This window comes from Microcebus murinus, chromosome 3, assembly GCF_040939455.1.
Source record: "Microcebus murinus isolate Inina chromosome 3, M.murinus_Inina_mat1.0, whole genome shotgun sequence".
NCBI lineage: Eukaryota > Metazoa > Chordata > Mammalia > Primates > Cheirogaleidae > Microcebus > Microcebus murinus.
Window position 1 is genome coordinate 40,151,807 of NC_134106.1, and position 288,358 is coordinate 40,440,164.

The 288,358-nt window shown below is 39.0% G+C and overlaps 1 protein-coding gene, 1 non-coding gene and 1 pseudogene across 2 annotated transcripts; 2 read left to right on the forward strand and 1 right to left on the reverse strand.

The window, feature by feature from the left end:
* The first annotated feature begins 4,149 nt into the window (after nt 1-4,149).
* On the forward strand, nt 4,150-4,290 carry LOC142870247 (U4 spliceosomal RNA). The gene has a single exon (XR_012918684.1). It is a non-coding gene; the product is annotated as a U4 spliceosomal RNA (small nuclear RNA).
* A 10,630-nt stretch (nt 4,291-14,920) lies between these two features.
* Nucleotides 14,921-224,534, reverse strand: FSHR (follicle stimulating hormone receptor). Its single transcript, XM_012755341.3, has 10 exons — nt 224,387-224,534; nt 120,365-120,436; nt 68,821-68,895; nt 65,959-66,033; nt 42,107-42,178; nt 40,889-40,966; nt 32,619-32,687; nt 32,433-32,507; nt 21,147-21,332; nt 14,921-16,708 (listed from the first exon to the last, which is right to left on the reverse strand). The coding sequence occupies exons 1-10, from the start codon at nt 224,401-224,403 to the stop codon at nt 15,475-15,477; spliced, it is 1,953 nt and encodes a 650-aa protein (XP_012610795.2). The 5' UTR covers nt 224,404-224,534; the 3' UTR covers nt 14,921-15,474.
* LOC105866160 (protein FAM32A-like) lies at nt 109,142-109,729 on the forward strand (annotated as a pseudogene).
* Nucleotides 224,535-288,358: the final 63,824 nt, after the last annotated feature.

Consider the following 288,358-nt stretch of genomic DNA (forward strand, 5'->3'; position numbering starts at 1 on the left):
TTAGATAAAGGAGAATATTGAAACAAAGCAGGGAGAAGCTAACATGAACCGATTGGATGTTGGGTGTCTAGATATAATTGCTGAAATAACTCAATGGACGGGGCCACATATCATAATGAAAACAGCCAAAGAGTATATTATTAGACTGAAATATTAGAATGGGGAACTTTCTCAGAAGGCATTAGAAAAGGATAAAGAGATACAAAGAATGCAAATTAGCAGATATGGAGGATTGAAGATGAAGTGTAAATATCCCTTTAAGAGGATCATGAAAGAAGAACAAAGACTTCAAACTGAAAGGATACAGTGCTGAATAAAGGAGGTGACTCCACGCAGGAGACATTCCATAGTAACATTAAAGGATATCAAAGAAAAATAGAAAATTCTAAAAGCCTTCAAAGATAAAAAGCATATTAACCCAAAGGAACAAGAAAATTAGATTATAGTCATACTTTTCAACAGCCACACTAGATGTGGGAAGGCAATGAATTAATATCCTCCAAGTGCTGAAGAAGAAAAGACAGTACTATTAGAATTTTATAATGGGCAAAATTATTACATAGATTTGAGGTTGACATACAGATAATTTTGAGCATACTGTGTCTCAGAATAATCACTATCATGCATTCATTTTGAAAGAACTCCTGAAGGATGTATTCCAGCTTGAAAGTAAAATGAATTTGGGAGAAAGGAATCCAAGAGGATGCGATGACTCCAAGAGGAAAGGTGGGTAAATAACAAATATAGAATGCATATCATTTTGAGTACACAAAAATACTTTTTAAAATTGACAGTGAAATTAGCCCCCCCCAAAGTATTTATAATTAAATTCTAAATAACCCTATGTTGACCAGTTCTCCAACTACAAAGAAATAATAATTAAAAGCACCATATATATTTATTGGTGTTTCTTAAAGAATAGGTGCAATGGTCATGATTGTACATGTCTTGTGCATAAGAGTAAGACTTTTCCTGAGGGCACATTCCTAGAAGTGAAAATTCTAAGCCTTATGTTATATGCATCTTTACTGAGATAGCCAAATTGATCTTTTAAGTTCCATGAATCTCTACCCATGCACTAAAGTCAGGAATTTCATTGGTATTGCATAGAAATTATACATTGATTTAGGGAGTGAATTGATATCTTTATAATACCGAAATTTCCCATTGATGAACATAATCTCGTTTCATTTACTTAGATCTTCTCTTAATAAGTTTTGTATTTTTTTTTTTGGTGAAAGTCTTACACTTCTCCTGTGTACTATATGGTTTTCATTGCTGTGAAGGTTTTTTCACCCTCCTCTACTATATTTTATAATTGCTACTAAAGGAACACAATTAGACTTCTTTTGTGGATTTAAAAAAATTGAAGTGTAATTTGCATACAATAAAATGCATAGATTTTCAATGTTTGATAGGTTTGGTAGTTTATATAAATGCTTCACAAAACGTAGACTATTTCTATTACTGTAGACAGTTCCCCTTCTCAGTCAATGCTCTATCCATGAGACAGCCACTTTTGGACTTACTGCACATTAGTTTTTTTCAGTTCTTGAATTTTATATAGATGGAATCATACAGTATTTACTCTTTGTGTCTGGCTTCATTTGCTTAATGTATTGTTTTTGAGATTCATTCATCGTTATGGTGTACAAGGTATATCTGTGGTTTATTCATTTTTATGGCTGAGTATTATCCATGTTATAAATACACTATAGTTTATTTACTTATTCAACTTTTTAAAAAATGTATAGTATTATGGGGATATAATTATTTTGGGTTACATGAATTGCTTTTGTAATGCTCGAGTCAGGGTTAAAAGTGTGCCCATTGACTGTTCAGCTTTTGATGGACATTTAGGTGATTTCTAGTTTTGGGGTCTTTCTTATGAATAAGGGTGCTACGTAAATATCTTTTTGTGATATATTTTAAAAATTTCTCTTATGTAAATAACTAGAAGAAGAGTTGCTGAGTCAAATGGTAGATGTGTTTACCCTCCCCCTTTTTATTTGTTGGATTATTTATTTTTTTATTGTTCATTTACAGGAGTTCTTTATGTATCCTGGAGATGAGTCCTTTTTTATATTTATGTCTTGAGAATATTTTTTTTCAGGCTTTATCTTGCCTTTTGATTTTCTAAATGTGTCTTTTGACTAGAAATGTTTAATTTTGATCAAGTCCAATTTATTAATTCTTTTATGATTAGTATTTTTTGGGGTCCTGACTGGGAAATCTTGGTCTATGATAAAATCATGAAGATAATTTTCTATTAGTTTTTACCTAAAAGTTAATAGTTTTAGCTTTTAGAAACTAAAAGTTGTATTTCTATCTTTATTTTGTTGTTTCCATTCAGTGATTGCTCTTTAATTTTTAGCATATAATCCTAACTAAACATTTTTTTATATATGTAAAGTGATTTTATTTTCTATCCAAAACACTACAAGGACTTTTAATACTGTATACAGTTTTACCATTTTGGTATTGTTCTTTAAGCAATGAAAAGTAGTTATTTCTAAAAGAGTTCATCGTTGATTACATTTGCTCATCCATGCCATTGCTCCTGTGTTTACCATTGTCTCTTACTTGCCCCATTTCCCTGTGGATTTACTTCAGCTGAATAGCTTTCATGTCCCTGTATTCTGGAAGGTCCATTCTGTCCTCACACTTGCACAGCGTTGCCAGAAAGGGTCCATAGTTGTGCATTCTGGGGTTACAGCTGAGTCTTGCTCAGTGGATTTCTGCTGATAATCGTGCCTGGCTGCTGGGTCCCCTGCGACTGACTGTTGGTCAGGGGCCCACACTGAGCTCTGGCTTTCTTCTGGGCTGTGCTTTGGCCCTGGAGGAAGAATCTGAGTCCTGTGACATGGCTGGGCTGCTCTTCAGTGTTCCTTCATTTCCTTTCGGCTGTTTCTTCTCAAGTCCCCAGGTCCCCAGAGCTCTAGCGCTGCCCATCTGGCTGCCCAGGAAGCTCTGATGCCACATGGTCCACCCTGGCTGCCCAGCACCCTGTCTCTCCTTCCTCCATCACACAAGCCCTGTGCGCACCACGCATGCCTAAAGGTAAAGCGATAGGAGCAGGAGGAGGAGCTCAGCTGATTAAATAACGTTGGTTGGGTACATTTCTCAAGCAGCCTTTGTATTTAAGGACCACTATTCATGATGGTGGACTCATATTCAGAATGTTTGGTCAGTTTTGACATTCTTTCATATATTTTAACTCACATATGCTTTCTAAAACAGGGTATTCCCCTCAATTTACAGTCACAGAAATTGAGAATCCTAGATAATTGTGATTTCTTCAAGGTCTCAAGGCCAGTGAAGGATGAAGTTCAAACTTTCACATTAGGTCTTTGAATATGTTGTTTCATGTTCTTTTCACCATGATACAGTTGATTGATAGGATGAGGATTTCCGGTGTTGTAGGACACTGATAAGGAAGATATTCTGAATTTGGTGTGAGAAAGGGGTGAGGGAAAGAGGAGGTGGGCGGTGGTGGTTGGGAAGGTAATGAGCTTCAACCCCCTTCAAATCACATCAGGTGGGAGATGCTCATGAACAGACATGCAGCCTGCAGATCATAATGACCTAATTAATTCACCCACAGTCAGCAAAGTGTACATTGTGAATTTCCTTATGATCCTTGCTCATGGGTCATGCGTTAATAGATCTCCCTTTTATTCTGTTGAGGGAGAGAAGCATTATATGAATTCTGCAGCATCTTAGGGAAAGAAATCTGAGAGTAGTGGACAATGGCAAGCTTTGTAAATGTTTGCTAGAATTTGGAATAAGTGGTAGAATACCTGGAACCAGAATTGATTGCCATGTATGCCTCAGAGAGGTGCATGGGAAGGACAAAAGGGATTGTGAAAAGAACTGTGCTTTGCAACTAGACAGATCCTTGACCATCCTGTCACAGAAAGCATCCGCCCTTTCCCAAATCCTCCTCATTACATCCCTCCATTTATTTATAGCATTGTCCCAATCTGTTATATTGCTTGTTTCTTGACTTAGTTATTTATTATCTGTCTTCCCTACCAGAATGCATGCTCCATCTGGTTAGTGACCACCTTGTCTGCTGTGCACATGTCTGTATCCACAGTGAGGCATAAATACTTAGCATATAATATGAACTAAATAACCACTGAATGTAGCTTTGAGCAGTAGCAGTATCATAGCCAATGAAGTTTATCCAAGGTGCGATTATTGCTAATTGAAATCTTTTCCCAATACCCTGGCATGACGACTTGAAATACAGTTAGCGTTGGCAATTTTTGACAGTCTCTATGGAGATTGAACAACAACAAAATGACGACAACAAAAAAACAGCACTGAATGAATGGATGAGAGCATCCTGTTTGGCCACTTATGGCCATGTAATGCTGAATAATTTAACTTTAGTGTTTGTTTGTAAAATTGCATAACACACAAATACCTTGCAGCATTGTTGGAATAAGTACTTGGAATCATGGTGTAAAGTCATAGCATGGCATTGGGCATGTCGGGACTCAGAACATGATACCTCACAGTATGGTGCCTTGAAATGCTGTGTACTTTGAACTGAAGGAGACCAAAGGGGCCTCAGAAGCAAGGTCTTTCTCTGACCTTTTCCCATCCTCCTTTCTCCTCTCCTTCCTCCTCCAAGGCAGGCTAAAAAACTAGGATGCCTCTTCCCTGAAGTGACTCATAGAAACTAGAACTTCTCTTTAGGAAGCAAGCCATAAAACCTAGAAATATTACTCTATCCTTCCCACTCCTTTCTGTGTAGGAGCTGGCCATAAAGAAATCCTCTGATCTATTAATACCATGTCTGATAGTAGGTCATCAGACCCTCATTCCAGAAAGAGTCCTGCCCTATACACCTGGGAAGAAGAAATGCCACATAGAAGGGTCAAGAAGAATCTGAACAGACAGGTCTTGCTGGTTTCCTCCCAAAGCCTGTTACCATTAGACCTTTCTCTGCACAGCTGCCCATTCTTCATTAAATCTAAGCGCACAAATGAACAGCTTTTCCTGGGTCTTTGGGTCTTCATTTCTGAAGGCTCCTGTGTCATGTAAAACTTTAATTAAATACATTTGTATGTTTTCTGTTAATCTGTCTTTGTCAGTTTTGTTTCAGACCTAGCCAAGAACCCTAGGAGGGTTGAGGAAACTTTTTCTTCTCTATAGGTATATAGTAAGATCTGAACTAATATTAGCTCTTTTATTTCCTAAGATGAACCTTTGTTCAAGTGGATAACAATAGAAGATATCAGATAGGATGTTTCCATTTTGCCTACAATGTGTGTGTATATATATATATATATATATATATATATATATATATATATATATATATATATATATTTTCCCAAGAAGGTACTGAATATGTAAAACTCCAGGCAGGACATCCTTCTTTGTCTCTGGACACAGTGCCCTGCCTGGTAAATTGAATCTGGTAAAAATCCTCTGTGTTCTCACTGGAACTTCTTTAAATGACCGCACAGGTGGAATTATGTTTGTCTATTTTTTGAACTAGCCTCTGTGGGGGAAGGAAGACATTCTACTAATTTTTATAATCCTGTTCTCTAGCACAAAGCCTGCTTCCTAGTAGTAGGTGCATAATCAATGTACATGGAGTGCAAAGTGGTGTTGAGCTGAGTTTTTGTAGACGAGGATGCATATCCGGCACACAGGTGCAGGGAGGGCCTTCTAGGCAGGGGCATGGCGTGTGCAAAGGCGTGGCAGCCTGCAAGACGAGGCATGCTCCAGGAGGAAAGGCTTGAGAAAGTTGGTAGAATAGTGAGGGAATCAGGGAGCAGGTTTCATTGGGGAAGGGAGGTTATTTCTGGAAATTTCAGGATAAGGATTGTGGCTACAAGTTGCCAAACTCCATGAAAGTGTAAGGCACTGGGATTGGGTAAGTCAAAGCATTGTGAGGCATAGATCCAGGCCTATGAGGATGCTGAAGTCTCCAGGAAGGTGCATGAGTGAGAAAGGAGATGGAGATTGAGTTAGGGGCCAAGCGTTCTGATAAATATGATGGAATGATCTGAAAGGCAAAGCAGGGGCAACATGCATTCATCCCAAGTGAAGGTGACAACACTGGTCTGCCAGCTGTGCCTTGCATGGTTTTCTCAGCAATGAGGATGAGAGTGCATTGATTCTTCTCTACTTGTTTGTGAAGACCTAACTAGCATCCATGGGACTGGGATAAGCATGCAAATGGAAGTCCTGGTCTATAGAGCCCCCCTTTCTCTCTCTACCCCAATTCCATCCGGCATGCATTGGGCCACCATAGCCTGCACCTGTGAGCTCCATCATTGCTCTGTAACAGCCATCTTCAGGCCTGTGTGTGTATACTGGAGGTTTAATCCATCCTGAGGAAGACAAGACAGGCCCCGAGTGTTTAGGGTGGGAGATTTTGGAGTCCCAATGAGAGTATGTTTAGTGCAGACTTGGGTGTTCATGTCATTTTGGACTTGTGAGCACCAGACTCATTTCCTGTGGGTGGTGCATGGCCACAGGAGGGCCAGAGTGGGGTCCTCTGAAGCATGGTGTCCAGGGCAGGGGCTGTACTTCTGCCCTTATTTTGCTTCATTATCAACTAGCACCCAATTGTGAAATGGCTGATGGTAGCAGAGAAAATAGCGAAGGCCATGCAATGGTCTTATTTTCTTCCAGCGATGGGATCTTTTGGGGATGAACAAAGATACACTTAAAGGTTATTCTCCTCTTGAGGAAATACCTTAGAGTTTTCAAACTCCTTATTAACCACATCAGTCCACAGCCAAGTTTGGCCCATGAGTTAGGGCTCTCCTGGGCCAGAGTACATTTCATGGACTCTGTTTTTGTCTCTGCCTGGCTTTTGCTGAGCTCGGCTGCATGCCATGGTGGGGAGGGGGAGCCTGTGCTTAGGTTCAGGAGGAAAAATGATGTTACAGGGAATTAGGAAAAATTCTGCTCACTGGAGTGCTAGACTTTGCTTTGTTACTCCATTTTCCTTGTTCACCTAATTAAATTGGTACCACCAAGGTTTCAGGGTGGCCAGTGGCCATGAGCTGTGTGAGAATGCAGTACCTGGTCAGCTGCTGGCCCAGTCTTGCTACCAGAGGTATCTGATCTAGGTCATTGCCCTTTATTCATGCCAAGACCAGTGTTTCCAATAGATCCTCTTTTATGTAACTCTAGAAAGTGGATGCATTTAGTTGTGACAGTTATTAAAGGGGCTAGAACCAAGGGACTTTTGAATTTTTATCCTGCCATTAGTTAGCTGCATGGCCTAGATAGATCACTTAACCTTTGAGTGGAGATTTCTTCTTTTATAATGAGAGAACCCTGTCTTCCTTCCTAACTTACAGGAATGTTTTGAGGGTCTAATGAGCCAGTGCAAGCCAAAGTCTTCTGGAATGTGTAAAGCTCATTGAAATGTAAGAGATTATTATCACTGTAGTATGAACCATTTATCATATCCTTTCCAAAGTGACAGCCCCACAGGAGCGCGGCTTTGCTGTGGGGAGGGTGCAGAGATGACAGTGGGAGAGGATTAGTGTAGGGGCTGGGAAACTGGGAGGATGGAGCAGGGGAGGATGAGGTAGAGCAAGCTGTTAAAGGAAATGAAAAGTGACTGGAATTCAGGACCTCCTAGTGCTAAATACTAGGCTAGGCAATCTACACACACAAGCTCAATTAATATTTACTATAATCTTTGAGGCATTTCTTTTATACTACTCTGCTTCTATCTTTTTAGAAATTGAAATGAGCTGGCTTCCTGTACTTTTCTGTCTTCATCTCTTACTCTCCCTCACCTCCTTTTCTCTGCTCCAGCCACACTAATCTTGCTTTTCTGGAACATACATACCAGGCTCACTCCACCCTGAGGGCTTTTGCACTTGCTGTTCCCTTTGCCTGGAACACTCTTCCCTCAAATATCATGTCTCACTTTCCACTTCCTTCCAGTGTATTCAAAAGTCACCTTCTCAGGGAGGCATTTAATGACCACCCCCTCCAATGTTTCATATTCTATCCCTCTTCCCTAATCTATTTTTTGTCATCAGCGCTTGCCACTGTCTAGCATCAATCCATTTTCCTTATTTAACTAGTGTGTCGTTGAAATATGTTTATTGCTGTATTCCCTATGACTGGAAGAGTGGTTGGTTTAAAGTAGGCACTCAATATGTATTTGTTGAATGAATGAATGAATGGAAAAAAGAACTGTGTGGGCTTGTTCAGAGTCAGTTTTTGATTTCTCTAGGGAGCCACCAGTGGATATAATGCATCCCAACAGCAAATATTTGCACAATTCCAAATGCTAACTCTTATGTCTTTTATTTAGACTTCCTCTCATAAATAAGTTTCTTGAATTTTGCTGAAGCACATAGAAAACCAAGCTGCCTTAAGCATTCCAGACTTCCTAGGAAGGAGGCTTGGCACACCAGCCTGATTGATCCTCAGCCAAGGCTCCAACAGCTTAATGTGGATGGAGATCTTCCTGGGCCATTTCCTGAAGAGGCGTTGCCTGGGCTCGTGGCATTGGGGGAGCCTGGACTGGAAGCAGCTCCTACTGCGTAGGGAACAGATGCGGAGGAGAGTTTTTCAGGGTGTCTGTGGGGATGGGGTCTATGAAGGGTTCCCACCACTTCATAGGCAGAGGCAATCTATTCTTTGTGGTATTTTTCATGTTTTCTGCCCCCCCCCTCCCTCCCTCCCTTCTTTCTGTCATCCCTTCCCTTTTCTTTCTGTGCAGAGGGGTTGGCCTAAATCTATTTCGGAGGTAGAGCATTTGCAATTATGTCAAGGAGACTTGGAGAAGCAGCAAAGGGTGGCGATAAAGGCCAGGAGCTCTGCGCCTCCTATGGTGGTCACCAGGAATTGGTGCACCCAACTTTTTCTCTCCCAATGGAACATTTTGAGAGAACAGAGATTGGAAATTAATATAAACTGAAGGGCAAGAATGTGAATTCTCACAGCTCTTTTAAAGTCTTAAAAAGCAAACCACCCCTGGTATTTAATTACCCAGAATAGGTGATTCTTTTTTGTCTGAGTCTTCAATTCAGGGAGGCTGGCTCTATTTAAGTGTAGGGTATATGCGTGTCTGTCCATGCACATGTCTGTGCACGCACACATGTGTGCTGTTAAGTCCCTTAAGGAGGGAATTATAAGTAAGAGCTCTGGCTGCAAGTCATAACTGAATTCCAGTCCTTGCTTGATCACTATTTAATTGTATAACCTTGGACAAATCATTTCTTTTCTTCTCTCATTTACTCATCTTTGAATGAGGGTCTTGGATAAATAAGACCCTGGTTTCCTTCAGTCTTAACATTCCTTGACTCTGTGCAACGGAAGAGTTAAGCCAGACTTTCCCGGGCTGTGGCTGGTGCTGGGCACAGTTCTCCTACTTCCTAGGCTCATCCTCCAACTTGACTTGCAAGGGCAGATGGGAATAACTCTTTCAACTCCTGGGCCACAGAGCCTTTTACTTGGTCAATTGCAGGAAGCAGGAAGTTATTTGGGTGGCCAAGTCTCACCAGGCGGCCTGGGTATCCTTCACCTTTACCCTCTACTGGCTGCCTGATTTTCTTTCTTTTTTTTATTTTAGCGTATTATGGGGGTACAAGTCTTAAGGTTACATATATTGCCCTTGCCCCCCTCCCCACTTGAGTAAGAGCTCCAAGTGTGTCCATCCCCCAAACGTTGCACATCTTACTTGTTGTGGATTTTCATAATATAATAGGAACAAAAAGCTGTTAGACAGATTCATACTTTAGAGGCAGGAACCCTATGGTACAGCCTTTTCTGTTTATGAAACAACAACTTAAAACCTTCCCTGGCCCAACTATATCTTTATGCAACTCGCTAATACCTGGCAGTGTAAGTGACCCTAGCTAATGATACGTGGGGGGAAAATTGCCTGAAAGTTCTCTAAATGCAGAGCCAAAATATTCTTTGCATTTTATCATGTGGAGAATATCATTAAAAATAAGGTGACTTTTTTTATATTCTCCTTGTGTATGTGTTTATAAGGAGTGTCTCTGGATTCAAGAAATCCTATTATAAGTAGAAGAAAAGGGAGCAAGAGCATAAGGAACAGATTGCTCTTACAAACTTTGGGATTTAGAGCATTTTTGAAGCTCATCTATCCCAGATCAGAATGTTTAGGGGCTGTGGACGACACTGTTGGAGAAATAGGATGAAGACCTTGGGTCATGAAATGGATCCAGATGTCTTTACGTTGTCTGTTGTCTGAGCTGAGGAAGCTTTGAGATCTTCAGAAATATTTTTCCATTACTCATCCTTTGAACTAGATCTGGGGAGCCCTGGGAAACCTAGAACATGATATGACTATTGGGCCTTCCTACTAGGACCTAAGACTGAGCTCATTAAGTGTTTTGAGTTGAAATCTTTGTAACAAATTTTAAAAAGTTAAGATAAAGATGAGCAGGTACCAGCCCAAAGAGACACAGCAATGGGCTGGCTTTCTTCCCCATTGCCTCTTTTGTAGTTTGTCTTGACCTTCTCTCTTTTCTCCTCATATCTCCTCCTTCCTATCCTAGTCCATTTTTTGTTACTATTTCTTTTGTCTTTTCTTTCTCCTTCTCTTTTTCACACTTTGCCTTGAGCAGGGGATTTCTTGGCCGATGTCTGACTCTAGATCTGAGTAACCTCTGGGATTTGTCTCAAGGAGGGATAGGATAGACCAACATGGGGAGGAGGAGCTGCACTGCAGGTTACAAGGTGGAGGGAGTGACGACAGGAATGTGAGGTGTGAAGGTGCCACATGTACCTTGAACCCCATTAGCTTCATCCCAGGGGAGAGGAAATTGGGTTGACTCAGGTTGGAGGACAAAGTTGCCTACCCAATCATTGCTTCTATTCTAGCGCCTTCTTCCACTTCCTGACTGGCAGAGCCTGTTTTCCACTGTAGAGGCTGATTATAGTGGAGGCTCATTTTGCTACCTCTGTTGCAGCCAGGACAGCAATCTTGGATAATGAGTAGGAAGGAATGCTTTCTTTTAGGGTCTTTGGGGAGAAATTTTCTTCCTTTTGAAATGAGAGATGCATGGAAGGAGAAACCTCTCTTCTTTGTTTCTGGATTTGGTCATGTCTGTATGTGGCATCTGGAACTGTGATAGCAACCTAGCTACGATGAAGGAAGATATGGCTGAATACTCCAAGGATGGCAGAGCAAAAAGATGGAAAGGTCCTGGGTTCTTGAAATCATCAAGCTGCCAATCAAAGCCTGGAGTGTCTAGTGTAACTGGCCTTATTGTTTGTTCCATTTTTAGAGTTTCTGCTGCTTGCAGATGAAAGCATTTTGATGAGAACCAGCAAGCAAAACCTTATGGTTGAGCTTTATTTTGTGCTGACTTTTATTTATTTCCCATAATGGAATCAATTTTATTTTAAACAAACAAAACATCCTATATATATGTCTTCTTTCTCTAATGTCCCTTACTATGCAGTAGCTGAAAGTTTGTTTCTTCCTTGCTTGTGCCTTTCCTAATAAAACACGTATGAACCCAGAAGTTGTGGCCATCAATTTCAGTGATCTTTTTCTGATTTCTTAATAAAAGTCATGTGATGCTGGTCTAAATAAGGCATAGTGCCACTTATAGTGAGAGTTGTAGCATCCAGATATGAGTGAAGAGGAGCCTTTCCCTCTTACTCTCTCCCTCCCTCCAATTATCTCTCCCAGAAATAAGGTCTGAAGGGTTCCCATGTTTAGTACATGGAGTCCTGCAGTGAAATGATACTTTCCAGTGTGCTCCACTCAATCCCATTCACCAAAATTACTGCTTCTCTATATGGCAAGACAAAAATTGTTTCAGTGTTTACTCAGTTCATTTCTTCATTCTACCTCTTAAAAGCTTCTAGATTGACCCATTCAGTCTCTTTTCTCTGACCCCTTCAAGGAAGATCCCACCTGGTCAGACTGTTTCTTTGGAGGAAAGGGGCGAGGGAAGAAGGCAATATGAGAGAAGCTAGCTAGGGTGGAGCTGAAGGAGTTTGTGATGGGTGAATGCTTGAGGAAAGAGACACGGGAGCAGCTCTCGGGTGAGGTGAGGGTTAGGAGGGAACTATGCAGGGCTGGAATTCACCCAGTTTATACCAGGATAGCCAAATGAAATGTTCACAGCCAGCATCCATTCTTGAAGATCAATACCTGGGCTGTGCCAGTTAATATTTTGAATAGCACCCCTGGAGATGTGAGCACTTTAAGAAATCTCTGGGAGGTATTAGTCCTCTTCGTGGTTTTTGAGATTTGAAATAAAAGCTTTAAAATCCAGGGGGGAAAAACAAACTTGTATTGTTTTAAAACTTCTATTGAGTATATGTATATGTGTGTTCCATTTGGGTCACCACTCGCACTGAACCTTCACTGTAGGAGACACAACTTTAGATGTGTTACCTGTAAAATCACTATTTAGGGAGAAGAGTGATTGATACACTAGATTTCAATTGCTTTTATTCCGATACAGGAAGTGTAGGAAATGTTTCCTTCTCTTGTCTAGAGGGTTTAGAAGTACTGAATTTGGCTGCCCATAAATATGCTTGCTTATTTGAGAAAAGTCTCATCTCTTCCCAGGATGTAATGAGTGATGGGCGGAATACCTTCTGAGCATCTCTTGGTGTGTGTTTGTCTCTGAACATATTCTTGCCTGGCAGAGCCATGATTTCTTAAAGCAATGTGTCATCAGAAGCCATGTTGTGAGATAATTAATACTCTATCATATTTTTAATTTAGCTGCTACTTGCTTTTGAATCCAAATTCAGAGACACATTGCCTCTGGCCACAAATAAGAAAGATAAATGACTACAGATGGAGCTGGGACAGCCCAGTAGTGCAGCAAACAGGTGCATGGGGGCTGGTAAGGAAAATGCCATAAGAGAAACCTTTTATTTTTGCATAGCTATAGATCAGTGCTCTCCAATAGAAATATAATGTAAGCCACAAATAGAAGCCACATAGGTAATTTTAAATTTTCTAACAGTAACATTAAAAAATGTAGAGGAATAGGTGAAACTAATTTTTAAATGTATTATATTTGTCCTATATGTTCAAAATACTGTTGTTCTGAATATGTAATAAAAGAATTGAGCTATTTTACATTGTTTTCCTTGTACTAAGTATTTGAAATCCAGCATGTATTTTATGTATACCACATCTCAATTCAGGCTAGCCACATTGAGTGCTCAATAGCCACATGTGGCTAGTGGATACTATACTAAACAGTGGAGATCTAGACCAGGGGTCCTCAAACTTTTAAAACAGGGGGCCAGTTCACTGTCCCTCAGACAGTTGGAGGGTCTGACTATAGCTTAAGAAAAACTATGAACAAATTCCTATGCATACTGCACATATCTTATTTTGAAGTAAAAAAACAAATGGGCAAAAACACCCACATGTGGCCTATGGGCTGTAGTTTGATGATGCCTGCTCTAGACTATAGGGCTAATTATTTTTCACTGGATGCTCACAATATATTGAGATGGTGCCAGGTCATGGGCAGGAATGATTGCTTTTTCTTCTGGTTCTATAAAGACTTCTTTGTTAATGCATTTTGGAATCAACTTTTGAAATGTTTGCCAAAGTGCAAGAGAAGGAAGGACTAGCTTCAACACTGAGACTCTGAGAGGAGAGTTTGGTCAAGGCACAGAGCTGGGTGGAATTTATGGTTGATACTTATGACCCAGATTATCCACAAGGGTTCATTTATGAAAATAGATGTGGGTAGTATGATTATTTATCAAGAGCAATATGCTGTAATGGAATGGATTCTAGACTGAGACTCAGGGGAGGGCACTAGTCCAAGCACTGGCCTGGGAGGAGAGACATAAACTAACATTTACCCAGCTAGTTACAACACCAGGCACTTTACAACCACTTTATCTATTCCTTGTAAGTTCAAAAGTAGATATGTATATAACCAACTCTAGTTTACAGAAGAAGTTGAGCCTAGAGACATTGAGTCCTGATTTATTATGGAGTCCAAATAAAATCTCAATATTAGATGGGCTTGGTGGCTAATGCCTGTAATCCCAGCACTTTGGGAGGCTGAGGTGGGAAGATGGCTTGAGGCCAGGAGTTCAAGACCAGTGTGGGCAACATAGTGAGATTCTGCCTCTACAAAAAACATTTTTAAAAAATCAGCTGGGCATGATGGCATGCACCTATAGTCCTAGCTACTCGGGTCAGGAGGCTAAGGCAGGAGTATCACTGGAACCCAGGGGTTCAAAGCTACAGTGAGCTATGATTGTGCCACTGCACTTCAGCCTGGGTGACAGAGCAAGACCTTGTCTCTCTTCTTCTTTTTTTTTTTTTTTATAAAAAGAACTCAGTGCTGTTTGACAGCAAAGCTGCTGTGTTCTTAACATTATAATCTATACACGTATATAATAAGTATATCTTCTATTAGGGTTCAACCAGAGAAGCAGAACCAGTCACGTATATGTATGTATGTAAATATTTGTTGCATGGAATTGGCTTACACAATTGAGGGGCGGGTTAAAGTCTCTGTAAGGATGTCTTCCTATCTGATGCTGGAGCAAGTCCTCAGGGTAGGTGTTCATAATGGAAAGATCAAGATCATGCTGGAAGCAATCGCACGAGATGGAACTCCACAAGCACAAGCTGACCTCCATTTACATTCTTGTTCTTGTTGCCTCTGACCTTGGTGTTGAAAGGTATCCTGTCCAAGTTGGGCCCTTCATCATGGAGCTAAACACATACACCTGGCTCAGGAGTCAGAGACCCTGGAGGGAGGATCCAGGGGAAAGTGGAGCAATTGTAGACCCAGCTGCTGCTGCACAGCAATGGAATGAATTATCATCAGCAACAAATTGTGTTGGGCTACAAAATGGGTGTTGTTTCCCTCTGCCCACCCTAACTATTTTTGGAGAATCTTCTCTGTGGCCAACCCTAACTTGAAACAGAAAAGGAATTCTGGGAAATGTACTTCAACCTATCCAAGTTGACACATTACAAAGCTGTCACATGGGTGCTTAAAAAATATTTGAATGAATGAATGAATGCTGTGGTGCTTCTCTTGGAAATTTTCCGGAAGCCGGAATACCTAATCCTGGCTCTGCCTCTTACAAAGAAAGCATTTTTGGACAAGTCACTTAACTCTTTGCGTCTTGGTTTCCTCATATGTAAAACTCCAAGAATAATCCCTGTCCTATCAATTATATTTAATGGACTTTTATTGGGATCAGTTTAGATTATCTGAATAAAAGCACTGTAAATATGAGTTCAAAATCAACATACAAAAGCATAAAATATAACACTATTGTATTATTTTAATTGTTATTAATAATTCAGCTTCCTAATGTATCACATGGAATTAATAGTTCCTGACCAATGTACCTTATAGGTATGCCAGGAAGATTAAACTAGATAAAATATGTAGAAGCACTCTGTCAGCTCTCCAGTGGCATACTCCTTAAAGGCAAGACTTAATTGTCATTCAACACTCAGATACATTTTCACATTATGTTTTAGTTCTGGGCTAAATGGCTTAGAGGAACAAGTATGTAACTGGAGCCATTGGTGATTCTGGGAGCTGAAGAGCAGTGGCCATTCCTTGGATGGGAGTTGTGGGCAGTGGATGAGGTTTCTGCCCTATAAATTTGGGCTTGCATTTCATAGCAGCCAAACTTGCTCAGCAGAATGAAGAAATCCCTGCGGAAGTTTTTGGTGAAGATGGCGTAGAGGAAGGGGTTGGCACAGGAGTTGATGGGGTAGAACAGGACCAGAAGGATCTTTGCCTTGGACACAGTGATGAGGGGCACCTTGAGGGAGGCAGAAATGGCAAAGAAAGAAATGGGTGCCATGCAGAGGAAGTCAGTGAAGATAAGCATGGCCATGCGCTTGGCAATCTTGGTGTCGCTAGAGGAGGACACGATGTTGGGGTTCCTCACTGTGAGGTAGATGTGGGTGTAGCAGCCACAGATGACCACGAAGGCCAGGACATTGAGCACAAGGAGGGACATGACATACATCTGTGACAAAGGGCTGTCAATATCCATGGGCAGGCAGATGCTCACCTTCATGTAGCTGCTGATGCCAAAGATGGGGAAGAGGGCAGCCACAAAAGCAAAGATCCAGCCCATCACCATGACGCTGGAAGCATGGCGGAGCTGTACTTTGCAGTCCAGCTGCATGGCATGGGTGATGGTGTGCCATCTTTCCAGGGTGATGGCTGTCAGAGTGTAGACTGAAAGCTCACTGGCAAAGACGGTGAAAAAGCCAGCAGCAGCACAGCCAGCTCCAGTTTGCCAGTCAATGGCATAGTTGTGGTATTGGCTCTTGGTGCGTATGTCAACTGATGCTATGAGCAGCAGGTAGATTCCAATGCAGAGGTCAGCAAAGGCCAGGTTGCACATGAGGAACCGGGGAACCGTGAGTTTGTATTGGCTGGTAATGAGGATCACCAGCACTATGATGTTCCCAGTGATGGCCAGGATGCTGATAAACCATATCAAGGCTCTGAGGATGGTGTACCCCATGATATCTTCACATGGGTTGAATGCATCTGGCTTAGGGGAGCAGGTCACATCAACCACTTCATTGCATAAGTCATAGTCAAAGTCACTGTACATCATGTCAAATCCTCTCCCATAACTGGATTCATCGTCTTCTGCCAGAGAGACTCTCTGACCCCTAGCCTGAGTCATGTCATCAAATTCTTGCCTTAAGCTAGATTTGTTGCAAACTGGATGAAACTCAGAGCTAGAAGAATAAAAAGAAAAGAATCAACATCCTGGATCCAAAATGGCAAATATATCACTTTGTGCATGGTAGAAATGAAGAGGTTTCTTCCTGAGATTATTATTATTTTTTTTAACATCCTGTCTGCCCTTGTGGCTAAGCTCAAGGGTTAATGCTGCTTACTGTAAATGAGCATAGCAACTTGTGTATATATTCCTAGAGTTGGATGGCCCACTGGGGAAACCATCTGGCCACAACCTGAATGTGGGGAGGAAGGCGCCTGGGACTAGCTAAGCCTTTCTGTTAAGTGCAAATAATTTACAGACCTGGTATCAGCTTTACCCTTTTCCTTCCCCCATCCCCAGTCATCTATCTCTGAGTATGCCCGAGTAGGACATGCGCTATTCCCCTCTAATCTATACACCAGTCACTGGAAGATTTGGACTGTTCTGATTCAAATGAGAAGTTATTTGCTGCTGCTTGCTACATAAACTAGATGATCAGATCTGTAGTTAGTTCCCAGGCAGCCCCAATTCACTGGCTCTTTGGTATTTGGGCTAGCAGAAAGCCAGCTAATTTGCCTGAAATGTTACCAGGGTCCTGTTCTTTATTATCTCACTTCCCAGGGGCCACAGTAGTCCTTGGGCATGTGTTTGTCTGCAAGGCAAGCCTGGCTCTCTCATGTTACATAGTTTCCTAGTGGGTGCCCAAAGGAGCAAATGCAGGTTGCAGAAGGGCCTAATTTATTCCAAGATTGCAACTTATCCCCTGGGAAGCCTGGTTCTTCTTGGGCTCACTTTCCTGTCTTGCTTTTCCCTTTAAACCAAAATGCACAAGAGGCCTTGTTGACAGGATAGAGGCACTTACAGAGGGATTTGAATGAAATCCAGATGATAAACATTCAATCCATGAGTATTCTTATAAATATTCTACCTCAGTATTCTACTAATACACTGCGTATAGAGATACAGAAGGTAGCACTTCTGTTTTGAAGGAAAGGGTTACTGAATGGGAACACTTTACATTGGGACTCAATTTGGATGGAAAAAAAATTATTACACATACACACCTCTACTTCTCCCTCCCTCACCATGGGGCAAATTCACAGCAATGTTAAGTGCCTATCTTTCTCAAACCTTAACATTATCTTAGATATGAGTGGGGAGGTGAGTATCAAACCTTCTAAAAGCCCTCAGAAGAAGAGAAGTGGCTGGGGAAGTGGAGAGGTAAAGACTCTGTTTGATGTTAAAGGATGAGTCTTGCCAAATGTTCCAACATGCACAGACCGAATGTTTCCCATCAACCTCAGTGAGAAGCGGCTGTTGGGGAGAGCCCTCTCCTCCCTTCTCTCACCTCGGTGAAGTAAATGGAGTTGCCAGGAAGTCATTTTCCCTTGGCCCACGGGATTCTTTTGCTGTTGTTGGAGAATGTGTCATCTTTTTTTTTTTTTTTTTTTTTTTTTTTTAGAGAACATTAGAACTTTTCAAATCAGTCACAGGTTGCACGAAGGGGGCTAAATGATTAACGCGTGTAATCGAAAGGGAATGGAACCAGAGCTTAGAAAGTCTCTTGGTTGAGTCAGCAATATTTCAAGAATGTGAGGCAACCTCTCTAATGGGCATAGAGGGGACAGAAGGTCATACTGTGGTCTTTAGTCTAACTCCCGACTTCTATTAATAAATCCCATCATTGAATTAGCTGCAGCCCAATTCTAGGAACAGAAAGTAACATGGTACTTGCTGACTGCACTTTGGTCCATCAGACTGAGATCTGACTTAACCATCTAGAGAGTTTTCACTTCCTGGGGCTTAGGGTTGTCTTCTGTGAAGATTCTTATTGTTGTGATAATATTTCAAATATCGTGCTTCCCTTTTCTGAAACAGAAGTCACCCATTGACATGAGGTGGCAAGAAAGGTAAATAGTATGCTTCTGAGATAAGAACAGACACAAAAGTGGAAACTGAGGGAAATACAGCCTTGTCTCTGCAGTACCTTGGCAAATCCCAAGTATCATAAGGAGCTGGAAATTCAGTTTAGGGTCAGTTTGAAAAGTGACATTCTTGGACTCTGATCAATCAGTGAATGACCAGATGCTTAGGAGGTGACATAGCAGAGTATCCCAGAGCCTGAGCTTTGGAGACAGGCAGGCCAGAGGGGTTGGATTTGACTTTGGTCAGTGTTGGTCAGTTTGTTTAGCATCTGAGTCTCAGCATCTGCCTATGTGAGAAGGGAATAATAAGTTACCTTTGTGGGAATTAGATAAAGGTGCACATTTTTACAGTGTTTAGCAGTAAGTACTCAGCAAATGTCAGCAATATGAAGACAAAGGATAGTGACTACTTATTGAGCTCTTGTTGGGACCCAGGCCCTGTGTGGGTATTTAGAAGTATCTGCCACAGTGCATCAGTTCAAAATCTAGTTGTGAAGAAATGGCCAAAATGCAAGAAACATAAAAGAATAAAATGAGAGCAGATAACATAAGCTGATTACAGAACTATGACAAGGAACTATCTGGTTCAATGACAAATGAGTGTGATCGACACAACCTTTGGCAAAAGTCCAGGAGGACCATTGGCCAAAACCTCAGTCACAAGGGGCTCACATTTAAACTTTGGGCATTATTTCCCAATGAAGACCAGAAGAACAATTTCATCATACAACTATTGTCAAACTACACCTACTATGGTATACGATGAATGATACTATTTGAGGAATAAATTCTGAGTATCTTCTGAATAGCATAATTATTTTGTATTGTTTGCAAAGAATACAATTGAATTTGTTACATGTAGAAATCAGGCACTCATTTCAAAAGAAAACACAACACCCATTGCAATTTTTGTCACTCCATTGTGGTATATCATGGAAGAAGTGTGTGCCTTTCCCAGCATGTGCCCTGAAAGGCCCAGATGGTAAGTTACTACACAACAGGGACATAGAGAGCAGATGAGAGCTGGGTGGTCTGCAGGGATCAGGGAAGGCCTCATGTCATGGTACAACGTAAGGCAGACCTGGAGATTTCTGGTTGGGAGAACCCTGAGACGATGTCTGTACTACCAGGAGGTGATAAAACCAGAGGAGTCTGAGTAACACAGTAAGATAAATTCCTGTGGTGCATTGGCATTGGGCCAAACAGTACATGCGAGCCACTTTTACAGTGATCTTAACACCCTTTGAGATTTCTCCTTAGGGGTATTCAGTTCCAGGGACTTGGCAGTGAACTGGTATCTTTTTCACTCTAGAATAATTCTTGTCGGGAATACAAAAGAGGCAAACCTTTGTTTCAGCCTAAGACCTTAAGAAATTTTGGTTGCTAGGAAGAAATTGCCTGGCTTTCAAGCTAATCTGTGAGGAGTGCCCAATTTTGGACAGTTTCCCAATGATGTGTGCTAATTCTGAAAAGCAGTCTTTTTTTCCCACAAATCCTTCAAATGGGTCTTAGTATAGATTCTGAATTACTTTGAAAACATTTTAGGATGTGTACTGTTTTGTTGCTTTTCTTATTTTGCTTTTGAGCAAGAGATATGTATGGGCAGGTCAATGTATGCTAAAGGCAGAATAATAGAGGAGACTGTTAAATGGTGAAATAGTACCACAGGGAAGCGATATTAGTTCTAGGCTACCACACAAGAGGAGTGAAAAGGCATCATTTGGTTGAGTGCAACTACATGGTATGGATTGTATAGGTGAGCGCTCAAGGGAGAGTTACAGCTTTGAGAACTCCTGATGTTTAAGTTCTTACCTGCAGTGGATCCTTTCAATGTCTGCAACATGTGCAGTCTCCACAGCCATTCCCTCTTCATTCTCTCCAGATCCTGTCTGATTACCTCAGATTGTTAACCAGTTACCTACTGGGACTTAGGTCTGTTTAGATTGTCCTCTTTAAGTCAGGGCCTCCTTGAACCTGGCCTTCCTTGAAAGCCAAAGTAAAGCATTGCCTCGATCTTTGTCCTCCCTGAGAAAGTGGTAAGATCTGAAGGTGGATTAGAGAGGCCTAGAGTGGTTGGGACATGCTGCAGATGTGCACGTCAATCTCTTGCATGGCATTTGTGCTTCTCCTCTCCAAAGTTAGCATGGGTGGTGGTAGGCTAGGGCAGAGTTTGGAACTTGAAGGATAAACCCATATTGTTGTGAAGGAGTGAGGGAACAGGCATTATGCACCAACTATGAGTCAAACACTACGCTTGGTGTTTTTCATGTTTTCTCATTTAATATTTGGTAGATGTTTCACCATGTGGGTAGCTCTCCCCTGTGAGCCCATTTTCAAAGAAATTAAAGGGTCTAACCATCCCTCAACCTCCACAAAACTGAATTTTGACTCAGAATGTGCCTAAGGACTTCAGTCAGGGAGCTCCATCTACAAGTAGCTTCTCTTCATGTCACAGATAGGTAGAAGTTGTGGACTCAGTTCTACATTGGGGAATTGCCCGAGCAGGGCTCAAGACATAGGAAGACTCACATTTGCCGTCTCCAGTTTGCAAAGGCACAGCAGTGGCTGGGGTAGGTGAGGCTGGCCTCCACGAGGGCAACAAGCTTTTCCAGACTAGGAAGCTTTTTTAAGTTGTAAGTTGACCTGGCCCTCAGCTTCTTAAGATTTTCTAAGCCATAGGTAGGCAGGGAATGGATTCTTGTTCTTGAAATGTCTCTATAAACAGAAAAGGTAAATATAACATGATTATTACGGGCCTAAAATTTTCTGCTCTGTTAACAGCCAAAATAGCAGACATTCTGGTGATATTCTTACATGGATGAGGAGGGAACCTACAGTTCATCCAACACACCTTGGTTAGATGAGTATTCGGCTAACAGAACATTTGGTTTGATAGGAATCCTGGCCCTTGTGTTCCTGGTAGGAGAAGTTGGGTAACAGGTCATCCTGATTCCTAGATATACTGACATTCTGGCTGATTTGGGGCTTAACTGTTGCTGGTGAGTAGAATTAGCCATCTGTCCCATTTACAGCCCATCTATTTGTACTCATTTATTTGCATAGGACTTAACGGATTGAGACCATTTGCCCTTACCATAAAACTGGCTACAAAAATATTTCTAATGAGCTGAGGTGGAATCTGTGGCCAAATTTCAGAAAAGGGTGAGAAGAAAACACACCATAAGGGGAAGAAGTCTCTGGCAGGCAGTAGAGGCGGCACAAAGTCCAAGCGGTGGCAATATACAGTGGTGGTCATGAACTTGGCATCCACAGCAGACTTGTCTGCCTATGTGCCCTGGCCCTATGATCAGAATTATGACTTTGGTCAAGTATGTCTGTTTCAGTTTCTTTAGCTATAAAATAGGAAGATAAAAATCACATCTACTGCAAGCAGTGGCTGTGAAAATTAAGTGAATTAAAGTACATAAAGACCTTCATGGCCAACAGACAGCATGTGATGGTTGGCAACTATTATTGGTAAACATTACACACATAGAGGCAGTTGTTCTTGCTTTGTAGGAAAGTTTCAGCCCAGGTGAACCAGCAGAGGTCTAACGGGAACCAGCACAAAGGCCAGTTTAATCAAGCACTGTCCCTGGAGGCTCCAAGTCCCATCCTTTCTGGCAGCAACACTGGAGATGTGGGTGCTTTTCTGGCAGCACCACTGGCAGCTGAAACCCTCAAAACCAAGACCAGCTGGTGAGAATGAGGAGATTTAAATGGCACCAGCTTGGACCTGTTGGGGCCAGCAGCGTGGTCATGAGTGGGTGCTTCCGATGGGGTTGGTAGCAAGTGATGATCAGGATGAGCTCATTTTAGCACCCTTGGGGACCCTTGGATATACTTGAGGAAGAAGGATCTTTTAGTGCTGGCATTCCCTGTAAGTCAGAGCAGTAATCACTCACAGCAATGAAACTTGGGGGTGTGAATATATATTTGCTACCCCATATGTTCTCACAATCTGGTGAAAACTACATCCTCAAATTCTTGTTTTCATTGTGTCATTCTCTTACTTAAAGATTTATAATGGCTTCCTATTGTCCAGTGAAACCTACCCCGACTGCTGCCCTGCTTGTCACTTCCCTTTCCCACCCAAACTGACACTAGTGGTTCATACTTGATGTCACCATTTCCTCATTTCATGATCCAGAGCTTCTCCCCAACCTCTAGAGAAATAATACTAAGGTCAGGTCTTGGTTCTAATCTTCTTGATCTCTGTTATGTTGCATAGGGAAAACGCTCTTGCTTTCTGAGATGCTTTTTCTCAGCATCATATTCTCTTTGATTTCTTCTGACATCTTGTTTGACTTCTGATTTTTTTTTTGTTTTACTTCTCTTCTTATCTGTTATTTAAATATTGTCATTTCTCCAAAATTAGATCCCTTCTGCCTATACACAATCTTTTGTTGAGCTTACCTACTTCCCTTAGTTTTGGATACTAGGCATATGTTGGGCTTCCAAATATGTGTCCCCATTCAGATCCTATTCCTGAACCTCAGGCCCAGATAATCACTTGTCCACTGGACCCCACCATTTTGATGACTTGTGGGCATCAAAACTGAACTTACCATCTTTCTTATATCCCTCCTTATTTTCCCATCTCCATTCCCTCTGTCATCCAAAACAGAAACCGGGGTACCATCCTTGACTCTTTTTATCACTCAGACATCAGTCTCTTGTCCTCTCAAGTCTACCTTTTAAATCTAATTCAAACAGTCTACTTCCTTCTTCTCCTGTACTTTTGTGTTGGTCACCATAATCTCTGTCTAGTCAAATGCAATAGTCTCAAACTGTTCTTCATATGACCATCTATTTCTTTCTTCAATGCAATCTCTACACTGCAGATTTTAAAAATGCCAATCAGATCATGATTTCCCACTTAACTCTTCAGTGATTCCCCATTGCTCTTAGATGAAGGACAAATCACTGGATACAGTGTTCTGGTGATTTGCTTAGTGTTGCATCCATTTTGTTCCCTTCTCTGTACTCAGCTCTGCATTGCAGGACACATGATCCCTGTGGGTTCCATTTACCAGGTACTGCCTTGTCAATCAGCTTCCAGTTGAGTTTAGCAAATAACACTGCCGGGAGATTTGAGGGTAGGTAAAAATTAAGGCATTTCTCATGTCTCCTCTGTCTCGGACTGCAGCTGAATCTGCAGCTGTCATTGGATAGATCTTCTGAGGATCCAGCTTCTACCAGTTGGCCCAGTTCCTGGGCATCAGTAGACCCACTTTCTCACTTGCTCAAGTTTTGGGGTGAGTGGTTACCTGTCATTGCTAATCTCTGGATTATTGATCCCCTGTTTGATATTTAGGAATATTTATATTTTCAGAACTAATGATCACCTTTATATAGTATATATATGTCTATTACATTTACTCTCTTCTTTGTTAGATGCCAATTTGATCAATTTTAATACTATTCAAATTTTTTGTATACTTATCAATGTTTTGCTTGTTCTATCACTGAGAAGTACATTAAAATCACTATGATTTTGGATTTGTACACTTCTAGTTTTGTCAATTTTTATCTTACATATTTTTTGTGACTTTCTTTGGGCCCATACAAATTTAGAATGTTTGAACTTTCTGGTTACTTTTTTTAATATTTAGTAGTACTTGTCTCCTAACTCTTCAGAAGTTTCTTCCTATTTGCTGGTTCCTCCTTGACCTCTAACTGTTAAGAAGTCTAGGCACTGAGTTCATGGGTACTCTTTTTTTTTTTTTTTTTTTTTTTACCTTACTGTGTAGGTGAGCTCATTCAGCCTTATGATTTAAATACCAGTTTATATACTGATGGATCTAAAATTTTTATTTTTAGGTAGGTTCTTTCTCTTGAACTCCAGACTCATATTCAACTATTTCCTAGTAATTTCCACTTAGATGTCTAATAGACAGGTCAAGCTCTAGATATTAAAAATTGAGTTCCTGATCTTTTCTGAAAACCTGCAGTCTTTCCAGTTGTTTGTGCAAAGATTTTGAAGTCATCCTTGATTCCTCTCTTTTTCTCACACCCCATATCCAAACTCTCAGAAAAACCTTTTGGCTTTATATACCACTTTATCTGGAATCTAACTACTTCTTACAATATCCATTGCTACCACCGCGGGGTAAAAGTTCTAGGGCTCCAAGGTATCTTTTAGTTCCCTCCCTTGTATTATAATTCTTCAGATTTGGGGTCTCTGGAGGATAAGGGTCTGGTTCACGAACCCTTGTCTTTGTCACTTTGTAATGACACTTCGCTCTCTGTTGCCAAATGACCCAGCTGTCCCAGCCTGCTCTCCATTTATACTTGCCATTGTTCCAGAGCTTCCCAACTTTCTTTTCTTTTTTTTCTGGTTTCTCTCTTTAGGCAATCCCTCTTATGACCAGTTCTCCTAGCAACACTTGCTCTGTTCTCTGTGATCAAAGTTCTGGTTTCATCTGGCATTTGGGCTCTTCTTTTTTTTCTCAGATATAGAAGAAAGCAAAAATTGAGACCCAATTTCCAGTTTTTTTTTTTTTTCCCTAAACAGTTCAAGGCTCCCTCCAAGGACTGAGATAAAAGAATTTAAAAAGTCCTTCAGGAACAATTTAAACAGTTAAACTGTTACCTATTATGAACATTTTCCATGTTTTTCAAAGCAAGCAATACAAAACAGAAGACTATTTTTTTCTTCTGCCTCCTTGAGTTTAGAATATTTTAAAATATCACATAATTGAAAATTTCCAAAGAAACGAATTTTTATGTTACATGGAATACCCATCTTATTATCTCATATATTCTGTGGTAGATTAAAGGTGACTGAAATTGCTTCAACACTCTACTCATCAACAGTCTATTTGTTCTACCCTTGAATCTGGCCACAGATGTAGCAGGCATGTGAGTGAAAGGAACAGCTTGGAAGTGGATCTCTCACACCCAGCCACCTGAGCTGATACAGCAGGGATTCGAGACGAGCCATCCAAATTTCTGTCATACAAAACTGTGAGCAAATGGCATGGTCGTTTTAAGCCAATAAGTTTTAATGCAGTAATAGAGAACCAACACAGACTCCACTGAGGTCTCTATGACTTCATTACCTCCATAATTTTTAATGGTTATAGAGGTAATTTTTCCTTGAAAGCCTCTAAGAATGCAATAGCATTATAGTCTGCATACTTTCTGCCTCTTACCACTTATTATGTTTTGCTTTATGTACTAGCTATTTGTATTATCTTTCCTTAAAGGTAGCACTGACTTTATTGTTGTAAGGACCCAGAAAATTATTGCTTTGTTTGAAGATACACTGGTGATTGACATTGGAGAAGGACTGGGAAAGGGAATAGGTAGATTTACCCCAGCCAACTGTGCTATCCTCTGACCTCCTGAGTCTTGTACCTTGTGTTGGCTCTTCTATTGTTTCATATTGTTTTTTTTTTTTCCATGTATGTGTGTTTGTCTTCTCAGCCAGATTTCAGATGCACTGAAATCAGGGATTATTAAGATACTTTTATGTTCTGTATCATATTTGGCACAGGGCTGGGCTCAAATCTATTCAATTAGTAGTTGTCTGATTAGCAGAGATGCCTTAGTATTGTCAAAAAATGAGAAGCTCGAGAAATATTACAGGATTGCTGATTCTAACAGGAGAGGGATGAAAGGCAGACTGGGAAATCCAGAAATCTGGTTTAAGGTGGGCTCAGCAAAAAGGTGCTTGTGCAGCAGGAAATGATGGGACTGAGAGTATCAGAGTTACCAAGGAAGGGAACAACCTTTGCGAAGTTTACAAGGAGATAGAGGTGTGTTAGGGAATAAGCAGAATATGTTGTGTGGATTGGCCTGAATGCAATTCAGTGTTTAGATGTTAGATTGGGAAGCCCCCTTGGGAAACTTCAGTGCCTTCCTGTGTGCCCAGTGTTCTGGAGGAGGCTTATCTTGGATTCCTTCTTATCACAGCTACAAAATATTTGTGCTGCTGTGAGACTAGAGCATCTTGACATCTTGACTAAAGCATCTTGTCCTGGGGTCCAGATCTCCTGTTAGTGAATGTTGAATGAGGAAGTGGTTAGTAGGAGAAAGAGGAAAAGTCACTTGAATTTCAGTAAAGCAAATTCTTTAGCAAAAGTGGTTCCTGGATAATAGGGAAATAAAAATCTTTGTAAATGTGTTTACTTAAAGCTTACTGGCTAGAGCGACCAAATATAGAACCTGTCAAGGCTTCCAAATTTGGGACTGAGAGAAAAATGTTTGGTATCTCCATGGATTAAGAAAAATCCACAGAAATTTATATAAGCAGGGACAAAGATAAGTAGATCTTATTCAGTGTGGTTTGAGATTTAACTACATTAGTATTTTGATTTTTGCTTTGTTCCCCTAAAACATGTACACACACACACACACAGAGTCTATTTCCTGGCTGTTATCTTTCCACATGGCTTGAAAATCTGATGTTTGACTTTAATCCCTTTATTAAAACACTCTCCACTTTTAGGTTGTAAATATCCATAGGGGACGAATAACAGAAAAAGACATAATCAGTTATTCACATCTTCATGGAAGTAGGTTACTGTGACTATGATGGTTAACTTTGGGTGTCAATTTGACTGGATTAAGGGATACCCAGATGTCTGGTTAAGCATTATTTTGGGATATCTAAGAGTGTTTCCAGAAGAGACTGGCATCCGAGTCAGTGGACTGAGTAGGGAAGATCCGCCTTCACCCTATGTGTACCATCCAATTGGCTGGGGCGTGGACAGAACAAAAAGGAGACTTTTCTAAGGCTAGGACACCTTTTTTCTCCTGCCTTTAGACATCACAACTATATCTTCTGGCCTTGGGCTTAGGGACTTGCAGTGGCCCCCAGACGCTCAGGCCTTCAACCTCAGACTGAGAGTTACACCATTGGCTCCCCTGGTTCTCAGGCTTTCAGCTTATGGACTGAGAGTTATATCAGTAGTTTCCAGGCTCTGAGGCCTTTGCACTTGGACTGAGCCATGCTATGGCTCCCCTGGTTTTCCAGCTTGCAGATAACTTGTTGTGGGCCTTCTAAATCTCCCTAGCTGTAAGAGCCAATTTCCCTAATAAATCCCCTTTCATCTCTCTCTCTCTCTGTCTCTCTGTCTACTAAATGTGTGTCACCTAAGACTTGATACTCTCCATGAGTAGTTGAGAATGTTTTCTTTTATTCTTGCCCTTGTTACTGGAGCTGGTGGGCTGGATAAGGGGGAAGGGGCAGTATCTTCAATCCTTGTCTTTCTGGGTTGTCTGGTCTGATGACTGTGGTCTTTCTTTTTAAAATATCACTGTGGTTAACATTTCAACATGTGTTATATTCTGGCAGTCAGTGGTTTTGAGCATTTAAATCCTCAAAAGTATCAACAGAGACACCATGGGATGATGGCTAGCACTGAAGAGATTTAGTAATCTTCAATTGTTTCAAAATTGCTAGGGCTCTTGGATTTGAGAGACAGAGTGGCAAGAGAGACAGCAGTTGGTAATATCATGCTGAGTCAGGAGAGGCAGGAGTTAAATAGTGCTCTGTGCCCCATTTAATAAAGTGTGTTATAGCCGGTGCCACAAATTTGATTTGAACAATTTCTATTTTTCCCAGCAAAGATGTTATTACAGGTCAATCATTTCCATAAGTGAGAGCACATTTCTGGTGTATACTACACTGACAGATGGCTAGAAGACCTCTCTTTCATGATCCCAGGCGGGATAAAAAGGCAATTTACTATCTATAGGACTGTGGGTACACTGGTAATGGAAAAGAATCATTCTTATACAAATAACTCAGTGTTTGAATCTGAACTATCAAATGAATCTGAGCTATAGCCAAATCAATTTGATAAACCATCAGAATATGATTGTACTGGCTCCAGCCTGCAAAGGCAATGCATTAAATTTTCCCCACAGGAAACTGTTGCCCAAGAAGACAGCAATTGCTCGATTGCTTAAAAACAACATCAACAACAACAAAAAAACTTGAGTGAGTTCAGAATTTCAGGTGAAAACTCTGGTGACTGCTGATGTTCAAGGTCAAGACTCATGAAGGGAAATGAGGATTCTGGGCTGCTACTCTGTAGCCTGATGAAGCTTGTCTCTGTGTCCCTGGCTTTCTCTGCATCTGTTTCTCTTTGCAGTGGAGCAGCTTGCCCTTGCACTGTCGGGTGATCAGAGGCTCCTTGTTCTTCACTCAACTAGAAAAGAGCTTGGGTGCATTCCCTTAGAATCCTTTTCACATATCTACTTGGGACGAAGGACTAAGCCTGTGGGGGAAGATGATCCACCACAGTTGGAAGAAATATTTTGGAGTCTGGGAAGTGATTCTCAGAATGCTCTCTGGACCAGCAGCAGCAGCTTTATTGGGAAAGTTATTAGGGATGCAAGTTCTCAGGTCCCAGCCCTGGCCTGATGAACCAACTCTGAAGGTATGGAGATCAGCATTCTAAGGTTTTGTGATCCCTCCAGGTGATTTTGATGCACAATTTTAAAACCACTTCTCGAGGGCAGTTGAGAACCACTTAGAGTGGGGGTAGTTCATAGCCAGGTTCTACTCCAGGAATTGCCTTTGGCTGACTTAACAAAGATTTGGCTTCTCCCCAGAGACAGCCTGCACCCAATGACTATTGATGCAGAGGACTAACCCCTTGCCTTAATTGTACTTAACCTCAGTACAACATTAAAGGACCATCCTCCCTCCAGAGCTCCCTGTGGGATCCTCTGAGCCTTCTGTTGAAAGTGCATTGCAGTTCAATTTCCCTCTAAGCCTGATTCTGCTTCCATCAAGCATTCTCGATGTACTTTGAGAGCACTCTCTAGTAAGCCTCCGGCATGTAAATATATCACAGTCTTATTTTTTTGGTGTGGAGGGATAGGCAATCTGACCCAAGACAGAGTCATATCCATGGCATGAACAGCACATGCTGTAGGGTGAGCAGTCTGCATATATTCTCACTCCTAACTCATAGCCTCTCAGGCCAGGGCTTAGCACCAACCTGCTTGGTGCTTCAGGTTGCAGAAGTGTGAAACAAGATAGGGCATTCATCTTCTTGCACCTGAAGTTAGCAGGTGGAGAGGCTTGAAGGACATCTATGGATCAACCTGAAAGCCCCAGAAAGGGAGGCTTGATGTTAAGGTGATCAATTCTTATGCCGCTAATGGGAGAAGAAGGAAACTAGTAATTATAGGCTGGGCTTTCAGCCAGTGTCTTGCATTGAGATGAAAAGATGTGGGGCCATATTATTGCTCTGTTCTCTTTTAAGTCATGGGAAGTGCTTCATAATTCCATTGGATTTTCTGTAAATTTTATTCACTTAATTCTGGCCAGAGATACACTTGTGGTAAAAGGGATAAAACAACAGGCCTGTAACTTGAGGGCCCTGCAGAACTGCATCTGATGTGCTCACAGCAGCGCTGGCTGAGGGATTTGAGTTCTGTGTTCCCTGGTAAACATTCTTATGCGACACGTTGTGCAGTGCCTTGGCCTGGAACCTGCTTATGCAACCTCAGGAGATGTTCTTCTGTGCCATGTTTATATATCATTGACTTGTGTTCTTAGGCTGAGAGGCTGCTGTTAATAATTAATTTCCCCTCTATTTCAGTTCATAGCCCATTGCAGGGGCCTTACTGAATAACTTTTAGATGTTTGATTAAACTTACTTATGGCAACATGGTATGGTGAGAACATGTGGAATGTGAGGCAGAAGACCTAGTTTCTGGCCCCAGCTCTGCCGCCTTGGCTGCAGTGTGATCTTTAACAGGTCACTTTCCTGCTCAGGCCCTGGTTCCTCAGCTGGATAATGAATGACTTGGGGATCTTGTCCGTCTTAAACATTCTCAGGAGCAGCCAGTGGGTTAATGTGCTATGGATTCAATACTGTACCTGTTACAGGTCATACATGGAAACAAACCCTTTCACTGGTACATTCTGCCATGAGCAGATAGAGGTGCCTATTTAAGAACATTCAAAACTCTTAGGCCATTTAGCTAAGTGAAATTGACAAACTGCTATTGTGGGGGTCAAAGGTGTCAAAGGTACTTTGTAAAGGTCATTTGTCTTCCCCATAGTCAAAGAATGGGGACCATTAACTAAGCATCAGAAGTTCTAGGTACTTTGCATACTACTCGCATGTAGACTATATGCCCAGCCCCCTTCATCTGTTAGGCCTGTGTCCTGCTTTGTACTTTGTAGCACCTACATGACCTCATATATTAAGTTGTGGATTACTGTCTGACTCCCCTCTGCCCTCCCCCCATACAGGAATATAAGCTTTCTGTGCAGAAGAACTTTCTTTTGTTCCCTGTACTATATATAGGGCATGACATAGAGCTGGTGCTTAAAATCTGTTCACTGACTGAAAAAAAACAACTATATTTACATACATATTTTTTAAACAATATTAGGAAAGAGGCATTACTGTTTTTGCCATTTCTTAGGCAAGGAAACAGAGGTCTTAGGCAAAGGAGCTAGTTTTAAACCAGGGCAATCTGGCTCTGGTACTTGTGCTTTAATTGTGCTAATACGACCTCCTTTTGCAGAGATTGCCTATGTCAAGCCAGGCATTCTGGAATAATCTTTAAATTTGGTCAGGATGATAAATCCGTCTTAAAGCATGTATTTCTTTCTTTAAAGGGGCAGAGCCCCATCTCTGGGTCACAATATACCCTTTATCATCAATAATAAACATTTTTGGAGTTCTCATTCTACCACGCAGGGTCTAATTCTAGAGGAACATAGGTTCCAGCCTGAAGGAGAATATAAGCTATTTGGTGAAAAGAAAAGTGATATTGACCGATGTTTAGTGGGTAGGTAGGTAGATAACCACATATGCCTATGCTGATTGCCAAGTAAGAGGTTCAGGTGAGTGGCTCCAAATGCCTGAACTGACTTTAGGCAGGCTTCTTCTAGTAAAGGTAGATTTATTCACAAGTTTATCCAGTTCTTTGCTCACCATTACTTCTTGCATCTCATATCTGCCTTCTGGGTTCTTTTCTTCTTCCTGAAATACATTCTCTAGCAAACTTAGTAGGTCTTGCTAAGAACCCAGAAGAACACATTTTTTTAAAAAGTGTTTTGGCAACTGTGATGCAGATTATTTTCTCCCTCCAAGATGCCACAAAGGCTACGGGAGCCACAGGAAGAAGTCACTGGTGGCTGAGGTTGTCAGAGAGAGGCCTGAGGAGGTGGGACTTAGAATGATCCTTGATGGGAGGGGGAAGAGTAGATAAGGAGAGAAGAGGGGCAAAGTCACTTGTCCAGGGAAAGATGGGGGTGAAGGAGTGACAGTAGGAGAGGTGTGGATGCAGGGCTATGAGCCACTGGATACAACCCAAGGTAGCTGGAAAGAGGATCCCAAAATAATGTGCCTGTGGGTTGAAGGAAATTCCTGGATGTTGAGGGTGACGAAGGAGAACTACATTTTCATTTCCAGGAAAGAGACATATTGCAGAGTGGTTATGACTGTGTACATAGGTCAAACCAGTTCAGCTTTGAATCTCTGCCATAACACTTGCATGACCTTGAGTGAGTTAATTAACCCTTCCTGAGAAAGTAGTTTTCTCTAAAATGGGAATAATAGCTCCTACCACAGAAAAGGATTAAATGAGAAAAATGCATCTTCTTAAAACACTGACCACTTGTTAAGGGCTCATTGCATGTTGTTATTACTGTTGCTATTTTATTGAAAGACTGTGGATTGGCCTTAAATTATCCCTATAAATCTTTATAGATGATATGAATAAAAATATACCTTGACTGCCAGCCCTATCTTGGAAGCTGCTTTGAGTGGAGAGAGTTGACTTCTAACTTAGACAAACTGAGCTCTTACAGAAACGGGGGATGCTACTCACAGAATGACTGGTCCAGAGGCTCCCTGGAAAATATCATTAGGCAGTTCTTCCAAATTATTGTTATCACTTAGATTCCTGGGGATGGAGATGAGGAAAGAAGGAGGAAAATGCAAAGCCATATAAATATTGCTGTTGTAAGAGCCATTTCCTTCTAAATGGCCTGGAAGAATAGTCAAGGCTACTTACAGCTCATCTAGTTGGGTTCCATTGAATGCACAGTTGTGTATTTCTTGAATCCCATTCTTATTCAGCCATCTGAAATAAAAGGCCCATTAAAAAAAACAAGAATGTCAGATGCAAACAATACAGGGATTTCATAATTGGAAGCACGGGGCAAGGTCAGGCAGTGCAAGTTAGTGGCATAAAGAAAGTGCCACCCTTGAAGCTCATGGACAGGGTTGTGAGGAAGACTGATTTATCACTGTACAACCTTTTGTAACTTTTAAAGTTTGTATTATGTGCATGTATTACCTATTCAAAGGAGTAGATGAGATTTAATTTTAAAAAGGCACACTGGCAGAGTAGCCTGAATCCTGTAAGGTTTTTGCACACATGAGTAGATGTCATGGAGGGAGGAGACAGATATTAGCCATCCTGAAGGAACAGAAATCATACAATTATTGAACAAGTGTTTATAAGACAGAGAAAGAACGTTTTGTGTCACTTTTCTCTAAGGCTTTAAGCCTTTCACCCATGCTCACCCACAGCAGCAGGCCTGGCTGTCATCAAAAAGTGATCTAATTAAGTTGTCAGACAACCTGAACATCTGCTGTGACCCGTGGGGACCTGGTTATTGGAGGTTTGTGGAGGTGGCTCTGGGTTAAGCCAGAAAGGAAGAGAAATCAATTACAGAGACTGTGGGCTGTGGCAGGGCGAGGTGGTGTGAATGGGCGAGGGAGGAAGCTCCGAGGGAGGTGGTGGGTGGGAGTAGAACAGTCACCCTGATTGTGCTAAGTAGGTCAGTGAGCAGGGTTGCCTGGACAGGTGACCCCAAGGACACCTTGGGCCCACAGCTCTGCGTTGCTCTGCTTCTGAGTGGGTCTGAAAACAAAAACAGATATCCAAGGTCAGGAGTGCTTAGCCCGAAGAGCCTCTGACCACCTGGCTCTTGTTTTGCTGTCAGGTTCTTTTCCCTGTCAGGGTTGGTGGGTTTATAAACAACACTGTTCAAAAAGTGGACCCAGAGAAGCTCCTATGTGTTCAGGACTCTCTTTCCCGGACTGCAGTGGGTAGCTAGAAAACACTTAAAATCACAGGAGAAAAACTATGCGTCTTTTCCCTCCTCTTGAAAACTAGTTAGCTGAAAAATTCAGAAAGGAACAAGCTAAATCTTTCAAAACATTTGCAACCAATTGGTGGTTTGTGATGGGAAGGAAGTAGCTATGTATCCCCATCATGCCCACTTCCTCCTACCCATCAGACCATCAGAGACCCTTTCTCAGGGACCCCCCCTCCCAGAGTCCTGACTTATTTGTCAGCCTGTTCCAGGTTAGTGACAGTTATTGGCGCAGATGCCTTTAACCTGTGGGATGAGGATCCCTGAGAGCTTTGGGTCAAACATAGGGTTCAGCAGACTTTTTCCGTAAAAAGCCAGATAGTAAAGTTAGGGTTTATGGGCTAAGAGTCAAATTCAAGGATATTATGTAGGTACTTAGGAAATAATTTCCACAAATTTTTTATTGACCAAATTTAAAACATAATAGTAATTGAGTATAACTTTTTGGTAACACAGGTCAAATATTAAAAATTATGAAATTATAAATTTTAGGGGAGGTAAAATTTCATTTAATTTAGTTTGAGAGTTGTTACTTCCTATTTTAGCTCATGGAACTGGATTTGGCCTGTGGGTTGTGTATAGCTGGCTGACCCTTAATTTGACAGAAAGGGTGTGCAAATCTAGATGTGTTCTACCTATTTTTCTATAGACTAGATAATTGATATTTCCTGCACATGTATGTCCTGCAAATAGATGTTGCTATGAGTAAATAAAATATAGACTATTTATTGTGTTCAAAGTAGCCCTTTCTCTTCATAGATTTTCTCAACACATACTGTCAAATGGGGAGGGGATGGTTTTTTTATATATCAAAAATAGATCAGCAGATAAAAAACAATGTCCAGAATCAATTCAACAAGAATACATAACAATCCTAAATATTTATATACCTAACACAGGAGTACCAAGATTCATAAAGCAAAATTCTACTAGATCTAAGCAAAGAGATAAATAGCAGCATCATAATTGCCAGGGATTTCAACATGCCACTGACGGAATTAGATCATCCAAGCAGAAAATGAATAAAGAAACACTGGACTTCAACAGGACACTAGAAAAAATGTACCTAACAGATATTTACAGAAGATTTTACCCAAAAACCAATGAATATACATTCTTCTCTTCTGTACATGAAACATTCTCCAAGACTGATCACATCTTAGATCACAAAACATACCTCAACAAATTCAAAAAAATAGAAATCATACTATGTATCTTCTCAAACCACAGTGGGATAATACTAGAAATCAACTCTAAGAGAAACACTCAATTCTACACAAAGTCATGGAAATTAAATAACCTGCTGCTGAATAATTATTGGGTCAATAATGAAAGATGGAAAGCAAAAGATTCTCCAAATTGAATGACAAAGGGGACAAAAGCTACCAAAATCTATGGGATTCAGTAGAAGTTCTAAGGGGAAAATTCATAGCCTTAATTCATAGCAGAGGAAAAGAAATAACTAAGATCAGAGCAGAACAAAATGAAATGGAAAGCAATAACAAAAAATACATAGAATCAATGAAACAAAAAGTTGGTTCTTTGAGAAGATAAAATTGATAGACTTCTTGCTCGATTAACCAAAAATAGAAGAGAAAGGATGCAAATAAGCTCAATCAGAAATTGAAAAGGAGATACCACAACTGATACCCTAGAAATACAAAATTTCATCTCTCAATACTATGAAAATCACTATGCACATAAACTCAAAAATGTTCAGGAAATGAACAAATTCCTGAAAACACACAATGTCCCAAGGCTCAGACAGGAAGAAATAGAACTCTTGAAGAGGTCAATAATGAGCAGTGAGATTAATGCATTAATAAAAAATCTTCCAACCAATAAAAGCCCCTGACCAGACATATTCACAGCTGAATTTTACCAGACCTACAAAGAATTGCTGGTACCAGTACTGAATATGAAATTATTCCATAACATTGAGAAGGAGGGGAATCCTCCCGAACTCATTCTACAAAGCCAGTATCACCTTGATATCAAAGCCAGAAAAGCACACAACAAATAAAAGAAAACTATAGATCAATATCCCTTATGACTACACATGCAAAAATCCTCAATAAAATTCTTGCAAATCAAATTGAACAGCACATCAAAAAAAAAAAAAAAATCTACCATGACCAACTTGGCTTCATCCCAGGGACATAAATCAAAAAATGAGATCAACTACATAAACAGAAGCAAAAACAAAGACAATATGATCATTTTAATAGATGCAGAAAAAGCATTCAATAAACTCCAGCATGCTTTCATGATAAAAACCTTCAACAAATGAGGAAGGAACACATCTAAAAATTGTAAAAGCCATATATGACAAACCCATAGCTAACATTATACTAAATGGGGAAAAGCTGAAATTATTGCCACTCAGAACTGAAACAAGACAAGGAAGGATGTCCACTGTCACCACATCTATCCAACATAATACTAGAAGTCCTAGCCATAGCAATCAGGCAAGAGAAGGAAATCAAGGGTATCCAAATGGGTAAAAAGGAGGTCAAACTATCACTCTTTGCTCTTGATATGATTTTATATCATATCAGAAAACACCAAAGATTCTGCCAAGAGACTCCTGGAATTGATAAATAAATTCAGCAAAGTCATGGGTTACAAAATCAGTGTACGCAAATCAACAGTATTCCTATATACCAACAACAGTGAAGCTAAGAATCAAATCAAAGACCTAATACTTTTCACAATAGCAACAAAGAAAATAGAATGCCTAGGAATATATTTAAACAAGGAAGTGAAACATTTCTACAAGGAGAATTACTAAACACTAAGGGAAGAAATCACAGATGAAACAAACAAGTGGAAAAATATTTCATGCTTATGGATCAGTAGAATCAACATTGTTAAAATGTCCACACTGCCCAAAGTAATTTATAGATTCAATGAAATCCCCATCAAAATGCCAATTTAATATTTCATATATCTATAAAAAATGATTTTATACTTCATTTGGAATTAGAAAAGAGCCCATATAGCTAAAACAATCTTAAGCAAAAAGAACAAATCTGGAAATATCACATGACCAGACTTTGAACTATGCTATAAGGCTATAATAACCCAAACAGCATGGTATTAGCACAAAAATAGAGCCATAGAGCCATGGAACAGAAAAGACAACCCAGATATAAAGCATCCAAATACAGCTAACCGATCTTTGACAAAGCAGACAACAATATACACTGAGGAAAAGCCCTATTCAACATATGGTTCTGGGAAAATTTGATAGGCACATGCAGAAGAATGAAACAGGATCTGTATTTCTCACCACTCACAAAAATTATTTCAAGATGAATTAAAAGACTTAAATGTAAGGCATGAAACTGTAAGAATTGTAGAAGAAAATGTAGGTAAAGCTCTGCTAGATATCAGCCTATGCAAAGAATTTATGAAGAAGAACCCAATGACAATCACAGCAACAACCAAAATAAATGTGACTTGATTAAATTAAAAATTTCTGACCAGGTAATGTAATCAACAGAGCAAATATAGACAACCTACAGAATGGGAGAAAATTTTCACAAGCTATACATCTGATAGAGGGCTAATAACCAGAATCCACAAAGAACTCAAGCAAAGAAAATATCAGCAAGAAAATATCAAACAATCACATTAAAAAGTGGCAAAAAACATGAATAGAAGCTTTTAAAAAGAAGATAGACAAATGGCCAACAAATGTATGAAGAAATGCTCAATGTCACTAATTGTCAGGGATATGAAAGAAATTAAAACCACAATGAAATATCACCTTCCCCTAGTTAGAATGGCTTTTATTAAAAAGTCCCATGACAATAGACACTGGTGTGGATGCAGAGAGAAAGGAACACTTTTACACCGTTGGTGGGACTGCAAACTAGTATAACCTTTACGGAAAACAGTATGGAGATTCATCAAAGAACTGAAAGTAGAACTTCCATTTGATCTAGCAATCCTGCTACTGGGTATTATACCAAAAGAAAAGAATTCATTTTATCCAAAAGACACCTACACTAGAATGTTTATGGCAGCACAATTCACAATTGCAAAGATGTGTAATCAACTCAAGTGTCTATCATTTCATGAGTGAATTAACAATATGTGGAATATGTATACTATGAATACTACTCAGACATAAAAAGGACAAATCAATGCCTTTTGCAACAATCTAGATGGAACTGGAGGTCATTATCCTAGGTGAAGTATCTAAAGAATGGAAAAATAACCACCATATGTCCTCACTATTAAATTAGAACTATGTGATGAGTACACATGTACACAGATGGAAGTAAAACTCACTGGAAATCAAGTAGAGGAGAGGTGAGGGATAGGCAAAAACCTACCTAACGGGTACAGTAAATAGTGAATGGTGATTTATAGCCCTGACTCAGGCATCAGAAAAGTGATCCATGTAACCAAAAACATTTGTACCCTGTTAATATTTTGAAATAATAAAAGAGAAACAATTCATGTCCAGAACTGATGGCCTTGGGTTTATGTTAGGCTTTATAGGAGTCTCAAACTACTGACAAAGGGAAGCTAACATTTAGTAAGTGCACTTCTGGTCTCTTAAGAGACGTAGAACCTATTTTAAAACCAGATGATGATGTCTCCTTAGCTGGGCAAAGCATCAGCTAAGAAGTAAGTACAGCAGGAGCATACCTTAATCTTTCTGTTTCCTGACCAGTGTGCTTACTCAGCAGAGGCTCAGGAGGCTACAGAAGCACTCTGCCCTATCCTAAAGAGTGAAGGTGCTGGGGGACCTGGCCAATTAAAACTCACTGAGGGGCAGGCAAGGGAGGTGGAAGCCGACATGTGAAACAAGACTCAAGAGTGTGCTGGGATCTCTCTTCATTTTATTTCTTCTGAATTAGGCCATTCTCCTGGTTGGCCATAGCTAGGTGCTTCCCCTATTCAGGCAATCTGCTTGCCAGGGCAGAGTGGGAGTGGGGAAGGTCTCTGAGGCCTCAGAATTTTGGAAAATGCTATTGATAGAAAGCTTTGTTAATCATCAGTGCCATTTTAGCCATGCTTTTTTCCTTGAGTGCACTTGGATGTCCCTGCTGGATTAAAGTACCCCTGCATCAGATAAAGCACCCAAACTAAGACCAACTGGAGACTTAAGCTATGTTGAGTAGGAATCTTCTGATTTTATTGTCTATGGATTAAGGGACAGCCAAAGTAGGAAAAATAGATGTTGTTCTCACAAATAGGAATTTATCCTTTAGGGACATGTGTGAGAAGCATTGACTGTTAAAAGAAAATTATCCTCTCTTGAAAAGTGTATTCCTAAATTGTGGGGAATCACATTATCCATGAATAGGGGTTAGTGAAGAGTGGACAGGATCTACATGTTTCTTTTATAGCACTTGGTTTGCAAGGCTACATCAGAAGTTATCTCATCAGGTTCTTTGCCCCCAGTTGGGGAGAGTTGAGACTAGGTAGCTTAAAAAGTCTTATGGTTTGGGGGAAAAATGCATGTCAATGTACAAAACTGTGAGACTCCTACTAATTATATATTTTATATGAAAATATTTATTTATTTGCCACATTATAACATTAATTTTAAGTCACTATATTTAAAAATGACAGGTTTTGAGTAAGATTCAAAGAAAGATAAACACCCAGGTACAACTGATGCCATTTATCACTAATCTCCATCCATGCTGTAGCTCAGGAATCCTTTCACTGTTTTGTTTTACAATCCAGCAAGCCAGCATTCCTCACTCATGTACTCACCATTTTCTAAAAGCTCTTTGTATTATTATTTTTGTTTTTAACCTTCATGTCCTTGATTATTCTGTTTCCTTTGTTTGCCCTTTGCCAACTCACAAGCTAACTACCCCTCGTCTTTTAAAGCCCATTTCAAACACAACCTCTTTTCCTCAGCTTTCTTTCCCTTATTTAACTTTTTTAACCCTCATATTACAGGCTAGTCAGAATAAATTGTTCCTTCTTTACTCTTAGGACAATTGCTTATTTTTATATTGCACACCATTCATTCTGCTTGTATTTCAATTAGTTTCTTTTTCTTTCTCTTTCTCACGTTTCCAGGCCCCCATCACCTCATCTCAACACACATACCCACCCCACCATTTACCACAAATACCATGAGCTTAAGTGAAAGGATTTCATATTATTCACCTATTTTTTTGGTTCTAATACTAGGTACTCTGAATACATGCTTTTGATTTAATTTTATTTTTTGCTTCGCACATTCCATTTCTATGCTAATCTGTTTTCAAACCTTTTCCTTTGTTCTCTGTAAGTAATTAACGTCAAATATTGTGCTTAGCTTTACTCATCAATGTATCATCTCTGTCTACTATTTCCCTCTCTCTCTCTTAACAGCTGAGTCTCTGAATTAAATACTTGCTTTGAAAAGGACTACAATTCTTTTTGAACTGGAACTTACCTTTTGTACATATTTTAAAAACTGATATTGGTATATATATTTTTAAAATGCAATAGTTTGTAAAATAGAAAGATAAAATACTTTTCTTATCTTACAGATGTAATTTGCAATTACTGGTTGCCAAAATGTCATTCTGTGCATCTCACTTGCATGGATCCCATGAATACATGGTAGCCCACAGGGCCACATGTCTTTGTCATCCAGGAGTCAGTAAACTGCCACACTGGCCACCAGCACACAAGATTAGAAGGTGGTTCATTAACGACACAGAGTGTATTTAAAAACTTTCCCAAAAGTCAGAGAGAATAACTCAAGCTCATTAAAAACTGTGATTATTCCAAGAAAATGAGAAGTCATCTTATGCTCAGCGTGGGCCTGAACAGGAGCTGTTTAACATGGTTATGAGGAAATAGCCATATCTTCCCTATTCTGCCTCCTTCCTGATCTTTTTTTTAGGCAACAAAAGACTTGCCAGGCAATAACTAGCTTCATTGATGCATGCGTTATTCTGTCCTTTGGAACAGATGTTGCATCACAGGAGACCATCATTCAAAGAGCAATTTTAAATACTTGAATTGCACCACAGAATCATAAATTATTAACATGACTTCATGTTGTGATTCTGAAATGTAAAGATGAAAGAAAAACACAGATTTAAATGGTGAAATGCCAAAGTTACCCAAACAAAAAAGGAGCATCCCATTATAAAAGATCATTAAGTGAAAAATCAAAATGTTATTCTGTCGGATTTTTTTCCTTACTTACAGAATCACACTTTCAAAACTCAGCCCCATGAAAGAATTTCTTTCAACTGTGTGGATGTTTATGTTATCTTGAATGTCTCTAGAAGAAAGAACAAATATTCATATTAATTCCACTCATGTAACCTTCCCACATCTAGTTTACTTGGCATGATGTGATCTTTAGCTGAGGTCATGATTTAATACAATTAGTTACTGTTCAGAGTATAATAATCTCAAAGTTTGGGAAATAGATGGCCTCTAACTTAACTCTGGAATGTCCATTCTTCTTCAAAATGGATTTGTAGACATACGATATCTTTTCTCTTTGAAGATTTTCTTAGCTAATTTCACTGTGTTAAAGTTCTTTCTAACATACTCATTTATTAGTTTTGTCTCCATCATTGGTCTTGGCTCAGTGTAGAACACCTAAGCTGACCTTTCACATCCATACCAAATTTCTCTATTCACCTTAGTTGAGCAGCCTTCTTCCTTCCATCTCAATCCCCCTTCTTACAGCTAGTTTCTTTCCTTCTGTTCTCCTTGGGTCATGGAAAAATTTTATCATTGATTTTTCTTTCTCTGAATGAAAGGATGGGGAAATTGTCATTTTTCTATTTGTATTCCTCAAGTTCCTATCAAACTTCCCTGTTAGGTCTGATCTAATATATAAATGTAAAAGGAACTGTAGAAGTAATGTAGTAAAAGCTCGGAACAATTTGAGAAATTCTGAAAGATTCTCTCTTTCTCTTTCTCCCCCCCCCCACCTCCCTCCCTAGCTCCTTATACCCCTTCCCTGCCGCTTCTTTTTGGATCTGTCCATATTCTTGTAATTTCACTATTGGAAATAGTCACCATTCTACATTGCCTTTTCTCCTCATCTTTCAACATAACCAAGATGCTTCAGGAAAAGGCAAACATATCCTGTAACTAATATGTTGGTATGGACTTGTTTGTCAGATAGTTTCTTTCTAAAGTGAAAAAAGGTTTGACTTGAAGATTTTACTATAACCTGGCTCTGTGGACAACACTCTTACTGAGGAGTCTGTGACTTCCTCCAAACTGGGACTCACTGGCCTGCAAGTAAAACCCAGAACCTTACTGCTTGCCTTCCTATCTCTGCCTAACCAGAGTAACGCTTTTGGAGGATGCAGACTACACAATGCATATTAGAGCCCCAGGACACTGCTGGGCAGGACAGCTACTGAGTAAAGTGTTGCTAAGTGCTCAAGGAAAAACTTACAGTAAAACCTTTTGGAGGGATTGAATCTTGTGAACAGCTGGCAAATGCTTAATACCTGTGTTGGATATTAACCTAGAGAGAGACAAGATGAGAGTAAGTAAAAAGGAAGCTGGCTATTTAAACAATTTTTAGAGTATGAACTTCACAAAATCAACATATCAATTTTGAACCATCAGAAAAATCTATAAAAACCCATAATGTACCTGAATTATGCTTATGTTTTCTGTTTTAAGATTCTCTGCAGGGTCTAGTAAGTCACGGATTCCTTAGAGAAAAGAAACTTACGCTTCAGGCACAAGGGGACTAGGATGCCACATTGTATAATACATTATTTAAAAAAATTGATAAATTAATATGATCCCAAAAGGAACTTCTAACTAGAGAACAAAATTTTCCTAATTTGTTCCTTACATCCAACCTTTTCATACTCTTTGAAGAACTGCCCCTTCCCCATGCCAAGTGATTCTCTTGGGATTAGAGCATGAGAGTCCATGTGTGTGCAAGTGACCTGAGCAAGGCCAATCAGACTCTCTCCTGGAAAGTGGTTAGAGGCAAGTTAGAGGTGAGTTTTCTGCTGCTACCACCCTTAAGGGATTGTCATAAATTCCTGTTGCTGAAATTCCAGACCTACCCTGGATCCTTCCCTGGTTGTCTTAGTCTGCCTTTCCCAGGAAGCAGGACCTATGATGAAATCTGGCTGCGGGTAATATATTTGATAACATGAGTTCAGAGCATTCAGGGCAGGGGAGTAAAACAGGGAAGGAAGAAAGCTAATCAATAGAAGGATGAGTTATTGAGTTGGCTATCACTCACTACTGGTGATTGGTCCTAAATCCCAAGGACTTGACTTAAGAGATTTTCAAAATGGATCTTGGAACTATTGATCCAAGTAGGGGAGAGTAGTGAGGGGAAGTATTTACCCAGAGACTTTTATTTTTGATCAAAGGTGACCCCATGGTGTTAACTCCCCACTTCTGGCTTGCACCTTTGTGAGTAGCCAGCGAGTTCCTGATGAGCATCTCTTACAATGGTGCACAAGAAGCCCCTGGGCCAGAAAAGGGAGGTGTCCAAGGCAGGGCTGAGTGATGTACAGTTATACCTTCATTAAGCTGGATAAAATTTGGGTGGAACTGGCTGCCTCAGCAGTGGTGAAGGTTTTTAAGTGACACATGAGAATCATCTGACACATTGTTCTTCAGCACTTCCCTCAGTTCTGTGAGTTATTTGAAATCCTTCTAATACCTCTCCACTCCCATTTCCCTTTTTCTGTGTGTGGTTTACCTAAGCTGGAGTTGGTCTTGCTTTTGCTTGCAACATAAAGAACCTTCACTAACATACTTATCATTGTGAAGGACCAAAAGTCTTTGAGTTTATCACTTTAAAGTAGATTTGGTATCTTATTCTCTGCCTCTATATTGAGAAAGTTGGTGGATGTCTATGGGTTCTCTGTAATGGTTCTCAGATGTTTCATTCCCTCTTGGTTCCCAATGATCCACAGAGAACCCATCTCGGTCCACTCTTCTTTTGATCATTTTAATAGTCCTTTGGGTGGATCTCCCTTTCCTTTTTATTTGGGGAAAGAGGTTATTAATATACTTTTTGGAGAATTTTTTTATGTTGCTAATTCACTTTAAAAACTTTAGATACAGAAAAATGAACTCTTTGGTGTAGAGGTCTCTGAGTTAAGACAAATACATATAGCTGTGTAACCACTAGCACAATCCAGATATAGAACAGTGCCATTGCTCTCAAAATTCCCTTGTGTTTACCTTTGTAATTAACCTCTCCATGTACTTCCTATCCCTAGTAACCACTGATCAGTTTTCTGTTCCTGTAATTTTGCCTTTTCTAAAATGTCTTATCAGGGGAATTTTCTAGAATGTAACCTTTGAGTCTGGTGGCTTTCACTTAGTTCAATGCCCTATTTCTCTTCCTTCTTTCATAGCAAACTTTCTAGAAGAGCTGTCTTATAAACTCTGTCTTCATTTTCTCATATCCCATTCATTTTCCACCTGCTCCCACTTCACTGAAACTATAATTGTCATGCCAAAAACCCATCAACCCACAAAGAATTTAAAGTGTTCAATAGATTTGGTAATTTATTAGACCTTCTGGATCCTTCAGTACTCTTTGCCAGTCTCTCTTTTCTATTGGTTTCTGTCATTTTGCACTCTTCCCTTATTCCTCCTTTTCCTCTGTTACTCCTTTTTAGCATTCTTTATTCCTCTTCCTTTATTTGTACTCTGGGCCTTTTGCTTTTTCTTCTCTATAGTCTCACTAGGTAAATCTCATTTCCCAAGGTTTTAAGTAGTGTCAATATTGGGGCTCCTAGATTCAAACGTGCCATCTGATCTCTGTAGTATATCGCTAATTAAAGCTACTTCACATATCCCCCTGAATGTCTCATTGATGTAGCCAACTAGACTTCTTTCCCCCTACTGTTACCTCCACCAAACTGCTCCTCTTCAGTTCTTCTCTATAGATAGTATTGGCATCCTTCAATTATTTGTTAGAAGAATGACGGTTAAAGTCAGCTTCTTCCTCCTCACTCTCTAATATCTAGTCCATCTCAAAGTCCTCTTAATTCCAAAATATATCTTAATTCCATTTCCACTGACAACACTCAAAAATAAGCTACCCTCCTCCTGCCTCTGGATTTTTGCAATAGTCTCGTGCTTTGCACATATTTAATCTTGTCCTTTCCAACCTATTCTCCATTCAGCACACAGAACATGCTTTTAAAAAATGTAAATCAGATTGCTATAGTTTTTTGCTGCTAAGGCTTTCATTCTTTTCCATAACACTTAGCATACAATTTATATTCCTTACTGCCTACTCTTGCACCTTTATCTCATGCTATTTCCCCAATGCACTTAGGCCCCAGTGCCTGTCTCTCAGACACATTAAGTTCTTCCCTGTCTCTAGGTAAGTGCATGTGATTATCTGGAAGGCTCCCACCTGGCCAAATGTAACTCATTTTTCAGAGTTCACTTACAAATGCCACTTCTTCAGAGAGGAACTCCCTGTCTGCCGATCGAAATTAGGCCCCCTGATTTATTTCTGGTATAACTATATCCTTTTTAGAGCTTTTTAGCATTTATCAAAATTCTGAGATATATATTATTTTGTGTTTATTTTTCCAATATCTGTCCCCTCAACCAGATTGTGAATCATATGAGGGTAGGATTCATGTTTTCCCTGAAAATCCACTGTTGGCATAGTGGTTGGCACATATAATGTACTTGATGTTTACCAAGCTCTTTATGCCAGGTAATGTGCTATGTGCTGTGAAGAGATGAGCTCACAAGGAATTATTCATTACCTATGTTCATTACACCTAACTGATTTGACATTATATGGGTAACAACTTGCTCATCTTTCTTAGTGAATAAGAGTTTTATATAATTGAAGAAATGAAAAATTCACGATTGCTCAGTAAGAATGGAACAGATATATCATTTAACATCAATAGCATGAGCTTCCATAGCCACTATACTTATGGAATATATATATCTGTAGATGCACATTGAAATTGTTGGTCTTTATAGGAAAGAAAACACATTGCAAAAATGGCTAAAATTATTCTAGTAGTGCTGAGTTTAAGACACTTAAAAAGATCTAGTGACCATCTAGTGAGATGGATTATTGGTGATAACTCTGTAGCGGAGACTCTCTATAACCCCAAGATAACACAGGAAATAGAGTTGGGATGAACACTTAGTTTTCAATTCATTTTTCCCCTGTGATCAATAAATTCATGTCTGATGGAGACTGGAAGTGAGTAATCAGCTATGAACTCTATGTCTCAATGGGTTTGCTTTGGTCAAATGACTGTTTGCTGCAAAATTATTTTGATTCACTCAACCATGGTTTGTCTTCAAAAAACAGTTTAAAGCCTGAGGGTAAAATGTCAGCAAATTTAAGATCTGAAAATGGGTCTTTTAAGGAAAGGTAACTGGCTCAGAATTTTCCCTCTCAACGGCCAGTTTCACATTCTAAGCTGGTGTTAGCACTTTTTCATGCCTGCCTCATTGTCCCTAATGTTTAGGTTGCAATGATGAAAATGAGCACCTCTCCTGTCAGGATGAACTTCTTTGGGGTCCCCGTGATTGCTGGGAACCCAATTCTCACCTATCCTGCCACAGGATAATATACTTGCCTTTCATGAATAGGTGGCCCTGTGGCTCTGATGCTCATTACCCTAAAACGTATTAATACTTTCATTTATCATCAGTGATGTTGGTGGGTTCTTGTTTTTTTTTTCTTAAATTAACAGGGTCTGTGTTTGCTTGTGTTGCTGGTTTTAGGGAGCTTGCAAATGAATTGAGAAGCCTGGCACAGAAGAGACACTCTGAATGGTCTAGTGCTAAACTGTGTGCTACTGATTGTGAGTGCCTTAAGAATTCAGAGAAGGGGAGAGCAATGTGGGCTGGAGTAGCTGAGAAGGACTGCTTACAGGAGGAACAAAAAACCATATATATTAGAGAATACAGAGTCTTCTGGCCTAAACTGAGTAGTAAATGTGCATAGCTAGACCACAGGAGGTGGGTGGGAGGATAGGGAAACAGAGGAAAATGGAGGGGAGGAGGCATGATCTCAAGAAACTTTAAAGCTAGGTAGAAAAGTGTGGGCTTGATGGACCAGCATTGGAAGGTGCTTTAGGGTGCTGAAAGGGGAAGCAAGAAGACTCTGAGGTTCCCTGAGCAGAGGTGGCCCATGTTCTCACCAGCCTATTACCACCTCCGAACTTCACAGTAACAAGAAGCCAAACCACTCTGTGGTTATCAAGAACCTCCTGCAGAGGTAAATATTAAACCCACTGGACTGAGAAAAGTAAGTCAGGAAAAAAGACAAGATATCCCTTATCCCTTATCATACATGCCAACCAAAAATACAATTCTTTATTCCACCCAAACTCCACCAGGGGGCACGGAATGATCAATCTAAACCAGCTCTCTCTTAATCCAGGACCTGAGGCAGCCGCATTTCCTGCTGTGGCTTGAACAGACCATTGATGCTGTAGGCAAATTCGATTTAGGGAGTGGATGCTGCCAGCAGGGTACGTGTGCTCAGCTTATCGTTTTTTTGCCAAAGAACGTTTCCCAGTAGCCAAGGCTGAGGGTTTGAAGCTGAACTCCTTTCTCTACCTTCTAATTGGTTTCCTATAATAGAATTTGTTTGCTTTTAAGCTGTTTGAATCTTTTATTTTTTAATTTTTTTTATAATTTTAAAGTTCCTACATAAAATTGAAGTTGACTGCTTCCTCCTGACCATTCTGGAAGAAGTTAGGCCAGTGATGGGTAAGAATAGTTGGTTCCTGTTACAGCAGTTACGTTCTATGCAGTCACCTCAAACACTGCATTGATGAATCGTTGACCCTAGGGAAGTGCAAGTTTAGATTCCTATGAGCCTTTGGTCACAACATTCTTGTCATGGTTTGCTCAATATGTTACCCTTTTTTCATGGTGTTTCTGTTTAAAGACACCTTATTTAATATATATTGATTTATTAACATGGGATGCATGGCCTGCAGCACTATAACTCATGTCTGAAGGAAGTTAATCTAACACACATATTTTCTCCAGAAGGCACATCAGTCCTTCTTTAGGCTAAGACTACTAGACAGCACTTCAGCCCTACTCTTGGGGGCCACTTTAAATAGTGAAATCACCAACAAAAAGCACAAACATGAAAAAATCCATTACTAAGTAGACTATGCAAAGGACACTTGTTTATAGTATGAGAGCTGAATCAAGAAGGCAGACTATTGACTTATTCAACCTCAGTTGGGAATGTGTGTCAGATACATTTTTTTGCCTCTCTGCACATGTGCATGTCCAAGAATAATGCAAAAGTGCTTGGGGTATAAATTTAGCAAATAGGTGAATTAACAAATATGGAATATTGAGGATCAAATGTATGTGAAAAGACTCCTTAATGAGGCTTAATGTTGAGATTTCTATTTTAAATGGGAATTTGCATATCTGTATACAACATGATAAGATACTAGCATATGCTTTCTGAATCATTAAATAAAAATATGGCTAAGGACAGTATCACAGAATCTTGGGGTGAGACTGCAGAGTGTGTTAGAAGCTGTGGTACAATGAGAAGGGCCTTAGACTTAAGGTTGGAGAATGGATTTGAGGGCTGCCCCCCTAGCTAGCTGGATGACACTGAGCAGTTCACTTTCCTTTTCAGAGTCTCAGTTTTTCTCCCTGTAAAATGACTTTGTGTAAGGAATTATGTATGATGATAGGAGATGCTGGTTTCCTGTCTTCCCAATCTCATGTCTTTAAAACTGGATCTAACTCTCATTTAACTGGGACTGGTTGTTCCAGTCTCCTTGGAAACTAGACTCCTTAGTAATGAGGGGAAATTTAAGGAGCACAAGAGCAGTATTTCCAAGAGGTCAGTCATATAGGCTTGGCTGCTGATTCTATTTCGACCTAGTGTCTCATTTCAGCAATCAGCCTTTGTTTTTGAGCAGGGCATGTAGCATAGCTTCAAAGGCAGTGACTCTGGTGCCAGATGATCGGGGTTCAAACTCTGTCTTTAACCCTTTTTTAAGATGTGTGGCCTTAGGGGTTAGTTGAAGTCTCTAGGACTCAGATCCTTCATCTTTTATGCAGGAAAATGAAAAGATTTACTTTCTGGGAAAACTTAGCACCATGTCCAGGCACTGCTATTGCTGTGGCCATGCTCCAGCCTGTATTCAAGTTGCCATGTCTGAGATCCTGTCTGATTGCTTGGTTCTACTAGGACCTGGGTCATGTCTGGCATTTCCCCAGTTCTCTTGGGTACCGAAATGCTGTTTCCATGTCTGAGGACTTCCATGACACCTGAGTGAACTGGTCTGTTACCTGCTGCCCGAGGCTCCTAGAGCTCTGCTACAAACACTGGAAGCCACAGTGGAGCTCCCAGATTCCTCCTGCCCCTGTTCGCCAATTGTCCCCTGCTTCCTTCTGATAAACTTGCCTGGATTAACCTTCTCACCTGTCTGATTCTTATTCTCTGGGGTAGGCCCTGGCTTTTTCTGGTCAGGATCATACTATCACTTAGAGATTTGCCGAAGTCAGGGAAAATTACTATAGAGTTGACAAAGATGACTTGCACATTTATTTTTACAAAAAGACAAGACAATTTGTTGACTTTTCCTATGATGACAAATGGCTGTCAGAAATAATGCTACAAAGCAGATATTTTCAAATTAGACACATTTGATATGTTCTTTAAAGGAAAAGGTGATATATTAACAATGAGGAATAAGGCAACAGCATTTGAAAGAAATCTATGCAATGGAGAGAGCATTTGGGAAAAATGTGTGTAAATGGTTAATTTATTGCTAAAAATGATGTATGTCATCATGTATGAAAACTTATTCACGTATTTAAAAAATAAGAAAATATAATTTTCTAACCAGTTTTTCATGGGGTTTTGAATGCTTTCATTAAAAATATAAAAATTCAGTATCTTCCAGATAGTTTGGAAGAACATCTGACTGACATTAGGGGAGGAAATTTACTGACTGAATATCATACAAATATTTGCATAAAAAGAGTATAGAATTGAACACTAAGAATGATGATCCAGGGAATGTATTTATGAAGCTTTTCTTCCATTGGATCTGCCTAGTTTAGTGAAGTTTTGACAGCTTTGACAACCATTAACATCTAATAGGGTTAGGGTTAGGGTTAGGGTTATAGAGAAGATGAAAATATAGGAAGCATATTATTTATCTTTATTTCATGTTTTAAAATATTTTTGTGTATGTTTGGAAGTACACAAAATGCTATAGTCATATATGTATCTACTTTATAATTTAACTTGAGATATATGCTCAAATATTTTTTTTGGTTCATGGGGTGAGGAATTAAGACCATACTATTTAATGTGTAAGATATTTGGCTTGGAAGACAAGCTTGTGATGTTGAAATGCTGCCAGGTGGAAATGGTAATAGATTTGTGCTGTTCTGTTCTGGAAAGTAGATATAGGATTCATAATAATAATGGCCAACATTTATTGAACACTTCCTATGTACCAGGTACCACACCAAGCACTTATCATCGATTATTTTATTTATTCCTCTCCACTACCTTAGGAGAAAGGTATCATTACCATACTCATATCAGAGTTGAGGATGCTCAGTGGAGAGAGGTCCAGTAACCTTGTCAAAGCCACATTAAGAGAGGCAGAGCTAGAGGTTGAATCCAGATCTTTCTGAATCTAAAGCTTATGCTCGTACCATTATCTGGCTTACCTTAGTGACAGAGTCTAAGTTTCCCAATAGAAGAGTGCATCGTACTGCTAAACACTTGGTTCCCTACCTCTTGAAATGTATCCCAGAAACTGTATGGAAGAGTTAATTGCTGAGGAGGGACTTGGGCTCTGTGACCTCTAAGATACCTTCCAATTTAGAAACTGTTTCTCTAGAAATTGTGTTTCCAGAGGGTATAAATGCTTTGTTTACAAATTAAAGCTAGAATAGTCTAATAATTTTGAGTGGTTCTGGGTTAATAAGGTTAAACAGTTTCTTTCCTGCAGGGTTTTCAGAGCCTTTATGATGATGATATTTATTATAAATGTCCAAGAGAACGAAATAAGCTTTTCCCAAACATAATGACGTAGGACTCCCTCTTTACTAGACTTATCTCCTGAGTTTGGCGTTTCTCAGTTCAACCTTGGAAGCCATAGTAGAAGCTAAAGCATTTATGTCAAGTATTTTTTCTTTACTATAGACGAATTCTCTACAAATGTTATTATTATACTGTTAGGACATGGTTGGCAAACTCTCTCTTAAGCAGGGGATTCTATTAGTCCACATTCTCTGTTCCTCTACCTTTATGCACATCAGGAAGTTTACAATACAGAAAATAAGAACTATATTGGTGAATGGGCAGACTGTGTCAAGTGAAGTTTGGTTTACATTCTACTAGTACTTTGGACATTTTAGGATGGACTTCCCTAGATTTCAACCAGGAGAGATAAAGCAAGAGACTGCATAATTCACCTAGAGTTGTATAGGATATCAGTCACAAGATCAGATTCCTACTTAGTCCAACAATTAGAGTTGCTATAACTGACCTGAATATAAAAAAGTAGGCCTGACCCGAATATAAAAAAATAGAGCTATTTGTCCTTTATGTTAAAGCATGCTATAGGATACTTTTGTGGGTAGGGCAGAGCTGGGTATAGCAGGATGTCACGTTCAGTTTTCCCTATGATGCTAAGCTACCTGAGATGCTACGTTCCAGGTTTCTGGAAACTGGTTCCACAATTCTTACCCTCTCATATACACTGGGCATGAAAATGATATGGAGAGTTAAATTTGGGGAGAGACATTGCAAGAAGGGTTTCTGGAGACAGCTACGACTTTTCCCTTCCTATTCCCCGACCATGGAGAGGATGGGGATTTCTTGCTGCTTCATTTAGGTTGAAAGAGGGATTTTGAAAACACCATGTAGCAAGTTTCATAGCTGCCCCCTATAGTTTGGGGACACAGTAACCAGTGTCTGACTTAGGCTGGCTAAAGTGACAATAGACCGGAAGACTGCTAATTGGGAAGTTAACTAGGAACTGGTTATGCACATCACAGTTCTGACCCGGATTTTTCTCCTAAGAAAAAAAGACTTGGAAATAACCTTGCCTTATTATTTGGGTAACACATACGACTGACAAAGTTATTTTGTATTATCTCATCTGACTTTACAGTGAGCTTCTAAGGTGAGCATAATTAGGACTACCATTTTACTGATAAGAGAGGCAAGGCTCATGGGGGTAAATGACTTGCCCAAATCTCTAGACTTGAACCAGAAAGGATAACAGTTACTACTTGTCTGTTACATTACCACAAGGTAGGTACCATTGTAAATGCCTTACCTCTATTAAAGTCACTTAATCCTGCCTACAACCCCATGAGGAATGTATATTATTTATTAGCTCCATTTTATAGATAAGGAAATGGAGGCTCAGAGATTTTAAGTTAATGTGTCTGATAAAAAGTGAAAGAAATGGAATCTGAACCCGGGTATTCTAATTCCCATGCCTCTTGGTTCTATTATACTACATTGGCTATATAAGAACTTTAAAAACCTAAAGATCTCTCCAGGTTAGATTTAGAGCTAACAGTGTTGCCAAGTGGCAACCTTTTGGGACCTTCCTGGATACCGATGTAAGAATAACTTTAATCAAGCTACCAATTTGCAAGCACATACTTTACAATTACATATGGGAGTCACAAAAGAGTTGATATTTTAAACAGTTTGCACACCCTTCTCCACAACTCATTTCTAATATTAATTATTTAGAAAGCTATTTCTTAGGTACACTTCCACTTAGCCCAAGTAGATAACAAATCCCAACTGGCAAACATGTTCATGAGGTGTCAATGTTGTGCTCAGAACACTGGGCACATTCATGTTGGCTTGTCCACATCCTATACCTGTCTAGCTATAGTGTGTTGGAAAATGGTGAAGTGGGTTGGAGTCAGCATTGAGAACTGAAGCCAGAAATTTCTGTCAACTGTATAACCTCTCTGAGATTTAAAATCCTTATCTGTAGATTGGGGGAAATGCCTACTTCACTGTTTTGGAATATTGGAAGGTAAATTATGTGAACAAAATGCTTAGTGCAGAGTCTACCACGTAGTAGATACTCAGTAAGTATCAGTTTCCCTGAGCTTTCTGCCCCAAGATAATTTCTTAATCCCATTTCGTGAGCTCGGGCAATTTAGTCAGCATCTCTGAAACTCAAGCTTCTCATCTGTAAAATGGAACCACTAGTAAATATTTTGCAGGGTTTTTGTGAAGTTAAGTGAATTACAAGGTGAAAGTGCTTTCTGAATTATGACTCCTGTTACCCACCCTCATACCATCCAGCAATGCCTTATACAACTAGCAGCGTTTGCACTTGTTTGTTGCTTTAACTTTCAAAGCGCTCTCCTATACCTAGTTTCATCTTGCTCCTTCCCTTATTTACAACAACCTTTTATAAGAGATGGGCAAGTTATTTTTCTTGAGGCCTAAGGAGGTCTTCTTACTTGCTTACAAGTTCTCACAAGCAGGGTTAGGGCTGGAACCTAGGTCTTTGGCTCTCCTGTAAGGAAAACAGTTTTTCCTTGGTGTCTTGCTGAGTAAGTCTGTGTCCACGTGGCCCCCAAAGTTTGGTCCTTGTCTAGAGAGACTGTGCTGGATGAACACTGGGAGGGAGGTTGCCTATTTGCTTCCCTCACAAGTCCCCCAAACCTGCACTCTCTCTCTTCCTAGCACTGCTATCTTCACATTCCAAATGGAGGAGGGAAAAGCCTCTTGAACTAGACGTTATTTGTGGGTTGTTTGCTGTGGGTGAGCTCATGATTAAACTGCGGCAGAACATTTTTGTGATATCTGCTGAAGATGAAAATATTCTTTAGAGCATTTGTCACTTCAGTGTTCACACTCTGTGACACCCCAAGATATTTCTCTAAAAACAGCAGCTGTGCTCCCCTCTCACTACCTAAACAGAAAGGCTCCAACTCAGGCCCATGTTCTCATTAAGGGCCTACTGTGTACAGACCCTGTGCTCTGTGGAGACCTAGAGATAAACTGAAGACAGCCCTTGCTCTGGATTGGAGGGGAGTAGAATCTGCTGGGGACATCTCCCACTGCTTCATTGTGTCCCGGTCCTGATCTGGCTGACTGAGTTCACTGGATGCACTCCTCTTGCAGCCATGGCCTTGGGGAAGACACCATCCTTCCTACAAGGGCAAGTCAAGAGTCTGGGAGAAGCTGGGACATTCTGCTAGAACAAAGCTGCACCAGGAGCTTAAAGCCCAAGAACACATGCTATGAAAGATAAAATACGTGAAATGCACGAACGTAAGGAAAAACATGAGTTTCCCTCAGCAAGTATTACAGAGTGAAGTGAGAACCAGGTGCAAGAGGTCTGGGTTCCTCTAAAAAAGAAAAATACCTAGCCAGGTTCCTCTAAAAAAGAAAAAAAAAAACCAAAAAAACTAATTTACCTTCCTTCCTCCCTTCTTGGGCCATGTGCTATGAATGAAAAAACTTGGTCCTCACCCCAGAGTGTAGTATAAAATCCGTCTGGGCTTAGTTGGGGGGCAGTCTCCCTCTGCTCCATGTCCTGCCTACTCTCACAGCCTACTGCCTTGCCTCCTCCTTGCCTTATCCTCATGGAGATGGTAGCTCTTAATGTGTGGCCTTTCCCAGGTTTCATTGCAAATATAAAGGTGTCTGTGAGAATAAAAATGCCCTTGAAACCTCCCACCACGAGAATGCAGTGGTGGGATAAGAGGCAGCAGTTTATTGTCCATGGGCTTTGCCTGCTGCCCTTTCCAATGCTACTGTCCAAGCTGGCTGTCATCCTTTGTGGCCCCAGGCAGGCCCTGCCAAGGGTCTTTCCTCACCCACAGGTGAGCTGCAATGGCTGCTAGGTACTGTTTGCCTCTTAAACCTTATCTTCACATCCAGTGCGCCTCAGGCTCTGCTGAGGTGGTCGTGCTCATTTGTGCAGGACTGAAGTGCCAGGGACACAGCCTATGACTGTCCTTTAGTGCTAGGAGTTGAGTTTGTACTTAATTTATGAGTAATTTACAGCTGGTTTAAGTTTCTAACTGAACCTACAGGATCTCAGCATTTAAAGAGTCTGCTTGAATCTTGGGGAAGGATGCTGGATTTTCTAATCTTGGAGAACAACTTCCTCCTTTTGCATAAGGCCTTTCATGCAGGGCCTGAATATGCTGAACTCAGGGCAGCCAGGACACTGGGAGCCCCAGATTCATGAAGGTCACTGTTCAGAAATCAAGCATTTGAGGTCCAGAAGAGATCTTAGAGGACATAGAGTCCATTTTCCTCATTTGACAAGCCTGTTGAAGCATTATTTTGTTACTTCAATTTTTCAGATAAAGAAATTGAAACCTGAAGGGACTAGTACATCACTGTCTGATGGGATGGGGCAGGTGATATTAGTGATGAGGAAGAAACAGGCGCTGAGCTTTACTCAGCTAATCTGTTTCACATTGAACCCCCTCTAGACTTGTCTTTACATCTGATTTCTGGTGATGAGAAACAGATCTTATTTCAAAGTTAATGAGGTGAGGATACACCTACCCATAAAAAGGTGTATCCTGTGAAAATAAAACTGCACAGAATCTGCAGGTGGATAGAGTAGATAGTTACCCATGTGCTATTTGAGTGGGGCTTGTAGAACTTACATTTCCCTCTTGGAAGTTCCCATGTCTGAGAGTCCATCATTATCAGCTCTTGGGTTTAGCATTACCTTTTCCAAGTTCCTTATTTATTTATTTATTTATTTATTTATTTATTTATTTATTTATTTATTTATTTATTTATTTATGAGACAGAGTCTAGCTTTGTTGCCCAGGCTAGAGTGAGTGCCGTGGCATCAGCCCAGCTCACAGCAACCTCAAACTCCTGGGCTCAATTGATCCTCCTGCCTCAGCCTCCCGAGTAGCTGGGACTACAAGCACGCGCCACCATGCCTGGCTAATTTTTTCTATATATATTAGTTGGCCAATTAATGTCTTTCTCTTTATAGTAGAGACGGGGTCTCGCTCTTGCTCAGGCTGGTTTCGAACTGCTGACCTTGAGCAATCTGCCCGCTTTGGCCTCCCAGAGTGCTAGGATTACAGGTGTGAGCCACCGCGCACGGTCCCTCTTTTTAAAAACACAAACTCCCCTGGAAAGAGGACTATCAGGACCCAGAAATATTGACATAAATTGGATCAAGTGATTTCCTTGCTGATGGAACTGACGTGGGCTTTTGGCAGGGAAAAGCAGATTGAACAGGTTAAAGGAAGAATACAGGGAGGAAAGGTTAGCAGCATGAAAAAGTCACTCTCTTTATGATAAAGAGGTCTTCACCCTCCTGGAGTTGACATGCTTAGGCTGAACTCCCACCTTAAACAACAGTGTTCCAGAAAGAAAATCTGGCCCCATTTTCCTGAGAGTGGACCACAGTAGCAAAGTTGAGTTGGCTCTACTAGACAGCTTACGGATAAAAGCAGCAATTGTGAATCTTATGTTGTGCCCAAATACCTCGTAGTCATGTAGTCATGACAACATCCTAAGATACATACAACACTGACATCCAGGGAGATGGCTAATAATTTCTTCGCAGTAATCACAGCCCCTGTGTCAGATGACTGGATTCTTGATGAGTGCTGCCTGCAGGGTGACTGTGTGTGGGAGGTGCTTAGGGGAGCCATCAGGGCAAGGGAGCCCTTGGAGGTGACCAGAGGTGAGTCGGCAAAAATCCATTGCAGTCACTTGGCTCCATATTGGACCCAGAGGTAAATCATGAGATTCTGTTTTGGAAATGTGTCTCCCATTGAGCCATGCCTTTCCATTCTTCCAGGTGTCATCATTATTGTGTCCCTGATCATTCTCATCATGTCACTCTGCTACTCAAGAACCTCTTACGGCTTATTCGTTCCTACTATGTTAGGCCTTAAATCTCCTGCCTTAATTTTTATCCCAATCTTACCCCACCCCATCCACCCAAATCTAGTCATACTTCTTCCTAGTGTGCACCCTCTTTTTAGTTGGGACTCAGTCTCTCCCCGTCCTCTGCCTACTCCATGGTCCTTTCATGTTCTGTGCATTTACACTGCACACCTCTTTCACAGGAGCTTTTTCTTTTTGGTCTCTCCAAATCACATTTATCCCTCACATTCCAGCTATGTTGCCCCAAAGAAGCTTTCCCCGACTAGTGTGGCCCAGGGTGAAGGGTCAGTCCTCTTATTCAAGACCAATGTCACACAACTCTAAAGATACGTTGTTATTTTCAGGGGTTAGTGGATGATACTCTTTTCTCCCAAAGAACTGAGCTCCTTGAGGTTAGAACTGTCCATTGATGTCTGTGTGTGATAACACACTAATGTCATACACAGGTGTTCCCCTCCCCACCCTTTCTAAAATATGGCCCCTACTTTGGCTATAGCAGTTACATAGTTTACATCTACTTCCATGTAGATTCTTCCATTAGGAATTAAGACTAAGAGTTGTCTACCTCAAGCCTTTTGACTTCTTGGGCAGAGTGTACCTTTCCCAGCTGTATACACCTCTTCAGCATGTGGCAGAAGAGGCGCCCTACCTTGGCTGCTTTATTTTTCTTCCTAGCACTGTTACCACCTGACATTATCCAACCTAGTTTCATTGTTTATATTCCCAACTAGAATGTAAGCTCTATGAAGACAGAAGCTTTGCCTGTTCTGCTCTATTTTGTGCACTCAACGGCCCAACAAAGCCTGGGATGTAGTATGTCCTCAATAATTATTGTCGATTGATTGACTACTGAGTTCTTACTAATTAGCCAATTCACTTCCAAAATAATGGAGAAATGGGGAGGCACCAGTCCTTACCACAACTTCTAAAAATGAACCCTACTATGGCTCTTTTCCTAGTCATCATAGAAAGGTGAACACAGATGAGAACCAAAAGCATCAGAGTGGTCTGTTCTGCAGGGACATTGTATGTTCCTTTCAGAAGAGCCCTGCAACCAAGGAATGCAGGCAAATGAGCATACTTCTCCTAAAAAATGGGTGTACTTTTAGTGCCCTGCCTGCTCTATGGATTGCTGCAACGTTCAAATACAATAAAGTGTGATAAAAAGTATGACATTATAAATCAATATAAGAATGAGAAGCATTATCCAACCAGCTGTCTCTGTGAAGAACTGTTATTAATTCGAACGGAGATGGCAGGGAGCTTGTGGACCACTAGTGTTGAAAATAAACATTAAAAATGTAGGATTAAGAATTCACTATTAGAACTCTGCAGGATAATGTAGCTTTGCTTGTGTAAAGACCTTTCTGGATATGTCAGGGGTTCTGTAAGATTCTTTTGTCATCTGAGAAACACAAATGATGCATTTCCATGTTTGAATACGTTCAGTGGATTCTGTCCAAAAGAAGCAGTTAACCACGTCGGTACGAGCGTCAACTTTAGTCGACAGCCATGACATGAAGGCGCACAGCTGAGCATTGACTTTAGCGTTAATAACAAAACTTCTACAACAGTACTCCAAATTGAGGCAATACAACCCTTGTACTGCATCAGAAAAATCTCATGCGTTTTAGAGAAAGACATTTTCCAGCACCTTACAATAGAGATAAAAAGGAAAAATCCATTAAGAAGATGTATTGTATGCTCAAAAAATAATAAAAGGCATAGTACTAGATACTATTGTAAACAATGTATTGTTGGCCTATGTGTAGACCCATGCTTTGAAATTTATACCAAAGAATACAATTTACCATAATATTCAAAAACTTGCCTTATTTCTTTATGATATGAATGAAATAAAACTATAATTTTGAATTGACTTTTCTAATTTTTCATTTATCAAATAAAATTGTGAACATTTAAAAAAAATAAAAACATATGTATATGTTACCTATTCTGATTCACATTACAAGTAAAGCTGCCTGTAAAGTAAAACAAGCTTTCAGTGCTTTCAAGCTTTCCTCATCACACAAGAGCAAAATGGATTCGCAGTCAATGCACAGCACAGACTATCGTTTGGACTATGAGTGCCGGCTGTGGATAAGGTTTCGAGGCCGGTGAACACCGTACCGAAGTGGTTAAAGATGCCTCCTTAGAAATATTGGAAGAGGAAAGAGGCCACTACTATGCCATTACCATCACCACAGTTGTCATTACCAAATCAGAAACATTTATGGTGCCTGAGTGATATACCAGAGACTTTACAATCAGTATCTCATTTAATCCTTACACCAGTCTAAAAAGGTAGGTATTATAATTTTTCTTTTTTTAAGCAGAGGTGTTAACTGAGGTACAAAAAGACGAAATCCTCTGCATGAGCACCTTTAATTAGTAAATGACAGGGTCAGGAATTTAATAAGAATTGCTTACACTTATTGAGAATTTTCTATATGCCAGTCATTGTTCAAAAGCACTTCGTTTTAGTTAATTTAGTAAAATTCAACAATGCAGGCAACGTTAACATTCCTATTTTATAAGAAGGAAAATTGAGAGTTGGAGAGGCTAAGTCAGTTACGCAAGGTCACACAGCTAATGGGGGAAGGAGCCAAGACCTGAGCCCACGCAAGCAGCAGTGGAGTCTGTGGGCTTTCTTGCAACCCTGGCTGCCTCTTGACTCCCTGCTCTCTGTCCCAAAGGGTTCGGCTTTTATAATCAGAAAAGCTGCTTTTATAACTCCCATCAAACTAAATGGAGGAGAGGAGACTTAGCCAAGGGCTGGGGAAAAACAAAAAAAACAAAAAAACAGCGTGGATTGCTGAGGGGGATCCCAGTGAATGAATCTCCTGGAATTGTTCACAACTGGAGAAGGCAGATGGCGTGACAGCCACTAACAGGCATAGTAAGGAGGTCTAACAGACCCACATCTGCGTGGAAGATGGGTGTCAGTGGGGGGTTGGGGAGGCCCCACACAACTGTGGGAAAGCTTTGCTAAAATGGAATTATGGTTTATTGAGTAGTAAAGAGCAACATGCAGCTGCCTGAGAATTACATTGACAGGATGCAAAAGCAAGAGAATATTGTGTAAACCTTATTTACAGATCAGTAGATAATCTTTCATACACAAAAGGTCAGCTCCAGGAAGGCAGAGCAGTAAAGAAAGAAATACTGCCTGTAAATACAATATTGACTTAAAAAAATCCACCCAGATGAATCTTTTGATGCATATTCTTCTAGTTAAAGAACATTTCTTTATTCATGAATTTTTTTCCTAACCACTTGAGGTTCCTCAGTGAGGCATGAAAGCATTGATGAAGAGTACTGATTTCTAGTTGTCTTGAATTCTGTGCCATCAAATGAGCAGCACGAAATGACATCAACAGGGAGAATTTCAGAACAACATTTATAAGTATGTGTGTGTAGCAATTAGTATGCTCAAATCAAACCGCAGCTCATTCCCGCTTTAATGGCTGTGATGATAAACATTTATCCAGGCTTAAGAAAAAAAACTCCAACAACTCAATCCTACTGGTCCCCACTGGATTCCTTCATCCATTTAGGTTTTTTTTTCTTTGCCTTGAAGCAAGTAGTTCATCATCCCCAAGAATATCTGAAATCATTGCTGTCTACCTCTACCTGGTTGCTAGATCATAAAGCTGTTATGACTGCTGCTCAGACACAAATAAGCATGGAAGGAGATATGCTATGGACTGAACTGGGGGAACACTAAATTCATATGTTGAAGACCTAATAATCCCCACTGTAACTGTATTTGGAGATAGGACATTTAGGAGGTAATTTTTAATGAGGTCATAGTATGGGCCCCCAATCAAATAAGATTAGTGTCCTTAAAAGACACCAGAGATGTGCTCTTGCTCACTCAAGTACACTCTTTGGCTCTCTATCTCCCCCCTTCTCTCTCTGTGCCAGTTGATGACACAGGGAGAAGATGGCTGTCTGAAAACAGGGAGAGGGCCCTCACTAGGAACCAGATCAGCCAGGACTTTGATCTTGGACTTTCCTGCTTTCAGAATGTTCAGAAAGAAATTTATGTTGTTTAAGCCATTTAGTCTATGGTTTTTTGTTTTTTTTTTTTAATGACAGCCCAAGCTAACTAATATAAGATGGAAGCTTAACTGGGCATTGTTTCCCTGAGAAAAATCTGTCAGATTCAAGGACCAGCTGTGCATTTAGGTGATCCGTCTTAGCAGTTTGGAAAATATTTCAAAGGGCTACAGTCTTAGCCCTGAATAGATGGATGTATTGCTGGCAGAAGTGCCTTTGGAGGGGGATCACCATGTGCCACATGCTGAAGAGGTGTACACAGCTGGGAAAGGTACACAACTCTTAGTCTTAATTCCTAATGGGAGAATCTACATGGAAGTAGATGTAAACTATATAACTGCTATAGACTATATGATTTTGTGCCTCCTGAATTTATATGTCCTAACTCCCAATATGATGGTATTTACCTCCCCAAGGCTCCACTTCTAGAGTTAGATGAAGTCACGAGGGCAGGACCTTCATGTTAGGATGAATGCCCTTATAAAAAGAGGAGGAGACTCAGGATCTTTCTCTCTATGTATGTGCACCAGTGTGGGGCCATGTGAGGATACAGAGGGAAGACCGTTGTCTGCAAGAGGGCACATGGCAAGAACTGAGCACACTGGCACCGTGATCTGAGATTTCAGCCTCCAGAACTGTGAAAAATAAATGTTTATTGTTTTGAGTTACTCAAGCTGTGGTATTCTGTTAGAGCAAACTAAGGCAATAATGTATTACTTTTCAGAGCAATCAAGGAGAATCTCTTGACAATGACAATCCCTCCCAACTCCTTACTTGTTCATTTCTTTCCCCAGTTGGAGAGCCAGTTTAAAATGCTCTGAGAACAATAACTGTCTCTCAGAAAAGGATATGGCTGCAATCTGTCACTTCCGGCATTGTGTGAACTCGATACAGGAGCCAGGTGGGACTGAGGACTACCCAACACCTAGATGGGAGAAGGACACAAAGGAGAGGCTGGACTAGATGACAGATAACAGGTTTCAGCCTCTTCCAGGGTCAAAGGCACAGCTCTTTTTCCCCTGTTCTGCCAAAGATCTCCCACTTTCCTTTTCAATTTCTGTGACTGTGCTTCTACATTTTTACTGTTTTTTCCCTTGCTCTCATCCCTGAATGGTAGGGCCAAGGGTCCTTATTAATAAGAACGAATGGAGGGGAAGAGGGCAGAGTAGAAGCAGCACATGCATGTGTCACTCTCAAGGAGAGGATCAAAGGCAAATGCCTACATACAGATGGTTATTCCTGGAAAAAACATCGAAGCAACAATGTGTGGGACATTCAGAATGAAAGAGAAAAGTTGATTGATCTGATCATGCCAAATGAATTACCCAAAGGGATCTGTGGGGGGCATCCACCCATGGGGAAGGTCGGGAGGATAGAGCCCAGGGGTACCATGCTCACCCTGCAGACACGATGGCCCAAGTTGGGAGGGGCTCCCTCTACAGACCTCTGGAATGATCTGGGAGCTGTTTAAGTCTGTGCAGAGACATTGCACTGAGAGCAGACACAGCAGGGATCTAATGACTGGGTTTTGCAGCTGCTGCTATCCTGAGCTCTCAAATGCACACAGTGCCAGGTCTGCTCTGGACTTGGCTTTGCAGCAGTAGCCTTTGCATTATAGATACTCCCCTATGCTGTGTCCTGTGACTGGTTGCTGAGCAGCAGAGGTGCCTCAGGCACCATAATCACCACATAGGAAGCCTTGAGGGCCCACCTCCATAGTCCCTGGGCCACTGGAACTGATCTCTGCCCACACAACTTGGCATCCACAGTCTGTACTGGCAAAACAGCCCTCTGTCATGGAGTACTATTCAGCCATCAAAAAGGAATGAATTCATGTCTTTTGCAGGAATTTGGATGGAACTAGAGACCACCATCATCCTAAGTATCTCAGGAATGGAAAAACAAACATCACATATACTCTGTAGTATTAGCAACTAATCAATGGGCAGAGAGAGTTTTAAAATCCATTGGAGGCCGGGCGCTGTGGCTCACGCCTGTAATCCTAGCTCTTGGGAGGCCGAGGCGGGCGGATTGCTCAAGGTCAGGAGTTCAAAACCAGCCTGAGCAAGAGCAAGACCCCCGTCTCTACTATAAATAGAAAGAAATTAATTGGCCAACTGATATATATATATGTAAAAAATTAGCCGGGCATGGTGGCGCATGCCTGTAGTCCCAGCTACTCGGGAGGCTGAGGCAGAAGGATCACTCAAGCCCAGGAGTTTGAGGTTGCTGTGAGCTAGGCTGACGCCACGGCACTCACTCTAGCCTGGGCAACAAAGTGAGACTCTGTCTCAAAAAAAAAAAAAAAAAAAAAAAAAAAATCCATTGGAAGTCAAGAAGGGAGGGGGTGGTAAAAATCTACCTAACAGGTACAGTCAACACTATTTGGGTGATGGTCATACTAATAGCCCTGACTTAAGCCTTATAAAAGCTATCCATGTAAGAAAAACATTTGTACTCCCTTAATATCTTGAAGCTTTTTTTAAATAAAGAAGAATGACTGGCAGTAGACAAGTTGTGGGCCTGTAATCAGGTAAAGTTTTGGATTCTATGGTTTTAAACTTTGGAATGATTCCTCATTTACCTGCTCCCAGTCCACCATTCTCAAACATACTGTTATCATTGCTGTGGAGTATCTGTGCGAAGGGCTAGTTTTCCTTCTTGGGCCTGTCCCTGGCATGGGTGGGTTGCATAAGCCATATGCGACAGTTTGTGAATGGGAGTGCCCCTGGGGATTCTTTTCCAAGTTCTTCTAGAGCACTGGTCCCCAACCTTTCTGGGACCAGTTTCATAGAAGACATTTTTCCTACGTACTAGGGGTTGGAGTGTAGGGATGTGGAGCTCAGGCGGTGATGTGTGGCCCATTTCCTAACAGGCCATAAACTGGAACTGGGCCTTGGCCCAGGGGTTGGGGATTGTAGCCCTAGGGAGCTTTTGTTCTGTTCCTGAAGGCATTTTCTAAGATACAGAGGAGAGAAGGATCCGGAAGGGAGGGATGGCAGTTGGGAGAGGAAGAGAAGGAGGAAGGAAGAAAGTCAAGTTGTTTTTTAGTATAAAAACTATAAAAAAATTTTTTTTAGTAGGCATAATCTTATTTGGTTTTTATAATCACCTATTTACAGATAAGGAAACTGAAGATTAAGGAAGTAATTAGCTATCTAGTTAATAAATGTCATGTTCTATCTGGATTCCAGTTCTTCTAACTTGTTAAAAGTTTTTCTTTTTTTTTCTGTACTGCTCCGTTACATACAAAGTCATGTTCCATCCTCTTCTTTTTAAACCCATGCCAAATACTCTGAAGGTCTTAGTGGTCACCATAACTATCCATTTAACACTTGTTTAGAATTTTTCTGATGGACTGGTAGATTTTGATTAGTCGACCAGAAATAAGTATTCTTCAAATACATTTATTAATGTTTTTGAGCACTTTGTAGTTCATAAAATATTTTCATATATTATATAAATCTCACTTAAGGCTCCTATAAGCCACATATACCTCAGAAATCCAGTAACTGGCCCAAGATTTCTCAGCTAGTGAATGGTGGAGTCAGGAGGAAGCCCTAGGTTTTCTGATTCTGAAGTTCATGCTTTTTCTGTTACCACATATTTCCTCTGGTGTTATGTGCCTAAAGAACGAAGTAGACTTAGGGAGTCAAGACTCTCACGCCTGAAACTAGAGGATATCATCACCCCAACCTCTGAGCAGGACTGGCTGTGTAATTTGTGGGGTGCAATATAAAATGTAGGGCCTCCTGTTAATTTAAGTATTTCAAGGTGGTGACAGCAGAGAATTAAACATAGTGTGTGAGGTCATCTGATTGTGGGGCTCTTCTTAGCACAGGGCCCTGTGTGACTACACAGGTTCCATGCCCATGAAGCTAGCCTAACTCTGACAACCCAGGAACAGATGGCCTTTCTGGGGCACCTATCAGCAAAAGTTCCAGGTCACATGGACTCCCTTCCCTTAAGTCTTTCATTCCTTCAGAGAGCTAAGACACACAATGGCCAAACATTTCTTATTATACCTGCTAACTGTAGTTCTAGGGACCAAAATTTTGGGACAGAATCATAATATCATTAATAGCTAATGTTTATGGAGCATCTATGGCAGGCACTGTGCAAAATTTTTTACATACTTTAAACTGATTGCAAAAAGGGCTTTAATTCTATGTCCTTCCCTCTCTCCACACCCCTTTGCAGGTTTTCCCATCAAAAAATACCTCTTGAATCTGGGCAGTTCTGTGAACTGCTTTGGCTAATAGAATACATCAGGAGATATAGTGTGCTAGTTCAGGATCTCAGCCTTAAGAGGCTCGCAATCTTCAGTTGTCCTTTCTGGAATTAAAGGACTGACATGAAAACTAGCCTGCTAGAAATGAGCACCACTTGGAGGAGAGCTGAGTCATTCCAATTGAGACCACCCAGAGCAGCCAACCCTCAGCTGACCTGCCAACTAACTATAGATGCAGGAGTGAGCTTAGCTGAGGTCAGGCAAACATAGTCCAAATCAGGTGAAACATAACAGGTATAAAATAACAAATGGTTATTGCTTTAAGCCTCTATCTTTGGGTGGTGGTTGGTTATGTGGCATTATGATGTTAATTATAATGCATGTGTAGCTGTTATCTATTATTTCCATTCTCTTGACAAGGAAGCAAACAATGAAAGGTTAAGGCCTTGCCCTGGGATCAGTAACTAAAAAGTGGACCCAGAAAGTTTATCTTCAGGGTCCAAATTCTTATGTTATTTTGTTGGGGCCCCATCAGAACACTCAGGGCTCTGTCAAGCCCTCAGCAAAGTGGAAAGCCACTTATTTGATGCAGTGTTTCTGCTGATAGGAGCAGGCCCAAAGGATAGAGCTCATACAGCAGGAATCTCACTACTGATAAAATGATGTCTATTATTAACCAAAACTTACAAAATAAAGTGTTGTAATCTATCAAAAGAAAAATGCATACATGCAGAAAAAGAGACAATGCCTTCGAGGTCAAGGTCACAAGATAAATGCTAGCAAAATTTTGGGTGCATCTTATACACTAAATTATGACTGAGTTCTATAAGAGGTCTGTGTGATAGTCCCATTAATGCAAATGCCTTTCCTTATATCTGTTTTTGGCAAATGGCAACAAAATGCAATTATATTAGTAGAATTTGCTCATTAAACTAATTCCTACCACCACATGTCTCCTACTTCTACTTCTGCCTCCCTCCCTCACATCATCCTTGATAAAAAGCAATTGCTCCTCAAAGTAACAAGTAGGCATTTTACTAAAATAAGCATGCACAAATTGATTATAGAAAGGGTTCCAGAATACATGAGTTCTTACAGATATCGGAGGTTGGGAAGGTTCTGGAAGGCCTCAGGGTTGATGTAGAGCAGGTTGTTGGCCTTTTCAATTCTACTGTAAAAGAAGAAAAAACATGCAAGTGATCGCAATAGTAAGAAATGTTGTATTACCTTTCACGTACACAAGATACATTAATAAATCATTCATACCCATTTTCCCACCATTCATTCACAATTTCAACAAATATTGAGGATGCATGCAGTGTGCAAACTAAATTAACTGTGCAAACTAAATATTAACCCTGCCCCATTTATCCCTCATCACCTGGGGCCTGTCCATCAGAGGCAAACAGAGCATTGGCTAGGTGAGTCGTTTTCACCCTGAACAGAGCTGGGTCTTTACCAGTAAGGATCTGCCAGGGTTTGAGGAGACTAAGGGGGCAGGGGAGAGACTAATCTGGGGAAATGAGCTCTTGTCTCGTCTGGAGATGAGAGAGGAACAGATGAAAAACACCAAAAAGTGAAAAGAAGATGACAAGAAAGGAAAAAGGGCGAGGGGGCAAAAGGATATTGGAGACAAAGAGTGAAATAACAAAGAAAAATGAATATCAGGAGAAACCCAGTCAACATGTTTGTTTTAGCTGTGAAATCCCAGCAAACAGTAGCTGGGAATGGCCAGTGCTTCCCTTCGTGCTGTGGACTGAGGCTGCTCCCTCACAGTTCATGGGAAGGGGTGACTTCTGCCCCTTGTTGGCCTGTGCTGTGTCCTGATCAATAGTCTGGAGGTGAGCATGTTCACATTTGGATTCCCACAGACAGCCTGCCCTTTCCTTGTCTTGCTGGATCAATGTATATTTGCAGAGATGCTCTCTGTTAATTACTTCCTCCCTGTTTCATTAGTTTTTATGTTGCAGTAACCTGTAGCTACCCAGATCCAAGCACCAGGCAATTAATCATTTTAAGTACAGTTAATGCTGCATGGGGGCTGAGCACCTCTTCATGCAAGGAGGAGATGAAAGACCCATTCCATTAGCTCCACTGTCCATTGAACTGCATCGAGGGATGCCTGCTTGACCCTGTCCAGAGGGCTGGCTCCCCTTTGGTTCATTTCTCTGGTATTCCCTGTGGGTTCTGAGACCCTGGTCAGATGTCTTTTCCCAACTTGGGTTTGATGAGACCAGCAAGAAAGAGAAGGAAGGGAAGGATCATGAAGGTAATGGGTAGGGGCAGAGAAAGCATCTGGGAAGCAGAGAAAATGAAGAATGAGGGTGGGAGGCAGAGTTGGTGGGAGGAAGGAAAAAGGGGAGGGTGTTTGCTAATATGGACAGACTGAATGCCATTCCTAAACACATTCCCTAATATTAATATATATTCCCTATTGATATTTGGCAAATGCTAAAAGCAAAATTCTTTGTCTCTAAATAAATAAATAAATAAATAAATAAAATAAAGAGCCTCGCTTTGTTGCCCAGGCTAGAGTGAGTGCCGTGGCGTCAGCCTAGCTCACAGCAACCTCAAACTCCTGGGCTCAAGCAACCCTGCTGCCTCAGCTTCCCTAGTAGCTGGGACTACAGGCATGTGCCACCATGCTCGGCTAATTTTTTCTATATATAGAAGTTGGCCAATTAACTTCTTTCTATTTATATAATAGAGACAGGGTTTTGCTCAGGCTGGTTTCGAACTCCTGACCTCCAGCATTCTGCCCGCTTTGGCCTCCCAGAGTGCTAGGATTACAGGCGTGAGCCACCTCACCAAAATTCTTACTTTTTAAAAAGATACATAAGAGTCCAGAGATTTATGTTCAAGTTCTTAGCCTGTTGTGGATTAGGCTGAGTGACTTTAGAAAAGCCTCACAACTCCGTATCTTTCATTCCTTATCTGTAAAATTAGGAGGTGGTTAGCTTTCCAAATGTGCTCCATGGGAATTTTATAGATGTTAATAAATGATCCATGAAAGAAACTTTTCCAGTAGCAGTAGTTGAGAAACATTTCTTATATTAGCATACTATAGGTGCTAAGAAGTTTTCCAATGGCAAGCAAACCTAACTATATTTGCCCAATGTTTCCTAATCTTATTTGACCTTAGAATGTTTCCTTTTTTGTTTTTCTTCAAACATCTAATAATTTCCTGTGTTCTTAGTGATACACAGAATATATTTTGGAAAATTTTCAACCAGTCTCTAAAATCTCTCTTGGCTTTGACATTCTATGATTCTCTGAATTTATTTATGGTAATTATAGACTTGTACGAAACAGATGTAGATCTGTGTGAGTACTGACAAATGTAATACTGGAACATCAAGAGAAAGTAAATTTAGTTGAAGTAGTAGAGGAACCAGAGATTGTTATGACATACTTACTCTAGGTCAGCTGATATACTAGATCTAATTTATATTTATCTCCTTTATCACTGTAATCCTATGACAGATATAATTTTATTATTCCAGTCAGATGAGAAAACTAAGTCTCAGATGGTTCTGTATCTTGGCCAAGGTTTCATGGGAGTATATGGTATAGGCTAGAGTTCAGACTAGCACTATCCAAACTTCAGCTACATGTGAGACTTATTTGGGCCTTTGACTGTGGAATAACTTTGAATGGGAGGATGGCATAGAGGTGCTTGCTCACAGTCACTGGACAAAGTTCTTGGGTCTATGATGCAAAAAACTCTGGGAGGCAGGGAATAGGATGAGACTAGACTCTGGGACGGTGCCTGGATCACCAGTCAGAAACACATAACGGTGCTTTTGAGGCTGACTTTGCCATCTTATAATGACCGTCTAGGGATCTTGAGGACAGAGCAGAGCCAGGGCCTCTCAGGAATATAAGAGAACTTTAATGCTTCTGCCAAGAACAGCCATGAACCACCATCCACCCCTCCCACCCCAGGTCTCTTGCTTACATTTCATGTAGCTTGGGAAGGTTGGAGAACACGTCTGCCTCTATCACTTCCAAGACGTCATTCTGAGAGATCTCTCTGCAGAGAAAGAAATATCTTTGAAGCCAGTTCAGTTACACTCCATAAATATATTTAGCGCTCAACATAGAGCCTTGTGCTTACGAGGATTCGTGAGACACAAAACTCCATTCCTTCCCTCAAAGAAGTCAGCTGTAGTAATGAGACAAAACTAACATATCAGATGCTAATATTTACAGAATGTGGGAAAATAAGCCCAAGGCAATGGTTCAATTTTAGAGATTATCCAGCCCATAGAAAGAGGCTTGCTTTGAAGATATTTGGGGAATATAAAGGGTGAGAAAAAAAGAAAACTTTGAGTTCCTCAGAGCAGGGGGTCAGCACACTTTTTCTATAGATCCAGACAGTAAATAGATTTTGGCTTTGCTGGCAATTTGGTCTCTGTCACAACTACTCGACTGAGGTGGTTGTGCCAACGTAGCCATAGATGACACATAAATGAATGACCCTGACTTGTTCCAATAAAACTTTATAACAACAGATGGCAGGCTGCATTTGGCCCGGGTGCTTTAGTTCCATGACAGTGCTCTTGACTGTGGGGTGAAGCTCTTCTTTCTGCTAACCTGGCTTTGGGAGATGAGAACCTCAATCCAGTCTCCTTTATAATAAACATGGATTTAAATCCCTCCCCTCCATGCCATTACCCAAGTGGAGGTTGCTATTGCAAGGCCCTTGGCATTAATGATGTCTTGACCTAAAATACCCAGAAAAAGATCCTTTGGGTCTCAGGCTATTTTTCTCTAGGAGTAATTTGAGGGCAGTTGAGAATGAAGCCCATTATGCAAAACCCAGAGCTTGTGAGGAAAGAGGGTGGCTTAATCGGTTAATATTTATAAAGTGGCTCACAGATGAAACGTGCTATTACTGGGCCTCCTGAGGAAGGCTCTTATGCAGTTTTAATGCGGCAGCTGGGAGTGTCTTAGGGAATCTCACAGGCAGCATGCATGCAAATTGGCTGAGGCAGAAGCATTGTCTGCTGGCCTGGGATTTAGAGAAGAGTTCCAGAAAGGCTCTTGATCAAGGGAAAGGCCTGGGTAGGGGAGGAGATGCGGGGATTGTGAGCAGTGGTTGTTTCAGTGAGGGGGTGCTGGGGACGTCTGGAGCTTATCAACCCCGTGGTGGCAGGGCCATTTCTCACAAGCCCCCACGAATGAGGAGACATTTTGTGAGAGAACTGCTCCTCTTATTCCATAACATCTTTCATCATTAATTTAGTAAATTCAGCTCTCCATGGTTTTTGCAGTGGAATATGGATAAGGGTGGTGTGTGTTTTGTGTTTTAATAGAACACGCTGGCTACTGGCCATTTATTTTGCCCTCCTGCAAGTGAAGGGAATTCTAGAAAGTACAGGAATAAGGAAGGAGGGGGAAAGGGATGGAAGAATAAGGCATTTATTTGAACACTTAAAAGAGTTGAATGGGTGGAGACATTGATGAAAAGGGCGGAAAACAGGGAGGGCTTAACTGCAAACGAGGCCAGATCCTCCAAATGCTATTTCTAGGTTCACTACTAGTTAGCTGTAGATTTGGTCACCACTCAAAGTAATATCTCAACCTAATGATGGAGACACAGCTCTTTACCTGAATTTACATTTGAGAGTTCCCTTATCTGGATTTTTTCAAGAAATTATTAGAACAAACAAGCCAAGAAATACTTCTAAATTATTTCAGAAGGTAGCTCATATTTTATGGTCTCAACTTCAAAGACAGGAGGTATTGGGGTTGGGGGTGGGTGCCTTTGGCCAGGTGAGGGTTGGGGGGAGTTGAATAGGGTACAGCAGTGGAAAAGTACTTCACTGAGAAATTCAGACACCCTGTTCCAGACGAACCAAGTTCTGCCTCTAGAACTTATTTCTATTGTCGTTTGTTGGGTGTTTACTATTTACCTATTTACTGTTTGCCAGCCACTTTACCTATGTTCTAATCCTGGTCTCCACTTTAATAAGTGGCCCTGCCCGTGTGCACAACCAACTCTGGCTGATGGCAGGGCTCATGTGCTTCCTTCAACACTTCCTGTCTCCCAGGCCATGTGGAGCCCCTCTCTGGACCTTGGATTCTTCATTGTAAAATGAGGGGGTAGATCAGATAATTTGTCAAGTCCTTTCCAGAACAGTGCAACAGGCCTCCATCCTCAAGCACAGCAGCTCGGTATAGGCTTCTATCCAGAGATAAGGCTCTCATCTTGTAGGATAGCACTTCTCAAAGGCCAACACACATACAAATCACTGGGGATGTGTTAAAATGCAGATTCTCACTGGGAGGGTCTTGCGTGGGACTGAGGTTCTGCATTTCTAATAGCTCAGGTGCTGGTGCTGGTCACAAGGCCATACTTTGGATGGCAAGGTTCTCCAGGGAAATAGTAATAATTGATACTGTACCAGACTTTTCCCTCCAATGCACATACAAATAGGTGGTATGAAAAGTGTGACAGAGGAGTTCAACTACATCAGTTCAAGGGGAGTGGAGTACCTGATTTTAAAAAATGTACATCTCCTCTGAAAAGCCGCCCTTTATCATTGCTGAAATTTTCATTGACGTTATTCTATTCTCTAGGTTCTCACAAGACTTTTTAGATTTCTCAGTTAAAGCAATCACTACCATGTTTTATCTTTTTTTTTTGGTCATGGTCTAATTTCCAGGCCTGACTTTGGGTTCCATCTATGGTATTTTTTTCATCTGTTTTTGTATGCCCAGCATCTAATGATGAGTTGGTATGTAGTTAGTGCTCAGTAAATAATTAAGTAGGTAGATGAATGAAGGAAAAAAGTCTTCAGGCCTAGGAATGGTATCTGCCAGACTGCAAAAGAGATGAAGTGTGTCTGTGGTATTCTCTCACCTCCTTTTCTGTAGCCAACATGCCCAAGTCCAGCAAATGACATGGAAGCCTAGCTTGTCCATGACTTAGGTTTCTGTCTCAGGGATTTTCACTAATGCAGTATACTACATGCAAGGAGCACACACATGTATTTGGTATGCAATACAAATAGCATCTGGATGCCTTTTTCCTTTCCTCTGTGGGTCACAGCTCTCCCCAGCCCTTCTCTGGCTACCAGATGAAGTCCCTGAATGGACAAAACACCCATGGGAGAGGACTGGTAGCTATAGGAGTTCATAAGGTGTCTGATTGGGGATTAGAGAAGACTTGTAAGGCCCCTTCTGTGCATGAGAACCCATGTTTGTATGAGGGAAGGGGAATGTGCTTGCATGAGGTGCTGGGGGTTATCAGTGCATTCCCTCTGGAGTGGGCTTCAGAACTATTATAAAATTTTCCTCCAGATTTGCATTCTTCTGGTCAATGGAGTGATATTCACATGGAAGTACATTTGATGGAGGAGTGGGGTGGGACTTTATGGTGGACCTCACTGAATTCTAAACACTCATTCATCCCCTAAAGTTTGAACCTATTATAGAGTAACATGACTGTGTTCACCATTACAGCTGACACTCATTTGCCAGATGCTTGAATTGTTTTATTCCGAACAGAGTTGCTAATGGTTTGTAGGATGAAGAAGAGCTGTGACTAGTGATTAATGACCTCACTAGCATTTCAGTGACATGAATTGGAGACTAGGATATAATAAGAAATCTAATGCAGAAATCTCTGCTTTGCTTTTTTTCTGATAGAGGAGATTTTCTCCAACTGGGTCTTCCCCATCTTCTCCCTCCTCCCTTGTGTCTTTTGTCACAGAGCATTTTCCTTCAATATATCCAATATAAATTTCTCCCTAACTGGGTAAATTAGAGGATTCAATTGCATGAAGATATTTGTAATACTCACTGAATCAAATTCCTCCCTTTTGTTTTTAGTAACCTCAAATTAAATTGAGTTGGCTATTTTTCTTCCCTGAGTCTCCTGTAGTCTCAGATTCCCACAGACCCTCTGTTATTACCCCTCACACACTTCATTGGCTTTGCATTCTGGTTTGTCTTCCTTCGTAGGCAAAGAACTCCTGGAGGACAGTGACATTGCCTTTTATCTTAGTACACTTGCTCCCAGTGAAGTGTTTGCGAAATGAATGAATTATCTTTGAACGATTATAAAAGATTTTCCACGTTTGCTTTTGCACAATAAAGCTGTGTTCCTGAAAACTTGCAGTAAACAGAGTATTTGCAAATCAAATCGTGTATTCGCACAGGAGGGAGCTTCTTGTTTAGCAGAACCTGGGAGTGAATCTTTAAACGAGTGGAGAACTAATTCAACAAATGTTCAACAAATTTTGATTAAGCAGCTGCTATGTTTGAGGGTCCTGGGATCATTGCTGGGAACCTAGAGGTGAAAAAACTCGGTACTGAGTTTTATCAATCATCTCTGAGTCACCGAGTCTAGTGTTCTAGGCTTTCCTTACCTGGGTGCTATCTTTATTTAATGGGCTATACTGAGTTACCAGAAATAATAAAACAAATTTTGGCATATTGCTTTTCAATATAATAAGATATGTGTGTGTATGAATTACATATAATTAGATATGTAACACATGTATATCTTATTATATTGAAATGCAATATACATTGCATTATAATTTATATTATAAAAGAAGGCAGGTGAAAATTCCCATGAAGAAAATGATTTCCAGAAAAGTTCATAGAGCTCTCCAAATACACACTCTTACCCTCACTTAGAATTTCCTTAAGGTTAGATCCAGAGACACTACAAAAAGGTAGAGAGCTGAGTTTGAATCCTGCCTTCATTTCTTACTAGCTCTATTAATTGTGGGCAACTTAGAGTCTCTCTGAGCATCAGTTCCTTGTCCATAAGGTGGGAATAATAGCTATCCTGTAGGGTTGTCAAAGAGATTACACAAGATGGCCAGTGTGAAAGCACAGTGCCGTCACATGCTCACCTCCAGCATCACCGTGCCTGCCTGACAGTCTCCCTTCCTCTCTCTGTCAAGTGTGGGACTGAGTTCACCTGCAGCTGGAGATCCGGGGCTAGTCAAGCGCCATGGTGAGGGAAAACTCTGCAAAGCATAGGCACTAGGAATGCTTCTTTAAGCTTTAAATAGAGAAATCCAGGTTATCCTGTTAACCTCATCTATAAAATCATTTCAATTCCTTAAACTAGGAGATGGCACTGTCCCAAACTCTAGCCCCATTCTGAGTCTTACATTGAGACCACCACCTGATCCATTGGCCACACAAAGGAAGTCAGGCAGAGCATGTAGTACCCCCAACACAAATTGTCTCCGCCACTGAAATCATAACCTAGAAAGTAAGATGCTCCCTTGGGGAAAGGGTCAAGTCAGGGCAGGACATGTTGTCAGGGTGTGGTAAGGACATTGCCTAAGGGCTCCTTTCGCCTCCTCACATGGCAGCAGTAGGTGGATGCCTTTCCTTCCTGACAGCTCTGAGATGGTCCTACCTTCCCAGATCTCTTTCCTTTTATCACGGGCAAGGACGGTCTTTGCACCAGATGTCCTGAAGATCTCCCCCAAATGATAGAGATAAAAGTACTTTCAATGGCTTGGCCTAATTCAGATATTTGAAGTCAACTCTCTCACTTTCAAATAAAGTAACAAACTATTGTGTTCCTTTTCAGTTTTATCTTAATATTTAAATATTAATATTAAGTAATCTACATTTTGGTATATTATGTTTCTTTTGCTTCCCTTAGCAGTTGAGGAAAAGGACTAAAAATCAGTCACAAGAGCTGAGATTTATTAAGCACCCAGGTGTCAGGCAAGTTTTTTGTGCTTCTCATTAATTACGTTGCTTAATCCTCACAGCAATCCTGTGAGTTAAATACCATCCTTAGCCCCTTATACAGAAGAGGAAAAAGAGTCACAAAGAAATCAAAGTTCTAAGCAGCAACTCATATAATAAGTACCTTTTTAGTACAATTTCTATGCAAGTATAAAGCATGCACAACAATAAAAAAATACTGCCCTTGTCTTACAAAAATCTGCAATGTGATTGGATAAAAGTCACATACATGTCAAATTGAGAATGCTAAGTCAACTGAACAGAAGTGGAAGGCAGTGTGGAGGATGCCAAGTGCCCAACATGGAGCTGGGTAAACAGTGGGGCTTCAATATGTTTTTAAATTTTTCCTTATATACCATATTTCCCTCCATACACCCTCTCTAGATGTCAGCATTTCTAAAGCCTGTCTGGGCATTCCTCAAACTTTCCCTGCTGAAGCCCCCTTGGACCACCTCAACCCCACTCCCCCTCAGTTAGGACCTCTCTGCTGATCATCACAAGTTATCAATGTAAGCTTCTTTCTTGGACCAGTGTCCCATGTCTGCAGTGAGGCACATTCCACTACATATTCTGCGAACCCATCACAGACTAGAGCAGGCCAGTTATTTTCCTCTCCCAACTCTCTTCCTCTCCCTAATCCCAACCCAGGCCAACAGCTCTGTCTGACATCCCCCACTGGCCCACTGGAACCCCGGGGGGAGGTGGTAATCTCTGACTCCTCATCATTTAATGTCCAAACAGATCCTAAATTCTCTCAATTACTTTTTTCAGTATTTCTTGCAAACTTCCTTTCATTTCTTACAATTATTGTCATAATAATGGAGCTTTGCACTTTCTACCAAACCAGCAGTTTTTCTTTTTTTCCAGAGACAGGGTCTCACTCTGTTGCCGAAGCTGACGTGTAGTGGCATGATCATAGCTCACGGCAGCCTTGGGCTCCTGGGCTCAAGTGATCCCCCTGGCTCAATCTCCTGAATATCTTGCACTATAGGCCTGGTGTGTGCCACCATGCCTGGCTACTTTTGCAGAAATGAGGCCTCACTATGTTGCTCAGGCAAGTTTCAAACTCCTGACCTCAAGTGATCTTCCCAACTTGGTCTCCCAATATGCTGGGTTTACAGGCATGAGCCACCATACCTGGGCCTGACAGTTAATACTCAGAAGCGGTTTGATGTTGGTCATGGGTCATCTGTTTTCAAACAAATTATGTGTCCCAACGAGTCACTTAAAATTTTGGAGTAGATTCAAGGTTATGTGTACAACATGCAAGACAGTAAGAATGCAGCAGCAACTGAAAAAAAGAGGGAACAGAAGCTGATGGGCTATGAGTTATCCATCTCTGCCTGGACACAGGAGTGCAGCTGGTACTTGTGTTTGGGAGCCATGCATGGGGTAGTTGTTTGGGAAAGCAAATGGAATTAAAATAGAATGATAAAAAGTGAAGGAGAGAAAAAGAGATTTTCTGGAGGTAGAACCAGATTAGAGTTGGGAGCTAGAAAAGGTAGTCAATTCGTTTCCTACTCTGTGTATGCTTGTCACAAATTGCTCAAACAGGATTTCACTGAGTTCTTAGTGATGAAAGACAACTGTTTTGGAAGATAGTGAGCAGACATTGTGTATGGAGCAGAAAGAAAACACATGTAGATTGGGTCATTTGGTTTTGGTGTGACCTGCCATCTTTGGCAGAGACCAAAGAAAGGGAGTTGGGAAGTTTGAGCAGCATCTGACACACAAGGGACAGGAACGGTAAACTGTTGTTAGGTTCAGGACACTTGTAAGTTTGAGCTTATAGCTCACAGCTGCAAGAATAATGATGTTAATAATAATTAACCTTTATTAGACATTTGCTGTGTGGCAGGCATGACACTAAATGCTCTACATGGGTAATCTCACTAATGGCCTTGTCAGGGCCTTGCTGCCTTGTATTTCTTAGTTCACGTACATATGTGAGTGGCAGCATGAACCTGGAAGCCAGATAGCAACGCAATGATAAAGCCAGAATTTGAATTGAAGCCTGTGTGACCTTGGGCAAGGCAATTAACATCTGTGACATTGGCTTATTTCAATAGGGATAGTTGAAACTACCTTTTAGAGGTTTTGTGAGAATTGAGGAGGTAATATGTGGCATGGAATAGATTTCTAGCTGTCCTCCAAAATCTATTTTCCCCCTCTTATTCCTGTGTGCATAGCTAGACTATATTTCCCAGCTAATCTTGCTGTTAGTTGCAACATTGTGAGAAGAAAGCTCTTCCTGTGGAATGTGAACAGAAATGATGGGTGTTGCTCCAGGCCTGGCCTATAAACCTCCATGTGTGAGAGCACCACCCGGACTACTAGATAAGAAAGAAAGAAAAACTTGTTCCAAAAGTCCCTGAGATTTGGGAGTTTGTTGTTGTCATCTATCCTACTGTAATACCTAAAGTGAGAGTCTAGCACCCTGCATGGTACCTAGTACTTGCTCAATGAATGTTCCTTCCATCGGAGCAGGGTAACAGTTTGGCATCTACCATCTGGTGAGAAGTGATACATATAGATGTTCAGTAAATTCTTACTGGCTGATTAATTACTAGTCATGCAGGAGTATTGCTTGGCTAATACGAAGAAAACAAATAACCAAAAATATCCTTCTGAAAACTAAATCTATACTTGACGTGTTTTATCAGCGATTACTCTCCATTGGTGACACAGTATTTACTACCTGGGATTGAATTGCCTGGGCTCTTGTGGTGAGCACACAGCTGTCTGCTGCTTACTGTATTATGAGCCCTTGGCTTCTTTTTTCTCCCTTTTCCAATTATTTTGTGAAAAAAAAAATCTCAGTATGCCAGAAAGAACAATTTTTTAACCACGGGGACTACTTAAATTCATTAGCACACATAACCTGGGAGGGTATTAAGGTTAAGAAATTTGAATCCCCAGCTTTCTAAACTCTGGAAATGCAGAGCTGCACGAGGCAAGGTCTCTTGAATGGGCAAGAGGAAGCCCTTCGCCACTTTGGCAAATCACCGGAGCTCTCTGAGGTCCATTTTCCTCTCTAAGATGTTGCTAAGGTCCTCTCTCCCCTCAGTATATTTTACACTCAATCCTTTGAAGTTGGCTGGGCTGTTGAAGATCATATGAATAATGCATGCCATGCACTAGGAAACAGGCACGTCGTGTTATGCAAAGGTCATGCTGCTTACTATTATTTTTATTATTTCAATGGAGTCAGGAGACCTAGGTTCTAGTCCCGACTCTGCCACTAATTAACCATTCTCCTTGAGTCAAATCAATTATCTTCTTTGGGCCTTTGTTCCTCATCTATAAAACAACACTCTTGATCCAAATTATCTCCAGGGTCCCTTCTAGCCCTAGAATTCTGTGTTTTTAATTTTTTCTGTGATTCCTGTATTAAAAGGCAGTCAGCCACATCATTGGCAGTCCTCCACGTCAGCGGCTTTCATTTCCAACAAGCTAGGGCAAGGTGGGGCTCTGTGAAGCAGCCTCCTCAGGCGCTGCCTGTGCTCCCCTGGAGCAGCTCCGGGGGAGCCCCGTGAGGGAGCAGCAGCAGGGGAGCCAGCAAGAGCCATACTTTGTAAGTCCTGGACCAGGTGAGAAAGAACCCCTAGCCTGAGCCATTCTTCTCTTGAAGACAGTATATGTTTTATCGTCAGCTGAAAGAGGGCTCCATTGATACTCCCTGTAAGCCAGTATTGATTTCCTCTCAAGCCTCTTTACTGAAGAAATAGCAAGTATGTGTGTGTGTGTGAGAGAGAGAGGGAGTTATTGCAGGCTGTCCTGTCCACTGCTCTCATCCCAAGTTACCCCAAAAGCTTCCTCAATAATTCTCTCTGGGTTCTACTGTGCCCTTTTGCTACCCTTGCCACACCTGTAACATAATCCCTCCTTCCCCACTGGCTTTCCTCCTCCTTCCAGCCTCTGTTTTCACTCTGTAATTCATAATTACTCTATTTTTTATGCCTTTCCATTTTCTACCTCATTAACTCTTATTCTTGGCACGAAAGAGCTTCCTTTATGAGCCACAGTGAAGGAACAACAAGGACCTCACATTTGGCCGCTTCTGAATTTGAGTCACACTGATGGTCTTATTTTCTTTTTTGGAAAGCTCGAGTGTAGTAGCCTTATAAGCGCCTGGCCTGCAGGGCTATTATCCATCTTGCCCTTTGCGGCCATTCAGAGATTCAGGGTACTATATTCTCTAACTTCATATTTAATTGATTTTTGAATCCACTTCTGAGCAGTTTTTCCCTATGCCACCCCCAAATGGTGGTCAGAAGTACTACTCTTGCATCTCCTTTGCCTTGTGAAGGTCCCGAGAGTGCCCACAGTTTTACAATAAAGGACCCACATGGTCAGGAGGAAAGAATGAAGGTTTTTACAAGCTCGTATTTTATGAGACTTTGTCACTGCCTGGAGAAAAATGCCATCATGCCAGGGAGGAATGAGGAGAGCAGATTCTCTTTAAATGCCAGTCTTTAGATTCAGCTGGTTAAGGCCACCCAAGATGTTGGGAATCCCCAACCTAGTTCAGTAGATGTTCAGGCCTTGTTTGTGCCTTGGAGTCCTGTGTTTAAATGAAAGCTTAGAGAAGAGCAACACAAATAATGGAATCATTCCTGTTGAGCACAGAGGGTGCTGGCTGTGTAGGGTGGGAGAAGAAAACCCAGACCCCTTCCTCTGTTAGCAGCTTCCTGGGGCTCTTTCCTACTCCCATGGATTTGTGTAACTTAACTGTGAAATACACATTTGTCCTTTACTAAAATAATTTCAGGTCATGGGAATCTGTTAGAAAGATACCTTTTAGGACACTTTTCTGTTGTTGTTTTTCAATGCCTCTGAAATTAGAATTTCAGATTGATCAGCGAAGGAGGGAAGGGAGTTTATCAATTATCTTCTAGATTTGTTCTTACAGTTTCCTGCTCCCTTTTTTTCAAACAGATAAAGTAACAAAGGTACAAGGAAGCAATAGGTATGTGGCTAGTTAATAACTGAGCTGGTCTAGGTTAAGATGGTCTTTACCTATGATGATGGGAGTCCATTTTTGTTAATCTACCCAAGTTCTATTACATGGGTCTCCTTGCTGGGGCTGTAGAACCAATGGGTCAAGGCTATTACTTCCTGGGAAAGGGGGTACTTAGGTTGTGAGCCAGGTGGCATTGTGGACCCATAGAAGTACTTACTAGCTGTGTGAAGCTGACAAAGTTACTTAGCCTCTCCAACTCTCAGTTTCTCATCTTTGAAATGGGTATAGTGGCATCTGCCTTTGTGAGGACTATGAAATAGTTACAGGTTACATATCTGAAGTTAGTAAGTGCTAAAGAAATGGTATTTATTATTCTGTTATATTCATAGCTTGTACCTGTGTGCCCAGCAGGCACTTCATAAATGCGTGTTGAATGGACAGATGGCATCTGCAGGGCTTACTGTCTTTTGCCTTATGCTCAGTAAACATCTACTGTGCCCTCACAGCTGAGCACTGGAGCAGGAAGGAAAACCCATTCACATTTCAAGGCCCAACCTTTAAAATTCTCTCCAAGGAAGCCCTCTCTAACCCTCTAGAATTAAGACGCTTTTCTTCCTCTGAGCTTGCCTAGCATGTTGCTGGTGCCTTTACCAGAGTATTCTATCACAGTCAGACTAACAGTTCCACCAGCTGTCTGTACGTCTGCTTGTAGGCCTCTGGGTGCTGGAGCTGCAGCAGCTGTCAGATTCTCCATACTCCCAGGCCCCTCGAATCACCCTGGGCAGGCTCTCAATTTTTATGGAGTTGGAGGGAGCAGGTATTAACAATACTTTAGTATTTTTGGCACCAAATCTCAAATTCCTTTGTAGTCCGTTTGCCCTCAAGGAGCTTCTGATCTAGTATTAATAGAAAACTGCACTGTTGTCTTCTGCAATACATAGAGAAGAATATAGACCGATTTTCAAGGCTTCCTACTATTGGCCCGGAACATAGTAGGTGCTTAATAAGTGATATGGATAGACTAAGTGAATGAAAAAGCCAAAGCTGTCATCTCATTTACTCGTGAAGAATGGTAAAGCACAGAAAGGTTAGGGGATTCACCTAAGGCTACACAGCAAGTTAAAGAGAGGAGGAGCAGCAGCATCTGGCTCCGTCACCCCTACCGCTGGTGTTCTTTCAAGCACACAATGCAGCATCCCTGTGTCATCGATCCCGTACCTAATTTTGAGTTATAAATACCACCTACTTCTTGCTTGTCCATGATACATTTTCTTTCTTTTCCTTTTGTTTTCCTAAAAATATAAGTATTGGGAGTGGGGGAAATGCATTCTGACCAAATGTGCCTTTGGTAGAAATTCTAGGACCGACTTATTACATCAAATCCTGATTTAGATTTCAGAATTCGTTTGAATACATTAGTTTTACAATTTGCATATCTAATTGTGTTTTCCTCTGTCACCAACCACAAGCAATTTTTCCCCTTTGAGGATCATTGTGTCTTTAAATGTGTTACATAAGACACAGGAATTACCATAGCAACTTGCTCTCCAATTAGACTGCAATTGCTGACAATCAATATGATTAGACAAGGTCAGTGACTGAGGAAGCCCCATGGTATTTAGAGAGAGCTAGGGATGTGCAGGGACAAGGAGGAAAGAGAAAACCATTGGCAAGCTCTCCCCAGAATTGAGTGTGACTCCTTCATTGCTTGCTGCTTATGTAACCCAAAGATATTTCTTATAGTAGCAACTGTTTATAACCTGCCAACAAAAACCTGGGAATGGGGCTAAAAGATGTTTGGTTGTGGTTGTTTTTTCTTTCTTCTAGTCACCAAACACTTTGCAAAACTAAAGATGAAAAATCAGCAATTTGAAAGTGAGAATAAATAATAGCTGGAGGTGGAGTGATGGAGAGGCAACTGCAGGAGAGCTGTTTTCAGCTCAGACAGGGGATGAGGGTATTGGAGAGGAAAAGGTTGGATTATAACCAGGCTCGCCTGCCCTGGGGGCCATGTGCAAGCCGGAGCCTGGCTCAGGTGATGCTGGCCTCACACCCCGCATCACCTGGGACCCTTTCAGAGTCCTCCTCTCCCTACTTTCCATCTACTAGTCTACACTTTAAATAATAAAAACTCATTCACCCTAAAGCGTCAGTGTCCCATGACTGATTAAAGTCTGATTGGAGGGGAGGGAGATTACATTAATAAGGAGCAAAGCTTTAATAAAATAATCATCATGACTTGGGCACAAGGACCAGGTTGTGGAGGTATTTTGGGTGCTATTGGGCCTTTCTGGAGCCCCTTATATCACATCTGTGACCAACTGTGACTTCATAGCAGGCTGGATATCAATGAGATTCAGGTCCTCACCCATTGCAGGCACAAATGAAGCGAGGTTAATTGTTCTAATGCCCGATTTGTAGACACCTCTTGGGCACAATGCAACACCGTGGAAAGCAAACACAAAGCTACACTGTCTGGGAACGTTTGTAATGAGCAGATAAGCCCCAGAGTCTGGAGGGCTCAGGTGGTTACTATGCAGTAGAAGAACTTACAGTGACTGACATTCTGCCTGGCACTCCCTCCCCTCCCCCAGTTATTCTCCACCTGAGGACTGAGTGGGAAGAAGCGGTTCTAACATGGGAGAGGATGAGAGCTGGAGCTCATGAAGCTGGTGAGATGAGGCCTTGGGTTATAAGACTATCAGCTGACCCACTGAGTAGTTCAGAAAAGTCTGACCTGCTAAGCTTGTGGTTAACTTCCCCAGATCTCTCTCTCCTCTGTCAGAGATTCTCTGCAGCCCTTCAGACACCTTTAGAACAAAGCAGTATGTGCAGGAGTCAACGGCTGGCGTCTGGTTTTAGTTTTCCACTTGACTGTTAGTGGTGGCCTAGAACAAGACCCTTTCGTCCTCCAAATCTCATGTGTAAAGTGAATGTGTACTTTATATGATCAACATAAAAATTGCACGATGCCTGTGAAAGTATTTGGTTAACTAACATTAAACACATAAACACCTTTTTGGAATGATTGGAATGCTTATTATCACTGCTGTTAGTTTTCTTTGGTGACACCTCCCACTACCTTTCCTCTTTCCATTGTGCTTTTCCTCCAGACACCCATTTTTGAGATGAAACCCATAACCAACTTGATCAAGTCACCTCCAGAACTATTACTGTAGACCCAGCATTTCTCAGCCTTGAAGAAAGAGATGGAAGGGTTAGTTAGAGGGTGACAGTTACCACAGAAGACGGTGTTGGCTGGTGGAGACGAGGTGGGACGGATAAGACAGGAAAGGCATTTTTTAAAAAAATTCTGCTTTGTGTCAATGAGCCTCTCCGGTGCCCGTCACGCAGCGCTGGGGCTGCCTCCTCTGCTCACACAGGTGGCTTCCCACTGCCACATCTGACGTGTTTCGATGTCTTTAAGCATCAAGGCCGGTCTTTACAGGCTTTATACTTTACACAAAGCATTGCTCTCTTAGAACTTGGGATGACTGTGTTAAAGATAAACTGTATTCTTTAAAGCTGCCGAAAAGACAAATCACTGGGAATTATAGGAGAGGGAGGGGAACAGAAATGCTAACAATGTCCTAAGGAGATCCTTTTATGCAACTTGCTCCCCATGGGCATGGTTTTCTCAAGTGTTTTATTTGATTTCACACTGCCTTTTATTTTCAAAGGGTCTTTGCCAGTGACAGAAGGGACCAAGGACAATGAGCATTTTATATACATTAACATGATGCCCATCCAAGGAGCAAATGTGTGGAGTACAGCTTCTTGGGGGCATCCTCTTCTCTGCCTCCCACCAGGGAAGTGTTTGGGATCCAGAGGCCTTTGTGGCTGTGCCTATTTTGGCTCTAACCACCCCTCCACCCCAACTACCCCAAGTAGCATTTAAAGCTCTGGATCCACCCTGATTCCTAATGCTCTATCAAAACTTATCTGCCTGTGAGATCATCATGATACAGACTTACAGACCTACAGAATAATACCTAAGGAGAGGAGAGACCAAGAGATCATTTATTTCAACTCTCTCAGGAATCTAAGGCCCTAAGGGGTGACTGGTCTCTAGCTGCTCAAGACATTCACAGGTGCAGGTGGTTTCTACATAACTATTTCCAGACAGCAGCTTTACAGTTTAATAAGCGGCTGCAATGCTTAAACTATGTGTAAGATGAGAATTTCAAGCACTCTGGCAGGCCAGTAGGAAGAAAAATCTTTGAGCAAAGAGGGCCATAGGTATGTATTTCTTAGATCACAAAATGTAGAACTTGATATTTTTTACTTAAGATGAACGTCACTAGAAAGTTCAACCATATAGATTTCATTTGAAAAGTTGAGCAACACTTTTTTCCCCTCCATCTCTCCCCATCCCATGATCAATATGGGGATAAGTAGATATAGATACTATATGTGCTAGATCTAACAAAAAGAAAGGTAAATATATGTACCATATATTTTAGATTCTTTGCTATGGACATTAATCAACATCTTTAGCCAAGATTATTTATAATGTGTGGACACCTCCACCATTTCTGAACTATGTTTAGAAATTGTGATGAGAAGAACAGTGGCTGATATTTTGCTGCTCAAGGAAATTATTTTGTCTCTCTTTGGGGGTCTGAAATTTATTAATTTATTACCATCAAAGAAGGGTTAAGACTTGCTGTCTTTGATCTCTGTTTCATCATCTCTAATCATCCTTGTTTATGTTTATTTTGTTTATTTACTCTCCACTCTTCACTTAAATTTGTGCTATTTTGAAGCTTTCAATGTCCCTCAAAGCTTTACTCAAAAAAGCTTGGCATGCAATGGAAAAGCTTCACTCTGGGAAAACCATCTTCATGATCATGGTATCTTCCCTGCCCATACCTACTGAAGAGGTAATATTTTTCTACAACTATATAACTTTTTTACATATGCTTTTGAATTCTTTTAATTATCACTCTTGTTAAATGAATGACTGTTACTTAACAGTGACCTGTGATTTTATTTTAATCAAGTATTTTAAATTTTTGATATTTTTGACAAACTTCCCAAAATATAATTTTAAATTAATAATAATAAAGCCTGAATAAACTCTCGTCCTAAGGATTCTTGCTGCTGGCTATCATTTCAACATTAGTTTACTTTGAAACCTCAGTTTCTCAAAGCTTATTGAACACTGGAATTTCAAATTCTATCATGGTTCTTGGAGTACAAAATATGATTCTTGCTGCTTTGTCTTCTCCAAACACAAAAGCCTCATACATGTGACACACTTGGAGCGAGTGGGAGGGGAAATCTGGAACAGGATTGACGTAGAGGAAGGATGGCACCAGCCTGCAGGTCAAGCTTAGAAAGGGAGTAACCATATGCCAGGCACAAAGGCACAACTCTGTCTAGTCTTTGAATCAACTTTCTTAAATGGTGCCTACTGCACACTGGTAAAGACAGTTTAACACAGCATTCTAGAAGGAGAAAGGGGTCAGGTGTTAGGAGAAGCATATTCTAGTCCTACCTTTTCTACATTCCGGCTGTTGGCCCATTGGACACTACATTAAATGGAATCCAAGTAGTCTTATGAATTACATAGAGATAATAATACTTACCTATATCATCACCCTTCTAGGATGATGCAAGGATCAACTTAGCAACATGTGTTGAATAGATAAATGAACAGTAGTAGGAAAGTGCTGTGAAAAGTTAACTGTGCAACTAATGCAGGCATAATGCTATTACCTGGCTGTGGAGCTGGTGTGCTGGGGTGAACTGTTCCATGTGTGATCAGACTTACTCAGTTTTCATTTGCAGGTGTGTCCACTTTCTCATCCTATAGCTTGAAGATATTGTTCTGTCCTGTAGTTTAGATCCTCAGCTATTCTCACATATGAATGACAGGATTTAGCTTGTTCAGTTTCTGTTACTGGGTACATCCTTTGATGTTTAGATGTTTATATTGGAGCTCTCTCTTCATGAATATATAGATATATATTTTTGTATATGGATATATTTTATTGTATATAATATATGTAATATATTAGTATATAGAGATAATATATGTAATATATTACATAATATATGTAATATATTACATATATTACATAATATATGTAATATTACATATATGTAATATATTAGTATATAGAGATATATGTAGATATCTATACATTTATATATTTCAATATAAGTGTATTTATATTCATATATAAATGGCATATAAATATATTTATATAAATTATATACCTCATATCTATCTCAATACACATGACACAGTCATGACTAGAACTTTGGAAAATTGGGCATTTGGTGTCCTCAGCATCCAATTTCTATAACTTCCTTCCTTTTTCTATCATTCCTTCTATGTCTAAATGGTCAATACTATCAGGCAGCCCCAGTTTGTCAAGGTAGAAAGTAATCTAAACTATCTCTTCTAGTAAGGCATTAGCTACCTCTCTCTAACATCTTCCTATCTGCAAAGGAGAGAGAGGAGAAGGTGATACACTATTGCGAAGAATCAAACAGTGCTGTTGGGAGTCTGAGATGAAGGCTTCTCTGCCTCCAGACACATAGAAATGCTGAATAAAATATGTCAAACATTTAAAAACCATGCAGCCAATTTAGAAACCATAAAAGCTGCTCCATCCCCAATATGGTCAGACTAGTGAGTGTACACTGAAGTCACAGGACCAAGGAAAAATGTAAAGTAGCATAATTTGGATCTTGGAGATCCAAAACCTATGAGAAGAATAGGCCCAAGTTGCAGATGCCTTTGCCTGAGGGGAGCTAGAACTTAACTTCCTGTGTAAGTCAGGAAAGGCTTCCCATTATGAAATCAGGGGACTCTACACCAGGGAAAACCTCAAAGGAGTAGTCACCTTGCTGGAAATAGTCACTTGCAAGTATTTATAACATCAGACCAGGGATGTGTGATTATGTTGGGTGAGGATTCACAGCATCCACTGGGTACAGTAACCTCAAGCCAAGAAATTAATAAATAGATCACCACTGAACTGTGGAAAATGAAAATGCTTGATAACAAATGAGAAACTGTTAGAATATATATATATATTAGAATATATATATATTGGGGGGGGGTTGGGGACAGTGTCTCACTGTGTTGCCTGGGGTAGATTATTGTAGTATCAGCCTAGCTCACAGCAACCTCAAACTCCTGGACTCAAGACATTTTCCTGCCTCAGCCTCCTGAGTAGCTGGGACTACAGGTGTGTGCCACCACGCCTGGCTAATTTTTCCTGTTTTTAGTAGAGATAGGGTCTCACACTTGCTCAGGCTAGTCTTGAACTCCTGAGCTCAAGCAACCTTCCCGCCTCAGCCTCCCACAGTGCTAGGATTATAGGAATGAGCCACTGTACCCAGCCATGGATATTTCTATACTTAGAACATGGAACTCCTAACTGAACACACTTCATCTTTCCTGAGATAGAATGAGAGTAAATGGTACAGACCGTACAAGGAAATACCATACTACAGAGAGTATTTATACTCTCAATAACTGAGGATTAAAATAGGACTGTGGGTGATTTTAAAAATTATTTTCAAGTGCCCAAAGATATATAAAATATTAGAAAAACAAAGTGTAAAAATGGACAGATTTGATAAAAGAATAGGCAATAATGATACAAGAATATGAAGTGAAGGTAATTAAAAACCCAATAAATAGATTGAATAATAGAATAGATATAATAAAAAATGAAATGAATGAATTGGAAAATAAATGTGGCACTCATAATACAACTCACAGACAAAAAGATGGAAAATAGAAAAGACAAGTGAAGAGACATAGAAGATAGCATATGAAATTCCAACATATGTATAAGAGATATATACTATATACATAGGTATAATCCAGAGGACAAGAAGAAAGAATGAAGAGGGTAGAGATCATAATAAAAGCTTTTACAGAATTGAGGAAAGATTGCCTTTAAGGCGGCCATAAGCACTAAAAACAAAACAACAAACTAACAAAAAAACTCAATTGTGAAACTATAGATGAAGAAAAAATCTGAAAACCTATTAGAGAGGAAAGATGGATTACTGAAAATTAGATGGACAGCCAATTTTACATAAGCAACAATAGTTACCAGAAGATAATAGAGTTATCTGCTAAATAGAAATTAAGGTCAACTCAGGTTTATAAAGTCACCTAGTCTATTAATAGGTCAGAAGAGACAAAGATGACATTTCAGACAAAGCCAGCTTATCATTCATAAATCTTAATTAAAAGGACAATTAAATAATTCTTCAATAAGAAAAGTAGACTGGGAGGAAACAAGTTTAAGAGCAGAATCTCTGGGCAAATGACAATAATAATAATTATTCAATTAAAAATACTAATTTGCAGGAATTTAAAAACAATACAGAGCTAAAGTACTGGACAAAAACAACATGGACAATTACAAGGGGAAGAATGGGTTAAAGTATTCTAAGATTCTAACATTCAGATAGAGCAAAGTGATGATTAATTTTGGGGTTTGGTTAATATATATTTTTTTTTTTTGAGACAGAGTCTCGCTTGTTGCCCAGGCTAGAGTGAGTGCCGTGGTGTCAGCCTAGCTCACAGCAACCTCAAACTCCTGGGCTCAAGCAATCCTGCTGCCTCAGCCTCCCAAGTAGCTGGGACTACAGGCATGCTCCACCATGCCTGGCTAATTTTATATATATATTAGTTGGCCAATTAATTTCTTTCTATTTATAGTAGAGACGGGGTCTCGCTCTTGCTCAGGCTGGTTTCGAACTCCTGACCTCGAGCAATCCGCCCGCCTTAGCCTCCCAGAGTGCTAGGATGGTTAATATATTTTTAACAATTATAAAGTAACTATAAAATAATATGACTAGAACATATAATTTCTAGAACAGTAGAGAGGGAAAAAAGGGAACTAAAGAAATTGTAATGATAATATTTCAAGCACTAACAGGAAAAGCTGTATTATCATATGTGTGCATGTTTGTGGGTGTGTGCTGGATGCCAGAGGTCTTCTGAGAGCACACAAATCCACTCTATTTCCATGATGTCCTGGACACATGTCCTAACTATAAATCTAAAGTGAAGTTTTTAATACAGCCATAGGCCCAGAATGACATTTTTTTCAGGGTTTTCTGTTGCAGCAAGTACAATTGTACATGTTGCTGCAGTCAACAGATTCTTTATCTCTGGGAAACCAGGCTGCAGGTGCCTCCAGGGGACGTTTTACATCTTTGCTTTCTGGTCAGTTTTTGAAGGAACCCAAGGTCTTTTTTCTTGTGTTGCCAGCCTTGTATTCTGGAGATCTGATGTCTTTTATATTGATCCCCCTCCCTCTAGTGATATTGAACAAACAGAAAAACAATACTCTAGTTTTTCATTGTCTTTCCAAAACAATTAACCAAAATTTACTTTCCTCATAAAAGTGTCTCCTTGTTGGTTTTTTTGTCTTGTTTGCATTATTCTGCAAGGCTTTTGGTTCAGAGTAGAGATGATATATTCTTTGCAGGATCCTAGTTTTTCCCCAACTGGTTTCTGATCCCTTCTACTTATCACAGTCATGGATGAGTTCTGGTTTTCTGGAGCTATAGATTCTTGTCTGTTTCTTTTAATATTGTCATGGTCATCACTTTTCTCTAAAATATTTTGTCAGCATACAGTTAGGTGAAAAAAAGTAGATTACCAAAGGGCATGCATAATATAATCTCATTTTTATGTTTTTGAGAAAAATGTGAATTGTGGAAGGTTGTTCATCAAACTGTTAACCATGGATATCTTACCATGGAATTATATAAAATTGTTGGTTTTTAAAATAACTTTCTACACTGTTTTTTTCTATAGCAAGCATGTATCACTTTCATAATCATAAAAATGTCCTATCTTTTTTCGTGACAAACCAAACCTAAAGCATTTCTATCAGGTACAGCATTTCTGATCCCACATCCTGGAGAGTCTATAGATTGTCAAAGGCGAGCATACAGTACGTATGTAGACTGCTTTGTGAAGAATATATACGCTGCAGTTTGGTGAAATACTTGAAAAACAAAGCTCCTGCCTACTATTCAATTGCAGTTAGGTTTGTTTTAGAAAAAGGCCCAGTGAACTGCTGTAGAGGTGGCCATGGAGATATTATGACATGGTAAGACCAGCATGGAATTTGAGTATATTATGGACTGTGTACCTCAGACCAGGGGAGTAAGCCTTCTTAGAAGATACACTCTCTATCCTTCTTACCCTGCTGTAATTTTTCTCCCCCACCAACCCCAAAAGTTATCATCTTACTCTCTAAATAAATTACTTGATCTTTAACAAACTTTATTATTCACTTTCTGCCTTCTGCTCCCAGAATCTAAAGCCCGTGAGGGCAAGCATCTCTGTCTGTTTTAGTCCATGTTGTCTCTGCCTATTCCAGCACACAGTAAGTGCTCGGTAAATACTGAGCTGAAGGAAGGAATAAGTGTGCAGTGGCTATGTCTGTATGGAGAGAGGTGTGGTGCACTGCAGACAGGGGAATGGGATGAGTAGAGATGAAAAGGTAAGAAAGGCAATAGCATGGGTATGGGGCCATGAGGAGTCTGACCTGGTGGCAGGGAGGATGCTTGAAGATGAGTAATAACAAACGAAGTTGGATGATTAGACGGGGAAAACATGATAAAAAGGACTGGAAAATAAAGCAGAGAAGAATCAAAATAAAATGTGAGCACACTCAGAAGATGTGCTGACAGCAATGCATGATTTCCTGACATGGCCTTAGGTCAGGGCTCAAGCATTGAAACAGAGGGGGAGAATCTCTCACCCAATTTACTTCAAAGGAAAAGTGATCACTGGTATAGATTTGAAATAGGAATGGGTTGGCTGGTTACTTTCATTGTCCGTCTGTGATAATATTACCTGATTCAAATATTCAGAGCTTAAAGACTTTGCATTTGGAATTATTTTCAATTCAAACCACCTGACAATGCAAGACAGCTATACTCATGCAGAAACAGAACACTTAAGGAGACACAGACCTTTTCTCCTTAGGCTTCTTTGAAACTCTAATTAAATGAAATGGATCTGTGCTTCGTACGTAGCTCTGATTTTTTTCCATACAGTGCAGTGCATTTGGGAGGCAAACCGTGAATATGTATTTGAGTATTTTGGTAGTGCTCATTTGTGATGAGTATGGATAGAAATGGAACTCACACAGTATAAAATGTTTACATGCTACAATGAGCACGCTTGTGCTGTTTCTGAAAAGAGACAGCACGCCTTTTTGCTTAGCCCAGCTTCTGAGGGTGACATGTCAGGGAGCTCCTCCTGCCATGCAGGAATCATGAATTACACTAGAAAATGGAAATCGTAATTAGGATGGGCAGAACTGAGACCTTGTCTTCTTTCCAGATATGTGCGTATCTGCTATGTGATTTCCAAGCTGCATGAAGAATTATTTCAGTCTTCATGTTTGATTGATGGCCCCGGAGAATTTTAAGATTATTCTAAGGAAGAACTAAAATGGGTGTCACTGGGAAACATTGGAATGGAATATTCTAGAACCAAAAGGGAGTTTGAGGAAGTCTAGACAAGGAATGCATTATTTCCTTGAGATTATCCCCTTGAAGGGAAAAGGATAGACTCAGAATCAGAGGGAGCTTCCTTCCTGTCTCAGCCTGGGACATTTACTTTTAGAAATTGAAGAGGAACAAAACACACTGGAGAAATGGTACAGTGATAGTAGCTTAAAGTATCTTAACCACTATGTATGTAGCCATTCATTTTGGAAATATTTTTAAGGGCATAGGCAAAGCAAATCTTCCATGCCATATTTTATACTACAGAGTCCAGAACTGGTGCTTTTGAAACTTTATCTTGCCAACTTTTGCCCAGTGGCCTAGTTCTGAGGTATTGAACCTGTGGCTCAAAGCTGGTCAGTCATCTTTGTCTTTAAGATTTATTTGGAATGAGAACCAAACCAGAGTTAGATGTCCATGGGGGAATGAGGAGATTTTTGGATGCTGAAGAAGGAATGATAGAACAAGAGCAGAGAAACACAACGGCCTGAAAATGGGATCATCAAAGCAATGGCATAAATGTCAAAAGGGGCAGGGAAAATCTGGCAAAGGTGGGAACCAAAGTTCTTCAATAAAAAGCTAAAAAATTCATAGCCAGTAAAATTTCCTCCTGTATATTTAAAGACTGCAGAACTGCCACATGTGTTCATATTATCGTATCTTTTGAATTCTTTCACAGGGCATAGTTTTGCTTTTAATCAATCATTAGTGAGCTTTGGAGCAGCACTTTACTTTTTTCATGGCTTCAAATGAGGTGTAATATGCTCTAAAGAGCCAAATGTATCTGTGAGATTGGTCATTCCTCGACTCCAGGGACAGGAGCAGGTTAGTGCCAAAGAGACACAGTTAATGAGGCAAACCTGAGGATGTGGCATGTTTAGTCAAATCTTGCCATTTCCATTGTTTCAAAGATTACTAAGAGGCAGACACCAGCTATAGTGTTATGTCACCCATAAAATTACTGATCAGACAGCCTGCTTTTTATGCCTGACATTGACAACAGTTTATGAAAAAAGAATATAGCACAACCTAGAGCATTTGAAGAACATGCCAAGACCTTCTGAGATTTCTACAACTGAGAAAACTAGGCTTGAGAATACACATTTTGTTTAGAGCTATTTTGCTCGAAGACTCTTAAGCCCACACAAAGTAACTGGTATGTCACTGAGTAATTTGACTCTTGAGTCGGAGCATTTTAACTAGCCAATCAGATGATAATTTATGTTTATTCTTTTTGCTCATCAGCTGCAAACAAAATCTTGTTTTTAATCTTAAACACTGACTAAAAAATCTTTTTCAAAAAAAAAACAAAAAAAACTTTCTCCAGAGGAGATCAGGAAACCACTATTGCTCTTTCAATTAGAAGCAGAATATTTCCCTTTCTGGCTTCATTCCTGCCCAAGTTTAGGAGAACATTGAGGAATTTTACTCTATCCCCAGTAAGGAGCAGTACTTCTTAGAGCCAAGAGCTCTGGTTGCCAGCTCTCCTATGTGTGCTTCTGACTTGGCCGGGCAGGGTTGGGGGGTGGGGTAGTGGTGTTCGTGTTTATTATTCACTCAATGACTGCAATCCACAAAAACAGATACTGGACAGTTAAGGCCCTGAAGTGACTTTTACGTATGCCCTGATTTGACTATGTAATTAGGCTGAGATAACTGGGCACGTATAGATCTCGTATTTCCCTTGTATGAGGGCAGCCTTAGGGACATCTATGCTATACAAAAAGCCAACTTCCTTAACACCGGCTCCCCTAAGTCAATGACAGCAAGCAGTCTTAGATGTAATTTGAGTCTGTCTAGTCTACATAGACCACCACACTATCAGGACGTTCATGGACATAATCCTAGCATCTGAGAATCACTGGGGGGTGGGGCGCATAAAGAAGACAATATTCTGATAAATTCAGATACAGCTATCCCAGTGCATGGAGCTGCTTTTCTTCTATTTCTGTTTGAACTTTCAGAGCTCAGTGGGAGCCCATTGTGCATAAGGTGATCAAATGACAAGGATCCTGGGAGCCTGCTACCTCTTTAGGAAGACCTCAGATCCCCATGACGACTTTGAATCTCTTTCATTAATATCTGCCACTCAGAACACTTTCCCCTTTCTCCTTTGATAGTGGAAATCCTATGGTCTCCGCAAAACCTCTTGCTTCTCTGCCTCACACTGATCTCTCACCTCTTCAAACTGTTTTAGCACCCAAGGTCTCGACAGCAACACTTAGATGTCGCTTATATTCTGGTTTGTACCCAGTTTCACATGAATCCCTTTTTCTGTAACCACATTATAAAGTTAGAACCAAATCCTATCTTTTCTTTTAGCTCCTAATATGGAAGACTGGGAGGGACGCGAATGGATGGACTGATAAAAACAGCTTAGGAGCTACTAATAAGAATGAATATAAGAATGTAAGCGATGTGCTGTTTTTTTCTGATTATACAAAGTCATTAACAGCTAGGGGAGACTCACATTTTCAGTTGGTGAGGAGCACCTACTCTGTTTATTACTGTCCCTTCCAGGAACACTTTCTCCCTCCCTCATTTCTTTTATACACCACACTTAAAATTGGAGGCATAACCTTGTTCGAGAATGTGCAAAACAGGAACATGGTAATGAACCCTTGTTGCTGCTATAAACTTGATGAATGACTTGTGGAGGAAGGGCATTAAATGGCAATCTCAGTCCAGTGATTAGCTCTGTGGCATTCCTCCCTTGGAACTCATGCAGACCAGCATAGATTTCGTTTTGCTCTAGGTTTCCTGGGGGCGCCAGCAGGTGTGCAGGAATGTTACTGGGGTTTGGCTGGACGGGAAGGAGCAAAGAAGGTCTTTCCATTTCTTTTTCTAGCAGTCCTACTGCCTGCCTCCATCTCGCCTCCCCCAACCCACCTCACTCACAATTCTAGATGTGTTTGGTCTGGAAGGAACTTTAGGTGTTACATTGACCTGCACTTGCCCTCTGATCTTTGCCCACCTCAGATTGCCAGGACATAAATGCCCATATTTAGTCTCCTGCTTTTTTCTTTTCTCCATTTTTTAAAATTACTACGTGGGCCTCTTTGGTAATGCTTGAGTCTTGGCTAGAGGTGTGCCCATCATCCAAATAGTGTTCAGTATACTCATTAGTTAGGTTTTTGCCCCTCCCTTCACCTCTCCATTAGTTGATTTCCACTGAGTTTTCCTTCCCTCTGTGCACCTCAGTCTCCTGCTTCTTACCTAAGATTCGGATTTCCTGCCACAAGAGGGCGTGCTCTGGCCAATTTGCCCAGATGAACCCTCCAATGGGTATGCTCCTAAAACAGTTTTCTGTGGATTGCCTGTTTTAGTGGCTAGCTGTGTTTCCAGAGCACTAACAGACGGGCTTTCTGAAACTGCAACAGTACTTTTATAAGTGACTGGTTATACTAAAAACTGAGGACCATTTTAACTATTATATGTGATCTGACAATGACAAAGAGAATAAGAAAACTTTTTCCCATGACTTATCATTTGGCTAATAGCAATGAAGCATGTGTTTGTTCTTCCCTTTTCTGATTGTTTCATGTGTATTTTATCAACAACTACACTGGAGCAGAGGTTGTGTGCCACCTGTTTTACATCATTATTCAGTATGGACCATGCAGCAGCAGTGTTGGCTTCACCTGGGGGCAGGTTAGTGGTCCCATCCAGACTCTTAATGGTAGTGAGGTCCCCAGGTGATTTGTATGCACATTAAAATTTGAGATGTCTTGATGTAGGAGACACTAAGCAGGAACTCATGAAATGCTGAGTTTAACTAAAAGAAAAATCCTCCCCTTTTGCAGAGATGAAATCCTGTATCTTGGCTAAGAGATTCTGGTTGAATCTACATGTCTCTAGAATGTTAATACCAAGGGAAGGCAGAGAAAAGTAGACAAAAACAAGAACAAAGAAAGCCAATAAATCTAGTTGACTTAGAAAATTTCCTTTAAAATTGTTTTGCTGAGACAGCTTGGGCCAATTTTTATTAATGGATACACCCTATTGGAGCATGTCCCCTTTGGCATAGAAAAGGCTAGCTTTGCACTCGGATTTTTACTGCTTGGATCAGATGCCCATCCACTTCTAAGGAATCCTTTTTTCCCCACTGCCAAGTGCTTAAGGCTGAGTGGGAAGTATGAGAAATGCTGAGCAAAAAGACCTGCATGTGAAGGTTACGTGCTTGGCAGAAATAGAAGGGTTCCTTTTTTCTTCTGACTTGGACATGCTCTTACTATCCTGCACTAACATGACTGTAAGACTCTGAAGATCTAATTTCTCCTTAATAGATGAGAGGCAACATGGGTAAAAGCAAAGCATTATATGGAAAAAGGTTCAGAGGATGTGGTATCTGAGGAAACTCACTTCCATCACTTCTTAACTGTTGATCTCAGGCCAGTTAATCAAACTTCTCTGAGCTTCATTTTCTCACCTGTGAAATGGGCACAAATACCCCAGCAGCCACTCAAAGCTTGCTGTGGGAGATTAATAAGCTAATAGGTATATGAGGCACTTTAAAATCATAAAATAGAATAGCAATACAAAGATATTCAAGCTACTACTACAAAATAAAATGGATGAGAACTTTGTGTGTATGTATGTCCTACCTCTCTCCTTTAGAGAGCAAGGTTATCATCCTCCTCTATATTATCTGGGCTACACTTGTTGCATTCATAGATATCACAGAATAGATCACTGCATGAGCTTTGGAGTAAAAATGTCTGGTTCAAATGCTGGCTCCACCACTTAACAACTGTGTAATGTTGGGCAAGTTACATAACCACTTTGGCTTCAAATTCCTCACTGCAAAATTGGGATGATAATATGATTGTTATGAGACCCTTATATAATACATGTAAAATGGCATAACTCAGTTTCTGGCAAAATAACCCCTCAACAAATGGCAGCTGTGATTGGCTTGTTGTTTAGCAATATGGGGACTCCTTGAGAGCAGGGACTGTGTATCTTTACTGCCCAGAAGATCTAGCAGTGAGTGAAACATAAGCTTCATCAAATAATTCCTTCATCTAATTAACACATTTTGTGGCTCAAGAAGAATCTGTTGAATTACTGATTGATGGATGGATTATGCTTCTCTGAGTTTGCGTGGTTTCCCTCACAGTTGCTCACAGTAGAATGGAATGAACACGATGGCGTAGATGCTTGTCAGGAGGAGGTGGACCAGCTTGAGGAAGCTCATTAGTTCTAAGCCTCATCCTCCCAGATGTACACGGAGTGATGGCAGTTGCAATCATTTACTCTGTGAACCTTGATAAATCACTTGATGGATTAGCAGGTGTCATTCATCAGCCTGCACTTGTCTTGCACATTTGACTGAAGTCTATAAATCTCCTTTTAAAAATCGTTAGTGATCTCAGACTTGGCCTCACTCAAAGTTAGTGTGAAACCTACCCTCTATTCAGGAATTTTTTTGTTTTGTTTTTATGGGATTTGATGCTTCAGTAAACCACCATTCTCCCCGTCCCCCCCAAAGCAAACGTGTGCTTTACTAAATGAAAAGTTGCCTCTTAACTATCTTAACTTGATTGAACTGAGTGAGAATTTACATGTACATGTGAAGAGAAGCAGAAATATAAGGGGGCTACATTTTAAACAAATATGTGAAGGCTGGCATCTCAATTTTTAACATTTAGTAAAGAAAACCAGCTTGAGTTCTTCACCTGGTCTGTCAGGCAGCGAGGAGCCCAACCTCAGTAGATGGGATCTCGGAAGCACAAATGTCAGTGTGATTACAGGAAGATCATCCTCCTCTCAAATTTAAGTTCATGTTCACATAGACTTTGCAGTCCAAACAAATAAGTTATTCAAGATATGGTTTTTCATCTCTTAAAGCAAGTCTCTTTAAGCACCTGTTCCACACTGACTGAAATCCCACCATTAATAATTCAATCCTTTAGGCCGGGCGCGGTGCCTCACACCTGTAATCCTAGCACTCTGGGAGGCCGAGGCGGGCAGGTAGCTCAAGATCAGGAGTTTGAAATCAGCAAAAGCGAGACCCTGTCTCTACTATAAATAGAAAGAAATTAATTGGCCAACTTATATATATAGAAAAAATTAGCCAGGCATGGTGGCACATGCCTGTAGTCCCAGCTACTCGGGAGGCTGAGGCAGCAGGATCGCTTGAGCCCAGGAGTTTGAAGTTGCTGTGAGCTAGGCTGATGCCACGGCATTCACTCTAGCCTGGGCAATAAAGCGAGACTCTGTCTCAAAAAAATAAATAAATAATAATTCAATCCTTTAAACTGGGCATTACCCATTTCATCTTTTTTTCAAAGGGCAAATTGTCTTGGAGGAGCCAGTTTAAGAACTCCTTAGACTTAGCAGCATCTAGAGAACTTATTGACACTATCTTGACTGGGAAAGAATGAAGAGTAAGATTTTAAAAGATTGAGAGCCTGATTTAAGAAAGGTGAGGTAAGGGATATTTTAATTAGCTCAATTTTGGTAATCATTTAACAAATGTGCACATATCAAATCATGTTATATATCATAAATATATAAGATTTTTATATGTCAATCACACTTCAGTAAGATTGGAAAGAAAAAGTTTGGGATTATAATAGGAAAAAAAAGTGATTTTCTTATAGTAAAAAGGGGAGGGGGTTCTAAAAGGTTGGGAAAGAAACCAAGAAGTAGAGATGACAAATTCACAAACTTTTCCTGCCATGATTGTTTCGTGTGCCCAGCCCTGTGCTAGGTCCTTTGGAGGCATGTGAGAAAAGGGAGAGGCAAGATCAGTGGCCAGTGTGTGGTTAAGCTGAGACACCAAGAATGGGAAACAGCAAACATGCTTTCCCTTATTATTCATACCTTACATTTCTATGCACTTTTAACTTTTCTAAGCACGCTCACATCCAAGTACAAATTACATGTTTATAAAACATTTGGCATCAACAATTGCTATCTCTATGCCCAGACTCTATCAGAATCTCAGACCCACCGTAATGGTTAACTTCCTCTTGGTTCATTTAGGCTTCTCTGGCTTTTATCCCTCACTTTTATACTTTTCCTCTCTGTCTGTTTAACTTCTGGAATGGTCTGAATCATAAAAATGCATCTCTGGTCATTTGATTTCTATATGGGCGTGCTAGGGTGGATCTCAACACTGCAGGGGAGATTTATGAAGTGTAAGATTCAGGTAATTTATTTGTTAGGGGATGGGCAGGCGAACGGGTCCCCATTCTATTTGAGTCTTTTACTGTTTTAAAACATCTTATTAAGTCATAAACAGTCCAGATGGATGTGGTTGTGATGGGCATGGGCTAAATGAGGAAATAAAAATAAATAGTTTGTGCATCGATTGGAGCTTGCCTTTAGACTGCATCTTTTCATTTCAATACCATTCTATTAAAAAAAAAAAAAGCCTAGCAAGATTCCCTAGAGCAGAGCCATGAGGATATTTTTAACTTGAGTATTATTCTTTCTTAATTGTATCTTCTCTGGGCAGACACAAACACTGGGTTACCAGCAAGAAAGGAAAAAAGCCAGTTCATTTCTGGTGTATCTGTGAGCGCTGACAAACATAACACATTGGAAGGTCTTGCTCACAGCTTGCCTTGTCAAGAAAGGCCAGCAGGGCAAGCATGGCTGAAGCAGAAGTCTTAAAATATAGAGATGGTGACCTCCCTTGGCTGTTGATTAGAAAATGAAGGAGACTGTGTTTGATGTCAAGCCAGAAAGGCCTTGAGTAACCTCTGTCAAGTCTTGCCACCTGGAAGTATTAGCTGCTGAATAAAAGGCACCAAGCAGGTCACCAGGGTCATGAAGCCTTGGAGCATCAAATAGCCAAGAGGCTGAAGGATCCTAGAGAGGGAAGATGTAAATGTGCTTTCCCAAGCAAGGAAGCATCTTTGTTACTATAAGCTTGCTAGTTCACAGTGGGGCTCTCACCTGTCTTCCTATATTCTCTTCCTGTAATCCCTTCCAGCCAAGGAGATGGCCCTTTACCCTCATGGATGAAGCATAAAGGAGTTAAGAGTGGAGGGTTATAATGATACAGGGTCAGGAGCATCTATAAAATTACAGATTTCAGGAACTCTGCTTCCTCTGTCAGACTTATGCACATCCTACTCCAAAATATATAAAAAAATAAAAGCAAAACCCAAACAAACAAGCAAAAAACACAAAGCTAATCAATTATTCTCTTTCTGAGCTGGGCAGCTCTTAAATATTGTAGAGTTTACTTTAAGGATCCACCTACAAACAGATGAAAATAAGGAGACTTAATGAGAACACTAAAACCACATCACCCCCCAAAGTGACAAGAGCTTCTGTGTTCTTAGTTGAAGCAATAAATACAACAAAGATACTTATTTGCAGAATATTTATGGAGAACAGGAAATTAGATAAGGACTTTCACCTTCTAGACACTAACTCATGTTTGACCTTGGTCAATAATGACAACTTAATTGGCCCAACTCTTCCACTTCCCAACTGCTGACTAAGTTACTTTGCAATTTAACAGCCAGCTAGCTGTTTGCAAACCCTTGGGCTGAAGTTACTCTCAGTTGGAGCTTTACCCAGGAATGAGTTGGCACACTGGAATTTGAAGACAAAACAGCTCCAAGAAGAGGTTTCCTTTCCTCTATGACTGTCTCAGTAGAGAAACTGTAGGTTCTGGTTTATGACAGTTCCAAGTGCTTAGGCTCAGTGGTCCTTTCCTCTAATTATAGATGACACCAAAGGTAATTTTAACAGCATTAATTTTCCTGTTAGTCTCTCTTTTACTCTAGTAGGATAATTCTGGAAAATGGTCGATGCTAACCAAAGGGAGGCGTTATGTAGCAGAAAGGACCAGACTTGGGTTCAAATCCTCGCTTCACCACATAAAGACCTTCTGATGTTGGTTGTTTACCCTTTCTGAATATCAGTATCTCTGTCTGAGAAGTGTAGATTCACTGAGATGTAGTATTTAGAACACCTGGCCCTTTATAAGTGTGAAATAATTATTGGTTTTCAAAAAATCAACTTTGTTGAAGTGTACTTTGTCAACTAATAAAATGGTTTCCTTTTAACTGTTCCACAAGTTTTTACGAATTGATACATTCTGTAACTACCACCACAATCAAGATAGAAATGTCTCCACCACCCTGAAAAGTTTCCTTTTCCCCCTTCCCAGACAATCCCCATCACCACCCTGGGGCCCAGGCCACTACCAATCTTTCTTTCATCACAGATTAGGTTTTCTTTCTTTGGGTTTCATATAAATAGAATCATATGGTATATTTTTTTTGGTGTTTGGCTTCTTTGCTTAGTATAATTTTTTGAGAAATGTTGCCATGCTATTGTATTAGCAGTTTATTCTTTTCAAATTACTATTTGGTATTGTATTATATGGATATAACACAATTGACTCGCTGATGGCTATTTGAGTAATTTTCAGCTTGGGGGTATTATAAATAAAATGAGTGAACATTCTTAAAGTCTTTATGTAAACATATGTTTTTATTTTTCTTGGGTAAATAGTAATACTTTATAAAAACTGACAGTTTTCCAAAGGGATTACACCATTTTACATTCTCACCAGAAATGTAAGAGAGTTCCAGTGGCTCCATAGCCTCATGTCCTTATGTCTTACTAACTTCCTCTTTGTTTATTGTGTTCTAGCCACACCATGTAGACACACTGCACAGATTCATGTATATTCTTTTTACAAATTGGATTTAAACTTACCTGTCATCTACCTCAGTGGCTTTCAAATCTAGATGTATTAATACATTAGAATCATCAGGGAGTTTTAAAAAATAATTAATGCTTAGACCCTCCCCTAGACAAATGAAATAAAAATCTCTGGAAATGGTATTCAGGCATGTAGATTATTTTAAAAGCTCTCTAGGGGATTCTACAGTGCAACCTGAGATGAGAACCATTCAACCTGATTCCCTCATTATTCCTAGGGACTCAAATCCCCTTGCCCCATTCAGAGATGTAACCAGTCTAGCATTGGCCTCCCATTTTTTACAGGAGCCAGTGGAATCATCATCCTCTCCTTTCTTGCTTTGAGTAAGTAGGATTCAAGGACTCATTAACTCTCAAAATCACAGAAGGATGGGATAGAAAGGGACCTAAGTCATCTAACAAGAAGTGCTCAGAGAGGCAAAGCTAAGTGGAACCTAAACTTTCTAGTACCATTGCAGCTACATTCTTAGTTACCCAACTTACTTCCTTTCCTTTTATCTGTGCTGAGTGTGCGTAAAGAACTGAGAATTGTCGGGGATGGGGGGAACAAGATGGCAGAAGAGAAACCTCCAGTGATCCTCCTTCCACAAGAACACGTAATTCAGCAGCTATCCATGCAAACAAACACCTTCAGAAGAACCAAAAATCAGGTGAGTGATTCTATTACCTGTTTTAAAAGAGGCACTGAAGAGCACAAAAAGGACAGTTTTACATTGCCTACAACACCCTCCCGCATCCCCCGGCAGTGCCACACCAGCATGCCAAGTGGAGAAAGAATCTGTGTGCCTAGGGGAGGGAGAGTGAAGTGATTTTGGGGCTTTGGGTTGAAACTCAGGGCCACCCTGGCAAAGGAGAACATAGCACAGGGAAGAATTCTACTGCTGCCCGTGAAGGGAGCATTTCGACCAGCCTGGCCAGAGGGAAATACTCTTCCCAGAAGTCCGAGTTTCCACTAGCCCCACCATTGGCAAAAGAGGAGCAGCTTAGAGCCTGGAATAAATTTGTGAGACAGTTGGGCCACAAGGGCTGCAGTCTTTGAGCAATTCCTGCTACTGTGCTGGCTCAGCGCCAGTGGACTTGAGATACTCATGACTCAGTAAGATACCAGCAGCTATGGCCAAGACAGTGATCGGGTCGCCCCTCCCCAACTATAGGCACCACAGCTCAGAGACAGTCTTCTTCCTCCTGAGGCAAGGAAGGGGACGAGTTCAGAGGATTTTGTTTTGCCACTTGGGTACCAGCTCAGCCACAGTAAAATAAAGTACCCAGAAGACTCCTGAGGCCCATGATTCTAGGCCTTAGTTTCTGGACAGCATTTCTGGACCCATTGTGGGTCAGAAAGAAACATGCCACCTTGAAGGAAAAGACCATTCTTGGCAAGATTCACTACATGCTGACTAAAGAGCCCTTGAGCTTTGAATAAATATCAGAGGCAGCCAGGCAACAGTCACCACTGGCATTGGGTGAGACCTAGGCTGGCTTCAGGTATGACATAGTGCTGGTGGTGAGGGAGTACCCACTCCTCCCCAAACTTCAGCAGCCTAGCAGAGAGAGTGAGGAAAGAGAGTGAAAGACTTTGCCTGGTAATCCAGGAAATTCTCTTGTATCTTATTCAAGCTTATCAAGGTGGGTACCCATCAGGAGTCTGCATTCCTGGGCTTTGGGCACCAACAGTACTGATATGCCTGCAGCAACCAAACAATTAGGTCAGAGCACTCAATTCCCTTTGAGTATCTGGAAGTCTTCTCAAGAAGGACAGGTACAAACAAGCCCAGACTGTGAAGTCTAAAATAATACCTAACTCTTGAATGCCCAGACATCAATGAACATCCATAAGTATCAAGAACATCCAGGAAGACATGACCAAATAAGGAACCAAATAAGGTATCAGTGACCAATCCCGGAATGATGGAGATAGGTGATCTTTTAGACAAAGAATTCAAAATAACTGCCCTGAAGAGGCTCAATGAACTTCAAGACAACACAGAAAAGGAATTCAGAAGCCTATCAGAGAAATTTAACAAAGAGATTGAAACAATAAAATGTGGTATATGTATACCATGGAGTACTATTCAGCTCTAAGAAACAATGGTGATATAGCACATCTTATATTTTCCTGGTTAGAGCTGGAACCCATACTACTAAGTGAAGTATCCCAAGAATGGAAAAACAAGCACCAGATATATTCTCCAGCAAACTGGTATTAACTGAGTAGCACCTAAGTGGACACATAGGTACTACAGTAATAGGGTATTGGGCAGGTGGGAGGGGGGAGGGGGCGGGTATATACATACATAATGAGTGAGATGTGCACCATCTAGGGGATGGTCATGATGGAGACTCAGACTTGTGGGGGGAGGGGGGGAAATGGGCATTTATTGAAACCTTAAAATCTGTACCCCCATAATATGCCGAAATAAAAAAAAAATTCAAGCAGAAATTCTACAGCTTAAGAATTCAATTGACAAACAGAAATGAATCCGAGTCTCTCAATGGTGGAATTGATCAAGCAGAAGAAAGAGTTAGTGCACTTAAAGACAGGCTATTTTAAAGGTACAGTCAGAAGAGAAAAAAGGAAAAAGAAAAAATAAGAATCAAGCATGTCTACAAGATCTAGAAAATAGCCCCCAAAGAGCAAATCTAACAGTTATTGGACTTAATGTGGAGGTAGAGAGAGAAATTGGGATGGAAAGTTTATTCAAAGAAATAATGACAGAAACTCTCCAAACTTTCCAGAAAGATATCAACATTCAGGTATGAGAAGGTCATAGAACATGAAACAGATTTAACCCAAAAGGGCTACATCAAGGCATTTAATAATCTCCTACAGATCATGGATAAAGAGAATGTCCTAAGGGAAGCAAATAAAAAAAATATATAAAGGAGCTCCAATAAGTCTGGCAGCAGACTTCTTAGTGGAAACCGTATAAGCCAATAGAGAGTGGCATGACATATTCAAAGTGCTGAAGGACAAGAACCTTAATCCTAGAATATTGTGTCTTACAAAAATATCCATCAAACATGAAGGAGAAATAAAGAATTTCCCAGATAAACAAACACTGAGGGATTTCATCAACACCAGACCTGCCCTATAAGAAATGCTAAAAGGTTCTTTAATCTGAAAGAAAAGGACATTAATCATTAAGAAGAAATCTTATAAAACTCACTGGTAATGGTAAGGACACAAATACTCTATTGCTGTAATTGTGATGTATAAATCACTTATATGTTGAGTAGGAAGACAAAGACTAACCTATCAAAAATAACGTTTTGAGAGACATAAAAAGATATGGATAGAAGCAACAAAAAATTAACAAGTGGTAGGGGATGGAGTTAAAGGGTAGAATTTCTGTTAGAACTGTTATATTTCATAGTTGTTTGCAAACAGAGTTGTCATATGTTTAAATAATTGGTTATAAAATGTTTTTTGCAAGCCTCATGGTAAACTCAAATCGAAAAACCTACAACAGATACATAAAAAATAAGAAGTGAGAAATTAAAACACACTGCCAGAGAAAATCACTTTTAACAAAAGAAGAAAGGAAGGAAGAAAGAAAGAAAAAAAAGAGAGGACCACAAAACAATAAAATATCAAATAACACCACAGCAGTAAGTCTTTACCTATAAATAACATTGAATATGAATGGATTAAACTCTTCAATCAAAAGACACAGAATGGGAGAAAGATGGCAGACCAGAGACACCAGCTGCCAGTGTATCTCAGTAAAAAGGACAAGTTTTAGATGAAAGAGGAAAAAATGAACGAAGATACAAACAGATATTGAGTGTGAATTTGAGGGAAGGTTGCCAGAATTTTCAGGATACTCCATGGGAAGAAGTGGAGTAGAACAGGAAGGAATAAGGTATTGGCAGAGATCAACCCCTGAGAGGATTTGAGTCCAGTGAGAAGGGTAGGTGGATGAGTTTCTTTCTCCCATCCTCACATCTCTCATAGTGGCAGGTTCCTGAGCTGCTGGACAGATCCTCCAAAAAGAAAATAAACAAACACTGGATTTAAACAGGACTCTAGAGCAAATGGGCCTAACAGACATTTACAGAACATTCTATCCAAAAACAACTGAATATAAATTTTTCTTATCAGCACATGGAACATTCTCTAAGATTGATCACATCTTAGGCCATAAAACATGTGTCATGAAATTCAAAAAGTAGAAATTATAACATGTGTCTTCTCATATCATAGTGGAATAAAATTAGAAATCAACTCCAACAGAAATACTACACAGTCATGGAAATTAAACAACCTACTGCTGAATGATTATTGAGTCAAGGAGGAAATTAAAGTGGAAATCAAAAGATTCCTCAACTTAATGACAAAGGGGACACAAGTTATTAAAATCTGTGGGATTAAGAAAAGCAGTTCTGAGGGGGAAGTTCATAGCCTTAAATGCCTACATCAGAAAGATCACAAATCAGCAATCTAATGAATTATCTCAAGGAAACAGAATAGGAAGTGCAAAACAATTCTAAACCCAGCAGAAGAAAATAAGTAATCAGGTCAGAGCAGAACTAAATAAAATCAAAAATTACAGAAGATTAATGGAACAAAAAGTTGGTTCATTGAAAAGATAAACAAAATTGACAGACCTCTCACTAGTATTAACCAGAAGTAGAAAAGGTCCCAAATAAGATCAATCAGAAATAGAAAAGGAGGTATTACAACTGATACCACAGAAATTTGAAGTATCATCTGTGAATACTATAAAAATCTCTAGGCACATAGACTTGAAAAGATTGAAAGGACAATGTCTTGCAAACACGCAAACACACAAACTCCCAAGGCTCAATCAGAAAAAAAAAAACAAAAAAACAAAAAAAAAAACAAACCCTGAACAAACCATTTGCGAGCAATGAAATTAAAGCAGCAGTAAAAAATCTTCCAACAAAAAATAGTCCCAGGCCAGATGGTTTCACAGCCAAATTTTATCAAACTTACAAAAAGAATTGGTACCCATACTGCAAAAATTATTTCATAACATAGAGAAGGAAGAAATCCTCCCCAACTCATTCTGTAAAGCCAGTATCATCTTGATACCAAAGACAGGAGAAGGACCCAACATAAAAAAGAAAACTATAGGCCAATATCCCTTGGGAATATACATACAAACATCCTCAATAAAATTCTAGGCTGGGCACGGTGCCTCACGCCTGTAATCCTAGCACTCTGGGAAGCTGAGGCGGGCGGATTGCTCAAGGTCAGGAGTTCAAAACCAGCCTGAGCAAGAGCAAGACCTCGTCTCTAATATATGTTGAAAAAATTATCCAGGCATGGTGGCGCATGCCTATAGTCCCAGCTACTTGGGAGGCTAAGGCCTCCCAAGTAGGATCGCTTGAGCCCAGGAGTTTGAGGTTGCTGTGAGCTAGGCTGACGCCATAGCATTCACTCTAGCCTGGGCAACAAAGGGAGACTCTCTCTCTCAAAAAAAAAAAAAAAAAAAAAAATTCTAGCAAACTGAATTTAACAGCATAGCAAAAAATAATCCACCATGACTAAGTGGGCTTCAATCCAAGGATGTAAGAATGGTTCAACATATGTAAATGCATAACTGTGATTCACTATAGAAATAAAAGCAAAAACAAAGATCATATAAATCATCTCAAAAGATGCAGAAAAAGCATTTGACAAACTTTAGCACCTTTTATGATAAAACTTCTTAACAAAATAGGCATAGATAGAACATATCTCAAAATTATAAAAGCCATATACTACAAACTCACAGACAACATCATACTGAATGGGGAAAAGTTGAAAGCATTCCAGCTGTGAACTGGAACAAGGATGACCATGGTCAGCACTGCTGTTAAGCATAGTGCTGGAAGTCCTAGCCAGAACAATTAGGCAAGAGAAGGAAATTATGTGTATCCACCTGGGGAAAGACGATGTCAACATATTGCTCTTTGTTGATGATATGATCTCATATCTAGAAAACCCCAAAGACTCACCAAGAGACTCCTGGAATTGATAAATAAATTCAGCAAAGTCTCAGGTTACAAACTCAATATACACAAATCAGTAGCATTCCTACACATCAATAAGAGTCAAGCTGAGAATCAAACCAAAGACTCAATACCCTTCACAATAGCTATAAAGAAAATAAAATTCCTAGGCATATATTTAACCAAGGAGGTGAAAGATGTCTATAAATAGAACCATGAATCACTGAGGAAGGAAATTGCAGATGATATAAAGAAATGGAAAAACATATCATGCTCATGGATCAGCAGAATCAACATTGTTAAAATATCCATGCTACCCAAAGTGATTTACAGATTCAATGCAATCCCCATAAAAAAACCAATGTCATTTTTCACAAGCACAGAAAAAAAATTATATGCTTTGTTTGGAACCAGAAAATGGCCTGAATAGCCACAGCAATCTTACATCAAAGGAACAATTCTGGAGGCCTTACTTTACCAGACTTTAAGCATTACTACAAGGCTATAGTAACCAAAACAACATGGTATTGGTACAAAAATAGAGACATAGACCAATGGAACAGGACTGCAAACCCAGATATAAAACCATGCACATATTGCCATCTGATCTTTGAAAAAGTATGCAGCAATGTACACTGGGGAAAAGAATCCCTATTCAATAAATGATGCTGGCAGAATTGGATAGTAGTAGAAGTAGTAGCAGAAGACGGAAACAGGATCCATCTCTCTCACCACTCACAAAAATTAATATAAGATGGATAACAGACTTAAATCTAAGACATGAAACTATAAGAATTCTAGAACAAAGTATTGAAAAAACTCTTCTAGATATCAGCCTTGGCAAAGAATTTATGAAGACCTCAACAGCAATCACAGCAACAAAAATAAATAAATGGGACTTGATTAAATTAAAAAGTTTCTTCACAGCCAGGAAACAACAGAGCAAATAACCTACAGAACGGGAGAAAATATTCCCATGTTATACATCTGATAAAGAAAGGGCTAATAACCAGAATCTACAAGGAACTCAAGCAAATCAGCAAGAAATAATAAAACAACCCCATTAAAGTGTGGGTAAAAGACATAAACAGAAGCTTTCTAAAGAAGAACAAATGGCCAATAAACCTATGAAATAATGCTCCATGTCACTAATTATCAGAGAAATACAAATCAAAAGCACAATAAAATATCATGTAACACCAGTGAGGATGGCTTTTATCCAAAAGCCCCAAGACAATAGATGCTGGTGCAGATGGGGAGAAAAGGGGAACACTTATTCACTGTTGGAAGGACTGCAAACTAGTGCAACCTCTATGGAAAATGGTATAGAGATTCCTCAAAGAACTAAAAGACCTACCATTTGATATAGCAATCCCATTACTGGGTATTTACCCAAAGGAAAAAAAAGTCATTTTATCAAAAAGGACTTGTACTTGGATGTTAGCAGCATAATTCACAATCACAGAGATGTGGAATAAACCACATCTCAGAAGTGCCCAACAATTCTGAGTGGATTAATTAAAAAATGTGGTATATGTATACCATAGAGTACTACTCAGCCATCAACAAAATGAACTAATATCTTTTGCAACAATCTGGAATGAACTGGAGACCATCCTCTTGAGTATTGAAAGAATGGAAAAATAAACACCACATGTACTCACTATTAAATTGGAACTAACCAATCAGCACTCATGTGCACAGGTGGATAAATAAATTCAGCAAAAAAAATTAATTCAGTTAAAATCATGCAGGTCGGCCGGGCGCTGTGGCTCACGCCTGTAATCCTAGCTCTTGGGAGGCCGAGGCGGGCGGATTGCTCAAGGTCAGGAGTTCAAAACCAGCCTGAGCAAGAGCGAGACCCCGTCTCTACTATAAATAGAAAGAAATTAATTGGCCAACTGATATATATACAAAAAATTAGCCGGGCATGGTGGCGCATGCCTGTAGTCCCAGCTACCCGGGAGGCTGAGGCAGAAGGATCACTCGAGCCCAGGAGTTTGAAGTTGCTGTGAGCTAGGACGCCACGGCACTCACTCTAGCCTGGGCAACAAAGCGAGACTCTGTCTCAAAAAAAAAAAAAAAAAAAAAAATCATGCAGGTCGGAGTGGGGAAGAGGGGATGGGTGAAATCATACCTAACAGGTACAATGTACTATGACTGGGTGATAGATACGTACTTTTGTACTTGATTCAAGCAGTAAAAAGCAATCCATACACCAAAACATTTATATCCCCATAATATTTTGAGATTAAAAAACCCAATAAGTTAGGGTATACTTTAATAAAGAATGGAACTGAAATGTTCCTAACATAGAGAAATGATAAATGATTGAAGTAATAGATATCTCAATTACCCTGATTTGATTCACATTGCATGTCTGTATCAAAACATCACATGTACATTTATAGAGATATCTCTTTATAGAGTCATATAACTATTATGTATATGTAAATTATACATATACAACTATTATGTGCCCATTAAATTAAAAATTAAAGAAAAAAAAGACCATATAATCATTTAAAAAAAGAACATACAATGACTGAATGGATAAAAACCCTAGAGCTGACTGTATGTTATCTGCAAGAAACACTTCACCTAAAAAGACACACACAGAAATAGTCTTCACAAACAGGAAGTGTGGTGGTCTAATACTTAACTTTGTGCGAGTACCATGGTGGCCTATGAGCAGGGCCAAGGGGGACCCCTGAAGCTGAAATGCATTGCAGGGCTTGGTGTGACCAAATGAAAGAAGAAAAAGAAGGACAAAGACAAGCCAAAACTCCTGGAAGTGAGCAAAAAGAATGAAAAGAAGAGGCATAGCCTGGACAAGTGGACCCTGGCCCAGGTGGCCTTTGAGAAGATGCAGGAGAAATGGCAAATGGAAAGGATCTTGAAGAAAGTATCCAAAACCTACAAGCAGAGAATGCAGAACTTCAACAGGCACCTGGATACACTCACAGAGCATTATGGCATTCCAAAAGTCAGCTGGACAAAGTAGCCTCCTGGCCCTGGGTACAGAGAAGATCAAGAGAGAGCAGAAGGCCAAGTCAGTGTTATGTTAGGTAATACTGTTAGGTACTACTAAGTCTCCCTGGTATTTTCTAGAGACATTACTTTACACACATCCTTGCATCTTCTGCTGTGACAGTGCTTTTTGAAGCTGTATAACCTCATTCTGTAACTTGATTCAAATAAGACTGTCCTTTCATTCAATTTAGGTTTCTTGGTAGCACATAGAAGACACACCTTTTTGGTTTGAATGGAAAGATGTGAAGATTCATCCAGAGGTAAAGGCCATTTCTTTGTGCCCTGTAAATAATGATTTTACTCCCAAGTCACAGCTAATTCTCTAAGGTCAGTCATCTGTGTTCACCTGGATGAGATGGACTATAGGGGATAAAGAGCTAATGCTAGCATGGTCTGTAGTGTGCAGACTCCTTTGGGACCCTGTGTGGGCTGCCCTTCCAAGCTTCCTCTAACTTAGGGATTGTGCTGTTCCCTCCAGGCTTTGGGAAGCCACTTGCAGCTTCAAGGCCTTTACACTGCCTCCTCAGCTACCTGGCCGGTGAGACAACACAGCTTGAGCAGCAGAGCCACCACCTAAGGCAAGGATGGGGTATTGCCATGGCAGGCATTGCTAATTGATCACAGCATTCTTTGTAATGGAACCCGGACATGGCCTGCCTCGCAAACCTCAACCCAGGCTCCAGGCAGCCTCTCGGGTTTCCTCAGAATTGGCATATCACATGGAGCCAAGTGTTAAGCTTGGGGCTATCCTGTGTAAACTGGAATAAAGCAAAAACCAGTTTTTTTTATATATATATATATACACACACACACATACACACACAGACTGAAAATAAGGGGGTGGAAAAAGATATACTATGCAAATGGAAACCAAACAAGAGAAATAGTAGCTATACTTCTAACAGATAAAATAGATTTCAGGGGGAAAAGCTGTAAAAAAAAGAGATGAAAAAGGTCATTATATAATGAAAAAAGGTCAATTCACGAAGATGATATAACAATTCTAAATATGTATGCTCCCCAAACTGGAACATCCAGATATGTAAAACAAATATTATCAGAGATGTGAGAGAGCGAGCACGCACAAGTGCTCAACATGATAATCATTGGAAACCTCAACACTGCACTTTCAGCATAGGACAGATCATCCAGACATAAATAAACAAGGAAACATTGGACTTAATCTGCACTATGGAACAAATGGACCTAATAGATATTTATAGAGTGTTTCATCCAATAGCTGAAGAGTTCATGTTCTTCTCTCAGCTTGTGGATCATTCTCAAGGATAGATCATATATGAGATCACAAAGTAGTCTCAAAAAATTAAAAAAAAAATGAAATTATATCAAATATTTTCTATGACCACAATAGAATAAAACTAGAAATCAATAACAAGGGGAACATTGGACAACATACAAACACATGGAAATTAAACAATATGCTCCTGAATGACCAGGTGGTTCAATGAAGAGATTAAGAAGGAAATTAAAAAATTTCTCAAAACAAATGAAAATGAAAGCACAACATTTAGAAACCTATGGAAAATAGTACTATTCCATAGTAATATGTAAAGCAAAAATTAGAGGAATGTTTATAGCAATGAGTGTCTACATCAAAAAAGAAGAGCTTCAAATAAACAACCCAATGATGCATCTCAAAGAACAAGAAAAACAAGAGCAAACCAAACTTAAAGAAATAATAAAGGTCATATCAGAAATAAATAAGATTGAAAGAAAAAACAATATAAAAGATCAATTAAACCAAAAGGTGGTTTTTCAAAAAGATAAAATTGACATACCTTTAGACAGACTGAGACAAAACAGAGAGGAGACCAATATAAATAAAATCAAAGATGAAAAAAGAGAGATTACAACTGATACTTCAGAAATCCAAAGGATCATTATAAACTACTATGAGCAACTGTATGCCAATGAATTGGAAAACCAGGAAGAAATTCCTAGGGAAATACAAGCTACCAAGATTGACCAGTCTTGGTAGAAGCAATTTTGGAAGAAATCCAAAACCTGAGTAAACCAATAATAAGTAATGAGATAGAGGCAGTAATAAAAAGTCTACCATCAAACAGCCCAAGTGCCCATCAATCCAAGAATGGATTAATAAAATGTGGTATATGTATACCATGGAGTACTATGCAGCTCTAAGAAACAACGGTGATATAGCACATCTTATATTTTCCTGGTAAGAGCTGGAACCCATACTACTAAGTGAAGTATCCCAAGAATGGAAAAACAAGCACCACATATACTCACCAGCCAACTGGTATTAACTGAGCAGCACCTAAGTAGACACATAGGTACTATAGTAATAGGGTATTGGGCAGGGGTAGGGGGGCGGGTATATACATACATAATGAGTGAGATGTGCACCATCTGGGGAATGGTCATGCTGGAAACTCAGACTTGTGTGTGTGGGGGGAAGGGCATTTATTGAAACCTTAAAATCTGTTCCCCCATAATATGCCGGGAAAAAAAAAAGTCTACCATCAAAGGAAATCCCAGGACCTGATGGCTTCTATCAAGCATTCAAAGAAGAATACCAATCCTACTTAAACTATTCCCAAGAACTGAGGAGGAGGGGCTACTCCCAAACTCATTCTACGAGGCCTGTATCACCCTGATAACTTAGCCAAATAACGACACAACAAAAATAGAAAACTATAGGCCAATATCTCTGACGTACATATATGCAAAAATCCTCAACAAAATACTAGCAAACTGAATTTAACAACACATTAAAAAGATCATTTAACATGTATGAAGTTTCCTCAAAAGACTACAAATTGAACGACCATATGATCCATTCATCCTACTGCAGGGTATATGTCCAAAGGTTGGAAATTCAGTATATTGAAAAGACAAATGCACTCCTATATTTATTGTAGCCCTATTCACAATAGCCAAGATATGGAATCAACCTAAGCATTTATCAATGGATAAAGAAATTGCGGTACATATACACAATGGAATATTATATGGTCAAAAAAAGAATGAAATTCTGCCATTTGCAACAACATGCATAGAACTAGAAAACATTATGTTAAGTGAAATAAGCCAAGCATAGAACGAAAAACTGTACATGTTCTCACTCATATGTTGGAGCTAAATTTTAAAACAATTGATCTCATGAAGACAGAGAGTAGAATGATCGTTATCATAGGCTGGGAAATGTAGTGGGGAGTGGGAGAGAAAGTAGGAATGGTTAATGGGTGCAAAACCACAGTGAGATAGATAGAATGAATAATATTTGATAACACAACAAAGTAACTATAATCGGCAATAAGCTACGGTACACTTAAAATAATTAAAATAGTGGAACTGGAATGTTCCTAACTCAAAGAAATGTTAAATGCCTGAGATGATGGATAACTCAATTACCCTGATTTGATTAATTCACATTGTATGCCTGTATCAAAACTTCACAGGTACCATCTACAACAGATATACAACTGTTATGTATTCATAATAATTAAAATATTTTAAAAAAAGAACGGAGAATTGGGAGGATCCTCAAATTTTTTAATGTGCTTGCAATTGTTCTCATTCAATAAATTTCTTCCTCGAAAAGTGCCTGTATTAACTTTTCTTTCCCTAGTGATCTGGGAGTGGAGGCTTTAGTGTCAGACCAGTGTTCTTTTTATGTGCAAGTAAATCACTTGACTATATTTTTTGTCCTTATGTTATCATGAATATTTCAAATGAATTTTATATGGTTCATATTTATGGTTTGGGAGCTATTTCACATTTTGGCTCATTGCCGCCTCATCTGCATATACCATATCTCAGCTGATGTTGATTGGTCTCATTTACATATTCATCATGTTCCTATTTTCAAAGATATTTTGTTATAAACTGGCTTTTTCCCCCTCCAGTGTTATAATAACACATAGATGTGTTTTTAAATTGCACTCATTTTCATACGTAATTTTTCTGGTTGCCATAAATCACCACATTGTCACTTACTTCCCCCACCCTATTCAGAGTAATCTTCACACTTTATACCAACCTGACATATGGCTTCAAAGTAATTAAAGACAATGTAAACAGTTTACAGTGCACTTTGCAAAGCCACTTCACATTGCAGAGAGTTTAATGATTTCCTTTCCCCCTAGCAAGTCCCAAAGCAAGGAAGAATAGGGAGGTTTGAGGCAGTGATGCTGAAAAAAACTAAGGTGGGAATAGCGGCTATTTCATTTCTCATGGAGAAGCTCCTGCTCCTTGGAAGCAGAGGCAGCTGGGTTAATCTGAGTTAATGAATGAGGAAGAATCAAGCAAGGATTGTGATGTGTACTTTCAGTCATTCTAATGGAAGGGAGAAGAACTAAACTCATCAAATGCCCATGTTGTGCCAGACACTGAGATTGGGTATTAAGGGGCCTTAACAATAGTATTAAATATGCCTTATTATTGACATTTTACGGCAGAGGAGATGACAATCAAAGAGGTTAAAACACTTGTACTATATGGGGGCAGATCTGAAGGGAGAAGGAAATAAAGATGTGTGAACTCAGAATCTCTACCAGCTAGTCTAGTTCCACATAGATGAAGTACATACCATTCTGGAATATCCTTTTTTATTGTTTGCCCACTGTGTTACCTTGGACACAGAATTCAATTTCTTTAAAACTGTTTCCCCATCTGTAAAATGGCACTAATGATGGTACCTATCTCTTGTGTGACTGTGAGGTTGAAAAACTGAGTAGGGAAAACTGCAAAACACTGGTAAAAAAAAAAATTGAAAGGGACACAGAGAATGGAAATATATCCTATGTTTATGGATTGAAAGAATATTGTGAAAATGATCATCCTACTAAAAGTGACCGATAGATTCAATGCAATCCCTAATCAAAATACCAATGACTTTCTTCACAGAAATAGAAAAAGGTAATCCTAAAGTTCAAATGAAATCACAAAAGACCCCAATTAGCCAAAGCAGTACTGTTAAAAAAGAATAAAGCTGGAGGCATCACACTACCTTCATAATGTACTACAAAGATACGTTAATCAAAACATCATGCTACTGGCATGAAAATCAACCCATAGATCAATGGGATAGAATAGAGAATCCAGAAATAATTCCATGTATTATTTATAGCCAACTGATTTTTGACAAAGGTGCCAAGGACTTTCACTGGGGAAAGGATAGTCTCTTTAATAAATGGTGCTGAGAAAACTAAATATCCATATACAGAAAAATGAAACTAGACCCCATCTCTCACCATATACAAAAATCAACTCAAAATAGATTAAAGACTAAAATTTGTAACATCTGAAACCATGAAACTACTAGAAGAAAACATAGGGAAAATGCTTAAGGAAATTGTTCTGGTCAAAGATCTTATGGAGAAGACCTCAAAAGTATAGACAACTAAACCAATAATAGAAAAATGGAATTATATTAAACTAAAAATCTTTTGTACAATAGAAACAATCAGCAGAGAGAGAGCCCACAGAATGGAAGAAAACATTTGCAAACTATTCATTTGACAAAGGATTAACATCCAGAATATAAAAGAAAATCAATTCAATAGGAAAAAATAATCAGATTTAAAAATGGGCAAAAAGTCTCAATAGACATCTCTCAAAAGATATACAAATGGCCAACAGGCATATGAAAAAATGCTCAACATCAATAATAAGCAGAGAAATATAAATCAAAACCACAATGAGATATCATCTCACCCCATTTAGAATGGCCATTATCAAAGACAAAATAAATAATTAAATGCCAGGGGAGGTGTGGAGAAAGGAGGATACTCTTACACTATTGGTAGGAATTTAAATTAGTACAGCCATTAGGAAAAACAGTATGGAATTTCCTCAAAAAACTAAAAATAGAACTACCATATGATCCAGCAGTCCCACTAAGTAGATATATATCCAAAGGAAAAGAAATCAGCATGTCACAGAGATATCTGTACTCCCTTGTTTATTGTAATGCTATTCACAACAGCCATATATAAAATCAACCTAAGTGTTCATCAACAGAGAAAATGTGGCTCATATATAATATATATATTTATATACACACATACAATGGAATACTATTTAGCTATAAAAATAAACAAAATCCTATCATTCATGGCAACATGGATGAGCTTGGAGGATATTATGTTAAGTGAAATAAGGTGGGCTCAGAAAGGTTCATAATGCATATTCTCATTCATATGTAGAAGCTAAACCAGTTGATCTCAAAGGAAGAGAGAATATAATAGTAGTTATTGGAGGCAGGGAAGTGTGTGAGGGAGGGGGTCAGCCAAAGGTTGGTTAACAGATACAAAAGTACAGCTAGATAGGAGGAATCAGTTCTGCTGTTCTATAGCACTATAGGGTAACTAGAATTAACAACTATATTATATATTTTCAAATAACTAAAAGAGGAAATGCTTAATGTTTCCAAGACAAATAAATTATAAATGTTTGAGATAATGGGCATGTTAATTACCCTGATTTGACCATTACACAATGTATATATGTATTGAAATATCACACTGTACTCCATAAATATGTACAATTATGTGTCAAAAATAACAAAAGCAAAAAATAAAGAAAAATCTATTTAACACACAGAACAAGAAAAAAATAAAAGAAAAAAGCAGTGTTAACCTATGGAGTGTGTGTGTGTTTCTATAGTGGGGCAGATGTGGAAGGTGACAAAATTCGATATGAATTTGAAAATATCACTCTGGTTTCTATGTTGAAAATGGATAGAAATGAATAGGGGTAGGGAGAGCACGCTGGTGGATGGGGACAGCACTAGTATAAGGCTGCTACCATTATCCAAGCGCTGTGGTTTGAGCATTTTTGTCTCCTCCAAATTTCATGTTGAAACTCAATTCACAATGCAACCCTATTGGGAAGTGTGGCCTTTGGGAGGTGTTTAGGTCATGAAGGCTCTGCTCTCATGAATGGATTATTGTCTTTCCAAGAAGGGCATTTGGGGGTGGGCTCATGCTCTTCTGCTTTTGTGTCATCGAGGACACAACATTTGTCCCCTTTTGCCCTTCTGCCTCTGTAATGTGAGGACTCAATATCAAGGCACTCACCAGATGCCAGTGCCTTGATCTTGGACTTCCCAGCCTCCAGAGCTGTGAGAAAATTAATTTCTGTTCTTTATAGATTACTCAGTCTGTGGTATTCTGTTATAGCAGCACAGACAGACTAAGATATCACAGAAAGATTATGGTAGCTGGAGGAGATAAGTGGACAGGTTGGAGGTGTAACAAGGAGGTACAAACAACAGGACTTTTTGGTGTACTGTAATACAAAATTACATTACATTCTGACCTTGACCTTAAAGAATGATCAAGGAATCTGAGAAAACTCATAAATTCTGAATACAATCTGAGAAACATGCTTGAAGTTCTATGAACACAGGATTATAGTCTGGAAGCACTGGGAAAGTTCTGAAAAAGGCTCTATAGAGGAATCAACATTTCATCTGGCCCCTGAATGAAAAGCAGGACTTTATCAAGTAGAATTTTAGGCAGAGGGACAGCATCTATATAAGAACAGTGTGAAAGTATATTTTGTTTATCTGTTTACTCTTTCATTCATTCCCCTGCAACTGTTAATATTTTTTGATCCCTCTATGCACTAAGCATTGTCCCAAGAACCATCTGTCACATTCTAAATAAGCAACATGATGCTTGTTAATGCTAGTGCTTGGGGAATGGAAAATTGTCCCACTTGGTGAAATCATGGGAGACAAAGGGTTTGATTTCTGTGCCAGGGACTTAAGTATTTAGTAATGAGGGTCCCCAGAAGTTCTTCTGCAAGGGAATTGTTCTGGTAGCAGAGTGACAGGAAGATTGGAGCTGGGATAGGCAGGGCAGTAGGCTATGTAAATGCTGATGAAACTTTGGACCTTACAGCAGCAGGAGTGAGTAGGGGCCTGCATTCCAGAGTACAGTTGAGGGGCGGGCAATAGGACTAGAGGAATGCCTGGGTATAAGGGATAGAGACGTCATGTGAGTCCAGGGAGGCTTATGATTTTCTTGCTTGGGAATCTGGGAAGATGAGGATGCTATTTATTGGGCAATATGAAAAGATGGGAAATACAAGGATAAGGATGATGAGCTAGTTCTATATATGTTAAATTTCAGGTATTTTCAGTTCAGTCAGGTGTAGATGTTTAGGCATCTCATCATTTCAAAACAACAATTATGGACTCAGAAGAGAGGTTGCAGGTGAATGTTTAGGAACCCTTGTAGTAAAACATTCTTCAATGAATAATGGTTTTGGAAGGGGTAGGCCTATTTAAAAAAATGCCCCAAAGTGGAGCCCTGGAATATCTAAACTTTTGAGGGATAGTTGGGGACATGAAAGATGATGAGAACTGCATATGGGATAGTCTTGGAGATTAACAGAGAGGCAGGAGAGTGTGTTGTCTCAAAAGTTAAAAGGGGAAAGGATGAAGGATGTTGGGAAGAATGACATTAATGGTCAACGAAATCAAAAGCTACATATAAAGGCAGTACTAAGAGGACAGAGTAGATATCATTTGATCTGGCAGATATGGTATTGTTGGGACCTTGGATAGAATAACTTGATAATGTTGAAGAATTTGTGGCTACATAGCAAGTGGGCAGGCTGGGGAGTGATTGAAAAGAAGACAGAAAGGCAGTAAATGCAGGCTCCTCTTTCAAAAGAGTGGTCGTGATGGGAAAGAGAAAAAGGCAGCATGGTAGGAAGGTGGAAATTATACAGGAAGCTTTTCTTTCTCTTTTTAAAATGAATGGGTGAAACTTGGTCATGTGTGCAGAACGAAGAAAGGAGGTCTGCGATTTGTGGAGAGGGAGAGACTGAAGAAAAAGCCTGTATTAAGTTCAGGAAACTGGTTAACAACTAGAGGAAGACAAGTGAAGGGGAATGGCGATGAGAACTTGTCAGTGACCAAGAATAGAAGGTGAGGCAATGGATGGAGTTAAGCATATAGACTGCAGAGTACAAAAGTGTCCCCAGAGTTCAATTTAGTGTCAGGCCCTCTGCTTTTGAAGCCTTACGGTACAAAAAGTCTTAAAAAATAAGATCAATTTAATATTATGTTTGGCATCTCACTGTGTCAGTATAGGCTGATTAATGAAGACATGAGGTGGAAATGGACAAGCTGTGTCTGAGCAAGCTGAGCTCCTGAGCCAGCTGCTCTGTCTCTTGGATTATTGCTGTCAGCTCAGCTCAACCATCGTACCACCTCATGCCACCGCGGGAGGGCCGCGTCTGACGCTGTGCCCCCAGTGAGGGGTCAGTCACACTTGCTGGATTAAATTTGATTAAAGTGGATATTTGTGAAATCTGATATTCCTGTCTTTAGGATATATTTCTATGCAATTGTAAGGATGTTTGGGAGGCACAGTTATAGCCAATAGTCAGCTGGTCTATGTTAGCTCCAGGCAGGGCAATGGCAACATTCTCCAACTCTATTCCTGGAAGACTGCAGGTCTTCAACTGAGCTCTCATCCAACATAGGGATGGAAATTAGAGATCACTTAAGTCCCCTTTTAAAGCCCCTGCTAACACAGATGAGGAAACGAAGCCCTTGGAAGATACATTGTTTTAGTTAAGGTTGCACAGTAAGTTTATATTAAAACTAACACCTAAAGCCAGCATTCTGACCACCCTGCTTTAAGCAAGTGGCTTAATTGCTGAAAAACATTGCTACTCTATTTGTATTCCTTTTATTAATGGATACCTTTTTCTCATTTCCTCAGACCTCAGCAAGTAATATTTTTAAAGTGGGGTAAAAGAACCAAGAGGCAAAACTGAATGACTCCAAGAAGGAGAAACATGTGAACTCGAGAGTTGCTTTCTTCTTATAGCAAAAAAAAGATTATTCCCTTTTGTATACTTCATCTACCCATTGCTTCACTTACTGGCATTTAAGTCCTAACTCCCAGCTGTGTCACTGTAGGAAACACATCTCCTTGGCACTAGGGATCAAGAACCTTCAAAGGAGTGCAGGTTACTTTAAGTGTGGCAGGAATTGTTCTGTTTTTCACTACCATATCCCACTTTGAGAAAACTGTATTTGGAGAAAACCCTAAATTAAACCAGCCCATTAAGAAGTCAATGTTGCAATAACAAAGGAGTCTTCTCTGTCAGTATTGTAAAATTTCCTAATACTTTTAAACATTTATATATCAATTACCACTTGTCTGCATACATGGCTTGGGAACAAAAAAGTCTAGAGAATCTCTAAAGCACAAACGTTAGACTCTGCTGTCAATTTAAAAAAAATAATCAGAAATAGTAGAAAGTATCTCTGAAAGAGAATGAATGTTAGCAGGAAAAAACAGGCTTTGGTTTATGAAAATTCACACACAGGTACTTTGGGAGAAATGCTTTATACCAAAAAAAAAAAAGAGCGGATTGCTTGAATTTGCTTTTGCTCATTTCAATGGCCACAATAAAGGATTCCACACTGTCACTTAGGAACCATGGTTAAGAAAATAAAATGGGAGGAGACGCAAAAAGTTGGCTTGGCCCTGTCAGTCTGGCTTCTAAGTACAGAGCACATGCTAGATATGATCTGAGGTTGCCGCCTATAGCCCACTTAAAGCATTTACTCACAGCTGTGTTGGGTACATACATTTTCTCCAGGTCCCCAAATCCTGAAAATGCGCCTTTTGGGATGACTCGAAGTTTGGTGAGGACAAATCTCCTGAAAAGAGAGTAGACATGAAATATCACATTAAATAAGTAAGTGAGTACCTAATGTATAATATCACCTAACAGCTAACATATACTAAGTGCTTACTACAAGAATAATGGTGGTTGAAATTGCTTTTGCATTCTCTTTCTTCATCCTCTCCAAGAAGCAGTGATATTGGCACTATTATTCTCTGCATTTTGCAGAAGAAAACTGGAGTTTAGAGAGAATAAAAAACTTACACAGGGTCACATGGCTGATACATGGCAGAGATGGGATATGTACCTTGCTTGCCCCCACCACTCTTTTGTCTTCTGTAGCCCTGTGTGAGGCCCCTTTTCTTTCTCTACTCCAATCCCAAACACCTCTTCCTTTATTATCATTCTCAGCTGACCTTGCTTCCTATTCCAAGGGAAAATAAAACCAACAGAAGAAAACTTCCTCCTGCTCTCAGATGGCTCACTGCCTGATCAACCCACTCGTACCTGTGGTCTATACTTGCCGCCTTCCCTTCTGTTACCATGGTGACCTGTCCAGGGTCCTGCCTAAGAACAGCCCCTCTGATGTGCACTGGGTCTCTTCCTCTTCTCTTCTAATCCCAGTAACCCCTGCAGTAATTTCCCCTTTCTTTCATAGATTTCACTCACCTATTTTCCCTTCTCTACTATGTAATGCCCATTAATATAAAAATGTGCCATGATTTCTCCCATTTATAAAAGGTCATCTCTTAACCTCAGCTGCCTCCAGCTTTGCCATTTTCTTCTGCTTGAAATACTGTCTTACACTTGCCTTGAAATTCCTTTCAATGGCTCCTCATCTCAATCAGGAAAGCTCCAAATTGTTTACAATGGCCTTCAGTACCCGAGAGGAGCTATCTGTTCTCTATTCCCATAGTTCCTCTCTCCTCACTTTTGATAATTCTGCTTTGCTATTTCTGATCTTGTCACAACACCCTCTTGCTATTCCTTGGGCATGTCAGGTTCCTTCTTGCCTAATGTTTCTGCATTTGCAGTTCTGTCTGGAATACTCCTCTTTCTCTTTTCCTCTGGCTTTTCTCCCTCTGGCTTTTTCTTGCTTTGTAACTCATTAATAGGGATTTGCTTTTCTTTCCACTTCAACCCCTTCCTTCCATAAGGCCATCTGTGAGTAGAAATTATAATGAAACACTGTGGACTCGGATTATTTCATAAACATTTTATTGCTTTAGCATCTTTTCATGAATTCATGTTAGTGAAATTCCTGTTTCAGATAGAATTGTTACTTAGACAATCGGGTCTTTTGTTCACCTTGTTTGTGTTTGGCTACCAGATGCAACAACTCCATGATGAAGAATCATAAGAGAGAATCCTGTGTGCTGTTCTTGCTTTGGAGGGATTTCTACACTTGTAATGCAAAACCAGAAACCTTGGAACTGTCAGAAAACAACTGTGGGCTATAGTTGATGTAATAACTATAAATCTTTTACAAGGATTAAAATGAGAAAGATCCCAAAGTACATAAATATATAACAGAAAAATTGGTAGGAACAGTTGAATTTTGAGTCTGGGCCTCAAAACTATTAGGTCATACTAAAAGCATATTCTATAAAACATGCATTTAAATAAAAGATGATATAATTTAGGATCAAAGAAGAATATCTACTTCTAAATGTTCCATTTGAAAAGAATCAAGGTTAGTTTACACTATCCTTACCCATTTAACCTTAGTTAACATATTAAGAATTCTTTTGTTCCTATTATAAGACAGAAGAATGACAAAAAACTGAAAAAAGCAGATAATAAAATTGAATTAAAATAGTCTACAAGTTTCAAGGAAATTGAAAATTTAAAGATGTTAATGATGTATACAGAGAGTAGAGTCTTGAATAGTTGACTTCTATTTAATAACAAGTCAGCTAGATAATATTTTTTGATTCAGCCCTAAACATGTACATTTTCTAAAATTTTCAAGGACCTTGCCTGTATTAAGCAGTTCAAACTTATTAACATAATTAAATCTCTTTTGAAGATCAAAATAATTCACTTATTTCAATTTCCTGGGATATTATAAACTAGATAGTTTGAAGATATTTTCGCTAAAAAGCACATGGAAGTCTTCTATAAAACATAACAAATATTATTTTAAATGCATAGCTGAACTTGCAAGGAAATATGATAAATCTTCAGGGGCCCAGAGTAAAGCAACTACGTACCAATTGGAACCTGAGTGGTAGATGCAAACCAGAATTCTAAGAGAGTCAACTGAAGCTAAGGTAACCTGGTGGAGTTTCTGAACATGGTAACCAAGGGATTTGTGTTTTGATACCAAACTGGTATGTAAGATGAGACACGGAGGAGGGAATGCAAAGATTCTTTCTTTCTCTCTTTCTTTCCTTCTTTATTTTCCTTCTTTTCTTTCTCTTTTTCCCTTTCTTTCTATAAATCACATGCATTCTAGAAAGAAAGGTACAGAAAACAGGACAGGCAATTTTCAATAAAATAAAATCAAGACATTTTCCTAACTTATGAAAGATATGAATCCTCAGATTCAGAAATCTCAACAAATTCTAGGGAGGGAAACAAAAAATAATTCCACTTCCAGATACCTGTGAATTAGAACTGTAGAGCCATAAGAGAAAATATTTTAAATGTAAGCAGAGAGAAAAAGGTAGATTATCTTTAAAGAAAAAATAATTACAAACCATTGTAAAAAATCTTCAAAATTATTAAAGAAAACTGACAATCTAAAATGCTATAACTTAGAAAATTATCATTCAAATGTGAGGGTAAAATAAAGATACTTCTGGACAAATTTAATTAGCCCCTAGTAAACTTTTAGCAAAAGAATTCCTTTAGAGAATAAGAAAATTTAATTCAGTAGGAAGGCACACATACACAAAAGGAATAGTGAATGAAGAAGTTAGTGTTTATTATTGAAGAGGCGGGTTTTCATAATACCTGGAAAACCCACCAAGTCAATAAGGAATACAAAAAAAAGAAGAAAAAAAAATTGACCAAGAACGAAGTAACAAGGCACATAGTATATACATAAAAAAATCAGTTCTTTGACAATGACTCAAATTATCTAGAAATCCATAATAAAGATAATTAACTTCCCATCCCTACCACACATATACCCATCTGGAAACCCAAAAGCTAATCAAACAAAGCAAATCAACCAAACAGCCTTTTATGTCCTACATGGGTCACAGAAGAAATCACAATAATTAGGATTTATTTGGATTGAACTATAATGAAAATACAACATATCAAACTTATAGGATATAGCTACTCTGTTAATTATTGCACAAATGTATATCTTTAAATTATTATACCAGTTGGAAAAAAGATATAATATTAATGAGCTAAGCTTCAAATACAAGAAACCAGTAAAAGAACAATGGAATTGTGGAAGCAGGAAATTGTAATGCCAATATTTAATTTTTTCTGGCTAGAACTTAAAACTCAAAAGCAGGCCGGGCGCTGTGGCTCACGCCTGTAATCCTAGCTCTTGGGAGGCCGAGGCGGGCGGATTGCTCAAGGTCAGGAGTTCGAAACCAGCCTGAGCAAGAGCGAGACCCCGTCTCTACTATAAATAGAAAGAAATTAATTGGCCAACTGATATATATATAAAAAATTAGCCGGGCATGGTGGTGCATGCCTGTAGTCCCAGCTACCCGGGAGGCTGAGGCAGGAGGATCACTCGAGCCCAGGAGTTTGAGGTTGCTGTGAGCTAGGCTGACGCCATGGCACTCACTCTAGCCTGGGCAACAAAGTGAGACTCTGTCTCAAAAACAAACAAACAAACAAAACTCAAAAGCAGTTTAATAAGAAGCATTGGTAAAATGAGAGACTATTGATAGAGCTGTTTTGAGAAGATAAACACTCAGGTAGACATTACAATTTTGTATTTAAAGTTTAAGTTTAATATACACTAACTTGCTATTTTGCAATTAAAAGGTTAAGTTTTGATATAGCACCTCTTGTATATTCCTGGATAGAGCTGGAACCCATTCTACTAAGTGAAGTATCTCAAGAATGGAAAAACCATCACCACATGTACTCACCAGCAAATTGGTATTAACGGATCAACACCTAAGTGGACATATAGGAGTAACATTTATCGGGTGTCGGGAGGGTGGGAGGGGGGAAGAGGGGATGGGTATATACGACCAAACAAGTAAGATGTGCAACGTTTGGGGGATGGACACCCTTGAAGCTCTTACTTGAGGGGAGAGGGGGGCATGGGCAATATATGTAACCTTAACACTTGTACCCCCATAATACGCTAAAATAAAAAAATAAATACATAAACAAATTAAAATAAAAAAGGTTAAGTTTCTTCATAAGTTTATTACTAAGATCAGTAAGGACTTTCTTATAATAGTGAAAGGTTTAGTATAATGATTTCAAGGGCTCTTGACTTACAACTTTAACATTTTTAAATGATTATTACAGAAATCTATGCTTATTTAAATGTTTAATGCAGAAAACTGAATTTGCTGTTTAAAGTTGTAAATTCTACTTATAGAAGTTTTATTTTAACCAGCAACCTTCAGATAATTATGACCTTGCTAATCTAGTTCTAATTAATTAATTCAAAGGTATGTGCAGATTTCCTTTATATCAGGAACATAGGTAAAGGCATTATTCTTGATCAATTTTCATTTCAGAACTAAAGTAAACGAGAGTCTAACAGATGACCTTTAAAACGCATTGCAAAATTTAAATTTGCCTTGAGAGAGTAAACCTAAAGAAAGTACAGAGAAAGAAAGAAAGGTAAGAGAAGAGTAGAAATGAATTAAAAATGGCAAGAGGAGTGACAAGACCAAAAGCTAATTCTTTGGAAACATTAATGGAATAGAAAGAAAATGTGTCTATACTGACTGAGCAAGAGGAAAAAAAAGTGAGAGAGGAAAAAGTCCTGAAGCAAGAAGAGGCATGAAAAATGGCACCTACCTACAGATATAACAAGTGTTAAATTAGAGAACTCTAAGAATAGTTTTATAACATTAGATTTGAAAAATCAGATAATATGAATAATTTTCATAGAAATGTATAATTACAAAAAACTGACTCATGAAGATACAGAAAACTGAATACATCTATAGCTATAAACAAATGGGTAATTTAAAAGCTGTGCAACAAAAAACAAGGTCAGCCTCAATTGATTTTAGAAGTAAAGTCTATCTCTTTAAAGGAATAAAAAAAAAATACCTCAGTCTTGTACAAACTATTCCAGAGACTAGTAAAAGAGGGAATGCTCTCCAGTGGATTTTATGTGGCCAGTGTAACAAAAGCCAGACAGGGACAAGAAAAGAATTGAAACATTTAGACAATAAAATAATGAAAATAATATAGTGATAATGTATATCCAGTAGAGCCTAAACAAATAATACATAATTATTATTTGGGTTTGTCCTAGAATTCAAGGTTTGCTAAATATTAGAACACTCTATCAAAGAAAATTTCCATATCGAGAAATTAAAAGAGAAAAGCCACATGATTTTCTTAGACATAGAAAATATGTATGGTCACAACTGAAACCCATTCATGATAAAACCTTTTGACAAATAAGAAAAAGGAGAAATATTCTTAGTCTGATAAGGAGTAAAATCATCAAACACTAAAATAAATATAGTCAATGGTGAAATGTTAGACACATTCCATTTAAAACTGAAATGAAGCAAGAAGGCCTACCATTACCTCTTCCGTTTGATACTGTGCTGGATGCCCTAGCCTGCACAGTAAGAGAAGAAATAGAAAAACATATATCTGGATTACTAATAAAAATTGTCATTATCTACAGAAAATCTGGCAGGGGTGAGGAACCTGCAAACATAAGGCCGTGTGTCCCTCCAGATCCCTAAGTGCAGCCCCTCAACTGAATCCAAACTTCACAGAACAGTTCTGTAAACTTTGGATTCAGTCAAAGTCTGCACTCAAGGATCCAGAAGGCCACAAGTTCCCCACCTCTACGAGTCTGTAACCAATTTAAGAGATCACTATTACAACTAATAAGAGAATCCAGTCAGGTAGTTGCTATATGATTAGCAAACAAAAATAATACCCCTCATATTAAAGTATATCAATTATCATAGCCACAGAACTTTTATAATATCAAGAAATTAATCTAAGACTAAAAAGACTCAAGGATTTAGGGGTAATAATCAAATACTTAATTGAAAAAATTAAAACAACCCTGAACAAACAGAAATAGCACATTTATAAATGGGAAGTTTCAATATTGTGAGGATATTAGTTTTAATCCACATTAATATATAAATTCAGCATAAGACCCATCTAAGGCACAATAATTTGTTTTGGTATGGGTGTGTGGAAACTGACAAGGTGATTGATATTCATATGAAAGAGCAACTTTCAAAGAACAGCCCAAGTAATTGTAAAGAAGTAGAACAAGACTGGGGGAGGTGGTATATCAGGGAATATGACTTTTATAAAGTTACAGTGATTAAAATTCTGTGATACTGATAGGGATTAAAAAAATAGACTAGTGGAAGAGAATAAAGAGCACAGAAATAGACAACAAACAAAAGAAAATGACAGGGTACCATTAAAAATCAATGGAGGGAGATATAGACTAATCAATAAGGGATGCAGAAACTATTGATTATCTTAGTGGGAAAAGTAACATAAGACTTTTCCTTGTAACTATATTAAAATCTCAATTCTGAGTTTACTAAAGATCTAAATGGGAAAAGTCAAGACTTTAAAGCTTTTAAATAAAATATAACATGCTGTTCAGAAGACACACAACTTAAAATTTATGTAAAGCAGAGATACATAAGCTCAGAAGACAAACTATAGACTGGACTGGGGAAAGATATTTGCAACACATACAAATGAAATGTATAAAGAACTTTATAAGATAATAAGAAAATACGAACTCAGCAGAAAAATTGGCCAAAGATATAAATAGGCAATTTATAGAAGACAGTGGAAATGGCCAATAAACATACAAAAAGATTTTCTACTTTACTAGTAATCAAGAAAGTGCAAATTTAAAACATAAGAAGATACCATTATACACTGGCATATTGGCAAATGTTAAAAGAAAACTCTCATATCGGTGCTGGTGAGGCAGTGTAACATTTTCTACACTCTTGATGGAAGGGTGATTTGCTATAGATGCTTTCAAGAGTCACTTGACAATATGTACTGAAGTAAAAGATACAAATGCCCTTAGGCCCAGTTATTCCAAGTCTTTCTCTCTGACACATGTGAACTTGGAGACAGGTAAAAAATTAATCACTGCAGCATCATTACTAGTAGCAAAAACCTGGAAACACCTTAAATGCTCCTAAACAAGAACACAAATAAATATTAATACACTATAGCACATTGACACAATGCAAAATTATAAAAAAGTGAAAAGGAGTGAACTGAGTACAGCTGCATGCAGCCATCTGGAAAAATCTCCAAAGCATAATGTTTGAGAGGAAAAAAATAGTTGGTGATATATATGTGTAACATGAACAGTATGATATGATTTTTATAAAGGTTAACAACATGCAAAATAATACAGTATATTGTTTTGTATTAATCACGTCTTTTTATTCTGTATTTTTGATGTTATGACATCTTGGGGCTTTGCTAATCCTACAGGGACTGCCCCTTCCAGGGCTGACTAATTCCTAGAGACAGCAAACACTTGGCCTGTGAGTGAGGTTTTCAATGCAAACCAACCAATCCAGAGTCCATACCCAGAGCCACCTCCTTATGTAGCTCTTATACTCGGGGCCAATATTCCCCTGCCCTAATCACCCCAGGGCCAGGTATCAGACAACTGGAAACAGCCCCTATACCCTGGAAGTTATTCAAACTAGCCAATCTTAACCTATTTACCTTGTCTCTTGCCTGTTCCTATGGAAACCACAATCAAGTTTCTTGCCCACATTTTCCCCTTGCTTCCCCTGCCTTCTAATTGTCTTTGGTGCTCCCCTGTGTCCGCCCTTCCCCACCTCCAACCCATGGTGTGAACCCCTTCTTTTGGGATCTGTGAATATGACAAACTATCTTTTCAAAGGCAGTTGTCTCCTAATCTATTGGCTTCAACATACCTGAATAATTATAAAGTCCATAATTTAAAACATGTTTAGAGACATTTTTATTTAAAGGAAAATAAATTTTTGGAATGACCAACACCAAAATCAGCATAGTCACTGCTGTAATAACAGGAAAAGGAATGGTAGACATTTATCTAAAATATCCTATATTTTAAAAGCTGAATAATTGTGACCAAATGTTAAGATTTGGCAAAGCAGAGTGGTGTCTTATGGGTGTTTATTATATTATTCTCTATACTTCATGCTTGAAATACTTCATAATTAATTCTTAAAGACTGAAATTCTCACCAGGCCATATCTCAAGCATCACTTATTATTTATTTTAAACAGAGCTGTTGAAAAGTGTCATCACACCATTCTTGTCAGATGGCACCTTTACCCTGCTCTGTAAGGGGCATGAAGTGCCTCACTGATTTCTGTAAAGACACAATTCACTGAGGTGGGTCTAAAAAGAAATTTTTCATCACTATATGGCAAGTTACTTAAAGTCTCCTCCATGATAAATTGGGTGGGTGGGATTTACTTTTTTCTTCCCTGCAATTGGGAAGCTTTAGGATTCCCTTGAACTCTGTCTCTGTTAGAAGCAATTCATATCTTGGGTAGTCTGTTCACCCACCGTTTTAATTTAATAAAGGAGAACGGTACAGGGGTCCCCAAACTGTGGCCTGTGGGCCACATGCTGCCCACCGAGGACATTTATCCGACCTGCTGGGTGTTTTTGCCGCCGCTGCCTGTCCTGCTTAGCAGCCAACTCATCCTGGGCCCACAGTGCGCATGTGTGGAATGTGCACCACACTCTCCAACGGCCCTCCAATGGTCTGAGGGACAGTGAACTGGCCCTCCCTGTTTAAAAAGTTTGAGGACCCCTGGAAAAGATTCCATAAAAAGCTTTCTGGCAGCCTGGAAAACAGCCAATATTCTTTTTGAGAAAGCTGCCTTTTCATGATGGCCCAAGTGTAAATGACACTGGGTTCTGTGTTCTTTGAATTTTACAGGAAGTTTAAAAATTAAAGTGAGAACAGCTTGGCAAAGGATATACAGAAGGAAATTGATCATCTTCCTGACCTCAAAATGCCAAGAGTTTTTGTGCTTCACACTCTTTAGGTCAAACTCTTACCCTGATTAACTTTCTGAGAATATGTTTAGGGGAACTATCCAAAGAGGTGGATTGAACTGAATATGTGAATTATCCAGAAAAAAAATGTCTACATAACTCTGAAGATGACTACTTCACTCTCAAAACCATTTGGGTATCTAGTTGGTTGCATTTCTCATGTTGTTACACATGGGTCTTGAAGCCAGCTGGGGTAAGGAAGAGCAGTTTTTAGGTAGGAAAAGGTAGCTTCCACATATAATTTGACTTTAAACATTAAAAAACCCACTTTCCCCCCACATTTTGGCATGAGTCCTAACTGCCTAAAACAATGAAATAGATACAAGTGTCCCATACCTTAATGTAAGGTGTTGGGTCACTGTAAAAGAAGGAAAAGTTGGTTCAGATAGCATTAGCCCATCACCCACTTTCTGGCTGTGTAAATAAATGGAAAGTCTCCCCAGGAGGATTTTGTAAGAGAACCGTCAGTGTTCTCTGCATCACTCTTTCATGGCGTGGAAGGGGAGCATGCCCTTCACCTTAAGAAAATATGAGTGGTATTGAGAGCACTAATTAAAAGGGTTGACATGCATTTCCAGCAATTTGGGAGAGGCAGTACTGGAACATGACTCAAGGCTGATCTCTAAAGGTAAGAAGTAGCTAGCTGTTTCGGGATTTCCTCATTTCCCCATCAGCCAGACCTGGAGCCAGCAAAAGGGAGCTGTACTGTTGATCCTGAGAAAAATTAGACTTGTCTAGTAAACTGACCCCCAAAAAGAGGCTGTGTGGAGTGGGCCACTGGAAGCCAGTGTGAGGAGGTATTGCTCTTACCAGTAATTACAGATGGACGGAGGTCTCCAGTGTGTGCACCCCCATGAGAATAAGAACGAGCTTTTGGATACCTGCCACTTCCCAAGGGTCTCAAAGCCCAATGGCCACTGTGCCATATTGTTAAATATAGCTTTCACTCTAATCTTTGTCCCTCCTGGGCTCAACACAGCTGGGCCCAGAAACAACAGCAACCGGAGAGGGGGTGAAATAGGGAAGGGAGAAGAAACTCCTCCTCCTTCACTAGTTGTAGGTTTCCAAGCCTGAAGCAAGCCATGCAGTGGAATAGAGAAGTTTGAAATAGGATGAAACAGTTGGGCTTTAATATTAGAGAGTACTGGACTTTTATTACATTTGTAATACTGGAACACCTATGGTGCCTATCCACAGTTTCATCTGGGGTCTTAAAAACAAAGTCAACAGAGTGGGTTAGCCTTTATATTTGGCAATATGTTAAGATTTCTGAGTTGGTGAAAACTTTTCCCAAATCATTTTTTGTAATCCTTTATCTGTGGGAGAAGGAATGGAGAGACATAGAAAGCATTCTTATTTCCATTCCTCTTATTTAGCTCATATTCCATGGGCTGTTGATGAGCAATTTAGGACAGAGAAGGCAATTTGGCTTTGCTACCAGGCATGGCAAACAAGTAACATTTGCAGGTCAGGGTTCCAGCTATAGAGATTGTCTATAAATTCGGCTGAAGGAGAGATATGCAAGTGTGGAGATGTTCAGCCTCCATCAGACCATTTATTTAGCCAAACTTCTAGATAATCTGTCTTAAGTAAATGCTGCCATAGTCCTTCGTGTACTCAACTCTCAGTGCAGGATGTTTTGTTCAGGAGAGAAAGTTTATGGGTACAAGACAGAAACTCACAAGGCAGGCACTGCCCCAAACCCAGCTCCAATCACACTCATTGTCCCCCAAGTTTCCGTGACTTCCCCTGAACAACCTTTCCAGAGCAGCGATTCTTCACTTTTATCGTCTCCTGGTGAACAAGTGCTTTCTAATGGCTGTTTTGAATCTGCTTACCTTTTATTTCCATTTATGTCCCCTTATCTCAACATCTGTGCTAGGCTGATGAAAGGGATGTAGGCACGACTGCCTGCTGTATATCACTCCTGACTTTATCTTCTCCTTTGCGCAACCTTTACATCAAGGTTGCGGGGACTTTTCTTCCCTACTCCCCCCTCCCTTCTCTGCACTGACTGGTTATGGAATTGCTCTCTTCACCACGTTTTATCACCTGTTCACTTTTGTCTTCTTCCCTGAATCTGATACCTGATTTATAACCTATTTACATATGAACGCTCTGGAGGAGGAAGCCACATGGTGAAGAGAGAAGATCCCTAGGGTCAAATATTAGAAAACTGAGCTCTTTTCTGGCTCTGCTACAACGTACGTAAGTAACTGGGTAAAGCCAAGTCCCATCTCTAAACTATGGAGGTTGGACCAGATGTGTAAGGCCCTAAAAGATAAATATTACAATGAGATTATATAGTGAAATCCTCAAGTGCTCTCCCATTTCAGCATTATTCTGTTTAAAGAGATAATTTTATATTAAGCACTCGACACAGAATGAAGCCCACCCTCGGGGATTACTGAATAATAGCCAGCCCTTCTTTTTCTTCAGTCAAGGTCAATATTTCTTGAGCTTGTTCCTTCCTTCCCATCCATCTGCCACCACCCAGGACAGACCTTCGCCCCTCACGTCTGTAGCCTTGGCTGTGACTTGCTTATGGTCCTCCTCTGTTTACCAGTGTCCGGTCTGTCTCATCTACCATGGTGAGAGTGCTCCTCCTAGATGCTATTTGCTGTCATGCCTTCCCATTCAAAAGCAAGAAAAAACAAAAGCCAACGAAAATTAAAAGCATACAAAGCCCCTTCAATTGCTCACCCCTGTCTCAAGAAATCTCAACTCATTTGTACTTTACTGGAGATACTCTACAGTCTGCTTCTACTATTTTTTTTTTTTTTTAGCTAAAAATTCTACTACTTTCTGAACATAAACTCAACTCTAGCCAGGCTCCTACTATTTGGCGACTGGTGTTATATTTGTCCTAAAATCCAATGGGTCTAGATCCTATCTCTCTAAGTATATGGGATGGTTCCTTAGAGTAGGAACTTGTCTGGACCCCAAAGGGCCTAGTTAGTGCTTTGCATATTTCAGGTATTAATAAACATTAGTAGAAGGGGGATGGTGTTTATATTGGCAATTGCTCTAAGCTTAAAGCACCTGAGCATCTTATACTCTAAACCACAGAAATCTTTAGGCCCTTTAAAATTATTTCAACCATACTAATCAGTTTTGTTAAAAATAACACCTAACCTAGAGCATATATGAATTATGAAAAAGGAATCTAGCTAAGAATTTAATACAGACTTGGTTGAAAAAAAAAAAAAAGAAAGGATTTCTTAGGATATGGGAGAGCAGTTGGTATAAGGTAAAAATTTCAAAATATTGGCCCATGAATGTAATACAGGCCAAGACATATTTTTTCCCAAGCTCATACAGTTTTTTTTTTTTAAAGAAATCTGAATTGGTTTCCAGCATTTCAAATTGTGACAGTTCATCTAAAATCACAGACGTATGGTTTCTCTTGAAGATATGGAAGACCTACCAACTGGGCTGCATTCTCACATAGTCACAATTGGCTGCAGTTGAGTGACGGGTGGCACCTTAGACTGGCTAAGCTGCCAATTGGCAGAGTCCTTGCTGGTCTGTTTTTCTGTCTTGTGCCTTCAGATCTTAAGTTTGGGATTTCTGGTACTGAAAAGCTATGGTCTGAATTGGGTTGAATCCTTTAAACCCAGTGATTCTCAATTCTGGCTGCATTTTATAATCATCTGGAGGAGTTTTATATACCATAAATGCCTGAGCCTCTCCCCTGGAAGTGGGTATATCATGAGACAGCTTTATTTTTAAAGCTTCCCAGGTGATTTTCATGTATAGTCAAGGTTGAGAACACCTGCTTCAGAGGGATGGAAAAAAGAACTAGCAGCAAGCTGCTCTGATAAGTAGTTAGGGACTTGGCGGCCACCTGTGGGCATGATGGAAAAGGTTTTTACAAAACTGCTCCTATCCTAGATCTCTCTCCTTTCTGTACTTGGTTAAGAACAATCTAAGCAGTTCTTTATATCCTGGGGGTATGGGGAACATTAGATAAACACGTTGCCGTGATTCATTGCAATAACAACCCAGATAAATAGGATATGTACACATTCTCTTGGAGACCCCCTTCTTTGATCAGTGGAGCTGAGGTTTTAGGGTAACTGGGGCTGGATCAGGGTGGAAAGGACTCTTCTACCTCAGGTGTGTAATGCAGTAAGAGTAGTGTATATAGTAGTAAAGGAGGAGAACTTTGGATGGAATGAGACAAGTAAGCCAGAGAAGGGTGTCCAAGATAAAGAACTGAATCAGATATAAAGTCAGTCAGGGAGCATTTTTTTTTTTTTTTTGGAGACAGAGTCTCACTTTGTTGCTCAGGGTAGAGTGAGGAGTGCCGTGGCATCAGCCTAGCTCACAGCAACCTCAATCTCCTGGGCTCAAGTGATCCTACTGCCTCAGCCTCTGGAGTAGCTGGGACTACAGCCATGTGCCACCATGCCCGCCTAATTTTTTGTAGATATATTTTTAGTTGGTCAAGTAGTTTCTCTTTTTAGTAGAGGCGGGGTCTCACTCAGGCTGGTTTCAAACTCCTGACCTTGAGGGATCCACCCGCCTCGGCCTCCCAGAGTGCACTTGTTTTTTTTGACAAATATTTACTGTGTTCCTACTCATAAGTCTGACACTATTGTAGGCCCTGAAGACACAATGGCACAAAAGACAAAGCATGTTCCCTAATGAGTTTATGTTCTAGCCAGGGAAATAAACAGTAAGAAATAGTTTGGGGAAAAAAGCATGTACAGTCATGGGGCAATTACTTGGAATGAAAAGAGGATAAATCATGCACAAAGTAACAGAGATAAAGAAGAAACAGCCCTTTAAATATTACATATGTACATGTGCATAGATAAATGGATGGATGGAGAGAAGGGGAGAAAGGAGGGGACTGAAAGTGGGGGAACTAACATGTAGTTACTCACTGACAAATTATTCATTGAACAGAAACTGCGCAACACACATTATATCTAAGGTTCTAGGAAAGACAGTGGTGTGCAAGACACATTTCCTTCCCTATCAATTTTAATTCTGTTGTGAGAGAGATGTATGTAATCTAATAATTGTAGTGTGGTGGTGATGACAATGGTGGTATTTAGTGCTTGCTGTGTCGGGCACTGTGCAAAATATTTCACTTGCATCATCTAATACAATCCTTGAAATCACCTTATGAAGTAGGTAACTAAACTTGTGTCCACTTACAGATGAGGGCATTGAGTTAAGAATGGTTTAGTAACTTGATCAAGGACACAGCTAGAAAGTGGCAGGTCTCATTCTCAAACTCAGGTCTGGTCTGAAAGCCCATGCTCCTGACACACACACACCCACCCACCCACCCACCCACACACACACACCCAGCCACCCACCCACCCACCCACCCACCCACACACACACACCCCTGTACAGAGGGAGAGAACAATGGAACCCAAGGCTAGTTAAGTTTTAATGAGGGCAAGTGGGATGGATGGTAACAAAATAGGTCTGGAGATTAGATGTTTCTTTAAAAAGCAGGACCAGGTAAGCTTGTTTAAAAGGTAGACAGCAGTCATCTGAGGTTGTGCTTGGAATTTGAGAAACACAAAAATGTCTCAAGAAGGTGAAAGGAGAACTAGAAATTCCTCTGAGCAACAGTCTGTTATCAAATTAATTCAGAATTGCATTTTATTACTCTAGATTCTGTGCCTTGGTCTGGATGGAATTCGGGGCTGTCCTTCCTTTCACTCTGTCAGAGTGAATCAACAGAATTCCACTTTAATGACTCTCCATAGTCTCAGACAGCACATGATAAAATGGCAAATATATTATGCCACTAAAGCAGTTGTTTGGTTCCCTCAGTTAATGTCAACCTGATTTAATTGTGATTTTTATTGACAATATTTAGCTCAAGATATAATAATGAAAGGCGACTGTCACATAAAGGTTAGTTGGGGGCTCCTTCTGCTCAGATATAGGAGGATTAACCTAGGATAAACTCCCTTCTGGAATCTATGAACCCTGGCTGACTGACAATCACTGAAAGTGAAACCACAAGGAAAGCTGCTCACTGCTCCATGAACCAAAGATAAATTTAGGTCTTTCATAATGCACTTAAAACTAATTTCCGTTTTCTATTTAAAAGTTTCACACATTTAATCAGAAAGCATATGCATTGAATAATTATCTTTTACTGACTGTGTAAAATGCAAATGTTGAACGTTCAAATGAACTCTGTTAGAGATGAGAACAAATGCATAAAACTATTTAAAATAGATTCAGAGAAAAGTGAACAAGTGCTCAGAATGCAACCCTGTATCCAAATTCACTTCTAAGATAATAAATATGCTATTTATTATAGGATTGTGAAGAATAACTTATTTAATCTTTGTGATGATAACCTGATGCTATCTACATCTAATCCTCAAGAGCAACATGTATTTTGACAGAGGAAAAGATTCTCTGAAAATTTTAATTTCCTCTGTGGGGATGGAAAGAAAGCATTCTTTCTTTTTAGTGTTGTTTCTAATATGGACCAGAGATTTTAGCAGAAATCATGATAAATAACTTCTTTGCATCAGAGCAACATAAAACAATATCAAACACACATTCTGCTTCTCTAGATACTACTAGAACAGAATAGGTCCTGCATAAATAGCACATATATTAAAGTAGAGGAAAAGCAATGCTTGTCTTTTATAACACCTAATTGGTAAAAAAATAAATAGCAACAGTCAACAGAAACATGGGGATTCTTCATTTTAAAGTACTGAAATCTATACATGGTCATCTCTACAGTAACTGTGTGACAAAGCAACAGCCCATCCAGGGTGCAGTGAAACGATGATATAATCGTATCCATACTTTGCATTTAACAAAGAGAGCATGTCTCCAATTCCCAGAAAACAGGGATATATTTCACGTTAATCTAAAAATAATGTCTGTATCTTGATTTTTGACATTTCCTAATTTGAGATCAGCCCTTGATCTAAGAAATAAACATTCTTATTAAAAGAGATCTTTGCACTAACGTAAATCTGAAACGTGGGGGTGAAGAGCTGAGTCACCTCTAGTGGGGATGCAGACCTGTGTAGTCTCCACCAGACTTTTCTAATTCTGAACTGTGCAAAGCACATGGATTCTAGCTAGTGGGGACAGCAAACTGACTGCCTGAAAGGGGATTAGCCTTGGCTAAGAGGCAGAAAAGAGCAGGAGACATGAACTAACATTTATTGAGGACCTACTGGGGACAGTCATTGTTCAGGCTGTTAACCACATAATCTTGCTTTTGGTTCTCACTGCAGTGCAACAATATATTTTTTTTAATGACATGGAGTATTATGTGTACAGTCCTATGAATTTGAACACATGCATAGATTCATGTAAACACCATAATCAGAATACAGAACAGCTTCCATCAGCACAGACTCCCCTGTGCTGCTTTTTTGAAGAAACACTGTCCCCTCTCACACACGCCCCCACTTAACCACTGGCAACCACTGATCTACTGTCACTATACTTTTGCCTTTTCTAAAATGTTATATAAATAGTATTATGCAGTATATAACATTTGAGACAGGCTTCTTTCAGCCAGTACAGTTCATTTGAGATACATCTATTTTGTTGTTTAGGTCAATAGTTAGTTTGTTCCTTTTTGTTGCTGAGCAGTATTCCATTGTATGGGTACACCACAGTTTCTTCACTGATTCGCCTGCTGAAGGACATTTGGGTTGTCCCTTTTTTTGGAGTGATTATAAATAGATATGCTATAAATACCCACATGCAGGTTTTTGTGAGAATATACTTTTCATTTTTCAAGATAAATACCCAGGGATGAAATTACTGGGTCATATAGTAAATGTAAGTTTAAGTGTATAAGCTGCTGCTAAATTGTTTTCTGGAGCAGCTATACCATATTAAGTTCTCACTAGGTGTTTATGAGAGTTCCAGGTGCTCTACATCCTTGTCAGTGTGTGGTAGTGTCAGTCTTGTTCTGGTTTCATTTGGGTGTCCTAATACCTATGTGCTTTTGTCACATTGTGGTTTTAATTAGTTCCTTAATAGCTACTAAAGTTGAGCATCTTTTTATGTACTTGTCATTATTCTATCCTTTATGGTGGAGTGTCTGTTCAAGTGTTTTCCCTGATTTTTAAAAAAAATTTCCTTGTTTTAAGTTTTGAGAGTTTTTTATGTATTCTGGATACAAGTTCTTTCTTAGATATGGAGTTTACAAATATTTTCTCTCAATTTGTAGTTTGTCTTTCATTCTATTAGCTTATATAGAAAAAATTTAATTTTGATGAAGTCCCATTTATCAGTCTTTTATTTTATACATTGTGCTTTCAATGTCATGTCTAAAAACAATTTGCCTAACTCCAGGTCATGGAAAATTTCTCTAATGTTTTCTTCTAAAAGTTTTACAGTTTTATGTTTTACATTTAGATTTATGATTTTGGGTTAATTTTTATATAAGGTATGAGGTTTAGGTTAAGGTTTTTTTTTTTTTTTTAACATATGCTCCAATACCATTTATTTAAAAAGACTATCCTTTTTTCATTGAATTATATTGCACTTTTGTCAAAAATCAATTAGCTATAATTGTATGGGTGTATTTCTGACCCCCTTATCTAATTACATTGATCTATGAGTCTATCCCTTTGCCAATACCACATTTTGATTATTTTAGTTTGATAGTCTTATAACTGGCTAATGTGAGTTCTCTGACTTTGTTCTTCTTTGTCAAAATTGTTTTGACTATTTTAATCTCTTTGCCTTCCCATGTAACTTTTAGAATCAGCTGATCTGTATCTACAAAAAAATCCTGCTGGGATTTTGATTGGAATTGTGTTAACCTACATATAAATTTCGGGAGAATTAACATTTTAACTATAGTGAATTTTTAAACTATAGACACAATACAATGTGTCTCTACATTTATTAGTCAAATTTCTTTCACCACCATTTTGTGGCTTTTAGGATACAGATGCAGTATCTATTTTATTAAGTTTATACCTAATTTAATTTTTTGAGTAACTATAAATGGCATTGAATTTTATTTTGGGTTTCTAATTATTCATTGCTAATTTAGAAATAAAAATAATTTTTATGTATTGACTTTGCATCATGCAACTTTGTAGTTCTAGGAGCATTTTTTGGTGACTGAATTCATTTTCTATGTAGACAGTCATCTTATTTGTGAACAGAGAAAATTTTATTTCTTCTTTTCCAATCTGAATGCCATTTTTCTTTCTTGCCTTGTTTTGCTAGCTAGGACTTCCAGTACTATGCTGAATAGAAGTGGACATTCTTTTGCATTAATTTTTTTCTTTAGTCTTTTAATTATATGCTGTGGATTGTAATGCTTGATATTTTTAAATTTCAAAATATTAAGGGAGTACAAGTGTTTTTGTTTAACATGGGTGAATTGTATAATGCTGAAGTCAGGGCTTTCAGTGTTCCTGTCACCAGAATAGTGTTCATTGTACCTCATAGGTAAGTTGTGATCTTCTTCCCCCTTCTCCCCATCCCTTCTTGGTTTTCAATGTCCTTTACACTTCTTTTTGCCCATGTGTACCCATCATTTGGCTACCACTAATTAGTGAGAATATGTGATGTTTATTTTTCCATTTCTGAGATATTTCACTTAGGATAATGGTTTCCAGCTTCATCCAAGTTGCTGCAGATGCCATTATTTCATTCCTTTTTATGGCTGAATGGTATTCCATGATCTCCTCTCTCTCTCTCTCTCTCTCTCTCTCTCACTCACACACACACACACACACACATTTTCTTCATCCACTCAAGAATTGATGGGCACTTAGGTTGATTCCATATCTTTGCAATTGTGAATTGTGCTACAATAAACATTTGAATGTAGGTACTTTTTTTTTTTTTAAATGAAATGACTTTATGTCCCTCGGGTAAGTATCCAGTAGTAAGATTGCTGGATCATATGGTACGTCTACTTTTAATTCTTTGAGGAATCACCATACTCTTTTCTATAGAGGTTGTATTGATTTTCAATCCCAACAAAAGTCTATAAATGTTCCTTTTTCACTGCATCTACACTAGTAACTACTGCTTTGTGAATTTTTAATAATGGCCATTCTGACAGGTGTACAGTAGTATATCATTGTGGTTTTAATTCGCATTTCTCTGATTAGTGATAGTGAGCATTTTTTCATGTTTCTTTGGGCATCAAAAAACTATGTTAATGTCTTTGACCTACTTTTTGATTTTTTTTTTTTCTTGCTGGTTTGAGTTCTTTATATATTCTGGGTATTAGTTCAATTTTGGATATATAGTTGTGACTATATTCTCCCATTCTGTAGGTTGTCCGTTTCATCTGTTATTTCCTCTGCTGTACAGAAGCTTTTTAATTTAATCAAGTCTTATTTATTTTTGTGGTTGCTGTATTTGCCTTGGTGTCTTAGTCATAAAGTCTTTGCCTACACTGATGTCCAGAAGAGTTATTACATTTTATTCTAGAATTTGTATGGCTTCATGTTTTACATTTAAGTATTTAAATCATCTTGAATTAATTTTTGTATATGGCAAGAGATTGGTTCCTGTTTCATTCTTCTGCATGTGGCTATCCAATTTTCCCAGCATCATTTATTTAATAGGACATCATTTCCCCAGTGTATGTTTTTGTCTGCTTTGTCAAAAATCAGTTGGTTATAGCTATATAGTTTTATTTCTGGATTCTCTATTCTGTTGCATTGGTCTATCTCTCTACTTTTATGCCAGTAGCATCCTGTTTTGTTTACTGTATCCTTATAGTATAATTTGATGTCATGTGGTTATTTGTGCTCTTTTTTGAATTCACTGGTGACATGGGGTGGGGGGTGCATGGCTCTCACTCATGGGCATACAAAAGCATCTGCCCTCTTTGCTTCCTCCCCAGAGCAGCAGGTGTGATGTGGAGGCGACTGCAGTAAAGCTAATTCCTGTGATCAGGCACTCTGAGAAGTCAGAGTGGTGTCAGTTGCAGTGACCCAGGATCAGAATGCAGTGGGTCCCTGCTGTGCCTGTTCTCCAGTGCAATGTTACTGCACAGTCTCCAAGCAACTCCCTGATCAGTTTGGAGGCCTGCCATGGTGGGGGGTGCTGCCTTGCAGCTCAGGTTGCATGGGCAGAATGGGGAGTCCTAGGATTCTCTCCTCTGACCCTTCCCCACATGCAGACGCTTCCCCCAGGTACCTTCCGACTCCCTCTCTTTCATTTTGAGTGTCTCTGGTTGCTTCTCTGATGATTGACAATGCTCTCTCCAAGACCGTTCATCTCTAGGCAAACAACTTGGCACTTTTTTTTTTTTTTTTTTTTTGAGACAGAGTCTCGCTTGTTGCCCAGGCTAGAGTGAGTGCCGTGGCGTCAGCCTAGCTCACAGCAACCTCAAACTCCTGGGCTCAAGCAATCCTTCTGCCTCAGTCTCCCGAGTAGCTGGCACTTTTGATTCTCACCTTGAGGGCAGCATGTGTGGGCTGCTTCTAGTCCACCATCTTCAATCCGATGTTTGAATATTAAAGCAGTCACACATTCTTGCAATCAACCCCACTTGACCGTTGTGTATGATTCTTATTTTATATTGCTGGATTCAATTTACTATTATATCAATGATTTTTTATCTGGGTTCATCAGTGTTATTTCTCCTTATTTTTCTTCTATTATCCCTGCCTGGTTTTGATATCAGAATAATATGCTGGTCTTAAATAATCAATTAGGAAATGTCTATCAGATTTACTTGGCTGATAATATTGTTCATTCTTCTTTATCCTTACTGATTTTCTGTCTACTTATTCTTTTGATTGCTGAGGAATGTTAAAACCTCCAAATATAAATGTAGATTTATCCAGTCCTCATTGCAATTTTATCAGTTTTTGCTTTATGCATATTGAAACAATGTTGTTAGGTGCATACATATTTAAAATTGTTAGGTATTTTTGACCCTCTTGTCATTATGCAGCGTCTCTCTTTATTCATGGCAATTTTCCTTGCTCTCAAGTCTATTTTATCTGATGTTAATGAAGGCACTCCAGCTTTCTTTTGAGTAGTGTTTGCATGATCCTTTTTCATCCTTTTATTTTCAACCTTTATATTTAAAGTGGATTTATTTCAGTAGCGCAGTTACGTATTGTTGTTTTAGTTGGTATGTTTAGATCATTCGTATAATAATTCATATAATTCATATTCAATAATTCATATAATTAATAATATGTTTAGATTTAGGTCTACCACTTTCTAATTTGTGTTCCATTTGTTTCCTCTATTTTTCATTGCTGTATTCTCTCTTTTCTTCCTTCTTTTAGATTACATAACTTTTATTTTCCAGTTGTATTTAATACATATCTTTGTATAAATTTTTAAGTGGTTGCTCTAGGGATTAAAATATGTACACTTGAAATTTCAGAATTCACTTAGAGTTAATATTACTATTTTATGATTTCAATAGTAATGCAAAGGATTTGAAAATATATTTCTCCAGTGAAGGTATACAAATGGCCAATAGGCATATGAAAAGATGCTTAACATCACTTTTATTAGGGAAATGCAAATCAAAACCACAATGAGATGCCACTTTACATTCACAGGGATGGCTATAATAAAAAACACAATAACAAGTGTTGATGAGCATAAGAGGAAATGTTCTTACATTGCTAGTGGAAATGTAAAATGATGTAGCTGCTTTGGAAAAGTTTTACAGTTCCTCAAAAAGCTAAATACTGAGTTCCCATGTAACTCGGCAATTCCACCCGTGTATTTACCCAAAATAAATAAAATGAAATACGTCCACAGAAAAATGTGTATCTGGATATTAATAGCAGCATTATTCATTCAAAAGTCAAAAAAACTCAAATGTTCATTGATGAATGAATTTATAAGCAAATGAGATGTATTCGTACAATGGACTATTATTTGGCCATAGAAAGAAATGAAGTATCAATACATGATACAACATAGACAAACCTTGAAAACGTTATGCTAAGTGAAATAAACCAGACGTAACAGACTACATATTAATATTATATGACTATATTTACATGAAATGCCCCAAATGAGCAAATATATAGAGACAAAAAGTAGATTAGTGGTTGCCAGGTGCTGGGGATGGAGAAGGAAATGGGGATTGGCTGCTAATGGGTATGGAGTTTCTTTTAGGGGGTGATGAATATATTCTGAAGTTAGACAGCAGGGATGGTTGTAAAATCTAGTCAATGGTTGTAAAATTTAGTCAATGTACTAAAATCACTAAATTATTTACCTAAAAAGAGTGAATTTCATGGCATGTGAGTATCTCACTCCAACGAAATATTACTATTATAACAACAACAACAACTACTACTACTACTGCAATGTTTTATTTCTTTCTTATGCTCATGGCTTCTGATGAGAAATCTATAGTCACTTGCAGTAATGTTCTCTTATTTGAAATGTGTTGTTTTTCTGCTTTTAGTGTATTTTCTTTGTCTTTAGTTTTCATCAGTTTGATTATATTATTCTGGGTATGGATTTCTTTGAATTTTTTCATTTGAGATTTTCTAAATTTCTTTAATTTTCAGGTTTATATCTTTAATCAAAATTGAGAACTGGAGAATTCCTATTAATCTATCTTCAAACTCACTGAAAAGATTTCTCTGTCATCTTTATTCTTCCATTAACCACTTCAGTACGAGCTGAGTCAACTATAGTTGATAGCTACATATGAACGTGCACAGCCGAGTATTGACTTTAGCCAACAGCCGTGATTTGAAGGTGCATAGCCTAGTGTTGACTTTAGCATTAATAACAAAACTTCTACAACAGTACTCTGAATCGAGGCAATACAACCCTTGTACTGCATCAGAAAATCTCATACATTTTAGAGAAAGACATTTTCCAGCACCTTACAATAGAGATAAAACAAAAAGGAAAATCCATTAAGAAGATGTATTGTATGCTCAAAATATAATAAAAGGCATAGTACTAGATACTATTGTAAACAATGTAATGTTGGCCTATGTGTAGCCCCATGCTTTGAAATTTATCATACCAAGAATAAAATTTATCGTAATATTCAAAAACTTGCCTTATTTCTTTATGATATGAATGAAATAAAACTATAATTTTGAATTTTTTCTGATTTTTCATTTGTCAAAATAAAATTGTGAACATTTAAAAATAATGTAATAAAAACATATATGTATATGTTACCTATTCTGATTTACATTACAAGTAAAGCTGCCTGTAAAGTAAAACAAGCTTTCAGTGCTTTCAAGCTTTCCTCATCACACAAGAGCAAAACGGATCCATCGTCAATGCACAGCGCAAACTTGTGCGAACTATGAGTGCTAGATGTGGGCAAGGTTTCGCAGCCAGTGAGTGTGGTCCTGAAGTGGTTAACTACACCAAGGAATTTAAAAATTTTGGTTATTGTATTTTTATTACAAGGCCAATATGAAAGTTTCCAACAGCAGAGACCAAGAAATGAACTATCCCATCTAAGGATAAAAGAAAGACATAGTTTACCTTGGATAAACTACTATGTTGGAGAGCTAAGAAGGAACTAAGTAAAGGTTTTTAAAACTTCTGTCCCTCGGAGGCAAGACTGTGTACTGCATGAGTCAAGAATCAACTTGGAAAATGTATCTCTGAACAAGGGTTGAATAGAATGAAGGTAGGACAGAAAAAATCCAGAAGCGTATGATCATTTATCACTTCCCCGTGAGAGGCGCTGATTTCTGAAGCTTAAAATAGATCCTAGGGGGGAGAGGAAAAAGAAGAAACTAGAAAAAGAACTAAGTTTTGAACTGAGTTTTAAATATTAGTTGATAAATTACTAGATTGGTCTAAATTTTTGCTATTAGATAGAAGTAGAAATTCATAATAGAGAATAAATTTAGTCTTAATATTATGAAGTCTTTATTTGCACCCATGAATTTTTATAAGTGCTTATAAATGTGAATTTATTCCCTCTGCCTAAATTTTTTTCCTTAAGTTTTCTTAGTGTTTGGTATCTATTACATATCTGTATTATATCATTCATTTATCAAATAAACATTTATAGAAGTGCAAATTTTGACAAATACATGGCTAATAGGGTTACTAGGTTATAGATCATCCAAATAACTTTAGCATAAGTATACCCAAATATATCATGAGTATACTTAAATATTTCATGGAACATACATTAAAATTATTTATTTGTCTGAAATTCAAATTTTAACTGAGTGCACTATATTTTTATTTGCTAAAACTGGCAAGTACTAAAATACAAAGAAGGACATGCTATATTTCCTGTCCTTAAGGAAATCACAGGTCAGTGGAGTAATCATGTATAAAATTATAAAGGAATGTGATAAGTACAGTGATAGAGGTAAGTACAGATATTACAGAAACACTGAAGGTTGGGTACTTCATTCAATCTTTGAGGATAGGGTGGGCAGAGAGCGAGATGGTTTTCTAGAGGAAGTGATGCTTGAATTGGGTTATAAAGGGTGAATAGAATTTGATCAAGCAAAAGGGAGGAATGGTGAAAGACATTTCAGGCTAAAGGAACCATTTTTGGGAAGGTGGGAGCCAGTATACTGTCTTCAGTGAAAAACAGGTGCCAGATATTAGAGAATATATATGCTTTTCTGTTTTTAATATATTTTAGGTTACTGAGATTTGATCTTACCATTTGAATGGAGAGGAGAGCCTGAGATAGAATAGAGCAGGAGTAGAAGGAATTAAGAGAATAATGTGTAAGTATACATATTTCCATATGTATTGTGCATACATATGTGTATACACACACACACACACAAGAACCAGTAGGACTTGGTGATTCATTTGAATATGGAGAGTGTGGAAAAGGAGAAGAATCATGTATATTCAGCATTACATGTAAAGTACCTCTGAGATATGTGGTGGGTATCTGTTGGGGATTGAATTGTGTCTTATCAAAAAGATATGTTGAAGTCCTACATCATAGCTGTGAATGTGATCTTATTTGAAAACAGGGTTTTTTCAGATGTAATAAAATTAAGATTAAGTCATAATTAGGTCACTGATTAGGGTGGGCCCTAGTCCATTATGACTGACACTATCATAAGAAGAGAAACTAGAGACATTGGAGAGGAGAACATCATGTGAAGACACAAACATAAAAGATGGCTATATAAAGATGGAGGTAGAGATTACAGTGATTTGTCTATAAACCAAGGAATGTCAAAGACTGATGGCCATTAAGAAAAGCTAGGGAAGGGGCACGGAACTGAAGGAAAGGCTTCAGGAGGAATCTATACTACTGACAGCCTAATTGTCGAGTTCTAACCTCCAAGAACTATGAAGAACAAACTGGTTGGTTTAATCTACCCAGTTCTAGGTACTTCATTATAGAAGTTCTAGACAACTAATACAATGTCTAATGAAACACTCTAAAGTGAGGGGAAAGTAATGTCTTAAAAATGTATTTTTGTAAGCACTAATAATAATAAAGGTTATAGCTAACTTTCATAGAGCGTACTCTGTGGCAAGCACTGTCACTTGCACCAGAATGCAATTCCAATCGATAAATTGGCAGAGCATTTATAGAGAAGCACTGAGGAGAACCAATTCTGAAGGAGGGGACCAGGGAAAGAAATCTGGGAAGGAGATTGAGAAAGAATGATCAGGGAGTTTTAGAGAGAACTGAAAGTTAAAGTGGTTAGAAGGAAAAGGGAATAGACAGTTTTTAGAAGAGTAAAAAAAATGGCAAGTACATCAAAGAGATATGGTAAGAATTGAAAAGTATACATTGGATGTGATCATTGGGAGATTATTAAGAACAATTTCTGTGAGCTGTTAGGGAAAACAGATTGCACTGAATTGAGGCAAGATGTAGAAAAGTTAAGGGAGCAAATACAGCAAGTGTAAAATAATCTCCCAAAATTTTCAGATGAATCAAGGGGAAGAGATGTTGGAGGGTAGCTAGAGGGAAAGTCAAAGAAGGGCTTTTTTCCATTCTCAGTGTGAGCGACTCACACATGTTTGTAGGCTACAGGAGAAAGAGCAAGTTAGGATAGCAGGAAGTATAATGGAGTGGGTTCCTCCAGGACTGGGAGTAGACAGGGTGAAGGACATTAGAAGAGATGCTGATCATCAACAAGACTGAAGGACTCTTGTCTACTGAGAATAGAGAATATTAAATGGAGAAGGGTGCGATTGTAGTTAATTCTACTAAGAAGGAAATTGAGAAAGCTTTCAGATGTACTAAATTGTCTGAATTATACAGTAGGCAAGGCCATTTACTTCAAGTGTGGAGGTGGAGTTAAGAAGAGCATATGAAGGGAGTAGTAGGGATTTGCTCTCGCAAAGGGTGTATTAGTCCATTTTCTGTTGCTTATAATATACACCTGAAACTGGGTAATTTATTTTCAAAAAAATTTCTTACACTCATGGAGACTGAGAAGTCTAAGGTCAAGGTACCATATCTAGTGGGGCCTTCTTACTTGTGGGGACTTTCTGTAGAATCTCAAGGTGACCCAGGGCATTATATAGTGAGGTGGCTAAGCATTCCTCTTCTTGTAAAGGCAAAAAGAAAGGAGTAATAAGCCCCAAGCAATTCTGAAACCCAGCAAGACAGACATTAAAGCTTTTGGAGAATAATCTCTTTTGACTCTATAATGCAAACTCCTGCACACACTGGGGGTGGGGCGATTGGGCCCTCAAGGCCTCTGGCAGCCCTGCCCCAATAGATTTGCTGGGTGAAGACCACATGGCTCCTTCTATGAGTTAGATTCTGGCATCTGAAGCTTTCCCAGGCCAGCACTGTATGCTGCTGTGACTCTACACTTCTGGGGTCTCAGTGACAGTCCCATTCCCATGGCTCCACTAGGCATTGCCCTGATGGGAATTCTTCAGCAGCTCTGACTCTAGATTTCCACTTGGCATTGCTCTAGTGGGCACTGCCTGCTGTAGTTCCTGGCCTACAACTTCTCAAGTCTCTGACTGGGTCCCCAGGCTTTTGCCAACATCCTTTGAAATCTGAGTGGAGACGGCTAAGCCTCCACAGCTCTGGCTTTCTGTAAGCCTGCAAAATTAGCACCACACGGATGCTGCCAAAGTTTATGACTTATACCCAGCATCCTCAAAGTAGGCCCGCAGGCCACATGTCACCCGCTGAGTACATTTATCAGGCCCTCTGGGTGCTTTTGCCACTGCTGCCTGTCCTGCTTAGTAGCCGACTCGTCCTAGGACCACAGTGCACACTCTCCAACAGTCTGAGGGACAGTGAACTGGCTCCCTGTTTAAAAAGTTTGAGGACCCCTGACTTATACCTTCTGAAGCTGCAACACAAGTCACACTTGGGGACAGTTGACCCACAGCTGGGGTAGCTATGGATCACTGTGCCAGGGTACAGGGAACAGAGTTCCAAGGCAGTCCTGGGCAGCAAGCCTGTGGAGACGACCCAGGTCTGTCCTCTGAAACCATTCTGCCCCCCTAGCAGGCCCCCCTCTGGACCTGTTAGGGGTAAATGTTCCAAAGTAACCAAGCCATTCCTTCTGTTTTATTTAGAAATTTGTCCTGCCAGATACCTTAGTTCATAACGCTCAAGTTCAGCCTTACACAAGCGCTCAGGGATAGGCATAGTTAAGCCAAATTCTTTGCCAATTTATAACAAGGATGGGCTTGATTACAGTTTCCAATACCTTGTTCCTCAGTTTCATCTGAAACTTCTTCAAAATGGACTTTACAGTTCATATTTTTATCAGCATTCTGGGTATAACTACTTAAACAATCTCTAAGAAGTTCCAAACTTTCCATAGCCTTCTTGAGTTTTAAGCTCTCAACAGAATCTAGGCTTTTTCTAGCCTGCTTCCCCAAATTCTTCCACCCTCTGCCTACTACCCATTTCTAAAGCTGTTTCCACATTTTTAGGTATTCATCATCAGTAACACCCCTGGTACCAATTTTCTGTCTTAGTCTGTTTTCTGTTGCTTATAACAATATCTGAAGTGAGGTAATTTAAAAGAAAGGGAATTTTTTTTTACAGTTATAGAGGTTTAAGGTCACGAGGCTGCATCTTGTCAGGGCCTTCTTGCTATTGAGGATTCTGCAGAATCTTAAGGTAGCATAGGACATTACATGGTGAGGGGGCTGAGCATTCTAGTTCACGTCTCTTCCTCTTTGTCTTAAGCCACCTGTCCCACTCCTATGATAACTCATTAATCTATTAACCCATTAATCCATTAAGAGTGGATTAATTCATTCATGAGGGCAGACCTCTTATGACTCAATCATCTCTTAAAGGCACTACCTCTCAGTACTGCCATGTTTGGGATTTAATTTTAATATGAGTTTAAAGTGGGACAAAGATTCAAACCATAGCAAAGGAAATGGACAAAGAAGCTAATCAAGAATGACTGAGCATGATAGGTAGTGCAGAGGGGCTCTTATAGTCTAGGAGTATATTTTTTTGTATTACTGGCTATTTTCCCAGGTGTGTGCATTTCTACCAGTAGTGCGTAGTCACTTGGGCACAGGGGAAAAGAAGTTGAGTTGTGGCAATGATTTATAGTCATCTTTCTTCATGGTATTTTCTCCCTTTTGTCCTTTGCTGGGAAGTTGTTGGGGCAGCATATGGGTGCAAAGAATCAAGAATGCTGGTGAGTTCAACAAGAGAATCTAACTCTGTGAAAGGAAGGGAGGCCAAGAGGCATGTGATAGCCTGGAAGAAAATTAAGGGACTATGGGGTGGGAGTTTGGCCAGGTGGTCAAAAATCAAGAAGTGTGGTGGTAACAAAGATGTGGGCACTGATAGGATAGGAGGTGTGGGTCACAGAATAGACAAGTGGGGTTAAATGCTCACTATGGTAGACTAGTACTTGCCAATAAATAGAATGAAGATGTTCCCTGAAAGTGGGTGCTAAAGTTCAGTAAATTGAAAATCTTTAATATAATTATCATACCCCAGTAAATAGGAAGTCAGTTTTTGAATGGATTAGCTATGTGGACATTGTAACCAAGGATGATGTATAATCTAGTATAATCTATACTGAGTTGTATGTGAATAGAATATTATAGATTAATTACAACATGTAAATATTTCTACAAAAATCCTTATGATTATCAGAATCTCTGCCACCTAAAGAGTCTCTGACACAAAGGTTAGTGAGAGAGAGGATGATGAAAAGGCACACTGAAATCAGATTGTAAAAGCTTTTGTTCTATGTCAGTGTTTGACTTTTTTTCCCCATTATTGCTTCCCTAAGGAGCCTTTTTAAATAGACATTTTTCCTCTAATCTTCCCCACTCCCTACCCTCATGAAATTTTAATACCACAGATATACCATGTATCTGTTTATATACTGTAAATCTGTTCTTTATACAAGAAAGGAGAACTCTCTCATCTCTCCTTCCCTCCCCAAAACAATTTTTGCCTCCTTAGGGTTACTACTGCTACGTTGAGAAGAAATACGCTAAGTAAATAAGTTTGGACTTTACTTGGAAGGAAATAGGAGCCCCTGAAGATATTTAGGAAAGGAGAAATGTTGGTGTGGCTCCTTTAAAATTTGATGGATCCTCTCTTCTGCTGAAATTAAAGGATCATAAAGAAACTCAGGCTCAAATCAAGAAAAAGCATTAGAAAATCTCTCGCAACAGAATTACAAGACAAGATTCAGAAACAAAGGTAAAGCCTGCTGCAGGTAGAACCACACTGGCTCCCCTCTGCTAGTCTGTCTTCAAAGCCAAAGACTCAATTTGCTTTGTGAACAGAAGTGAGCCTCAGCACAGACCTGGAGGCAGAGGCCAGCCAGTACCTGACATTTCAGAATAAAGGGCACATCCTGAGATGGCGTCCCCAGAGGACCGATGGCCTGCCTCTAATCACTGGCTCCTCAGTAGAATGAGGCTCTGCCCTCTATCTTTTTAAATGAGTGTGAAAGTGGTGAGGGAGGGGGACAAAGTCTCTAAGGAGTGTATCTGACTCTCCTATACTTACTGATTTAATAACCCACATAAGGGTCAGGGTTTTCATTTCATGATGTTACAAGACCAGACATAAGAAAGCCCACACTCATGACTCTATGCCTTGGATGAAATTTGGAACAAAGATGGGTCAGTTTATTGCACAGTGAGTAGGGCACAGGAGATGCCTTGCTTTCTTTTAGTGTGACTTAGTGACCATTGGTTTCCTCCAAAACCCAAACGCCATAGATTATTGTGACTGGGTGGACTACGGTTTTCTTTTTTTAATCCTCTAAAAAGACATTGAAAGAACTCACCATTATCATTGCAATTTCAGTTTGTAAAAGCTTGGAGAGATGATAGTATCAGTAATCATGCCAGAGAAGAGAAAAGGTTATTATCTAACAAGCTTTTACCTGGAAGAAGACTAGAGTAGATTTAATCTTTGCAAAATGCTGACCCTGGGCCCAACAACCCCTCGGAAGAATGGGGAGGTCCTTAAAGTTGGAGAGTTGCTTTTTCTCCAGTGTCTCAGCAGGCTGAGCAGATTAACAGACACACCTGGACTTTCTGGTCAGCCATTGCCATTTCCTTACCGCACAGAGAATTGCCATGTGCTAGGCAGAAACAGGTGGTGCTACAGAGACGCCACCTGAGCCAGAACTCTTTGCAAAGCAGGGAAAGTGTCCTTTGTTTGGTCAGAGTTTAGAACAACCATGGAAAGTTGTTCTGAGAACCATTCTGCTTCCTTTCTCTTTCACATCCATCAAGGCTCTTCTTTTAAATAGAAGAAAGGAAAAATTTAAAAAACAGAACATGTTTCTATTCAGTCTTTTCTTTGCATTCTAGTCAAGCCGTAATCTTAACAGAAGCAGGTTGATTTGTGAAGTTAATAAGGAAAAATGGTTTGTAGAAAGATATTGTGCTGCAAAGGGCATGCAGTATGGCACGAGAAGTATTGGAAGATGCCAGGAGTGTAAGGAGGACCAAAGTGGCTTCATTTAAGTCTTTTGTTGTTGTTTTTACTGTCTACCTCTGACTGATGTCCTCAGTGGAGTGTCGTATAAATAGAAGAGATCAGTCAACTCCATGCCAGTTGGGTAGTTCTGCTTAGCTCTGCTGAGCCCAGAAGTGCCCTCTCTGGATGTGGGGTGGTGGGTGAACAGAACATACCTGCGACAGAGAGGAGACCAACTTTCTCAAAACTATATAGTTTTAGCATAGAAAGAGTGAGAAGGGCTTGGCTGCAGAGATTCAAGAATGTAAGAAAATCCAGAAAACAGATATACCTGTTTTGAGTTGAGAAATCCATAGGTTCAAAAACTTTGGGGAAAGGGGCTGAAGCTACCAATCCCGGACAGGGTGAAGGCAGCGGGTGAGTATTGGGAGCAATCACACTTTGTACTTTTCAAAGAAACATAACAAAAGCACAGAGATTGAGTGTGTTTTCATCATTGTAATCTAGTTTATCTGAATATCAGGAACAGCCTTGAAAAGCAAAAAAGGCAGGCTGTATTGAAAGCAAGGGCAGTTTCCTCCTGTTTGCCTTGGTGTTCAGGGGAGTGCTGCTTGTATTGATTGTATGTCTCAATTATGTCGTTTTGGCAAATTCCCCTCCTTAGCTTTCTCCACCACCTGCTGCCTCCCCAGTTATTCTTGGGACTAGAAGCCCAGTTTCTTAAGTTCAAGGAAAAGGTGAAGGTTCCAAGAAAGCTCACTTTAAGTCACTTCGTACAGCAGAAAGCCAAGCACCTCCTCTGTTGTGCTCAACAAACAGCAGTTGGTCATTAAACTTCAAGAACCAGGAGGCAGAGAAAAAAAAAATAAATGGGAAAGATTTAAATGAGAAAAACAGCTGAAGTTTCTGCTTTCATAGAAAGGCCAGGCTCTGCGCACTGACTCTCATTAATGTGCCCTTTGGTTCCCATTTCCCAAACAGCACATCCCAGTCTCAACACTGATACATTCAGTCTTTCAGGACAAAGCACTGCTGTCCTGTGAGCTGCTCCCTGCCAGCCAGCTGGGAGCTGCCCAACTCAAGGCCACCAGTCAGACAAACAAAGCACTGGGCAGCGGTACTGGATGTGTTGATCTTTCTTCACCACGTGGGGCTGGCTGTATCTTCCAAGGGAGATGGAAGTTGAGGAACACCAACTCAGAAGAGTTTCGTGGCAAGCTGAGGGTTCTCCCACTTCCTCCCAATCAGCAAGCTAGACCTTACTCCAAAAGCAAACTGTGTGGCCTTAATCAAGTCACTTAATCCCTCTGGATCTGTTTTCTCCTCTGCAAAATGGTTGTGTGATTGTCTGCTCTCCCTTCTGACCAAGTCAGTAGGACGTCCAAGGGAGGCAGTATTTGGTAGCTATTGGAGACATCTTCCTTGTGTGAAGCCAGGAGTACAAAGATAATGCCCTCTACCTGCCCACCTCCTATTCCTGAGCCCTCAGGCCTGAAGTACCTTTTAAAGGAGGCAGGTCTCAATATTGAACAATGAGGTGCCATCTGAAGTGCACTCCAGGGAGAAGACGTGCACGGACAGGTTTACAGGAGTGACTGTGTCAAAGATGCCTCCCAGAGCCAGGTTTGATAGAGAGATGGAGAGGGAAAGACAGAGCGCATGAAGTTGGCCCACAGATCGGGTTTGTGGGTGCATAGCGGAGAGTGACAATGGGGAAAGACAGGATTCCCAGGATAACCTTCACTAACTTTAGAGTTTGGGGACTGATCCTATATCATTCAGAACTTTTCTTCAGAGGGACACATCGAAATCATTTAAAGAAAAATACACATTTTTTACCCTATCCTCCTCTTTAGGTGGTTTTATGCCATGTAAAGAGATATCTTATTAAATTCTGATAAACTCAGGCCCATGAGCATGGAGGAACATTCTAGACACGAAATCTATGTCACTGACATTTTTCTCATTAGAACTCACCCAAATAGCCTCAGTATAGTTATTTCTCAAAGACATTTCTTGCCTGATGACCTTGGCTCCTTCTAGTCCATAGCTTCCTAACCCAAGTGCCCCCTCACCCCGGTGGGCTACGCAGAGGGTACATGTGTACAAAATGGTGACACCCTCAGCTCTGGCAAATCTGTGGGGCCTGGAGCAGCCTCTCATTTTATGGAGTCCTAGCAATGACCACAATGAACCATACTTTTATTATACTACTCTGCATATGCCATAGTGTGAAAAAATTTGGAAAGCATCATTCTAATCCATTTTTTTAATGAGACAAAGTCTCGCTCTATAGCTCAAGCTGGAGTGCAGTGGCTTTATCATAGCTTGCTGCAGCCTCAAACTCCTGAGCTCAAGGGATCCTTCTACTTCAGCCTCCTGAGTAGCAAGGACTACAGGTGTATACCACCATCCCAGGCCAATTTTTCGAACTTTCTGTAGAGATGGGATCTTGCTATCTTGCCCATCCTAGTCTCAAATTCCTGGCCTCAATTCTCCCACTTTGGCCTCCCAAAGTGCTGGGATAACAGGTGTGAGCCATCATGCCTGGTCTCCAATCCATTTTCTACAATAACTATCTAAAGAAAATTCTCTAAATGCAAATCCTATCTCATCATTGCCATCATTGCCTTTCAATAACACCTTATTACCCATAAAAGAAAGTTCAGACTTTTCAGGAACAATTCCTGTATGATTTGGCTCCTGCTTTGTTATACTCCTTGATCCTGTCTTCTGGTCACCTCAAGTGGTTTGTTGTTTCTTGAATGTGCTATGTTATTCTTATCTCTACTTTTTGCACATGCTGTTCCCCCTACTTGAAATGGCCTTCCATCCTCATTATAATATCATAGGGATTTCCTCCCTTCCTTTAAAATTCACCTCCAGTATCATTTTCTCTGGGCAAATGCCTGTGGCCTTCTTTGGCTCTGCTAAAATCTTTTGTCTCCTGGAGCACCATGCTGGCTTGCACAAATCCGTCTTACACGCCTTATCTTACCGCTGTGAATATTTGCTGACCTGGCTGTTTTAGTCTATTATAATTAGGGAAGCAGGCTCTGTATTTCATTCATATTGTGTCTTGAATATTATAGGTGTTTAATAAGTACTTACTGGAGAATAATTGATCCATCTAGATGGTAAAGAGAAACTATTTGGTAATAAAGTGAAAACTGATTGGCAATTGTTAATCACATTGTTAATAATCACTACCTTTTATTGGGAATTACTGTGTGGCAAGAGCTATAGGGATGCTCTATGTACATACTTTTTGTTCTTTTGATAACCCTATACAAAGTAAGGGCCACTCTCCTCAATTATACACGTGAGGAAAATGAGATTGGGAGAGCCCAATGGCTTTCCCAAGTTCACACAATTTCTGAACAGCAGACTCAAGTTTCAGCCAAAGTATTTCTGACTCTAGTGTGGACCTCTTTATTCTCCCCCACCATGGCTTTCAAATGCACATTGGGGTATATTTTGAGTACACATTTCTTACCTGAACATGTCAATACTGTGATGGAGAATTTTATATATCAACGTGACTGTACCAGGAGGTGCCCACCTTAAACATTATTTCCAGGTATGTCTGTAGGGTGATTCTGGATAGGGTTAACATTTGAAACAGTAGGCTCAGTAAAGTAGATCACCCTTCCTAATGTGAATGGGCATCATCCAATCCATTGAGGGCCTGAACAGAACAAAAATATAGAGGAATTAAAAATTCACCACTTTTGCTTCCTGCCTGCTTACTTACGCTGGACACTGGTCTTCTCTTAATCTTTGACAGGGATTTACATTGTCGGGTCTCCTAGTTCTTTAGGTCTTTGGATTCAGACCAAAATTACACCACTGGCTTTCTTGGGTCTCCAACTTGCAAGACAGCAAACTGTGGGACTTCTCAGCCTCACATGGGATCATGTGAGCCAATTCCTCATACTAGACCTCCTCCTATATATATATTCTACTGGTTCTGTTCCTCTGGAGAACTCTAATACAAATGCATATTCATACCTGGGTATATTTTCCCTCTGAGTCTTACGTGTCTTTGCCTCCCTTGCTCCTTGCTCTAGCCTTATTCTGGCCAATCAAGCCTAGCTTAAAGCTGCAATACCTTTAGCAGGCAGAGGGCTGGGGGACTCACTGAGTATCGACTATGTCCCATCTATAATTCTCCTGCCCAGAACCTCTCATGGAAAAGCTGAGCACGGGGGTTCTCATAAATGGAAGTAAAACAGCAAGGCATTCTGTGAAGGGAGAGTGAACTGACCTGTGCCAGTACTTTTGAAAACACTAACACTGAGCAGAAACAGAGGGGTGAACTGTGATGGGAACTGCAATGTAAGAATGGGCGTGAGAAGATATACTTCAGGGATAGTTGAAAGAGTCAGAAGCTTTAGATACCTAATTAGATTTGGGGCATTGGAAAGTCCTTCATTTATTTATTCTGTAAATGTACATAATGTAGTAAATGTTAGGAGGGGAACAAAGGGACAGTTAGGACCAAATTCCTGCCTTTGTGATGCTCACGGACCAGCAGAGCAGGACCAGCAGAGCAGATGGCATTAAACACACCCACTGGGTTTAAAATGTCAGAGGCGATGTCTTTACCAATGGAGGGGAAGCCAGAGGAAGCAAATCTGCCTGAGATTCTGGGGGGAAGCTAGGAGAAGGTGTGCAGGGAATATCCTGGAAAACTCCACAGACAAAGGTGAATATATTTGGTTGTGCATCAAAGTATGAGTAGAGATTCCCTATCCAAAGGGCAGAGTTGAGAGTTTTCATGAGGCCAGGGAGAGTAAGCTGCTTGGTGCTTCAGGAACAGAGTGGGTGGAAGACAGAGTTGGAGAGAGGCCAGATAGGAGACATGGTATGAAGGGACCTTTGTGCCCATCTGAAAATGTGAACATTATCCTGTGCGAGATGAGGTCTCATTTAAGGGTTTTATGCAGAGGGCATGGGAGATGCCATGGCCAGATTTATGCTTGTTTAGAGAGATAACACTGATCATAGTGTAGGAACAGACTGGAGTAGGCAGAAGCTGGATGGTAAGAGAGCATTTCCTGAGGGCAAGCACATGGAGGACCTGGGAATTGTTCTCTTCATAGGAAAGGGAAACTGGGGTGACAGTTGTGTAAAACAGGGCAAATTCCCATTTTAGCTATGTGGACCAGACATACTGAGAGCTGGTCAAATAAAGAGACAGCCATCTGCCATGAAAAACTTCCTGCACCTGTCACAATCCTGCACAGGTCAGTATCACTTCTTCTAAGAATCCTCTTCGATCTCTCAGAAATTGCTTTCTCCTTCGTACCACCATGTTGGGAAGATGGGAAGCAACTTGGTCACATTAGGAAAAGAAAACAAAATTTCAAATCTGGAAAAGGATAAGACATCCTTCAGTAAAATTTTCCACTTATTCTAGGAAATCAAGGCAAATCTATTTAGGTGTGACCAGAGATAAAGAGTTAAAAAAAAAAAAAAAAGAAGCCATCAAGTATGAGGGCATGGGCCATGCAGGTGGCAGATCACGTGAGAGCACCTGAGAGGCAGTCGGAACAGTTGCTAGACAGGGCAGGGAGAGTGCACTGAAGGGGGCGAGGTTTGCGTGCTGATATTTTGCAAACTGGGTCATGCAAGGATTCTCACATTTACATGTCGTTTATGCCCTTTACATTCAACATGTTATTACTCAGTAACAAGAGCCAACATTAACACAGTGCTTTATGCCAAGCAGGGTTCTCAGTGCTTTACCTTTATTAGCTTATTTAGTCCTGTCAATAACCCATGAGATAGGAACAACCTCCATCCTCTCACCATAGCATAGGTGAGAGAACTGAGGCCCAAAGCAAATCTATCCTGGGAACTGGCAGTCTCACGATTTGAACACAGGCAGTCTGGCCCTAATGCTGACTCTGTTAATCATTCAATATACTGCCTCTGCACACTCAATTCCTCAAACTTTCTGTGAAGAATATTTGTATTGTAAATCACTTATTTCTAGGTAGGGATATGACATTCATTGATATTCCATAAAAGTGAATTAGCTGGCACAATTCAGGGAAAATGGGATGGAGGGTCAACATCTAGTTAGTTGTTAGTCGATTGCATATTTGTCATCCTCACTAGGTTTCCATCCTCCTAAAGATCAAGCCTCCTATTTCCTCTGTCTCCCTTATAACAGTTGGTATAGACTTTTGCATAAAGCAGGTGCTCATAAATACCTATCAGTCAATTCCACACAGTATCTGTCCCCCCGCCCCCCAATTTAACAACCCTATACACAGTTTCTAAACACACCCAGGCTTTGTCAGAGTCAGCAAGCTGCTCCTTCTGTGACTCCTCCCATGACATGGAGGTGTTGCTGGGAAGTGGCTGTCTGGTCAAGAACGACATTTCTGGCCCCCTCGCATCCTGGGGGTGCTGTTTGGAATTCTGGCAATGGAATTGAGTGGAAAGCCACCCAGACAAACAGAGACTTGGCTAGAAAGAAAATAAACTTTTGTTGTATGAACACACTGTGATCTGGGGAGGTTTCTTGTTACAGCAGTGAGCCTACCCTTATAAATACATAGTGACTTCTTTAAGTAAAAAAGTGGAGTCTTGCTTTCCATATGGCCTGTGGCCATGTAGCTTGACTGGAGGCAGAGACTCGCAGGAGACTTGTCTTTGTCCTGATTAGTTCAGTTGTCACCATCTCAATCTCATCAAGCCATTAGGACACGTGAGAGCCCATGTTCTAAACGCTGGAGAGAATGGCAGCCCCAGAACTCTTCTCTGACAAAGGGCCATTGTATAACCAGCCATCATTCTATTGCTTCCCGGTGCCCATTCTGCCTCCTGTTCTTTTTCGGCTACTCCTGTGAGGGAAACAGGGGAGAGAAATTTTTGTTTTAATCCACTGCCCATTCTTCTCCCCAGGTGTTTTTGCCTTGAAAATGCTTTTGGTCTTTGAATTCAGACCGATCATAGTTTTTGCTGAAAGAATAATCACCTCCTTGCAGCTCAGCTGGTCACTTCGTTTCTCCGGCTGGCTGAGGAAAGTATTATTATTAGACAATTTTTCTTATCTCTAAGGGGAAAGAGCGGTGATTTGTTCCTCTGTTCAGGTCTCAAAAGAAGGTGAAAAATATACTTTTTCTGGTAGCTTTTGTGTCTGAACACCCTGCACAGTGGAGGAAGAAGCGGTCGTTGCTCGGGATGGGGGGTTTACTGACGGAGATCATAGATGGGGAGGCCTTTCCTGACACAGCCCTGCAGCTGGGGCTCTCTGCAGCTCCTCAGCTAGCGTCCATTGTGAGCTTCCGCAGAAGGTTCCAGAAACCATGACCACATAGTTGGCAGGGAAAATCTCCATATTTTCTATACACTCCTGCTGAGCTCTGCTTCTGTTATGTGTCTTTTTTTTTTTTTCCTTCAGTACTTATTTCTTACATTCAAACAGTACATTATCTTTGTAAAGTTATTGCACATGGATTGTCCCGTGGGTTCTTCGCAAGATCTTGGTGAAACAAGTAGGGTAGACAGCATTACCCCTAATTTGTAAGGAGGAAACTGAGAGAAGATAAAGTCATTTCCTCAAGGTAACACAGTTTCCAAGTGACAGGGTGGCAACTAAAATCTCTTATAGATTCTTTTCACTCCATGGTGTCACTTATAATAGAAAATGAGATAAATGCTTTGGTTTGGTTATGAGTGTGAGCTTCCTTTAATTGGAGTCCTCAAGTTCAGCAAAGATAAAAATACCATTCTAATCATTCAGTTTCCATTCACAAAACTGCAACTAGGTAGGCTCAAAGTGCTTTGGAATACATATATATATATATATATATATATATATATATATATATATATATAATGATGAGAAGGTAAACGTGGGTAAGGGAAATGTCATTTTTTTCCCCAATAGAATACATACACAAATATTTATGGATGAAATGATGTCTGGGACTTGCTCTAAAATAATACAGTAGATAAGGATTCATGGGAAGGTGGTAAACCAAGATGAAACAATATTGGCCATTTATTGATAATTGTTGAAGTCTTACATTGGGATTATTATGTTACTTTCTGCATGGTTTTGAATATTCTAAAATTTTCAAAACAAAAGGCTAAACATGTAGAGATGCACTGATAGGTGGAGAAGCCCCTGTCTTTGATCTTCAAGCAGAAATATCAGACCACTTTGTCTGCTATTATAAAAGCAGTGGTCCCCAACATTTTTGGCACCAGGGTCTGGTTTCATGGAAGGCAATTTTTCCAGGGCAGGGAGGGGAGAGAGTTTTGGTATGATTCAAGTGCATTACATTTATTGTGTATTTTATTTCTCTTATTAACATTACATTGTAATATATAATAAAATATTTATATAACTAACCATAATACAGAATCAGTGAGAGCCTTGAGCTTGTTTTCCTGTAATTAGACAGTTCTATCTGGGGTTGATGTGTTGTTTATGTCCAGTCTACTCTGTAATCTCGTTTTGGTTGCTGTCCCTGCAGAAAATTCTGCTTCACAAAGATAGGATGTTGGTTATGGAAGCAGGCTTTTCAGTGCTTTTATGGCAATCTTGGGATATCCTACCTTGACTTTAATCCAGAACGTATGGAGATTTGAAGTTATCTCAAACATACTTTTAAGGCCACTGTCATTTGTGATCTCAAACAGTTGATCTTCTATAATAGGATGGACAAAGTTGATTCACCTGGCTTACTCACAAATGGGTCACAGATCCATTCTATCCCAGGTCACGGGTCTTTTGTGGTTGGAAAGTAATGCTCATACTCTTAAAAGCTGAGATAGGTGATCATGCACCAATTGGGAGAAAGAAGGCCCTGGGGCTCAATCTCTTTCAAAATCTTTGCTAATATTTAAAACATGTCACTCATGGCCCCTATAATTCCAGTTTGGCTTTTAATGCAGCCATTTTATCTGCCAACTTGAACATAGTTGTCATTCACCCCTAAAGTGGCAGATTGAGTTTGTTCAGCAGGTTGAATATGTCACACAAAGTAAGCAATTTTTTTGACCCACTCTGTGACTGAAATGTGCTGCCAATGGTGGCTGTTTTTCCAGAAGAAATCTCTGGAGTGGCTCCCATAACTCAAAACCTCTGGCCAGTAGTCTACCTTTAGAAACCCATCTCACTTCTGTGCATAAGAGAAGACATGTGTGTGCTGCACCCATCTCCTCACCGAGCTGTGCAAAAAGATGTGAGTTAAGGGAATATACATTAATGTGGTTGATAATTTTAATCACATCCTATAAAATGTTGTTTGGCTCAGTTGACATTTTTCTTCTAGCCAGCATTTTTCTATGGATGACACAGCTTGTGGACTCACATTCAGAAGCGACTTCCTTGACCCGAGTAGTGAAACCAGAAAGCCCTCCAGTCATGACAGGAGCTCTGTCCGTGCATATACCAATACAAATGACCAATTCAGTTTTCCTGATCTGTAATCAAAGGCTTGAATAGTCTGTATCTTTGGTGTTGGTTAGCTACAAAAAGGCACATAATATATCCTCATGCACATCCTTGTGAAAAATATATTGCACAAAAACAAGCATTGTTGCCTTGTCAACATTGTGTACCACGGTGACTCATTAATCCTCTCCAACAATTGTGCCTTAGTATCCACTGATATTTCATCAATTCATCTAGCTATGGTGCTAGCTGAAAGAGGAACACATGCCAACTGCTGAACTGCAGGCTCTCCTAAAAGATCACGGAAAATGTTAGCAGGATCAACTCTTCACCAATAGTAAAGGGTCCCTTAGCTTTACCAATGCAGTTAGCCACTAAGAATGATGCTGTCAGTGCAGGCACATTTGATGAAGTGGTGGCCTTTAATGATTGCTTCTGGTCTTTGTGTTTGTTTTTTTCTTCTGAAAAACTCCAAAGGCTTGTCTTTCAATGCTTGGTGTCCATGTAGCAAAGCAGTTTTGAAGGTTTCATGGCTTTGTTGGATAGCTGGTCACCACATATGATACAAAATGGGCTAGGAGAATGTGAATCATGTTGAAATGAACCCATAATTTAAGTAGGACTCTTGGTATTTTCTTTTAAATGCAACTTTCATTTTGTTGCAGTCTTAGAGTCTTCTGGTTTCTCATGATTAGGTCTTTCTCTCTTTTCAAAGACATTCTCCAGAAATGTTTGTTTTTTACTCATTTTTTGCTAGGATTAGCTTGCGGGCTTACCAAAACTGTGACTGAGACAAGTGCGCAGTGTGGGAAAGACAAGCAGAGGGAAATGGTAAATAAAATAATGGGCGGGCAATGCACATACTAAAATAAGTATTGGATTCTGACTTAAAGCCTGCCACCAGATGCAGCTTTGCAATTGAAGATGCTCACTTGCCACTATAACACCTGCCACCAAATGCAGCTTAATTATCACTTGCCACTCACTGATAGTGTTTTGCTATGAGTCTGCAAGCAACTGATGTATTATGGTCTCTGTGCAGTCAGACCTCTCTGCTAATGATAATCGGTATTTGCAGCCACTCCCCAGTGGCTGCCTCACTGCCATCACTGCCTCAGCTCCACCTCAGATCATCAGGCATCAGATTCTCATAAGGAGCTTGAAACCTAGCTCTCTCACATGGACAGTTTACAGTAGGGTTTGTGCTTCTATGAGAATCTAATGCCACTGCTGATCTGGCAGGAGGTGAAGCTCAGGCTTCAAGTGATGGGGAATGGCTGTAAGTGCAATTGAAGCTTCACTCGCTCACTCCTGCTCACCTCCTACTGTGTGGCCTAGTTCCTAACAGGAACAGGAGAGCACCCAATGAGAGGATCCCTGCAACTACTAGAACCAAATACTGACTGCCATTTTATTTTTATTTTGGGGAGAGAAATTTCCCAATACCTAAGTAAAGGGGATGATAAGACCTTCTTGTGCCTGTAAGTTTTCTTGTTGTGAACAATGCTTATTTAAATTTGTAAGTTGCACCAAGATATTTTGATGCACTGGTCATGCCACATATTTGAAAAGTGCATTAGTGCAAAATGGGCCACTTTTATTCTCAAATGACAATTCTCAAAGTTTGGAGAATGCAATTGGAGGGAAAAGAATAGCCTCTGGGAACGTAAAAGCAAAAGAAAAGGGGCCAGTTAATGGACTGTGTTTGAGCATCAGGCTGGATGGAATCCAGGGCAGGGCTGTGGGGGGTTATGATCAAAGAGGTGAGGATGGGGACACTGTGGGAAGGGTGCCCTTCATCATCATCCTTGACTACCAGTGACCTCAAGCAGATGCCAATGCCTCCAGACATGTGAGGCTCCAAGTTCCCCAAGCCAGTTCTGCCAGACAGGGCTAAGCCATTTTAACACCTTGCTTACCCTGCTGGCAAGACACAGGTTGGAAACCTCTGGGCAGATGGCCACATGTGGCTCCGTGCAAGTCTGGCAGGCACCAGGAGTGAGATACTGAGCCCAGAAAAAATTAAAGTCTAAGCTCCTATGAGTTCTTGTCTCTTTGGTGCTGGAATTTAAAAGGATGATTATTTATGAAAACAGTTCATCCAGCCCAGCAACTTCTCCACCTTATGTTCTAGGCAGCTGTGGATTTACACAGATAAGGAGAGAGCTGATGTTAGCTCAGCAGGTGAGGAGCTGAGATTTAAGTCAAAAACCATCCAAGCCTTCTGGGAGTTTGTTTTCCTTTTGTCCAAATGCATTTATTCCCTTTAACTTGTGAGAACATAATTTTATTCATTTTTTGTCCCCTTCCCCCAAATAACTACTTTTAATTGAATTGAATAGTCCCATTCAAGACATAGCTTCTTGTTTCCTGTTTTGACAGTTGCATTTTGTAGGAGGTGGTTTCTGAACTAAAATTGGTCAGGTAAAGGCCTCAGGGAATTCTGAAGGAGGCCTTGGCACCCAGGTTCATAGGCACCAACAGATAGCAGACATGTTGGCAGTAAACTCTGCTTCTCTGTTGATCACAAGGACAGTGCCTTAAATGCTTTCATGTCCATTATCTCCTATCACCCTAAAGTGACTTCAGGGTGATCCTTATTACCCCCATTATGAAGATGGAATAATTAAGGCTTAGAGAGATGGCAGTCTGTCAAGAGCTCACTTTTCCAGCCCAGGTCACACCAGCAGAGCATGCTGCTATTCCCCTTGGCAGGATGGTTATGCCCTCGTGCCTCTCTCACAGCAGACTTGCTCCCCAACAAATCCATCTTTTTACTCCCCCTTCTTGGTTACAGAGAATAACATGGAGACCACTGTGCAAATGCACAACTTTGGAACCCCAGCATCACCACAGCTCCAGCACAGCCACTTGCACTTATGGGAGCTTTGCTGGTTTTCACATTACAGGGCTGGGTATTATCTAAATGCTAACCATGCTAATTGGGGAACAATCAACTGTGCATCTTGGGGAACCTCTGTGGACTCACACATTCATTGTAGGCTGAGACAATATTCTCCTAAGGTGCCACTTTAACATAATGTGTCAGTACCAGCCTGCCATGTTTTCCTTTCTTCATAAACCACAGTCATGCCTTTGAGGAGGTGCTTCAGAGAAAAAAAAGAATGAATGAGAAACTTTGCACATTAATTAGAGTCCCATATTCAGACTTTGGCTCTAATACTTAACAGCTGCATGACCTTGGATAAGTGAGTTACTCTTTTTGAGTCTCAGTTGCCACAACTGTAACAAATAAAAAGAATAAGAACCCTCAGAGAGTTACTTGGCACTCAAAAGGGACAACACATATGAAAATAGACTTGTAAAGTGTCGTAAAGACAATAGCAACAATCATAATAGTTGTATACTATGGAAGAAGTCAGAAATTGGGATGGTTTCTTTCTCACTCTGTCCTGGGGAAACTGAGACACCCAGAATGCAAATAAAAGCCAAAATTGCTGGGGGGCTGGAGTGTTTAAAACAGACTCAGAGATGGACATCATTACAATGATCATACAAGTCTTTGTGGTAGAATCAAGGTGACATGAGGGAATGAGGATTCTTTGAAAAAGGATCCTTGTCTAATGCTAAAAAACAGAGGATTAGAATTTGGTTGAAGACATTTGGTTGAAAAGTTTTCTCTTGTACCATTCCTGCCCTTAGAGGATGATCTAATGAAAGCCCAGTTCTGAGGGACAAGCTATACATAGAAAGCACCCGTTTCCCTCAAACCCTAGAGTGCTATGTGGGGAAAACCAGGCTCGTAGGAAGAAGGGTAGATGGAAAGACTTCGCCACTGCATGACTCTTCACAGGGTCTAACCATCCCACCCGGAGGGAGGAGAGCGGAAAGAGATCATTGCAACTGGATACACTTCCTTAATCCCTCCAGAAATGAACATCACCTCTGAACCTAGCATCTTATACATGTGAAATATGACAATTCCATGTGATACTTATTATCTGACACCAAGGTGAAGGTCTCTCAATACATATTGAGCACCTTCTATGTACCAGACACTATTATAGCTTTGTCAAAAGAGGGAAGAACAGGGCAAGTATAGGGACTGGGCAATCTGGTAGAGCCATAGTTGTAGTTTGGATTAAGCACTAGGGTGAAAGCAAATATGGGGCTGTTGATGAGAAGATGAGAGAATGGCAAGGAAAAGATCCTGGAGGTGGCTTATTTTAGACAATTTTTAGTGATAGAGCTGGGATTTGAACCTAGGGGCTACATGCTGCTAGAGACACATTCCCCTTAAATCATGCTGTGCTATATCATGAAAAGGGTAAAAAAAATCATGCTCTCATGATCTACTGGCCTTGCTGCATCATTAGTAAGAATCAGCTGTAGTGCCAAGTTGTCTTCATTCACTTTACTAATTTGTGGAGAGCCATTCAGGGCTGAAACCATGGTTATGGTACAATCACTGCTCTCAAGGACCTCAGTCTAGGGGCAAGTGAGGAAACTTCAATGTGGTGGGACATATGCAATGACACAGTGAAGATGCAGCTATAGGAGCCCAGAGAAAAGGGCAGCTAGCTCAGTCTAGTGGGGCTTTGAAGACTTATGGGGGGAGGTGAGTTTGTATTAGAAGAAAACAGGCCATGAGGGCTGGGAAGGGACGAAAGAGACTTTTTGATAAGAGGGGGCATCTCATGCCAAAAGCTGTAAGTAAGAGGAATCTTGGCAATTCTTTTTTAAATTGAAAAAAAAGTTTATTTTATTTTTTACTGACAATAATTGTATATATTTATGGGTTACAATGTGATATTTTGATAATGCATACATTTTGGAATGATCAAATTAGAGTTCTTAGCAGAACTCACTTATTTCAAGTTTCTGGCCTCTTTTCTCAATATCTACTCTGTTGGCTCAAATAGAAGGCAAAAAGAAAACAATGGAACAGTCACCCCCCACACTATTCTATTTCTGTCTGAGACTTTGATAAGAGTGGAAACATTTTCAATGCAGCAAGCTCTAAAAGGAAGAATAATATGAGAAAGGAGAGCATGGGAGGGGCAAGGGTTGTGTAAAACATGGCCCTGGCACTTTGAGAGCACCAATCAATGTTAGCTGGAATGTGATTGGCGTGGTTAGGGTTTGTGGGCTGCCAGCCCCAAAGCAGGCCAACAAAAATAGTTCATAGGAGAAATCTACTTCTGTTTTAGATTTGAAAAAAAAAATCACCAAGGGCAACTATGGAATATCCATATTCACCCTCTTAGGCTTCCAGGATGCTCTTTCCAGATCAAAGCAATCCCTTCACCACCCAGCACACACACCTTTGCATCTCTGGTGTGTCATTAGTGACATTAGGAGAAACCTCTCTTGTGAATGGGACACACCATACATATTTAATCTGACACAGCTAGCTCTGGCTCTACATTCTGCATAATAATAGTTTATTGATGACAAGGTGAGAGCAAAGAAAAGTTAGCTTAAAGTGGATAGTCATTTTGCCCTTGCCTTTTCTGGAATTCAGTTTGACTCATAAAAACTATCAGCTGCTCCTTTTTTGTCTGGAGGAGGGCAAATGGGTGTGGCAAGGCAGGCAAGGAAGTGGCTAAGGGTGAAGAGCAGGAACTGAATTATAGCTAGGAACCAAATTGTGGCTAGGAACTGTTCCCTGTGGGAACATACACAGTAAGGAGCTCCTAGTGACCTTTAACTGACCTGGGGCTCATTACCATGTAATTAGCATAACATGGGTGGAGTTTTCATGGAGGATTCTGGGGAAGATGCCTGTGCAGAAAGGGAAACAGTTATATCACCAACCTGTTATATAACACCAACCTGTCGATCACCCCAAAAGGCAGAAAACAACAATCAATCTCACCAGGAGAAATGCTGGACAAACTAGTGAGCTTATAACAGACAGCATGTACTCAGACTTCGGAGTCCTTTTCACTTGTGGATACTGACCTATTCTCTCTCTCTGGAAAGTATTTTAACTTTGTGTAGCTTCCTTCCTTCCATTCATTCTTTCTTTTATGTGATAAACTGTTTGTATAAACTTGCTCTGTGTCTGTGATCACTGTCATTGGCTCAACTTGACTCGGTGCCAGTACTCATTCTTGACACTGGGAACCGGGGGACCAGGGAAAATGCAGACGGACTTAACACTCCTGTTTATCTATGCTGAGGACATGTAAGGGTTCCAAAGAGTGGGGTTTTATTCCAGATAAATGGAATGTCCTTACTGGAAATGCTGAGCAACAAAGCTAAAGGGGAAGAAAAAAGATTCAATGATAAAAGGCCAAGAATTGCGGGCTAATTAGATTGAGTATAAGCACCAAAGAGAAGTATTATAACCTTCTCACTTTGGACTCTTTTTGTTTCTCAAATTTCCTTCCACAGGCGCCCTATCTCTACATTTGCTATTTCTTTTGCTTGATTGTTCTTGAAAGTAAATTATTTTATCTCAAGTTTTTCATCTGATGTCATCATTTTCATGTACCTCCATTTGCATCATAGTTGTGCTCACCCATTGTAGCAAACAGGTATAAAATGCAATGCACAGAAGAGTTTTGTAATTATTTTAGGGAACTATGGAGTGACACCACAACTTCACTTAATATTGCTGAGCACTGGACTAGGAGCTCGAGTGATGAACAAAACATATGAGATTCAGATGACTTTAACATTTAGAGATTTAGAAGTGTCTGGGAACAGCTGATGCGTAGGTGTGGCCAGTAGCCCCCGGGGTTTCTCTTTGAAATTTGATGGATGGCTGGGTGGAGAGAGAATGCCTTTAAGGAACAAAATTTGCATGAGTGTGTGTGTGTGGGGGGGGTGGTGGTGGCTGGGGGTGGTGCCTGGAGGCACTATTGGCAAAGGGGAAAGTTAGGACCATGTCTATCCATTCCCAGGCTGTGGGCTTGTGTCTGAGTACCCTGCTGAGAGGGACCTCAAAAAGAAGTTGAGGAAGCTATTTCCATAGAGACAGAGGGTTAGGGAAAGGGGGAGGGGGTAAGGGGGAGGAGGGAGGGGAGGGCAGAGAGGAGGTTTCTGTGACATAGTCAAGACAGGAGGCTTCCAGAGTGGCTGGCTGAATGGGGCCAAGTGGGGGAAAAGGTGCTTTCTCTCCCACTCCTCAGCCCAATAGTGAGCTCACTCACCAAGGGGACGCAGCACTAGTTGTACCTTGACAGACAGTGGCTCCTCCACCCTCATGCCTCTCATGTGGCAGCAGCGGGGCTGGAGAGGTGTCACATGAAATGGCTTCATGGGCAGTGGACATCAGTGAGTAGAATAGGATTGCTTGTAAACAGAGGGTAAACACCCCCAGGAATTTCCAGTGCAACTCAGGGACCCTTTAAGGGGAAGTGAAGGCTGGCATTACTGGGGAAGGAGAAGGTGGGGCAAGAAGCCAGAGACTTAATAATTTACTGTTACTTCAAGTGATTTCTGACTGCAGTGCTTGTGGAGTGTGAGGAAATTTGGGTTACATGTATTAGTAAGTGATGTTCCATAAGCAAACAACACAGAGTGTGGCCAAACATGGAGACAAGCAGCATTTTTCTTTTGTCATCCCAATTATCATCTCTTTTCTAGAAACTTACATGCTGAAAACCTAAAATATTAAATATTCCCTTAAGTTCCCTTTCAAACCCATCAATTCAATTTTCCCTACACCTGCACAATTTCATTCTTTTTTTAATGGCACATTTTAAATCACTGTTTTTGTTTTGCTCTGACAAAATATGTTAGCACTGAATTATCTTACAGGAGTCTTGTGCAAATATTATATAAACATTCATAATAGATTGCCAATGACATGCCAGGTAACATATATCGCCCTTGGACACTCTCCCTTTGAAATGACTGCAATTTTCAACATAAAACAAGTGGACAGAAGTACAAAAACAAAGGAACCTGGACTCAGGGTGTGTATCCCATTTCACACTTAGATTTGTGTGAGCCAGCATGTTGCACAACTTCTCTGAGTCTCAGTTTGACCATTTACAAATTGGGGCTAATAATAGTCTCTACATCGTAGGGTCTCTGTGAGGATTAAATGAGATAATGCAATTATAGCAAGACACAGTAGCAAGCACATAGTGAGGCTCTATGATGGCTTTTTAATGGGGAAAGAAACAGTTTCAACCCTGAGCTTTAGGCACAGAATTTTATCACCTAAGTCAGGATGATAGTGACATTCATATTGAATCAAAATTTGGATATAAATGCATTATGTTCTCCTTTAGATGATACTGATGAGTTCTGGTTTCTGTTGTTGGACAGGATGGCTTTTTGTAGTTAGCTGATGCTTTAAAATAAGTCAGAGGAAGATCTAGCACTTTGAATTGTATCAATGTAGTGATGTAATAGTGTGTCCTTGAACAAGCTAGAATTTGTTGGCATAAATTTCACTCCATAGCATTCTAGCAATCTCTATAATCAAGAGATATTGTGCTATAGATGAAATAGGATGGACCTGAAACCAGACACGATTTCTGGGGTCAAATCCTGACTTAATGACATACCAGTTATACCTTAGATATATTATACAACCTCTCTGAGCCTTACTCTCTTCCATGCAAAGAGGCTACATTGCCAGGTGCTTTGCAAAGTTGTTCAAAAAAGGCTTATCACAGTTGCTGACTATAGTAGGTGCTGCGTATGTCTTGGTTTCCTTTCCATATTGCTTCCATATTTTAAATTCTCAACCAACATATTACCAGTGTAAGTCAATCAAGTATTCGAATATAAGAATCAGACACACTGTAATGTACTAAAAGGACATTGGTGAATTTGAATTTTTCTTCATAGTCTAATAAATTGTCAGGAATTAGAAGTCCTTTGGAGACATCCAAACAGAAAGTGATAATGAACCAAATTATCTACTTAACATGGTCATCCTCTAAAGGAAGAATTGCTAAAGTATTTGACAAGTTGTTTTGGATAATATGTGGTCAGTGGAGTTCTTGTATGTTGGGGAATAAGGTGCTATACTATTTATTGACAAGCTCCTATGTGCCAGACACCACTGAGTGATCTCCATAGTCATACTTTTGGTCTTCACAACAACCTTGATTCCCAAGTCTGTTTCATCAGTTATAAAGTGTAAACCTTTGGGCGAATCATGTAACCTCTCTGACCTTCAGTGTTCTCATTAGTGAAATAATAACATCCATATTCCTGGTGTGAAAACCAAATAAGATGACACCAAAGTGCTTTGTAAACTGTAAAGTGCTCTATAAATGTTCACTATTGTTGTGAATTAAAAGAATTCTCAGGAACAGAAATCTAGCTTGTATTGATGTCTCTATAAGCCTCCAGTCTGGTGCATCTCTACAGGTGAAAGCAGCACAGGAAGGGGCTAGTAATTTATTAGGTATCTACTATAATATGTTCCAAATTTCCTGCGGGGTCTTTCCCATGCTGGATGAGGTCCTGGGTTTCCATGGCAGACTTCTGTATAACTTCGTAAATTCCTTTGCCTGCAAGTAGTTGTTGTAGATGTCTTAGTGCACATGAAAACAGCAACTCAGGGAAGAGCTAGCTACACACATAGCAGCCTTAACTCCAACCTTGGAGCCTATCATAGAAAGACTAGTGACCATCACATCAAAGTCCCCAAGTCTTTCATTTTTAATAAAGATTTTTTTTTAAGAAAAAAGTCCTTAAATGTAGCATCTCTTCTCTACCATGTCCTTTTGTGATCTGTGTCTTCAGGACAAAAATAAACACCCTTTCTCTTGAACATGATGTTTTCCTACTTATTTGTTTGAGAAAATTGTCATCCAAAGCACTTCAATCAAATCTCCTTTGTATTTACCCTCCCTGATGCCTGCTCAGTCAGGTGACATGCATGGCACTGTAAATTGCTCGTAACTAAAGAATCAGAGCCCTTGCTGTAGCTTATTTTCTTTTATCCACTTTTTAGGGCTTTCAAAATCCTAGCATTTATGGCAAGAGAGGTGAACTTTTTCTTTATCAGCTTTGGGATAAAATACGCTTTGCCTAAAGCTCGCTCTGAGCGTTTTCCTTTGTACCTTCAAAATGGAAAGAGTGAGCTGAAAACAGACTGAGAGACCCACATGGGCTTACATGGAAGTGAGCTGGGCCTTACTGATATTGCTGACAGAACTGTCATCCTACTCATGCATGGCTTGGGGAAGGCTCTAGCTTTCTCTAGGAGTGGAGCTCCAAGGTTAGAACGAGCTTGTGAAACAGTCAATTTCCATGGTCACAATGGACAAGGTCTTCTTTGACTCGTCTCTTGCTCTCAATCCTCATTATCCCAATTTCTAATCACTTCTTCCTTGGAAATATGTCTTAGATCCAGTCTTTTTTCTGCACTTCTAAGTTTTTTTCTGGCTGAGAGTCTTGGTCACATCATGACTGAATAGCTAGAAAGTCTTCCCTCTGTCTCCATTTTACCAAATCAGAAAAGTGTGTGTGCCTTCCTTTTATAATTTGTCTTGGACACCTCATTTCAAGAGAATACTCCAAAAACATGACTTCCCACTCCTGCTCTAAGGTATGCAATGGCTTTCCACTGTCTCTCATATTGAATCTGTAATCCTCTGTTTTGCTTTTAAAGTTTCTCCTAGTAAAAAGGGCTCACTTCTGCTAAAGATTAAGGTCCAAAATCTTAGGCTCCATTCTTAGACTTGCCAAATCCTATCTCTGTGTCTTTGAGAATTTCACTTTACCTCTTTGAAACACAACTTCTATGATACATTTTCAAAATTAACCACTTCCCTATGGCGCTAACTGGCTATGAAACCTTGCCCACAGCCGGCACTAATAGTCCGCCCGATAGTTTGTGCTGTGCATTGACGACGACTCCGTTTTGCTCTTGTGTGATGAGGAAAGCTTTAAAGCACTGAAAGCTTGTTTTACTTTATAGGCAGCTTTACTTGTAATGTGAATCAGAACAGGTAACATATACATATATGTTTTCATTATGTTATTTTTAAATGTTCACAATTTTATTTTGATAAATGAAATATTAGAAAAGTCATATCACGGCTATCGGCCAAAGTCGCTGTGCTTGTTCATCTGTGGCTATCAACTATAGTGGATGCTAGTATCAAAGTGGTTTTAAGGGTGTAGTAGATATATATTGGGGCCTATCTACTGAGTCCATGATTTCATCATTCCACAATGTACATACGTATGGAAACATCACATTATTCCCCATAAATATACACAATTATTGTTTGTTAATTAAAAAGAAATTAAAACTTAGAAATAAAAAGGAATCATGCCCTCCAAGCAAGGTTTAGAGATCAAACACTTCCAATTCAGAGTTGCTCCCCAGCAGAGGAAGAGAGAGGACTCAGTAGAAGCACTGGGACTGTGCTAAAGGCTGGCACAAAGCAAGGCAGAAGGGTGCAGAATGTTGAAGATAAAACGTGCCATTTTCATCAGGGAAGGGGGCAGTCCTCCCTGCATCATCACTACACAAGCTAGGGTACGTGGCTTAAGTCTGTAGCTGTAGGAATCTTGTTTAGTTATTTGGAGGTAATTTTTAAAGCTATTACTGAGGTATGACATAATTATTCAGGAGCTCTTGAAGTTTTCTTTAAGTTTTTAATGGAACGTTCTAAGGGAAAGGGATGGGCAAAAGTTTAGCCTGGGTGGAATCAGAGAACAGAAATGTAATTAAATATCCAAATCATAATCTTTAGACTATGGAATTATTTTTTAAAGTATAAAGATATGTTTTCCCTAGGACTAATAAGTCTACCTCATGACCTTTATCCTTCCTGCTTTATTTCTCTTGCATTCTTCCTCATCCTGGGAAATGGCAGCTCCATCTTTCTAGTTGTTTGGGTTGATAATGCTATAGCCATCTTTGGCACTATTTTCCCTCACACCGTATGTTCAGTTTGTCAGCAATATTGTTGCCTGTACCTCCAAAATATGCCCAGAATCTGACCCCTTTTCTCATCACCTTCACTCTTATTACCTACATGTACTATGTCATCTCCTCTCCAATGCATTATTTTGATAGCCTCCTAAATGATCTTCCTGCTTGTGTTTTGACCTCCTTTAGTGCACAGTAATTTTGTTAAAGCTTAAATCACTTCCCTCCAATGGTGTCACATCTCACCCTGAAGAAAAGCTGTTATCCTTATGTAAGAAGGGTCTACTGGCCCTTCATTACATGCAACCTTCTCTATTACTCTCTGATCTTATGTTACACCCATTCATTACAGTCTTTAAGTTCTTTGCAACTCCTCATACCTGCAGATGTGTTCTTGCCTCTGAATCATTCCCTGTGCTCTTCCATCTCCTGGGACACTCTTCCCTTAGAAGTGCCCATGGTTCAGTACTTCTTTGGGACTTCACTCAATTGGTTCCTTCTTGGATGGGCTTCCTGGCCAGTGTATTTACCATGTCTGACTCTCCCTATTCCCTTTCACTGTTGTATTATTTTTTAGTAGAATACGTTAACGTCTAGCATATCATATGTCTTACCTACTTTCATGTTCATTTTAAGTCATCTGCTATAGAATATAAATTTTGTAAGAGCTTATCATCTCTTCCTGTAGTCTTTTTTGTTCTCTGATGTATTTCCAGCATAGAGAGCAGTATCTGGCACATGGTAGGCAATGTCTTTGTTGAACAAATGAATGAATGGATTGCTGAAAACCAATCTTTGCTGTCTTCTTTCCTCAGGAAATGACATTCAATAACCTGAGGAATTTTAAGTCCATTGCTGCCTCAAATTTTCAGGATCCAAATTTGGACTTAGATAAGGAAAGCTAGGACTGATCATACACTTACATTTGAAGTGACCTTAACTCCACAGTCTTGCCACTTGCTGTAGTAGTGCCGATGAAATGTCAGTTGCTAACAGACCTAAAGACTAGGAAACTGTGGATGACTAATGAGCTCAGTTAACCTCTGCTCTTTCTCCTTCTGGGGCAGGGTCTAGAGGGCAAACTGTCAATAAATAGATACTGGGTCCTCTAACTTATTCCTGCTGCCACTTAATTATAATGAGCCAGAAGACAGAGGCTGGCAAGAGAAGCAGGATTTTAACCACTAACATGGGATTTCTAGAATCACAAATGACAAAGCTGTAAAGGGTCTCTGGAAGTAGTGAGTTTGGAGAGGTCTGTTTTATGCTGCTATAACAGAATACCTGGAATTGAGTAATTTGTAAAAAACATAAATTTATTTCTTACAGTCTTGGAGACTAGAAAGTCCAAAATTAAGTGGTCCACATCTAGCAGGGGCCTTCATACTTCCTCATCTCATGGGGGAAGGTGAAAAGGTGAGTGCATGAGAGAAAGAGGGAGAGGGGGAGAGGGGGAGGAGGGAAGGGGGGAGAGGAGGGGAGGGGGTAAGAGAAGGGGGGAGAGGGAGCGAGGGAGGGAGGGAGGGAGAAGGAGGGAGAAGGAGGGTAAGCACGTATGAACATGCAGGTTTTGAACTCACCTTGATAAAAAACTCTACTCCTGCAGTAATGCAATGAGGAACACTTATAACATTATAAGTGTTAACATTATAACATTAATTTATTCATGAGGGCAAAGCCCTCGTGATGTAAACACCTCCCAACACTATTGCATTGGCGATTCAGTCTCCAACACATGAACTTTGGGGAACACAGACCATAGCAAAAGAACAGTGAAAAAGACAGGAAGCTGATTCCAATATTGAATGGTTGAATGACCTAAGTCACAGTCATTTCCAGGGCTCAAGTTTTCCTTCTGTTCCATGGGGATGGAGATGACTGCGGATCATTGTGTTCAACTCTGTTACTTTATAGGGAAGTAAGCTGAGGCTCAAAGATGTTAAATTATTTTGGGGGTTATACAATACTAGACTCTTGGTACTAGAACCACCACCCAGGTCTTCTCACTCCCAATCCTGGGCTCACTCCTTGCCCTTGAGCACAATCTCAGGAGGTGGAACGTGAAGGTTGCAGAGATGGCCTGCAGGCCTCCTGCCAAGGAAGCATCCCTCCAATATCTCTGAATCACCAAGCAGAAAGATTATTCATTCCTATTAAGCTGGTAGAGAAAGGGTGGGCAACCAAGGATGGGTTTGGAAAAACTTAGTGGAAGGAAGGGGAAACATTTGGGAAAGGCAGAGAATAATGATCCTGGATGGAAAAGAGCCCTGAATGGCAAAATAATTGGAATATCTGGGCATAGAAAAGGGTAGACATAAGAAAGAGCAAGAAAAGTGCACTATGGAGGAGGAGCAATAGAAATGGAAGGGCCCAAGTATATACTGATATTTGATAACATTCTTCCTTCCTTCTGGAATACTTCACTTTTCTCAGTGACCACTGCCACAATACACACACACACACACACACACACACACACACACACACACACACACACACACACCCCTTTTCATCTTCCCTTATCTAAATTACTCAAGGCCCAGATCTTCTGACATCCACACTGTGAAGCTTTCTTTCCTTCTCTGATGCACAGGGTCATCTTTCTAGTGCTGCGTCTGGTACCTGCCCCCTCTGAATTCCCATGGGACTTGTATATCTCTTTTGGAACTTTTGATTTGTATGTGGCTTATTCTTGAACTCAGATCAGTATCTCGTTAGTCTTTCTGTGCTTCACAGTGATTAACTCGGTGTGTGCTCTCAATAGACGATTGTTGAATGAATGAATGGGAAGATTTTCTTAAGGTAATAAAGATAAAATTGTGAGCATTTCTAGGAGATACTATACACACACACACACACACACACACACACACACACAAAATAGAGCAATGCTGAGAAAATAGCTTGAAAAATACTGTACTACCTAAGAAAGTTACACTGTGTACAAAAGAAAGGACCACAGTATCGAGGATAAAGACAGAAGAGTAACAGGAACCTAAACCCTAGAGTGGGGTGGGGCTTGGGAAAAAATTTTAAGGTTTATGAAGACTTTTCATGTACATTCAGGTCAAGAAGAAAAACAAGGGATGATCAGCCTCGTGCTACTTTAACACTCACAGATGACAAGAGAACACTGGAGTACCTGCCTTCTATGTGACTTGTATCTTTTAACCAATGAGAATTGTCAAGGAAAGTGTTGAATAATGTTTATTATATTGAAGATGAAGTTCTATATATGGAAACAATGAGGATGGAAACAGTTACTTGCTTTAAATGAGAATCTACTTCAGAAACAGATGAGTGGCATCTCAAAGCTCTGGAAAAACTTGGCTAAGTGAATAGAAATTCCTTAATCTTTGAAGAATTATGTGGAATAGGAATGAGATCAGAAGACTTAAGAGTAACATGTAATGGCCCAATTTTTCAGAAAAGTTAAAAACAGATTCTAGACACTTTAGACCAGAAAACTTAGCATCGGTCCCATTAATAATTTCTTCACAATCCTAATTTCACATCCTCATCTCAGAGGATGGGTAAAGCATAGGAATCATCTAGATGATTTATCTATTTCCTTGTTCTTTCCAGTTTTCTGTTTCAAAGTCATCTCAAACTTATGTCCTAAACTGTACTTTTGTTTTCACTCTCCTTTCTCCCCTGCCAATCAGCCCCTCATACAATCCAGCGAATGACATGGCCCTTCCTTTGATTGATCATGCCAGAACAGGTGTTATCCTTGCAACTTGCCTCTTCCTCATGCCTCACACCACCTGTTATTAACATGATGACCCTGAACCATCCCTCGTCACCCTGCCCCCACGGCCAGGCCAGGCAGCCTGATTTCTATCTGGTTCCTAGTCAGGAGGGACTGCTAAGTAACCTACCTATGGAATGACTTCTGTGTGCTCAGAACTCTGCACTTCAGGACTAGAATAGTCAATAACTAGAATCACTTATGCATTCCTGATTCCAGCAGGAGGATCAGAACTCCCTACACGCAGGACCCAGTGGAGGCACGCAAGCAGTCCTCACTGATGGGAACTCCGAATCCAGAGATGGATGGACCTTTCTGTGCACAAGGCAGAGAAATGACACTGGTCATTCTGAAGGTGAGGACGTAGGACAGTATCCTGCATTGACTGGGACCTCAGAGTTGCAAGACACTAACTGAACATTTTCAATGTTGTGGGACTATGTTTTCACATATAAATGATACATAAATTTAAACATGAGATAACAGTATTTCAAAAAGCCCTTATGGTATTCCCATAAATACCTCTAAATTCTCTATAACATGATCTGACAGACTGTACTAAGGCCAAACTTCAGGAAACAGAGAGAGAAAATCTAGATATTTTTAAATGTTTATGTTCAGGAGATTGGAACAGTTTATAATTTCAAGTTTTGAAGAGGAAATTTTTTTTCTATTTCTTCATTTCCTTAAAATTGTATTATTTTGTTTTAAACTCTTTTTAAAGCTATGAACTTTTTAAAGCTTATGAACTCTCTTCCTCATCTGACCATGGTATCTTGAAATAGTTATGAGAAATGTCTTGAGGTCTTGCTTTCTGGGTTCAAATCCTGGCTGTACCACTTAGGCAAGGTACTTAATCACTTCCTGCCTCAGCGGTTTTATCTGAGCATGAGGATTACAGAGAGGCCTGCCCTGACGGGTTGCTGGCGGGAGTAAATCAGACGTCAGTGTGAAGCACTCAGAGTTGTACCTGCCGCACGCACAGGACGTACCCGATACGTGTGAGCACAGTCATTTGTCTGCACTGTTATCAAGACTGAAGTCTCAGCTCTGCCCTCATTTTGCTATCTGTCCTTGGGGAAGTCACTTAATCTTAGTTTCCTCAACGGCCAGGAGGGCCTGGACTCCCTGATCATTCCAAGTTCTGGCCCTGAATATCTGGTGAATAGAGAACACTCTGGCCTTCCTGCTGCTCTCCTGATAGCCACCTTGTTAGGCCAGAGAAGCTCAATTTAATTTAGCTCAATCCAATCCAATCCAATTCAACTCATCAATTAAATTAAGTACAAGTCATTAATTTCATTTATTCAAAAATATCTCCTGAGGTTTAAGACATGCACACGTGCAAACCTCTGGTCTTACAAATCAGAATGCTTTCTGTAGCTTCACATCTTTCTTAGTGGAGAGAAAGAAAGAAAGACTCTATCCCCTTAAGGGTTTAAGGGGCTTTTCCTTTAAACAATCTTGAGGAAAACAACATCTAGCCAGTTGCTGGGAAATGTACTTTTGATGTCTAAATGGTTCTAATTATTCCCTACTCCAGGGGGAAGTTCTTAAAGGCTGGCAAACCTTCCCGGAGGCGGCAGCAGACAAGCTACTCCACTTAGGTGAAAACAGGAGGGTGGCTGTCATCACAGAGTTCAAACTACAGCAAAATAAACAAAGCCCCAATTATAATTCCAGAGGAGTGAATGGGCTTTTCTATTTAGTCAAAAGGAATTGATTTCCCCTGGAGTGTCACTTACGCCATAATGATTATTGGAGGGAGGACAACTTAACAGAGTGAGTGACGCAAAAATAAAATTAGATGGGCTGCAGATCAGTAGCTATCAACTGCTTGCCTTAAAGGCAGAGCTAGAAAAAAAATCTAATAAATGTAGAGGCGAGATATTTTTAAACATTTTCTTATTTTTTTTAATACTCATTCTTTTATTCTCTGTTTAATTCTTTCTTTTAAAAAGATGAGTTGAAGACCAACCAACAAAATGGTAAACTTAAATTAATTCTCGGAAAAGTTATCTATATCTAATTGAGGCCTATTTGCTTTTATGTGTAAAAAACTAAATTAGCCCAATGTTTAAGTAAGTTTCTGTGAAGGAATTCTTTATTTCAGAAACATGTGACTTCAGACTCAAAGATCTTCTAGGCGTAGTGTGAGCTTAGCCAGTCCCTACTCCAGGCAACTTAAACAAATAAATGAATAAAAATTCTATGCTAAAATGCATCTGTATTTCTCAACTGAAAGCTACAGTAGGGTCTAATAATTTGTTCTACATTCAGTCAGAGATTTTTAAAGTCATTTATTCTACCACACTAAATTTCTCTGAACTACACTTTGGTTCTTTATACCCAAACCTCCACAAATTATTAAAAGAGAACTGCATTATTTTTTGCTGGATTATCTTGAATTTAAAGATCTGGAGCAGCAATACTTCAACTTCCCTTACCTCCACCCATGTGCTGTACTTGACACATTTCTAGAAATAAAATTGATAATTCAGAGGTAATACTGTTTCCTTTAGGACTAAAAACTATTTCTTTGATTTGATGTTGTCTGACTAGCTCTCCAGGTGTTCTTTCCAGCTACTATGCATTTTCTCTCACTATTGTGTATTTCAATCTTTTTATACCCAGCACATGTCTTACTTGAGGAAGTACCTCACCCTCAGTTTATCCTGATGCAGTTACCTCTTCTTTTAAAGAACTTATACAGGACTCAGGTATTGTTCTGCCCATTCTATACTTATGTTAACACATGATAACTTGAAAAGCTTTGTTCTCTTTCTCTGTGTCTATGCATGTGTGTATGTCTGTTCTCTTTAGTTGTCTTCAAAGGGTCTAAGTGTCAGGGCATCATCCTCACCTCTTATATCCCAGCGAATGACTGCACACACTCTAAGTGTTCAATAAAGATGTGTTGCCTGTAGTCACACATCACGGATGATGTACTGCTTTGTTTAGTGTCTCGGTGATTTCCTGTGAAGATGCTGAGCTCAGGACTTTGATATAACTTTTGGCTTATTTTCCATTTGGTATAACTGCATGCTCCCTGTTGTTGAATTTACTTCAGTCAAATGGTCAGGACTGTAAATACTCAGGGAGAAGGTCATTTTGTCTCTGTCCTACCCAAGAGAAAATAGTTTGTTCTTTTCCTTTAATCTAAAAAAACCAAAGCATCCCTGAAAAGAATCCTTTCAGTTGTAATTCTATTTCCACATGTTTTGCTCACCATATCATAGTGTTTAAGAAACTGTTATGCTTGCCAAAAACAGCAGCTAGTGGCCTTATTTTGTAGGTGATAGAGCCATTATCATTCACCAGACCAGTGTTTAGGACATGTGCACTGAATTATTTAAAGCTAATAATGAACATAGAAAACATTAAAGTAAAAAATGGATGAATAACTTCATTGTGATAACATATTTCCTCCTGGCTTGCCCAACTGTTCTCTTTTATTCAAGGGCATACCAAGAACTTCAGAGATGATAATTCTTGTTACCTGACTGTTTTGCTGCTTTCAGCCACAACTCACTCATTCACTGTCTGATTTGCTTGGTCAAGAGCATAATGGTGGGATTGACTTCCAGCTTGACAGTGGAAGTAGCTGTGCTGTTTTGTTCTATGGTAAAACAGATCAGAATTCCAAAAACAAAAAAACCAGACCATTCAGAGCTTCTGGAAATGTTTCTAATGGCAAAAGAACAAAGAAGCAAACATCAATTCTAGAAAATTTGTGAAAATCCAGTAGAAAAGAGTCTATGGTATTTGAACTAAGACCACCACATCTCCCCTCCCCCCAACTCCAGACTGCTGTGGTAAAGAACCAGAGTTCCCTCTCCCCTAGCTCCTAACTGTAGAACTCTCTTCCCAGAGAAAGGAGGACTCCACCGTTTCTCATCCCACCCCCGGCTGCCTATTGCTGAGGCTAAGTTCTGGGCGACTGTAGTTGAGAAGTAGGGGCTTCCCTTCTGTCCAACTCACACTTGTGCAAGAAAGGCTCTACCTTGAGCATGGTCCACTAAGAATACTGAGTTACTGACAGCTCTTGCCTCAGTTCATGAGACAGTGGCTCCATGTCAGGAGAGTCAAGCTAAGAAGACCTCTGTCTACTACCACCTTTCCAGTAAGTGCCTACCTCCTAGAGTGGTGGTTTCAGAGAGAAGCTTGCCATCACCAGCTCCAGAGCCCTGGGGCTCAGAGGTTTTGCCTCAGAGGAGAAACAGGCTATAAAACAGACTGCTGGCCCTTTTCCCCAAAAGGACTGAATAGAACATGGAGAAGTTTAAGCCTTAAGAGTATGATCAAGAAAAGTAGAGGTTGTGGTGAAAGGCACTTGTGAGACTCATGGAGTTATTGAAGCTCTAATGTAGGTCAGCTAGATGGAGCTGGGGAAACCAGACAGCTGGAAGTAGGCCTCTGGGAGTCAGAACAAATATTAAACATAAATATCCAAAATGATTTCTTTTAGGGGAGCCACAATTTGCTTGAATTAATTTTCAGGGAGATTTATGTACCAGGGGATTGTTTAGACAATAGGACTGCCTGCTCGCAATTAGTGATGTTTAACAGCTGGGTCTGGTAGGGGAAACAGTGGAAGAGAACCCTACCAGTACCATCATCATCTCCGGGCATGTCCAAAGCTGTGCCTCCTGGAGGAGCAACGTCAGAGTCTTTCACTACAACAACCCAGCAGGTCACTAAATAAATGATACAAATAAATAAAAATAATGAGCCATGAAGGGGGGAACCAATACTCAGGAAAACTGTATTATCTAAAATGTCAAGTTTCCAGCAAAAAATTATAAGGCATGAAAGAAAAAGGAAAACATGCTCCATACATTGCAAAGAAAGCAGGAAACAGAAAGTGCCCATAAGAATGATCAGATGTCATATTTAGGAATAAATATTTCAAAATAGCCATTATAAATATGTTTTTATAAGTAAAGGAACGCATTAAAGAAACAAAGAAAGATATTATGACAATATTGCATCAGATAGTGGATATCAATAAAGAATTAAAAATTTTTTAAAAATAGAAATTCTTGAGATGTACAGTACAATATCTGACATTTGTAAAAAAAAAAATCACTGAATCACTAGAGGAGATCCATAGTAAATTTGAAACTACAGAAGAATTAGCAAACTCATAGATCAATAGAGATTATGTAAGCCAAAGAAGAAAAGAAGAAAAAATGAAAAATATTGAAGAGAGCCTCAGAGAAATGTAGGACAAAATTAAGTACACCAATATGTGCATAATTGGAGTAGTAAAAAAGAGAGAGAGAAAGGAAAAAAATAAAGAAATAATGGCTGAAAACTTCCCCAAATTACTGAAAAACAGTACCCCACACATCTAGGAAGCTCAATAAACTCCAGCAGGGTATACACATAGAGAACCATCGACAGCCACATCATAGTGAAAACATTGAAAGTCAAAGACAAGCAGAAACGCCTGAGTGAAACAGGAGGAAAATGACTCAGTACTTATAAGGAAACCCAATAACATTATCAACTCACTTCTCATCAGAAATGTTGGAGGTCAGAGACAATGGGATAACATATTTAAAGTGTTGAAAGAAAAAAACAACAAAACAAAAACCCCACAAACCCTGTCAACCAAGAAAACTACACCCAGAAAAGCTATCTTTCAAACATGAAGGCAAAATAAGGATTTTCCAAGATAAACATAAACTGACAAAATTTGTTGCTCACAACAAAGACCTGCCTTATAAGACCTGCCTTATAAGAAATACTAAAGGAAAATCTTCAGGCTGAAGCAAATGACTTCTAATGGTAATTTGAATCTACACAAGAGCACCAGTGAAGGTCATTATATAACCTTGAAGACTCTATAAATGCATATTTTTCTTCTTTCTTCCCTTACCTAAAAGGAAACAGAACTATACAGGTGCAACAGTATCACCCTTCTCCTCCTCCTCTCTCTCTCTAATGAATCTATCAAAACTCCAAAGCTTATCCTCATGAGATAATGTGTGTATGGTAAGCCTTAGAGAAATCACCTAAAAAAATCCCTAAATGCCATAATGAAAAATTATTTAAAAAATTTAAAAAGAACATTAGAAAATATTCACTAAATGAAAAAGTAAAGGAATAATAAAGAAATAAAAATACATGAGACATAAAGAAAGCATATAAAAATTAAATGTCAGATGTAAAGTCAACTATGTCAATAAAACATCAAATATGAATCGATTAAACAATCCAATCATAAGGCAGAAATTTTAAAACTGAATAAAAAACATGATTCAAGTATATATTTTCTAAATGACATATGCATTAGATTCAAAAACATAAATAAGATTGGAAGTAAAAGAATTCAAAGTGGCGTATCATTCAAATAATGACTGCAGGAAAGCTAGAGTGGTTACACTAGCAGCAAACAAAAAAGACTAAGGAAAAATATATTTCTGAAGGTAAAGAGGGGTATTTTATAATGATAAAAGGGTCAATCCATCAGAAATATGTAACAATTATAAACATATATGCAACAGAACACCAAAAGCAAATAAAAAACTGATAGAAATTAAGGGAGAAATAGATGTGATAATAACATTTGAAGACTTCAATAACTATTTTTAATAGATAGAATTAGAATATCAACAAGGACATAAAATACTTGAACAACATTATAAACTAACAAACATGTATAGAATACTTAACAACAACTGATACACTTTCTTTTTAAGTTCACATGTAACATTTTCCAGGACAGATGGTAAACTAGGCCATTAAAAAAAAAAAACAAACCATCATAATTTTGATAGAGTAGAAATAATACAAAGTATGTTCTCCAACTACAATGGAATTAAATCAGAAATCAACAGGAGGAAAAAATTTGGGAACTCACAAATATGTTAAAATTAGCCAGCAAACTACTAAATAACCAATGGATAGTAAACAAAACAAAGGAAAACAGAAAATATTTTGAGATGAATGAGAATCAAGACACAACTTACCAAACTTATGGGATAAGCTAAGGCAATGCTTACAGAAAAATTTATAGCTGTAAATGCCTATATTAAGAAAGAAGAAAGATCTCAAATCAATAACCTAACCTTCCATGATAAGACACTGGAAAAGGAAGAACAAACTAAATCTAATGCAAGCAGCAGGAAGGAAATAATAAAGATTACAGCTGACCTTTGCACAATATAAAGGTTAGGGTCACCAATCCCCCATGCAGTAAAAAATTCACGTATAACTTTTGATTCTTTGAAAAGTTAACTAGTAATAGCCTCCTATTGACCAAAAACCTTCTGATAACATGGTTAATAAACACACATTTTGTATATGTATTACATACTGTATTCTTACAATAAAGTAAGCCAGAGAAAAGAAAATGTTAAGAAAATCTTAAGGAAGAGAAAATATATTTAGTGTTCATTAATGGATCATCATGAAGTTCTTTATTCTCATATCTTCACATTTATTAGGCTTAGGAGGAGGAAGAGGAGAGGCTGGTTTTACTGTCTCGAGGCATAGGCAGAAGAAAATCCACATGTAAGTGGACCCACATAGTTAAAACTTGTGTTGTTCTAGGTTCAACAGTACAACAGAAATTAATGAAATAAAGAGTAGCAAAAGAAAGAAAAAATGAAACCAAAAGCTAGTTCTTTGAAAAGATTAAAAAATTTGACAAACTTTGGCTAGAATGATCAAGAAGAAAAGATAGGAAATTCAAATCAGTAAAATTAGAAATGAAAGAGAAGACATTACCTCTGACTTTACAGAAATAAAAAATATTTTAAAGGAACATTATGAATATATGCACACTAACAAACTAGCTAGGATAAATTGGGGACATTTCTAGAAAGCAAAAACTACTGAAAATTACTCAAGAAGAAATATATAATATGAATGCATCTATTTCAAATGAAGAGATTAAATTAGTAATCAAAATATCACTCACAAAGAAAATCTCAGACCCAGATGGCTTCACTGCTGAATTCTACCAAACACTTAATGAAAGATCAATACCAAATTATTCAAAGTCTTCCCCAAAACAGAAGATGAGAGACACTTTTGACCTCATTCTATAAACCAGTGTTACTCTGATACCAAAACTAGAGCAAAACATCAACCTTCAAGGTTTATTCAAGTTGTAACACATATTAGTTCTCTGTTCTTTTTATGGTAAAAAAAACATTCCATTTTATGGATATACCACATTTTGTTTATCCATCCATATGTTGATGGATGTTTGGGTTGTTTCTACCTTTAGACTATTATGAATAATTCTATTTTTAAAAATCGGTATACAAGTTTTAATCTTGACATATGTTTTCAGTTTTCTTTGTACATACTTAGGAGTGTAATAGTTGAGTGATATGTTAACTGTGTTTAATCCTTTAAGGGATCACCAGATTGTTTTCCAAAGTGGCTGAACCATTTTATATTCCCATAAACAGTGTATGAAGTTCTCTATTTCTTCACATCCTTGTCATTACCTAGTAACTGACTGTAGGTGGGGTGAGGGGGAGGAAGTTAAACTAATGAACACATTCAAATTGCAGTACGTTTATGAAAGAAATAAAAGGGTCATATGTGAGAGCAATGGGGCATGCTACCACAGTGAAGTGGTCAAGAAAGACCCCTCTGAGGAGATGGCATTTGGGTAGAGACTGAAAAGATGAGAAGCTGTATAAAGAGCAGAGAGAAAAACAGTCTGGATGAAAAGAAAAGTAAATGAAAAGACACGAGGTGGGAAAGAGCTTGGCATCCTGTAGTCATGGCAAAGCTCCATGAGGACAGGGATTTTGTCTGTTTTGCTCACTAGACCTCTGGCACCCAAGCAGTGCCTGTCATAGTACGTAATCATAAGATGTGGGTTGAATACATTTTATCCCAAGTGCAAGTCTATGTTATTGCATGCCATATTCTTTTGAAAAGCCTTTAGCTGCTGCATGGGGGATGGAATGCAGGTTCAAGTGAAACCAGGGGATGAAAGCAAGGGGAGGGGGCAGTTTGCAGTAGCCCAGGTGAGTGATGATGGTGGTTTGAGTTAGGGTGGTGGTAGGGGAGATGTGGATAAGTAGAGACTTTGGAGCTATATTTTAGGTTTCAAAGATTTGGATTTGGAGGTGAGGGTTTGGTGACATGCATTTATATAGATGATGAAGACTGGGAGAAGAGATTTGGTGGGGCTTGAGGGAGGGCAATTAAGTGTACTATTTTCTACTTATTGGTTTTGAAATGCTTACAATGGATCCAAGGAGAGAAGTCAAAGTTTTAGTTGGGTATTACATGTCTGGGGCTTCATAAGGTGATCTGGCATGGAACGCACATACTAAATGTTGGTATTTCCAAAGTCATGGGACTGGACGGGCTCACCATACAGAGAGGACAGATGCATGAGAGAAGGGAGTCCGGATGAAGCCTGGAAAGAAAAACTACTGTGGTGTCACCGAAGCTGGAACACAAGAGGAAAGTATTTCAATCACTTACATGGGCCGCTGTGTGGAGTGTTCCTGAGAAGTGTGTAACATGCAAACAGAGAAGTGATCATTGGATCTGTCACCTGAATTGAGGTCATTCATCTTATATTCAAACTTTTATGTTTTTTTATTTAAAGAATAATATAACCATAGTATAAAACATACTGAAAATAAAGAGAAATTTACTGGTACCTTTGACAAGAAGAATGTTCCGTGGTACCATGGAGACAGAGCCAGATTGAGTGGGTTGAATAATGAATGGGGATTCCTGGGTGGAAATGGCATATTAAACACACAACTATTTGTTTCTTCCTGAAACCCCACTGAGAAGCCAGTAAGGAGATTTGTTTTTTAAAGGCATAAAGCAATAGGGACAGAAGAAAAAGAGCAAGAAAAGTTTAGGATTGTAAAGAAGATGGATGAATGTGGTTCTGGAACTAGTATTACCAGCATCTCCTGGGAGCTGGTTAAAAATGTAGACTGTCAGGCCCCACCCCAAACTTACTGAGTCAGAATCTGTTTCACAATATGTCCCCCTGCTCTGCATGCACATTGGAGCTTGAGAAGTATAACTTGGCAGACTCTAGAAGATGAAATTCGAAGCCAAAGTGATTTACACTGCACCGTCCCTAAAACACTCAGGAATTAGAGGCACTGGGTATCTCTGGGAGTGGACCAGGGACTGGAAATAGGGTGCGGTGGATAAAATAAAGAGGATTGGCAGAAAGTTTATTTAAGAGGCAGTCAGACTTCCCACTAAAAGCAGTCAGGCAAGTGCCCCTACCTATCTGAGCAAAATACCAAAGATTTATTCCTTAGAGTAAAATAGAGTTTCTGGACTTGAGAATGCCAAATATCCATTAGGACTGCTGGATGCTGAGACCCCCAGCTATGCCCTCCAGCTAGGAGTGTGGAAGAGACTTCTTTATGAAATTCAACTAGCCCAACAGTAAATTTAGACTTAAAGATTTCGATGTCACAATTTTCCAATTTAATGGCCCTCTTGTTTCCTTTACTGAAATTCCTATATTTTCTGTGGCTGTTGTTGTTGCTCTTCTTCTTCCTTCCTTAGTCTTACCCGAGAGATCTGCTTCCAGACCTACTTTGTAATTTTCCTATCTCTCAAAACTGTTTGTTCTCTTTCCACTTGTGTCTAGTATTTGTTTGGGGAAACTGGATGCCATTCTAAGACTGTGTGTTCTTACTGAAGGAGTTCAGCAGATTTTTACAATCAGGGGCATGATAAGCAATTTTGCTACTGTATGCAGGATTCCAGATGACTTCTTTGCTATTCATCATAATTCTCATATTTTCTTTGTTACCTTTCCACTTCATTTTCCAACTTAAAAGTGTTTCTTGTTGCATTTTATCCTGCCCGTTACCCCCAATATATTTACTTACAGAAATGCTACATTGCTACATTGCTTGCCCACAACACACACACCAATTAAATGAAGGTTTCTTCCTTTCCTGCCCTGACCAGAAATTAACCTTGGTGGACATGTGGCAGTGGCAAGGCTGTAGGGCTAACTGTTTATACCTGCTCAGGCTATGAACTGATGATGGAGAGTGAGCATTCTCTTGCTTTTGTTTTTTTCTCCAAAAGCTAACATAACCATGCAAAATTGTTTAAAATGTAGAAGAAAGCAAAATTACTCATAAGTTTAAGAGCATTTTATAATTCCTTATTAGTGTTCCCTTATGCCAAAGCAGAAATTGTTAAGGTGTGTCATTTTCAGAGGTCTCTGGTTAAGAGTAGCTCTGTGTGATCACCAGATTTCAGAGATTATGCTCAACTAGTCTGGGGCAAATCTGGCATAAACAATCCATTGACAGGGAAAGCTTTGCCCAATAGATATATAATAGTATTTATGAACACAAGCAGCTTTAGGGAAAATTAAAGTTAGCAAAGAGAACAGAACAGGCTAACTTTCCCCTTTGGTCCTCTTTTTCACCTTCTGTGTCAACTTCTTTTACCCAAACTCAAAAGATCCAGTCCCTTGTATTTTTACAAGTTGAAAACTTCTAGTCAAATATTTGGACTCCTGCCAGTTAAACCCCATCATTAACTTGCTGGTGTTCATTTGTCATTCTATTTCAAGTCCGTTTCTCCTTGAAAAATAAAGCAAGTACTTGCTAGCATTTAAACAATGGGAGTATTTTGGAAGTGGCACTGCACAGCTCCTGAAATCTCCCTAGTGTGGTCAGAGGGCAGTTCAAGATGGGACAGGCAGATGCCCGTCTGATCATCAACTTTTTCCTGGCATCAGGCAGGCGGTCCTCCACTTCTAGCTCTCACAATCTGTGGTTTCAGATTGCACTAAGCAACATGCAATTAATTGTTAAATTAGTGGTTTTGACAATGACAATTCTGGGTTCTCAGGGGGATTTTGATTGTTATCAACAAGAATGAGGAAGAACGTTATTGTATCACCTGTTTGACGTTCTTTTTTAGCAACTTCATGAAGGCAGGGACCTTGCCTCTCCCGTTGATTATTTTCTCCCAAATGCCTGGTATAGTGCCGTGCACATTTACAATTGATAAATATTTGCTGTTAAAAGAAAACTTCCTGAAATATGAGCTTCTTTGGTCACAAGGGTGATTTTAATATTGGGGTAGAATATACTCACGTTGAAGAAAATAATATTAATAATAGTTTAGGAAACATAAAATAGTATGTAGAGCATAGGCTTGAAAGGATGGAAGAAGAGAGAGGAGATTGAGAATTACTTTCAGGCCAAAACATAGAAGACCTTAATGCCAAACTTCTAACTTTGGACTTTTGTCCTGAATCTTGGCATTGGAGCCCACAGAGGTATTAAGCCAGGCAAATGCTCAGAGCGGGAATCTTGGAGGGAAGATGAAAGGCTCAGAGACCAATTCAGAGGCTATTACAGTGAGGCGATGAGAAAAGCACACGTATAGTAACACTGTCTTTTAGGGATGTGATCTTATCTTATGAACCAAAATTTATAAGACTTTCTTAGAGGGGACTAAATATTTTAAATTGAGGCCGCTCCAGAACCTTCCATATAAGGGGCCTTTCTTTCTCATCTCCTTACTCCAAGAGGATTCAGGAGGAATGCAATGCTCAGTGATCTGTTTTTTAGTTACAGTTTACCTTTGTTTATTCAGTTACAAAATCATTGTTGGAGCTGGGATCCCTCACAAATTCCTCCAGTGAGGTTTACACCCCCTCACTCAACTGAAAATAACAAAATAGAGGTGTTTGTGTGTGGGTTTTCCATGCTACATTTCAAAATAACGGAGCTGTCTATGAAGCCCCAGGGAAATAGCCTTTCTCCCTGTCCCACTACTGAGATCAGCACAGTTTAAGAATTATGCAGCTGCTGGAAACTGAGGCCCAAAAAATGCCTATTGGTTTTGGGAAGGTTGATGCCTTTGTAAAATCAAAGCATTTTAGAATTGAAAGAGCCTCAGAGTTATTTTACCTCAATCTTTCATCAATCTGATGCATTTTCCCTCTGATATCCTCAATTTGTTGATCATTCTGTTTCATTGAAACTTAAACATTTGGGGTCCCTATTTCTTAGAGGTTTTCCTCAAGCTTGGCATTAGAGAGATACAAACACTGGGTCATGCTGTACATTCTCCAGGATTTCTGACACAGGATACTATGACGACTCTTTGTTGGCTCTTGCCGAGAAAGGTCTCGGAGAAGAGATGAAAGAGTGGACTTGAGTCACTCCAAAGACTAAAAATATAATTGAGTCAAGTCTATGGCAAGGGTTTGCCTGCTTTATGTGAATATTTTTTGCATATCTCTTGAAGATTTTCAGATCAGCCAGCATATTCCATATGAAAGAACAAGGTAGTGGCATGTTCAGGTCAGAGATACAAAACATGCTCTGAGATACTGCAGGGAGAGGTCAGATTAAGAACAAACATCCAAATCTCATTATAATCAGATCCTAGGCAATTAAAAATAATTACTCTCTTTCCCAGCTGACCTTGTGGGATATATAAGCTAGAATCTAGTCTAAATAAAGCTAAATTGGAGAGTCTAAATCTAAGAAGCCTAAAAAAAAAAAAGTGTTAGTTCAATCAACTACAGTGACTAGATAACACAATTAGTGGCTTTTGAGAAGGATAATCAAAAGTTAAATGAATTTCCCATTTGCTGCCAAGATGTCCTGTTTCTGAAACTTGGGCTTCTTTAGTGGAGAACATAGGTGAGGAAGGGCAGCGTGCACCTTTAGGTAAACAAGGGGATTTTATCATCACCAAGCAAGTACAATTCTGCACCATCAAACCCCTACTCTTCAATTGCTGATAATGACTCTGTAAATTATAGCTCTTAGCCAATTCTCAGGGTAGAGTTCATCTTCTACTTTAAAGGATTCTTTCTCTGCAATGTAATTTCCACTTTTTCTCCTTCAAGGTACTGCATTCTATAGCTGTTCCTATAGTCATTTTTCTGATTCCTCTTCAGGGAATTATAAACCTCCCTTTCCCCCAGCCCAATTAAATTCCAAATATTGAGCATAGACATATCATTTCTCACTAAAGTAGGTGCAGGATTTTGTGTCAAGAGAAAAGGATTATGTATGCATTAGTGTGAACAATGTGATGTTGTTTCTTTCAAAAAAGTATCTAAACAAGGCAGTGGGAGTCTCCAAACATGGACACCCAGGGCAATTTGCACAGTGGGGTGTTTGGTTTTGATAACCAGACAGAACTATAACAATCAGAGTACATCTGAGGAATGTGGAAATCTAACATTCAGGTTTTGGGATCTGACCCTAATTGGCAAAAATTATATTTCTTTGTATATTTCTCTCTGGTTTAAAGTGATTGTGTTTAGGCAATTTCTTTCATCTCTTAAATATTTTCATTAGGTATAGAGAGGCAGGTATTAGTACTGAGGTCAAGAGAATTGAGTGATGTGCCTAGGGTATAGAATATTCAGCTTTTAATTTGGGAGACCTTGTTTCTAAGTCTATGTATCTTTCTTTCTGAGTAAATGAATGGATTCTGGAATGACATACAGGCATTTTCTTAAAACAAACACGTAAAAAACAAGGAAAATAATAAAACTATCAAATCCTATAGTAGTTCACTGCAGGAGAAAACAATAATCACCTTTTATAAGAATCTTTTCTTCAATATGGAGGAGCAGAGCAAAGAAAGAGACGTAATTCCCCCGATTTATTGAATCATTTGTTCTACATGTAATCGAGGGTCCAGAACACACATTGTATTGAACCCAGACACAATAAAGAGTACAAAGGAAATTTTCACTGCAGTTGAAGAAATAAGACATACATGAAAAATTAAATGCAAAGCAAGATTAAACATGAAATGAACTGCACAATGGTTCAGATGAAGGCAGGATTGAATAAAGATGGAGTAGTTAAAGGAGGCCTTCATGAAAGAGGCAAACTTTGAGCTAGATTATGATAAGTAGGTTGGACCTCAAGAGACAGAGAAGAAACTGAGAAAAGTATAAGCAAGAGGCATGACACAAAGATACAGAGAGGCAGAGGTGCACAAACTGTGCTTGACAACAAGTCTGTATGGGCCTTGTGGACAAGGCTGCTGCTGGAGATTAGTGAGAAGTGAGGCCAGAAAGACGAGCTTCTGAAAGATTCTGCACTGGGGAATTATAACATGGCGGCAATGGTGTTTTATGGAGAAAGTAGAATGATGGTGTGGAGGCTGGTTTGGAGAAAAGAGGGATTGGTAGGAAGAAGATAAATTAGAAAGTAATTATTTTAATATAATCTAGGCCTTAGATGGTCAGGGCCCAAGCAAAGATGACAGCCATAAAAATAAAGAATTACTATTAGCAGCAGCATGAAAGGGTTGGAATTGTAAACTGACCAGGCATGGGAAAGTTTGAAACTTATACGATGAGGAAAATTACAACATCAGCGTTCAACAAATGAGGAAGTTAGGAGTGGTTTTAGTAGTTTTATAATCCATTGTTTTAATCTTCTCTTTCTTCACCTGAGAGCAAGTATTGCCTAGTTACCTCATGGTTACTTATAACATATACTTCAGAACCATCTCCTTCATAAGAACACAGTGCATTCGTAAATGGCTGCTTCTCAGACACAAAGCAATAAAAACCCACCCTAGGGTCTGTCTCTAGATGTTATTGAGCACTGAATTGGGATTCAAGAGGTCTGGGCTGTGGTTCAGACTTCAGAAGGGATTTGTGCTGATGGCTGGGGTTGGACCGACCAGCCTCAGACCAGCCTTTCCCAAAGTGTGTTCTGTGGAATGGTAATCCCCAGAGATGCTCTTAGAAAAAATGTTCCACAATTAAACATGTTTGCAAACAACAATTCTTAGAGACCACAGAACTAATTGGCACAGCCAAGGCTTCCCTTTTTGTATACAATACTGATGCATCCCTCAAAACCAAGGACCCATTAAGAACAGACTAAACTAGACATATTTTAAAACTCCTAACTAAATAATAACTGATATTTATGGGATATGGAAATGATCTAGACCAAGACAAAAAAAAAGGATTATAAAGTGAAGAAAGAAAATAAAAAGAAAAAAGATAACTAGATAATTAAAAGCGCTAGTCAAATGAATTTGCAATGAGCTATGGGAACTTGCTGTGAGGAGGGGGTTCGACACAGGCAGTCTATACAATATAATCCTAGAACAAGACTCCTTAAAGCAAGAATGACCATCAGTGGATCTTTCTCTTTTTTACTATTATGGTCATCTGACCCTGCTGAAGAAAAAGATCACGGTATCCATACTACTGTTTAGACTTAAGACTTCAGATTTAGAATGAGTATTTGTATTCTTCTTAGGAATTCTAACTCTAGGAAGAATAAAGCAAGATCAAAGGGACCTCCCTAGACCCACTGACTGTCTTCAGGTGAAGCTGAGTTTCTGGGATAAGTCAGAAATCAAAATTCCTTTGACAATGGTCAGAATGACTCTGCTCCCTGAGTTCCTGGCAAATAGTGACAGCCTTAAGGAATACATTTTCTTCCTCAGAAGGTAAGTACACCGAGATTAAGTGCTACAGCCACTAGGAAGAGAAGATTATTCTTAAATAAGTAGGAGGCTGTAAACTATCTGAAAATTATAAAGATCCTTTTATCAATTTTTCAAATCATTCTCATCCTCTTGACTGATCTGATCCCCACGAAGGCCCTCTGTGGTGAGTGGTTTTTGCCTAGTATTTTACATGAAATGTAAAATATTGCCTAGTATTTAGATGAAAACATCACCATCATTAATAGCAACAAAAATGTGAGAGACATTGTGTGCTAAGGGTTTTACCTGCATCGCCTCATTTAATCCCAATAGCAACTCTTCCAGTTAGACACACATTGTCATTTTGATTATCCAGCCTGGGGCCCAGGTAACATAGCCAAAATTTAAGGGCACAGGCTGGTTTTAAACTTGTCTCTCAGAGTCCAGATCTTATACCATCTCTGACTTGTCAGAACCAGTTAAGGCTGACCTGTGAATACCACCTCGGAACTGCCCCAGTTCCTGACCTGCTTACCTAGTGTAGTACTTTCTCCATGGTGCCATGTTGTCTCAGGCTGCCTCAACCCCACTTAAGCCAGTAACACTTACCCACTCTTCTCTCAGCTATGGTCAAAGTCAGAAGTGGACAATATACACCCTGTGGGTCAAATCTGGCTCGCCCCGTGTCTTTTCCATGGCCCATGAAATAAAAATATTTTTCACCTCTTTACATGATTGAAAAAAATCAAAAGAATATTTTTTTGTGACATGAAAATACATGAAATTCTAATTTCAGTGTCCATAAATAAAGTTTTGTTGGAACACAACCTTGTTTATTCATTGATGTTTTGTCTGTGACTGCTTTACTGCTGCTAACATGATACAGACAAGTAGTTGCAAAAGAGACTAGAGTCCACAAAGCTGATCTCTGGTCCAAACTCTAAAGGCCTTTTTTTTTTTTCCCAGAAGAAGGGAAAGGAGTCAGAAGATGTTCATTGCACACAACATGTAGAGAAGATATAAAGGACTCAAATTTGGATCCCAGCTCTGCCACCCAGGAGCTGCAGGAATGACTTTGCCTAAGTTGTCGAACTTTTCTGTGCTTCAGTTTGCCTCATTTGAAAAACAGAGCAATAATACCAAACTTGCAGTCTTACTGTGAAGTTTTAATGAAGTAGTGCCTTTAAAGCATAAAGCAAATAGTAGGAGCCCTCTTAGTAAAAGGAATCTACCTGCCCGTTGATGGTGCTTCTATATCCTTTTAGTGGACACATGTGCAGACCAGCATGTGCAGATCACAGGGAGTTAGCAATCTTTGGTGATAGCTGGCAGATATATGAAATGAAACTGCTACAAGGCGGATGGAATGATAGGATAAAAATCCCAAAATGTAGTTCCCTTCCCCTCGGTGAGCCTGAGTAATAACGAAGCTTTGACATATTTTATAAATTAAACAATTGCAGTTAATGAAGCCCAGCTATTCCATCCATCTACACCTGATGTGATCATCATTAAAGTCAATACCCAAACTTGGGAGACTGCAAGGGGAATTGGAAATACTTAGTTGAATAGGCTGTTCCATCTCTTTTCTGCCAATGTTCTAGATATCCCTGATTCAATCCTTTTAAGGAAGCAAAAATAAAGAAAATTGCTTTTTCATTTTAACACAATGTCTAGGTTCTAGTTCACTCGACATTTTCTCTGCGTTTCAGTGATTATCACGCTCAACCAAAAAAGATCTTCAAATAATTTTCCTTTTTTATTTAATAGCCAAATAAACATTTCTCTTCTTTTCCTCAATACACCTTGCCAGGAAGACTGTAAATCCTAGGATGATCCAACTCAAGCTCTACTAGTGAGTGTGCAGAGAAAAGAATCTCAAGATTCTTCAGTCCCCGAAGCTCTCAAATAACCACACTTCTTCCTCAGGGGTGGAAACTGCCAATAACTGGCAAGCACTTTATTTCCTTTTAGTTTTATATGACTTTTTCCTCCATTGCACACACCTAAGTAAGGAGCTGATCCAGTGTTGGCCTTTGTCAAGAACGTGAAATTTTGTCTCTGGTGCTCTAATATACTCTCTCCCACAATCTCTTTCCATAAAATCTCAATATTGTATATTTTCTTTCCTCTGTTGCAAAATATTCTTGGCCAGAGATGGTTTTAGTCATTTATACCTTAGTATGATTTAAAATAAAATCATACTCTGGCTCCTCCCACACTATTTCATATACACATACTCCCTGGGGTTTTGAGATGTGATGGTGAACTTTCATTCATTATTTTTATTCTTTTTTTCTTATTCTCTCTCCTTTCCTTCCTTCCCCCCTTTTCTTTTTTTCCTCCCTCCCTCTCTACCTCCCCCTTTTTCTTTTTACCCTATATTTTCTAAGCAGAATGAAAAAAATCTTCTGGTAAAGGGATTTCAAAAGGGATTTCAAAAAGCAGACAGTTTAATGTGGAAGAAAGTTTTGGGAGTAGAGGAGTGTCACCCTAAAATTGAACCCTGTTTAATTTTAAACAGGGGCTATCTGCTTTAGCAAGAACATACTGTCTCTTGGCCTACAGAGAAGCATTGGAAAAAGTGGAGTAGGTTTAGGAGAGGTAGAAATTGGCAGGGTTGGGGAGTAGGGGAGAAGTTCTCCATCTTTTAGTGTTCACAACAATTCAACCAAGCAGGTGATATTAAAATTGCTTCAGAAGTGAGGAACCTAAAGCTCAGAAGGGGTTAACTAACTGTTCCAAGTTACTGAGGAGCACAGGGCTTCTTTAAAGGAGCTAAGGTACATTGGCAGTCTCCTTTGCTTATAGTGACTTAATAAACCAGTCTGCCTTTGTGCACAGGCTCATTCTTCAGCATAATCAGGACTAACTGTCTCATCTGGGGCAGCATAGCAAAAACACAGAGCTGGCCAGTTATTTTCCCTGTCTCTTCAGCTGCCTCTGGATAAAAGCTGAAGACTGAAGATGTCAACGGGAAATGTGGCAAGCAGAACCAATCAGTACTGCAAGTTTGCAACTCATCCGTGAGTGAAAATCTGAAACGCAACACCAACGTGTTTGAGGGTCAATGGGGCAATCGGTGAACTGAAAATATGACCACCTTCTGCAATAAAATAAAAGTCATCAATAGCTTAAGGGGACAAAAGTTGACACAGGCCTCCACCCAGCATAGTGGATTCTGTTTAAAATCCTTGGAGTAAAAGCAATAAAGGTATCTACAATCTCTGAGACACAACTTGCCAGTTCTTAGGGGAAAATTCATAACTGGAAAATTAAACAGCCCTGCCTCACTGTTGTTCTAATGGAGTGAGACACAGGAGTGAGGGGAGAAAACAGTAGACTGTGAATCAAAAGGCCCGATTTCTAGTTTTGGCTCAGCCTCAAATCACTGTGGGCAATTCTCTTTACTCTTCTGATGCCACATCCCTAATTTGTAATATGGACAGAGTGAGATGGTGTCCAAGTTCTGTGTCCAATGCTAGGAATCTATCTACTTCCTGTTAGAATAAACATCTAAAGTTGGAATCACATTTTCTCAGCTATATGAGAGATTATCCTGTATTTCTCCCTCCCTCCTTTCTTCTTTTTTTTTTCTTTATACCCCTTCCCCTCTACTCTACCTCCCTTTTCCCCCAAAAAGCAGAATCTCAACTCAGGAATTACTGGTTGGTGCCTTCAAAGCTATAAAGACTCTGACATTCTTTCACTCAGTGTCCTCAGGAGACACAAATTGTGTATTCTGGTTATATCAAAGCCACCTTTCTGCCTCTAATTCTGGGTATCTTAAGTTTCTACTTTGCCTTCATTTTACTCTTCTGCTTCCAGTAAAGAGATTATGAAACCCCAACGCACATGTGTTGAAAAGATTAAAAACTCTTCCCTTTGCCTGTAGATTTAGGTTTCTATACTGCCCTTCCCCAACGAATGCTGATACAAATTCTCAACTAAGATCCTTGGAAAGCCACAGGCAGGAGGGTTGGGCTGGGGGAGTTTATTGTTTTATTCAAGACTTCGGCAAAGACAGAAATATTTCAGCCCAACAGATATCAGCCTAATGTGAAAATAATAATAGCACTCAATGCACAAATGCCAGCCACGCAGCTATTCCCGCTCCGTCTGATACTCACAGTTCAATTGCATTCCTGGGGAGGTCGGGGGGAATCTCTGTCACCTTGCTCTCTTGGCAGAGAAAAACCCTGTTAGAGCAGTGACAGATCCGATGATGACATCCTGAGCCCATGCTCAGGAATGCTAACAAAGAGACCAGGAGCAAGGCCATGCTTATGTATCCATCCACTCGCTTTCTTCCTGCATTTGCAGAGAAAAACCTCCGCAGATTTCAGAAGCTCCACACAGTGCCCTTATGAGAAGGGATCTGCCTTGAGAACTGGTAAGGTCACGTGACCCACCAAGAGATGATTTATTTATTTATTTTGGTCACTTCCAGCAAAATAGTGAAATCTCCGTGTGCCAGCAGTCATTTCTGGGGCTAGATAAGCTAGGCGTTTATCCTTTGAGATTGGGTTTCTTATACCCTGACCCAAGTAAGACAGCAAATAGAACCTTGATACATGTCTGGAATAGTTTGTATTATTTCACTGCAGAAGTGTCCCTGCTGGTCACCCATCTCTTCTCAACAGTGTGACATGATTGACTTTCTCCAAAAAAGACAGCCCACAATATGACACATAACTAAGGGAGTATTGACAAGTGAAGGGCTGGGACCTAATCTTCAGTTTTTAGCATCCACCTCTTCCTCCAACCCATCTGGTATAAAACCAGACCTTCTGGGTTGTAGTCATCCATCCTTTTTCTTGCTGTAATTAACAATCAAAAATGGCATTACTTAGAAACAGGCAGGTGAGTTTGCAAGCCCAAGGCAAATCTCGGTAGGTGGGAGACTCTTCTGCTGGGGTTATCTGCAGAGATAATTGACTGATCTTAGAAATGGGGAATGTTTCCAGCAGAGGTTTAGTAGCTGCCAACACATCCACACCCTCATGCATATCCCATCTGGCTTCTCTCATTTCCAGCCCCTGAAGACTGCCCTTGCCTCTTGGCAGTCAGCACAGGTGACTTTATTTAATGGATGCTTTTAACTTAGTTTTATATGTCCCCTGTAGGTGACAGCTCTGGCACTTTTGTTGGCATTCCCAATCTCCTTGATGGTGAGGGATATGAGGAATGTTTGGCAACACTTTTAGTAAAGTGACTTTTTGCTTTCAGCTCTAGAATCTATGAAGATTAGAAGGCAGAATATTCTCTAAGATCCTGGCTACAACTTATTACCTGCTTATATTAGTTTTGACACCATCTTTAGATAATTAGTTGCATAAAATTAACCTTCATGAAAATGTTAAAAATATATACCTATCACACCCTTCCTTCCCTTCTCCCCTGCCTCAACAAGGAAAAATGACATGTAACAAGTGGATTAAATCATCAAGAGAAAAACAGAAGCAAGTGATTTTGAGGGTGAAGTTGTTCCCTAGCTTTTTCTGGGAGCAATTGATTCATTCTAATTCTAGAACTGGAAATTAAGGCAGTATCTATATGGACTATATTGTTAACAATTTTGGCTAACATGAACAGTTAAATTAGTTCACTCAAGAATTAATCCATGGAATAATATTCAACCAACTAATGCTTAAGTTTACTTTCAGATATTCACATTAATTTAAAAGTTTTTTACCTGTGCTTAAATAACTCCAATGATGAGAAACTCATTACCTATTGAACTTCCCAGCCATCCTTCTGCCCCACAAGCCCACTTAGATTTTGAAGAGCTCCAATTATAACTAAAGTGGTCTTTGTATAATGAAATATTTTTTAAATTGACATTTTGATTTTAAAAGCTATTTCATATTCACAACTTATAGATAATATCACATAAATATAATTTATAAAGTATAATAATAAATAGTTGTGGACTAAAGTAAAAAAGAACAGCCAATACCATTCCATCTACTTAGTGGATCCTCATTTATCCCCCTATCCTCTTATGCCCAAAGATGACCAATAATCTGAATTTTGTGTTTATTATTCATTTTATTTAAAAAGTTGATTTTATTAACAATGTGTGTCTTTAAGTAATATACTGTTTAATTTTTGCTTGTTTTTGGATTTTATATAAAATGTATGTCTTTAATCTTTTGCTACTTCCTATATTGTACTAAATTGACATTTTTAAGACTTATGTTAAGTGTAGTTGTAGTCTTAATTTACATTACTGCATGACATTTCATTGTATAAATATACTATAATTTATGTTTGCATTCTCCTGTAATTTTTCTTTATCCTGAATGCATAAAAATACTCTCATTTTCTAAATACTCTTATTTCTCTAAAAGTTCTGTAGTTTTGCTCTGAACATTTTAGTCTTTGATCTGTTTAATATGGATATTTATATATGGTATGAGTCAGGGATTCAATTTCAGTTTTTATCCAATGGCATAATGGGTTTTATCAACTCAATTTCAGTTTTTATCTAATGGCATAACAAGTTTTATCCACATAACTGTCTCAGAACCATTTATTGAATGGACTTTTTTCTCCTCTCATTTGTAAAACTACCTGTCTCATATCTCAAGTAGCTGTTTTGTATTGGTTTATGTCTCAGCTTTTTTATATTTCACTGTTCTTTTTATCTATACTATATCAATACTATATTATCTTAATTACTAGAACTTAAAAGTAAGTTTGATGTATAGTAAGAAAGTATTTCTACCTTATTTTTTTTTTTTAGGAGTATCTTGCCTATTTTGAACTTTTATGAATGAATTTTAGAATCAGCTTATTAATTCCTTGAAAAAACCCTGGTATAATTTTTTTTTGAAATTATATTGATTGTATAATTTTGGGGAAAATTGTCACCTTTAAGATACTGTCTTAATATCCATGAATATGGTGTATTACTGTGTTATTTAAAGTGCTCTTTAGTGTCTTTCAATAAAATTTTATACTTTTTCCATATATATTTTAATATCTTAAATTTCTAAATAATATATACATGTTTTATGCTATTATAAATTATACCAATATTTAAAATCACATTTTCTGTTTGTCATATTGTAAAAATGCAATTGATTTTGGAATATTTATCTTATTTCTAAGTTACCTTGTTGCATTTTCTATGTAGACAATTACCCACATCTAAATAATTCCGGTGTGTATATGAGTTTATTTCTTCATTTTCAATTCCTTCCTCCCTTCCTCTCCCCCCATCTTCTTGTGCCCTACTAGCTCTCTATTTCCTTCTCCTTCTCTTTTCTTATAATATTTTTATACTATTAAACTATTCATAGTCCTGGGGTTAGCAAACTTGGTTATGAATCATTGTCATTTTATACAGTGAGAGATTTGATTTCCTAGTATTTTATTTAGGATTTTTACATTTAGGATTTTAAGTCATTTTAATTTAGTCAGTAGTAATGTTTAATGAATAATTTGATTTCTAATTTTCCTTTCCTGTGTTGTCCTTATCTATTTTGGTATTGAGGTTATATTTGCCTCATACACTGAGGCATTTTATTCTTAGGAGAAAACTATTTCATATTAAAATAATCTGTTGCTTGAAACTATGGCTGTACTTGCCTATAAAACCATTCAAGCCTGGTTTTATGTTTGTGTGTATGTGTGTATTTATGTTTGTGTGTGTTTGTGAAAATTAAAAGTATCGATTCAACTTCTTTGTTATGGGACTATTTAGGCTTTCCATTTCTTCTTAAATTTATTAAGTTATAGTTTTTCTAGGAATTCTCCATTTTACTCAAGTTTTTTTTTTTTTTTTTTTTTTTTTTTTTTAAGAAAGTCATCTTAATTCTAGCTGCTTGGTTCTTTTTTTTTTTTTTTTTTTATTTTGGCATATTATGGGGGTACAGATTTTAAGGTTTCAATAAATGCCCATTTCCCCCCCTCCCCCCAAAAGTCTGAGTCTCCATCATGACCATCCCCCAGATGGTGCACATCTCACTCACTATGTATGTATATACCCGCCCCCCTCCCCCCTCCCACCTGCCCAATACCCTATTACTGTAGCACCTATGTGTCCACTTAGGTGCTACTCAGTTAATACCAGTTTGCTGGAGAATATATCTGGTGCTTGTTTTTCCATTCTTGGGATACTTCACTTAGTAGTATGGGTTCCAGCTCTAACCAGGAAAATATAAGGTGTGCTATATCACCATTGTTTCTTAGAGCTGAATAGTACTCCATGGTGTACATATACCACATTTTATTAATCCATTCTTTGATTGATGGGCACTTGGGCTGTTTCCACAGCCTTGCAATTATGAATTGTGCTGCTATAAACATTCGAGTGCAGGTGTCTTTTTTGTAGAGTGTCACTGGATCATTTGGGTAGATGCCCAGTAATGGGATTGCTGGATCAAATGGTAGATTCACTTGTATCGCTTTAAGGTATCTCCATATTGCTTTCCACAGAGGTTGAACTAGTTTGCAGTCCCACCAGCAGTGTAGGAGTGTTCCTCTCTCTCCGCAACCACGCCAGCATTTATTGTTTGGAGATTTTTTGATAAAGGCCATTCTCACTGGGGTTAAGTGATATCTCATTGTGGTTTTGATTTGCATTTCCCTGATGATTAGAGATGTTGAGCATTTCTTCATATGTTTGTTGGCCATTCTTCTGTCTTCTTTAGAAAAATTTCTGTTCAAGTCCTTTGCCCACTTTTTAATGGGGTTATTTGATTTTTTCTTCCTAATTTTCGTGAGTTCTAAGTATATTCTAGTTATCAGTCCCTTATCGGATGCATAGGATGCTAAAATTTTCTCCCATTCTGTAGGTTGTCTGTTTACTTTCATGACTATTTCTTTGGCTGTGCAGAAGCTTTGTAGTTTGATCATGTCCCATTTATTTATTTTTGTTGCTGCTGTGATTGCCTTTGGGGACTTCTTCATAAACTCTTTGCCCAGGCCGATGTCTAGGAGAGTGTTTCCAACTTTTTCCTCTAGAGTTCTAATAGTTTCATATCTTAGGTTTAAGTCTGTTATCCAGCGTGAGTTGGTTTTTGTGAGAGGTGAAAGGTGTGGGTCCTGTTTTAGCCTTCTACAGGTGGCTATCCAGTTTTCCCAGCACCATTTATTGAAGAGGGATTCTTTTCCCCAGCGTATGTTTTTGTCTGCTTTGTCAAAGATGAGACGGCTATATGAGGATGGTTTTATATCAGGATTCTCACATCTGTTCCACTGGTCAATATTCCTGTTTTTGTGCCAATACCATATTGTTTTAATTACTACAGCTTTGTAGTATAGTTTAATATCTGGCATATTAATGCCTCCCATTTTGTTTTTGTTGCCTAGAATTGCTCTTGATATTCGGGGTCTTCTTTGGTTCCATACGAAGCGTAAAATTATTTTTTCTATATCTGTGAAGAATGCTGATGGGATTTTAATAGGTATTGCATTGAATCTGTAGATCAGTTTGGGTAGTATAGACATTTTGACGGTATTGAGTCTGCCGATCCACGAGCATGGTATGGATTTCCATCTGTTTACATCCTCTGCTTTTTCCTTCCTCAGTGTTTCATAGTTCTCCCTGTAGAGGTCTTTTACCTCTTTGGTTAAATATATTCCTAGGTACTTTAATTTCTTTGTTGCTATTGTGAAGGGAATTGAGTCTTTGATTTGGTTCTCAATTAGATTGTTGTTGGCGTATATGAATGCCTCTGATTTCTGTGTATTAATTTTGTATCCTGAGACTTTACTAAATTCATTGATCAGTTCCAGGAGTTTCTTGGTTGAATCCTTGGGGTTTTCTAGATACAATATCATATCATCAGCAAACAGTGAAAGTTTGATCTCTTCTGCCCCTATTTGGATACCTTTGATTCCATTTTCCTGTCTGATTGCTGTAGCCAAGACTTCCAGCACTATGTTGAATAGAAGTGGAGATAGTGGGCAGCCTTGTCTGGTTCCAGTTCTAAGTGGGAATGATTTCAGTCTTTCCCCATTCAGTATGATGTTGGCTACGGGTCTGTCATATATGGCTTGTATCATTTTTAGGTATGTCCCTTCTATGCCTATTTTCTTAAGTGTTCGTATCATGAAAGGGTGTTGAATTTTGTCAAAAGCTTTTTCTGCATCTATTGAAAGAATCATGTGGTCTTTGTTTTTGCTTCTGTTGATGTGGTGAATTGCATTTATAGATTTACGTATGTTGAACCATCCCTGCATCCCTGGGATGAAGCCCACTTGGTCGTGGTGGATTATTTTTTTGATAAGTGTCTGGATTCGGTTAGCTAAGATTTTGTTGAAAATTTTTGCATCTATATTCATTAGGGATATTGGTCTGTAGTTTTCTTTTTTTGTTGCATCCTTTCCTGGTTTTGGTATCAGAGTAATATTCGCTTCATAAAAGGTGTCGGGGAGGTTTCCGTTCTTCTCGATGTTGTGGAATAGTTTCTGCAAGATAGGTACTAGTTCTTCTTTGTAAGTATGGTAAAATTCAGGTGTGAAGCCATCTGGACTGGGACTTTTCTTTTTAGGGAGATTTTTAATTGCTGTTTCTATTTCAGCTGTTGAGATTGGTCTGTTCAGGGAATCTATTTCTTCCTGGTTGAGCCTAGGGAGGCTGTGTGTTTCTAGAAATTTGTCCATTTCCTCCACATTTTCCAGTTTGTGTGCATAAAGATTTTTGTAGTATTCATAAATTGTATCTTGTATCTCTTTGGGATCAGTTGTGATATCTCCTTTTTCATTCCTGATGGAGCTTATTATAGATTTCTCTTTTCTGCTTTTCGTTAGCTTAGCCAATGGCGTGTCAATTTTGTTTATTTTTTCAAAGAACCAACTTTTTGTTTTATTAATCTCCTGAATAGCTTTCCTGTTTTCAATTTCGTTTAGTTCTGATTTGATCTTGTTGATTTCACTTCTTCTGCTGGGTTTGGGGTTGGTCTGTTCTTCTTTTTCCAGCTCTTTGAGTCGTTTCATTAGATTGTCTATTTGTGATCTTCTTGCCTTTTGGTTATAGGCATTTATGGAGATAAACTTTCCTCTCAGAACTGCTTTAGCTGTGTCCCAGAGGAGTTGATAACTTGTCTCTCCATTGTCGTTTTCTTCATAGAAGTTTTTTATTTCCGTCTTGATTTCTTCATTTACGAAGTAATCATTTAGTAGGAGGTTGTTTAATTTCCACGTTTTTGTGTAGAAATGTGAGTTTCTGTTAGGGTTGATTTCTAGTTTTATTCCACTGTGATCTGAGAAGGTACATGGTATGATTTCTATTTTTTTAAATTTCTTGAGATTTTCTTTGTGTCCTAGGATATGGTCAATCTTAGAGAATGTCCCGTGAGCTGATGAGAAGAACGTATATTCAGTGGATTTTGGGTAGAATGTTCTGTAGATGTCTGTCAGACCCAATTGTTCTAGAGTTTTGTTTAAGTCCATTATTTCTTTATTAATTTTCTGTTTGGAGGATCTGTCTCGTGCCGTCAGTGGGGTGTTGAAATCTCCGGCGATTATGGAGTTGCTATTAATCCATTTGCTTAGCTCCAGTAAGGTTTGCTTTATGAATCTGGGTGCACCTAAGTTGGGTGCATATATATTTAAAATTGTTATCTCCTCTTGTTGGACTGTGCCCTTCACCATTATATAATGACCCTCTTTGTCTTTTACTACTTTTGTTGGTTTAAAAACTAAATCGTCTGAAATTAGAACTGCCACACCAGCCTTCTTTTGGTTTCTATTTGCTTGGAATATTGATCTCCACCCTTTTATTTTTAGTCTATGTGCATCCTTGCAGGTTAAATGTGTTTCCTGAAGACAGCATATACTTGGCCTGTATTTTCTTATCCATTCAGCCAGCCTATGTCTCTTGAGTGGAGAGTTTAAGCCATTCACATTTATTGAGAGAACTGATAGGTAAGGTAGATTACTGATCATTCTGTTGGGTTGGATGTTGTTGCTATGATTTCTGTCTTGAGCCATTGTAATATCTGGCCTTTAATATCTTTGGGTTTTGGTTGTTTTTATATCCGTGGATTATTATTATGATGTTCCGTGCGTAACGCTGTTTTAAGTACTTCTTGTAGGGCTGGTCTTGTCTTGGTGAATTCTCTGAGCCTTTGCTTGTCTGAGAATGTTTTTATTTCTCCTTCATATATGAAGCTTAGTTTTGCAGGGAATAATATTCTAGGCTGGGCATTGTTTTGTTTCAAAAGAGTGAGAATGGGGCCCCAGTCTCTCCTTGCTTGTAAAGTCTCATTAGAGAAGTCTGATGTTATTCGAATTGGCTTTCCCTTGTATGTCACTTGCTTCTTTTGTCTTACAGCTCTTAGAAGGGCCTCTTTAGTTGATACTTTGGTCAGTCTGATGACTGCATGACGTGACGTCTTCCTGTTTGCATTGAATCTCCCAGGGGTCCTCTGGGCTTCTTGAACTTGTATATCGAGATTTTGAGCAAGGCCTGGGAAATTTTCCTCTATTATATCTTCAAAAAGCTTGTCCAGCCCTTGAGTGTTGTCTTCCTCCCCTTCGGCTAAACCTATGACCCTCACGTTAGGTTTTTTCACATAATCCCACAGCTCTTGTAGGCTTTGGTCTTTTCTCTTGTTTCTCTGCTGTATTTCTGTGACTGATTTATTTAATTGGAAGGTGTTATCTTCAAGCTCTGAGATTCTTTCTTCTGCTTGATCTACCCTGTTCTTGAGACTTTCCACAGTATTTTGTAGTTCTCTGAGTTGATTCTTCATCTCCAGGACTTCGGTTAAAGTTTTCTTCACTGTGTCAATCTCTTTGTTGAACCTTTGTTCCATTTCTTGGAGGTTTTTTGTGTTTTCTTGGTGTTGGTTATTGAGTTGTTGTTGCAGCTGGGTGAGTGTTCTTATGATCCACATACGAAATTCCTTTTCTGTCATATTGGTTGCCTGATTTTGGTCGGTGTCCGTTTCTAGGGGGCTGGTGCTCCTCCTTGGGGGTGTGTTTTCCGTTTGGTTCTTCATATTTCCTGAGTTCTTTCGCTGACTTCTTCCCATGTCGATCAGTTGTTGTTTCTTTCCTTAGGTTATTGTTTGGGTATTCACACACCTTGTTTAGTTTCTGAGGCGTTAGGTGGTGCCTGTGGGTGAAATTGGACCACTCCCTGTATATTGAGTCAGTGGATGCCGTGGAAAGGCTGTGCAAGATGCCGCCCCTGTCAGTAGGTGGCGTTTGCTTGGAGGAACAGGTTATGGTGTTGATTTTGAGTCCTGTTATCAGCTCTCGTTCTGGGCGGAGCTGGGTTGGGTAAGCCTGCCCTCAGGCCGTTAGCAGGGGTCAAAGTTCTGTTCTCAGCTTACAGGGAAAGCTGTCAGGGCAGGGCTGGAATGGTCCCGCTCAGCTAGAAAGTCTGGAGGTGGGGGTGGGGCTGTCTGAGACCCGCAGTCTGCAGCAGGCCTCGCTTCTTTCCACCCTCCCCAACTCTGCAGCTACTCCTGGGCCTCTGCCAGCAGGCCAGACCACAAGCCACCAGGCCTCCCGGGACTGTGGTGCCGGCGGGGAGGTTCCCTGCACAGGAACGCCACCTGGGTTGGGCGCACGGCCTCCTCCTGGGAGGAGGGTTGCCCTCTAGGACGCGGATCCGCCCCTGGAGGCACACAGCCCTCAGTAGGCTGTTCGCGTATAATCCTTCTGTGCCCGGGGCAATGCTAGCCCTCGGTGCAGGGGATCTGGTCTGCAGGTCCGACCTCTGGGTCCCAGAGTTCAAACTGTATTCCCACCAGGGAGAGGATTTCCGGTCCTAATTCACCCACAGGGAGCCCAAGCTGGATCTATGTCTCTCAGCCTCTGAGTCGGCACCGTTTTCCTGGGAACACGGTGCCAGCAGCACCTGGGAGGGCGGGCGGGGTCCCAAACGGGAAGGTCCCGTTCCCTGGAGGTGCCTCCGGCTGGTGGCTGTATTGTCTCTCTGGGCAGCCGCGGGTAGGGTCGGCGGAGGGGAGGAGGAGGCAGTATGGCGCCTGCCGCGCGGCTCGGGTCCGTGCACACGGAGGTGCCCGGAGGAAGTTGGGAACCTGGTGCCACGTCTGCTACAGGCTCACCGTTGGCAAGCGGCGGCAGTCTCTGGGCTGATGTCCGCAGGTCTCTCCACCCACTGGGGAGCCCGCCAGCAGTCCTGAATGCAGGGGAGGGGAAACAGCAATTCCACCTACCCTTGCCGCTGGTCTCCGGGCTGCTCCGGTGGTCTCAGCCTCCAGTTCTCCTCCGCAGCCTCCTCCCGTGGAGTCTCCCGGGGTCTCAGGTACCCCTCCTTCCGGCCCTTGTCCGCTGTATGCTCGTCTTCTTGCTTCTTTCCTCTAGTTTCTGCTAGAATTGGTCTTTTCTGTAGAGACCCTCTGTCTGGCGGTGTTATTCGTCCGCCATCTTGCTCCGCCCCCTTTACTCAAGTTTTTAAATTTATTGTCATAAAGGCTTTTAGTATTCTCTTTTTAAATCTCTTCTAAACAATTTCTAGGGTTTATTTCTATCTAGTTTCTTTTTATTAATTACCCTTGCCAGAATTTTTCTAATTTTATTTGTTCTGTCAAAGAACCAAGTTTTTTGCCTTTGCTGATCCAGTTCCATCTTTATGTTTTCTACAATTTTTGCTATTTTCTCCTTGTTTTTTTATTCTTTTTTAAAATTTTTATTCAGTTATCAGCTCATTAGTTTTTAGCCTTTTTAGTTTTAGCCTTTCTTCCTTTCTAATATACACTGATTACACTTTAAATTTCTCTGTAATCTCTGTGATGGCTCTATTCTACAAATATTGATAAGTAAATTTTGTATTATAACTTATTTGTAAGTATAACTTATTTGCTCAATTTTCCATTACAATTGCTTCCTTGGCACATAGATAATTGAGATGTGTGCTTTTGAAATTTACAAATTTCAGAAATATTTCTTTGTGATTGCCCTCTACCTTAATTGCATAATGGTTAGAGAATGTAGTCTATATTGACTTTTTTCCCCCCAAATGAGTTAAGATGTGTTTTATGGCTTAGCATATAGTTAATTTTTGCAAATATTCAAGGTAAGTTTAAGAGGAATCAATATTCTTTGTTTACTTATTGCCAGCCAGATTCGCCCCATAAATTCACATTATTGTTTTCTTAAAATCTTTTATATATTTACTAACATGTTAGGTATTAAACTAATTGAGAATTTCTGTTGAAATTTCACATGATCAGAGTAGCACAAGTTGTCTCTATAGTATTGTCAGTTTTTCTTTATATTTTTAAAGGCTATTTTATTTGGAGCATACACAGATAATATACCTAGTGAATTAAACCTTCTATATTTTGTCACATCTTATTTTATTTGTAATATTGCTTTTAATCTTGAAGTTTATTTTATCTGATATTAATATAAATACATTAGCTTTTCATTCAATAAATATAGTCCTAATATATTTTTTCTACTTTTGATCTTTCAGCCTTTTTGCCTCTTTATGTTTAGGCATGTCTTTTATAACCACTTATCAACTGGGTTTTGTGTTTTAATCCATTTTTACAATCTCATTATTTTAACAAATGAACTTAGTCATTCACATTTTATTATAAGTATTGAACTATATAAACGTTTTCCTACTATGTACCTTGTTTTCTATCAGTTCTAATTTTATATGCTTCATTTTTTTCTTGCCCTTTATTTGCTGAATTTTTGTGTTTCCTTTGTGGCTTTTTGTTTTGTTTTCTTATTTCATTTTGTTCCATCTACTGTTTTGCATATTATATACTGTTTAGAAATATTTGTATTTACTCTCAGATTTTTACTTTTATTTATACCGTTACTGTATACTTAATACCTTTTACTTAATAAAGTTTAATTTTATCAGGATTTTAACTCCTCTCCTGAAAAATACACAGCCTTTAATTTTTAAAGGCTACTCACTGGTTAGATGATATGCATTAATTGTTGCCCAGTATTTTAGTTCTGTCATTGTTATAAATCCTCATTATTATTTTATACATTCAATATTTGCTTAGATTCTTTGCCACTTTGGATTATGTCACTGGAGCACCTAGTGTTTTTTTTTCTCATTTGCCTCTGCAGTTACCATGTTGGAAATCTTTTGGAGGCATTGCTTATAACAAAATATAATCTCTTTCCAAATAAAAGCTTTAAAATAATTGAAGACAGCTAATTTCAGTGATATGCTAGTAAATATGTAACCATAAACTCTCCAGAAAAAAACATCCTTATTTGTAGCATTTATTAATATCCATGGTGTAAATTCTCCCACCATAGCTTATGTCAAGCTTCCTACATGGTGTCATCCAGCTTGCAAAATTCCTTCCCATTTATCTATCTGCTGTTATGAGCTGGTAGAATAGGTTCCAGCTCATCACTGGCTATTTTATATTTCTTAAATCATCCTTTTACTTGTTGGGGTAATCCCCAATGCCTTCAGCCATTCTTTATCTGATCTTTGAACACTAAATCTTTCAAGTTAGCATCCTTGAATCCACATTATTATTGATAGTAGGATGTTAACTATAGTTATTAATGTACTCTTTTTTACACATTTAGGCTTTATTGATATTTTATTGTTCTATCATATAATTTATGGTAAGGTTTAGATAAAATTATGTAAGTGTAGCAGGATATTATACATGAGCCTAATAGACAAAGTCCACAACCAGCCACACCTGGTCTGATAGGCCATGGCACACCTTTTGCATACCGAGACAGGACAGCCATGTAAACCGTACCATTAACCAGCCCTCTTGGGTTGAGCAGTGCACAATCCATACAACTGCACCTGGTGGTCCTGCACTGGGGGCTCAGGATGGGTGCCAGTGATGAGTGCTGGACCTGTGGAGGGGAAGTTCATTGGATATTCACAGTATCCAATGAACTGGAGGCTAAGAGGAGGCATTCGGTAGAGTACTCAGTGTTGGGACGTATCAAAAGGAGCATCTTTTAGGATAATATGCAGCTAGACGATTGTCTGCATTGCTTATTCTTAAGGCCAGGAAAGGAAGGAGCAGTATGCTGGAGTTGGGAGACCTAGGCTCTGGTCAAAACTTTGTCCCTACTGTGAGATCTTGGGACATCTGTAATCATCTGAAAGTCAGTTTCTTCTCTAAAATGGGGGCTCAAAAAATAAAAAAATAATAAAATGGGAGTTCGAACACAACTTACAGGGCTCCCATGAAGACAAAATGAGATGCATGTGTGAAAGTGCAGTGAGAGCCTGGTGTGAATGTCATGATCATACCCTCTTCACAGCTGTTGTCATGAAAAGGAAAAGTAGACTTTTCATTACTGTGAAACTGAATCTTTTTTATGGCAATTTCCAATTTTCTTATGTGGTGAAAGAGTATGCAGACAACTTTGGTCACATGAGTATTTGGACCTACATGCCACTGACCCTGCCTCAGCCAGTCACCACAATGATGCCACTGACAACATTTATCCTCACTGACCTGCATTTCCCCCTTTGGAGCCATTCTCCCACCCAGGACTTGAGGTCAAGGCCAGCCTACTGTGGTCCCAGTGAAGATTTGCCTTCTCCTTCCTGTCCTTGACCACTTTGGAGAACAAATGAACTATATGGGTGCATTTATAGAATAAAAAATGTTACTAATGAAGATTAATGACAGGGGAAAGAAAAATGTTTTTGTAAGATTGTTGGGGAATTTGGTGCTTTTGAGTGAACACGGTGGATTTTTAAATTCTTGCATTAGTTTAATTTTTCATAGACAGACATAGAAAGTCCCAGTCTCCTTTAAAAATAGAGTACAGTGAATCTGAATCACAGTTTAGTTGTAGCAAACTCTATTTGGGTCAATGTTTTGATCCTCACATTTCTAGGTTTTAGAGTAAGCAGAAATTAAAGGCGAGCATGCTTGGAAAGTGGGGTGCACTGATATGAAAATCATATGTTTCATATGTTCTGACTGCAGGAGCCAGTGGGACAGAGGGGAAACAGTAGACTCTGATTTCAGCATGGAAAATTTCATTAAAAACTCAAGTTATGCTTGTAATGAGGCCAGTATTAATATAAATCTATACCCAATACCTACCAAAGAAGCTTAGCCCTAGGAATTGATGTGTACCAGTCTGGTACACTGTCTCCTCCCTTGGAAAACTCAACCATTTAGCTATTACATGATTGAATCATATGACATTCTTTATTTCACAGGAATATAATCAAATTAAAATATAGCATTATAGCAAACTATATATGCTATAGTAGTGTTTGAAGAAACACTGATTTTAAGCTGAGTTGGCAGTGAAGATAAATAGATTTGACAATTTTCTAGTTTATCTGGTTCTTGCACCCACTTAAACCTATCAAGCTTATAGTTAAATAAAATATTTTAAATTTATATATATGCAGCATATACACATATTCAGCACATAACAGCTTCTTGGGGTAGGATCGTCATTTATGAAAGCAGGAGTATCAGTTGTTAGCACCATAGATCTGCAAGCTGAAAATCCAAGGCCCATTTTTTATTTTCATACTTTGGAATGAAGGAAAATAATACTAAGTTTCCATTATTTATAATTATGGTTTATAAAAAGAGAAGCAATGAAATTTCACTGCTTTCAAAGAAAGAATTTAGGAAGAAGACCCCAAAAGCAATCACAGCAAAAACAAAAATAAATGGGACCTGATCAAATTAAAAAGAAGCTTCTGCACAGCCAAGGAAACTATCATGAGAACAAACAAATTACAGAATGGGAGAAAATATTCCCATGTTATACATCTAATAAAGGGCTGATAACTAGAATCTTTATAGAATCCAGGAAAATAAGAAAAAAATTAAACACCCGTATCAAAGAGTGGGCAAAGGACATGAACAAAAACTTTTCAAAAAAAGATAGACTAAGGCCAACAAATATATGAAAAAATGCTCAACATCTCTAATCATCAGGGAAATGCAAATCAAAACCACAATGAGATATCACTTATCTCCAGTGAGAGTGGCCTTTACCAAAAAGACCCAAAACAATAAATGTTGGCGTGGATGTGGAAAGATAGGAACACTCATACACTGCTGAAGGAACGCAAACTAGTACATCTCTGGAAAGTAATAGGAGATACTTCAAAGAGCTACAAGTAGAACTACCATTTGATCCAGCAATCCAATTACTGGGCATCTACCCAAAGTAAAAAAAGACATTCTATAAAAACAAAACAAAACATCTGCACTCAAATGTTTATAGCAGCACAATTCACATTTGCAAAGATGTGGAAACAACCCAAGTGCCCATCAATATATAAGTGGATTAATAAAATGTGGTATATGTATACCATGGAGTTCTCAGTCACAAAAAACAATGGTGATCTAGCACCTCTTGTATTATCCTGGATAGAGCTGGAGTCCATTCTACCAAGTGAAGTATCACAAGAATGGAAAAACAAGCACCACATGTACTCACCATCAAATTGGTATTAACTGATAAATACCCAAGTGGACATATGGTAGTAACATTCATCATGTGTCAGGCAGATAGTGGGGGGGGATGCGTATATACACACTTAACAGGTGCAGTGTGCACCATCTGGGGGATGGACATGCCTGAAGCTCTGACTTGGGTGGGGCAAAGGCAGTATATGTAACCTAAACATTTATACCCTCGTAATATGCTGAAATAAAAAAAAAAGTTTAAAAAAAGAGATTATTTTGACTTAACACAGGGCCTTTTGCCTTTCCTCACAACAATCTCCCTTTCCCCGAGGATACCTCAGGTAGCCCTGCTGCAGTGACATGTTGGCCCTGCTGGGACAGGGGAAAGAAAGCTGACAGGCCTGGCCATGGGTGTTCACTGGGCTTGAGAGGCAACGGATTAATTGATCAGGAATGTATTAAAGGGCTGCTCTGTGCCTGGCAGTATGCAGCAGTAGGTACTGCGGGCAAAACTGAGGTCTAAAATGTAGACTTTGTCCTCAAGGGATTTACCGACACACAGGAGAGATGAGAACAAGGCGTATAAAAATAGGAACTCATTTATGAGCTGTGGAGAGTCACATCCCAAATTGTTCAGAATTCAGATTTAGGCTATGAAACAGCTTCTACTTATTTTGTGCTAACTTTATGCTAGACATCAGGCTAAACACCTTACTTATGTAATCTCTGATCCTTACACCAACCCTACCAGGCAGCTGCGATTATCCTCATTTTGCAGAGGGAAAGGCTGAGGCTTAGAGAAGTGAATTTGTTGCAGGTCACACGGTTGCTAAGCGAAAAGCCCAGAGGTGCGATGGCTCTAAAGCCAGAACCCCACTCCCTGGGGCAGCACTGTCATGGAAAGTGCGGGAACCCGAGAGAAGGAACTGGAGGCAGCAGGCTGAGGCTGGCTGACTGGCAGGGTGACACCACTTCTGCGGGACTGTGCTCTGCCGCCTTTCCTGGGGAGAGGATCCCTTCTCTTGCCGTGGTGACCCCGGAAGACACCCAGTCTCTCATTTGTTTCTGCCAGATGGTCCTATTGAATCATTCCAACCTCACAGTGGCCGCATTGCTTTCATTAATTCTATATTTTTATTTCTGTGGCTCTGACTTAGCTAGAAATAGCTCAGCTTTAACACTAGTTTTTAATAGAGTGAATTTTTTTAAAGAAACAATTTAACTTATGAGGTAAACCAGGACAATTTTGATAAAGAAAGGAGACTCTATTAGTAATTACACCAGGACTATCCCAGGCACCCAGCATTTATAATCTCTCCACCAATATGGGATTGAGGGATATAGTTAACATGGAAGTGAGACCCATGTTATTCAGGCAAGAACACCTCTGGGACAAAGAGCAGCCATACGGAAGTGAACTTAGTCTTCAGCAGAAATGTTTATCTCCTGCCTGGTGTCAGGGCACAAATTTGGGCAACCTAATCCCTCAACCTTCACCTACCCTTTACTAAGCCAAGGCAGCTCTGATTTACTGCGTCAAAGTGGCATTGTCATGTTGAAACCTCTTGCTTACTGCCAGAGATGGTATTGATAAATCTGGACTGTTCTCACTTATAGGATTTAAAGAACTTATTCTTGAAGGCCTTTTAACTCCTGCCTGCTTAAAATTTACAAATTGGACTGCAACCAGCAATGCTAGAGTTTCTCTCAACACAAAATCTGGCAAGAATCTGGAAAATAGCACACACTGCTGATCTGATCTCCAAAAGAAGAGAGGCAGGTGAGGGAGCTGAGGCATGGAAAGGGAGGAAGAGAGGACAGGCTAGGCGGCTTTAAACCAATACAGTCCAGAATCATCTTCCAGTGTGACAGTGGCCTTCTAACATAAGCCTCTCCTCTTTTCAATCCCTGACCCTCTTGTCGTTTGTTCTTTTCAGGCTGACAAATGGGTGTTGGTTTATGACAGCATCATTGATCAAATGACACGTTGTCTTGTGTTATGTCTGGTAATAAAGAAACATAAAAATGCTTCTTGGATTAACTTGACAGTATCAATTTAGATAGTAACTTCCAGTCCTAAATCTCTCTGGGAATGACAATGAATTCCAGTTGTCTGAAAACTGGAGTGTTTTGCATTACTAATGCCAAAAGTAACGCTTACTCTGAGACAGGGCTCCTCCACAATTTCCATCAAACTATCCCTAATGGGGGGAGGGGGTTTCTCTCCAAAGGCATCCCCAGTAAGGTCAAAATTTCTTTGGAATCTTTCATTTTATATTATTAATGTATGCAAATTTTGCAATCTATTTTACAATATAGTAATGTTTGTTTTACTGTCAAATTTTGTGGACATATTTTTAGTAAGAGATACATGCAAAGGAGAAAAGAAGATGAGCTCTTTTTATCCTGCAGCTTCATACTTCCCTCTGGCACAATGCCACATCCTTAAAGTTTGGACATGTGGGGATAAAACCACCCCAGAGCAGCTGGCAGAGGGAAGAGTTAATTATTTTTAGAGTTCTAAACATAGATTTTTGATTATAAAAGTCAACGGAGAATCTGGAAATATTAATTTTATTTCAAAACTTTTTTTTTGTTCAAATAGTTCATTGAGCCAGAAGTATAGTATCAGATAAGGAAGTTACTTTGATGAAGTTATTACACACACTATTGGCCTGCAAGGAAGCCAGGGAAAGGACACTAGGAGAGAAATATCACACTAAAGTCTTTGTACTGACCAAATACTATTAAGTCTTTTCTCCCCAAAAGCTCTATCATCCATAAATGTTTCATTGATTTTTATCAAAGATAATTCAGAATTTAAAATGTCAGGATAAGTGAAATTAAAGTCACAGAATTTTATGTGAGGTCTCAAAAACTCTGAATTTGCTCTTTTCTTTTTGTTGATGGAATCTTGCTTTTTTGTTCGCTGAGATAAAGACAGATGCTATGAACTTCAGCATTCTTGGAGCAGACTTAGAAAACAGATGTACCTTCAAACTCATTTTGATTTTCTGATAATAACCTTATAATAAAATTTGTTGACATAATATGATCCTTCATTATATGTTACTGTCAGCATCCTAAAAATAGCAGCAGCAACAAACAGAAGACAAAAGATGAATGGCCACCTTCAAACCAAACCAAAACACAGTATAACTGAAGATGTTGATAACATTAAAAAGAAAAGACAAATGTGATTTTAGATAGCATTTCCCTATTTTCTTTAAATTTCAAGTAAATATGTTGATATATTAATAGATAATTAAATTTATCTTCCACAGCAGAATCCTTCTACATTCATTCACTGGAATCCAGTCTTGATGTGAGAGATTTTAATCCCAAGAATACATAGCATCATTTCCACCATATGTTCTGAGAATGATTGAAAACCCAAATGCCACATCAGCCATATCAATGTGCCTTATTCATTGCCCAGACCTCTATCGAGTCTGTGACTCAGGCACTGTACCTGATGCTGAATAGTTTAAAAAAATGGAGGTGACAGGAAGATCCAACAAGAAGATTTAACAATTCTTTGTATCTACGCTCCCAATACAGGAGCACCCAATTACTTAAAGCAAACCTTGTCTAATCTAAACACCTTGTTACATAACACTACCATAGTAGCAGGGGTCTTCAACACCCCATTGCATGATCTGGATAGATCCTCCAAACGGAAAATAAGCAAAGAAATAATGGACCTGAATAAAGCCCTTGATCAAAAAAGTCTGACAGATCTCTATAGAGCATTCCATCCAAACAAACTTGAATTTACATTCTTTTCAGCAGCCCATGGATCCTACTCCAAAATTGATCACATCCTAGGTCGCAAATCAGATCTCAAAAAATTCAAGAAATTATACCTTGTATCTTCTCTGACCATAATGGTATAAAATTACGGTTCAATTCCTATAGAAACACTCAACCCCTAACAAAATCATGGAAACTAAACAATCTATTATTGAAAAATTATTGGTTAAAGGAAGAAATTCAGAGGGAAATTGAGAATTTCTTTGAACAAAATGATAACGGTGATACCTCTTACCAAAACCTGTGGGATACAGCAAAAGCTTACCTGAGAGGAAAACTAATAGCAATTAACGCTCACATCCAAAAAACAGAAAGCTTAGATACTGGCAACCTAATGAATAAGCTCAAGGAATTGGAAAAAGAAGAGCAAACAATTTCCAATCCTAATAGAAGAAAAGAAATAACAAAGATCAAGGCAGAACTGAATGAAATGGAGAGCAAGAGAACTATACTAAAAATCAGCAAAACCAGAAGCTGCTTTTTTGAAAAAATAAACAAAATCGATGGCCCTCTTGCTAGATTGACAAGGACCCAAAGGGAAAGGACTGTAATAAACTCAATAAGAAATGAAAATGGAGAGATCACAACAGATGCCAAAGAAATACAAAACATTATATTTGACTATTATAAAAAACTATATGCCCCAAAACTACAGAACGAAGATGAAATGGACAAATTCTTGGATTCATACAACCTCCCTAAGATCACACAGGAGGCAACAGAATTCCTAAACAGACCAATCTCAAGCTCAGAAATTGAAGCAGTAATTAAAAGCCTGCCCAAAGGGAAAAGTCCTGGGCCAGATGGTTACATTTCAGAGTTCTATCAAACATACAAAGATGAACTCATACCTATACTACAGAAACTATTCCACACCATTGAGAAGGATGGTATCCTTCCTAACTCATTCTACGAAGCCAATATCACCTTGATACCAAAGCCAGGAAAGGACACAACAAAAAAAGAAAATTACAGACCAATATCCCTCATGAATACAGATGTAAAAATCCTAAATCAAATTTTAGTGAAAAGAATTCAGCAGCACATAAAAAAATAATTCACCATGACCAGGTGGGCTTTATTCTAGAGATGCAAGGATTGTTCAACATACGCAAGTCTATAAATGCAATTCACTTCATAAATAAAACAAGAACAAAGACCATATGATTCTGTCAATAGATGCAGAAAAAGCATTTGACAAAGTCCAACACACCTTTATGATAAAAACTCTTAACAAAATAGGCATAGATGGCTCATCCCTTAAACTTATTAAATCCATCTATGACAAACCCACTGCTAATATCATTCTAAATGGAGAAAAATCGAAATCTTTCCCCCTTCCATCCGGAACTAGACAAGGGTGCCCGCTATCTCTTCTCCTATTCAACATAGTATTTGAAGTCCTAGCAATAGCAATCAGACAGGAGAGGGGTATTAAGGGCATCCAAATGGGGGCAGATGAAATCAAACTCTCGCTCTTTGCCGATGATATGATATTATACCTAGAAAACCCCATGGACTCTTCCAAGAGACTCCTAGACTTGATAACCAAATTTGGTAAAGTTTCAGGTTATAAAATCAATATACACAAGTCAGAAGCATTCTTATATGCCAAGAACCATCAAGCAGAAACTCAAATCAAAAACCCAATACCCTTTACTATAGCCCCAAAGAAAATTAATATCTAGGAGTATACCTAATGAAAGATACAAAAGATTTATACAAGGAGAACTGTGAAACACTAAAAAAAGAAATTGCAGAAGATTTAAACAGATGGAAAAATCTACCTTGTTCATGGATTGGTAGAATCAATATAGTTAAAATGTCAATATTACCTAAAGTGATCTACAGAATCAATGCAATCCCCATCAAAATACCATCAGCATTCTTTACAGATCTAGAAAAAATAATTCTTTACTTTATATGGAACCAGAAAAAACCTCGTATAGCCAAAGCAATCTTAAATAAAAAGAACAAACTGGGAGGCATTAGTCTTCCTGACCTCAAGCTGTACTATAAAGCAATAATAGTTAAATCAGCCTGGTAATGGCACAAGAATGGAAGCATAGATATCTGGAATAGATCTGAGATACCAGAGATGAAACCATCAGTATACGGTAATCTAATCTTTGATAAAGCTGACAAAAATATACATTGGGGAAAAGAAACTTTCTTCAATAAATGGTGCTGGGAAAACTGGCTAGCTACATGCAGAAGAGCAAATCAGGATCCCTACCTCTCACCTCTCACAAAAATTCAATAGAGATGGATATCAGACTTAAACTTAAGGCATGAAACCTTAAGAATCCTAGAAGAAGATGTTGGGAAAACCCTATCAGACATTGGCCTAGGCAAAGAATTTTTGAGGAAGACCCCCCCAAGGCAATCACTGGAGCCTCAAAAATAAACAAATGGGATCTGATTAAATTAAAAAGTTTCTGCACAGCCAAGGAAACCATCAGTAGAGCAAATAGACAACCCACAGAGTGGGAGAAAATATTTTCTCTCTACACCTCTGATAAAGGTCTAATAACAAGAGTCTATCTAGAACTTAAAAGAATTAACAAGAAAAAAGCAAACAATCCCATCAAGAAATGGGCGACAGAAATGAAAAGAAACTTCTCCAAAGAAGACAGAATAATGGCATGCAAACATATAAAGAAATGCTCAATTTCTCTAATTATTAGAGAAATGCAAATCAAAACCACAATGAGATACCACCTAACCTCAGTAAGAATGGCCTCTATCAAGAAATCCCAAAACAACAAATGCTGGCGAGGATGCGGACAGACAGGAACACTCCTACACTGCTGGTGGGACTGCAAATTAGTGCAACCTTTGTGGAAAAGAATTTGGAGATACCTCAAACAGCTAGAAATAGAAATACCATTTGACCCTGCAATAGCATTGTTGGGCATCTACCCCCAAGAGCATAAGACATTCTATTATAAAGACATCTGCACCCGAATGTTTATAGCAGCACAATTCACTATTGTACGGTCATGGAAGCAACCCAAGAGCCTATCAATTCATGAGTGGATAATAAAAATGTGGTATATCCTCACAATGGAATATTACTCAATCCTAAGAAATGATGGTGAGCACCGTTTATGTTATCCTGGATTAAGCTTAAGCCCATTATCCAAAGTGAGGTGACACAAGACATGGAAAATGGGCCCTACATCTACTCGCCATCAAATTGGTACTGACTGATTAAAACTATGGTTTTCAAATGGTGGCAATGCTCACCAGGGATTCGGGAGGGGGGGGACCCAATCTTAGGGGGGTGGCGAGTATTTTGGAAGGGAAGGGCATAACTCTAACCCTTCTTAGGGAGAGGCAAAGATATACAATGTAACCAAAATGTCCAAAAAAAAAATCAAAACAAAACTTTTTATCAGGTGGTGGGCAGGCAGTAGGGGGGAGGAATAAAGGGGTGTATGCTTCCATAACGTGTGTGATGCACACCACCAGGGGACTGGACACATTGGGGGGAGGGAGGGGGGCGGGGGCAATATTTGTAACCCTAACAATATTTGTACCTCCATAATATGATGAAATAAATAAATAAAATGGAGGTGACATATTCCCTGTCTTCTGATCTCACAGTCTAGTGTACAGGTAGATAGCTAAGGTATACCAGGTGTGTTAGTTGAACTTGGCCAAAGCTAGGAACTAGTACCTTCTCTGACTGGTTTTCCTAAAGAAGAACTTGCTTGAGATTTGGCTGACAAATAAAGCAGAATTCACTGCTCTCAGAGGGTTGTCACCATCAACCATGGTGATACATGCAGAAGTGCTCAGCTGTCTCCATTCCGTCCTGCTCGTCTTCAAGCAGTGCCCCAGGCCCACCACCAGGGGACGCACCATAGCTGCAGCTCTGCAGAGGCAACTTTTTCCCTAGAAAGGACAGTTTCCATACACAGACTTCTTCATGAGTTCTCCCTGTATGGTCCGACTTTGGTGACTTCTTGGACTTCCTTTCAAGCTCCCACTGGTCCACCTACACCTTTGTTGGAGGGTGCCTATTTTTTTGACCCTTTAACTCCCCCTTCCAGATTTTCTCAGCTCCTCCCATATTTATATAAGGTCTAATTCCTACAATACATCCTTTATTTCCATAATACTTATAGTAAATTTATTTTCCTGCTGGAATCCCGTACACACCACTGCAAGAGGTTATTATAATGAAGACAAGTAATGGGCACAAAAGGAATATTGGAAAGGATGGCATCTTACTAAGACTGGGTGACACAAAATGTTTTATGACTGAAATTTTTTGAAAGTCGATCTTTCTCCCAGATTTCCCCTGCAAGGGGGTCCCTGATGAATGCTTAGAGGTTTCCCGCTAACCACTTGTTACCTGGTCCACCAACCTAGCTAAACCATTGCTTCCCCCAAATGCCATATTATCATGCTATCTTATAATTTGCTTCTCCTCCGTTAAGTCTTCAAAAGTACAGCAAAGGCTAAACTCATTCACTGATTGCTGATAGAATGGAAGATCAGCCCCAAGTTCAACATGCACTGTCAGAGCAGTGACCACTTCTGGAACCCATAGGCATGAATCTCCTAAGCCTAGATTACTTTGTATCCCTTTTCTAATATGAACTTCCATTTGTTTCAAGGGAACTCTAAAAAAGTCAGTTGCAATAGTCAACGATATATTTTCCCAAGTCTGAGATGTTCTAATTTAAATAACACCATTTAAGCGTTAATTATTAAACATACTATTTAAAACAATTATCAAAATCTTTAAGGGCCCAGTTTGGCTTACCATGGGTGTACTCAATTTACCCAAGGAAAAGAATGCAAACTTCAACCTACATCATCTGAATTCACATTTGCATCTGAATTCACATTTGTGGGGAAATCATAGTTTTCTCTAAGAACAATTGTTGGTATTTGCATTATCTATGTGTAACTAAAGAGGCTCAACTTGTTGGTTTCCCACAAACTAAGGAAGTCTGTGTTAAAATATTCTAATGATTCCTAGGTTTCTCATTAAAATAAAAACATGTAAAGTTTGTCTTTTTTGGTACCCCATAAGTATTTGTTGAATTAATAAATGGATTTTAGAGCCCTGTGATTTGAAAAAAGTACCCCTAATAATTGCTTCTCAAACCAATGGCAAATAGAGCAAATGACAATGGCCAGAGAATTTAATCTAAAATTCTGCATCATCAGAATTATTGTTATTATGGTTATTTAAAAATAGGAGGTGCCAGTGTTAAATCTTAATAGAGACACAGAATGGCTCCTGATTCTTTCCTTGTTCTTGTGCACATTCTTCCTTTATATTATAATTGTATTACTAATGCAAGAATCCCCTGCTTCTATGCATCTTACTCAAATGAAGCAGTGTGTTTTAATGAGAAAAGCATGAACCGGAAGATCTGTAACCTCTCAGTGATTTTGGAGAAGTCAATCCTTTGCGCTATAATTTCCTCGTCTATTCACAGAGGGTGATGAGGCTTATGTCCTTACAAAGTAAAACAAGTCAACACAGGGCTCAGAGCCATTGCTTCACTTCCTGATGGACTTCTCTTGGGAAAATCTGGGTGCTGGGAAGCAAGTTTTTATGTCTGTGGATGGGGCATATGGAAATAGGAATGTGGGCCTCTGATTAGGTTCCAGTGGAAAGGGTCTGAGAATGGAGCCCCTGCATGTATTTTGAGAGATCACTCCAGGACCGAGGTTTTCAATACTGTAAAATCCTAAAGAACTGTGCCCCTCCTGACTTACTGGATGCAAAGAAATCAGCAGACATGGTCCATGATTCACAAACTGGAACTCATACACAAATTTGCAACAGTGCAAATGTTTCATGAAAGAATTTTTAAAAATTATATTGCATTGCAGTGATAATCTGATGAGTTACAGGCATAGTCTAATCATTCTAAAGATCACTCATTCCAAGAACTGCCATATGATTTCCACGGGGACATCTACATTTGTTTTAAAAAATGTTATTTTCACTAAGTGAAAGTCAAATGATGTCAGGAAGTGATGCATTAATGAAGGTATCACAGGAAGAAATGTGATGGGAGATCTGAGCCATCATCGGGTACAAAGGCAAATATGCAAATCAAACTCACAACCATATGTTACTGAGCAGACACTCCCAAACTGCAGACACTCTCTACAGAGCCCATCTTTGAACGAGCCAAACTGTCACCACTCATTCATGGTAAACATGGCCAGGCACATGAAATGAGACCTGCTTCTGACAATCAGGGTTTATTTAATGAAAATTTCAATAATGCTGCAATCATAACCTTCTTTTCAAGTAAACAAGACAGCATTACAGAGTTATCAAATGACGCTTAATTAAAATTGACACTTGAAGATTGTTTGTTGGCAGTGTTTTGAAAAAATTGTGAGGTCTGTTTATTGTGAACCAGCAAGCAAAGCCCTGAAATAATTAACACCACACTTACACTAACAGGCATTATCTGAATTACTTTTGAAGCCAAAATACACACAAAAAATTATTCAGTACAGAACCTGACCTGAGGCTCATCTTTCTCCTATTAAAACCAATACTGATGATCTAGTTTAAGCTGAACAGCATCCTTCATCACAGTGAATTAATGTTTTTAATTTGAATTATATTGGTCTTACAGTTTAGTTATTAAGTGTTTTTAATATATATGTTTGGCTTTGGTTTAGTGAATTTAGATGGAGTTTATAGCTGGTTTTAGTCAGTACTGGAGGTTGACAAAAATTTTTTTTCTCTTTTTAAAGGATCTGTGCATTGTTCAAATTTGGGAGGCATTGCCATAGGGGTTGAGAGCATAGAGTTAAAAATCAGACCTGGGTTTTTACACACTTAAAACCTGTGGCAACTTGAACATGTTATTTAGTTGAATTATACTTCATTTTCCTGATCTGCTAAAATGAATATAATCATCCTGATTATAATTACAATAACCTACATCATGGAGTAATTGTGAGAAATAAATACAATAATAGCTTCGCAGTATAAGGATCGCTGGAACACAGGAAGTGCTTAGTAAAAGTGAGCCATTATCATTATCATCATTATCATTATTATTTTTAAACTTTGATCTGAGGGCCCGAAGAGCTTGTGGAAGCAGATAAGGAGATAGAACCAGCAGGAGCCATTGCTTTCAACAGGAAAGATTTTTTCCTTTTATAGGTTGTTGGGCTGTAGCTACTACCCTCTCTGGAAGAAACTGAAGGTGTCTGTCTGGTGAGGTCTCATTACCTGGAAGTCCTGCCCTAACTGTTCTATGGCTATAGCATGGGTCACCTTTGAGGGAGAAAGTGGTTATTCAGTCCTCATCGTGTCTTAGACTGTTTCCAGAACTTTCTTGACCTCCTCGGCACAGCTGCTTGCTCTGTGCTCTCACAGTCAACAAACCCCCAGGCATTAAAGGATTGCATAGTGAAAATTACTTTCTACCTTTGTTCTCTTTTAATGCCTGGGGGTTTGTTGAAATATATCTCTGAGGTATATTTCACAGAAGTCCTGATCAGATCATCCAGTGGGCTTCCCTCAACCCTAGCTCCCTCCTGCAGTTGTTGTTATCGCAGGTTTTTCAGATTTGGTTCAGACATCTCAGAGCTACTGCCTAATGAGTTGGTGGGGGATGGGGTATGGTGAGTATCAGTCGGTAAAGCTGGTCTATGGGGAAAGGAGACAGAAACCTATAATGATAAGGAGAGGGGGAAAAAAGGGTAGGCTGTTTCAGCTTTGCAGACCACACAGAATGTGTGATGATTTGAAAAAAAAATCATTTGCAAACCTGATTCAACTTCTATAGAAAGCCAGCCTGACAACTTATCACATGGTCTGTGGTGCGATTTGCTGATCTGGACACCTGGTTAGAGTTGCATTAACATGTAGTGCATATACCCTTCTCTTCCCCAAACCACAAACCTCTCTGGACATATTTACCTCCCTTCATTTTTCCTAGAGCATCTCAAAGCCTTTCTGTGATCCCAAAGAGCATGAATTATTCACTGTATATAGCATCAAGCACTGAAATATACTTTTTAAAAAAGTAAAACTGCCTAAACTACCCAATTCTTTGCTTCATTTTCATTAACCAAACATCTTTAGATTCATTACCCACTTTCCTTTTTGGTCTTTTTCTTGGTTTGATTCTCTCCCCAACTTCAACACCCCACCCCCTGCCAGCCAGCCAGCGCTACCTCCCCCTCCCAAAATAATGTAACATGGGTGTATCCTCTCTTGCCCCAGGTATGTTGAGCACAGGGTATGGTTTACACATATAGTCATATTCCATGTAAGTGTCATTGTTTTCATTTGAAATGCCTTCGTGATCACACATAAAAAGATATAAAAGATCTCTCTCTCATATAGTGTCAACCCAACTGCAAATTCTGCGGACAGAAGGTATTGACCACCTACCTGCAGTCCTTTAGCATTTGTTAGGATTCAGGAAGCATCACCACTTAGTTTTGCAGTCCAGCGCTGCCATTCACTACACCAGGGACTTCAGCCAACACCAGAAGCTTTCTGAGCCTCCATTTTCAACTACCCAGCAGCGTGGTGAAGGTTAGAGACGCCTACCCAGCACCTGGCATAAAGAAAGTACTTAATTAATGGTGTAAATAATTTACTTAATCAGCTGCAGTTGTTTATTTATTAACCCTAGTCCAGGTTAATGATATCTGTGCTCCTGGATCCAGCAATTGCAACCCTCCCATATACAAAACCTTGGTGTTACCCTTTTTGTGTTTGCCACAGTATTCAGCACATGCTAAGTTTACCCTGTAAGGAAAGACAAGACCAAGAGCAGCAAATTGAATAGACACATTATACCTCAGGTGTTAGGAGCTCAGGCTCTGATACTTAGCAGATTTGAGTTCAAATGCTGTCGTGGCCACTGACTTGACCATGTGACTTTGGGTGATTTAATTCATCTGTGAGTCATTTTATCTCTCTCATGTGTAAAATGAGGACCATACAAGTGCCCGCCCAGTTGCTTCATGTAAAGGTTAAATAAGATATTGGATAGAAAGTATTTAATCCATTGCTTGACACATGATAAATGTTTGTTTTTAGACTGCAACTTATACACAGTAAGCCTGGCCATTCTGTCTTTTCTCCACAGCTATAGAAAAATGTTCAAAAACATGTGAAAGAGAAGAGGAAAATAGCCACAGTGATCTGGTGTTTTCCATGCGAACTCAAAATATTAAGCCCCCCCCCCCCAGCTGATTGAATGGACCTCCTCTTGGCCAAGCGGATCCCAGAAACACCCTGAAGCTGAGTTACTGGCCATGAGAAGAGAGATCACACATGCCTTCTTATGCAACCCCTCCCTTCTTGGAGTCAACTTTTGTAACTCATTAACAGGCTTAAGGCTATGCAAGACAAAGTTTGAACCACACTCGAAGGTCCTCAATTTACTTGACAGATCATGGGTATATGTCCAGTGGTTTGTCTCTAGTTAGCAAATTTCCTAATCTTAACTTAAAAAATTCCAAACCTTTAGACAAAACTTCATTTCTTTAACCAATTACAAATCACAGAATCTTTAAATCTACCTATAACCTGTAAGCACCCCCACTTGGAGATGTTCTGCTTTTTGGGGCCAAACTAATGTACACTTTCCATGTATTAAGAGTTTATGTGTAATTCCTATCTCCCTAAAATGTATAAAACTGAACTGTAACCCAACCATGGTGAGAGACCACTTGCTCAAGGATTCTTGGGCATGGCTCTGGGCCATGGTCCTCCCACATGGCTCAGAATAAACGTTTTTAAATTATTTTACAGATTTTGGGTTCTTTTCCATTGACATCCAGAACTTCTTCAATTTTCCTCTAATTTTATTATGAAGAATGTAATATATACAAAATAATGAATATGTTAGCTATGAATCAGAATAATAAAAAGATTACCTATGAAAATACCTGCAAGAATGAAAAGTTACTTAAACCCTTGAAACTTTGGTAATTTTTCCTGATTCCATTTCTCTGTCTTCCCACAGAGGTAACCACTATCTTTGTTTTTTATTCCCTTGATTTATTTTTTGTAGTATTGCCATGTGAGTATGTATCCCTAAACAATCTATTGTTTAGTTTTCTTCTTTGGGGGCTGGTTTAGGGCATGGCTAATGTATGTCTAGGAGTGGAATTTCTGGATCCTAGGCAAAAGTTCATCAGCTTTACCAGATGATGCCAACTGTAATTCCAATTGGTTTTACTAATTTGAATTCTCTTCATTTGTGCATAATTCTCATTGTTCTACATTCTTGTCGTACTTGGTATTAACTGATTTTTAAAATTTGTCATATTGGTGATTGCAAATTGTATTTCATTGTCTTTTTTTTTTTTTTTTTTTTTGCAATTCTCTGATTACTACTTAGGGTGAATAGTTTCCACCTATTTGTCATTTGTTTTTCTTCTGGGAAATACTTGTTAATATATTTTGACCATTTTAATGTCGGATTTTTTGCCTTTTACTTGTTGACTTTTTAAGGTATTTTAAAATGTAATCTTTGTTCTAATCCTTCTCATAGTTTATGGCTTATATTTTCATTTTCTTCCTGGAATATGTTGATGAGTAAAAATTCTTACTGCAGTCATTAACATTTTTTAATCTAGTAAAATATATTCCTTTTATGGTCAACTCTTATTTCTCTTCCCCAAAGTCAGAGACATATTTTTCAAAGTTTTGCCTTCTACATTTAAGTCTGTAATCCATTAGCAATTGCTTTGTGTGTTGTGGCCTTAGAGGTATAATTTCAATTTTTCCATATGGATAACCAGTTTTCTACTTCATTTATTAAACAGTCTCTTATTTCAACCTCATGCAATGTTACATCCATCAGTATAGTAAATTACAGTTATGTGAGACTTTGTTTCTGTGTTTTTTCTCTTCTGGTGTTGTATTTATCAATTAATTCTCATTTTTTAATCTATTATAGCTTTATGATAAATCTTTTTCTCTGGTAAAGCAAGACTCCTTTCCTTAACAGTGTTGGCTTGTCTTGGCATTTGGTTAACATATAGAAGTTAGAATCAACTTGTTGAATTTCTTTTGAAAACTTCTTGGGATTTTGATGAAATTACATTCAAACTAAGGATCAATTTAGGGAAAATGTGTGTCTTCATGATATTTAGTCTTCCAGTCTAAGCTAATGGCATGTCACTGAACTCCAAGATCATTTATTTAATTCTTATTATGTCTTTAAATCAAGTTTTATAATTTTCTCAAATGATTTGCATATTTTTTGTTAATTATGTTCTTAGGTGAAATACATATTTTTTTACTGTTAATATAAGGCTATCTTTTTGAAATTGCATTTCCTAATTATTGTTGGTATATACGAATGCAATTAATTTTATGTCAATCTTTTATCTAATTTCTTTTAAAACTGTTACTAATGCTAACACTTTTTCCTTAGACACTTTTTGATTTTCATTATAGACAATGATACAGCTCTTTAATTATAAGATTGTGTGTCTTCCATGCCAATCCTTGTATATTTTACTTTTTTATTCTTATTTACTAAGATCACTAATACCTTCAATACAATGCTTAATAATATATGTTGAATAGTAAGCATTCTTGCCTTATTTTTTATTTTAAAGACAATTCCATTATTTGAATATCCAGTGGATCATGACTATAGATTTTTTTGGTGAATACACTTTGTCAGTGTGTATCCAAACTTTTATTAATTTGCTGGAAATATTTATTATAAATGGATATTGAATTTTCTCAAATACTTTTCTATATCATTATTATGATCATTTGATTTTTCTCTTATAATATTCATGTGGTAAATGCCATAATAGATTTTATAATGCTATATTAGTCTTGCATCCTTGTGATAAATCTAGTTTGATCATTATATGATTTCATTTTCAAACACTGCTGAATGCAATTTGTTATTAATTTGTCTATGATTTCTGCATCTATGTCCAGTTATCTAGTCCTTATCCTTCTTGCTCTATCAAATGCATTTGATGAATTTGGCCACTCGGATTTTCTCCTTGCATGACTAATCACTCAAAGGTCAGCATTGCTACTTTTTCTTTTTCTTTTTTTTTTTTTGAGACAGAGTCTCGCTTTGTTGCCTAGGCTAGAGTGAGTGCCATGGCGTCAGCCTAGCTCACAGCAACCTCAATCTCCTGGCTCAAGCAATCCTTCTGCCTCAGCCTCCCAAGTAGCTGGGACTACAGGCATGCGCCACCATGCCCGGCTAATTTTTTATATATATATATTAGTTGGCCAATTAATTTCTTTCTATTTATAGTAGAGACGGGGTCTCGCTCTTGCTCAGGCTGGTTTCGAACTCCTGACCTCGAGCAATCCGCCCGCCTCGGCCTCCCAGAGAGCTAGGATTACAGGCGTGAGCCACCGCGCCCAGCCTGCTACTTTTTCTTTAGTTTCCTAACTCTAATAGTAGGTTGACCCCAAATTTAATGGTTGGACCCCTTTTCTTTTCTGTATACCCTCACTCTCTTGATGATCTAACTCAGTCTCATGGCTTTAAAAATCACCCGTATACTGATGACTGTCAAATGTATATCTCCAGCCTATACGACTCATCTGAACTCCAGGTTCATATTAAGTATACCCAACTGCCTATATGATACGTCTCCCACATATATGACTGATATCCAAAGGTTGATGTGTCTAAAGTGGAACTTCTGCTCCCTCCCACAGCCTCCCCTTTTAGGAAATGGCAGTGCCATCTTTCCAGCTGTTCAGACCAAAGAACTGTGGAGTCTTGCTTGACTTTAATACCTGACATCCAATCTGTCAGCAAATCCCATTGACTACTAATAAATCCAGAATCCATTTCTCATCACTTTGAATATTACCACAAAGTTCTAAGCCACTCTGATTTTTCACTCAGTGTTTTAATAGTTTTCTAACTCGTCTCCTGTTTTGTGTCTGTTTTGCCCATTCAGTATATTTACAGCTTAAAAGTCATACTGGTATTATGAAAATGCAAATCAGATTAAATCTTCCAATATTGTCCTTTCTCACTTATAGGAAAAATTAACATCTCATTAATATTAATAACTCTGAGGTCCACCGGAGCTGGCATCCCACATCTTCCAAACCTCATCTCCTACTACTCTCCCCCAGAGCCATTCTGCCCCAGCTTCCAGCCACACTGATCTACCCTGTTGGAACAATCTGGGCATGCATTAACCTCAGGCCCTTCTCATTTCCTCCATAATCTGCCTGGAAAGCTTGACCCCCAAACACTGCATTGCTCCCTATCACCTCCTCCTGGTCTTTACGCAAATGTTTCTTTCTCAGTGAGGTTTGACATGGTTTACCCACCTAAAATTGATACCGTTTCCCACTCTACTCCTTTCACTCATTTCCAGTTTTATTTATTCTCATTATTTATCATTATCCCTTATACTATATACTTTATTTACTTATTGTCTGTCTTATAGAATATAAGGTCTTCCATGAGGTAGGGGGTCTCTGTTAACAATTGTAAATATTCCACGCGTGCTTGAAAAGAGTGTTAGACACAACAGTCTTCATCTTTATATTCATTAATTAAGCTTATTAATATTTAAATCTGCTTTACACTTACTTATTTTGGGGCTCCTTGATCTATAAATCACAAAGAGAAGATGTTATTATTTCCCACAAATGGACAGATTTGTCCATTTTTCCTCATAGATTTTTCAGTTTTTGCTGTATATATTGGGGTATGTTAGGTTGGTACAAATTTAGAAATGTTACATCTCTCAAGAAAGCTGAACCTGTTTTCATTATGGTTTAATCTTCTGTAACTCTGGCTTTATACATATATTTGCAGTAAAGCCTATCTTGACTGATATGATATAGATATACTAGATAGCTTTGACTAATATTTGCCTAGTATGTTTATTTCATCTCTTTATCCTCAACATTTCTCTGTCTTTATTGTGAGGCTTGTTTCATATAAAGGGCAAATATTCCTCAATATTTTTTTGTAATCAAATCTGACAGTGCATGCCATTTACCCAGAGAGTTCAGTCCATTCTCATTTACTGTAATTTCTAAAATATTTTGACTTATTTTTACTACCTTATTTTCAAGCTTTCTATTTGTTCTCCTCTTTCCGTATCTCAGATTTTCCTTTCTTGTTTCCTTTTAAATGATTTATTTTCTCCCCCATTCCATTATCTACCCCTCCTTGTATTTGGAAGATATATACTCCACTTCTATTTTTCATTTTAAAAAATTTAACATCCACACTTCATATACATAAGTATAAATTTAATTAAGAGTTTCCTTTTCCTTCAAAAATTTGAAACATATAGAGTAATTTTCTAAGATAAATTTATAGAAAGAATACATAGACTGTAAAAGAGATATAAAGGAATAAGAATATAAGGGAATAAGTGCTCACTCTCTCTCCTACTTCTGTTTTATATTTTTCTCCATAGAATTTATCATCATCTGACTTTGCTATTTGTTTATTGCTTGCCTTTTTCTACTAGCATGCAAAATTTCACAGGGAAAAAATTTTTTAACTGTTTGTTCACTCTTTTTTACCCAGTGCATCAAATAGTTCTGGCTTATAATAAGTGCTCACCAAATATTGTTAAATGTATGAAAGCTTCAATTGCAAACACACACTCCAAACCTACATAATATTGTTGTTTAGCCATTTTAACTCTCATTTGTTCTTCATTATTTTTATGATTTTTGTACAAGTAATGTTTAATATAAACCACATGTCTATCATTTTTTTTAACCCACTATTCATCCTTAGGTTAATTTTTCTTTTTTCTTGAAAAATATCCTTTTGAAGCTTTAGTATAGGTATGTAGATGGAAAAATCCTCTATTTTTGTTGATATGAATGTATTTTTATTTCATTCTTTTTCTTAAAAGATACTATTTAATGGAATACAAATGTAGGTTGACAGTTCTCTCACAATTTGAAAATATTTAAAGGAACTGTTTTTTTTTAACTTTCTGTCTTTCCTTCCCCCATTGAAAAGTTAGGTATCAATCTAAATATTGCTCTTTGTACATTGTCTTTTCTCTGTAGTTGCTCTTAAAATACTCTCTTTATTGTTGTAATTCAATTGCATTGTATCTAAGAATGGATTTTTTAGTATTTACTTTTCTTGGGGATTCAGTGACTTTCTGGGTCTGAGTATTCATGGCTTTCATCGTTTCTGAGAAACTCTCTGGCAATCTCTTGGAATATTACCCATCCCCCATTTTCTCTTTTCTTATCTTATACTACAGCATTTTGCTGGATGTTGCTGCATTCCTTACGTTCTTAACTTCTCCCTCCTATTGTCAATGTTGGCATATCTCTGTGCTTCATTCTGTTCAGTTTCATCATACCTACTTCCAGTTACTTAGTCTCTCTATAACTGTCTCTTGTACTGTTTAACATTTCAATTGCATTTATCTCAATGTTCATATTTTTCAATTCTAAAAGTTCTACCTGAGTCTTTATCAAACCCATTTGTTCATTTTGAATAATCTCTTACTATTTACTCTTATTTTTGTTTTCTCTTTTATTTCTTAAATGTGAAGTGTTTGTGTGTCTGATTTCTTTTATTTGTGTTTCCACTGCCTTTCCCTCTGGGCAAGAGTGTTAAGAGATTTATGCTGAAGGTGTGCTCTCCCTGAGAGATGTGCCTTGATTCTGCAGGCACCCAGGGCACTACAGAACTAGGTTTACTTTAAATCAAAATTCTTGGATTGTGGTTTCATCAGTTGAGAAAAAATGTAAATCCAGACCTAAGCCAATGTAAATCTCAGGGGATCCAGAGTGAAGGGCAACATGGAGACTTGTGATTTTTTTATATGTGTTGTTCTTTTGCTGCTGTTGGTGGATTTTCTTTTGATTTACCGTATATATACCCCTTCCTGAGGCTTTGTTCCGTGTAAGGTAATTTGAGGTTTGGTGCCCTGTTCTGCTCATGGACAAGGCTTAGTCAACCTTTCCCCTTGTCTGCTGATGCTATAGCCCAATGGATCCTTAGATATGTCTTCAGTTTTCCATAGGTACGGTTCTGACTTACCTCCCCAGACTCACATTTCCATTTTTTTCCTGACTTTAGAGGAATTCATTTACTTTATTATAGACTTATTCATGAATTTATAAAGATCCTTTATGAATATTTCAACTAGCATGTTTATATTTTTTGTAACTATTATGTTGCAGGATTTATGATCTATTATTTTGAGAGCACAAATTGTTGAACAATCTTTCTTGACATTTTTTCCTGGAAACTTATTGCCATGCATCAAGATAGGAGAAGAGCAAGATAAATAGCTCTGTGGGATCTGTGTTTGTGAGCTCATGGAGACCAGATCAGGCTATTCAGAGTCTTCTCCCAGTTTGTCAATACTGTACCTTCAATCACTGCCTTATTTACTTCTACAGACCCCAATAAATTTCTGCTGCTGCACAATGCTCCTACCCCACCCATATGTATCCCCATGGGGTCTGATGTAGCATCTAGAGTTAAGCAATAGCCTTTATCATTCTTGTTGATTTCAAAGCTTGCTATATTATAATGCTATAGCAGCCAACAATCTGGGAGACCTACAGAGATGGTCCAGCTTGCCTTTCCCAGCAGCCCTTTGAGGTCTTAAAACCACTTCTAAAAGGGGAGGTGAAGTGAAGTGACTAAAAATATTTGCATAAGTTAACAGTTATATTTTTGGAAATGGCCTGTTTTGACTCTTCTGCTCCCCGCTTCTCAGCATGACTGCTGGATGTTTCTTTGTGTGGTAGGGTTGTACTTGACCAAAGTAAAGTAATATTGCTGTATGATGAACAAGCCATATGTTCACAACCAATTGCAGAAATTACTGCAGCCTTTGGGTGTTTCTTTCTCAGAGGCTGCTGCTGCTATTGCCAAATCCCCAGAGAAAATTGAACTCATATGAGAATTATTCCCCATGTCTTGGTTGTGAGGGACAAGGAGGTGGCCAAGGTTGTATAGACAATTACCACCTAGCTTTATAAGTCAGGGCCTGTTTCCATCTTCAGGGCTGCTTTTAAACTCAAAGAAGAAAAGTACTCATAATTTATCTGAGGGTTAAGAGCCAAAGTTTCATTGAATCATGGAATATATCAATGTTCAAATTGATATTTTGGCAGTGGATATCATGGCTTCTGGGAACTGAAGAACAGAAGAGAGAGTGTTCTCCTAACCTGGCCTCCTTGCCTTGCTTTTCTGTGTGCACATTCAGCTCTTTCCTCAGTCATTTGGTGCCAGAATGTCCCAGCAGGAAGAAACAGCAGAAGCCATCAAGTGTTTAATTTTTCTCTTTTATTTAAGAGAACTCAATTCTGCTACACAGAGAATAAAAGAAGTATATGAGGTGGAAATGAGGCTAATTATAGATAGACTGTAAGGTAGCTTTTGAGTCATAGAGAAAACTCATAAATGTGTTGAGTATGGATAGTAATTTAGTAACCTGTGAGCCACAGTAGACCTAGCTAGAATACATAGAAGATTTTTGTGTTGAACATAGCTCAAAAAGATGGGACAAACAAGAATGTAACTTGTAGATAAAATGTAATGGAAGGCCAAGTAAATGTTAAATGTCCCCTAACACAAATCATGTCACCTCTGGATTGCTAGCTCTGCCATGTCTAAGCTGTTATGCACGCCTCTTCTGGCCCACGTGTCCTATGTCCAAGATACACAGTCTTAACTGCTTAAAATGTTATTGACCACCTACTATTATAGCCACATATAAAATTTGCTAGGAGTCATCTTAACAAGAAAAGATGATCACTTCTCAATACTTTTCTTTAGTTGCTAGCCCCAAATGGTTATGTTACAGTTTGCTTTCATTGCTCATCCTTCCCTATCTCATCAGTAAGGAATTTGGAGTAGGAGTCTGTGGAGTGAAGATAAAGAGGAAACTGGAAGTTCCATAAGGCTAAACCTGTTAGATGTGAAGGTTGTGGATGTTAGGTATGCAGTCCCCAAAGACAGACCTGCTCATGTTTGCTCTGCACACCTCAGCTGAGTAGTGGACCTTTGATGGGTTCTGAGGATGTCCTGTTGTCTTCTTTTCTTGGGAAACTACTCGTTTCCCATTATATTCTGTGGTCTTGGTAGGGCTTTCCATCACAGCACCCAGCCTCACTGGCCTTTGGGATGGACATGTGACCAAGATCAGTAATTTCCATATCTTTCTTCATAGTATCTATCGTGCCTGGTTGAATGGGAGACAGAAGGGCCCTGCCTCTGATTTCATGGACCACGAAGAGTGTGAACTGAGGTTTGTCTCTCCTGCATTGGGGAGAATCACTATCTGTAGAAGGCGGGAATAAAATTAGACAAAGGAGATTTGAGAGACAGATGTACAGAAAAATGGGCATATCAGCATCAACCCCTTGTTCTAATTCTCATTATTCCTAGAGCTGTCCTATAACCTTAGTTGCACTTTGTTTCTATGAGTCCATCTAGTTAAATGGGACAGTGAGGCCCTTTTAGCATTAAATATAAGTCATTTTGTGTTGAATTTCTGTTGCGGAAATAGATTCCTGAAAAAATAGAAATTAGTCATTAGAAGTAGAGTGTTATCAGGCTCTAGCATTCAGAACTGGCTAATTTCAGGTAGAGTGTGGTTGATAAGATGGCCTTCATCTGGGCTGGGAAAATGGGATTATCAATATGTGATCCCATACCAGGTGGCTGAGTGCTTGTCTGCCATCACTTGGTGTCATAGACCAATTAAACATACCAAGACATGGCCTTTAAGAATTTGGAAAAAGATTGTAGGTTTATTAGAGGGCGTTGGCTTCTTCCTATGGTTATCAGGGAATCCAAATAAAATGAAAATTCTTATTACTAGCTAACATGACTAAAATGTGACTCCTCTACAAGAACCAGTGTTCATTATTGTTAGGATAAGCCCTTTCCACCTGTCACCAGCAAACTTCTTGCTCCTGTCCAAACCCCACCTCCTGCAGGAAGTCTTCCCCAAACTATCCCAGCCTACACATTAATTTCTTCAGGGGTTCATTCTGCAAATATTTATTTAGCACTTACTATGTGTCAGAAATTGGGCAAGAGGTCAGACATTTCTACTGACTCTACTGTTTCTAGGATATGGTATGTTAATAACACAGTTATTTACTGAAGTTGCCATTTAAAAACATAATAAGACCATAAATCCTTGGCAGCTAAATGAAGGAGCTCTGGCCATGTGATAGTCTTACAAAAGGAACCACAAAAAAAGCAAGATACACATTTAGCAACATTAATTGAGTGCCTATGATACAAATTTGACACAACTTCTGCCCTTGGGGAGCTCTACAGATTCCCAGGAGCATTGTTACAGTCACATGCTGGGATCACGGTGAATTATCAGGAAAACCAGCTGCTAGATTTTCTGTCAGAGATTATATTTTCATCCTTTACTAAAATCAAATCGGGCTAAGGAAATGATGATATATTCTGAACATTTGGGCAAATGCCAAAGCTACAAAATCACCTTGTGAACAGGAAGAATCCTTTTTACTGTTGAATACATTCCTTTGCAGGTTGATATTCGAACCTCCCTACTACACCTTTCCTGGTTTTCTGTGTTCTTAGAATAAAATTACCAAGAATCAGCTTCAGTCACCAAATGAATTAGTAAGTTTACTATTTCATTCATTCGTTTGTTCACCATTTATTAAACTCATGCTATGTAGCGAGTTGTATGCCAGGTGAAACCAGAGGCAGCACGAGCTGAGCGTGAAGAAGCTTGAATCACAGATCCTGTTTGCAACTGAGTGCCCGTGTGATCCTGGGTGAGTCATGAAAAGGTTTTAAATCTCAATTTCTTTATTTCTAGAATAGGAACTAAAATCTGTACCTCACAAGTAGAAAATGAGCCAGGAGCATAAATGAGATAAACATCTGTGCATCCAAAATTATATAAATAAATTGTCAAATAAATACATGGGTAATGAAGCAGATCTGACGAATTCCAAATAATAAATGTAGAAGGACTTGCATAATATTCCTTCCATAATATATTAATGAAATCATCATTATGAAATGATGAAATAATAATTAATGAAATCATCATTATTCCTTCCATAATATATTAATGAAATCATCATTAGATAATTGCTGCAGGCAAGATCCATAAGTAAATGTTAAAACCAGGGAGTAAAACTTAAAACAGGACATTTGCATAGCCTCAAAGTATTTCCCCCCAAAATTTATTGAATAAATTGGTGCTTTTAACATGTCTGCAAATTTTTGATATTCCTCCTCTCAGGAGGTTGGGCTTAAATACCCTCTCCTTGAATGTTGGCTGGACTCTAGACTCCTTCTAACAAGGAACAAAGAAAGGAAAAGATATCACTTTAAGGTGGACAGAAACCACCCTAGCCAAATGATCACAGTTAACATCACCAATAATAGGTCAGGTTGATATTGTGTCCCCCCTGATATGATGTGCAAAGAAGGCAGGCACATGTAATGTTTTTCTCAAGAATCCATAACCTTAGTCTAATCCTGAGAAAACATCAGACAAACTCAAACTGAGGGGTATCCTATAAATGCTGGATCAGTTCTTTTCAAATGTGTGACAGGCAGGAAAAATAAAAAGCAAGAAACTGTCACAGATTAGAGAAGATTAAAAGCCTAAATGCAATGGGGAATCCTAGATTGAATCCTAGAACAGAAAAAGGATTAGTGGAAATTAGAAAATTTTGTGAAATCTGAATAAAGCCTGTAGTTTAGTTAATATTAATAGCATAACATCAATATTTAATTTCTTAGTTTTGATAAATGTTTCTTAGTTATGCAAGATGTTAACATTGGGAAAAACAGGGTGAAGGGTCTATATGAATTCACTGAACTATCTTTGCAACTTGTCTGTAAATCTAAAATTAATGTCAAAATATAAAGTTTTAAAAGTATTGTATCTTACAAAGTTGTTTAAAGAATCTCTTCAATAATATTTGATCTAATCATCAGGGAAATGTGAATCAAAACCACAAGGAGATATCACTTATCTCCAGTGAGAATGGCTTTTATCAAAAAGTCCAAAAACAATAAATGTTGGTGTGGATGCGAAGAGATAGGAACACTCCGACATTGCTGGTGGGACTGCAAACTAGTACAACCTCTGTGGAAAGCAATATGGAGATAACTTCAAAGAGCTAAAAGTAGACCTACCATTTGATCCAGCAATCCCATTACTGGGCATCTACCCAAAAGAACAAAAGTCATTCTATCAAAAAGACATCTGTACTCGAATGTTTATAACAGCACAATTCACAGTTGCAACTGTGCTGATGTGGTAACAACCCAAGTGCCCATTAATACATGAGTAGATTAATAAAATGTAGTATGTGTATACCATGGAGTTCTACTCAGCCACAAAAAATAATGGTGATCTAGCACCTCTTGTATTTTCCTGGATAGAGCTGGAACCCATTCTACTAAGTGAAGTATCATAAGAATGGAAAAACAAGCACCACATGTACTCACCAGCATATTGATATTAAGTGATCAACACTTAAGTGCACATATAGTAATAACATTCATCAGGTGTCAGGCAGATGGGAGGGGCGAGGAGGGGATGGGTATATACACACCTAATGGGTGCGGTGCGTACCATCTGGCGGATGGACAGGCTTGAAGCCCTGACTCAGATGGGGCAAGGGAAATATATGTAACCTAAACATTTGTACTCTCTCATAATATGCTGAAATAAAAAAGAAAAAAGAGAAAACATAGAAAAGTATAAAGTATCATACTTATATAAAAATATGAATTTTCTTTTTTCCTTTGGGGAAATAGAAATAGTAAAGAGTAGGCACAGTTGTTGGAAAAGGTAAGCGATGAAGGAAAATATTTTAAGTGACATTCTTAAAAGGTCTCAAATCATTTGCTAACTCTTGCTTATTAGAACTTCAGCTCCAAGAAGGGAGAGGTTTTCGTTTGTTCTGCTCAGGGCCATATCCCAAGCCCTAGGACAGTATCTAGCATATAGCAAGTGCTTAGGACACATTGTTGAATGAATGAATGAATGAATGAATGAATGAATGAATGAATGAATGAATGCTGTTTTATATTGGTCCCCAGGTAAGGCAGGGCTGGAATGTTCTGACACACACTCTAGTAAGAAGTGAATATTAACCGCCAAATCGTGGTTAGGATGTAGGAGAATAATCTCAATCTTAGTCTGTTTGGTAGCGGGGCCGGGGAGGTCAGGGTCCCAGCAAAGTGAGGGCCATCAAAAGCAGGAGGAGTGGGTACGGGAAATATCTTGGGAGAACCAGGACCAAAAGCACCCAGGAGAGAAAGAGCAGTTAAAGTGCAGGACCTGCGGTGAATGTGGAGCAGCTCTCAGAACCTTAGGCCTTTGCCAAACGTCTAGGATTGCTCCTTACCAAGGACTCTTCTTCCGAATACATTCGGTAAAGGGCCTGAGAGTCTCTCAAGGGTGTTGTCACCTCCATAGAAGAGCTCACTGACCAGAGGTAAGAAAAGTTAGCTACCTGACTACAAGCAAAGCCCTCTTGTTACAATTGGACAGCAATATGCCCAGGCACACGACACCCTTCATTGTAGTACAATTAGGACTATGCATTACCACCACAACATTTGGGTCTAGCTTCTGAATGAAAGCATCTTCCAAACCCATACAGAGAAGAGGTAGAATTCCACTTGCCTTTGTGTAGTCGTGTAGTTGTCTGAATGCAGAGATTGCCATGTTTTCAGAGCTGGGCTACGCACTGTAGAATAGCAAAACAAAGTGCAGGTGGGAGTAGCAAAACCAGAAGTCTGAGACCCAGGCAGGCAATTCCTTAATTCCAGGAAACTTTAGAACTGTGCTTTCTGGTTCGTGACAGTTTACCAGGGCTGGGGAGCTCGTTCTGCAGGCCACCCATTTGTTAGGTCACTGGATGCAGTGTCTCTTGGTGAAGGAGACTCTGTACCCCCCAGAGCCCATAACAAGGCCACAAGCAGCTTCAGTGCCATTATCTGAGGCCCCACAGAGCACTACATCACCGGCATTTTTTTTTCTGTATTTATGTAACGCAGAGAAATTAGTTCTTTCCTTGCCTCCTTCAGATTGATTTAATTTCCCAGGCTGAAGCCCATCATGTGAGCCAAGGGCAACTTCCAGGCCTATGACCATTACTGTTGAGTTGCAGTTTCCAGCAGAGAGTTAGTTTTCCCCAGAGCTGGTAGCTCAGCTGTTTCATATCATAATGGGGTGGGAAAGTGGCAGGCGGGCTGTCAAACCTGATGCAAATGATGTTTTATAAAAAGTGGTTTAAATTGGCTGAAGCTGTTTTTAGACTGATCAGTTAAAAAATATGTAGGGCATCTTTCTGACTTGCAGGAACACAGAACCCAAGAATTGGATTTTTTTTATCACATACTTTGGGAGAGATTTGTAGGTGGGCACAGGCTCATCCGGAAAAGCAGATGAGGACTTGTTAATGTGGGAATAGGTAAATTGGGTTCAGGCTGGCCCCAGCTAATTGGAAGGACCATGTGAGCCCAGTGGGGAGAAAGGGAAAGCCTTCTTGGAAGGAATACACTTGCATGGCCTGGAGATATAAGCCTCCTTCTTGGCTCTCCCTAGGCTATGAGAAGAGTTGCAGGAATTCTGCCCCAAGACACAAGAGCAAGGGATTCTTCAGCTCCTCAGGAATACCATAGCTCTCATTTCAGCTGGAACTGAAAAGGAAAGGGACATTCTTACTCTTGAGAAAGGGGTTTCAGGAGTAGCAGCCAGTGACTGGGGAAAGTTAGCTTTCTCAGCTCTGAGAAGACTAGTTCCCTTGAGATTAGATAAGCAGAATCACATAATTCCACTGAGGAACTTTGGAGTCTGTGATTTATATTAATATTGGGGTTACCCAAATGCCTTTGTTCTCGTCCTTTCTATTCAAATCCTACTTTCAGCCACTTTTGTGGCTGTGGGCCAGTCTAGATGCGGCATGTGTGCTTTCTTCTCCGGAGTTCTGCTGGGTTCTGACGCTGCCAGCACAGGAGACGAGCTACTGAACAGAATGGAGTTGTTGCCTTGTCTCTCTTGTTAAGTCTGTGGAATTAGGCTCCCTGGAGCTCATCTCTGGCATGATTTGGATGAGATGCAAAATATTGAACATACTCCTATCACATTTGGCTCAACATAGAGTAGATGTTGGAAGTTTATGTAAAAATGGTTAATATGTGAACGTCTACAAAATCTCTTCTCACTCTCAAAACTCTTGTGTTGATTTATTCAGTATCTCTCTGCTTCCTTCCTGGATTTATTTTTTTTTTAGGACTGAGTGGATGAAGAATTTGGGGGACAGGGGAAGGGAGGACAAGGGAGATATAAGAAAGTTTTGGGGGTGGATTTATGTGGTTTTGAGGAGAGGCCTGGTGGAGGAGAGAGCAAGTGTGATGTGTGAAATTCATGAAGTAGAGAGGAAAGTTTTTAATTTAAAGATTTTAAGCACTGTGCTGTTGATGAAAGTCTTTGGCATTGTGTTGGGTGTTAGAGGAAAAAAAATAAGTATTGGAGCTGAACTATTTTTATGTTGTTTTGGTTGTGTAGACCATTCTGGTGCTGAGTCACGTGGATCACAGCATTGGAAGAATTATATTTGTTTTAACTAGTTGGCCAATCCATGTGAATCATTGGGTGTTTACTCTCTTCCTTCTACAAGATAAGGCAGAACATAAGTTGTACTTTGAGATCTGGAGAAATCTATTTGGGAAAATAAAAGGTGGGAATATTTTATGGAAGTGTTGGGTGTCCACTCTGGTGGTAACCATAGTACAACAGGAGTTGGGGAAAAGGCTAAATCACATAAGAGCTTCAATAGCTCCTGTTTCGTGCTGTAGCCAATCTCATGTCTGTTTGGTTTCATAGTCTCAGCCTTCCTGGTCTTTCGTCCTGTTCTATTTCAACACTCTTATTTGCTTCCTTTAGGTTGTTCTCTCTCATCTTTGCACATCATCCTCTGCAATGACTCCCTGCCTCGGCTCAGGCATAACTGCCACTTGGGAATATCCACTCATCTTTCCTACCCATGCTTCAAGAGGCAATGCAAGTTCTAATGATCTATGAAACTTTTTCATGTTCCCAGGTCCACCAGGATCTTTCTGTGTTCATTGTACTCCTTTTGAAGTACTCATTGTTTACGGTTAGTATTTAGAATCATAAGATGGGCAGTTGGAGTGGCCCTTACAGACCATATCTAGCCATCTCCTTTCGATTTGTCAGATGAGGCAACTGAGCTTCAGTGACATGACGTTATTCCCTTTAGATCACTTACTTGGAATATATGTTAACATGGTTATAAACTGAAAATTGCTCTAGAAATAGTAGTTATCATTCTCATAGTGGCAGAGCTGCAACTATTAATAGAAGCCAAGTCTCCTGATTCCTTTCGGTTCTGTTCATTATATTAAGCTGCCTCTATTAAGTTGCTATCATTCTTGTCTGTCCAGCCTGAGGGGGGAGAACAAGGTTTGGATGGAAGCATCTATGGCACCTACCATATAGCAGCCACATGTGTTAAAACAGCCTGTCAGATAATGGATCCTCCTTATTTTTACAAAGGAGGACACTAAACCTTGGGAAGGTTGAAACATTTTCTCAAGGTCACACCGACATCTATACAGGCAGTATTCAAATGAAGGTCTGCCTAACTCAAAAGCTGCATGTCTACTTTGTCTTTCCTCTTTGCCATTTTCCTTGAGGCCAAGATGGTTCCTTTTCCCTTTTGTTTCTCTCAACCTTTATCCCATCCTTGACCGCAGTGCACATAGTACATGATCGGTCATAATATTCTGCTTCATTGATGGCTAAGTCCCTCCACAGGAAGTCTCTATGAACCTTTTATCAATGAAAATTTCCAAGTATGATCCATCCCACAAATTCCATTTTCTAATGGTCCTTAGTCATTAAAAAAATAATGATCAAGTTAAAAAGAATTTCATATGCTATGGCTCTCTAGAGAAAGATGTGAGAATTTGGCTTGTGCTTTGAACTCTTTAGTTGAAAGTTACTCTTAAAACATAAAGGACAATTCATTTTATTTTATAATGGGTGAATTCTCTGTGATGATTGACAAGCACAAAAATGGGGGCAGGGACCTGTTACAGCCCAAACTGGTGTGAAGATGAGTTGTTCCCTGCTGCATCACAAGATTATAGATGCTGACAACTTCTCTTAGTGCACAGGTAGCAATGACCTGGGAATGGTGGGCTTTGGTCAGCTCAAGGAGCGCCCTGAGTTCACTTCTCTTTTCCTCTTTCCTTTTACTCAGCCTGGCCATTTCTTCTCTGGGCCTGCCCGGTGGGCTTCATGAGATGAGATGCCCCATAGGACACCTTATGCTGAGGCAGCCCTAAAATAGTATTAGAGCAAACCTCCTCTTTAAGAGAGCTAGCAGAGGCATATGCCTTTAATTCTAAAGAGTGAGTGTAATTTAGGATTTTTGGTGGCATACAAGGCTAGTGAGAAGGTTGTTCTTGGTTGAGTCCCTACAGATATTAAGTGGGGAAAAGGAAGGAATATCATTTTTATTCATTTTGGGTTCACCATATAGTGTCCAATGAGTACTGTGCACTGAAAATGCACTCTAATTTTCAATAAGGTAATAATGGCTGTGAGCTGGAAAAGATAAGGAGAAAAGGTCCAAATTAGGGGGCGTTTACCATGAAACCAAAGTCATTTTGGGTCATGGTCTGATTCTTTGTGCTACTTCAGATCTTGCTATGTGGCTCTGGCCTCACTCTGTCATCTGCTCACCAGGAATCACTGCCATTGATTAGTAGCAGCCACACATTCACCTGGCCACTGCTCAGCATTCTCATTTTCTCTCTCTGGCAACTACTGGTGAGTGATTTAACCTCAAATGATAATCTACACATTCAGAAGCGACCCTCAGGCGTTCAATATATGTAACAGGGTAGCCATCATTCAATTTTACCTGTCACTACCTATCTTTTTCACCTAATGGTATGAGAATCTATTTGCCAGACAATTGCAGTTTGGACTGTGGTTTTGAATAATATCACTGGCAGATGGGTTTATTCAGCCTCTGGGGATGGCATTCCTGATGGCTCCCCTAATGCCCTCGTGTTTTTTCTTCTCACTGCCAAAGTGCTGTCCCATTCATCTAAACCATCAACTTTCCCAATAACCTGTCTTTTTAGATAGCACCTATTGTCTCTCTGTGTCCCCTGAGGACAGAAAGGTAAAAAGCAAATTTTCTGCTTCTATAGCATTCAGCTGTCGGGAGAGGAGTTCTTGATCGGACCACTTCTTCATTTAAAGTGATGTTGCAGAACCGTGGCTAACTAAAGACAATGGGGTAGTCTGATGGCCAATGCATTTTCTTCCTGTAGGTTGGAGGGTTTGTCCCTTGACATCTGTCACAAAACATTTATTCAGTCTTCTCTTCTCTGTCTTGAGTGCTGAGGGATTTTAGAGCAACTTAAAACATATCTTTGCCCTGAAGAAGTTTACAATCAAATCCATCCATTCAAGGATCTGTGTGGGCTACGTATTATATACAATACATTGTCAGGGTATTAAATTAATAAGATGTAGCTGCGTTCTTGAGGGATCACAATATAGTAAGATTATTTTTAATCTTAATCTTTAATTGTGAGGGATCACAATATAGTAAGATTAGTTTTTATACAAAACACTACACAATGTCCTATGCAATAAATGCTATAGGAGTGTGTTATAAATGTTCAGAGGCAAGGATTACCTAGCTGCCTTGCATATCTGTCAAATTTTTAATGTGTAACACCAAGTTCATTTTGCTTTTATATTCCTTCTCTCCCCAGTTTGCTCCTTCTTTTGTCTTTTTCAAATAATGTCAATCAAGCCTATAGGACCCAAATATTCTTTTCCTTCCCTCTCTTTTACCCTCCCTTTCTAAGCAATGTCCATTCTACATGAAAAAGGTCTCACAACACATTCCCTTCCTTTTCTTCAATACCCAACCCCATCTCTAAGTGCATTCTCTTTTCATTTGTAATTTGAATTCTAGGAATAATTTCTCAATAATTGATCTATATATAGAGTCATTGTTTTGTAGGCCATGTGCTCTCTGTCACAACCATTCAACTTTGCTATTGTAGTGCAAAAGCAGCCATAGATAACACATAAACAAATAGGCATGGCTGGGTTCCAATAAATTCTTACTTAAGAAGCCAGGTGCAGTGTTGTGCACCTGTAGTCCCAGCTACTCGAAAGGCTGATGCAGGAGAATACAGCTTGAGACCAGGAGTCTTAGGCTGTAGCCCACTATGAGATTGCGCCTGTGAATAGCCACTGAACTCCAGCCTGGACAATATAGCGAGACCCTGTCTCTAAAATCCAAAAATCGTATTTATGGGCATTGATATCTGAATTTCACATAATTTACATTTGTCATGAAATATTACTCTTGAATTTTTTTTAAGTTAAAAATGTAAGAACATTCTTGGCTCATAGGCTATATAAAACAAATGGCAGGTGAGATTTGGTCCACAGGTTGACCACTAGCTTACAGAGTCTGAACCCTCCTTAACCTCCCTGATGTCTCCTTGCCTCCACTTCTTTATCTTCTCTCCAATCCTTTGCTTCTGTCATAAAAGACTACTTGCCTATTCTTGTACATGCCATACACTTTTACACCTCAATACCTGTGATTCTTAGCCCTGGCTGCCACTTGGGCAAGACTATTCAATACTGGATCCTGGGAATCTTCTCATATCCTTGAAATCAACCCCCGGGGGCCCTTGTATGTTCTCTTCCAGAATCCATGTCCCTGTGAACATCCATATATTATCTCCCAAATTATCAAAAACAGTGAAAGGTTTGAGATTTTATGATATTTGCATATATCTACAATCAAGAGTTTATAAAACTTCCTTCAGTTTGGGCTTTAATCTTATAGCCTAATATGATTTCTGGTGAGTCTTTATGGATTTTTTTTGAGGCTCTTGTGAATTGAGATACATCAGGATTTTCTTTTCCTTACTTTTACTTATTCCTGCACAGTTGCTAACACACAGGTCCTATCATAGTAGTTTGAACTTGCTAGTATTTTGGGGCTCCTTGTGACATCTTGTCACCCCATTTTGCAGAAGTTGTCTGTGGGATTTTGGTTTTCTAGTCAATCTGTTTTTATGGGGGGATTTGAGGAGATTCAACAGCTGTGCTGCTGTTGTAGCCCTCTTCCCCAGAGCTGTCATTTCCTTCTTTTACTGTTTTCATCTGATCCAATATGACCTTCCATTATTTTTCATTGTCTGAAGTTTACACTTAGCCTCCTCAAGACCTTGTTTGAATCATATCTTGTTTCCTTTTGTTTCATTATCTAGTATCTAACCCAGGCACTTTTCTCAGAATATGGACATTTTATAGAGTACTATGAGATATCATAAATGATAACACCTTAATTTACTGAAATTCAACACCTGGTGTTATTATTCATTTTGTATTTAAACTTTCTCTTTCAGAAATGAATTAAGTAATTTCCTATAATGTATTTTGCTACCTTTCATTGAAGGCTAAAATGTAGCCTAATAGCAATGACAGAAAAAAATTGTCAAGTTATAGTTTATGGTGTATATTAGTGTCTTTAGTAATTTGTGGAGTTAATAAATGACCAAATCACCTTTGAAAGGCAGTTGATGCTGAAAAATATCATGAGTTTCCTGGCTTTTTATCCAGCCATTGGAACCTAACTTATATGCAGAAGCATGTAGATTCTGTCAAACCTCATTGATTTCTTGAAGATGAAAGTATTTAATATTTATATCACAGCGGACCTTTTAAAAAATAGAAGCTGCTGCAATATTATGTTTTTGTTGTAAAATCTCTCAAATATGCTGAATCCAATAGATCAGACTATCCATTCTGAATTAGATGAGGTTTAACTAGACCTGTTTGAGTATCACATTAGTTTTCTTTGCTGCCATAACAATTTAATACAAACTTAGTAGATTTAAAACAACAGAATTCTATTGTATCGCAGTTTCCATTGGTCAGATGACTGGATCTTATGCTAAATTCTAACATGGCTAAACTCAAGGTGTTGGCAGGGCTGCATTCTTTACTGACACCTCGGAAAAAGAATCTGTTTCCAAGCTCATTCAGAATATTGCCTGAATTCAGTTTCTTGCAGTTGTGCAGCTGAGTTCCTTGTTTCCTTGTTAGCTCAGGGCTGGTATTTACTTCTAGAAGCTCCCCACATTCCTTCTCACACTACTACCCAAGTGGCCCCAAACAAGGCAGGTTGAGTCTCTCTCCTGATTGTAATCTGTGACTTCCCCTTATTCCACTTCTCTCTTGCTTCCAGATGGAGAAAGTTCTCTGCTTTTAAGGGCTCATGTGATTAAATTTGGCCACCCAGATAATCCAGGCAAATCTCCCTATTTTAAAGTTAGTAACCTTAATTATATTTGCAAAGTTCCCTTTGTCAGGTAATGGTGCACATTCAGACTCCAGGGATCAGGGCATGGGCATTGTTTGGAGTAGCATTCTGTCTACCACAAATATTGCTACTAGGTTTATTTCTTGGTTTCTGGAAAGCTTATTAAGATAAAAAGAATAATAATATGAAAATAACCTTATATTTATCATGGAACAAGGCTCCTCACATGATTTCCTTCATCATCAACATGAGGACTCCATTTCAGACTCTGTCTCTGATATAGATGGGATAGTTAATAGGTGTAATGGTAGGTAACCAAGGGTTAGTTTATAGAAACCATTGGTTTGGCCAATGTTTCCTATAAAGGCCAGAGACAACCCTAGAAATATAGCTTCCTTTCAAAACCTCTTACATCTCTATTATCACAAACAAGGATGGAATGAGAGAATCCTCAGGCAAATGGCAGAGAACTTTGTTTCAAGTTAACTTAGGGAATAAAAATACTAGCTAACATTTATAGTGCTCTTAATATTAGCTAGACTGTTTGATTAACTCTTCACATATATTATCATATTTGACATTCACAACAACTCTGTGAGGTAGATATTATTGCCCCAATGTACAAAAAAAAAGAGATATTAAAGAAGTTCAGAAATATGCCCAACACTTGTGTCAGAGCTAAGATTTTAAAAGCCAGACACAAAACCCATGTGGTTTAGGGGGGAAAAGTGTTTATTTTTATTAAAGTTATACATGAAAATATTTTAAAGAGTTATACAAGATTTGTTACCAAAAACAGCAGTCTTCTATCCATTTTCAACTCCCAAAGACAGTATTTCCAATAATTTTATACATTTGATTACCTCCATATCTCTATATAATAACATGCTTATACAACTATTTCTCAATTTTTTAGTTTTAGTAATTGTCAATTTCCTCCTCCCTATGAAAGATGATGGTTTAACTCTTTCATTGGCTTCACTTCACTTCATATTAAACAGAAACGCCCACTTTGAACATCTTTTTGGGCAATTCTCTCAGCTTTTTAAAAACTTCTATTCTCTCTATTGAACTTTTCAATGCATGCTATCATAGCTTTAATTTCCAGGACTTTTTTTTTTTCCTCTGAATATTCCTTTTGTGTAGCATATTGTTCTCAATTCTCTGAGGATATTAATGATATATGTGTATGTTTTTATTTTCTTTTATCCCCAAGTTGCTTTCCTGTTTGGTTTCTGCCTTTCAAGTAGAGTTTTGGTTTTTTCTTTTTCTTTTTTTTTTTTGTTCTTAGTTTTCTGCTGATTCTTGACTCTCAGCTCATATTTAAAAGAAGCTCTGTTTACATGAACCAGTTAATTGTAGGCTTCATTGCATGGCATTATAATGGCACTGTTTTTGTGGGCATTACTGAATGGCGTAATGATAGAGAAGCATCTATGTTATAGATTTAGGCCTTTTCCCTAGGACTGGTCAGATTTCCAGAGGTAGAATCGTCCAGTCTTCTTTGTGGGAGGATAAACCTTCCTAGCAGCATTCTTAGGACTTGGTAAGAAAAGAGAACTGGGGTTGCAGGTGGGGGTCCTTCAAGATTCTACACACAGGTTTTCACATTCTCTCCTTTTCCTTAGTATCACATTCCTACTCTTAACAGTGGGAGGACAGCAAGGATGTGCTTGCTGTCCTCCAACTCAGAGACTCTCTGTTTTGCTCTCTAGAGAATAAATCTCTCATATTCCACTGGGTGGGACATTCACTGAGTCAGAGAGGTGATCTGGGGATCCACCAGCTTTGTGAGCAAACTTTGAACTGATCCTCCCCTTGGCAGCCCCATCTTTACCCCCACTTCTAGAGGTTAATGGGTGACGCCCCTTCCTGAGCCTTTTGTGGGGTTCTGCAGCATGACTCTGGTTGCTTCTAAGCATTCTCTCCTGCATTTAAGATTCAGCGTTTGGGGTTTTCTCTTGTGCTTTCCAATTTTCACAGTGCTGTTGCCGTTGCCTCCTCTCCTTATCTTGATGAATTTATGTCTTTGAAAATTCCTTTTCTATCATTTCAGTAGGTGATAGAATGAGAGCAGAGGTAAACACTTGTGCTCACTCTGCCATCTTCCACTGGCGCCTGAACCAATTGCATTATTGATCCAGTTCTACTGTCCTTTTAGGCCCTACTCAGTCGACACTGGCAGATTGAATTGTCCATTCTGATGAACAAATAAAGATCAAGAGCAAGGGTAATATGAAAGGCCCTTACTTACTCCAGGGCCTTATAGAATACACTGGTGTTGAGTACAGATTTTCAGATGCAAATATCAATACCCGCACTTTCCTCACCAACAGCAGGCTTCAGAAGCAGCTGTAATGCTACCACTCATCTAAGCTTAGTAAAGGCTCATAGAAGGAGTGTGGAAATTGTGGTCAAGTATTTTCTAGGCTTTTTAAGAAAGAGGACCAGAGACATGCCTTTCTAATTGTGTCTCCTCAAGAAGGAAGAAATCCAATTACCTGTATAAATCCAAGCATTATAGCAAGGTATCCAGGTTTTTCTCTCCTCTGCAGGAAGCATGCCATTGAGAAGTTACTGGAGATTTTGAAGGGAGACTGGAAATAAATTTGTCACTGTTGTTTAAGGGAAAACTCTTAGTTCTTTTGAATCTGTACTTTTTCTTGAGCTTATCAGTCATTTGATAACTATGCACTAAACACTAGCTTCAGGCCAGGCAGACTGCAAGTCTCATGGTGTTAGAACTAAAAAGGGATGTGGGAAAGCACCTACCACAATGCTTGGGACATCTTGGCCCTTGCTAATCATTTATTAAATTAAAAACACAGGCATTGCTCTCGAATAGCATATGCTCTAGCCAGTGAAGCAAAGGACTTTAGTGAGAGTGCGTAGATGAAACAAAGAGTTAGATAGTTCTGAAAACTAATCATCAGATTAAAATTGCTAACCTGACTTTCTTCCCATGCATGCCTAAAATGCTTGACTAAGTTGAGGGAAGAGTAAGTTAATTGCCTGTGGAAATGTTGTGCAAAATATTCAAGACACTGAATATCATCTTATATAGCTGGAGATGACAGAGATGTATATTTGCAATCCAAAACAATTCCGTTAATGAACAAAGGCAAGGTAAATATTTGTATCTTAAAGCACTCATGTCTAACTTATGCATTTTTCTTCTGTTTTTCAATGAAATGGGGATATAAATCTGGGCATGCCAACCTTGTAAAAATTGTATGTAAGACATTTCTGAATAACTGTTTTGACTAGATAGACTGAATTGTTTAGTCAAAAACCCACTCCTATAACAGGTTTGCATGACATTATATAATAAAATCCTGAATACTTTAATTTCATATATGATATTAATTTCATATATGATATTAATTAATTGTATCATTATATATTATATTAATCATTAATTGATTATTTATTAATAAATAATAAATAATTATTAATTATCTATTATATTAATACTTAATTTCATATATGATAAATTGATGTATTCATCCAGTTATCTTGTTATCATGTGAATACAGGGTTAATTTTGGGCTTAATTTGTAAAACTAATGTAAAATGCTCAAGGAATTTTGTACCATGAATCCTCTTGGTATGAAATAATTTCAGTCTTGAAAAATGTGTGTCATTTTTCATGGGGAAGTATTTAAACTGGTTTAATATGTGTGACAGGTGTTGCTTATTGGCACTTAGCCATGCACCCACCATTCTACTGGAAGAACATTTCCCAGAACTACTCTTTTTAGTTGGCTCAAGGGAAGGCCTGCCCATGGGAGATCTCCATGGGGTCTTAAAAGAAAGGATGGTGGTAGAAGAACCACCAATGATAGTAGTAGCGTCATGCTTCCTGTTCAGTACCTTTGGTGGCATTAACAGCAAGTGTAGTCCCTTGGCCTCTTGCAAAGGCATTAGAAACTTCTTGATCTTTAGACAATACCACTCTCCCTCTTGTGCCCTCTAAGAACTTCTGACAATTTTATAACTAATTTCTTGCGTTAAATTTGTCTCTCCATAGGCTAGGAAGAGTGTTTTCTGTTTATCACCCTGAACACTGGCTGATAAATAACAGAACCTAAAACCTAAAATCAGGATTTTCTTTTACCTTTTCGTAAAGTGTTACTCTATAATTTCTGAGTATTGGCCTGGTGCTCTGGTTTCTCTACCTTTTAGTCTTTTGAAGAAATTAGTTTAACCTTATTTGGAGGTCATATTTGTAATTACATAGATATTATTTCCATGTAATCAAATAGTCTTCAATTTATATTCTTTTATATTATATATATAGATATACCATACTTTATTTATCTACTCCCCTGCTATGTAAGATGTTATGTATTTAAATGGTCTTAATTTGGTTATATATTGCAGCATAACAAATTACCCTCAAACTTAGTAGCTTAAAATATTTATTATCTCACAGTTTTTGAAGGTCAAGAATTCAGTGTGGCCAAATTGGGTCTTTCTGTCCCAGCAGCTCCCTCAAGACCACAATCAAGGTATCAGCTGGGAATATGGTCTCATTTGAAGGCTCAACTGGTGGAAGATCTGCTTCCAAGCTCCTTCACGTGGTTGCTGGCAGGATTCAGTTCCTCATTGGTTGTTGGACTGAGCGTCTCTCTTCCTCATTGGTTATTACCCAGAAGCAGCCTACAGCTTCTTGCCAAATTGGTTTTTCCAGAGGGAAGCTCACAAAACAGTGGATGATTTCATTATGAAAAGCAAGAGAGAAAGAGAGAGGGGGGGTATCACAGTCTTTTATACCCTAATCTTAGAAGTGGCAACTCATCACTTTTTCCATATTCTATTTGGTAGAAGCACGTCACTGCATGCAGTTCATATTCAAGAGAAGAGGGATTATACAAATTTATGAATACCAAAAGGTGGGGATCATTTGGAGCCATTTCAGAAGATGCCAACCACATTACTTTCCCAAAGAGACAGTGTACTTCTTGTTTTCTGCTTCAGTGTTTAGTAAAATATTGAGGAAAGTTAGGCTTGTATGAGGTATAGAGACAGCCTCATTACTTAGTTTCAGTGACTATACACATAAACTTATAAGCAGCTATAATAGGAAGCCAAACAAATTAAGCCACCTCCCTTTTTACCCTGAAATAGAAATTTATTTCTTAAGGTTGCAATTAAAATCTTATTGGTTTTTACTGGTATATTTTGTACCAAATCACCACATAAATGAATCACCTTAGTTATTACTAGTTTGTATGTGAGAGATTCTCTTTAGTTGCAAAGGAAACTTCAGGATCTTCAAGTCAACCCCACTCTGGGAATCATCCTCTAATGGCCACAGAAATGGAAAACGTGCCACCCGCAGACTTTGAGATAAACCGATCCCCATCTCCATTGGGTGTGGAAATGTCTGCTTTTAAAGGGATCTTTCAAAATTGAATCATCCTTGCACTTCAGTTTCTTTCCTAAATCCTGATAAATGGCAAAGTGCTCTCTTTGTATGGGGGCAGGTTTCCACTGTTAAAGATGTTCATATGGCAACCCCGTGCTGTCTCTTACAAGTCCTGTCAATGCTTTTATCATTTCAAATCTAAAAAGAGCTTAAACTGGCTTCATTTTAACCCTCTCTATGAAAAGCCAAAATCCTTCGATAAGTCAGAATGAGACATGCAGCTATATAAAGACACAGCAGTTGCATGATTTTTCAGGTAGGAACTATGTTGGCTATGCCTTACCATAGTACAATTGAAGAAGAAAGTTTTAATATAAATTTGAGATATCAGAGATGTCAGCATACAAATTTTAATTATGCAAATTAAAAGTTTTGGTGCAAGTCTTTGCCTTGCATGAAGGCAGAGACAACATTACCTAAGCAGTTTAATTTAAAGAGCAAGAGGCAAACAAACACACTAAGCAAACTGCATAGTAGCCTTCCCTTATCTACTGGGCATATGTCCCAAGACCCCAGTGGATGCCCTAAACCACATATAGTACCAAATCTTATATATATGACATATTTTTAATCTGATAACTAATACAGCTACTAAGTGACTAGCAGGCAGGGAGCTTATACAGTGTGGATACGCTGGACAAAGGGATGACTCACATTGGGGAGTGGGCATGGCGTGGACAGTGTGACATTTCATCATGCTCCTCAGCATGGCACACAATTTAAAACTGATGAATCATTTATTTCCATTTAATATTTCCAGACCATGGTTGACTATGGGTAGCTGAAACTGTGGGCAACGAAACCGTGGCTATGCAGGGACTGCTGTGCTTCCACTTTCACTAGGATGCCTGATATTCTATCACTTAAAGAGGCACTGCTTTGGATGAATTCATTGTCCCCTTTCCAAATGTAAATGCCTCCAGAAAAACAAACAAACGTAGAAGTAAGTAATTTTCAGGACCCAGTACCTTTGCATAAATTAATCAAGTTCTTTCCATAGGGCTGTTCTTGACAGATGGCAGAAGGTGAAAGGAAGGAAGCTGGTTACCTTCCCCAGGCAATGGAGAGTGAGGATCACGGGGCAATTAGGTCATTAGGAGGGGTACAGACGGCACACTAGAGGGGGATGACAAACCCTATGATTCAGTCATTTATTTGTGTTTCAGATGCTGTGTGAAGTATGACATATATTAATACACTGTTTAGTTCAATCCCCACATCTCCCTCGCGTGGCTACTGGTGTCAGAGCTGGGATGCAGGTTCAGCTCTGTCTGACTCTAAAGGCAGTATTCTTTTCATCACACTTTCTCAGAATAATTCTGCAAGTGAAGGTGGGAAGCCCCAAAGATAGAATTGGCAATTTATTTTCTTAAGTGTATATAAGTTTAAAGTGAGAGTGAGAGAGCCATCCCACATTAGAAGTGAGATGTCTGTGTTACTGTCTTTAGAGAGAAAAGAAAAGCTTACTTGCATTTGGATCCATTTCTCTTTCCCCAGGAAAACTGTGTGTTTGGTTATCTTGGAATTTCTGTCTCACATGCTCTAGCCCATTTGGCATAGATGGCTGAGGGAACTATAAGGGACCACATTTGCTTATGTGCCTTCCTTTCTTCTTGCAAATGTCAAACCTAACTACATCCTTGGAGGCAGAAGCAAACAATAATTGATGTCCATATTAATAACCCTGAGACATCAAGAAAATGTCAAATTGTGTTCACTGGCCTATATATAAGAAGGCAAAAATATTCATCTTGTATCTCAGAAAGATTTTTGATATGTTTATTTTTCTAATCATTGGTGCTTAAATCCATTAATGTCAACTCATGCTTTGAGATGTTGCTTAATTGTAAAAACTGTCTGAGAGGTGTTTGGCATGGTTCTTGTCCTCAAGGATTTCTACTTTTGTCCATTTAACAAATATTCATCTAGCACCTATTGGGTGCTGAGCAGAGGTCTAGAGGCTAGAGATAAAGCAGTGAACAAAATCATGTGGGACAAGAAGAAAAAAAGTCAAAAAATAAACAGGCTAGATATAGTGTACAGACTCCTAGTGTGGTAGGATTGCAAGGAGAAGGGAAACCAGGGCAACCACAGTATTTGGAGAACTTTTCACTTGGCCTAGTAGAGACAGATTTTAATTTCCTTAAGGGTCTCAACTTTAACTTAAAAAAATCTGACTCATTCTCTTAAAATTGCTACCTGATTCACACATTCTTCTCCATAAGTATACCAGACTACCATCTATCCACCCAATCATCCACATATTCATTCATTCAACAAATACTTGAATGTCCACTATGTGCAGGACTATAGGTTGGGTTCTGATAGTATAGTGATGAACAAAAGGGCAAAACCCATCCCTCATGGCAAAACTTACATGTTGCAAAGTGCAATAGAGGAAAAGAATAAGGGGTTAATTGACAGAATCCCTATTGAAAGGCCTCTTTTAGGAGGTGGCGTACATGCTTGAAACCTGACACATGAGAAGGGGCTGTTAAGTGAAGATGTGAAAGAAGAGCATTGCAGTTTCAGCATTTAGCCTTCATAGGGAACAAAGGTGAGGATGAGATTGGCGTGCTTAAGAATGGGGGCAAGGCCAGTGTGGCAGGTGCGTTGGAGTGAGGATGGGCAGGAATCAGATGGCCAGAGCCTTGTAAACCATGGGAAGGGGCTTGGATTTTATTCTAAATGCAAAGGAAGTCACTGGGAAGATTTAAGCAGGGGGTGATCCAATTTATGTTTATAAATATCCATTCTTTTTTTCTTTATAAATATTATTTTGGCTGCTGTGTGGAGAATGGATTGGAAAGGGAAGAGAGTGATGAGAGGCCTTAGCCACAGACCAGGTGGCTTTTCACTCCTCGTAAAAGGCGAGTCAGTAGCGCTAACTTGCCTTCCATTTGTCCAAAGCACTTACTCTTCTTTTGGTTCAGAGATATTCAATCAACTAAACAGTAGGAAATGACTTTTTCTCAGGATCATCCTGACTTAATAAACTTTCAAAGCCAGAGTCAAGTTAACCCACTGGGGTCTGCTTTCCTAGCTGTCCAACAACTTCTCCTTATCTTCCTCTTCCTCCTCCTTTCTTTGTTGTTATTTTTCTAGTCCTCCTCAATTCCTCTAAGGAATATTTGTTATATCATGACACGCTAACTCCCTGACATTTCATATCAAACAGGGAGCATCTCATCTTCTCAGTCAAGTCAAGTCAAGAGGGGGGCACTGACCATAGTTAGTATGTGCTCTGTACAGAGCAGGAGAAGAAATGCTTTGTCTGTGATCAAGGAGATTATATCACAATTGCCATTGAACAACATGCACATGAAAACAGCTGAGTGATGAGAATTATGATTGCCAAAGGAGGGTGCAGTCAATGGATGAACAAAGAGGTTAGAGGAAGCAATTGCTACAAGCAAGAAGAGCATTAGACTGGAACTGCCTTACACCAACTGGGGGCCAATTCCAAGGGCCATGAGTAGAGCCAATCCTGCCTCTACCTGCAGGGCATCTACTCACAGGAGAAGAGAGGGATGGATGTTAAGGACACAAACTCCCTAGACTGTATATTAGTCCCTAAGCCCCATCACTAGGGCCTAATCCTAATAACCTCATCCAAACCTAATTACCTCCCATGACCCGGTCTCCATACTGTCATATTGGGGGTTAGGGCTTTAACATATGAATTTGTGGGAGGGACAAAATTCAGTCCATAGAAACTGTATTATTAATATCTCCTCCTGGTATATATCATCAACCATCACAGCCTTTTATACTTTCTTTCCATAACATGTATGAAATATGCATATATGTAATATGTTTCTTACATAAAATATACATATTTATTTATATAATAATTTAATTCATGTCTGTCTCTTCCATGAAGCTAGGTTCCATAAACACAGTGACTGCATCTTTTGCTTATTATTTTATCTCTACCTATTTACAGGGTAAGTACTCAATACATATCTGCCTAATGAATGTTTCAATTTTAAATTTAATATAAATTTATATTAGAAAAAGAATATAATTGTATTAAATTTTGTGATTTATATATTGTGATTTTTCATTAATATTCCACTTGTTACATGTATTGTAAGACATGCATTCCATTGCTTAGAAACTTTGAAAACACTGGCCTATAGAATTACCCAAGAGTGTCTCTCCATAAACTCCTCTAACATTTGCATTATGGGCAAACTAACAGGAATATATAGTGTTACATAAAACCTTCCATGGCTTATATTTGATAGCTTGTATTATAACAATTGTTTTCAGTCCTTTAGACTAGGAAATTCTAACCAGGAATGCAGGACTCCCTACAATGTTGTTCCAGCCCACCCTCTAGTTTTGTCACCTGTTCTTCTTCAGTCTACTGGATACACTGAAGACTGCTTGCCATTTATCTGTTTCAAAAACATGGCTTACAACTTTGTCCTTGCTGCTTTTCTAACCCCAGGGATTGCATTCTGTGCTGAGCTTTTCCCAGGTGTCACATATATAATTCTATTTAATTCTCACAGTGATCCTATGAGGTGGACATTATACAAATTTTAGCTCAAGAAACTGTGGGTCAGAGAAGTGAAGTAACTCACCCAAGATGATGATATGGCTAGAAAGAGGCAAACTCAAGTCTCTACCCCCAAAGCCTATATTCCCCAATGCAGTATTTTTCCTTTTGAAAATCTCTACCCAAGTCTACCTAAATCTCTGAGGCCCAATTTGGGTCACACTTCCTCTATCAAGTCATTGCTACTCAATGCAGTTCAGTGAATCATCCCTTTTTAAAAACAATAAAATCTACCATGTACCAAGACTTCTGTTAAGTTCTTATATATAAATCATCTTATTTAATATTCTCATTGACCTTATGACATTAGTATAACATTTTAACAGATAAGAAGCTAGTTTCAGAGTGATAGAATAATTCTGTTCAAGGTCCCAGACCTATAATAGTTCAGAGAAGGAGCTCAAACCCAGATCTGACCTAGAGCTTTTACCTACTTGTGATAATGTCCTGCTACAGGAGTACCACCTACCCCACCAGGCAATGTGGTTATGGGATAATGTTTAACATTTAACTAATTAATGTTGGGATAATGTAAATGAAGTCATCCTGATTATAAATAATAATAAGGAATGACTAACACAAACACCACGGATGCATATTAAAGAAGATAAATTGGGTGGCTATATTAGTTTCCTATTGCTCTTGTACCTCCCACAAACCTAGTAGCTTAAGACAATAGAAATTTATTATCTTATAGTTCTGGAGGTTAGAGGTCCTAAAATCAAGGTGTTGGCAGGGCTGCATTCCTTCTGGAGACAATAGGAGAGGATCTGTTTATGTGACTTTCCTGGGTTCTAGAGGTTTCCTGGATTCCTAGGCTTATGGTTGCATCCTCCATCTCAAAGTCAGTGGTGCAGCATCTTCTAATCTCTATCCATCTCCGACCCTTATACCTTTATATTAAGATAACCCTTGTTATTATTTTGCCCTGACTGGATAGTCTAGGATAATCTGTCTATCTCCTAATCACATTTGCAAAGTTCCTTTTGCCAGATAATGTAACACATTTATGTTCTGGGGATTAGGATGTAGACATTTTTGCGGGGGGTGGGGGAGCCATTATTTAGCCTGCCACAGTGGTAGTGGTGTACAGGACATTCAGCTAGCAAAGGCTGGGGGGACAGAGTTGAGGACTGATTGTTTGGATAGATATTATAGGTATTTTTATGGTAAGGAAACACAGAGAATAATGTGAATAATGGGAATAAATCCAAAGGAATAAAAGCTCTAATGGTGAGATTTCAGGCAGCATTTTCCAAAATTTAATAGGTAAATAATTTCCCATTGTGCTAACATGGTACACCAACCTAGAAAAAATACCCAGAGAAATTTCTCAGTAATTCCTTACCAAGGATACAAGTGCAGTGATTGAACATACTCTTTGTGAACCCCTTCAATCCCACTGGAGCACTGTGAATGGAGACACGGCCAAATAGCAGGGCTGGGTCTGCCTCCACCCTCCAGCTGAAATGAGCACTCCTATTTTTTTTTTAAGCGGTGGAGAGATGGCATCTAAGTGAGTGACCTACTTGTTGAAGTTTTCACTGCAGTGAGGTTGAGAGATTGGAACTTAATCTGTGGTTGCTAGACTTTCTGCCCAGTGCTTCTTTCCATTCTGACTCACTGAAATTGAGAAATGTTTGAAAGGCAATGGAGGGAAAAAAGTTATCAGCTAACAGAAAGACTCCAGAGACTGCAGAACAGCCAGGGCTTTGTGTGGTATGTTAGAGGAACACCAGATTCCTTTTCGTGCTTCACTTGTAAATAGAGCCCCATTTTCCATGATTTCCTCTTGGTCCCTTTTTCCTCTTCGAGGAAATGTCAGAGTCTCTGGACGTGGCTTGTAGTATGAGTGCTCATGACAGGAAAGGCCAGAATCATTGGAGGAACACAGCAAATGATTTTTTCCTATTTGAGTTGTTCATGTGACTTAGCAGTGAAATGGCCAGAGGAGGAAACAAAGAATTGTTCCAGTCAAAGAAAATGTTTCAGGTTGTTATACAGAATATATCATGGTATCTAATTTCCATGTGATTAATACCTTTGACAGTTGGATTCTAAATTTGAAGTTACTTTTTTCCTCCCATATCTGCAGTGCAAGCAAAATGCAGAATGCTGATTTTTTTTGAGACTACTATATCAAGCTTTCAGAACAGAGATAGATATAATTCTAGCATCTTGCAAATAGAGATGCAAATAGTAAGCGAAATAAATGGCAAGCATTTGCAGAGTAACCTGAAGGAAATAAATGTCTTTACTTAGGGAATTTCAAAATAGTTGATTTTAACTACAGGAGGTATTTTTTGTGTTGGGTATCTGATAATTACATTTAAGATCTTGGTATCCACATTTGGTGAACTGGGTAAGACAAGACTTCTTGACGTATGTTGGTTTAACAAGGTGTGTTTAAGTTTCAAGATGCTATGTGTTAACACTTTCCACTCTGGTAGAAAGGTATAGCTACATCATAAGATCTGTTTCAGCCAATAGAACCTCTCCTTTGGATGTTTATCTCATCTACGCTGACACAGGGTCTCTTATTCATCCACAATGACATGTTACGGCTGACATGCTCCCCATTTCAAGAGAATTTGCTTTTAAAAGGAGTCTGAAGGAAATGACACTTTCTACTATAGCTAATGCAGAATTGCATGTAACAGTGGAGAAGGCATTTTGGAGAAAGAGGATTTTCTCCTGCAAATAACTACATTTTATATCCTGGTTTTCCACTGTCCTTTACCATCAAAAGGAATTTAAATGCTCCTTTCTCTCAGTGTAATATCTAAACTAGTTTTTTCTAATGCTTCAATCTCTGGAATGCATAAAAATCTATTAACAGTTAACTTGAGAATGCAGTAACAAAGATTGATCAGCTACCATTTCTCAGTGCTAGAACCAGGACTGAATCAGCATCCTAACAACTTACTAGCAGCTGGAACATCTGGAAGAACATCAGAAGTATAAAGGAAACAATTTCTCATGGCCAGGGCTCAGACTAATTCAAACACACAAAGTGATGGTAAATTCTCTTTGGCTCTTGCTCTGTGTTGGAAGCATCATATTCCTGCCAGGACAACCAGTATGGCTGAAAGGAGAAAGTTAAACAGCAATTAGGTGGCACTAATATGGCTCCAATATAATCTCTCCCCTGGTTTCAAGTTTCTGACTGCCAGGACTCTTGGCCACCATCCCAGGGTTTAATTGCATTTTGCAAGTAGCCATGGTACACTTGCCACTATATCTCCCCAACTAATTTCAAACATAATCCTCATATCCAGTTCAGTAAAAAAGAACTAAAATACCTCTGATAGAAAAATGAAAATGTTGTCTAGTTTAAAGATTGGTCTAATTAAGGAAATAGCTGGTTCTTAGGGGGAAAGAATAAGGAGGTAAAATACAAAAATCATAGCCTTGAATTTTAAAATGTTTAGTAAAGCACCAAAAAGTAATTATTTGTGATAAGGTTTGAGACATCGCTATTGTTTAAAGTTTATGTGCATTTTTAGGTGGAATGGATTTTAAGTGTGATTTGATCATAGGGCAATTGAGAGGCAGTAGGGCATAGTGGAAAGCATACTGGTCATTCTGGAGACCCCTGGGTCTAAGCCAGATAAACTGTGTTTTAGTCTCACTTGTGCTATTTACTAACTATATGAACTTGGAGAAGCTACTTGAAAACTCCATTCTCTGTTTTCTCACCAACATATTGAGGCTAAAAAAAAATTTTTCCTCATCTAATTTACAGGATTTATTGCTAAAATACTTGCAAAATTACAAAATGATTTTAAGGCCTTATAGTAAAATCTAAGTAGAGAGTGCTTTTAGTAAATATTTCTAGTAAAAAGATGTTTATCAACAACAGTCATCTATAAAATTGTGAAGAAGGCTGGAGAAAGGTAAATAGAAAGGATGAGTTTTATGGAAGACAACACATGGACAAAAAGGGCACACCGGGAAGTGGGGAGCAAAATGGCTGAATAGAAACCTCCAGCTATCCTCCCTCCACACAAAACACCAGGTTCAACAACTATCCACACAAGGAAGCACCTTCAGAAGAACCGAAAATCAGGTGAGCAATCACACTACCTGGTTTTAACATTACACCAAGGAAGAGGCACCACAGAAGAAGGCAGAAAAGACAGCGTGCAGAGTGGAGAGAGAAACCATGTGCCTGGGGGAGAGAGAGTTAAATGACTGTGGGACTTTACATTGAAACTCAGGGTTACCCTAGCACAGGGGGACACAGCACGGGGTGGAATTCTGCCAGTGTCCAGGAAGAGAGCATTCAGACCATTCAGAGAATTCAGCATTCATAGCATTCAGAAAATTCTCTGTCCTGAAACCCTACTTCCCACTAGCCCTAACACCAGAACATGAAAAGTAGCCCAGGGCCTGGTCTAAATTCATAAAGGAGTCTGGCCACAAAGATGGTAGTCTTGGGCAATTCCTCCTGCTGTGCTGGCTCAAAGCCAGTGGACTTGAGGTGTAGGTGACTAAGTGAGATATCAACGGTGGCCAAGCCAGTGCCTGTGTCACCTCTTCCCCAACTATAGGCAGTACAGTTCAGGGAGAGTCTTATTCCACTTGGGGAAAAGAAAAGGAAGAGCTCAAAGGACTTTGTTTTGCAACTAGGGTACCAGTTCAGCCACAGTAAAATAAAGTATCAAGCAGACCCCTGAAGTCCTTGAGTCCAGGCTTTAGTTCCTGGATGACATTTCTGGACTCACCTTAGATCAGAAAGAAACATGCCACCCTGAAGGGAAAGACCCAGTTCTGGCAGGATTCACCACATGCTGACTAAAGAGCCCTTGGGCTTTGAAAAAACATCGGAAGTAGCCAGCTAAGAGTCACCACTGACTTTGGGTAATACTGGGCTGGCTTCAGGTATGACCTGGTGCTGGTGGCCACAAGGGAGTGTCCACATCAGTCTTTCCCAAGTTCCAGCAGTCCAACACAAAGAGTGAGGGAAGAGAGTGAGAGACTTTGCCTGGTAAACCAGGGAGTTCTCCCATATCTTACCCAATTCCACCAAGGTGGTACGACCAGAGGTCTGCAAGAATCATAGCATTACTGGGCTTTGAGCACCCCCAGTGCTGATATGGCTGCAGAGACCAAAGAATTCGATCACAACACTCAATTCCCATTGAGTGTTTGGAAAGCCTTCTCAAAATGGACAGGATCAAACAAGCCCAGACTGAAGACTAAAATAGACACCTAACTCTTCAATGCCCAGACAGTTATGAACATCCATAAGCATCAAGAACATCCAGGAAAAAAATATCTCACCAAACAAATTAAATAAGGTGTCTGTGACCAACCCTGGAGTGATGGAAATATGTGACCTTTCAGATAAAGAATTCAAAATAGCTGTCCTGAATAAGCTCAATGAACTTTAAGACAACACAGAGAAGTAATTCAGAAGCTTATCAGAGAAATGTAACAAAGAGATTGAAATAAAAATCAAGCAGAAATTCTAGAGCTTGAGAATTGAGTTGACAAACTGAGAAATTGATTGGAGTTCTCAACAGCAGAATTGATTAAACAGAATAAAGAATTACTGAGCTTGAAGAAAGCCTATTTGAAAACACATAGGCAGAAGAGAAAAAATAAAAAATGAATAAAACAGAATGAAGCATACCTATAATATCTAGAAAATAGCCTCAAAAGGACAAATCTAAGAGCTATTGGCCTTACAGAGGAGGTAGAGAGAGCAATTGGGGTAGAAAGTTTACTCAAAGAAATAATAACAGAGAAATTTCCAAACCTAAAGAAAGATATCAATATTCAGATATAAGGTAATAGAACACCAAGCAGATTTAACCCAAAAAAGACTACCTCAAGGCATTTAATAATCATGCTCCCCTAAAAAGGAAAAAAAAAAAAAAAACTCCCAAAGGTAACACATAAAGAAAAGTCCTAAGGGAAGTAAGAAAAAAAGAAAAAAAAAAAAAAAAGGTACAAAAGAACTCCAATACATCTGGCAGCAGACTTTTCAGTAGAAACCTTATAGGCCAGGAGAGAATGGCATGAGATATTCAAAGTGTTAAAGGAAAAGAACTTTAAGCCTAGGATATTATATACTGCAAGAGTATGGATGAGAAATAAAGACTTTCCCAAACAAAAGCTGAGGAATTTTAACACACTACCTGTCCTATAAGAAACGCTAAAAGAATTCTTCAATATGAAAAAAAAGGACATTAATGAACAATAAATCATATGAAGATATATAACTCACTGGTAACAGTAGGACGCAGATACAGAATACTCTATTGCTATAATTGTGGTATATGAACCACTTACATCTTGAGTAGGAAGACAAAAAGACAAACTTACCAAAAATAACTACAACAGGTTTTTGAGAGATAGATAGTACAAAAAGATATGGATGAAAATAACAAAGAGTTAAAAAGGAGGAAGTGGTGGAGTTAAAAAGTAGAATTTCTCTTAGATTACTCTTTGCTTGTTTATTTGTTTGTAAACAGAGTTGTCATATATTTAAAACAATTGTTTATAAACTGTTTTTGCAAGCTTCATGGTAACCTCAAATAAAAAAAGTTGCAAAAGATACATAAAAAATAAAAAGCAAGAAATTGAAACATACTACCACAGAAAAATATTTCTAACAAAGGAGGACAGGAAGGAAGGAAGAAAGAGAGGACCACAAAACAACCAGATATCAAATAACAACATAGCTGTAAGTAAGTACTTTCCTATTACAAATAACAATGAATGTAAATGGACTAAACAATCCAAAGACAGAGTACCTGAATGGATTAACAAAACGAGAGCAAACTATATATTGTCTGAAAGAAACCCGTTTCACCTATAAAGACACATGTAGAATAAAAATAAAAAGATGGAAAAATATTCCATGTGAATGGAAACAAACAAACAAAAAAGGGCAGGAATAGATATACTTTTATCATATAGAACATATTTTAAAACAAAAACTATAAAAAGGGACAAAAAGGATCATTATATAATGATAAAGGGGTCAATTCAGAAAGAGGGCATAATTCTAAATATTTATGCACCTAACACTGAAGCACCCAGATATATAAAGCAAAGATTATCAGAGCTAAAGAGAAGATACAACCCAATGCAATAATCACTGGAGACGTCAACACTCTACTTTCAGCATTGGACACATCATCCAGACAGAAAACCAACTAAGAAACATTGGACTTAATCTACACTATAGACCAAATGTAACTCATGAATCATTCGCAAGTATAGACCATATTTTAGGCCACAAAACAAGCCTTAAAAAATTAAAAAGAATTGAAATCATACCAAATATTTTCTCTGACCATAATGGAATAAAATTAGAAATCAATAACAAGAGGAACATTAGAAAATATACAAGCACGTGGAAATTAAACAATATGCTCCTGAATGACAAGTCAGTCAATGACGGGATTGAAAAAGAAATTTAAAAATTCTTGAAACAAATGAAACCAACAACATAGCAAAACCTGTGGGATATAGCAAAAGCAATTATAAGAGGAAAGTTTATAGCAATATGTGTCTACATCAAAAAAGTAGAAAAGCTTCAAATAAACAACCTAATGATACATTTCAAGGAACTAGAAAAACAAAAGCAAACCAAACCCAAAATTAGTAGAAGAAAAGAAATAATGGAGATCAGAGCATAAATAAATGAAATTGAAACAAAAAAATACAAAAGATTAAGAAAACAAAATTTGTTTTTTGAAAAGAAAACAAAACTGACACGCCTTTAGTTAGACTAAGAAGAAAAGAGAGAAGACCTAAATAAATAAAATCAGAGATGACAAAGGAGTCACTAAAACTGATACTGCAGAAATCCAAAGAATCATTAGTGACTACTAGGAGTAACTATATACCAATAAATTGGAAAACATAGAATAAATGGATAAATTTCTAGACACATACAACCTGCCAAGATTGAGCCAAGAAGAAATCCCAACCTTAGTAAACCAATAACAAGTAACAAGGTAGAAACAGTAATAAAAAGTCTCCCATCAAAGAAAAGCTCAGGACCTAATGGCTTCATTGCTAAATTCTAGCAACCATTCAAAGAAGAATACCAATTCTACTTAAACTATTCAAAAAAATCAAGGATGAGGAAGTACTTCCAAACTTCATTCTATGAGGCCTGTATCACCCTGATGCAAATATCAGACAAATCAACAAAAAAAGAAAACTATAGGCCAATATCTCTGATGAACATAGAGGCAAAAATTCTCAATAAAATACTACAAAACAAATTCAACAACACATTAAATAGATTATGTATGATGATCAAGTGGGATTCCTCCCAGAGATGCAAGGAAGGTTTAACAGATACAAATTGATCAACAAGATACATCATATCAACAAAACAAAGAACAAAAACTATATTATCCTTTCAATTGATGCTGAAAGAGCATTTGATAAAATTCAACATCCCTTCATGATAAAAACTCTCAGGAATTTTCATCAACACGGTAAAAGCCACATCTTATACTGAATGGGGAAAAACTAAAAACCTTTCCTTTAAGATCTGGAACAAAACAAGAATGCCAATTTTCCCCACTATTATTCAAAATAGTACTGGAAGTTAGCAACCAGACAAGAGAAAGAAATAAAGTCCATCCAAATTGGAAAAGGAGAAGTCAAATTACCCTTGTTTGCAGATGATATAATCTTATATCTAGAGAAACCTAACAATTCCACAAAAAAACCTGTTAGAACTGATAAACAACCTTAGTAATTTTGCAGGATACAAAATCAGTGTACAAAAATCTGTAGTAGTTCTATGTGCCAATGGTAAATAATCCAAAATACAAAGCAAGAAAGTAATCCCATTTGTAATACCTATAAATAAAATAAAATACTTAAGAATAAATTTAACCAAATAAATGAAAGATCTCTATAATGAAAACCATAAAACATTGTTGAAAGAAATTGAAGAAGACATAAAAAAATGGAAATATATTCCATGCCCATGGATTGGAAGAATCAATAATGTTAAAATGTCTATACTACCCTAATGAATCTACAGATTCAATGCAATCCTCATTAAAATACCAGTGACATTCTTCACAGAAATAAAAGAAATAATCCTAAAATTTATAGGAAACCACAAAGACCCAGAATAGCTAAAGCCATCCTGAGCAAAAATAACAAAACTAGAAGAATCTCATTAGTTCACTCCATTTTACACTACAGAGCTATAGTAACCACAACAGCATTCTACTAGCTTAAAAAGAGACACATAGACCAATGGAACAGAAAAGATGACCCTGAAATAAATCCACATATCTATAGTGAACTTATCTTTGACAAAGGTGCCAAGAACATAGTGAATGGGGAACAGTCTCTTCAATAAATGATGCTGGGAAAACTGGATATCTGTATGCAGAAGAATGAAACCAGACCCTACCTCTTGCCATATTAAAAAAATCAAATCGAAATGGATTAAAGACTTAAATCTAAGACCTGAAACTATGAGACTGCTAACAGAAAACATTGGGGAAACACCTCAATGTATCATAACATCACATTTTCCCCCATAAATATATACAATTATTATTTGTACAATAAGAGGAAAATAAATAAATTTTAAGTGAAAAAAACAGCACATTGGGAATTTTACCTCGTTGTGCTAATTCTAAGTAGAATGGGCAAATCTTATTTTTCCATTAGGCTACAGTGCAGTATAATAAAGTTGCTAGTCCATCAGTTGACAGTATCTATTGAGCGCTTATAGTATACTTCACACTGTGCTAGCCATTGTGGGAATTACAGAACATTCTAGTCTCTTTTCTTAAGGAGATTATAATCTTGTTTAAGAAATAAGACCCAGATATCATGTCATTGGACAAGAAAATACGTGCCAAGTACACATTTGAAGAACAGTAGAATTTAAAGTCCTAAGGAGAAGAAAAAAAGAAAAGAATGGCTTAAAAAGTCTTCATAGAAGAGATAAGACCTGAGTAGGGCCTCAAAAGATAGTTATGATTTGAAAATAGGAAATATGTAAAAGGTTCGATGTTTCAGGAGAAGGAAACATAATTAGTAAAACTATAGATAAGGGAATAAGGAAGATAAAATGAGAGGTAGCTATGTCAAATACAATGTGACTTATAACCTTGTTTATAGCTCTTATGTGAGCAGATATGGCAAAGTTGCCCATGAAAAAGGCAACAGCCATTTAATACCTATAACAAACAGTAACTCATGTAATTCATAAATATCTGCCTCTTCCTGAGAGACAACAGGTACTCTGGATGAACAAGGCAAACCTGAAAACGGTGAAAATATTTTAAATGCAAAAGAACACATGACAATAAAAGGACCAAATTCAATAAGGTCAAAAATCAGCTGCCAAAGTCAAGTTAGGGAATCGAGAGTTCCCAAGTTGAGATGAGATCAAACAAGAATAGAATATTCAGAGAGAGAGCCGGTCCTGAGTCTTTGCCTCCAAGACCAGCTAGTCATTCAGACTTGCATTTATAAGCCAAAAGAAAACATTCAAGGTTCTTACTCAAAGACCTAGGAGTGGGAATGGAGGGAAATCACTAGATCAATAATAGGTCTCAGAAATCAAATTTTCCATTATAATGCTATTCCTTTAAGATCCTAGATACAGAAAGAAAGTTTTTATGCCCCCTAAGCAGAAAGAACCATACAGCGTGAACAAAGCCTCAAGTTGGCCTTCTTATTTTATTTCGGATAAATTTCAAATATGAATAAGTTTGGAGGAGTCTTTGTGAAGATTAATTATATAGACTTGAAGAAAAAATAATTAAAATATGTTTTGAAATATTTACTTCCAATAGTTAGAAGATAATGTTCACCTCATATCATTTGAGATAACGGGAAACAGGGAGGAAAAACAGAAGTTTCAAGGCTGAGTCCCCTGAAACAATGTCTGTAGGGTAGTTTTATATAGATTTAGAAATTCTCTCTGCAGCTTTCTCCAGAGACACCAGCATTGTGATGTGGAGTCTATCAATGCCGTTGCAAGGGTAATGCTTACAGTGCCTGTGGTATTCTTGTACCAACCTCAGCCTGAAGACCAGGTTTGGCAGAAGTAAATAAAAGAACACAATTAGGAACTGTCATAAAGCCCATTCATTTTATTAACAAGTTTAAAGAAGACAGGTCAGAGCCTATGAATTACTGTTGTGTAAAATAATGATCTAGATTTAATTAATCTGGTTATCCTTTTATTCTTGAGACTTTTTGGTTTGGTCTTAACTTACCAGTAAAAAAACCCAAAGAACAGAAGTTATGAGCAGACAACACAATCGATTGAATTAGCACATGAAAAAAAATCTAGATCCTTTTTGCAAGCCTTAAACCAAAATAAATTCCAGATGGACTAAAGTTTTAAATATAAATAACAGAAGCTCGAGTGCAATAGAAGAAATAAGTAAATAATTATACTTGGTAGAAGAGAATTGCCCAGGCATATCTCCAAAGACAAAGCTTATAAGAGAAAATACCAATAGATTTGTTAACACAAAATTTTAAATTTGGTAAGGCAAATAAATTCACACATATAATTAAAAAGCAAGTCATAGTCTGCAAAAGCATTTATAATGCATATAAAGAATTGATTTCCTTAATATTAATATATTTCTTAATATACATAAGGGACTGATGAGGAATTCCTTACTATTTAAAGAAATCTTATAGGCCAATGAGAGATGACAACCCTAGTGGAAAAAATGAAATATTAATCATAAGAATAATATTCATTTTCATTAGTGATCAAATAAGCGCTACTTTATTAAAAATTATATTTTGGCTGTGAAATTATAAAAGAAAAATATCCAGTGTTCATAAAGATGTGGTGAAAATGTAATCTCATATACTGAAATAGCAATGGTTGAATTTTATTTACTACATGCTATGTGTTAGAGCCTATTTTACATTTTATGTATATGTTCCAAATTAATCTTCAGAACAATAATTTCTGTTATTTTACCTATTTTTCATATGTTGAAAAAGAGACCCGGAGGGGTTCAATAACATGCCCAGGTCCCTCACCCAGAAAAACTTGAACTAAGATTTGGACCCAGAGTCTACCTAAGAGGCCACAGTCTTAGCCATCACTCTGATGGCTATCTCCATTTAAGGGGAATATAAATTGATAATACCTTTCTAAGAGACAATTTGGTAAAACAATGATTTAATTGTAAAAGTTGTCAAAAATGTTTATATGCATTTAAATTTTTTTAATCCAAATATCAAAGAAATGGGAAATAGTGATGTAAATTTAAAGAATTTTATAAGAATACTATGTAGATATTAAAAATGGCAGTATAGAAATATATTTATGGTCAGGGAAATATTATTTGAATGCAAGAAGCATGGTACAAATAGTTCCTGTGGGGCGCGGTGTTAACGCCATTGCAAGATGGCGCCGGCTTCCTGGTCACGCCGATACTACAGGACTGATAAACAGGGTGAACCGCGCAGGTGTAGGGGCTTTTCCTGTCTCATCAAGTATGCATATGAAGGATCTTAGCTTGGCCTATCAGTAATAACCCTCGCGCGCTTTTAACCTATCCCCATCACTTCCCTCCTTCCTTAGAGTATATAAGTGTGTGAGAGCTTGTGCTCAGGGTCTTCCGCGTCATGTAAGTCTAAAGGGAACCCCATTAAAGCACGGTCAGAAGAACTCCAGTTGCCGCGTCTTCCTTGCTGGCGAGGCGGGCGCGACAAGTTCCTATATTCAATTTGTTGCCAAGTCCAATTACAAGCCCTTTTTATGGTAATTGTATTCCTCTTGTTATTACTAACATTTATAGAGCCCTCGATGTACTGAGCATTTATGAACAAAACAAATATCTTCATTGTTGGAGACCTTACATTCTATTGGGAGAGACAGACTATAAATAAGAATAAAAAGGAAAATATATAGCATATTAGAGGGTAATTAGGACTAAAAGGAAAAAAAATAAAGATTGGTAGGGGCAATTAAAATTTATAGAGAATGGCCGGGAAAGAGCTCACAGGAAGGACTTTTTAGCAAACAACACAGACCAAATGAAGAAATGGAAATACAAAGTCATGAAATAATTTTTCTGAGGTCTGACACCTTGTTAGTACAAAAGGTAGAACACAGGAACTCTGACTCTACTATGCTATCAATAAAAACTTTAGCAGGATATTACCTAATAATTATTAGTAATTATTTACGGATGGTGAGACACTTTAATGTTTGGAAAACCACCATGTTTGCTGATGCATGGTGTCTTTTTAGCAATCATTTTTGTGAGCATCATATTGGTGAAGAAATAGAAGAGTTGGTTTATTAGAAATCTTAGAAAATTTTTGAATGAATTTTAAAACACACTAGATCCGACTCACTTCTTTGGCTTTGGCTATAGTTGCTGTGCTTCAGCTCAACCTGATTGAGTTTGGTTAGAATCCAGCTATTAATCAGAAGTTCGGAAGGTGGTTTCCTGGATAAATTCTGAGAGCATAGAGAGATTGGTGTGGTGACTATCTCAGAGAGAAAGAGGGAGGATTAAAGCCAAACCTGATCCCATGCCTGTGACAATGGAAAGAAGAAAACATGTGTGAGGAAATCAACATTCTGATTCTTATGATAGTAACTTTTATCTCCTAGGTATGGAGTCTCCAGAGTGGCTTCTCCTCTGGGCTGGCTGTACAATCACAACACTATTATTCAAGCTACTGGATGTCTCCTTTTTATGTTCTCTACTCTTCATGCCCCATGTTCAATTAATGGCCAAATATAATAGATGTTCACCTTCAAAATTTCTTCACACATGTTTTCTTCTTTCCATGGTCCCAGCCATAGGATCAGTTTTGGCTTTAATCCTCTCTTTCTCTCTGAGGTAGACACCACACCAATCTCTCTATGCTCTCAGAATTTATCCAGGAAATGACCTTCTGAGCTTCTGATTAATAGCTGGATTCTAACCAAACCCAATCAGGTCATTCTCCTGATTTTATTCATACAGTATCACCCCAGTTTCTGTTCATTATCCTGGCATTTGTGGATAGAAGTGGCCAATATTTACTTTTTATTCCCCATTGTATATATTTTATAACCCAGCCATGAAAGAGGTGGTAATGCTCACCAAATAGTCTACTTTCCCCACCTTACCCAGCTCCTTGCTGTTGGGCAGGACATATAGCTAGTTCTGGTTAATTGGCTGTTAGCAGAAAAGACATATGTTACTTCTATGCCAGAATATAGAATAGATGTGAGTTCTCCATGTTTCTTTACTCTCTTCCTGAAGCAACAAGGAAAGTCTCACATTTCAGATAATGTAGCTACAAAAGCAGTAAAATCTGAGATCTCATTGGTCTGTAATAGATTTGCAATGTGAGCAAGAAGTTCACCTTAAATGTGTTGGTGTGTTGAACCACTGAGATTCTGAAGTTAATTTGTTGTTGCCACACATAACCTAGCCTCTCTAAACTAACACATCAACCAAATAGGACGAATTCACCAATTTCTGTACCACATTGTGCTTTCTCATATTCTTATCTTTGTCCTTGTGTATCTCTCCATAAGAACATCCTTCTCTGAATGATCAATTCCTCCATCCCTCATCATGTCACTGCACTTACTGACATTTTCCTCATCCTTCCAGAACCATCTCTAATGTTAACACTGTCTAGGCGCTGCTCCTTATTTGCCCAATCAGATATAATTTCTCTTTCTTTTAAAGATAAAGCAGCTTGGTAGTTGCTCTCTTTATTGTTCTTGACAAATTGTCTCATCTCATGGTTATTGGTATATATATATTTTTCCTTTCCAGTAGACATCAGGCCCTTCAGAGGGTCTGAATTAAATTTATATGTCTAACCTGCATAAGCCTTTGTATTGAATAGTTTTCTGAAAAATATTTGTGAAGTTGAAGACACAGAGTATGCAATGCAATTTTCAAAATGTCTACCATAATAGCTAAGAGAAAACATGTTTTAAGTATTTGGGGAATTAACATTTATTTATATGATAATTTTTTACACAGATTCTGTTAGTTTACTGTTTCTTTTCTACTTCTATCACAAAATGGTGGGCTTTTTTTCACTGTTGTTTTCTCAGGACCTAGCACATTTCTTGGCACAAAATTAAGTGCTAGATAACATGTCAGCGAATAGGAAAGATTCAGAACGTAAAACACTACTGTATTAAAAATTGAGTTGGCTAATATTTAATTGCATACATTTAGAGTGGTCCCCAACCTTTTTGGCACCAGGGACCTTTTCATGGAAGACAATTTTGGATGGTTTCAGGATGATTCAAGTGCATTACACTTATTGTGCACTTTATTTCTATTATTATTACATTATCATATATAATGAAATAATTATATAACTCTCCATAAGTTGGAGACCCCTGGCTTACAAGACCTCTAGAGTTGGAAAGAGCCCTCAACATAAAAAAATTAGAGAGTTTTAGAGGTAATAGTGGCTTCAGAATAAGATAAATGAAAACTAAATCTTGAAGTTGTTACATTTTGTAAAGGATTCTTATATATATATATTCTCTCAGTTGATTGTTATAATCATTCTCCTCATTGGACAGGTATTATCTACACATTAGAGATGAAGAAACTAAATCCCAGAAAGCTTAAGTGATTTGTGCAAGGTCAAACAGCCAGTTAAAAAGTGAGTTCTCGGGTCTCCTAATTCCTGGTCCACTGCTCTTTATTCTATATGTTACTGCCTTTCCTTATCTAAATTCTGGACAGGGAACAACTTTAGTATCATTGTTATGTTTGCGTAATGTGTTATCTTGGCAGCAGCAGCTAGGTAAGTACTGTAGCTGAAGAAGGAATACACACGCGCGTGCGCACACACATACTCACACAAACATAATTATATAAACCTCCTCCAGTCTGGCCCAAAATAGAATTAATCCTGTGTTCGTTGCTGGTGAATGCCGAATCCTTCCATATCGGTGTTTGTGTTTAAGAATAAGTCAGTGTACACACTCTGTAATTGAATGTCAAGAAATATGAAAATATATTGTTTTATTGCTACTGTTCATTGATTTATCGAAGTGATTTATTGTCAATGGACATGCAGTACAACAAATCACTTTGCTGACACCATCAGCTGCCTTAACTAGGTTGTCAGTTCACGACATTAAAGGTAATGGATGGTGATTATTTTACAGTAATGGGTTTAATCAGCACTTTGAATGACTTAGCAGTCATGTCAGGGTAGAGCCAACTCATCATTCATCAAGGCAGCATTTTGTTTACCAACATCATCTATAATTCATTTGATTGTTGACAATCATCAGCAAATACCTCTCAGGCAAAGTTTTATCAGAGATGGAAATCTGCACAGCTGCAGCGTGCTAAGTCACCCCAGGGTGCTGCCTGAGCAGACACAGGTGGGGAGGGATGCTCTTGCCCCGTCCCCCAGAGAGGTGGGTTTCCCAAACTGGGCTCCTAGTCTTCTAATCATCCCATGGACTGGATCTTTTCTGTTTCCATCTCCTCAACCCCCTGATTCCATAGGGTCTTTAGTAACCCATAAAAGCTTCAGGTGCAAAGTCTATGAAAGTGTGAAAATGAGAGGCACATGATCTTATTGCTTAAATCAGCTTAACACAGCTAAACACACAGTTCTGGCTCTGCTACTCATCACAGGGGGAACCTGAGCTGATCCACTTATGAAATGCAGACATATTTGGGCAGGTTGGGTGACCCAGTGGGACAGACATGGCAGGAGTCTATTTTCACAAGAGATTGTAGAGCTTCCTACAGGAAAGCTCAACATAATATGAGGATTTTTTTTTTTTTTTGCCCTGTGAATATCTGACATTTCTCCCCAGAAAGAAAACTTTGCACACAGGCAACATTTTACATAGAATGAGTTTGCAAACTCTCTGAAGTCTAGCCATAGGCAATAAGATAAAGTTATTAGGATCTTGGATTCTGGAGGCAGCACACTTGGATGGAATATCTGCTGTGCCCATTACCACTTGCCTTGGGCAAGTGACTAAACACCTGTCAGTTTCATCCATAAATGAAGATAATAATATTAACTTTGTCATGGGGTACTTGTAAATATTAAATGAATTAATGTAGGTAAAGTGCTTAGCAGTGATCCTGCATGGAGTAAGTGCTCCAAAAGTGTTGGTTTTTATTATTGTTGTGGTTTTTCACTTGTGAATTTAGTTTCAGAGCAGAGTACCTGTCCTAACAGAAGAGAATCAGAAAGCCTAAAGCCTTAGTTGTATGAATTCATTATTGTGCTTTAGATAGAACACCAGCAAGAGTCTTGGAGACAAAAACAGGAGATAAGAAACTGAAAGAAAGCTATTTTGCTAAAACCTAGTAGCAGGCTGCAATCTAAGTTGCACTACCTTGGTTTCCTGTGTAACAGAAGAAAGTACTGCATAGCACATACCTTTGGTACCTTAAATGTCCCAGGGCATTGGAGAGAGTACAGTGCCCAGTGGGAAATGACAACCCCAACAGGAGGGGTAGCAGGACTCAACACAAGCAGCGTGCTTAGCAGAAGCTGCTGTGGGAGCCAAAAGCTGCCAGAGGACCTGGAGGTACCATGGGCCCAGCAATACCCAGAATATGAGCCAGAAATCCAAAGAGCTGATCAAGAGAGGGAGAAGAGGAACAGAGAAGTCATGCAATGACTGATAGGATAGTTTGATGTTGAGCATAAGTGTGATATCTTCTAAAGAGTCCCAGAAATTATTTAATTTGGGGGCAAGCATATGTCACAGGAGGACCCAAACTAGCAGGGTGGAGATGAATTTCAGAGAAGCACTTGTCCACAATCATTAGCAACATGTCATTGGCAGAGCCATTTCTCCTCTCATGACCTCTCTCCTCCATAAACTGTATTAGTCAGGATGTGTAGACACCAGCGGGTGTGCAAGGGATAGGTAAAGATACATCAGAATCATCCTATAGCTCTTTTCAAAAACACAGAGTTGTGTCCTCAACAAATCTTATCAGAATCTCTAGTTGGGGGTTGGTAGATGTTGGATGGGATGGAGGTGGGGAGGTGGTGTGTGTGTGTGTGTGTATTAGAGGTGATGTCATGTACATTTAAACTCTTGATGTTATTCTCATTGTTATTTTGATTTGTTATAACCATAGATTAAACCATCTCTGATTTACTTTCAGTCCTTCCATTCTATAAAATTTTGCTATATGAATTAAATTCTTATATTTAGTTTCCTTTTATAGATCTATTTTTATTTCTTTGACTGGTCCAAGCATGCCTGGTCATGGAGGGAATAAGCCACTCTACGGTATTATAGGAGAGACACTAGATAAGGAGTCCACTCTCAAGTAGTTTAAAAAATGAATATAAATATTATAAGAGTAACATTTATTGAGTGCTCACAATGTGAGAGACATTGTTTAAAGTGCTTTTCATATATGAATTCGTTTAATCTTCACAACACACTTATGAGGTAGGTTTGGTTATCATTCCTGCTTTGTAGGCTAAAAAAAAAAAGAAAACCTTAAACATAAAGTAAAACAACTTGTCCAATATCACCTAGCTAGAGTGTGGTAAAACCAGGCTTTGAACCAGAGACTAGGCTGGGAATGGGAATCATTTGATTCTAGGGACTGGGCTATTGACCCCTGCTCTATACTGCATGGGTACAATTAATGCATGGAGTAAACAGCTAGGGGACAAATGACTCTCAGACTAGATGTACTCCTCCCAGATCACAATCAGCAGGGAGGTGGGATAAGAAGCCTTTTCTGAGCCTCATTCAGATGGGTGACAAAAAGACTCCCATTGCTTCTTAATTGGAAGCGACTATTCAGATGTGCAAGCAACTTCTTTTCTCAGTATGTTGTCCAGTGTGTGCACAAATAATACTCAGTTTGGTGCTGAGGAAAAATGGAAAGTGTGGAGATAGGCTGGGCTGGAAATCACGAAGGGTATTCCAGACGTTGGAGCTTGCAACTTTGCCTACTTCACAACTTTATCCGGGCAGGCTCCACTCTTGAATCTGGCAAACTCCTTTTGGCCTGGATAAAGAGTCTTTTCTCCATACAAATCCCAGGGAGAAAGGATCATGTTAGTGAAAGAACTGTTCAGAATAATCACCATGACACTGATGTCACCATCATGTTCCTGTGGTAGGATCAGGAGAAAAACACTGAACCCTGAAGGAGTGGCAGAGACTTTAACAAAAGGAAAAAAAGAGAAAAGGCTCCTAAATCCTATTTTAGATGCTGGTGGAAGAAAGTGATGATGCAGCTTGTTTAATAGCATGCAATTTATTAGATAAATATTTCTTTCTACCTATTTTATCATCTGCAGAATGCTAGGAAATATTCAGATTTAAACAACTAGTATAAAAAAGAGAAGACCATAAAGGAAACTTTTATTGCTTTTGAAACAGCCCCATTTCCTTATATCTCCATAATGCAACAAGAGCCGTCTGCCTCCGCTCTGGCTCCAGGAAATATTAATGCAAAAGGCTTCTCCCTGCCAAACCATCTTCTCTCATCTCCGGATGACAGGACACTCAGGAAGGAGGCAGAGGGGAAGGAGGGGGGGGGTCTTCAAAATGAGTCTGTTCAATTTGTGACATGTAAAAGCTACCACTGCAGAGATGTTTCTTCATTTACTAAAATGCCTTTTTGCCACATGCTTTTCACAATCTTCAAAACGAGGGCGCACTGGCTCAAACAGCAGCACGTTTCACTTGGAAGGAGCTTCCCTTACCAAAACAGTTGTGTTACAGCTTGGGAGAAATGATGAGTGCCTGTAATCAGCAAATTCATTGCCCTTTCTTTCTTGCTGCAAGGGAAAGGATGGAAGCTGGGACTGCTCTTTATCTCTGAAAATTCAAATTCTCAATTAATTAAAATTGGAAAAATTGAATAATCAAAATTTTCTGCTCAAGTGCGGCACACAAAGCTCAGAGGTACCGAGAGATTTCAAATATTCTAGTAACCACTGTGTTCATTTAGGGGCTGCACATACCTAAGATGAGCCATTAAATGACAATACAGAACACAACATAATCAGGTGATCAAACTGTGCAGACAGGAGATATCAGTGTGGGCTGAAATAGTTAAGGCTTTGGAACCAAGTGGGCCTTGAGGAAATGATCAACCACAAAAGGCTTGAGGACAATCCAGAAGATAGAAACTATACTAGCAAAGCATTAGAGATTAGAGTGAAGAATGAGGTGATGTTCATGAATATAACTTGATTTGGCTACAAGTGTGTATATTTAAATTACTCTCTGAAAGTATGCTAATATTGCTGTAAATTTTGATGAATAACACATGACTTGTATCTAATTTTCAACCCCTCAATATTAAATGGATGGGTAAAATTTTGCAAAATTGTGAAATAATAGCATTGGCAGTATTATAAATTTCCTGAATAGAATTTGTGGCAGATTATATATACTATGGCTCCAGTGTGTAATGCTAGGTCATTCCCCTAGGTATAATGCTAATGCCCTGGTATGGTGCCTTCCCACATTGACTCTGGGATTAGCCATGTGACTTGCTTCAGCCAATGGGACATCAGGAGACATGATGCAAGCAGAAGACTTGATAAGCTCCTGGTCTAGCTTCCTTGAGCATAAAAGACCAGAGTTATAAAGAAGTCTAATCATCCCAGCTGTTTCAGACAAGCCAGGCCCTGAGTGACCCTCTAGCTGTGAGGCATAGCACTAATACACGAATGATCCCAGGTGAAGCTTTGCAAAAGGACTCGTTAGCCAATAAAAAAATTATGAGATATAATAAATTGTTATTTTATGACACTAAATGTTAGTGTGTAAATGATGCAGTGTTTTAAACCTGATTTTTCATTTAATGTACTATGAATAATTTTTGTATGTTCTTAAACATAATTCAGGAACCTAATTTTTTAAATAATTTCATAATATTCTACTATGTGTACCATAAACTGTTTGACTAATGTCTCATCGTTTGACATGCATACAATTAATTTTTAATGTTCAATTGGTGACTCCCTAATGCCATTTCTACTATGTGTGGTTCAGGGAATGTAAACTTATTTTAAAATAAGTTTATAGATCATTACATTCTAAGCTCTTTGAGAACAGTAGCCATGAATAAATAAGCTTTTTTCCCCTTAAGCTCTTGCACTGTGCATGGCAAATAGTGCTCAAAATACTTACTGAATGAAAAAAATGAATAAATATGCTTTAGAAACAAGTTAGAAAAATAACATTTAATAATAGCCTGCACATTTTAATACAGTATCATATTGAGTCAAAAAGTTATGGGGAAAGCTTGGTATTGGTAGAATTTCTTTCTCTACCTCATATTTTCATTCTGCCCAGAAACACTAAAAAATGAGTGTTTCTATTGAATTCAGTGTTGTTGAATTTACCAGAACCTTCTATTCCCATGTCCCATTCTCTCAATGTCCTGCTTAAAGGACTAGCTAACCTGATGAATAAATTCGTACTAAATTGATGGTCTACTCTGTTTACTATATCAAAAAATGTATATATTGATGAAGAAATAGTTTGTGTTTTCCTCAAATCATACTATATTTACTCATATTCTGATATTTATGATAAGAAAATACTTTGAGGCAATCTACTGTTTTAGGATTTTTGTTTCTTTTGTTCACTCTGCAAATAAGTATAATTCAGAGATGGCCATGTTGTGTTTTTCAATAAATTACCATCTACCATTAAAGTTAATCCAATATTCAATTTAGGTTTGAATTGAAATATCTTAAAAAGGTAAAAGAATCAAGATAACAATTCTTTTTCCATTAACCTTTAGGGCAACTTCTTTTGTATTTCTCTCTGTGTCTCTCTCTCTTTTAAATAAGGCAAAGTACATTGTAATCTTTACTTTAAATTACATTTTACAACATATTTAATCCCTAGGTTAAAGCATATTACTAATGTTTAATAGAGGAAAGGAACAACCTTAAGGGTGTCAGCTTCAGGCTGAAGCCACAGTTCTAAAGCTATTTGGATAACACTGTCTAGGAGTTATCAAAACTTCAAAAGACATTCTTGTAGTGTCACTCCTTGACAGAGAAAACTCTTCATTCACTGCTTGTTATGGTTAATCATTTTGAATATCTGCTCATTTCACTTCGCTTTCCCCACAATGTCATTCACTTCTCTTTCAGGGGTGATCCCAAGAGTAGAAAGAAAGGGTCAAGAGGAAAGAGGACCAAAATTAATTAAGCACAGCTGGTAGGCCCCTGAAATAGACACTATTATCACATTTTACAGCTAGCAAAACTGAGACTCAGGTGATTATGGAGGAAATTGGCTGTAGAGCTGACACTCAGATCTCTCTGGATTTGAACAGAGGGCTGAGATTCTAGTCATGGTTCTTACAATCTCTGTGAAGTCTTTAGCAAATACATGGAACTCAATTTCTTCATCAGCAATACAGGGATAAAACACCTTTCTTTCCTATTCATAAGGATAACATCATTTTGCCTATTTCATGGTAAGATGATATGATATGATATATATGATTGATATGATAATGGTTGAGAATGTGTTTTAAAAACTAAAACATCTTAGAGAGATATACTGCCTTAAGGCTCAGGTTCTGAATGAATTTAAATAATATAATATAAACCCACATATGATCTATAAGCATCTTGGCTATTCCCATGAGTGAGAAAGAGTAGGGCTCTTCAGAGTGTCCCTTTGAACTGCACCTCTGCTCCTCCTTTTCATGGTGACTCATGGATTCTCTTTTCTTCCTGTCTCAAAGCAGTCTTTGGGATTTTTAAAAAAATTCTTGTAACAGGGCTGAGATCTACTTTCCAAGAACAGTTTTTGAAGGGAGGAAAAGTGACACTCATATAGTGCCTTAGAAACACATATTTTAAGTCTGGTGAGAGAAGAGTTGAGATGAATGGGATGATTTCTAAACTTACGATGAGAAGTTTCTTCTAGTCGGTGATTGCAATTACTGATGTCTGCCTGTAGGTTTGGTGAGTTAACATCCTTTCTACTATCCTCTAGGCCAGCAGTCCCCAACCTTTTTGGTTTCAGGGACTGTTCTCATGGAAGACAGTTTTTCCATGGACAGGGATGGGGGGTAGGGGGTTGGGATGGTTTGGGGATGATTGAAGCACATTACATTTATTGTATACTTTATTTCTATTATTATTATATTGTAATATATAATGAAATAATTATCCTCCCCATAGGTTGGGGACCCCTGCTCTAGTCTACACCCTTAGGTATTATCCCTTTTTTTTCACAACTCTTACATCTCTGCAACAATTTCCCTCCTATGCTCTCATTCTCAAGAGCACATTCTAAAATATCAACTTTTGTGCAAAGAATTGGACTTAAATGGTAAGGAACATTTTGGCCATTGATTTGCATTATGGTTGGTCCATTTATTTTGAAAGATCCTTTAAAGTACCCACCTGCAAAATGGGGATATGGCATTTTCTCAGGTCTCTTCATTTCAAATGTCAAAAAGGCATTTTAAAAAACTTTGGGTTCCTCTCAATGGCACTGGTTGCCTACAGTTCCTTTTTGTGATGACAAATACTACTTCAATATTCTAGCACTTGGAACATTATTTTCCTCTAGAAGCAATATTCACTTAGTCAAACAATGTAATGTTTCTATTAGGTTGAACCATATGCTATTGATGTGTTTGTAGGGCAAAAATGATCAGATATCAGCCATTTCATATAATTCAGCTTAGTATCTCAAATGATTATTCTTATCTGTACATTTTTACCCTTTAATATGTGAACTGAACTATGTCTATTCTGCTTCCCTAATGGGAAATAGTATCATTATGATTTTCTGTTAATAGATATTGTGGAGTAATAAAGTTTTCCTTTTCTTCTGCAATCCAGAGTGATTATTTGTTAGATGACACAGCTGGGAGCTTGGTATAGATCATACAGTCCTAAGTAAACATTGTAACCCCACTTTGCAGGTGGACAGGTTTGTGGCATTTCAGTGCCCTGGGAAAAAGGAATATTTATGCAGGCCACACCTACAAATAAAGAGACAAGGATGGGGAAATAAGAAGATAGTGACCTGTGCCAGGTAGAAGTGAGAGAAGAAGTCTTGGGAGGATCCCAAAGCCTTTTCTCTAGGGAATCACTTTGTTTTAGAAATAAAGTTCTGACTGTTGAGAAGTCACCCACTGAGAGTAAGGAAGCCCAAACTAGAAATTACAGGATCTCTGCCCGTATTACATATTTTCTCATGATGAAAACAGAAGTTCATGATTTCTTTAACTGTGATTTGTAATCTCCAGATTTGAAGTTTATACAGTATGTGCTTTCTTCATGAATTGTATTTCTTTCTATAATTTAGTTCTCAAAATTCATGTTAGAGTATAGAATGCCCAGTGGGGTAGATATTTCTAGCTATGTCAGTGAAACATGCCAAGAAGAGTGGAGTGCCTCTGAAATCGTGGCAGAGGTCCAGAGTGGCAGCTGTAACTTCTGTAAAAGTGGCAGTGGTTTGCCATAGTCATTTTGGGAGAGGTGAATTCACCATATATTACAAATCAGGGTGTTGGGAGTAAATTAGATGGAAGGGATAGGTGATCCATTTTTTTTCCTCCCAGTTGATTTTGCTTAAATACTATTGGACTGTTTTTCACTCATAACAGTGCCTACATAGCACTGATGATTATAAAAATGGTATCAAACATTTATTGAGCACTTCTTATGTGCAGGTTCTCTACTAATAGATTAACGTACATATCTCATTTAATCTTACATAATTCTTGCATGAGCGGTACCATTAGTATCCCCATTTTGCAGACGAAAAAAATTTAAATTTAGAGAGGTTAATTACCAAGCTCCAGACCACACATTTAGGAAATGGGAGAACCAAGACTCATATTTTAATCTGTCTGACATCAAAGGCAGATCTTCAAAGTGAGCCTCTATGACCTATATAGGTTATACCACTCTGATGAGCTTGTAAAAAGACTGAAGAACGAATTCAGCAGGACATTTCAATGACTTTGGAGAGGGGGCTGAGAGATAAATTCAGGACAGACAGGACTAGTGAAACAGCCAAGCACACTCTTGACATCTACATATATTTTCCTACATTGGAATAAGGCTATATATCCCTATGGCCATGTTCTTAGGTAGTCTGCTTCATTTATCCCACATTAACTGCCTGTTAATCTCCAGGTGACCCTCTGTTCTTCCATTTAGAAATCTGAACTATTTCTAAATGAAATAAAATAGGGATCCACACAAACCTTCATGCTCTTTCTCTTAAAAGTTTGAAACACTGGCATTAAAACTTAAATATTCCACTGGCCTTCACTGGCCTAATATTTCTTCTGTTACATTGATTTTGCTCACCTTAGAGATGGAATTTGAAAGTAGATTAAATAATTTTAGGATCTATGTTACTATGGTGACCCAGGATGGAGTATATGAGATTTCTTCTCTTCAGATATTGATATTGAGAAGTCTGCCTATTTGTCCCTGTCTTTTACAGGAGCTCATGGGGTGACAGAAGGGACAACATGTGGGAAGAAGTGTTATTACAGACACATTGGGAGAAATACAGCTTTGGAACCAGCCTCTATCTGCTTCTGAAAGGTCCAGGTACAGATAATTCTGTAGCTCATGTTCAAAGACTAATGGAGTCTTGGCTGGTTTGAAGCCTGACAACTGTGCTGAGCTATTCATTTTTGGATGACCAAAGCATACCCACAGGTCTTGTCTCTTTTCTATCCATACTCATCGGTGGGTGATCTCCATCATTCTCAGTTTTTAAATACGTCTATATAAAGATGGTTTCTAAATTTATATCCCCATCCAGAAATCTCCCCTGAACTTCAGACTTTTAGCCCAAATGCCTCCTGGACTAGTGTTGCCAGATAAAATATGAGATGCCCAGTTAAATTTGAATTTCAGATAAACAATGAATTATTTTTTAATTTAAGTATGTCCCAACTGTTGTATTTATTTATGCTAAAGGACAATTCATTGTTTACCTGAAAATCAGATTTAACTGGGCACCTTTTATTTTATTTGCTAAATCTGATAACCCTACTCCTTGACTCATCACCTCCATTTGGATAACTAACAAATGCCTCAGCTTATCATGTCTGAAGCAGAACTCCCAAATCTCCTCACCTAAACATGCTTCTCTCACGGTCTTTCTCAAATGTGTAAATGATAACTCCATACTTCAGATTACTCAGGCCACAACCCTTGACTCTTCTCTTTTTAACATACTATGTTGAATCCACATGTAAATAGTTTTGATTCTACCTTTATTATCTGTCTAAAATCTGGGCAACTTTAGCACATTCGTTGCTACCACCTTGAGCCAAGTCACTGCCACCATCCACTGGACTATTGAAGTAGCCCACCTGCTCTTGCCCCTGTCATTCCTTTTCCACACTGAAGTCAGACTGATTCTTTAAAAATATGTCACAGCATGTCAGAAAGCTATCATTTTGAAGAAAAACAGAATTCCTCAAGATTGTCTTTGTTGGGGCTCAGAAAGCAATGCCACCAATTGAAGGCTTCAGAAGCAGCCTCAGAAGCAAAGGTTTTGCTCTGATCTCTTGCCCTTCTGTTTCCCAGCCCCATTACTACCCAAGGCTGGCTGAAGAAACTAGAATCCCCCTTGCCCAAGGTGGGTCATAGAAACGAAAACTCATTTTCCCCAAAGCCAGTCATAAAACCTAAAAATATTCTGTGTAAAAACTGGCCATAAGGAAATTATCTGACCTAACCTGTTTAACTGTAGGTCATAAGACACCCATTCCAGAGAGGGCCTGTCCCATACCCAGAAGAAAAGAGTGCTTGCTCAGAGGCCAGGAAGAATCTCCATAGACAGGTCTTGTTGGGTTTCCTCACTCAGTCTATTAATATTAGATCATACCCTTTTCATCCAATAATACTGGTTGTTGAACCTAAGCAGCATAAAAGTGGACAATTTCCCCTGTACCTTTGGGTCTTCATTCTGAAGGGTCCTATGTATACACACTAAATAAAATTTGTATGCCTTTTCTCTACTTAATCTGCCCTTTGCAAGTTGATTTTTTTTTTTTTTTCAGAAAAACTTCAGAGGGCCAAGGGGATCCCTAAACTCTTCTCCGTTCACTTGCTCTGTGCTCCACTGAGCTGCTCAGTGTTCCATAAACACACTAAGTATGTTTTGCCTCAGAGTCTTTGCACTGTACTCTTGGTCTAGAAGTTTCTTTTCACCATATGTACATGGCTTGCTCTCTATGTCCTTTAGCTTTTCAAATGTTGTTTTATTGAGGAAGCCTTCCCCTCTCCCACACCCAACACTCACTAGTCCAGTTACATAGTTTTACTTCTCTCCATAACACTGTTTACCACCGGACACATATTTGCTTATTTATTTATGGCCTGTTGGCCCCATTGAATGTAAGCTCCATGAGGGCAGGGACTTTCTGCCCATTTCTGTTGCAGCCCCAGAACTTAGGATAGTAAATGGCTCAAAGTTGTACTCCAGGACAATTCTGTTGAATAAATGAATGAAATTAACGTTGCTTTGCAGTAGTCAGATACAGAAAAATCCCAAATGAATATTAAATGGGTATATTTATGTGTATGTATATTGTAATATGCATATTTGTGCACAAGAAGGTACATGTGGGTACAAAGAGTAAACATCTCTGTGTACATGTGAGGGTCTCACAAAATCATAGACTGCCATAAAACATACCTTTTCTTCTCTGTTCTTGAATCTGGTGTTATTACCAATAAGCTACTTATGTCTCTGTCTAATGCTTTGTATATCTATAACCAGAATTTATTTCTTTTTGCTTACTTTTTATAGGACAGATTAGGGAGTATTTTTCCTTAACATTTTGGGTAATGCCTCTCTGCATCATGAGTTAGCAGTGATAGCTGTTTATCTGGACTGTCCCTTTTTGTCCTGGCATCTGTATGATTTCTCTTAATCACATTTCTATCTTATATAAAATTATGTTATATTAAATATAATTTCTGCTGGTAGCCACAGGGTGGCATTCATGTTCTTTGCTATCATTTTAATGACTGATAGATTACAAGGTCACTTTGAATAGATAAATAGCCTATAGATTCTTTCCAGTGAGGTTCATATCCTGATTTTTTCATATTAACACTTGTAAATTGCGGAACTTATTATGCTATCCCACCTGTACCTCATTTTGCTTCCAGCACCTTCAGTTCCTTCCTGCAGGAATCCAAGATGACTCTATCAGGTGGCCTTGTTTTAATATTCAACTCAGTCAAAGAGAATCTAATGAAAGCCAGACGCTGACACTGCCTTGGTATTCATTTCAACTCAGCCGTCATGGGAAGATTGGCAACACAGCCTTTAGTACAGGGCTCCATCTGAATGCTTGCTAGTAAACACTAAACTGAATAACAAGTAGGATCACTCACCCCAACAGGTTTCTGCCAGTCAAGGTGGATTCTCCAGACTAGTCCTCAAGGCAGTAAAATCGTCTGTTCAATATTTAAACACCACTTAGATTATTAAAGGAAAGCACACACACACACAAAATGAAATGTTTACATGGGAAAGTTCAGCTCCAGTGAAGCATCTGGATGGTTTTTTAGAGATATAGAACTTTCTCCTCTACTCCAGAACTGGGTGCTTCATTTCATTCATTCATTCATTCTTTTAGGTAACCTAAGTATTATTCATTTCACTTTTGGTGAGCTCATTATATATTTTATCACATTAATTTTTATTTATCACATTAATTTCCCAAGCATTACATTTGCCATTTTATACAAGAAGAAAGTGAGTTAAAAATTAGTTAACAAAGTGAACAATTAGTTGAAAGACACACTCAGAGTAAGCTATAGAGGTAAAATAAACATGGGAGACTTTTGACTAATTTTCTTTTTCTCTTGTTATATCCCCACAGTTGTTCTGGGAGGCACATAAGCACTTCTTACCTCCAGGTACCCCAAAGCCTGAAAGGCCACCCTCCTCTCACTGTCTCATGTGGCATTATTGTACCAGGGGTTTTGCTGGCTTCCTCACCCAGCCTCTTCTCCGTCTAGTCCATCCTACTTCACTCTTTTGGAATCATTTTATTAAAACTCTGCTGTCATTTTTTTCTTACTCAGAAAAGTGGGATATCATAAAAAAAACTCAACTGTATTTTTACCTTTCATTAACTCTTTAAAATTAGTTTACTGAAAAGCTCTTTCTCCCTCTCTGAATAAACATCTCAGTGACTCCCATGAATTGGTATTGGTGGTAGTGGTGGTGGTGGTGGAAGTGGAGGAGAAGGAGGGAGGAGGGAGGAGAAGAAGGAGAAGGGAGGAGGAGAGAAAGAGGAGAGGAAGACAGGGAGGAAGAGAAGGTGGTGGCATGATGATGACAACAGCTTTGTTTTCCCTAGGCCTGGAAGATGTAATAAAGTCAACTCTCTAATGGTTTTTGTGGGTTCTTCAGAGGCTCCCTGGCTGGGAGATTGCAGATACTTTCATTTGGAAAATGTCTCTTTTTTAACTTGCTGCTCCAGGTGCCCCTCAGGTTTTAGTTTTTGGTAGTCCACTCCATATAGACCCTCTGTTGGAATTTCATTTCCCTGGAAGAAAATCACTTAACCCAGGATTGTTTTAAACATAATTCTAGGCTCACATTCTTATGATAGGTTCCCTGTCTGGTCCTCAGGCTTCATGCATCTTTGACCATCACTGGAGGGAGAATGGTTACCTGCTAGGCAAGGCATTTTACTTTGCTATCATGGGATGCTTTAGCTGGCCTCCTATCTTTGGATTCTTTCAGATTGAGTCAGCATAGTTCTTATGTGTTTTCTACCTGCAGATGTTTCTCAAATTCTTATACTAGTCTCATAAATCATTTCTCTAGTCAAAAATTCATTGGTTGGTTCCATTTTCTCAACACATTTTTGTCTTCCTGGTGGGTCAGTTGTCAAACTGGCTTTCTAAAACCTACTTTGAAAAATCTGTTTGTCACCTCACTTTTGTATTTGATACCTATTGTTTGGCCCTCAAATGTTAATTTCATTACATTATTTTTAAAAGATTATTTAGATTCCAACTGTTGGAACTGGTAGGCTAGGCAATCCAGACTAGCCAGTTCACTGAGGACAAGACATAGAGCAAATTGTGATTTTTAATATGCTGGAAGGCCTTGGAGTAACAATTTGGTGAGAAATTACCACAATACCACCTTGGAGAGCAAGGTGGGCATTTAAGGAGACATCTAGGAAGATGAAGATGAGAAGGCCTTCTGATAGCTTAGAAGGGGTAATGGAACAGATTTGAAGTCTAGGAGTTTCTCTGCAAAACTCCTGTAGAACTGTGCCCTAGGAGAAAGGACAACCTTGAGGTAAATCGGCTGTTGCATGGACTGCAGATCAGTTCAGAGTCCTCTCAGGGAGTCAGGAATTTTTAGGCCCTAAAATTATATTAAGGTGATCCCTGATAGTAGATCTCATAGGCACCTGGATGAAACTAATAAAGTCCTATGTTAAGGAAATTAACATTATATGAACATTTCTATAAGTATTTTTTTAAATACAATGTCTGGTATAGACAATCAAAGAATAAAATGTATGCAGAATAAAAAAATATATAATTAGAAACAGTGGAAACACAGAAAATAGAAAACAGACCAACAAGGAGTCAGATATTAGAATTTAAAGCAATTTTGCTTATCACCTACAAAGAAACAAAAAATAAGATTCAAAATGTTGGCAGAAAACTCAAACTCTGAAAAGTGACACAGCATATTTGAAAAGGAACCAATATAAATTCTCAAACTGAAAATGTAATAAGCAAAATTAAAAATTCAGTGGATTTGTTTAACAGTATAGTTTACATAGGTAAAGAGAAGATTAGTGAACTGGTATATAGATTGAAAGGAAATATCCACAAAAAGGCACAAAGAGACAAAAAATTGTTAAATTTAGGAAAGTGAGTAACAGAAAGATGACTCAGTAAAATCTAATATATGCTTAGGATGGAAGAAACATATACTATATTTGAAGTGTTAATGGCTAAAAATATTTTTAAACTGATGAAAGACCTCAATAGATTAAAAAAGTCCACAGCATTTTATAATAAAATAAAATCAATACCTACACAAATCACAATGAAATCACAGAAAACAAAAAAGAAATATCATCTTAAAAATAACCAGAAGGGGAGAAAAGATTCCCTTTAAAGAAGCAATAGTTTGACTGAAAGCCAACCTCTAAAAAGCATGATAGCTTTTGAAAATTAGAAGAAAGTAATGAGTATTTTTGTCTATGTTTAGAATGTTGAAAGAAAATATCATCAACCTAAAATTTTAGCCCAGTGACATATCTTTCAATAGTAAAGGTGAACATGACAACTAAATGCAACATTTGGTCCTGGACTAATTCTAGGTAAGAAAAAAATAATGCTATGAAGGATATTACTGACACTACTGGAAATATGTGAATATGTACATTACATACTTGTCACTCATAACACTATCTGTGGATCAGCTGTATCAGCTTCACCTGTGAGTTTAAGCTATGAGCATAAATAAGCACAGGCACTATTCCAGGCCTAGTAGATCAGGTTCACATTTTAACAAGATCCTCAAATGACTGTATGTGCATTAAAGTTGGGGTGGCACTGTTTAGTTAGTTATATTTTATTTATGTTAAATTTCCTGAATTTGAAAACAAAATGTGATATGTTGGAAAATGTCTTTGCTCTCTTGAGATGCATGCTGATGATATGTTAATATTTAGAGTTGAAGGACCACAATGTTTGCAACTTAATCTGAAATGGTTCATCAAAATGAAGAATGACAATAAGTGAATGTATACAGTGAAAATTATAAGGAATCACATACTATTATAATGAGAGAGTGTAAATGTGGCAAAGTGTTTATAATTGGTGAATCTAGGTGAACAGATGAGTGTTCAGTGTACTATTCCTACAATTTAGAAAAATCACTTTGGAAAGTTTTGCAAACATTTTCATTAGAGTGGAAGATATATACAATCAACAATTACACTGCTAGATATGTATCCAAGAAAAATATTTGTACGTAACTACTAAGAGACACATATAAGAATGT

Excerpts from the sequence above, each read along its gene's own strand:
- FSHR (XM_012755341.3), bottom strand. Across the intron at positions 68,896-120,364 it reads TTTGGGGACCTGGAGAAAAT|AGAGATCTCTCAGAATGACG; the intron begins GTATGTACCCAA and ends CTTTCTCTGCAG. Across the intron at positions 32,508-32,618 it reads GGAACCCAACTAGATGAGCT|GAATCTAAGTGATAACAATA; the intron begins GTAAGTAGCCTT and ends CTCCATCCCCAG.